The 288,358-nt window shown below is 38.6% G+C and overlaps 3 protein-coding genes and 4 pseudogenes across 8 annotated transcripts in view; 5 read left to right on the forward strand and 2 right to left on the reverse strand.

Moving 5' to 3' along the window:
- Window positions 1-289: 289 nt before the first annotated feature.
- LOC127202346 (60S ribosomal protein L23-like) lies at window positions 290-711 on the forward strand (annotated as a pseudogene).
- A 25,560-nt stretch (window positions 712-26,271) lies between these two features.
- Window positions 26,272-28,257, reverse strand: LOC127202265 (mothers against decapentaplegic homolog 5-like). Its single transcript, XM_051160964.1, is given in 2 exon segments — window positions 26,272-27,045; window positions 27,047-28,257. Coding segments are annotated over 2 exon segments (1,398 nt in total). The 5' UTR covers window positions 27,896-28,257; the 3' UTR covers window positions 26,272-26,496.
- Window positions 28,258-36,840: 8,583 nt separating this feature from the next.
- LOC127202325 (ferritin light chain 1-like) lies at window positions 36,841-37,383 on the forward strand (annotated as a pseudogene).
- A 9,716-nt stretch (window positions 37,384-47,099) lies between these two features.
- Window positions 47,100-56,354, forward strand: LOC127202366 (arylamine N-acetyltransferase 1-like; annotated as a pseudogene).
- Window positions 56,355-65,044: 8,690 nt separating this feature from the next.
- On the forward strand, window positions 65,045-65,720 carry LOC127198184 (60S ribosomal protein L13-like; annotated as a pseudogene).
- Window positions 65,721-105,482: 39,762 nt separating this feature from the next.
- Mms22l (MMS22 like, DNA repair protein) lies at window positions 105,483-223,319 on the forward strand. The gene is made up of 24 exons (XM_051160899.1): window positions 105,483-105,775; window positions 106,548-106,673; window positions 108,460-108,509; window positions 110,925-111,012; window positions 111,116-111,296; window positions 114,278-114,368; window positions 117,144-117,274; window positions 118,362-118,475; window positions 127,377-127,553; window positions 135,283-135,345; window positions 140,554-140,673; window positions 144,892-145,118; window positions 147,836-148,345; window positions 188,933-189,126; window positions 192,889-193,039; window positions 196,446-196,594; window positions 198,053-198,195; window positions 202,694-202,853; window positions 204,740-204,909; window positions 210,701-210,912; window positions 217,033-217,196; window positions 219,373-219,469; window positions 220,802-220,969; window positions 222,988-223,319. The coding sequence occupies exons 1-24, from the start codon at window positions 105,615-105,617 to the stop codon at window positions 223,067-223,069; spliced, it is 3,729 nt and encodes a 1,242-aa protein (XP_051016856.1). The 5' UTR covers window positions 105,483-105,614; the 3' UTR covers window positions 223,070-223,319.
- Window positions 223,320-235,313: 11,994 nt separating this feature from the next.
- Klhl32 (kelch like family member 32) overlaps window positions 235,314-288,358 on the reverse strand; it is a 230,474-nt gene continuing 177,429 nt past the window's right edge. For 3 of the 6 annotated variants that reach the window (XM_051160928.1, XM_051160908.1, XM_051160936.1), the window contains 5 exons: window positions 264,330-265,056; window positions 250,551-250,609; window positions 247,413-247,605; window positions 245,032-245,126; window positions 235,314-235,599 (listed from right to left, as the gene is read on the reverse strand). In XM_051160928.1, the coding sequence (XP_051016885.1) occupies window positions 235,438-235,599; window positions 245,032-245,126; window positions 247,413-247,605; window positions 250,551-250,609; window positions 264,330-265,056 (1,236 nt within the window). In that variant the 3' untranslated portion in view covers window positions 235,314-235,437. Of the gene's footprint in view, window positions 235,600-237,107; window positions 237,376-245,031; window positions 245,127-247,412; window positions 247,606-250,550; window positions 250,610-264,329; window positions 265,057-288,358 lie in introns of those variants that run through there. The other 3 variants (XM_051160947.1, XM_051160918.1, XM_051160955.1) reach the window with 3 other exon arrangements.

A 288,358-nucleotide genomic window follows, 5' to 3' on the forward strand; every position in this document is an offset into this window, starting at 1 on the left:
AAACATGTAATATGTGCCTTCCTTCTCCTCATGGCCCCATTTGCTCCCCTCATTCCCAGCACTTAAACCACTTTTGTTCCTTATTAGATGCCCTTTTACTTCCATGTCCTATATATGTATGTTTTGTCTAGCTTACTCATACAAGACAAAATACTTCATGACTACCTTCCTTAGTCTGACTTGGGTCTCAAAAAGTCCAGTCTCTTTCACCTCCAGTCCTGTTTATCTTCCTGAAAATGATATAGATAAAACTCCATGGTTTGGCTTTCTGACTCTACGGGTGCTCAAGATGTCGAAGCCAAGATGCGGTGGGTCCTCCAGAGGGAAATTCCAGATTTCCCTGGGTCTTCCGATAGGAGCTGTGATCCACTGTGCTGACAAAACAGGAGCCAAAAATTTGTATATCGTCTCTGTAAAGGGACTCAAAGGACAGCTGAACCGACTTCCTGCAGCTGGTGTGGGCAATATGGTGATGGCCACAGTTAAGAAAGGCAAAATAGAACTAAGAAAAAGGTCCATCCAGCAGTGGTAATTCGACAATGAAAGTTGTTTTGGAGAAAAGATGGGGTGTTTCTTTACTTTGAAAATAATAAAGGGTCATAGTAAAAAAATAAAGATGAGAAGAAAGGTTCTTCTCTCACAGGTCCAGTTGCAAAGGAGTATGCAGACTTGTGGCCCAGGCTTGCAACTAACGCAGGCAGCATTGCATGATTTTCCAGTGTACTTGTAAAATATATTCATTAAAAAATCTTTGCGGAAAAACAAAACAAAGCAAAACCTGCCTAGTTTGTACACACTTTGTTTTTATTCACTCTTCTGTTAGTGGATGCCTAAGATGATTCAATATAAAAATCTCTTGTAGTAATTACTTTCCCTAGGCATTGGTAGTGCATGCCTTTAATCCCAGCACCTGGGAAGCAGAGGCAGATGGATTTCTGTGAGTTTGAGGCCAGCCTGGTCTACAAAGTGAGTTCTAGGTCAGCCAGGGCTGTTACACAGAGAAAGCCTGTCTTGAAAAAAGCCACACACACACACAAAAGCTACTTTCTAAAAGGTATTGGTGCATCTCCATAATATATTTTAACCTAAATCTATTATAAACCTGTTTGCATCTATATACAGCAACATTTATACTGCGCTAAATGCTACAAAGTGCTCAACTACTTTCAATGTGTTGTGCCTGACATCTGGCCCATGTCATTTGTCTGAAGTGAAGCTCATCTGGCTACTTATCACAGCAGAGAATGACTCTGTCCATTACGTACCAGTGTTTCCTGGAAAGACACTATCTCCAGTTTACATTTCACAGCTTACATAAATTTTTATTCTTCTGGAGTTTATAGTCCTTTGTTTTAAAGAGAATTTTTAAAGTAAAAATTTTATTTATTTTGTTTTCTTGAACATGCAAATGTCCCCCAGCATGTCTCTCACATTAGATTAATTTATACATATATCAAGTTTACAACTGCAACTTAAATGTGCTCCACACTAGCCAAAGAATGTATGATTTGTTTTAGATATTCATATGCTGGTCACATCCGCTGTTGAAAATTTGATGATGATATAATACAAGAAGATAAAATGGTAAAATGAATTCATTTTTAAAATTATAGTACATGGCATAGTTAGCTAACAGAGACAATCTTAAAGCTCCCCATAATTGTAGAATATTAGAAAGAAAATATAATACTATTATATAAATTGTAGCATTCTTTCACCTTTCCATTAGGGTCATCTTTCTTAGAGAAAAGGGGACACAAATTATATAAGAATATACTTTAAACGACACTGGAAATGCTTAAAGACATAAAATGCCTACATGCCTAAAAAGGCTTAAGAAAAACTAGGGCTTTGTCTGAAGAAGCAGTCCTCATTACATAGATAAGACTCAGACCTGCACACCGCTGCTCTCTCGTTTCTCAGCTTGCCACCCAGGAATCTCTTGAACATCTTGCTGCTCTATCAGTTGTGTGGAAGTCTTGTCAATAGCATCACTGGGTGCTCAATAAATATTTCCAAGCATTGTGACTGATAGCCTAAGGGGATACAACAGAAGGAGAAGCCATGGTCCCTTTCATTAAAGAACGCTCAATCATCTTGATGGTTCATGCCACACAAACGGGTATAGCTGAGTTTTTGAAGAAACATACAAATGAGCACAAATTAAAACAAGGCACATAATGATCATGTGCTAAAGGGCCTTGGCAGATGATCTGAATGAGAGAGACTATTGGAATGCTTCAAGCAAGACACTGTATTAAAGAATTAAGGAGGCATAAATCAGAGGCTGAAGATATTGCTCAGTCTGTAGACTGATTGCCAACCAAGGTGGGAGAAACAGAATTCAATCTCCAGGGCAGGCAGCACATGTCTGTAATCCCGATCTTGAGGAGACAGAGAAAGGTGGGTCCTTGGGCCTTGCTCACCTGCCAGAGTAGCTGAATTGGTGTATTCCAGGTTCTATGAGAGATCTTGTTTCAAAAAGTGAGGTGGAGAGGAATTATGGAAAACATTCTGACACAGACCTCTGGTCTCTACATGCACAAGAACACTCCTGCACACAGATAGACAGAACACACACACACACACACACACACACACACACACACACACACACACACTATAATTTCACAAGCTAGGGAAGGAGAAGGTTTTGGAGGGTAGAAGGCTTATTTAAGGGAACGGTAAGCCAGAGGCACAGTTGGGGATAGAACACACGCTCAGTATGCACCAGGCCTTCAGTTTGATCATAAAACCAAAGAAAGGAAGAAGAAGTAAAATAATGGGTAAGAAGTAAATTATAAAGTAGAGAGGCTAACTTCACTCATCTATGCTTCTATATTTCTAGTTCTGTGTCTTATATAAACTCTCTATATCTTTTTTTGTTAAGTGATCTTGCTCATGGAGAGAAAGACATTATAGACAGATTGACTTTCTACCTGAATTCTTGCTGCCATTTATCATTAAAAATACACATTAAGGAGCCAAGAAAATATGCTATTTATTAGTTAGCCCTCTTCAATGAAGTTTCATAAATACCTTTGTACCAAAAATAAAAAAAATAAAAAAAGCCAAGCAGCTCTATATCAACAATGAAGCAATGGGCCCAACACTATGAATGGCCACATTATTTTCACAAACCCTTCTCTCCCAGAATCCACATCACTATCTCCCAGATCACACTAAAAGGACCCCTAAAGAGGAGGATGAAGAAAGATGGTTTCCCCTCTACATGTACCTAAACCTTACTGTATGCTGTTTATGGTGTATAGCAGACAACATTAAAAGCATTTTGTACATATTACTTAATTCTAAAAACTACCAAAAGTGAATTTTATTCCCATTTTGTAGGCAAGAACACTGAAGCCCAAATAAACAACTTAACTGGGAAACATGACTAGTGGTGTACTTTGGGGGTTAGATGCGGGACCTTTGATGGCAAAGCATATATTTTTAATGGTAGTGTTTAACTGCCTTTGAGTGTGCCATGTGCATCCCCTATAAACACTGGCTGTGCAAATCTAACTGAAAATAGTATATTTTCTCTTAGCTGGCCTCTTAAAAACATAATAAGGATTAATTTCATGCCTGTAAAGTGCTTTGGCCCCTCATAAAGACACCCATGTGATTAGAACTCATTAATTTCCATTTGCTCTTCTTTGGCATCTCCAATTACAGCATCTCACAGATAGGCAGTCTTGGAACCAATTGACTTTGATTCTCTCATGCCACATTCAGGTTGTAATCAGTTGCTATTTTATTATAGAAGTAGCATCCCTAAAATTCACTCATTTTACACTAATTTTTGATGCTTAAGCCATCATTAGTTTCAGTTATTGTAATCTCCTTAGAGTACTGCATTTTACCTTGTTAAGAGGAAATTTTAATGGAAATTGGTCCCTAATACCCATCAGGTGGGAAAGAAAAAAGTTCATGTGTTAATCAAGAACAAATAATCTCATTCAAATATGCACATTCTTAAGTTGCTCTCTGCTTTAAAATTTGCCTCAAGTCTCAATTCTGCTGTGTACTTACAAGTTATCTGTATTTTGTCTCTGTCTTTTACCTTAACTGATTTCTTGAGACAGAACTTTCCTCCTACAAAAGAACTTAAGGATAACCTAAGACAAACACCACTTGAGAGACCAGAAAACTGTGGCTCATGAGCATTATAGCTCACTCGTGCATAGTAGAGTGAAGGAAAGGCGATAGAGCTGGATGGATCTACTCCCAGCCACGCTGTCCCCAAGTGCTTTTTTAATACACAGTCACCCTCCCCATGGGACTAAACGTCACTGCAAATGGCATCTAAACCTACTCCTCAACTTCTCTCCCAGATGCCAGTCCTGCATTTCAAGCAACTTACTGGAACTTTAGAGAAAAAAAAATGTTAACATTGACAACTAATTTCATTATTTTCCCACCACAACCCATTTATCTCCATCTACTGACGGCTTTCACGTCTCTTGATCCCATGAGAGAAATGGGGCATAATAGATTTGGATGTTATCCAGAGAAAATGTAGGGAAGAAGGTTCAGGTCATTTCCATCTCTGACTAGAAGAGCATTACTGATTCCATTTTGCTTATTTCTTTTTGCAAAACTGATAACACTCAAGGAATCTGATCAGTGAGTAGGCCTATGAGAATGAAGCCACATGCCTTGTTTCAATTAGAAGGGAAATCTGGCCCTAATAGACCACAAATATGCAAGACAGTGATAACTGAGATTCTAGCCTAACCTAGCAGTGCTATGTGAAGAACACATAACTAAAAATGATCTCCCACGCTTACTCATTTTAGCAAACTATGAAGCAGAAGGTTGTAGTGTGCAGGTGAGAAGGGTGAGATTGAGACATTAAGATTAGCATATGAGGACTAGAGAAACAGCTCAGTCTGAAAAATGTCTGTCAACCCAAACAGGAAGAGCTGGATTCAGAGAACTAGTGAACGTCTAAACACTGAGTAACTATGCACACAGTAATGGAGTGGAAGAGTCAACCCCTGGAGCTCACTGGCCAGCCAGTCTTGCCAACCAATTGGCTCTCGGTTCATTGAGTAACCCTATCTCAAAAAAACAAGATAGATAACGGTGCCAGAGAATACCTAATTTCAACTTCCAGCCTCCACATTCACTTGTACAAGTGAGTGTACACCTGTAAGCACACATGCACAACACACACACATACAAACACATGCACTAGACACACAAGCCCCCACACACAGATTTTTTTAAAGGTTGGCATATGAAAAAAGAGAGTTAACAGAGAAAGTTTTGAAAACCCTCTCCACCAATGTGGATCTGTAACAGCCAAAAGACATATGGAAAATTGTGTAATAAGGAAAAGTAAGCAAAGACCAGCACTCTGCAATGATACATAAAAACTCCTAACCTTTGTGGTCTAGGGCCATTGAGCTTTTTCCTGCTCTGGTCCACTTTTTCCTTAGAAGTGCTCTTTTTTAAATCTACTAATTGCTTCTACTATGACCCATGTATGCCTAGTTCAGTTTCTTATTCTGAATGCAAGACCTGGAAATCATAGTGTCACTTTCAGTACCTCCATACTCAACAATAACAGTAGGATTTTGTGTACACCTAGGTCCAAAGGCAATTTCCCTCCACTGAATACTCTTATATGATGATAATTCAACAATATATTGACAATTGGGGGAAATATTACACTAAAGCCATCACTCTTCGGGTGAGTGTGTGTGTGTGTGTGTGTGTGTGTGTGTGTGTGTGTGTGTGTGTGTGTCTGCCTGTCTGCCTGTGTTCCTTTATATTTTGAATTTTAAAAAGTACAGTCCTTATTTAGATAAGAATTCTATGAAGTCAGAAAGATGTTTTTAAATTGGTTAAGGTTGGAGGTATAGTCGGCCTTTGGGTTAAATACTTGATTAGAGTTTCATTTTTCTAGATCACTTTTCTAGGTATTTTTTTATTTTGTTTCATTTTTCTCGCAATTTTAAGGCAACAAACTTGAGGAAGAGAAGGGGAAAAATGGAAACTCAGATCCAGCAATACCTATATCTGAGGGGTTGGAAAAAAAGATGTTCTCAATGGTTTGTCTTGTAAAATCCAGAAGAATTGCCGAATGAAAGATTGTAGGAATTGGCTTCAGAAGAAAATGAAGAGGCAGAAAGAAGGTATTTGTGTATTGTCTGAAGGAACTGAAGTGATGCAAAGCTTGAGGATTTCAAAGACAGCAAAAGAGGGTTTCAGGGGAACTTAAGGCAAAGCACTTCTGATACACATGTGTGTTCCCAAAACTGGGAGCTTGGGAACCACCAAAATCAGCAACTGCCACTTTGAAATATTTGGATGAAGATGTTAGCATCTGTCTGCAACCTATGGCAGCACAAGTAGCAAAAGTTCCTCATGGGAGAGAGGGGCTATTACAAATGGCAGGATTTCTGGACAGTAAGCATTAGCATCAAATACCAACCAGAAACAGAAAGGCAGAACATTTTGAATGTTGAGGTGTGTTCTGAACATAGAACTCTGAGAAATGAAGAGTCAAAAATATTAGACATATGACAAGTGCAAACAAGAAATAATAAAATCTGTAGCACTTCACATTAAAGCACTTTTTCTGTCTCTTACCATGAGATGTGTATGGATTCAATAAACATTAAATAATAATAATCAAAGAAAGACTGAGTGATTTGCTTTTCAATCAATAAAGAGTTCAAATGGCTTTCTGAGAGTAAATGTTTATGTTTGTTCACCGTGGCTCTTTATAACCATGTGGAGTAAGTGTCTGAGGAACATGAACAGATGAGATAGTTATAAGAGGCCATTGTTAGCATTGTATTGACCCAATATACCCAAGTATATTACCATTTGCTTGATTCAAATAATAAGATTTAAAAACGATTATAAAGATAATAATTAAGAGATTTAACAAGGAAAATGAGAATAAGTTTCCTAGGACATCCTCTTACCATGCCCTGAAAACCATGCAAAACAGAACAAAATAAAATGAGCCTAAACAGGACATTGATGCCATGCCCTCCATGACCCAAGGAACATTACAGAAAAGGGAGTGTAGAGGATTTACGAGCTGGAGAATGATAGGAGCCCTGAGACAAAGCGAGTGTAATCATGAACGCACAGTAACTGTAGCTCCCTGCACAAGAGCTGAACAGAAAAACAATCAACAGTTAGAAGAGTACTAGAAGAAGAGGAGGAGGAAGAAGGAGGGTTGAAGGAATTGGAGGGGGAGGTGAGTGATTATTGGGTGTGTATGTCTGTGTTCATAGTATATTATACGCACTTGAAATCACATAAACATTAAATCATATAAAAAGAAGTTTAGGGTCATCCTTGGAATACATGAGACACTGCAATAATTAATTAATTAGCGTTCTCTAAACAAAAATGGTAAACAGAAATAAGATTTCCTTTATGTTTCAAATTAATTTGAAGGAAGCAGCTTTATAAAATAAATGAACACATTTCTCAATTGGTGTGGCTCCAGGCTCTGTACCTGACACTTGGGAGCCATGCCCTTCACACTCTGAAGCAGCCCAGTTCCGCTCTTCTGGATTCATCATGGTTACGGTCGACAAACACACTGACTGGTGAATCTTACATTCATACAAAGCTTCCAAAAATGAATGCCCAGATAAAACTGTTCCCAAATTCATAACCCAGACATATGACTTTTTTAATCTAAATTTTGGCCCAGAACAATGGCTTACTTCAATCATAAAGGCAAATTATAAAACACTTAATTGAATGTGTCTTCTTTAAAAAAAATCTAAATTTCACAAATAAGATATTTATCGCTTAAATTTTTGATCTTAGCCATTCTGATGGGTGCAAGATGGAATCTTAGAGTTGTTTTGATTTGCATTTCCCTGATGACTAAGGACGTTGAGCATTTCTTTAAGTGTTTCTCAGCCATTTGATATTCCTCTGTTGAGAATTCTCTGTTTAGTTCTGAGCCCCATTTCTCAATTGGGTTATTTGGTTTGGTGGTGTTTAATTTCTTGAGTTCATTATATATTTTGGATATTAGACCTTTGTCAGATTAGGCTTGGTGAAGATCTTTTCCCGGTCTGTAGGCTGTCACTTTGTTCTATTGACAGTGTTTCCTGCCTCACAGAAGCTTCTCAGCCTCATGAGGTCCCATCTATTAATTGTTGACCTTTAGGCCTGAGCTGTTGGTTTTCTGTTCAGGAAGTTGTCTCCTGTGCCAAAGTGTTCCAGGCTCTTCCCCACTTTTTCTTCTGATTTAGTGTCTCTGGTTTTATGTAGAGGTCTTTGATCCACTTGGACTTGAGTTTTGTGCATGGTGACAAATATGGGTCTAATTGCATTTTTTTACATGCTAGCAAGGATGTGGAGAGAGAGGAACACTCCTTCATTGCTGGTGGGAATGCAAACTAGTACAACCACTTTGGAAATCTATCTTGCGCTGTCTCAGAAAACTGGAAATAAGGCTTCCTCAAGACCCAGCTATTCCACTTCTTGGAATATACCCAAAAGATGTTTCACCACATAACAAGGACATATGCTCAACCATGTTCATAGCAGCCTTATTCATAATAGCAAGAACATGGAAACAGCCTAAGTGTCCCTCAGTAGAAGAATGGATAAAGAAACTGTGGTATATTTACACTATGGAATATTACTCAGCTATTAAAAACAAGGAATTCCCAAAATTTGTGGACAAATGGATTGAACTAGAAATGATCATAATGAGTAAGTTAACCCAGAAGCAGAAAGAGTCAAATTATATATACTCACTTATATCTGGACACTAGCCCAAGGGGCATGTCCCATAAAAGTCTTTACTTACCAGGAAAGTGGGACAGAGGGGAAGACATCCTATTGGAACTCTAGGTGAGAGAAGCATGGAAGAATGGGGAAATAGAAGGATCCAGAGGGTCCTAGAAACCTACAAGAAGAACATTATGATGGGCAGATCTGGGCCTAGGTGTCATGCTCAAACTATGGAAGCAGTCAAGGACAATACGTGCAGTAAACTTCTAACCCCTACCCACATCTAGCCAATGGACAGGACATTCTCCACAGTTGAGTGGAGAATGTGGGACTGACTTTCACACGAACTCTAATGCCCCATATTTGACCATGTCCCCTGGATGGGGAGGCCTGGTGGCACTCAAAGGAAGGATAGCAGGCTACCAAGAAGAGACTTGGTACCCTATGAGCATATACTGGGGAAGAGGTCCCCCTTAGTCACAGTCATAGGGGAGGGGAGTAGGGGGAAAGTCAGAGGGAGGGAGGAATGGGAGGATACAAGGGATGGGATAACAATTTAGATGTAATACAAATAAATTAATAATATATATATGTAATAAAAAAAGAAAGAAAAACATATTTGTCTTTCTGATGCTGGCATATTTTACTTCACATAATAATGTCCAGATTCCTTCACATTACATGACTTCATTTTTTATAGTTGGAAAAAGCTCCATTTTGTACATACCATATTTTCTTTGTCCACACATCTGTTGATAGGCATCTGGACTGACTTCATGACTTGATATTGTACCATGATAAATGTGGATATCAAGTGCCTGCATTTTATCTTGACTTGGATTGCTTCAGGTATACACCCCTGAGTAGCATACCTGGATCATACGGTAACTCTTTTACTTTCTTGAGGAAACTCTACATCGGTTTTCATACTACTAGACTAATCTGCACCCCATCAACAGCATATAAGGGGGTCCTTTTTTTATACATCTTCATTGGTACTTATATTTTGTTTGTTTACTTGATGATTCCTATTCTGACTGCAGTAGTAAGAAAATTTCAATGCACTTGCGTAGTGATGGAATGGGGAGTTTTTGTCTTTAAATAGCAGTGTTGTTAACTCTTTCCATTTTCCATACATTATACAGTGTGCACTGATCTAGCCCACTCCCCACTACTTCCCTCCAGCATTCCCTACTGTTCCCTGTCTCATCCTTCACTCGGCTTCACATCATCTTTTAATTTATGTTTTGTTATTAATAAGCCCAGGTCCAGTTAGTCCTGCACATAGGTCCAGGAGTATGTGGCCAGTACGGAGGTATCAGCAGCTTACCAGCAGACACAGCCCCCAAGGAAAGTGATGCTCCCTCTCTCAGCAGCTATCAGCTGCCTAGACTCCTCCTACATGGTTTGGTTTTTGTTTGTTTGTTTTGTCTTTCATGGTATTCTTCAAATACTCAAAGTCGCTTTGTTTTTCTTTCATTGTTTCCGGGAGCTTTATATTTTAACTACAATTTGCATGCATGAAACTTTTGGTATTTTTTTATTGAATTGTCTTAGCGCAAGACATGTCCAAAACTATTTGACCGTATACATGTTCATTTCTGCTCAATTAGTCTATTCCTACCCCCATCTCAGTGAAACGCATGTCTTCCTGGCTGTAGTTTTAAAGCAAGTCTAAAAACCTGAGGACTCAAGTTCTCCAACCACCGGCCCTTTTAAATTTGTGTGTGTGTGTGTGTGTGTGTGTGTGTGTGTGTGTGTGTGTGTGTGTGTGTGTGTTTTCTATGTGAATTTTAGAATCATCTTAAATTTTTCTGAATGGAAAAAAAATGAAGATTGCTGGTTCAAATGTTGTTTTTATTTCCCCAGACAAAGGACTGAGCTGAGAGCCATTTGAGAAGCTGCTAACCTACGCTCCCTGTATGCTCAGGTAATTAAGTTTTATTCCTTCTCAAGTCTCTGATGGGGTTGAAGACCAGAGAGTTTAGTCTCACAATTAAGCTTAGTTATTTAGGTATTAAGATGTTTTTAGTTCTAGATAGATGTTTTAAGTAGAGATGAGATATGATAGATATTGAGTTACATTCAGAATTTTAGACTCAGCAAGATAGGAAAGATGTTTTCTTCAAAGCTGCCAAATACAAATAGCCAAATCACTATGAATGTAACATTTATATAATTCCTGATTTTGTCATGGTTCATCTTGCTATAGGTAGTTTATTGTATTTGCGTGTAATAATATAAGTGTATATGTAAAAATATTTAATAAAAATGTAGTAAAAAATGTTTGTGTTTAAAAACAGAGATAGAATATGAGGATCAAAAAGCCATCATAAGCCATGCCTAGTCCCACACACTTGTGATGCCAGCACTTAGGATGTAGAGGCAAGAAGATTTCTACAAGCTTGAGGCCAGTATGGTGCATGTTCTGGGACAGTCAGACTACATAGTAGCACTCTATCTAAATATAGATTTCCTGAGTCTTACTTAAGTTGATAAATGTGGACTGACTCACTTTTCATATGTTGGGAACAAAAACAGACAGGACAGAAAATACTTAAAAATCAACATTTGAATCCAAGAGTATAAGAGTCAGATCAATCTATAACAATAATATTCAGATCAAAATTGCAAATTTGGTCTGTAAAGAGCATGACTTTGCAGACTAGGCTATTTCAATGTGAAGTTTCAACAGTGTTCAAATAAAACCATATTCATAAAATGACTTGGCGAACCAGATGCAATGCAGGGCAGTAAGTTTACAAGTCTTTCAACTACATGAATGCTCATCCTATAAGGACATTATGTACACTATTTGCATGTGCTACATATGAATCATAAACTTAGATAACCTCAGATATGAAGAAATTATGATGAATATTTCAGAGACCATGTTCTAAAACAAAGAGAATAATCTAAATAATTAAATTTGACACTTACTCTGCTTTCTATTAAATGAGTAGTGATGAAATAAGTTGAATCATATCAAAGATATTACATTTTTTTCTGTAGATACTTTACTATCTTTCAAACAAATAGATGATGACACCTTAAATTCAGTGTTTATATGCTTATAAATCAGAAAGCTTATAAATATTCAAGGATGCAAACTCTTCCCTACAGAATTATCTCCAAAACAATAATTGTGCAAATTACTGATTGTCTAAAGCACTTAATTTCTAGGTTACATACAATCTGAACTATCCCAAAGACAAGTTAATAAATGGCCTAGAAATAAATGATAAAAGTGTCTTGCATCTACAGTCAGTAATAAAGTTTAAAAACAGAATGAAGAATTTCAGAGGCAAATTTTAGTTTGATAAGTAGATACTAACAACTCTTCTACAAAATACATAAGATATTATAAAATTTGCAGATGAATTCATTTGGGATGTAGGTATAGATCACTAGAGTTCATTTAATATGTACAAGGCCCTGAGTTCAAACTTATCATTAAAGAATAAATATACATGTATTTATGTATACATATATAAACAAAAAATAGATAAGGAAATTCAGCATATCACAAACACTATTTCACCTAACCTCATCTAACCTTGACTACCTTCCACAGTTTTTGTCCCCTAAGAGCTTTACATCAGAGCATAGCCCCTTGCTATTTAAATTTTTGGACTATCCCTTGCCATCCTAGTAATTATTGTAGCTCACAGCTAAGCTGTGAGCCTATTGCTTACAGCAGGTAAAACTGCTTTCCTCAAGCAGCCTATATTAAACCTTCTGGTAACGTATAACCTAGCCAGTACAGAGGAAGCTTCCTGGTGAATAACAACTTGATTTCTCAGTGTCTTGTGGCCAAAGTGTGTCCTGTCTTTAGCAATAGGGTCTTACCATCAAATTCTAGAGGCAACCAAAAATAATGCCAATGGTCTACTTGTTTTGGGTGATCTCTGGGATACCTGTGACCAACAAGTAGAGTGGAGATACAACACACCTGGCACTGGGCTTTTATTTGGCAATCTTTGTCTTCTGGAAGAAATATTATGCATTGTGTTGGGTAAATCCAATTAAACTTTTTAGATTAAGATATATTTGCAAACATACACACAAATTGTGTGTGTGTGTGTGTGTGTGTGTGTGTGTAAACTATCACTTTCCATAACTCTCCTCTACCCTACCTTCCCATACATCTCCCCACTTAAATTTCCTGCCTCATTATCTACCCCTCCCCTATTTTTCCCTCATATGCCCATGAATGGACTAGTGGCACAAACATTGGCCTAAGCAACTGTTTTCTGGTTAGATATAAGGTCCACTCTACTAGAGGAAATGCATTCTTGGTATTGTTAATCTGGCCAAGAACCCATGTTTGAGATCTCATGGGTCCCAGAGATGAACCTACCACTATTATTTTGCTAAACAGGCACAGTATCAAATTGCCTTCTAAATGAGTGCCTCTATATGCATAGACTACAGCAGCTCTAGGACTTCAGAGTAATTTCTTTGTAAACAGCAGTTAACACAGAGATTCACAACTAGTAAATAAGCACAGAATAAGTGCTCAGCCACAAGTGGAACATTTATATCACATTTCTATCACCCAAAGCTGAAGGACCATCATGAAAGAAGGGGAGAGATAATTGTTTCTTTTTTAAGGATGCAGCCCCCAGTAGATGAACCATGCTCCAGAATATAGGAAGTACAAACTAGCATCAGTGGGCTATTTTTAAAAATGAAAATGCTAAGTGGATCTGGGTGGAGTTAGGAAGAGTTGGCGTGAATATGAGATAAATACATTGTATTTGTGTATAACAACAATAATAAAAATATATATTAAAATGTAAATAAATTGGAGTAAAACAAACTTTCAGTCTACAACAAAATATAATTCCAAAAGTATCTTCCCAAGTAATTTTTTTCTTTCAAAGGTATTCTGGAAGACGCATTACATAAACAAATCAGCAACAAAAGACTTGTCATCACAATCATGACAACATGAACAACAACTTACAAACAACAAAGAGATGATTTGGAGCAGATTTTAGAAAATATCAATACCTTTCTTGAATTAGGCTCATTGCAGAGAAAGATCATCACAATTATTAATGCAGATGTGCTTGACCTTGCTTGCAGTAAAACAACTACACAAAGTTTAATAAGTGGCTCAACCATTCTACTCAGCACCACAGGTTTTCAACCATCTGATTGTTTCCTGCCATCAATGGGAAGAGTAAAAGCTATAATAGGAAAATTACAACATAACAATAGAAGTTTTAACCAGAGGTTCAGACAAATAGAACCCTAGCACAAAATGTAAAGGGAGCTAATACTTGAGCAATGTGTATAGTCCTATCGTGTTAGAATCAAGCATGCCCTACAAGACATTTGACTTAACTCTAATTAATGTGAAAGGCCATTAAGGGAAGCTTAATATAAGAAGCACAAAACTAAACTTTCCTGTAATAATTATGTATAAGGCACAGTTATAAAACTCCACTCTAATCAAAGCGCAAATATGTTAAATGTAAAGACAATATAATCAACTGAAAAATAAGTGATATAAACCAATAAAAAGAGGCAGGCATAGCATTTCCCTGTTTATTAACTACATTACCTTTTACAACAGATACTTTGCCAGATGTAAGATCACTAGGAGAGAGATAAATGAAGGCAAAAAGAAGGAATGTCTTGGACCCAATCCTCAAGTTATAGAAGGGGTGTGTGTGTGTGTGTGTGTGTGTGTGTGTGTGTGTGTGTGTGTGTGTGTGTATACATGAGCAATATTTATAAAATAAGTATTGCAACAGACACACATACGTGAATCCATAACTCAGGGTAATAGAAGCAAGAAGAGAAAAATGGTAGTGGACTTGAATAAGTATGATCGAAGAAGCCCTCCCAGGAGAGCAGTCTTACAGGAAGAATCAAGTTGAGAAAAATCATTAAACTAAAAATGCATTAAGCACTTATCTTGAACTAGAATAATCAGATCAAAATGTATAAATGTAACAGCATGTAAGAAATTTCAGGGTTTGAGGTGGGATGGAAGGCAGTATATGTAATGGAAGGAGTGGCCAGATCACAAAATGTGTAGACACACAAAGGATAAGAACCACTTATACAAGAAAGAAATTGGATCACTTTTCCATTTAAGAAAGGTGACTTCTACAAAATTCCAAATTCATCTACAAATTACCTTTTAGAATAATAAGAACAAAACATTATATCATAAAAATATAAAAATTTTAATTTAATTTCTCTCTTCTTTTTTTTTTTTTTTTTTTTTGTTGTTGTTGTTGTTGTTGTTGTTGTTGGTTGATTTCAGTATTTCAAGACAGGCTTTCTCTGTGCAGCCCTAGCTGTCCTGGAACTTATTCTGTAGACCAGGCTAGCCTTGAACTCACAGTAGTGTCTTGCTCTGCCTTCTGAGTGCTGGAATTAAAGGTGTGTGCCATCACTGCACAGCAATTTTTTAAAATAGTGTTTTCCTTAGAATTTTATACACGACACCAAATCTACATTACTGCAGCAACATTCCTGATTACTTTCTAACTCCTTCCAAATTCATGATCTTTACTTTAATGGTTTTTGTTACACATATATACATATGTGAATATATGCATATATGTATGTATGAACATGTGTATGTAACCTACAGCACACACTTATTTTTTGTTTTCATATACATGTACCCAAGGCTAGCCACTTGGACTGGACAACCTATGTAGGAGCTCATCACTAAAACAACAGATTTCCTCTCTTTCTTTCTTCAACAGATTTTCTATTTCTCAACAGTCATTACCCATCTCTAGCTCTTCATCTAAGAATGGAACCATGTGGAATTTCCCTTGTCCACACTGGCATGTCAGTTGGTGTTCTCATGATGCTGATCTTGTTCAGGCTGAGACTGAAATTATTTCATATATGAAATATATGTTATACCATAACAATAGAATTTTTCTTTTTTTTTTTCTTTTTCCTAAGAGGAATAAATGTAAACAACACACTTTATAAGAGTATTTTTCTCTTAGGTTTCTAAGATGTGTTCTTATAAAATAAAAACATTTTCAGTATTATTCTTATCAATCCAGTTTAAACATTAGTTAATCAACATTTATCTTCCCTCTTTCCTTGTCCAGTCCTTTTTATTAGAATTATGAAAAGTCATCCTCCATCCCTTTAGTTCACCTATTTCTCTTTTTAGTGTTTTGTATTATCAATTTTCATGTACATCTGTCAAGAAAGAACAGATGCCCACCTTCCTGTGAAGCTTTCCTTGAAATCAACCTGCTATTTTACTTTTGTTTGAGTGTTAGCTTTGTCATCACACTGAGATGGCAATTTCTGACCATAAGAATTGTTAATATATTACACTAATAAAGTTCCTATAGTATCTAACATTCTTGATTCAGAGTGTGTACCATAATTGTAAGTATAACAAAGGTATCAAGCTGCATCTCAAATAACTGAAGAAAAGATGGGTTATTCAATAGACGCTATTGGATAGGCATCTAAAAAAGCAATGATAAAGCTATGACTCATATTCTATAACAAGATAAATTCCCAACAGATGAAAGAGGCCATTGTAAAAATGAAAGTGTAAAAAATTACAAGTGGCCAAAAAGAATTTTCTTTATAATCTTCATGGAGGGGAGAACTATTTAAATATGACACAGATGCTATAAATCAAAAGACTGACAAATTTTACAACACACATAAAAACTTCAAAACAATATTTGTAACAAAAACCACAATAAGCAATGGCAAAATAAGAATGACAAATTGGAATAAATAATTGTAAAGATATCATAAACCAATAAATAGGAAAGACATTTCATTATACAATAATAAATGGTCCAAAGGAAAAATAGGAAAACAATATGTACAGACAGTTGGTGGAAAATGAAACACAAATAACTCTTAAACACATGAAGAATAGAAAAAGAGTGATGAAAATTAAAACTTCACTAAGATACCATTCTTCACCAGCAAAAAAAAAGATTAATGATACTGTTTGGCCAGGCAGTGGAGACATACAACCCCTTCAGAGGGCTATTTCACAATATTCTTCAAAATTACTTTTAAAACATCCTGAAACATCACTTCAGAAAAGTTCTCTTAAACATATACTCATGTACAGGTAAAAGGACTTATATAAAATGTCATTACTGCAATGCAGCTTGTAGTGGCAAGATTAGAAAGAATTTAGATATCCTTACAAGGTGACTAGATAACAAATGGCAAAACATATACAAAAGGAAATCTGTTTTCATCCAGCTACTTAAAGGGATGAGGGAAGAGAGGAAGAGATGTAGTGAGGGAAGGCTGAGGACGGAGAATGGGGAGGGCTCTTAAAGACTCTTATTACTGGGCTTTGGAACAATCTCCATCCATGTGTGGAAAAAGTAAGATGAAAAACTTTACAAGATGTACTGCCATGTGTGCAAAGGTAGAGGCACCTTCTTTGCTTTTATTAAACAGCTATGTAAGGATACATAAGCAACTGATATTTATTATCTCAGGAAACTATCTCAGGAAACAGAAAAAGAATTAGAGTGATAGTTTTCATGCTAATTTTTTTTTTTTTGCTATAGGCCTTTAAAAAAAAAAAAACATTTTAACTTGTGAATATTTGATTATCTAAAATAAATATTCAAAAACACATATTTCTGCAGCAAATCACAATGTTGAGCATAAAAATAAATTATGGGTTAAGGAATAGAATTGCCCAATAATGACAATATTCAATGTTTGTTTCCAAAGTTATAAAATATTTTATGTGAATTATCAAATAAAATATAATTACCACTGATAATTTTTTTCTATTAAATAACTTTACATACTACAGGATTTGAAAAGGTTTATTTATGCATCCTTATTTTGCTTAGCCTGTGCGCATGAACAACACTGCTCTCAGAAGACATGGGTTATTTAATAAAAATCGAAATGCCATATCGGCCTATGAATTATTGGTAAGGGAGGCCCCAGAGGCACCTAATACAACACAGACTATCACCATTGCCCTTGATTGTACACCAGAGGCACCTAATACAACACAGACTATCACCATTGCCCTTGATTGTACACCATAACCAGATGGTAAGCTACAAGCTACAAAATCCACCACTAGGCGAGTGGTTCCAACTGATGCAAGAGTGGCTTGAGAGTCACAGAGATAGCCAACTACTTTATACTCTGGGGTTGAGGGATTTTATATCTAGTACTATAAACTTGGGAGACCACAGGCCCTAGAGAGGAAATTACTAGGGATGTTTCACTAAACAGTCATTTGTCAGACTATTTTCTTAGTATTTATGTTTATATCCATACATTTGTGCTGTTGTCAACCTCACACAGAGAAGTTTCCTATTTACGTGGGAAGCAGTTAAAGACTCATAACTTGTCTAAAGGCTGAGCATAACCTATTGCTAGTGCTCACTCACTGATCTATATCAACATCCATCACTACAAGGGTCAGGAAACATCATGAAGGAGTGGGTGGATGTTCTGGAGAGATGGTTTAGTGCTTAAGAGGGCCAGCTGCTCTTCTAGAAAACTTAGGTATGATTCCTAGAACCTACATGACAGCTACCAAGAGGAACTCTAGTTCCATGGGATCTGATGCTGTATTTTGGCCACTGAGGCTACCAGGAATGCAACTGGTACACAGACACATCTGCCTGCAAAACCCCGACACACTGAAAATAAGCTTTTTAATTTCAGAAGAGTAGGTGGACAGAGTGGGTGGCAAGACCTAGATGATAGGTAGGAGTGCTGTGAAACGCTGTCTTCTAGGTATGACATGGCTGATGTTATACATCAACACACCGCTGCTGTGATAACCCACATAAGCTGGAGTCCTGTGATAGGGTAGGCACCTGGGAGGATATAGGGGTGACTCTGGCTGAGATGACACCCTTTAACTAGACAGGACTCCTAGTGGAAGGAGGGAGCACTAACCCACCCACAAAAACTTAAAGCCAAAGTTTACCCTGCCTACAAGATGTACAGGGATAAAGATAGAGCAGAGATTGAGAGAATGTCCAACCAATGCCTGGCCCAACCTGAGAGGTATTTTGTGGGAGAGAGCCAACCCCTGACACTATTAACAATACTCTTCTATGCTTGCAGGCAAGAGCCTAGCCTAGCTGTCCTCTGAAAGGCTCCACTCAGCAGCAGATCAAAACAGATGCTGAGACTCACAGACAAACATTGGTCAGTGTGCAGGGAGTCTTGTGAAAGAATAGAGGAGAGGTAATAAAAAGGACCCTGAGAGGATAGGACCTCTACAAGAAGACCCACATAGCCAACTATCCTGGGACCATGGGGGGCTTATGGAGACTGATGTATCAACCAAGGACCATGCATGAGCTTAACCTAGGCCCCCATCACATATGTAGCCAATAAATAGCTTGGCCTTCATGTGGGTCCCTTAGAAAGGAGAGGAGGGCTGTCTATGACATGGACTCTATGCCTGCTTGTTAATTACTTTTCCCTGGCAGGGCTACCTGGCCAGGCCACAGAGGAAGAGAATGCTTTCAGTCCTGATGCAACTTGATGTGTTGGTGGTAGGGGTGGCGGGGTGGCTTATATGGGGAGTAGGGGAGGGAAGATGGGGGAAGAGAGAGGGAGGATGGGACTGGGAGGAGAAGAGGGAGGGCCTATGATCGGGGATACAGAGTGGATACATATAGACAGACAGACAGACAGACAGACAGACAGACATGGGGCAGAAACCTACACAAAATCAAGCCAGTCAAAATTCCAGCTTGGGTTGAAAAGAGGCTCTCCAGGCCCATGCATAGGTGGAAGGCCACTGGCAGATAATGGCTTCTAAGGCAGGAGAAGTTACTTTTCTTTGGGGATGTGATTCTGTAAGTTGCCCGTGCCCCAGCAGATGGCTCCACAGCAGTGCAGCCATGGTCCGTACCAATTTGACTCAATTCGCTATTAACAATAACAATAGTAATAAAGAAGACGTGAAGTTGGGAGGAAGACAGGTTAGTAGGTCCTGGGAGAGTTAGTATGAGCTAGTGGGGGATAGGTAAAATCAAAATACATTGCACCCATGTATAACATCTTCAAATGATAAATAAAATGTTTTCTAAATAATGTAAATAATTCAAAGAAATAAAATATACACAGACTCTTTTGTGTACAATCTAAACATTCTTGACTACCTGTGAGTATAGTTATTTGTACTCCATTTCTGAGACATCTGTCTTTGGAAATGTAACATTAACACTAACTTCCGGAATAGAAATGATATTCCCAAACCTCATCAATCTCAGTTACCTTTTAACTACACATGGATAAAAGAGTAAGAGTTTATTTAAGAGCCGGGTGTGGTGGCGCATGCCTTTAATCCCAGCACTCGGGAGGCAGAGGCAGACAGATCTCTGTGAGTTCGAGGCCAGCCTGGTCTACAAAGCAAGTCCAGCACAGCCAAGGCTAACACAGAGAGACCCTGTCTTGAAACCCCTCCCAAAAAAAAGAGTTTATTTAAAATTTTAATACATCTAACAAACAATCTTTTTTAACTTTCTGACAAAATATTTTTGGCTTGTATGTGGCAGAGTTAAGACAGGGTCTCTCTGTGTAGCTTTAGCTGTCGTTGACTCACTTTGTAGACCAGGCTAGCTTGAACTCAAGAGATTTTCCTGCCTCTGCCTTTCTGAGTGCTGGGATTACAAGCATGTGTCAGGACACCTGGCTCTGACAAACATTTTTTTGAGCATGAAAACAATTTTAGGGGGGTTGGAGAGATGGCTCAGCGGTTAAGAGCACCAACTGCTCTTCCAGAGGTCCTGAGTTCAATTCCCAGCAACCACATGGTGGCTCATAACCATCTATAATGTGATCTGATGTACATTATATACATAATAAATAAACAAATATTTTTTAAAAAAACAATTTTAGACAACTGACTGCTGAAACATTGTGACCTCTAGAGATAGAATTAACATAGCTCACAGAGGAGAAAAAGTATTCCAGTCAACACTTGCTTCGTTTCAGATGTCACAGGGAGTGTCTACAGCCATATGTTCAATGCTGACTTGATGAATGATGAGAAATGATGTGCATACAACTGAGAAAATGTAAGTAAACCCTTAACTCACATTCCTATAAATAAGCCAAATAAACGCATTGCTTCACCAAGTTGGACTTTGGTAGAATCATAACTTTGGTTCATCATGGGCTCCCTATCCAGGATGAATAGGAGTGTGTGTGTGTGTGTGTGTGTTCACAGGTGCGCACACACACACACACATGTGTCTTGTCACCTGAAGAAAAAGTTTCACAAAATAATTCCCCACCCAACAAAGCTTTGACATCAAAAAGAAATCTGTAGTTGACTAGCTGTGCCAAAGGGTCCTCCTGAAACTACACATGGGCACTATGTGTTGTTATCAGCAAAATTATGGCTTGGAAGTCTATGAGGCTGATTTGAATTCCAGTCTTGCCCTTAGCAGCAGTGTGGTCTCTAGCTAAGCTTTCCTCCATCCCAATTTCTTTTTTTTTTAAATACATTTTTATTAAAAAATAAAATAATTCATATTACATCTCATTTTCTATCCCATCCCATGCATCCTCCCATCCCTCCCTCCCTCCCACTTTCACCCCAATCCCCCTTCCCTATGACTGTGACCGAGGGGGACCTCCTCCCCCTGAATATGGTGCTAGGGTATCAAGTCTCTTCTTGGTAGTCCACTATCCTTCCTCCAAGAGCCATTGGGCCTCCCCAACAAAGGGACATGGCCAAATATGGGGCACCAGAGATCCTGTGAAAGTCAGTCCCCAGTCTCCACTTAACTGTGGAGAATGTTCTGTCCCTTGGCTAGATCTGGGTAGGGGTTTGATGATGACTGCACGTTTTGTCCTTGGTTGGTGCCTTTGATCAAGTAGAACCCCTGGGCTCAGATCCACCCATCATAATGTTCCTCTTGTAGGTTTCTAGGACCCTCTGGATCCACCTACTTCCCTATCCCCTATATTTTTCTCACCAAGAGTCTCAATAGGATGTTCTCATCTCTATCCTACTTTCCTGGTAGGTGAAGACTTTCATGGGACCTGCCCCGTGGGCTAGTGTCCAATTATAAGTGAGTATATACCATTTGAGTCTCTCTGCTTCTGGGTTAGCTCACTCATTATGATCATTTCTAGTTCCATCCACTTGTCCACAAATTTTGGGAATTCCTTGTTTTTAATAGCTGAGTAGAATTCCATAGTGTAAATGTACCACAGTTTCTTTATCCATTCTTCTACTAAGGGACACTTAGGCTGTTTCCATGTTCTAGCGATTATGAATAAGGCTGCTATGAACATGGTTGAGCAAATTTTCTTGTTGTGTGCTGAAGCATCTTCTGGGTATATTCCAAGGAGTGGAATAGCTGGGTCTTGAGGAAGCCCAATTCCCAGTTTTCTGAGATAGCACCAGATAGATTTCCAAAGTGGCTGTACTAGTTTGCATTCCCACCAGCAATGAAGGAGTGTTCCTCTCTCTTCACATCCTCGCCAGCATGTGTTGTTACTTGAATGTTTGATTTTAGCCATTCTGATGGGTGTAAGATGGAATCTCAAAGTTGTTTTGATTTGCATTTCTCTGATGACTGGAGATGTTGAGCATTTCTTTAAGTGTGTCTCAGCCATTTGATATTCCTCTGTTGATAATTCTCTGTTTAATTCTGAGCCCCATTTCTCAATTGGGTTATTTGGTTTGGTGGCATTTAATTTCTTGAGTTCTTCATAAAGTTTGGATATTAGACCTTTGTCAGATGCAGGGCTGGTGAAGATTATTTCCCAGTCTGTAGGCTGTCACTTTGTCCTTTTGACAGTGTCTCCTGCCTTACAGAAGCTTCTCAGCCTCATGAGGTCCCATTTATTAATGGTTGACATTAAGGCCTGGGCTGTTGGTGTTCTGTTCAGGAAGTTGTCTCCTGTGCCAATGTGTTCCAGACTCTTCCCCACTTTTTCTTCTAACTGATTTAGTGTCTTTGGTTTTATATTGAGGTCTTTAATCCATTTGGACTTGAGCTTTGTGCATGGTGACAAGTATGGGTCCAATTGCATTTTTCTACATGTAGAAATCCAGTTAGACCAGCACCATTTGTTGAAGATGCTAACCTTTTTCCATTGAATAGATTTGGCTTCTTTGTCAAAAATCAGGTGACTATATGTGTGTGGATTCATATCTGGGTCTTCAATTCGATTCCACTGATCAACCAGCCTATTGCTGTGCCAGTACCATGCTGTTTTAATTACTATTGCTCTATAGTACAGCTTGAGATCAGGTATGGAGATTCCTCCTGAGGATATTTTAGTGTATAAGGTTGTTTTAGCTGTTCTAGGTTTTTTGTTTTTCCATATAAAGTTGAGAATTGACCTTTCAATGTCTTTAAAAAATTGTGTAGGTATTTTGATAGAGATTGCATTGAATCTGTAAATTGCTTTTGGTAAAATGGCCATTTTTACTATGTTGATTCTCCCGATCCACAAACAAGGGAGATCCTTCCATCTTCTCAAGTTACCTTCAATCTCTTTCTTTAGGGACTTAAAGTTTTTTTCAAACAAGTCTTTCACTTCCTTGGTTAGCATTACTCCTAGGTATTTTAAATTGCTTGTGGCTAACATGAAGGGTGTAGATTTCCTAATTTCTTTCTCTGTATGATTGTCATTTGTATATAGGAAGGCTACTGATTTTTTTTTTTTTGAGTTAATTTTGTAACCAGCCAGTTTGCTGAACGTGCTTATCAGCTGAAGGAGTTCTCTGGTGGAATTTTGGGGGTCACTTATGTACACTATCATATCATCTGCAAATAGGGATAGTTTGACTTCTTCCTTTCCCATTTGGATCCCCTTGATCTCCTTGTGTTGTCTTATTGCTCTGGCTAGGACTTAAAGAACTATATTGAAGAGATATGGAGAAAGTGGGCAGCCTTGTCTGGTCCCTGATTTTAGAGGAATTTCCTTGAGTATCTCTCCATTTAATTTGATGTTGGCTATTGGCTTGCTGTATATAGCCTTTATTATGTTTAGATAAGTGCCTTGTATCCCCGATCTCTCCAACACTTTAAACATGAATGGATGTCATCTCAATTTCTTATATGAAAAAATGAGGAGTTTAATGTCTATTGTTTTTTTAAATATTATAAATCAAAAATACCTAAGCATTCAAAAATAATATAACAGCACATTTTTAGTACTTACCTCTAGTAAATAGTATGCTTTAGGAAATTTATCTACCTGCTATTAAATGTCTGGCTTTAATTGAGAAGATAATACCATTTATTACAGCCACAAATTAATTAGAATATGATTGACTGAAGTCATATACTATAAGAATACAGTTTACAGCCACTGCTAAACATAAGGAAATATCTATATATTTGCACCTTCACCATCTCCATCACCATTATCACTATACAAGTTTATTTATATATATACTCATGGTGATGAAAGCAAGGTAAAAATAAATAAAGGCAAAGGGGAACAATATAAGAGGTAGTATTTTGGTTCATAGTTTTAGCTTGAATATCATGTAGAAAAGGGCTAAGTCCTAGTAATATGTTATTCAATCCCAGGCTATAACTCAGGCAGAAGACCCCTGTTCTACTTGAGATTTTTCTGGTAACTGGACTCCAAGTAAGACTGTGCCCACAAACATCCAATGCTTCCTGGGACCCCCTCTCTGCTTTACCCAATAGCATCTCTCCCTTAATTCTATACCACAGCCAACAATTCTGGCAGAAGACCTCTGCTCTACCAAAGGCCAAGCAGTGCCCCAGAGGCTATATCAGTTTGCACAACCTCAAAATCCCAGATGGATTTTGGCACACACAACCCCAGAGGTCATGCAGGCTGCCAAAACCCCAGAAGTGACAATCTTCTGGATCTGAAAACACAATACTCACCAGAACTATGGGCCACTCAGGCCGAAAGACCAACAAGGATGCAGAAACCAAAGAGAGGAATGTGCATTAAATAGAGATAATCTCAGAAATCAGCACCTAAACCTACAATTACTCCAAACCTAAATGCCTAGAGGTTAGCATAAGAACACATACAGCCAGGGCAATATGGCTCCACCAGAGCCTAACCAACCTACTATTCTGTAGCAAGCCCTAGATATTCCAACTCAACTGAAGCACAAGAAACATGACCTTAAAGCTAATTGGAGGAAATGAATAAACCCCTTTTTTAAAAAAGCAAAAAGCCAAGAAAGCCAAAACAAACAAATGGGTGAAGCAAACAAATAAAACTGTTCAAGGCCTGAAAATGTAAATGGAAGCAATATAGAAAACACAAACTGAGGGAATTCTAGAAATTAATAATCTAGGTAAGTGAAAAGAAACTAGAAAGACAAGCATCATCAACAGCCTATAAGAGATGGAAGAGAGAATCTCAGAACTACACGATATAATAGAAGAAATTGATACATCTTTCAAAGAAAGTATTAAATCTGAAAAGTTCCTAACATAAACCATTCAGGAAATCTGGGACACTATCTAATGACCAAACCTAAGAATAATACAAAGACAGGAATAAGAAGAATCCCAGATTAAAGTCCCAGAAAAAAAATTTTTTTTGATGCCAAGAGACAAGTCTTTGTTAAATGACAAGTGAAATGAGCTATCCCAGCCCCCACTGATGTTCCATTTATCATCACACCAGCAGCCTCGCTGTTGGAACCCAACCAAAGAGCCTCTGATGGCTACATTGCATAGGTCCTTGTATGAGAAGCCTGGTATAAGAGCAATGGTATTAAGTACATAATCATCCAACATTAATAATACTCAGGAAATTGTAGGAATTATCAGGAACCTCAGCTGGAGCTATAGAATAACAATTTTATAAACTAAATTGAAAATTAAAAGCTAGAAAATGCACCACAGCCTACAACTGTAATCTCTAAATGGTAGTGTTGATACAATGGAGTGCCAAGAAAGTAAAGGGAAAAATCTAAGAGCAGACCACCTGACTATGTTTTACCAGAGGTTACACTAAAAACCGTTAACCATAAAAGTGCAAAATGATAAGACTGATACACATTAAAATTAGAGTTCTTGAAACATTGGTCCAAAGCAGCAAACACAGCTGAACAAGGCCGTGCACACACTGTAACTGTTAAGTAGAACTTATGACAAATGTGAGTAAATGACATCTACTAGAAATTCTTAAAAAGGATATGTTTTACAAAAGATATATAGCATGAAGTCACATTACGCTGATAAACACTTAGCTATACTAAATGTAAATGTATGACATCTAAAATCTACCATCTTGTTTTCGCTGAACACCACATTAGAAGTGCAGTGTCCTTCAAATAAGAGATTCAATAGTCTCCTTTGAGTCTCTACCATATGTTTTTGCAAAACAATGTAGTATGCTTTTTCAAAGGTGGTAAGACAAAGCAATTACCAGAAGAGTGTCGCCTAGTACTTTTCACAATGTGTGCCCTCTTACAGGGTACATTGTCGTTATGTGATGCACTACTCTATAAAAAAATTCACAAATTAAAAACTGTTGGGACACAAGCAAAAGCATGTTCCAGCTAAAGATCAATGCTAGACTTCTTAATGGGGCAAAACACTCTACACCGTTTACAATACTTTGAAAGTTAATCACAGTGAACATGAATACAAACAAATGTAAATTCATCATAAAATACAAATGTGTTGGTCACAATTATGTAGAAAAAATAAGCCACAATATCTGTTTTTCCATGTGAGCTCACAGTATCTGTACTGGAAATTCCTCTAAAATTAAAACAAGTCCACTAAAAATATAGTTGAAAAGAATACTTCTGCACTATGAAACAGAAGAAATAGGGTTCAGCAGAGAGCCCATCTGAGTAAGGACTTTATCCAGCCACTGAAGAGGCCCATGGAGGTGAATCTCAATCTAGCATGGAGTACTGGTAACGTCCTGTCGATGGTACTCCGCTCCCCAGCCCTTGACAAAACTCATTCTAATGGTGCACATCTTGCTGAGTTCATACACGGCCTCAAACCCATGGTTGATGGACTGAGCCAGAAGCTGAGCAAACTCCTGATTGTTAAAAATTTTGAGGCTACAGCTGCTGGGAATCTTACAGACAGTGGTAGGATGGAAGCCATGGTGAAAGTTGCAGTTCCTACTCTGAACAAAGATGCTGCTGTCACTAAGACATTCGGCATACACCTCCCCACCAACGTAGCACAGATGAACACCTTTTCCAATATGTCGCCTAGTGTTCTCAATAGTTGAATTGCAATTAACATTTGACAACAACCCCAAGCAGAATCTACTCTTTTTATTTGAAGGGTCTGTGAATCCATCTACTAACACACTAGTAGATGATGCATGAAAAGCTTCCCCCAACACGGTTGTTTAGTTCATAGTAGACAATTGAACACCAGTGTTTAGGCTCTTCATAGGCAACAGGCTGAACATCTCTGCTGGATATGCTGGGCATGATCTGAGGAATCATGTTATTGCTTGTATCCATAGGCTGGGAATTATCTTGACCCATCTGATCATCAGGTGGCATATAGGAAGGAGGAGGTGTGTCAGCTGGGAGTTGAAATGGACTTCCTGGTCCAGAACTTGCTGGGGAGTTGGGGTATGTGCTGCTAGCAGGGGAAGGAGGGTAAGGGCTGTTAGGAGATAAGGGGAAAGGAGTATTGTTGGGCTGATGGAAAGAGTCTGGAAACGTGGCGTTCTGTGGCATGTGCGGTTCATTGTGGCTCAGGTTCCTGAACTGAACCAGAAGGCTGTGCTGTGTATTGAATTCATTGTGACGAGGCACTAACACTGGAGGTAAGACTGGACTTTCCACTCTCTTATAGTGGTACAGGTTGATACAAACTTCCTTTTGCTTAGACCCAAAAGGAAACTCACAGATCTCCAATGGCTTTAGCTCATGATGGCTCTGCAAATCAGACCAGCACCAGATGCGACAGTATATAACATGAGGTAAGCCTTTCCTGTGAGAAACCTGCAGGTATCCATCCAAGGACCTGGGGATAGTGATACACTTGCTTGGCTGTCCCGGGCTACTCAAAGCTTTCTCCAACTCCTCCATGGCGCCCTTCTTCTTCTTTAGTTTTTTCACTAAAGCATCGACTGCCTTTTCTGCCCATTTTTCTTCCTCATCACCTTGTTTCCAGCCCAACAATCGCTTCACAGCTGGACTAGTGAAAGAAAACAAGCTGGCCATTGACGTCATTTGATACGATTCTTCAGAGACTTTCCTGTAATCAAAGTCAGTAGATAGAAAAAGCGTAGCTCGCAGGTGAAAAGTCACATGCAGGTCTCAAGCAGAAGGTCTGAGTGGAGAATGGGGAGTGCATTTAACTTCACAGGTGCTATATGCTTCTTTCATTGGTACAAGTGCATTTTTTTCCAAAATTCTTCATAGGCATCTTGGGGTGGGAGAGATGGCTCAGAGGTTAAAGATGGCTCAAGGTTGTTCTTGAGAGGATCCCAACGCCTGAAATCAGGTGGTTCAAAAACACCTGCACAATACTCCAGCTCCAGAAGATATGACAGCGTCTTCTGTCCTCCTCCACAGGCACCTATAATCATGTCCTTGCCTCCCGGGCGCGCTCTCCTCACGCCGTCGCAGGGCGCCCGCTCGTCCAGGACCCGGATGACGAGGGACCCAGAAAATATTTTTAACAAAATCATACAAGAAAAAGTTGCCACAGTTGAGTGGAGAGTGTGATACGACTTTCTCACGTACTCTGGTGCCTCACATTTGACTATGTCCCCTGGAGGGGGAGACCTGGTGGCACTCAGAGGAAGGACAGCAAGTAGCCAAGAAGAGACTTGATACCCTATGAGAATATATAGGGGGACGTAATCCCCCTCAGGAACAGTCATAGGGGAGGGGAATAATGGGAAAATGGGGGGGGGGGGAGGAATGGGAGGATACAAGGGATGGGATAAACATTGAGATGTAAGAAGAATAAATTAATAAAAAAAAATAAAAATAAATTAAAAAAAAAAAGAAAAAAAAGTTGCTAAGCTTAAGAATATGTATATAATGACAAAAGAAGCTTACAGAACACCAAATAAATGGGACCTGAGAGATCACCACTACCACCACATAATAATCAAAACACTAAACACAGAACAAAGAAAGAATGTTAAAAGCTGCAACAAAAAGGCCAAGTAACATATAAAGGAAGACCTATTAGAATTATACCTGACAATTATAGTAGAGACTCTAAAAGCCAGGAGAGCCTGAACAGATATCTTGTAGACCCTAAGAGACCACAGAACCCAACTATACTACAATAAAAGGCAAAAAAAAAAAAAATCACCATAGATGGAGAAAAAAGATATTTCGTGACAAATTTAAACAATAGCTATCCATAAATCCCACCCTACAGAAGGTACTGGAAGGGAAAAATCCACTGCAAAGAGGCTAACTACACCCATCAAAACACAGAAAATAAATAATCTTACATTAATAAAAACAAAAGAAGGGAAGCACGTCTGTGCACACACACACACATATACACACACACACACACACACACTCACACTACCACCACCCTCACCAAAATATCAAGAATTAACAAACATTGGTCATGAATATCTCTCAATACAAATGGACTCAATTCACCAATAAAAAGACACAGGCTATAAAAGGAATGCAAAAATAAGATCCTTCATTCTACTGCATAAAAGAAACACACCTCAACATCAAAAACAGACATTATCTCAGAGTAAAAGGTTTGAAAAAGGCTTTCCAAGCAAATGGACCCAAGAAACAACCTGGTGTAACAATTCTAATATCCAACAAATAGACTTTTAAACAAAATTAATCAAAAGAGATGAGGATTGACACTTTATACTCATCAAAGGAAAAATCCACCAAGATGATATCTCAGTCCTGAACATCTATGTCCCAAACACAATGGCACACATTTGTAAAAAAAATATTGCTAAGCTTAACTCACACATCCAGTCTCACATATTAATTATAGGAGACTTCAATAACCCACTCTCACCAATAGACAAGTCATCCAGACAAAAACTAAATAGACAAATAACAGAGCTAATAGACATTATGAATCAAATGAACCAACAAATATCTACAGCACATTTTACCTAAATACAAACAAATGTATCTTCTTCTCTGCAATTCATAGAACTTCCTCCAAAACTGACTACATATTCAGTCACAAAAAGTCTCAGCAGATACAAGAAAACTGAAATAACTCCCCGTAGCCTATCAGACCACCACAGATTAAAGCTGTATTTCAGTAACAGAAACAGTAAGTCCACGACCTCAAAGAACAGAACAACTCCATACTGAATGACTACCTGGTTAAGAGAGAAATAAAGAAATTAAAGTCTCCTAAAATTCAATGAAAATGAGTGCACAACAAACCCAAACTTATGGGGTGCAATGAAAACAGTGCTAAGAGAAAAATTCATAGTACTAAGTGCCTTCATAAAGAAATTAGAGAGATCTCATACTGGCACTTAACAGCACACGTGAAAGCTCTTGAACAAAGAGAAGCAAACACACCCAAGATGTGGCAAGAAATTATCAAACTGAGGGCAGAAATAAACAAAATACAAAGAAAACATAAAGAATCAAAAAGGCAAAGAGTTTAGTTTTTGAGAAAGCCAATGGGACAATCCCTTACCAAACTAACTAAAGGCAGAGAGAAAATATTCAAATTAACAAAATCAGAGAAGAAAAGGGGACGTGTAACAACAGGTGATAAGAAAATCCAAAGAATTATTAGGTCTTACTTCAGAAATCTGTACTCCACAAAAAAGGAAATTCTAAAAGAAATAGAAAATATTTTCAATAGATACCACTTACCAAAGTTAAATCAAGACCATGTTTTAAAAATCTAATAGACCTGTAACCTCTAAGGAAATAGAAGCAGGCATTAAACGTCTCCCAACCAAAAAAAGCCAAGGACTGGATGGATTTAGTACAGAATTCTACTACACTTTCAAAGAAGAGCTAATACCAATATTCTTCAAATTATTTCAAAAAGTAGGAACATTGCCAAATTAATTTTATGAGTCACTCTGATACTCAAAATACACAAAGACCCAACAAAAAAAAAAGAGAATTACTGACCAATTTCCTTCATGAATATTGATGCAAAAATAATAAAGTACTAGCAAACCAAATCCAAGAAGACATCATATATATAATCCACGATAATAATATAGGCTTTGTCCCAGAGATGCAGGGATGGTGTAACATACAAAAATCAATAACTGTAATCCACCATATAAACAAACTAAAAGAAAAAAAAAATGATCATTTCATTAGATGCTTAAAAAGCTTTGACCTAATCCAAAACCATTTCATGATAAGAAAAAAAAAAAAATCTTGGAGAGATAAGAGATGCAAGAGACACACATAAACATAATAAAGAAACATACAGCAAGCCTTATAGCTAACATCAAATTAAATGGAAAGAAACTCAAAGCAATTTCACTAAAATTAGAAACAAGACAAGTCTGTCTAGTACTTGAAGTTCTAGCTAGAGGAATAAGACAAACAAAGGAAGAAGCAAAGTATCGTTATTTTCAGATGATATGATGGTATACATGAGTAACCCCAAAAATTCCAGCAGGGAACTCCCACGGCATCTATTCTATTTGCCCTTCTGAATGAGAATTAAGCATTCTCCTTAGGGTCTTCCTTGTCATTTACCTTCTTTAGGTCTGTGGTTTGCAGTGTGGTTATTCTACATATAAGGGGCTAATATCCCTAAAGACATGTATATACCATGAGTGTATTTCTGGTACTGGGCTACCTCACTTGGGATGACCTTTTCAAGTTCCATCCCTTTTCCCTGAAAATTTCATCATTTCCTTATTTTTAATAGCTGAGTAGTACTTTATTGTATAAATGCACCACAGTTTCTATATCCATTCTTCAGTTGAGGGACATCTAGGTTGTTACCAGATTCTAGCTATTATGAATAAAGCTACTATGAACATAATTGAGCAAATGTCCTTATACAGTGGAGCATCTTATGGGGATATGCCCAGGAGTGGTATAGCTGGATCTTAAGGTAAAGCTGTACTATAGAACAACAGTAATAAATTGCATGGTATTTGCATAGAAACAGACAGGTAGATCAATGGAATTGAATTGAAGGCCCATACATAAACTCACATACCTATGAACACTTGATCTTTGACAAAGAAGCCAAAACCATACAATGTGAAAAAGATAGCATCTTCACCAAATGGTGCTGGTTTAACTGGAGGTAGAAAAATGCAAATAGAGCCTTATTAATCACCCTAAAAAAAACTAAACTCCAAGTGGATTAAAGACCTCAACATAAAACCAAACACATTCAATCTGATAGACAAAAATGTGGGAAGAGCCTTGAACTCATTAGCACAGGAGACAACTTCCTGAATAGAATTAAAATGGCGCATCTGCAATTCTGAATGTAAATCAATATCTATCATATCTCAACATTATCAACTTAAAATGTCTATCTATACCTATAAACATCTTTACCCCTAAAACAACTAAGCTTAATTGTGAAACTAAACTATCTGGTCTTCAACCCCATCAGAGACTTGAGAAGGGATAAAATTGATTACCTGAGTGTACAGGTTAGCAGCTTCCCAAATGAGAAGATGACAGAGACAATTTGCTGCCTGAACAGTAACCCAACACTCTCTATAATGTTGGAGCATCATCTTCAGCCTTTTTGTCCAATATATCTGACAGATATATTTGTGAGTCAGGAACTATTGAGGACTTGTTTACCCTGTCTTGGCATAGCTTGACTGTCAACTCTGCCTGCGGCCAAGCTTGCCCTTTTTAGATAGAATTCTGTCTGTGGTAGAAATGAGGACATTTTTCCCAGTGGCTTGTTTGCCATCTCCATAAGGAGGCTCTTTGATACTCATCATCCTCTTTGAGGTAGCCTAGGTGTTGCCAGGATTTAACCTGTCTCATTGCCATTGAATCTTTAAAATAATAAAAATCTTTTTAAATGTCATATTCTGTATGTCTCTGAGGTTTTTGAAGACCTTGTCTATTTTACCTCATCTTTCTATACAGTCATATCTATCTGTTGTGCCTAAGATGTATATTCTTGCCAACACCATTCTTTACAGACCTTGAAAGAACAATACTCAGCTTTATATGGAAAAACAAAAAACTCAGGATAGCTAAAACAATCCTGGACAATAAAAGAACATCTGGAGGTATAGCCATCCCTGATTTCAAGTTTTACTACAGAACTATCGCAATAAAAACCACATGGTATTGGCATAAAAAGATTCAGATTGACCAATGGAATTAAATCAAAGACCCAGATGTAAATCCACACACATATGTACATCTTATTTTTCATTTAAATAAAAAAGGCAGAATCATCTAAAGAAGAAAAAAAAGAAAGCATCTTCAACAAATGGTGCTGGTCTAACTGGATGTCAGGATATAGAAGAAAGCAAATAGATTCATATCTATCACTGTGCATAAAACTCAAGTTCAAGTATATTAAAGACCTCACGATAAAACTGGATACACTGAACCTGATAAAACGAGAAAGCCTTGAACACATTGGCACAGGAGACAACTTCCTGAACAGAACACCAATAACACATGCATTAATTAAAGATTGACCTCAGGAAACAGATAAGCTTCTGTAAGGCTAAGGATACCATCAATAGGACAAAACAGCAGCCTACAGTGTGGGGGGAAAAAGATTTTCACCAACTCCACATCTGACCAAGGGTTGATTTCCAAAATATATAAAGAACTCAAGAAACTTGACATCAACAAACAAAATAATCCAATTTTTAAAATGGGATACAGATCTAAACAGAGGGATCTCAAATGGCTAAGAAGCACTTAAATAAAAATGTTCCTTAGCCATCAATGAAATCTCATCAAATCTACTTTGAGATTCAATCTTATACCTACCAGAATGGCTAATATCAAAAACAGCTCATGCTTTTGTGGATGTGGAGCGAGGAGCACATTCCTCTAGTGCTGGTGGGAGTGAAAACTTGTACAATCACATTGGAAATCAATATGGAAGTTTCTCAGAAAGTTGGGAATCCATCTATTTCAAGATCCAGCTATATTCCTCCTAAGCGTATACCCAAAGGGCATTCCATCCTGCCACAAGGACCCTTGCTCAACTATGCTCACTGCAGCTTTATTCATAGTATCCCAAAACTGGAAACAATCTAGATGACCCTCAACTAAAGAACAGATAAAGAAAATGTGGCCATTTATACAAGGAGTATTTTTCAGCTGTGAAAATAAGATCATGAAATCTGAAAGCAAATGTACTGAACTAGAAAAAAAAGTCATCCTGATTGAGGTAACCCAGACTTAGCTAATGTATAAGTAAATATTAACTGTAAAGGATAATCAGGCTACAATCCACACAACCAGAGGAGCTAAGTAACAAGGAGGTCTCAAGGTGGAATATATGAATCTCTCTGGAAAGGGGAAATAAAATAGATATTACAAGTGATTGGGGTGGGTGGAGATGAGAACAGGAGGGATCAAGTGATACAGGATGGAGGTAGAGAGTTCTGGGAGAGACAACTGGGCTTGGGTAGCATTTCTCTTCCAAGGTAAAAACTTAGATCAATGGAAACTCCCAGGAATCTATAAAAGTAACCATAACAAAGACTCCTAACAATGGGGGATACAGACCCTGAACTGGCCATCTCCTGTAACCAAGCAAGACTTCCAGTGGAGGGATCGGAACACCAACCCAGACACAAAGCCTTTGACCTACAATTTGTCCTGCCTGCAAGATGAGCTTGGGGTGAAGGTGGTGGAGAAATTGTGGGACTGGCCAATCAATGACTGCTCTAGCTTGAGACCCATGCCACAAGAGGGAACCCACCCCTGACACTGCCTGGAGAGCAAGGACCCAGAAGCTAGAGTCGCCCAGAGACCTAGGAAAGAATCAAACATGACTGGGAAAAAAAGGTCAGTGAAATTATTCTAATGATATTCTGCTATACTCATAGATTGGTGCCTAGCCCAGTTGTCATCAAAGAGACATCACCCAGTAACTAATGGGAACAGATGCAAAGACTCACAACCAAACATTAGGCAGAGCTCAAGGAATCCTTCAGAAGAGGGGGAGTAAGAATGGTAGGAGGCAGAGGGGACAAGGACATCACACAAAAAAACCTAAAGAATCTACTAACCAAGTATCATTGGTGCTTACAGAGACTGAACAATCAGGGAGCCTGCATGGGTCTGACTTAGGTCCTTTGCATGTTATGGTTGTGTGGCTTAGTCTTTTGGGGGGACTGGCAGCAGTAGGAGCAGAGGCTGTCTCTGACTCTTTGGCCTGCTTTTGAGACCCTTTTCATCCTACTAGGATTCCTCTTCCAGCCTTAACATGAGGGGATGTGACTCATCTTATTGCAACTCGATATTCAATGTTTGCTTGTGATCCCTGGGAGGTCTGCCCTTTTCTGAAGGAAAAGGAGGAGAAGTGACCTGGGGAGAAAGGGGAGGTGGGGAGGGGTGCTGGGAGGAGAGTGAGGACAGGAGAGGAAACTGCAGTTGGTATGTAATATATGAGAGAATTAATAAATAAAATTTTAAAATATTAGGGGATGCAGAAGGATAATTGCATGCAATAAGTACAAGTTATAAAAGAGGACATAAAGCTAACTATTCTTTTAGTCCTAACTCTGTCATGGTTTGGGGGTTTTTTGGTTTTTTGTTGTTGCTGTTTTGGGTTTGGGTTTTTTTTTTTTTTGAGGGGTTGTGGTGTTTTTTATTTGCTTTTAGTATATATATATATATGTTTATTTTTAAATTATGAGAGGTACCGACAGTAAGGAGAAATAGAAACACACTTACTATCATTTCATTTTGTTCCCCAAACCTGAGTGCTGGAAACCTAATCCTCATTGCAGCAATGTTGAAAAGCAAAGCTAAATCACAGGTGATTGGTTAATAGCCTCATCATGGAACTGGGTTAATAGCTATCAAAACTGGTTGATTAAAAGTGGTTTTAGCCTCTCTTGAATGAGAATGGGCCCCATAGGCTCATATATTTGAATGTTTGGTCTTCAGTTGGTATAACTGCTTTGGAAGGATTAGGAAGTATCGCCCATTAGATGAGGTGTGACTTCATAATGCCACACAATTTCCAATTAGCTCACCCCCTGCCTCCCTCTTGCATGAGGTTCATATATCAGTTCTCTGCTATTGCTCAGGTACCAGGACTACCTGCCTGGTGTCATGTTTCCAACCTTGATGGTCATGTACTAACCCTATGGAAATATAGATTCCAAATTAAATGCTTTTCTTTTTAAGTTGCCTTGGCCATGATGTTTCATCATAGCAACAGAAAAGCGAATAAGACACTTGCCCTTCTACCTTCCATCATGGAACGGCAAGCACAAAAACATTCTCCAGATTCTGTAAAAATGATTTTGGACTTTCCTGTCTCCAGGGTCATCAGCCAAAGACATTTGTACTTGTTTATAAACACCCCAGTTTGTAGTATTCTCTTATACAACAGATAATGAACTAACTGAAGGTACTAGGCTCTCTTCTACCTCCAAATCCCATGGATTATTGCCATGATAGCGATTAGCTTGAACATAGAAATCGTTTGTTAAATTATAGTATTGGAAAGGCTATAACCTAAGTTTCTGCTTAAAACAATTGCATCATTGTAACGGATTAAATGAAGTTATGTTAATATTTTAACTTTGGAGAACATGTCTTATGTCCATTATTAAATTAATATTGACTGCTTTCTCTTTAGCACATTCTAATGAAGGTCAGGAATGGTGGCACATACCTTTAATCCCACACTTGGGAGGCAGAAGTAGGTGTAACCCTGTGAGCTTGAGGCCAAGCTGGCCTACAGTTCCAGGACAGCCAGGGCTACGTACATAGAGAGACCCTGTCTCAACAACCAACCAAACAAATCACCAACAAAAAAATAGTCCCTAATAAAGTGACAAAGAGAATAGCACCATGGAGGTCCCATGGATCAACCGTGTTTGGACGGAACAGACCCAGAGACTCCCTCTTTTTAGCTTCCAGCCCCCTTACAGTCTCTCCAGTCACAGCCTCTGGGGCCAGCTCCTTACTGCCCTCGGCTTATAGGACCAGCCAACACCGTCTCTTTGCAATTAGCTCCGTACTTCGGATCATCCATGACCTCCCAGATTCCTCAAAATTATTCCACCAAAGTGGAAGCTGCCACAAACCACCTGGTCAACTTGCACCTGCGGGCCTCCTACACCTACCTCTCTCCGGGCTACTATGTTGATCGTGATGATGTGACTGTGGATGATGTAGGCCACTTTTTCCGCGAATTGGCCAAGAAGAGAGAGGGCGCCGAACCTCTCAAGTTGCAGAGCCAGCGCCAGGATTGCGCACTCTTCCAAGACGTGCAGAAGCCATCTCAAGATGAGTGAGGTAAAGCCCAGGAGGCCATGGACGCTGCCTTGGCCCTGTAGAAGAACCTGAGACAGGCTCTCTTGGATCTTCATTCCCTAGGTTCTGCTCACACAGGCCCTCATCTCTGCGATTTCTTGGAAAACCACTTCCTGGATGAGGAGGTGAAGCTCATCAACATGGGCAACCACGTGACCAACATGCATAAGCTGGCTGCGCCACAGCCCGCGCCAACTGGCGTGCCACAGGCATCTCTGGGCGAGTATCTCTTTGAGCTACTCACTCTCAAGCAGGACTAGAAGGCCTCCTTACCTTCCCAGGCGCTCCCTCGTCAGCTCTGCGCTGGCCAGCCTTAGGACCACCGCCTCAATGAACCTCTCAAGCCACTAGGCAGCTTTGTAAGCGCCCTGGAGCCCCCTCCCAAGTCTTGAACGAAGCAAAATAAAGCCTTTAAGAACTGGCAGGGGCGCGGGGAAGAATGACAAAAGAAGATGAGATCGTTTACATTATTTTCTCTATTATGTGAAGTTGGTATTTTTATTAAAGTAACTCCAATTCAAGTAAAGAAGGCTACAACGATGCTATTCAAGTAAAGGAAGATATTCACTAAACAAAATTACTTGGGAAAGAAAGGGATAAAAGATTGAAATTACCATATATGCACAGTTTATAGTAAGTGAGATACAACAACACTAACTACCACATTCACTCCCTGGGTGTGAGGTTAGTGAGTGTCTCCACAGGACCCAAACCAATAGTATACTAGTAAATGCTTGACATCCAGAACTCCAAGAGGGGGGTCTCTAGTCCACAGCATTTCCTAAATCTAACTTCAAGCTATGTACATGAAGTCACTCAGTGTAGACTTAGGAAAAGAAGTAAGTATTCAGCTCCTACAAGACAGGGAGGCTGCCTAGAGGCCAGCACTACTCACTCCAGACTGAATCCAAATTCACCGAGTTAGGATTCAAATCTTGTACGTTTAAAAAGTTTTGTTGGTGGCTATTTTTTAAAAGTCTGAAGTTATGGTTTGGGGTTTTTTTTTTATTATATTTTTTTCATTCATTTATTTTATCTATTCCACAAGATGTGTGTGGAGGTCACAGGACAACTTGCAGAGGTCAGTTCTTTCCTCCTGCCTTATGAGCCCTGGGGATAAAACTCCTGTCTTGTGACGGTTAGTTTTAATTACCAATTTAACACGCAGTTGAATCACCAGGGGATGGGGGCTGCAGTGTGGGATTACCTTGATTAGTTTGGCCTGTAAACATGCCTGTGGCAGATTGCTTGATTGCATTAATTGAGATGGGAAGACCCCGCTCACTGAGTCCCTAGGCAGAGGATCTTGTCCTGTATACTAGTAGAGAAAGTGCTGAGCACAAACATGCAGACATTAATTCCTTGCTTTCTGCTCTTGACTGCGGAGTCATGTGACTTAGCAGCATCGAGTGCCTTTTACCTTGACTTTTCTATAATGACCATCTGTATGTGACCTGAAATTGTGAGCTAAATATACCCATTCTCACTTAAGTTGCTTTTGCTGGGGTGTTTTATTACAGAAATAGGAAATGAAAAAACCAGGAGTGGGCTCATTGCTGGAATGGACCTGACCATGTGGCTTTAAGACCTTTGGAGTTGCTTTGTGGGAGGGGGGAATGGGGGAAAAGAGCTGGATGTGGGACCTGGAGGAGAGTGAATATATAAATAAAGAACAAATTTTTTAAAATCTATTTTTTTAAAAAGCCCTACTTAATTCATATACAGAAAGACTAAGCCAAAAAGATTTCTTGTTCCTCAGAAGCAACTGCCTGGGGAAACATGTTTTCCAATAACAACTTAGCTGTGCCCAAGTGGGCTAAACTACATCTCAGTCAGGCTGCAGAATGTGGAAGCATCATCTGCTCCTGCTAGTGTGTTTTGCTAGTTTTGTTTTGGTTGTTTGGGATGTTTGGTTTGGTTTGGTTTTTGGTTTTGGGGTTTTTTTTGGGGGGGAGGTTTGTTTTGTTTTTTGTTTGTTTTTTTGGTGGGGGGTGTTCTTTTGAATTTTTGGTTTGTTTTGGTTTGAAGTTTTGCTTGTTTTGTTGTGTTTTGTGTTTTGTTTTGTCAGCTTGACACGAACCAAGATCATCTAACAAGAGGGGACCTCCATTAAGAAAATGCCTCTATAGGATTGGCCTGTAGGCAAATATATGGCTTTTTCTTTCTTTCTTTCTTTTCCTTTTTTCTTTTCTTATTTATTAATCAGTGACTGATGTGGTAGGGCCCACCCCACTGAGAGCAGAGCTGTCTCTGGACAGGTGGTCCTGAACTGTATGAGAAAGCAGGCTTGGGGAAATGCTGAAGAACAAGCAAGTAATCATGACTGTTCCACGGCTTCTCTCTCAGCTCCTGACTCCAGGTTCCTGCCTGAGTTCTCTCAGTGACAGCCTCCTTCTCCCTCACCTCCAGCCCTGTGAACATCCTTTCTGTCCTCACCCAGTGGCCTTTCTACAAGTGTCTGCCTGCCTTCTCCCTCCCCTACACACTCTTAGCATAAACCACCCTTTACCCATTGACCTGCAAGCATGTATACATTACAAGCCAGAATCTAGATACGAGCAAGAACAAGCAATTTTATTTATTTACTTACTTACTATTTAATTTTAGTTTGGAAGGTTTAAGCATCTCTCCCAGGTAGTCAGTCATTGTGAACAACACTGATCCTCTTGTGCTACATATATTTGTCTAACCTTTTATTCATGTCTACCACTATCCTGACCAACTTCTCTCTTTTGGCTTTAATATTTGGATGAGCTCATGTGACTGGTTTATTTCATTTAACACATCATGCTCCAGTTCCAGCAATTTTGCTGAAGATGAGACTTCATTTTTTGTTGTTGTTGTTGTTGTTATTATTAATGTTCCACTGTTTGCAGAAACTACATTTTTTGTCCCTTTATAAAGATCTGCATTGGTTCCATATCTTGTCTATTGGCAACACCACTCACTGCAAGGGGCTTGAAAATGTACATATCTCTTTGTTATGCTGGCTACATTTTCTTGGAGTATATTCCCACAAGTGAGACAGATAAGTTAAATTAAATGATTTAGTACTAGATTTTAGGGAAATACCCCTGTGTTATTCTCTATAATGAATTACTATTTCTGTATATATGTTGTATGTAATAATCACAGAAAAAGTCCTCAAAACTGAGAGGAGAAGGTATAAAGGGAACACATTTGAGGGATTGGAAGGAGTAAAGGGAATAAGGATGTAATACATTTTAATTAAAATTTAAAATTTTAAAGTATTTTATATTTAGTGTGTATGTGCATATGCACACTTTTTCTAATGCAGATGCAGAGATCGAAGCACAACTTGCACAAGTTGGTCCTGTCCTTTCTCCAAAGGGACGTGAGATTGGAACTCAGGTGGCTGGCCTTCATAGCCACGTCTGATCATCTTCCTTTGGAGAGGTGAGTAGTTACAGTATTTTGGCTCTTACCAATATAATTTGTGAATCACTGAAGAGTAATTTTATTCTTGGCACTGTTATTCATCTGAGGACAGCAAACTTACACATTCTCTTTTGCGTTCTTCTCCAATTTTTTTTTTTTTTTTTTTTTTTTTTTTTTTTTGGTTTTTCGAGACAGGGTTTCTCTGTGTAGCCTTGGCCACCCTGGGCTCACTTTGTAGACCAGGCTGGCCTCGAACTCACAGCGATCCGCCTGCCTCTGCCTCCCAAGTGCTGGGATTAAAGGTGTGCGCCACCACGCCCGGCTTCCAATTTTATATAAATTTATCATGTAACTTTCTTGACTTTGTACCAAACTCTGAAGATAGAAAATTAGAATGACTGCTAACTGGGCTGGAAAGATAGCCCAGTAGTCAAGAGCCCTGGCTGCTCTACCAGAGAACCTGAGCTCAGTCCCAAGCTCCATAACACAACCATAACCTTGTGTAAATCCAGTTTCAGGGGATCTGTTGCCCTCCTCTGCCTACCAGGCATGCACATGGTAAAACATGCAGGCAAAACCCTTATACACTCAAAATAGAATTTTAAAAAATAAATTTTATATATATATATATATATATATATATATATATATATATACATATATATATATATATATATATATGTTCACTTTACATTCAAAAGAAGACATAGTTGTCAGCTTTGCTCCCTATTAGCCAAGCTTTAACTCATTTATACAGCAAGGGTTTTTTGCATTATTCATAAACGTTCACCAGTTCTAGATCCTAAGGTATGTATGCACAGACCCTTAAGGCAGGAATTCTGCAAGAAGTAATTGACTCATGCAGAGGCTTCACCAGTTTGCACCTACAGGGAACTGAGCAAAGCCTTTCTCCATCAGGAAGTGAGATAATGTAAAGCTATATGTTGGAGCATTGCGTGGGTACTAGCAGGCAGTTTTAACCAGAGCTGTGTATTCTCTGCTTCCTTGAGCCTACTCTTAGTAAGACCTCAGTGTCTTAAGTCCTTCTTTGGGTTATCTCAGCTAACTCAGATCAAATGATAGATCTTTTACACTTGAGAAATGGAAGTCAGTGGGGTAAGGTATGGTCTTGCTAATAAAGGAATGTACTTGTATTTTTATGTTCTTAACTATTTTGTGCCCTGTAAACCATGTCAAAAGCACTCCCAAGGTCATCCTAATTGACCTTGGCAATACACACCCAAATAAGACATTCTATATCACAAGGGGGTGGGGGCAGGGTGGCAAGAAAGAAAGGAGTGAGGTTTCTAAAAACACAGCCACTAAAGGAAGCATCTTCAAGCTAGAAGCCAGTTGATAACAACACCAGCGACAGAATAACCTTTCTGGCCTCCATTCTATCCCTGCATTCATTGTCCTAATCACAGAAGCTGAGGCTACCAGAACCAAAGCATAGGTCTACACAGAACTACCACCTAGGTCGCAGTTTTCAAACTTCAGTGCATGCAGCTCCAGGAGCACCTGTAAATATATACTGCTGCCCTTCGGTCAATGACTCACTAACTCTGAGTGAGACTCAATAATTCATATCCCTCACAATTTCACCCACTGTTCCTGCTGATCCACAGGACCTCGTTTTAAGGATGACTGAAATAGAATACAGAGGAAGGCCAACATTCCCTCACTGGATTCCACCATGCAAAAGGCTGCAGCTGGGATTAGCAAAAGATTTGAATTTTGAATGAAGGAGAGTATTTGCTAATACATAGAACTGAACAGTTTTCTAGAGTATCTGTAAATGATAGACACAATTAGGACACATTGAAAAAGCAGAAAAGTCACAGACTTGCTCTTTATTCTGGCTAGTAGCAGTGAAGCTGGCACCATTATATTTAAAGGAGCAGAGAAACAAAAATAAGGATTCCTCCTGGCTTTATCTCACAGTTGTATGGATTAACAATAGAAATTGGCATAAAGTCTTCTTAAATCAGAAGGCCTTATAGGACCAAATTTTATGTTTAAAAAGTTAATGATTATTTATGCAAGTATTCATTTATAATATTAAGTTCTAGCATTTTATTCACAAAACAACTCAAATTCTTTTAAATTTTATAACAACTGGTTAAAACAAATGTTTCACAGATATCTAGGGTTGTTTGCCTTAGAAAAGCAACATAAATAATTTTTTACACCCACTGAAGTCATAACTCATTTCTGCCACCTGTTTGTAAGGAAAAGGAAAATGTAGGGAAACAGGAACCTTCCAAAACACAGGGGTTTTACACTGACGCTGCTTCGGCCTATGAGCAGTAATAACAACTGGTTAAAACAAATGTTTCACAGATATCTAGGGTTGTTTGCCTTAGAAAAGCAACATAAATAATTTTTTACACCCACTGAAGTCATAACTCATTTCTGCCACCTGTTTGTAAGGAAAAGGAAAATGTAGGGAAACAGGAACCTTCCAAAACACAGGGGTTTTACACTGACGCTGCTTCGGCCTATGAGCAGTAATCTTGGGCATGCTCCTGATTCACTCCAAGCCCCATTTTCTCAACTTACAATGAAAACATTAATTTGTTTGCTGCAAAAATTAAATGAGATGGTGCACGTGAGGCAGTTAGTGAAAGGCATTGCAAACATAGCCAGCATATTCCTACTGTTATTATCGTGTTGGTCCCCACCTCTCTCTAGAAAACACTGTTCAAAATTTCACACACAGTGGGCTAGGGAATGAAGAGAAATCTACCATGTGGTATGCTTGCTTAGTGCCATATCTAGTATTACTTTCATTCTCTTTCTCTCAACAAGGACATAAAATAAGTGAAATGACTCTTTTTATTTTTAATGTCCCAAATGACTTTTGGGTATAATTAACCTCTCAGAACCTCTGAGTTTCCACCCACAGAATGGCAACAACAATGCAAAGTATAGGTCCCAAACCTGACATTAGGTCAAGAGAAATATGCTTTTTCTTTATAAAATCAACTTCTTAAGACACAAGACTCTTCTTGAGGGAGATATACTTAATTACTGAAAATTAAAATTCTACGAGCCTTTCAGGATGTGACCTGTTTTTTAAATGATATCTATCTTGGAACCTATAAAGACTAAAATAGCATAATTCATATGACTGCTACCTAATATTATGTATAAAATATAAGTTGTATATATCAAAGTTAAGTAAACACATTAGGAAATTTTTATCACTAGTAACTGGTTAAGGAGAAAACCAACTCCCACAAATTGTCCTCTGACCACATACACATGCCATGATGTATATATAAGGACACACGTAATTAATAAGTGTAAATTTAAAAAATAGTAAGGCCATCAAAGTCAGTGCAACAAGAAGGTGGGATTTGGCTTTATTCCAAATCTAGTTTGCACAGGATAAGATTGTTTTTCTTGATTCTAACGATTTTACCCACTTTCAGACTCCTAGGTTTGTTAGTCACTTTGTAGCCATTAGACAAATAGGAATAATAAGTTCTTTTCATTGCAGTAACCCAGAATCTGGAGAGAAAGCAACAGGACCCCATCTACTGGCAGTATAATCTTGCCCAAGCTTCTTTAGATGGTGGGTAATAATTGAACAAACTGCCAAGTAAAATGACTGGTAAGTAAAGCAGATGAATAGATAAGTAACAATATTACTGTGACACAGTTTCCTCATCTATATAATGGAATTAAAAGAGTCAACATTAATGACCTCTAAAGCACATAAACCCTATGAGTCTATGATTTCAGGCACCAAAATAAAAGTGTATAAGCTCTTTCTCTCTACATCTCTTCATTAAATATAGACACAAACCTTCAAATGAAACAACATTTTTGTGGACTTCCTTCTTTGGAGACTAGTAGGCTAATAAACATTGTTTATATAATATGATATTACCCCAAACAGTATATCTTAAATATAAGTAGGCCCTCCTTAAAGAACCTATGCAGTTGTAAGCTTTAGTTACAATTTAAAAGACTAATGAGATGATTCATCAAGTAATGGTGTTTGCCACCAAAGCTAAAAATTTAATGTATAATACCCAAGACCCACATAGTAGAAGGAGGAAACTGACTCCCACAAATTATCCCCTAACCACCATATACATTCCATGGTATGTTCACACACACACACACAAGATAAAGGCAATTTTTAGGTGGTAAGGCTATTGAAATTCAGTGCAACAAGAAGATAGATTTTTGTTTTATTCTTGTACTTAAGCAAGTGACTTTGAAATGAGATATGCCAGTTTAGATTTTATGCTGCTAAAAAAACAAAAACAATAGCCTGGTTCAAGGGTGCATGCCTGTAATCCCAGCATTCTGTAATCCCAGCATTCAAGGAGACTGAGACAGGTGGATCTCTTCAAGTTTGAGGCCAGCCTAGTCTACCAAGTGCATCCGTGACGGCCAAGGCTACAAGAAAAACCCTATTTCAAAAAAACCATAGCAACAACAACAACAAGGAACCTCGGGAGATATGATTAGTGTAACATTTCAATATTTCTGCATAAATTTGTATTTTACAATAAATCATAAAATATTATTGATTAATCTAATACCTAATCAGTGTATTAAAGGGATTTTACATTAAAGAAGATTACTCAAATGGCCAAGCATGTCTAACAAAAATTATCCAAGTACCCAGTACTCTTAACCTCTGAGCCATCTCATCAGCCTCTAATATTTCTTTTCTAAATAAAAAGCATAAAATTTAGGAGGCCAAACGTTCAACAAATTAAAATAGTGTAATGAAGTATAGACAATTTACATTCCTGATTTGGATAAGATCCAAGACTAAAAAGGAACCTTGATTATCACCTGTTGAGTCTTCCAAGTGACTCATCTACCAGGAACTTGAATTCAGACTTCACTACCTACCATTTTATCCTTAGAAAGTTGCAGTTGTTGGAAATTCTTTCCTCCCTTTGGCCAAAATCCAAACTAAATTTTCATCTTCAAAAAGAAACAAAATAACCCAATAATTTACTGGCCAACATCTAATTTCCGAGTCTTAATTTCATAATGTATAAACAACTTGTAACCTTAAAGCAATTATGACAGTAGTCCTGTGGTACAGCTCTACCAGGACATATGTGTCTTCTTAGCCTTTTCTCCATTGGTTTTTATTAAAATCCCATTGCCTTTGTTCTGTTCCTCCCAGGCTGTGAGTGACGCCAACTATACATCCTAAGGAACATCATTCAGTTGCCTGGACTGCCAAAGCCAATGAGAATGAGGACTGATCAGATATCAGAGCCATGGTCCCTAAGGTTCATTTGTCCTATCGATCAAACCCCATACCCCATAATGCCTTTGTTTATCAGTCCTTGAGTGCCCCTCTACCTCACTCTATTTTAGAGTTTTGTAATTGTTTCCACTTTATATTAAAGTTCCTTTTTGTACTCTAGTCTATTTGCCTGGCACCCGATAGTTTTTCTAATTCTTGTTTGCCATTACTAATGGGGCTTATAACTTAGATTTATGGATCCCCAGACACAAGCTAACTAGCCTTTGGTCTACCATCATGAAATCTAACCCTCTGAAACTTGTAAGCCCCAAATTAAATCTTTTCTTTTATAAATTGCCTTAGCCATGATGTTTTATCACAGCAATGAAAGGTAATAAAGACAGACCATAATGCAATAGAACTTCACATTAAGAGCAAACAAATCTCTAGTAAATACATGAACTCACGAAGATAAAATAATTCATTATTGAAAGATGAATAAGCCAAAGAAGAATTCACAAAATAAAATTTAAAATCCTAGAACTAATGAAAATGAGAACACAACAAGCAAAACCTCTGGGACACATTGAAAATAGCCATACTATGCAAAGTTATAATTCTAAATGCCTACATTTTAAAAATCGAAAAGAGAGTAAATATATGCCTTAATGATAAACATTAAAAATTGGAAAAACAAGAATGAACCAAGCCAGTGTGGTACTTAGGGAGTTAGAGGCAGGCAGATCTGTTAGTACAAGGCCAGCCCAGTTTACAAAGGGAGTCCAGGACAGCAAAGGCTACACAGAGAAACCCTGTCTTGAAAACAAAACAAAACAAGAATGAACCAAACCCAAATCCTGTTGTTAGTTAAAAAACAATTAAAGTTATAGGCGCCATTAATAAAATAGACACAAAAAAAGAAGTACAAAGAATCAATAAATCTAAGAGCTGGTACTTTTTTGAGATGGATAAACAATATTGATAGACCTAACAAAAAGAAAAAACGAGAGACTCCAAACTGACAGAATCCAAAATGAACAGGGAAACATTACAACAAATACCAAAGATTTCAGAATAATGTAAGGGGAAACTTTAAAAACCATTACCTCTAAGTTAGAAAATCTAAAAGAAATGGACAAATTTCTAGATTCATCCAAGCCATCACAATTAAACCAAAAGGAAATCAATAACCTAACAGATCTATAATAAATGAGCATATGAAACAGCAAAAGCCTTCAAATTAACAAATTCAAGGGCCAGATGTGTTCACAGCAGAATTCTAGCAGACTTTCAAAGATGACCTATAGTCAATACTTTTTAAGCTATTAAAACACATACAAGAGAGGCCTGGGAGACACCTGGTGAGCTGAGAGCTGCTAGGCTGCTGGGACCGACTTGCTGTTGTACTTCGAATGCAGGGTTTCACCCTGTTTTACTGGAAGACCAGGAGGCAGAATTCTACCCAGGCCTGAACAGCAAGTTCTAAAGTTATTCAGAAAGTGCTGTGGCTCATGCTTGAAAAGCAATACTGAAAATCTTTAACTAACGGAACGCTGTTTTCACCGAGAGGAAGCCGTGTAAGACCTCTGAGTTAAATCTGACAATCAGGCTACCTTAAACTGACCACGACAGGGACCATGGACATCGAAGCATACTTTGAAAGGATTGGTTATAAGAATACAGTGAATGAACTGGACTTGGACACATTAACGGAGATTCTTCAGCACCTGATGCGAACAGTTCCTTTTGAGAATGTTAACATGCATTGTGGAGAAGCCATGGAGCTGGGCTTCGAGGCCGTTTTTGAAAACACAGTAAGGAAGAAGCGGGCGGGTAGTGTCTCCAGGTCAATCAACTGCTGTACTGGGCTATGACCAAAGTGGGCTTCAAAACCACCATGTTGGGAGGATATGTTTACATAACTCCCGTCAGCAAATACAACAGTGAAATGGTCCACCTTCTAGTACAGGTGACCATCGGTGACAGGAACTACATTGTGGCCTTTGGAATTAACGACAGGGAAGAGTCAGCCTCAGATGCCTGGCATCTTCCTTTTGACAGAAGAGAATGGGACGTGGTACCTGGACCAAATCAGAAGACAGAAGTATGTTCCAAACCAGGAATTTGCTGACTCAGAAATCCTTGAGAAGAACAAATATCGGAAAATCTATTCTTTTACTCTTGAGCCCCGTATTATTGAAGATTTTGCGTATGTGAACACCTACCTTCAGACGTCACCATCCTCTGTGTTTGTAAGCACATCATTTTGTTCCTTGCAGACGTTAGAAGGGGTTTGCTGTTTACTTACAAGTACCAAATGCAGTTACAAGGACAATGTAGACCTGGTTGAGTTTAAGAACGTAAATGAGGGGAGGATCCAAGATGGCGGCGAGCAGTGCGGACCACGTTTGGAGGCTCCAGTGAACAATTCAGGGAATTGCACAGATTTCTGAGCCAGGAACACCGAGGTCCGAACATCACAGCAGCAGGAGTGCTCCACGGTTCGGAGGGACCAGGGTGCGGAGGACCTGCCTGCCCCTGCACACAGGAGGAGCGTGGTTTTTCTCTGATCGGAGCGGCAGCGGCAGAGGCAGCAGCACCAGCGGCACCAGCAGCGGCGGCTGAGGTTTGCAGCTCATAGCCTTCCGGTGGAGGCGATTGGTGTGGTGGCTGGTGGGAATTGCTGCAGGAGAGGGGACTCGGGGCAGGATTTGGGTCGCGTGGAGCCTTTGGACCCAGACTGGACTCGGCGGACAGTTCGGCCCCAGAGTCCCGGGTATTGGCCCGGCCCAGCAAACAATTCTGCCTGAGGCACTAACTCAGCGTGGCCATAGCTCCCCTGCTGTGGCGCAGGCTTAGTTGAGCACGCTGCTCCACACTAGGCACCACCTCAGCTCAGCGGCAGCTCCCCTGCGGTGACACAGTCTGGGCGGAGCACTTGTTCCACCACTGGCGCTAACTCAGAGCAGCCGCAGTTCTCCTGCTGTGGCGCAGGCTTGGTGACGTGCTCGGTTCCATCCTAGGCACCACCTCAGCTCAGCGGCAGCTCCCCTGCGGTGACACAGTCTGGGCGGAGCACTTGGTTTCACCACAGGCGCTAACTCAGAGCAGCCACAGTTCTCCTGCTGTGGCGCAGGCTTGGTGACGTGCTCGGTTCCATCCTAGGCACCACCTCAGCTCAGCGGCAGCTCCCCTGCGGTGACACAGTCTGGGCGGAGCACTTGGTTTCATCACAGGCACTAACTCAGAGCAGCCGCAGTTCTCCTGCTGTGGCGCAGGCTTGGTGACGTGCTCGGTTCCATCCTAGGCACCACCTCAGCTCAGCGGCAGCTCCCCTGCGGTGACACAGTCTGGGCGGAGCACTTGGTTTCATCACAGGCACTAACTCAGAGCAGCCGCAGTTCTCCTGCTGTGGCGCAGGCTTGGTGACGTGCTCGGTTCCATCCTAGGCACCACCTCAGCTCAGCGGCAGCTCCCCTGCGGTGACACAGTCCGGGCGGAGGACTTGGTTCCACCACAGGCGCTAACTCAGAGCAGCCGCAGTTCTCCTGCTGTGGCGCAGGCTTGGTGACGTGCTCGGTTCCATCCTAGGCACCACCTCAGCTCAGCGGCAGCTCCCCTGTGGTGACACAGTCCGGGCGGAGCACTTGGTTTCATCACAGGCGCTAACTCAGAGCAGCTGCAGTTCTCCTGCTGTGGCGCAGGCTTGGTGACGTGCTCGGTTCCATCCTAGGCACCACCTCAGCTCAGCGGCAGCTCCCCTGCGGTGACACAGTCCGGGCGGAGCACTTGTTCCACCACTGGGGCTAACTCAGAGCAGCCGCAGTTCTCCTGCTGTGGCGCAGGCTTGGTGACGTGCTCGGTTCCATCCTAGGCACCACCTCAGCTCAGCGGCAGCTCCCCTGCGGTGACACAGTCCGGGCGGAGCACTTGTTCCACCACTGGCGCTAACTCAGAGCAGCCGCAGTTCTCCTGCTGTGGCACAGGCTGGACAGAGCTCTCGGTTCCACCAGCTCTAAGACTCTGGTTGGACACAGTGTGCAGTTTGAATCCAGAATTCCTGGCTGAGATTGGTGGTCAGTTCGGGCCCTGAGTCAATAACTGACCACAGCACGCACTTTGGGCCAAAAGGCCCTAGTGGAGCTTGGTGCATAGTCCCAGCCCAAAAATTCTGGCTGGACCCTGTGTGCATTTTGGGCCCAAAATCCCTAGCTGAGCTTGGCAGACGGTTCAGGCCCTGAGAATCTAGCTGAGTTCTGCCCGTGGTTCGGTCCCAGTGCTCCTGGCTGGACTTGGCAGGGAACACAGAAGGCTGTGGATACCTTGGCCTGACCCAACGCTCATTCAGAGACCCAGAACAAGTGCAGGATCCACAGCAGAGGGGGACTGAGGATCACTGGCTGTGAGAGACCAGAACAACAGGGCTAACCTCCTAACATCCACACCAGTGAAGCTTTGAGCTCGCAGCCTAGGGAAATCGTAAGAAAACAAGTGAATCTATCGTCAGACACCCTCCATTCAACTCTGGAAGCTACCCAACAAAAACAAAGACGGCAAGATGTCTAAAGGACAACGAAAAAGCATACGCAAAAAACCCAAAACAACATGGCGTCTCCAGTTTCCAGCTATCCCAAAGAAAACCACCCAGAGAACTCAAATACAACGGAAATACAAGAAAATTACCTCAAATCCTTAGTAATGAGGATGATAATGGAGGAAACAAATAAAATTCGTAATCAAATGCAGGAAGACGCAGACAAACAGGTGAGAGACATAAAAGAAGCACATAGAGTGGAACTGGAAAAATTGCAGGAAAATGCAAACAACCAGATGAAAGAAATAAGTAAAACGGTTCAAGCTCTGAAGACCTATAAAGAGGCAATGGAAGAAACTCAGGAATATACAAAAAATCAGATGAAAGAAATCAAAAAATCAGTTCAAGATCTGAAAATGAAAATGGATTCAATGATAAACACACAGACAGAAGAAAAACGAGAACGTGAGACCTCAGAGAAGAAGGCGAGCAACACAGAGGTGAGCTTTTCTAACAGAATCCAAGAGATGGAAGAACGAATCTCAGGGCTAGAAGATACAATCATAGATATTGAATCAACCATTAAAGAAAATGCCAAATCTGGAAAACTCCTGACACAAAACATCCAAGAAATTAAGGACACCATGAAAAGAAGAAATCTGAGGATAATAGGCATTGAAGAAAGAGAAGACATCAGACTCCAGGGCCCAGAAAATATTCTCAACAAAATCATAGAAGAAAATTTCCCCAATCTAAAGAAAGAGATGCCTATAAACATACAAGAGGCCTACAGAACACCAAATAGAATTGACCAGAAAAGAAAAACTGCCCGCCACATAATAATCAAAACACAAAACATGCAGAACAAAGAAAAAATATTAAAAGCTGCAAGGGAAAAGGGCCAAATAACATTTAATGGTAAACCTATCAGAATTACACCTGACTTCTCAGCAGAGACCATAAAAGCCAGAAGGGCCTGGACAGAGATCCTGCAAACCCTAAGAGAACACAGATGCCAGGCCAGACTACTTTACCCAGCAAAATTATCAATAACCATTGATGGAGAAAACAAAATATTCCATGACAAAAACAAATTCAAACAGTACCTATCCACAAACCCAGCTTTACAGAAGGTCCTAGAAGGAAAACTCCATCCCAAAGGGTCAAGCTACAACCAAAACTACCCAGGAAATAGATAACTATCCCATGGCAAAAACACAACTACACAAACGCTCGACTGGAAACAACATCAAAATTAAGACTCTTAACAGTCACTGGTCATTAATATCTCTCAACATCAATGGCCTCAATTCTCCAATAAAAAGACACAGACTAACTGAATGGGTACATAAACAAGACCCAACATTCTTCTGCATCCAAGAAACACATCTCACCCATAATGAAAGGCATTACCTCAGGGTAAAAGGTTGGAAAAAAATATTCCAAGCAAATGGTCACAAGAAGCAAGCAGGTGTAGCCATTTTAGTATCGAACAAAATAGACTTTCAACCAAAATTAATCAAAAGGGATGAGGAAGGACACTTCATACTCATCAAAGGTAAAGTCAACCAAGATGACATCACAATTCTGAACATCTATGCTCCCAATACAAGGGCACCCACATTTGTAAAAGATCTCCTAAAAAAGCTTAAACCACACATCAATCCCCACACAATAATAGTGGGAGACTTCAACACCCCACTCTCACTGAAGGATAAGTCATTGAAACAGAAACTAAGCCGAGAAATAACATCATTAACCAATGCCATGGGTCAAATGGATCTAACAGATATCTATAGAACCTTTCACCCAAACAAGAAAGAATACACCTTCTTCTCTGCACCCCATGGAACCTTCTCCAAAATTGATCACATCGTAGGTCACAAAGCAAGCCTCAACAGATACAAGAGGATTGAAATAATACCTTGTATCCTATCAGATCACCATGCTCTTAGGCTGCAATTCAACAACAACAGAAATAACAAAAACCCTACACGTTTGTGGAAACTAAACAACTCTCTGCTAAATGACACCTGGGTCAGGGAAGAAATAAAGAAAGAAATCAAGGAGTTTCTGAATTCAATGAAAATGAAGAAACAACATACCCAAATTTGTGGGATACATTGAAAGCAGTGCTAAGAGGAAAATTCATAGCACTAAGTGCCTTTAAAAAGAAATTGGAAACATCGCACATAAGCAGCTTAACAACACAACTGGAAGCCCTAGAAAAAAAAGAAGCAGAAACACCCAAGAGGAGTAGACGCCTGGAAATAATCAAACTCAGGGCTGAAATTAACAAATTAGAAACTAAGAAAACAGTCCAAAGAATCAACAAAACCAAAAGCTGGTTCTTTGAGAAAATCAACAAGATAGACAGACCATTAGCCAAACTAACTAAAAGGCGGAGAGACAGTATTGAAATCAACAAAATCAGAAATGAAAAGGGAGACATAACAACAGACACTGAAGAAATTCAAAGAATCATAAGATCCTACTTTGATGGCATATACGCCACAAAATTTGAAAATCTAAGGGAAATGGACGATTTTCTTGATCAAGTTCACTTGCCAAAGTTGAATGAAGAACAGATGAACAAGTTAAATAGTCCCATTTCCCCTACAGAAATAGAAGCAATCATCGATGGTCTCCCAACCAAAAAAAGCCCAGGGCCAGATGGTTTCAGTGCAGAATTCTACCAGACCTTTAAGGGCGAGCTAATACCGATACTCTTCAAGCTACTCCAAAAGATAGAAATGGATGGAAAATTACCAAATTCATTCTATGAGGCCATAGTCTCATTGATACCTAAACCTCACAAAGACTCAACAAAGAAAGAGAATTTCAGACCAATTTCTCTTATGAACATAGATGCAAAAATACTAAATAAAATACTTGCAAAACGAATACAGGAGCACATCAAAGATATCATTCATCATGACCAAGTAGGCTTCATTCCAGGCATGCAGGGATGGTTTAATATACGGAAATCCATCAATGTAATCCACCATATAAACAAACTGAAAATAAAAAACCACATGATCATCTCCTTGGATGCAGAGAAAGCATTTGATAAAATTCAACACCCATTCATGTTTAAAGTTTTAGAGAGATCGGGGATACAAGGCACTTTCCTCAACATAATAAAGGCTATATACAGCAAGCCAATAGCCAAAATCAAAGTAAATGGGGAGATACTCAAGGAAATTCCTCTAAAATCGGGAACAAGGCAAGGCTGCCCACTCTCTCCATATCTCTTCAATATAGTACTCGAAGTTCTAGCCAGAGCAATAAGACAACAAAAGGAGATCAAGGGTATCCAAATGGGAAAGGAGGAAGTCAAATTATCCCTCTTTGCAGATGATATGATAGTGTACATAAGTGACCCTCAAAACTCCACCAGAGAACTCCTAAAGCTGATAAACACCTTCAGCAAATTGGCTGGATACAAAATTAACTCAAAAAAGTCTGTAGCCTTCCTATACACAAATGACAAGCTTGCAGAGGAAGAAATTAGGAAAACCACACCCTTCACATTAGCCACAAGCAATATAAAATATCTAGGAGTTACCCTAACTAAGCAAGTGAAGGACTTGTATGAAAAAAATTTCAAAACTCTGAAGAAAGAGATTGAAGATGACCTGAGAAGATGGCGTGATCTTCCTTGCTCATGGATCGGGAGAATTAACATAGTAAAAATGGCCATCCTACCAAAAGCAATCTACAGATTCAATGCAATCCCTATCAAAATAACTACACAATTTTTTAAAGACATTGAAAGTTCAATTCTGAACTTCATATGGAAAACAAAAAACCCAGAATAGCTAAAACAATCTTGTACAATAAAAGATGCTCCGGAGGAATCTCCATACCTGATCTCAAACTGTACTATAAAGCAATAGTACTTAAAACAGCATGGTACTGGCACAGCAACAGGCTGGTTGATCAGTGGAATCGAATCGAAGACCCAGATATGAATCCACACACATATGGTCACTTGATTTTTGACAAAGAAGCCAAATCCATTCAATGGAAAAAGGATAGCATCTTCAACAAATGGTGCTGGTCTAACTGGAGGTCTATGTGTAAAAAAATGAAACTGGACCCATATCTGTCACCTTGCACAAAACTCAAATCCAAGTGGATTAAAGACCTCAACATAAAACCAGAGACACTAAGCCACTTAGAAGAAAAAGTGGGAAAGAGCCTGGAACATATTGGCACAGGAGACAACTTCCTGAACAGAACACCAACGGCCCAGGCCTTAATGTCAACCATTAATAAATGGGACCTCATGAGGCTGAGAAGCTTCTGTAAGGCAGGAGACACTGTCAAGAGAACAAAGCGACAGCCTACAGACTGGGAAAAAATCTTCACCAACCCTACATCTGACAAAGGTCTAATATCCAAAATATATAAAGAACTCAAGAAATTAACCATCACCAAACCGAATAACCCAATTGAGAAATGGGGCTTGGAACTAAACAGAGAATTCTCAACAGAGGAGTATCAAATGGCTGAGAAACACTTAAAGAAATGCTCAACCTCCTTAGTCATCAGGGAAATGCAAATCAAAACAACTCTGAGATTCCATCTTACACCCATCAGAATGGCTAAGATCAAAAATTTAAGCGACACCACATGCTGGCGAGGATGTGGGGAGAGAGGAACACTCCTTCATTGCTGGTGGGAATGCAAACTAGTACAGCCACTTTGGAAATCTATCTGGTGCTATCTCAGAAAAATGGGAATAGGGCTTCCTCAAGACCCAGCTATTCCACTCCTTGGAATATACCCAGAAGATGCTCCAGCACACAACAAGAAAATTTGCTCAACCATGTTTATAGCAGCCTTATTCATAATAGCCAGAACATGGAAACAGCCTAAGTGTCCCTCAGTAGAAGAGTGGATAAAGAAACTGTGGTACATATACACTATGGAATACTACTCAGCTATTAAAACAAGGAATTCCCGAATTTGTGGATAAATGATTGAGCTAGAAATGATCATAATGAGTGAGTTAACCCAGAAGCAGAAAGAAGCAAATGGTATATACTCACTTATATCTGCATACTAGCCCAAGGGGCATGTCCCACGAAAGCCTTCACTTACCAGGAAACTGGGACAGAGGGGAAGGCATCCTATTGGGACTCTAAATGAGAGACGCATGGGAGAACAGCAAAATAAAAGGATCCAGAGGGTCCTAGAAATCTACAAGTAGAACAATATGATAGGCAGATTTGGGCCCAGGGGTCCCACTCAAACTAAGGCACCAGCCAAGGACAATACAGGAGGTAAACTTTAAACCCCTTCCCAGATCTAGCCAATGGTCAGAATATTCTCCACAGTTGAGTGGAGAGTGTGATACAACTTTCTCACGTACTCTGGTGCCTCACATTTGACCATGTCCCCTGGAGGGGGAGACCTGGTGGCACTCAGAGGAAGGACAGCAAGTAGCCAAGAAGAGACTTGATACCCTATGAGAATATATAGGGGGACGTAATCCCCCTCAAGAACAGTCATAGGGGAGGGGAAGAATGGGAAAATGGGGGGGGGGGGGAGGAATGGGAGGATACAAGGGATGGGATAAACATTGAGATGTAACAAGAATAAATTAATTAAAAAAAAATAAAATTTACAAATAAAAAAAAAAAGAAGTAAACTGTTACTTGTACAGAAAAAAAAAAAAAAAAAAAAAAAAGAACGTAAATGAGGAAGAAACAGAGGATGTGCTGAAAACCGCATTTGGCATTTCTTTGGAGAAAAAGTTTGTGCCCAGACGTGGTGAATTATGTTTTAATGTTTAGGGTGAGGAGCAAAAATTGTTTTTCATTATTATTTCATGTTCTTAAACATTTGAAGCTTATGCAAATGCATCCATATCAGAAATTGCCCAGCTCAATATTGATCAACGGATTACTTGCTGTATCTTCTATTTCCCACATTTTATAAAAAAGAAATCCTAGTTGTCCTGTCATTTCACCCAGAAAAATATCTCCAGTTATAATGAAATAAAAAGTTTAATGGATATAACCATAATTCTCCTTTCCAGGCAAATCATATACAAGTTTCTTTTTTAAAAAATATATTTTATTTATTTGTTTTATGTATGTTAATGTCCAATTTGTATCTACACGCGCATGTCAGAAGAGGCCATGAGAGGGTATAGATGGTTGTGAGCCACCATGTGGTTGCTGGGAATTGAACTTAGGACCTCTGGAAGAGCAGACAGTGCTCCTAACCTTTGAGCCATCTCTCCAGCGCTACATAAGTTTCTTAATGATGATGTGGTGACCTTGGGAGCCATGCTCATTTGTAATAGAAAACCTCCCAACATTATTTTATTGCTGAACTTACATAAACTTACACATGAGCGTGAATAATCAGAGAACTACAGGCATTAAATTCAGGCAGAATAAATCTGATGTCCAAGGTTTACAAGAAACCACCTTCACAGCTTAGAATCAGAATAGCACAAAGAAGAATCAGACGTCATTTCAACTCTGGGTCTAAATAAAACTCAAGCCCCAGTGCATGGGGCTCTATGCGTAGGGGCCAACCCAGTGACACAGCTTAGAATCTCTTCCAGGGTTAACTTTGCAGACACCGTTATTTTTGTATTTGATTTTTTTAAAACTATGTAAACTCTGATTTGTAGAATTAAGTGATTTATACCTCATGATAATGTTTATATCATAAAATGTATGTTACCTGGAAGATCATTATTTGTGAAGTATATTAAATCTTAAATTTATTAAAATAAAAAAACACATACAAGTGTGTATGTGTGTGTGTCACACACACACACAGAAACAGAAGAAGCAACCCAAACTCCATGAAGTGAATATCATTCTAATATCAAAACTATGATATGAAAAAACACAACAAGAAAAGAAAAGTAAAGGCAAATATCCCTGATTAACAGAGATTTTTTAATGTTCAATAAATTGTAGAAGCAGCCAATCAATGTCTGATTTAACTTGAGGCCCACTCCACAAGAGGAAGACCATGTCTGACACTGCTTGGATAGCCAGGAACCAGAGACTAGTAGACCAGAAACATATGGTAGAACCAAACATGACAGGTCTGGGGGAAAAAATCAATAAAGTGATTTCTAAAGATATTCTGCTAAACTCATAGGGCAGTTTCTTATCCAGTCAGCATCACAGAGGCTTCCTCTGGCAGCAGATGAAAGCAGATCAGAGACCCACAGCTAAACATTATGCAGAGAGAGAGTCTGTATTGGAGGTCTCCATCAGGTCCCAGCCACTGGAGCTTGGGGAATCCCACAGAAGAGGGGAGAAAAGATTATAGGAGTGAGAAGGAATGGAGGACACCAGGAGAATATGCCCAACAAGCTCAACTAAGCAGAGTGCATATGGCCTCACAGAGATTGAAGCAACAAGAATGGATGCCTGCGAGAGTCTGCACCAGGTTCTCTGCTTATATGTTGAGGCTGTTAGCTTGGTGTTTTTGTGGAACTCCTAACTGTGGGAACCAGTTGGGATTTTTTTCCTCCTGTTGAATTGCCTTGTCCAGCTTTGGTGTGAAGGCTTTTGCCTTATCATATATATTTGTCATGTTTGGTTGATGTCTCTTGGAGGCCCGAGTATGTATTTTCAATAAATAAATAAATATTAGTGTTGCTTATTTAAACAAAACATTCAATAAAATACCTGCAAATAGAGTATAAGCAATGAAAGGAAAGAAAGGAAGAAAGGAAGAAAGGAAAGGAAGGAAGGAAGGAAGGAAGGAAGGAAGGAAGAAAGGAAGGAAGAAAAGATTACAAACCATGACCAAGATGGCTTTATCCCAGAGATGCAAATGTGATTCAACATACAGAAATCAATAAATGTAATAAATCATATAAATGGACTTTAAGGCAAAAATAGCACAATAACAATAAATGCAGAAAAAGCCTATGACAAAATCCAATATGCCTTCATGATCAAAGTCCTAGAGAGAATAGAACTAAAAGAAACATATCTCAACATAAAAAAAAACCAAAACCTATTTATAAAAAATCTAAAGCCAACAATATCCTAACTGTAGAAAAACGTGAAGCAATCACACTGAAATCAGGAATGAGACATGGCTGCCACTATCCCCACTCCTTTTCACTAGTTGGAGCAATAATATAAGGAAAATATATAGGGAAAAAAGTCAAACTATCCCTAGATGCAAATAATGTATTATAATACATCTATATATAATAGATCCCAAAAGTTCTACCAGAAAACTTCTAGAAATAACAATTTTATCAAAGTGACAGTTTATAGAATCAATTTACAAAAAACAATAAATTTACTGTAAACCAACAACAAACATACAGACAAAAACATCACAGACATTCCAATTCACAGTAGCCTCAAGGAAAATAAAACATCTAGAAATAAACCCAATGAATGATATGAAAAACCTACACAATGAAAACCTTAAATCTCTGGAGAAAGAAAGACACTACTAGAAAATGGAAACAGCCCATGCCCATAAAATAATGTTATAAAAATAGCCATTCTACCAAAAGCTATTTAGTAATTCAGTGCAAACCCAACCAAAATTCCATCTCATTCTTAACAGAAATAGAATTAAACCATCTCAAAATTCATATGGAACCACCAAAGATCCCATATAATCAAAACAATCCTGAGCAAAAAAGAACAATGCTGGAGAGATCACCATTCCAGATCTCAAGATATATTACAGTGTTATAGTGTAATAAAAAACAAGATGGTACTGACACAAAAAAACAAACATGTAGACAAATGGAACAAAATCAAAGACCCGTAGACAAAAACACATGACTTCAGCCATTTAATACGCAATAAGGATGCCAAAAATATAAGCTGGAGAAAAGGGAATCTTCAACAAATGGTGCAGAGAAAGCTGTGTGTGCACGTGCAGAAGAATGAAATCAGTTTACTGCCTATCACCTTGCACAAAAACTAACTCCAAAGGAGTCACAAAGCTAAATATGAAATCTGAAACGTCTATGAGAAAACACAGGCAGTACTCTACATGGTACAGGTCTGAGAAAGAACTTCTTGAATTTGCTTGAAAATTAAAGGCCACAATTGACAAGTGGGACTTCCTGACACCCAGCAGCTTCTAGAAACAAATCAAGTGGAAAAGAAGCCCAGGGAATGGAAGAGAATCTTTGCAAATGTCAACATCTAATAGAGGATTAATATTCAGAATTTATAAAGACCTCAAAGAACAAAGAGTAAAGAAAATAAGCTGCCCATGTAAAATGTTGGCTTGTGATCTGATAAGAAAATTCTTAAAACAAAAATAATGGATAAGAAATAGCTCAAAAAATGTTCATCATTCCCTACCATTTAAGAAAATGCAAATCAAAACAACGTTGAGATTCCACCTTACTCCAGTCAGAATGGCAAAGATCAACAAAACAAGACAACAAAAGCTGGAGGAGGTGGGGGGAAAGGAATCTTCATTCATTATTAGTGGGATTGCAAACTATACCAGCCAGTTTATAAATAAGTAAGAACCCTCAAAAAACTAAAAATAAATTCATCATATAATCCAGAAATGCCACTCCTTGGCATATGTCCAAAGAGTTCTAAACCTCAACATCATTAAATTAAAAAAAAGAAAGAAAGAAAAGTTCACGCTGCAGCAACTCAGTGAACCCATATTCTTCCTTGCACCTTCAAAAGGAACACAGCAAGCTAGCCAACGCCTTGCTTTCTGTCTAATGAGAGCTTTACTGGGCATTTTACCTAAAGAACTCTAGGTTAGTGCCATATACCATTTCAGCCCATTAAATTTAGTATAATTTGTTACAATACAAAAAAAGAAACTAATGCAGAGAAAAGAAGGGGCCACACGCCAGCCTTAATTTGAACAAGTCACTCACACAAGCTCATAAAGTTTAGAGTTCACACACTAGCTCTTTGTGGTTCAGGGATGGAAACTAAATATAGAGAAATTTTCTAAGGCAGATAGGGGTGGTCCTATTGAAGAAACTACCAAGTTTAATGATTTCTCTTCTATTCTCCAGTTCTGAATTGACTTGCTCCTGTCTAATTTTGCACATTTTATTTAGTAATTCTTTAAAAATCTTGTAAGACTAGTCTGGGTAGGGGTTCGAAGTTTCCTGCCTATATTTTCCTTGGCTGGTGCCATAGTTTGAGGAGGACCCCAGGGCCCAGACCCGCCTGTAGTTTTCCAGGACCCTCTGGATCCTTCTATTTCCTCATTCTCCCAGGCTTCTCACACCTAAAGTCTCAATAGGATGTCCTCCCCTCTGACCCACTTTCCTGGTAGGTAAAGTTTTCCATGGGGACGTACCCCTTCAGACTAGCGGATGGACAGGACATTCTCCACCATTAAGTGGAGAAGGAGATCTGACTTTCACACAAACTCTGGTGCCCCATATTTGACCATGTCCCTTGGATGGAGACGCCTGGTGGCACTCAGAGAAAGGATAATAGGTCATCAAGAAGAGACTCGATACCCTATGAGCATATACAGGAGGAGGAGGTCTCCCTCAGTCACAGACATAGGGGAGGGGAATGGGGGGAAGCGGGAGGGGGGGAGGAATGGGAGAATGCAAGGGATGGGCTCACAACTGAGATGTAATTTGAATAAATTAATAATAAAAAAGGGGGAAAAAAAGAACCCCCCAAAAAATCTCATAAGACACTTAAGGATCCACAAAACAGCATATATTATTACTCTCAAGGCGCTCATAACAGTGTATTGTGGGGTACCACTGGAGGTCAAAGTCTAGTGCTTCTGGATAGCCTCTGAGCTTGGCATACAGTGACACTGACGACACTCCCTTTTCAGCAGGGTCCCCTCTCTGAACCCTAGAAACTCTAATGAACATCATATAGCCAGCAGGGAAGATTACAGGTCCAACCCTTTCCTGATAAAACCTGTTCAGCAAGCACCTGAGGATTCCTGGAAATACTGCACCCTATGTGAAGGAGATCCTAGCCTTCAGTAAATAACCTTTAATCATACCTGGCAGTTCTTCCCCCACCCATAGGTTAATTAAATACTGTGTTGTCCTTCTTGTGATAGGACTCCATGTTACTGCATATAAATATACCATCGCATATGAATCAAGTATCCTGGCACCCCTAACCCCAGTCAATCAGATACATTCACCCTCAAACCCCTCCCCACTGCCCAAGATTTATAAATCCCTATTTCAGGAAAATAAAGGCTGGCTTACTCTATCATACTTGCTAAATTCCTCCACAGTGACCATCTGAGATTTCATTTATTCTGGGGAAGAATCACAGCTGGACACCCAGGACTGCCAGTCAAGGCAGTCTAGGCAGCAATGGTAGAATTGCCTTGGCAGCCACTGAATCCCACTCTATCATGGCACGATTGGTGCTGACAGCCTTTCAAGCCCCTGCCCAGCCTGTGTCTCACAGGCCTCCCATTGGGTTTGGGCTTCTGCCCACTTCCTCTGCCATGCTTAGCACAGCAGCTTAACCAAATAGCTCTAACACTGCAGTATCATCACAGGCATTTGGACGGCCTAAGTTTCAGCCATGTGATACCAGCAACTTCATTCTAAAAGAGCTAAACTGTAACATTAGTGGAAAACTCTTTCCATACCTCAGCCTAGTGCACAGGCCTCTAAGGTGCTCCTGATACAGAAATGAAATCTTTGATCTTGAGATCTGTCTGTTCTTGTCTGGAAGCAAACAGAGCCTGGACCAGCCTGCAGGACATAGTACCCAGTCCACCCACCAAATGCTGAATGACAGTGTATGTACAACAAATTACCAGTAGTTTATACTGCATAGCAAAAGAATTAGTGAAATACTTTGATCTTAATTCTCATTTAACCCTGGCAGCATACTTCTTCTAAAGACACTAAGAGCACATTAATTCTACTGAGGACTTGTACACAGTACAGGTAGACAGTAGTTTCTCTCTCTCTCTCTCTCTCTCTCTCTCTCTCTCTCTCTCTCTCTCTCTCTCTCTCCTCTCTCTCTCCTCTCTCTCTCTCTCTCTCTCTCTCTCTCTCTCTCTCTCATGTGTATGTGAGCATGTATCTGTCTGCATGTGAAAGAATGAATGAAAGAAAGAAAGAAAAGAAGAACAGAAATAAAATACAGGGTAGGGTGGGGAAAAGTAACACTGAGCAAGGAAAATGAAGTTCCACAGCCTTCACTAGTTTAGACTGCCACATTGTCTTAGTTTTCTTTTGCTATAATAAATCACACCGACAAAAGCCTTAAAAGAGGAAGGGTCTATTTGGCTCTCAGTTCAAGACATACCATAGTCCATCAAGACAGGGAAGTCAGGCAGCAGGAGCTTGATGTAACTGCTCCCATTGTGACCGGAGTAGTCCTGAAGAAGACAACAATGATGATCAGCTGGCTTCCCTTCTTGTGCAATTCAGTACCCAAGCCCAGGGGACAGTGCTGCCCTCTTTTAGGGCGTGGCTCCCACCTCAGTTGACCTAATCAAGGCAATCCCTCACAGGTATAGCAAAGGTTGCTAATCTAAATAAAACCTCATATGTGTTTTTCTGTGTGTGTGTTTGTTTACTTATTTATTTATTTATTGTTTTTTGGAGACAAGGTCTCTCTGTGTAGCCTTGGCTGTGCTGGACTCACTTTGTAGACCAGGCTGGCCTTGAACTCACAGCGATCCACCTGCGTCTGCCTGCCGAGTGCTGGGATTAAAGGCGTGCACCATCATCGTCCAGCTTCTCAGGTGTTTATGGTGACGTTCCTCGTAGATAAAAATCAGCACACAGATAAAAATCACAACTATACAGACATAGCCATGATTAAAAAATACTTCACCACAGAAGGTTAGAATTTAAAGTCAAAATACTTACTAGTGTAAACGTTTCCTAATCTCTATCTTAAACAAAACTTTTAATCCTGTGAATTGACAAACAAAATAGTTTATCCAACGCTTTTGGTTTGTCAGATTTTTGGCGGGGCTGAAAGAATGAGGACTACATTGATCGCACACTTGTGTGTCAGATAGAACAGTGCTGTGAATGACTGGCCTTCAAGACAATCCCTCTGTCACTGAGTGAAGAAATGGACATTCATAACGAGCAAGTATGCTAACACACTAGTAAGGACATACTCAAAGAACAGTAACAATAAAACTGTCATTGCTAATGAATTGAGCTACCAAAGTCAGGTAGATAAAAGAGCTGAGTGTGACCTTCCATACATATAATCTCAATATTTGGGAGGCTGAGCTAAGGTCATTACTTCAAAGACATTCTGAGCTACATAGTGAGTTCTAGACTAGACTAGAGTTACATAGAGACACTTTATCTCAAAAGAAGTCAGATAAAAGTATGAGCTGCATTAGTACCATACTGCTGTTGTAGCAAATTACTGCAAAGTTTATTGCTTAAAATACTGTGTATTTGCTGGGCATGGTGGCGATCATCTTTAATCCCAGCACTCGGGAGGCAGAGGCAAGAGGATCACTGTGAGTTCGAGGCCAGTCTGGTCTACAAAGTGAGTCCAGGACAATCAAGGATACACAGAGAAACCCAGTCTCAAGGGGAAAAAAATGTGTATTTGTTGTCTCTTAGCTCTGAAGGAAAGATGTCCAAGATCAGTCTAAATGGATTAAAGTCAAAGTGTTGACCAACTTGCTTCCTTCTGAAAGCTATAGATCAAATTTATATCCATCATATTTCAATGCCATTTATGCATTCTTTGACTCAGGCCTTACCATCTACCTTCTAGTATGGCTGGTTAACAATTGTTGATTTCTTTCTCTGACTTTAATTTCCCTGTCTGCCTTTTATAAAGACCTTTGTGATTACAGTGGGCCCATCCAGATGCTCTAGGACTGTCACTCCATCTCAAGGTTCTTAGTCTCACCTGCTGAGCAACTCTGGCATATAAGGTAATATAATGATACTGAAATTTTAAAGAATAAATCTTTGGGCGGCTCTTACTCAAGGTACACATAAGTCTACCCATATTCATAACAAGGGAATAAAGAGTTCAACAAAAAACAAGGAAGTATAGGCAGGAGTAACTTAGCACATTTGAAAGTAAACATTGGCATTAATGTGAAAATGCTTTTTAAGATAATGTTAAGACGTGAGGTAAGTGAATGAAAGCTAGTAAACCTTTTAAGGTGGAAGACTATGAGTTATTGCTACTTAATATAGAACTCTATAAAAGGAAGAACTCTACAGACAGAAATTAAATAATCAAATGCATCAAAGCTAATGCAAAGTTTCTACACAAGGCATCTGAAAAAGTAGTATATCCAAGATAGGCATAATGCCCCCAACCACTGATATTCCTGGCATTTCTCATTGGCTGGTTTCAAGTCTCTCATAGGACACTATAAGATATTTTGCTATAAAGCAACTACCTTCAAAGCTGTAAGCAACTATTGAGAGGAAAAACCAAAAAACTAACTCTCTGCATTGTATGATGCAATAACCAGGAAAGGAAATATCTCACTGACTAAACTCAGTGAGATGGCTCTGTGGGTAAAGGCGTTTGCTGCCAAGCCCAACAATGTCACAATGTATATGGTAAGAGGTGAGAACTGATTCTTACAAGCTGTCCTTTGACCTTTACAAAAGTGTCTTTATAATGCACTTTACAAGTCTCTGATAGATAGATGATTGATAGATAGATAGATAGATAGATAGACAGACAGACAGACAGATAGATAGAGCAGACATGCAAACAAATAATAGACATTTCCATGGTGCTTTGTGGCAATGGATCCTGTCCAGTTTGGCCGTTCTTCTGCACAGAAGGCAGCCATGGAGCCCAGGCAGAGTGGCATAATCTTGACATTCCACTTTCACAGGGATGAACCACAGAAAGGGGACACTTAGTTCAACCAGCTGGCATGCAATAGCCACAGACTCAAGGCCCAGCAAGTGAAAATGTGCTGCATTGTACCCACTCGAACATCTAGTCCCATCAGGCCCTACTGTGAGGTACCACACCAAAGTCCAAGCAGGCAGCATCTTCAGCCTGGAAGAACTCAGATTGGCCAGCATCCACCAGGAAGTGGTCCTGATTATTGGCAATCTGTGGTCCCCAAGAACTCAAACAAATCCACTGAATCACTACAGGCCAACATGCTGCTCTGAAGGAATACCACTCCAAGCTCAAGCCCCCCCCCCCCCCCCCCCCCCCCCCCCCCCCCCCCCCCCCCCCCCCCCCCCCCCCCCCCCCGCCTCCTCCATGGGAAGCCTTAGGCTTCAAGAAAGGAGGAAGTTCTGACGAAGAAATCAAAGTGGTCTCCAGCTTACAGAACCTGTGATGCCTTTCTATAATGCCTTCAGAAAGGAGAAAGCCAGAGCCATCACAGAGGAAGAGAAGAATCTTAATTGTTTTGCCAGTTTTCACATGGCCCATGCCAATGCTCGCTCTTTGGCATCAAATAGAAAACTCCAATGTAGGTCCAGAATAAGATGTGAGAAGAAGTAACATTCTGCTGGAACATCACAAGAACTCTTCAGTAAGGCAAAATAAACAAATAAATGTAATTCAAACAAAGAGAACACTGACTGTTCACAAATGCTTTGAGTTTTCTGAATTCTCCAAGCCGGATAATTTATGAGATCTAAACTTCAAGCTACTGCTAAAAAAGCATAACTAACATCTGAGTCAGAGGAGGAAAACTCAAGGCCCAGGTGTATGGCACAACAAAAAAATGGCTTTCTATTCTCACATCGTGTGAGCACTGGAAGCTGACTAGTCTCTTTGTCCTCAGTCCTCATTCACCAAATTCATCTGCTTCAAGGTCAAGACAATCCTTCTGAAACACATAGCTAATCATTGTAACCCCTGATAACCCTCACAGGCTGTAAACTAAAAGACAGGCTCGAATGAAAATACATCCTAAATATAAGGCTTTACATACCCTTATAATCTGACTTCCTATATCTGTCTCTTCCAACAGCTAAACATTTCTATTGAAATGGACATCTCATGTTTTAAAATGCTTTTCTCATCTTCATATATTTTTTAGTTCCAGGAAAAGAAAGGAAGGAGAAAGGGGGAAGAGATAAGAAAAAAAAGGAAGGAAAGAAGGAAGGAAAAAGAAATAACACAAATGCCAATCAGCACAGACTTCCAGAAGCTAGCTCAACAAAGAAAGATCTGTGTTCTTTTTATGTTGTGTTCCCATTGATAACATCAAGTGGAGAAAATGTTCTCAGTGCATAGAAAAGTTGAACCTAAGCAGTGTCACTTTCCAGAGTTCTTATGAGGTCGGAGCACAGCAGGGACCCCAGTGAAAGTTGTTTATAAGTGCTGCCTGCCCTTTGAAGTCAATTTTGACACTTTGTTAAGAAAAAAAAAAAAAAAGCAAGTGTTCCCCAAATCCACCTTAGAATGGAATGTATGAGGTGGAGGCACTTACTTAAGTTTCTCAACTGATTCTGATGCAGACAAGTGGATGAAGAATAACAGCCTAGCAGCTGGCATGGTGGCACACACCTTTAAGTCCAGCACTCAGAGAGGCAGAGGCACGTGGATCTCTGTGAGTTCGAGTCCAGCCTGGTCTACAAAAATGAGTCCATGACAGTCAAGGCTACACAGAGAAACCCTGTCTAGGAAAAAAGAAAAAAGAAAAGAGAAAGAAAGAAAGAGTAACAGACTGGCATTACCATGGGTAGAATAGGCTACTCTTGGTGAACAGAATTGTGGAATCAGACACGTAAGAGACGCTCTAAGCCAGAACTCAACAGTCATCCAGGGTCACAACTGTACAGGTTGGGACACGAGGCAGCAGAGATTTATTTGAAACTGGCAATCCAAAATGGAAGCTCCTCTCCCTGCACTAGAACACATCGGAGCTGGAGGGAGACGAGGGTTCACTGAGGAAGTGCCCCGGGCCTGCCTTCCAGACACACTGTCTCGCCAAATGAAGCCGTCTTCATTCCGCCACAGCACATCATCAAGAGATTGTGTTGGGCCTCGACTCACATCTACTGAATCAGGATCAGTATTTTAACCAGATCTCCAAATAACCAACAAGTTTTCCACGAAGTCTGAGATGCCCCAAAACCTGATTCCTGGATGACCTGGGCTGGAAGAAAGAAATCAAGCACGGCAACTGTGAGCAGTCTGAGGGCCAGAACCGCATTCAGCACTTACCTCATGTCAGCACGGACAGGGCCTTGGGAACTGACGCTTTAGTTTATTGGCTAAAGCTTGATGATGTAAAGCTGGTCCAATGTAAACTCAACCAGTCACCAGCTCTGTGGTATGATCATGTTACTTTAGAATACTTTTATTTATTCACTTGCTTTGGAGTGAGTACAGGGACGCTGAATCAAAAGGGGAGAATGTGTTTGGTTTTTACTAGTTACACATACTCAATAATACGGTAGTTAATAGATAGCCAATGGAGGATTACTGGTGTGTCCACATTAGGTCCTAGGTTAAAGCATGTGTATGGGAGGAGGGGTTTCCAAAGTTCTAGTTCCGTGATTTCAAGCTGAATCACTTAATCTGTGACAGATACAGTTGGGAAAGTGGATGAAATCTCAGTAACCAATAGGCATTCTGTCACAAGAATTCTTGGAGGATTAACACAGAGATGTGATAGATGAAAGCAGTTTGCTAGCATATTTAATGTGGTGACATCAAATTAAGTGACCTCAAAACTCTTATTTTCCTCCAAATCCCTAAAAAGAACACTTCTTGTGGCATTCAATAAAAGTGAAGTAGACTATTATGAATAAAGATTCTATGAACATGGTTAAGCACATGTCCTTGTTGTGTGGTGGAAACAACCCAGATGTCCCTCAGTAGAAGAATGGATAAAGAAACTGTGGTACATTTACACAATGGAATACTATTCAGCTATTAAAAACAAGAAAATCTTAAAATTTGCAGGCAAATGGATGGAACTAGAAATGATCATCCTGAGTGAGTAAACCCAGACTCAGAAAGATACACATGGTATATACTCACTTATAATTGAACACTAGCCCAATAGGGGTGTCCCCTGAAAGTCTTCACTTAGCAGGACATTGGGATAGATGCTGGGACTTCCTAGTGGGACTCCAAGTAAGAGAAGTATGGAAGAATGAGGAAAAAGAAGGATCCAGAAGGCCCTAGAAACCTGCAAGAAGACCATCAAGGCTGGTGGATCTGGAACCAGGGAGTTCTGCTCAAACTACTGTACCAAAGAAGGACAATGCATGCGGTAAACCTAGAATCCTTATTCACATCTAGCCAATGGACAACACATTCTCCACAGTTGTGTGGAGAGTGGAGACTGACTCTGACATGAACTCTGGTGCCCACTATTTGAGCACTTCCTTTTGGTGAGGAGACCTGGTGGCACTCAGAGGAAAGGTAAGCAGGCTACCAGAGTGAGACCTGATAGGCTGTGATCATATGGTGAGGGAGTAGGTCCCCTTCTGTCAAAGACCTAGGGGAGAGGAATAGGGTGAAAGAGGGAGACAGGGGGAAAGGGAAAGTACAAATGAAGGGATAACAATTGAGATTTAATGGGAATAAATTATTTAAATTTTAAAAATGCTCAAAATGCATTGTATGCATATATGAAATTATAAAATAATTTAAATATAAAAAAAGTAAAATTGATTTACATTTTTGACAGTTTTGTCTTATAAATGTGCAAATCTAGGCTATTATGAACAATAGAGTTTTGATGAAATATATTTTGTTTTCTGTTAATCCTTAAAATAACTGCCTTGGAGCTGGGTGTGGTGGCACACACCTTTAATCCTAGCACTTTGGAGGCAGAGACAGGTGGATCACTGTGAATTCGAGGCCAGCCTGGTCTACAAAGGGTGTACAAGACAGCCAAGATAACATAGAGAAACTTGTCTCAAAAAAATAAAATAAAATAAAATAAAATAAATTTTAAAACTGCCTTGGTTTATCTGTTTTTCAATTAAAAGAAAAAGAAAAAACATTTTCCACTTCTTCTTCATTCACTCACATAATGACTGTATGAGTGTTTTCTGGCAGAAATGGGTCTAGAACTTGAATGTCCTTCCCTCCTACCCTCCATTCACGTGCTTGTTTGTTTGTTTGTTTGGTGTATTGGAGATTGAACTTGGAATGTCAAACATACTTGACCACTGCACTGCATTCACAGCCCCCTAACCATTTTTTAAAATTCATTACCTAATCCTACATAGTTACCATTACCATCTCCTGGTAGCATACAGTGTCCATCTGAGGGTGCTAAGATGGACTCAACCCAGGTGCAAGTCAGGTTACCTGCTTAGCTGCCTAGCATACCAATTCAGGCCCTAGTTAAGCAGTTCCCCACCAAAAACGTTCTAAGTACCATTTTAAAAAGTCACAAATGTCATACAGTTTTATTCTGTTGAAGTCACTCTCAGAAGTTACAGAAGATGACAAGTTAGGAGCTTTTTGGAGACATGGCCTTTAAAAACAAGTTTTCCCTGTGTTGCTCATTTCAGTAGTACATAACACTCCTAGGATCAAGTAATCCACCAGGCTTTGCCTCTCACCACATCCACCCCCAGCAGCGGGACCCAGGGGATGAATCACTGTGTCTACCCATTTTTTATTTAACTAATACTGAAATATAGAGGGCATCACAACATTTTAATTTGGTCTAGCATTCTTTTAAACCCTATGCTTGCTTATAGTTTTTTTTTTCTTTTTAAACATTGTCTGATTCATAAAAGTACTTTTAAAAAATGTGTTACATTGTGCCATTCCACTTCCAGATGCCGATTTTTACTAAGAATCCTAATACCTGGGATTGAGAAATGAGTGCAAATTATAGAGAGATAAACAATAAAGCAATGTTGTTGTATTAGTAAAGATTGAGCAAAGTCTTCAAAAATATCTTAGTTTAATTAAAAGGGGTTGGAGGCTCTTAAAACAGTTGCATTAAAGACTGTGAAATTTTCCCCTAAACTTTGTATACATGTTTAAAGTATCACTACTGTTCCTGAATAGTCCACTCAAGTATATAATTTATGACAGAATGTTCAAAAAATGAACTCCAATTGGCAAGTCTAAGACATTTCAAAGTTGCACTGACAGTCCCAATCTACTTCTTTTCATGCCCAGATTCACTTAATATCTCATTTGATTCTCAAGCCTGCCTCAGACGCAATTGGAACAAAACCATCAGCAAGCTCCATCTCCGCTTGGGCACGTAACCCTTTTACAAACACAATCACAGCCAAACACCATTGTAACCTGATTTGCATTTGCACTAACTAAATTACAACGCACACTGAGAGGGCCTGCTATGCATACCACAGACTTGTTAGGAGGATATATTGCGGAGCTTCTGTGAACACTAATTAAAAAGGTTTTATCTTTCCCCTCTGGTTCACTGAAATTGTGCAAATGTCTCGCCTGCTACAACTTTGTTCGAAAAGCAGTTTTCAAACATGTGATTGGAGACAGGCAACTCCTTAAGGAACCGTGACTCTTGTCTCCTCGGGTGGACAAGCTCTGGAGATGAAGTTTTCGTCTAAACTTTGAGCTTCCTTCCCTTTGTTATTTTGTGTTGTGTAACCTTGGCATTATCCAACTGTGGACTTTTATCTGTGAATATCTAAATCCTGTCTTGTGGAAAACTAATTACTGAACCACTGAGAGCTTCATAATGTCCTGCATTTAAGTCCTGAGCATCATACATAATGCATAGGCAGCAGTCCCTGCACTCTGATTACAGAACACTGTCATTAAGTGAGCAAATTAAAGATGTGAATAATTCACTGGCTGCGCTTATTGTCAGCACTGCATTGTGAAATTAGAATTTCTAATAAGTACTGCAATTTTTTTAACCCAATTAACACAGAGAACATCTTGAGACTGATTAGTACAATAAAAATTATTACCTTATTCTTTTGCTTCACAACAGCCAAATTAAATACTGTACTTAATTATGCAGCATTCATTCCTTCTCTGCTTAAAAAAAAAAAATCCTATCATTTTAACAAGAGTTATAATATTTGTATGTGCCTAAAAATATAACTCATGCATCTGTAGCTCGCTGTCCTTTGCAAAGTTTTTTTCGGAGTCTGAACAACACTATTGTCACCACTGGTGGATGATGATGGCATTAGTGTATTTTTAAACCAAACACTTCCCCTAAAAACAAACAGCATATACATCATTGACAAAGTAACCAACCTCTAGGAATTGAGTTGAATCTATTAAACCTCTGCTGTTTCTTAACTCTTTAGATGCAGATTAACACCGATTTGCCCCCACCACACTGTTGGTGATTGATGATGAAATATATATATTTAAGAAATAGAATTGATTAGGAAAATAAGCAAGTATCTGAGGCAGTGGCTCTTACCTTGGATGCCCATTTAGCAAACAAGGATCTGTCTGACTCCTGTCAGGCAAGTAGGAAAGTCCAGTTTCTGCTCGGCACGGTGATCCTACGCAGAGTGTCTGCTGCCATATTAAATAAAGAAAATGATCATTTAAACCGAGGCTTTTGTCTCTCAATATTTCCTCCTGCTGTCCCTTTCGAATCAAATGCCAGGAAGGCAGGCACATCTGGTGGCAGTCCCTGCCCCTGACCGCAGCAGCCTCTGGAGGAGCCCCCCTTTTCTTTTCAGCTCTTCTGCATCCCTTCCTGGGTAACTTCATCCCCCTAGAATGGGGGAGAGAACGATGACATTGCAGCCAGAATATGAGATTGTTTGTTCAGCTTCTGCAGCCACCTCCTTCCTGTGTAGATGTTTTACAGAAAAAGAATGAGAGGGAGAAACAGCGAAGGTGCTCTGAAAATCAGTCAGACACAATGCCATAGGGAGATGGAGAGGAAGGAAAGGAGAGAGAGAGAGAGAGAGAGAGAGAGAGAGAGAGAGAGAGAGAAGGGGGTGGCTGTCAGTGCAGATAAATCTGCATATGGTAATTAGGGTTATCCTGGGTACAGTTTTATTTAACTATAATCTACTGTTTTTTAAATTAGACCAGAATTTTAGCAAAGGACTCAGAGTCTTGAAAACAGACTAACTTCTAATTCAATAGATTTAAATTTTCATTCCACCTGCAAATAGCTGATTCAGAAATTTTAGGAAAAAAATAAGAGGGGAAAAAAAATCAGTATTTCCCCTGTTATAATGCTTAACAAATGAAAAAGAATATCCCTTAAAATAATGCAGGAGTCTTGGGAAGAAAGAATTGTCCAAATTGGGCAATTGGCAGTATGTGGGGAAACAAGTAGTAACACATTCTGGTACTTTACTATCAGATATAACACGGTTTTTCCGCCTCAAAGAAGTCCCTTTTTACATCTCTGACCCAAGGCACACTACATCTGGCCATAAAATGCCAGGGCTCTGAGCAGCTCCACATGTAGGGTATTAAGAAGAAAACAACAAGAACAGGGAACAGAGTGATCTCAGGGAACTGACTAGTGAGCCCAGAAACCAGTGCTCTGCCACAAACAGAACAGTGTTCAGCCAGAAAAGAGCATGAGCTACCAGCATCATCTGAGGGGTGGATCGGTGATGTGGACACATGCTTACTCTCTTTATTAAGCACTTGTCAGGTAACTGTCACATTGCCTGTATTGTGCTAAGAAGAAGACTTAAGATAAACACTGGGTTGATCCTGATCTCAAGAGCCTCAAATTCAATGAAAAATAATAATAGTAAGTTTAAGATGAAATGTGTTACATGACTATTTCCTCTGAGTTAAAACCTTCACTCCTGGAAGAGGACTCAAGACAAGAAACCTAAAAGGCCCAAGAAGCTCATAAAGCTGCAAGAAATACAAGGCCCTTCTGAAGGCTCTAACAGGAGACACATTGGGGGAAGGAAGACTCTTTCAGTAGGGAAACTGATTACAAATTTTATAGGAGCTTCAAGGAAGCCGATTTTTGAAAGTGGTCACTCACCCTGTGGTGGACTTTTTGGCAGTTCTTTGAGTCACCCATGCCTCTATAAGCAATACCAGTGAACTCTGACTCATTGAGTTAGACTGGCTGAAATGCTTTCTCTAGTGTATTGCCAGATGCCTTATCCACGGCGAATAGACATCATTCATGTCTTCCAAGGAAAACTCCCAACAGGTGGTGTAAATGTACAAGTGAGAGGGTTGAGATCAGCTTCACTTGACCATTATGGACAGATGTTAAGTGCCCTCAAGACTAGCTCCCCAATTATTTCATTGGGTTCTTCAAGCCCAGATCACCTGTCATAAGCAAGCTACTTTGTGCCTACGACCCTTAGTTCCTTCAGCTATAAAAACAAGAATTCCTGCTATTAAAATATGGAACTGAGGCTGGGGACTGTCTTGGGTGGGAGGACTTGCTGCATAAGCATAAGAATCTGTAAAATCAGGGTAGAGCAGGAGTGGAGACAATGGATCCCAAGAGCTGGCTGGCCACTCGTTTTATCTGCAATGGAGAAGTCCAGGTTCAGCGAGAGACCCTATCTCAAGAACTGAGGCTGAGTGTGGTGGTGCACACCTTTAATCCCAGCACTCGGGAGGCAGAGGCAGGAGGATCTCTGTGAGTTCAAGGCCAGCCTGGTCTACAAAGCTAGTCCCGGACAACCAAGGCTACGCAGAGAAACCCTGTCTCGAAAAACCAAAAAAAAAAAAAAAAAAAAAAACCAAACACACACACACACACACACACACACACAAAAACAACTGAGGTGAAGAGTAATAAAGACACGTGGTGCCCACATATCCTCACACAGGTGAGTGCACCTGCATGTACACACGCTGACATGTGCACACCCGACATTAAACAAACAGATAGATAAGATGTATGTGAAAATAATGACAGTAAGCACCTTATCTGGATCATTATAATTGATCAATAAAACTAAGAAGCATAAAGGAGTTATCAGTTCAAATGGCATCTCCTCTGCAAAGCTCCGTGAATTCTTCCCCGGCGTCTGCATACGGGTGTTCAGTGATATAAGCTGCAACCCCGTTGCTTGTCACTATATCCTCTTACCGTAATTTTTATCCACTTTTATTCTATAGCACTGGTTCATAACTTAAAGCCACTCTACCTCACCACTGAGGATCATAATACTGCCTGGAGATACTAATATTCAGAACTACATGAGGAAGGTTACTATTGGCATCTAATAGACAAAGGCCAGACATGCTGCTAATCACCCTACAGACTTTGTGCCTAAGAAATTAACATTTGGGGACTTCAGACAAAAGACGGGTTCTAGGATTTTAGCAAAGAGAGGCTGAAGCATCTGCAATGGCAAAAAAAGGTAAGAAGCACCAGTAAAACAAACAAAATTAAAACCAACCGAGTTTATTGTATTGTTGGCATATGTTTAAAAAACTATTTTTATTTTGGGTTCCTTAAATCTCTTTCTCCCTATTCCACCCCAATCCCTTCCAACACTGCAACACCAGAGAGGGGAGAAAGAAGGTTAGTGGGGAGAGGGGGCATAGTTTTCCTTAGCTGCTTCCTGCTGTTTAGGTTGTCAGGTTCCTTGGGGTAAGTCCAATCTTTATTCCAGGATATCTCTGACTTCTTCTCATCACACTGCCTCAACAGCACTAGGAGCAGCAGAGGGAATACACCAGCAGCCTTCTTCTTTCTCAGATCCCCCAACCCTCTTTGGGTCTGACTTTTATCCCCACATAACATGTACCCTCTCCTGAGGCAACTATCAGCTGTGGACAAACTGGAGCAGCCTCCATATCCCACACCTGGGATTAAAACAAAACCATGTTTACATATAAACCAAAACTTCCACAACATTGTATTTTCTTTATGACTATGTGGGTGTCACACACACATAATACACACCCTCATTCTATACCATGCGTATAGAGGTCAGAAGACAACTTTAAAGAGCCAGTTCTATGTTTCCACTCTGGGGTCTAGGAATTTAACTCAGGTCATCAGGCTTGCTAAGAAAGCTCGTTTACCTGCTGAGCCTTCTACCTGGTCCCAAACAAATGTGTATTGATAGGAATCTGTGTAAGGGACACTAAAACCATATGAAAGAGCTCCCAGTGGCTATAACTGAAACTATTCACCAATAAAATGTTCAGAGTAGAATGGAGTTACAGTTCAGAATATAGTAAGAATGTCCATGAATCCAGACTGATGCTAAGTAACGGAAATGGATGAGGCTGAAGGTGAAATCCTCAGCACTGAAAAAATAAATGAGGAGAAAATAAATAAATAAAATAAAATAAAAAGAAATGAGGAGGGAGAAAAGAAAAGTGAGGGAAATAGGCAACTCTTATTATAGAATAACCCCCCTTTAATGAAATTAGCCTGTCTCTGGTTATTTTTATATTACACAAAATTATTGTTGGGTGGGGTTGGTGTTTTTTGAGACAGGGTTTCTCTGTGTAGACTTGGCTGCCCTGGACTCACTTTGTAGACTTGGCTGGCCTTGAACTCACATCAATCTGCTGGCCTCTGCCTCCGGAGTGCTGGGATTAAAAGTGTGCCACCACACCCGGTTCACAAAAGTTACTAATAGAGATAAATAGATGAGCCGATTCTGAAGGCAGGCTTCCTAACTTCAAATGCTAGCCTTGTTTTCCACTCTCTGGCTTATATCTGGTAAGACAGGGAGCTAGATAAATAGGTGATAGATAGTAGATAGATAGATAGATAGATAGATAGATAGATAGATAGATAGATATTTGTAAAATGCTAATAAGATAATCAATGTATCATAAAAGGTTGATTAACTGAGCTAAAAAATTTAAGGAACAGACAACAGTGTCAAATATTTCCAAGTAGCATATAGTTAGTTACAGACAGGTGTTGGGGACAGTAGGCCATATGGCCAATGTTGAGCCGTCTTGTCAGAACCTAGGTTTCTATCTCTCCAACAGTCTGTCATTTACCAGAAACCAGCTGACCCTGTCGTGGTTCGGCCGTTAGACTAAAGATAAGATTTAGATGGAGCCACCCTGTTGTAGTTTAGCAGTTACATTAGATAAAGATAGCAAAATATTAGGTGTGGCAGAAAGTTGTAACCTGCTTGGAATTCCTCACATCTTGAGATAGCCTGCAGCTGGGTTGTCATGGCAATATGCTTCCCTGCCCCTTGCCTTATAAAACCTGCCTGAAAAATAAAATTTGAAAGCTTGATCAAAGACTTGCTCTCCTTTTTCGTGTCTTGTGTTCTGTCCTTATTCAGGAGAATTAGTTGAACCTCCACTGGCCGGGGTAGACAGATATCTGTTTAGCTTGATTTCTTTTTTGTTATGTTTTTTGTTTGGTTTGTTTGGTTTTGTTTATTTGTTTGTTTTTGTTTGTTTTTGTTTTTAAAGATTTATTTATTATTATGTATACAGTACTCTGTCTGCATGTACACCTGAAGGCCATAAGAGGGCATCAGATCACATTATAGATGTTTGTGGGCCACCATGTGGTTGCTGTGAATTGAACTCAGGACCTCTAGAAGAGCAGTCAGTGATTGTAACCTCTGAGCCATCTTTCCAGCCCTTAGTTTGATTTCTGTGCTGTGGCAAAACACCATGACAAAAATACAACTTGATGAAGAAAAACTTTATTTGGTTTACATTGCTGCATCACAGCCTGTCATAGATGCAAGTCAAGATACAAACTCAAATCACTGAGGCTGAGTCATGAGGCACAGAGAAACACTGCTTACTGGAGGACTTTCCATGGCATGCTCAGCTTCCTTTCTTATACAAACCTGCATGGGGTGGCACACCCATAGTGGGATGTTCCCACAATAGTCATTAAAAAAACCAAAACTCCTATTGACATCCTCATAGGCCAATCTGATGGAAAATATTTCCCCATAAAGATTCCTTCTTCCTAGGTGACAAAAATTCCAACACAGAGAGTAAACAATTTATTTGGCTTGCACTTCCTAGTCATAGGATACTATTGAGAAGAGTCAAAGCAGAAACTCAGGGCACAGCTTGAAGAGCAAACCATGAAGATCACTGCTTACTCACTCATAAATTCATGCTTTCCCAGAACCACTGCCTCATGAGAGTGCGACCCACATGGGGTGGCCTCTCCTGCAACAATTAAGAATCAAGACAGTCACTCCCACAGACCCACCTGTTAAAGACACTTCTGTGCTAAGAATCTTTTCCCGCTGTAGCCAGAGTGTTTTTGTAACAAGAACTCTTTAGCTCCTCTACTCAGAATCCCCCAATGGCTTACCAGGGTACTTAGAGTCAAGGGTGGAGTTATCCTGGACTGTCTCTCTCTCCGAGCCTAATCCCCACCCCCACCCCACCTCATCCCTTTCACACTTACCCAAGAAATCTTACTCATACTGAGCATGCTCTGTGGATATTACTTTGGCAGAATCATTCTTTCAGTCAGATCTCAGCCAAAATGTCCCCTAATGGATAAGGCTCCTCTGGACCTTCTACTATAAAATAGCTTACCAGTCCGTTAGTCCTTCATGTTTTCTTAAATCACTCCCATCACTTTAGTTCATGTTTATGTCTAGTGTCTTCCCCAGTCCCAGTGCAAACATTCCCTGGGAGTATCCCTCACATATCTACAAATCTATCTCTAACTCTCTAACACTTGGTATTTAGTAGATGCACAAAAAAGTTTGGTTTGCTGGGCATGGTGGCACACGCCTTTAATCTCAGCACTCAGGAGGCAGGGAGGCAGAGGCAGGCAGATCAGGGTGAATTTGAGGCCAGCCTAGTCTACACAGCGAGTCCGGGACTGCAAAAGCTAAACAGAGAAAGCCTGTCTCGAGAAACCAAAATAAAACAAAACAAAACAAAAAACAAAAAACAAACAAACAAAAAAACAAAGAAAGTTTGTTTTAATATATACACTTATATGACTAGATGCATGTATATATTTGTGTATGTGCAGAAACACACACACCACATTTCTTTCCAGCAAATTGTAGATTCAGAATACCCTAGAAGGCTGTGCTTTCATGATTCACATGTTCCCATCTCGGCCCAGTTTTACCATGGTATTTCTTTTATTCTTTGACCCTTAAGCAAAAAAACTAGCTGGCCACAACTTACCAAAGTAGATCTTGACTTCTTAAAATTCTTTCACTTATGTACAATCAACAAAATAATCATAGCTGCTTGAATCCCAGTTTCTCTGTTAGACATTTTTATTTGGAAAGCATCTTAGTGGGACTACCAAATCAAAGTCCCGCTACGAGGAAAGCCAGGGCAGGAGCTCAAGACAGGAACTGAAGCAGAGACCATGAGAAATGCTGCTTAATACTTGCTTCTTCTGGCTGGCTCAGCTACAATTCTTATATAGCCAGTCCCATCTACCTAATGATGGCTCTATGTACAGTGGGCTAGACCCTCTTGCATCAACTAGCAATTAAGAAAACACTCCACAGATGTGTCCTTAGTTGTTCTTATGTGCGCGCACACACACACACACACACACACACACACACACACACACACACACACACTTTATTTGGGACCTTACATCTCTCACCCTTCTTCACTCCAACCCTCCTAATACCCCAACACCAGGTTGGAGAGACAGAAGGTTAGTGAGGAGAGGGTGCATTGAGATCTTTTTAGACTACTTCCTGCTGATTAGGGGTATTGAGTTCCTTGGTGCAAGTCCAGTCTTCATCTCATTATGGTATCTCCAACTTCTTGACTCTTGTCTCATGACTACTTAACAAACCAGCAGCAGCAGTGGGAACTAGCAGGAGGAACATCCACACCTCCTCTCTTGAGGCTCGGATCATTTTATACCCTCTCTGGAGTCCCCAGAACGCAATTATCTTCAGCTGGCAGAATCTTGCCCCTACCTGACCACACATGAGGTAAATAGTCTGCTTTTGTGGACAATCTGAAGCATCCCCATATTCCACACCCATTATTAAAACAACATGTTTACTTAACTGAGGTTTAGTGTCTGTGTGTTTTGGTTTTTTGGTTTTTGGTTCTTTTGCTTTTTCAAGACAAGGTCTCTCTGTGTATCTTTGATTGTCCTGGACTTGCTTTGTAAACCAGGCTGGCCTCAAACTCACAGCATGCGCCACCCCCCCCCCCCCAAGCCATAACTGAGTTTTTTTTTTTTTTGGTTTTTCGAGACAGGGTTTCTCTGTGTAGCCTTGGCCATGCTGGACTCACTTTGTAGACCAGGCTGGCCTCGAACTCACAGCGATCCACCTGCCTCTGCCTCCCGAGTGCTGGGATTAAAGGTGTGCGCCACCACGCCCGGCTCATAACTGAGTTTTTAAAGACACAAAATCCTCACTACATTCATAGGTAAATCTGATGGAGGAAATGCCTTCATTGAAATTCCCTAGATGGTTCTAGTTTGGGTCAAGTTGGCAGAAGCTAACCAACACACATGATCTTTTTCTATAAACGGAGAGGTTGTAAGTAGCTCTGGCTTAATCAAGAATGCTTTCTTGTTTCAAGTCATCAATAAAGCATTATAGCAAGAAAACAACCATAACTGATACTGTATTCAAGAAATGTGGCTTGCTTCAATAAACTTTACAAAAGAGGTGGCAGACTTCTGCCTGATGTAAATTGTTCCCTTTCTAGATAACAAAGACTACCATGAAATCCCAGAATGGTTATATGCCTGGCTCATGAGTAGAAATAAATCTGTTTTCTTGTTAAGCCACTTTTTATATGGTGCTGTTTGTAGTGAACTATCTTAGAGTTTCTAGTGCTATGACCTTGCTAACTCTTATAAAGGAAACCATTTAATTGGGTCCTTTGTCATTGTGGTGGTTTAAACAAGAATGACCCAAACAGATTTACGACTGAATGTTTGGCCCTTAGGGAGTGGCACTATTAGGGAGTGTGACCTTCTTGGAGGAAGTGTGTCACTGTAGAGTCAAGCTTTGAGGTCTTATATGTTCAAGCTCTGACCAGTGTGGCACACAGTCTCCTTCAGCTGCCTGTGCATCCAGCTGTAGAACTCTCAGCTCCTTCTCCAGCACCATGTCTGCCTGCACGCTGCCATGCTTCTCACCATGATGATAATGGACTAAACCTCTGAATCTGTAAGCCAGCCCCAATTAAATGTTTTCCTCTATAAGAGTTGCCATGGAGCCAGGCGTGGTGGCGCACGCCTTTAATCCCAGCACTGGGGAGGCAGAGGCAGGCGGATCGCTCTGAGTTCAAGGCCAGCCTGGTCTACAAAGAAAGTCCAGGACAGCCAAGGCTACACAGAGAAACCCTGTCTTGAAAAACCAAAAAAAAAAAAAAGAGTTGCCATGGTCGGCCGGGTGCACGCCTTTAATCCCAGCACTCAGGAGGCAGAGCAGGCAGATTGCTGTGAGTTTGAAGCCAGCCTGGTCTACAAAGCCAGTCCAGGACAGCCAAGGCTACACAGAAGGACCCTGTCTCAAAAAACAAACAACAGAAAGAGAGAGAGAGAGAGAGAGAGAGAGAGAGAGAGAGAGAGAGAGTTGTCAGGAGGCTGGAGAGATGGCTCAGAGGTTAAGAACACTGATTGCTCTTCCAGAGGTCCTGAGTTCAATTCCCAGCAACCACATGGTGGATTGTAACCATCCTAAGATATATCTGAACAGGAGGTCTAGGTTTACTGGCTGCCTTGATGGCCTCCTTATCAGGAGCCCCACATAACTGAGTTTTTAAAGAAGTCAAAACTTCCATTACACATTTCCTCCAAGGCCACACCTACTCCAACAAGGCCACACTTCCTAATAGTGCCAATCCTTTTAGTCTATGGGAACATTTTTTATTTAAGCCACATGAGCCAACCCAAATTATTAAAGAAATTTACTTTAGCTTGAGTGATCAAAGAAAGTTTCTGTGAAAAGGTAAAGTCTTAGTGCTGTAACATAACGCTGCGAGACAACAGACTGAGGAACACTGTCAGGTAGCTAGTTCCGGGCTTGAAGAGCATTAGGCTAGACTCTGCCCTCACAATAAAAGGCTTGAAAAGTCAAGGACTGACTGCAAGACTTTAATTTCTATTATGTTTCAAACACCCAGACAAATGGCTGAGGTACCTATTTAACATATCAAAGCAGGCATAGCTGCCAGGTTCTATTTCAGCCCAGAGGCTAGCCTGCCCTTCTCCCAGAAGCTTTCCCCTATATGGTCCTGATCTCTTGGTTACCCACCCCTTCTGTACCTTTGGCCTTCTGGCTGCTGCACAGTATTCCTCTGTCTCCTCTCCCTTCCCCTCCCCCATCCTTGAATGGCCCAGGTCAGCCTGGAGTCTTCCAGATTTGTCTGTCTCTGGCTACGGTCTCCCATAGAACTATAATAAGCTTTTTCCTTTACCTGGGACCAGCCATGTCCTTCCCTTTCCTTTCTATTTCTTTTTTTCATTCAATTACTAGTCAACAGCATGTAACTCTGGTTCTGGGAGATGTGACATTGAAGAGATAGAGACCTTGTTTTTCCACCCTGGCCACTCAGTACTTTCCAAGATGGCCTCAGGGCTGTTGTATTCTACCCAAAAAAACCCACATCCTCATACCTATTCCAAACACCTGACCACACATCATGTCCCAAGCTGAGCCCTTCTCCCTCAGGGATAAAAATAACTAGTAACCAATCATTTTAAAGGTCAACTAACCAATTATGTTTGTACTAAGTTCTGCATTTGTAAGGGTATTTAAACCCTCCACCACTACAGAACGGGGTCCTTTCCATCTCCCCGGAGTATGGTGGACCTGAACGCATCAGGTTAATAAATTCATTTGCTTTTGCATCAACTCTGGATTCTGGCTCTCAATCGGGTTTCCAGGAATAGACTTTGGCGATCAAAGTCTAACAACATGTCAAAGTGCCCAGATCAATGAATAACTGTAAAACCTGGTTTCAGGAGCCTTAAACAGTCAAGGTTACTGTTAAGCAGGGGACTTTCTGATGAAGAACAAAGACATTGGTCTGGTGAGATACCTCCAACAGTAAAAAAACAAAAACAAAAACAAAAAAACTTCTCTTCAAGACTGAGGACCTGAGTTTGATCCCTGGAGCTGGTATAAAAATTCAGGGAAGTCTGCAAGATGGGTGGCAGAAACAGAAGCACTGACCTAAAGCTGACAGGACAGCTACACAATAGAAACAAGAGAACTTGCCTCAACAAAGTGGAAGAGAGAACTTAATATCCACTTGTTCTGCATTGTGCTTACATACACACACAGACACACACAGAGAGAGAGAGATTGAGAGAGAGAGAGAGAGAGAGAGAGAGAGAGAGAGAGAGAGAGAGAGAGAGAGAGAGAGAGAGAGAGAGAGAGAGAATGTGTAAAATAATGTTTGTTTGTTTTTGGTTTTTTGAGACATGGTTTCTCTGTTTAGCCTTTGCTATCCTGGACTCTCTGTGTATACCAGGCTGGCCTCAAACTCACAGCAATCCACCTGTCTCTGCCTCCCAAGTGCTGGGATTAAAAGCATGTGCCACCATACCTGGCCAGGAACATAAAACAATGTTTTAAAGAACTTGTATATAGCATTGTGCTTTTCAGTGAGGTCCCATTCTATTGACTAGTAATTGAATGAAAAAAAAAAAAGAAAGAAAGAAAGAAAAAGAAGCCAGGCATGGTGGCACATACCTTTAATCCCAGCACTCAGGAAGCAGAGACAGGCAGATGGGATTGATGTGAGTTTGAGGCCAGCCTGGTCGACAAAGTGACTCCAGGACAGCCAAGGCTACACAGAGAAACCCTGTCTCAAAAAAAAGAAAGAAAGAAAGAAAGAAAAAGGAAAGGAACAGAATGGACCTGACTAGTCCTAGGTGTGGTAGAGGAGAAGGTTTTTTTGTTTTTGTTTTTTGTTTTGTTTTGTTTTGTTTTAAAATAGATATGAGGAAGATCATCCTTATGAATCACCTTGGCAGAAAATCGCAGAGGTTTCAGGACTAGTATAAACTTGCCTAACTTATGTATCTCTTTGGCCACTGTCCAATCTTAGTTTTTGATGGTGTTCAGTTCTGAAAAGCTCTCTTTAAACATTGTGAGAACCTTTGAGAGGTCTGCCATTCACTCTGCCTATCTCCATGTATGTTCTATGTATATCATTTCAATTTCGTAGACAGAGATCACAAGAAATGTGAAGGGGAGGGGAGGCTAGAGCCAAATCCCAGTGGTAGTGGGAACAACCGTGCCAGTTGTTTCTCATGACCATTTTAACCTGGCTTCTGATTTTGGTTAGGTTTGCTTGTTGTCACCCGGCATAAGGATTATCTTTCCTGGTTTCCCTGACATGTAACACGTAAATATGATATTCAACCAAGGCCAGATATAGTGTTGTTCCTGACGTGCAATGCTGTCAGACTTGACCCAATACATAACTTGTTCTGTGAAAGAAACACCTTTTACTTGTTAAGCAATAGTTGAACTAGAGTTTTATGCTTTATTCCACTCAAATTACTATGCAAAGTTACATTTTAAAAAGGTTACACAAAAGTCTGGAGACAAGTTTAGCCAAGATCTCAAGAATGAAAGGGAGCTAGGACTTGAAAATTCAAAGCAAGGTATAGTTTGTACAAACATTTTGAAGAAAGAAAATAGATCATATATCATGATCAATTTATGTCAGAAACATGAATATGTTTGGATCATTCCACAATGTCAGAATTCATTGACTAGGAAAAAAATTCATACACCAAATCACTGTCATTGACTATAATGCAGCAAAGACTCTTGATTTCAACTTGCTGTCTATGACCAAGTTCTTTTGTCCCAGTCTTACATACCCACACTAACTCTCAGATCAATATTACATTGATGTGAGACTTATACTCGCTAGGAAACAATGATGAAGCTATACAGTTTTCAAAGGCCTTACTCAAGAAAAGACCAGAAAGCTAATTCAAATGCAAAGGAGTCCTTGCACATTGTTAGCTAAGATATTAACATAACAGGCCAAGCCATGGAGCAGGTTCCGGTTGCAGAGTTAGGTCCAAAGGCTTGGCAATGCAAATGGGACTCATCAACAGGTAAATCAGGGAGACCCTGCTGAGTGCAGACATGGTTGATTCACATACCAGGTGTCCTGCAAACAGGTTGGTAAATGCTGTCCTGCTTTGTCATTAGGTGGCTTTCGTTTTTTTTATTACCCAAATAAGGGTGTCTTTTTCGTTTAGTTTGGTGTGTTTATAGACCTGACTTTTTTTTGGGGGGGGTTGTTTTTGGTTTTTTGACACAGGGTTTTTATGTGTAGTCCTGGCTGTCCTGGACTGCCTTTGTAGACCATGCTGACCTTGAACTCACAGTGATCCACCTGCCTCTGTCCCCCAAGTGCTGGGATTAAAGGCATGTGCCACGACCACCTGGCTTAGACCTGACTTTATATCAATACAGTTTTGATAAGTCCTTGTATCCACATTGTTCCTGATTTACTATAATAAACAGTAATATTATAGTATACTATACAATATTGTATAATATAAGTGGTAATACTTTATTTGCATAGATAATGTATCAGTCCCTGTCTCATGGTTTGGGCAAACTGTGGTTATTTGTATAAGGAATATGCAAGGTTTTTTTTTTGTTTTTGTTTTTGTTTTTGTTTTTCAAAATAAACCAAACTTCTGTTTTAGAAAGTTGAGTCACTTAGGCAAGGAACTGATGGCCGATGCCATATATAACAGAAGAATTAAGACCTGCTTCAAGTTCCTATCACCTTGACTTCCTGTAGTGATGTGAATGTGTTAGGACCCTGAATGTACTGAAGGAAAAGCACCCCCCACCCCCGCCAGGCTCAAACAGTGTGCATAGAGTGTTTATTCTGCAGAAATCCAACATGCTGGAGTCATCTCTTAGACACAATGGCTACCCAGAGGTGAGCTCACAGGCTCTTTTTAAAGACATTCTAGGGAATTCCTGGGGTGGGGGTGGGGGGTGAGGAATCATCTTTACATGGTTGGTGCATTCAAACTGAAAAAATAAAAAGTATGGACAAACTTAGTCAGGATCATGAGATAATCATAAAACAAGAGATTTCCAGACCTGCAGTAAATCATCCTTAAGTAATTAGACCAGAAGTAAACCAACCTTAAGTGATCTTATCTTTCTTTGATCAGGTGGCTAGGCCATGTCTGATTGGCTATCCATTTTCTGCAGTATTTCCAGTGACTGTTGAGCTCATTTCCAAGGAATAGGCACTTAGACCTGTTCTGAACTAACAAGAAACTGAAGCCTGTCATGGAGTCGGCTAGGTTTATTTAACCAGGCCTCAAATGCAAATGCCCTCCAGAGGCCCATGGATTTGAATGCTTGGTGCCAATTTAGTGGAACTGTTTGGGAAGGATTAAGCAAGTGGCCTCGATGAAATAGGCGTGGCCTTGTTGAAAAAGGTGTGTCACTGGGCGTGGGCTTTGAGGTTTCAAAAGCCCATGTCAGTGTCAGTCTTTCTCTCCACTTGCTCACAGATGAAGATGGACATCTCCCAGCTCCTGCTCCAACTCCATTGCCTCTCTGCTTACCACCATGAACAATGATCATGGACTAACCCTCTCAAACCCTAAGCAAGCCATCCTCCCCCTAAACGAAATGTTTTTGTTTGTAAAAGCTGCCTGGGTCGTGGTGTCTCTTCACAGCAATAGAACAGTGACTAAGACAACGATAGTCTATAACCTAAAATTGTGACCTGAAATAAGCCTGCTTACTCTTGTGTTACTTATTGTCAGAGTATTTTATCATGGCAACATAAATTCAAATAGAACACATGCTACACCAGAAACAGAAGAGCACATCTGGGCTCTCTCTACACTCTCAGAATGTATTAAATAACAGAAATATACACAGGATAGATCAATTTTTTCAGGCTGCAATTTAAAAAGCAGTCCCAATTTCTCCTGATTGCTGAGCACTGACCAAGGCAGATCCTTTTATTCCAATCATAAATTGCTAATATTAACTCTCCCATAACATGTTTTGCTTCACACCATTGCGGTCTTTTGGGAGAAGAATTAAGAGCTGAGGAAGGTCAAGAAGTAGACAGAGAAAATCTTAGTCAAACAGTGGCCATGTTGGTCATTACCTCAGGATCAGCCAGAAGGAGTATTGTTAGCTATAAAAAATATTGCCTGAGTTGTTCTGACTCATTAAAATTCAATTTTAGATTGGATCTGTTTTTTCTAGAATCCAAGATAAGAATGACTAAGAGAAAAAGGCAAATGAGAAAGCTCAGGTGTATGTGATGGCTCTTTTTGGTGTCAACTTGACTACCTCTGGAATTACCTAAAACTGAAGAGGCTAGGTACACATGGGGTGGTGATGGATTTCTTTTTAATAAATCATTTAAAGTGAGAAGAGCCACTTTAATCTGGATCTTTCGGGGTAAGAAGATCCACATTTATTCTGGCCTACACCTACTGACAAACTACATAAAGAACACAATAAAAGGAAGCTTGTTCTCTTTGCTTGCTTGCTGTTGTTCTTGGTGGCAATTCCATTCCTTCGCTGGACTTAGAGCCTACCTTTTTAGATTCTGGCCTAGGTAAAGATGATCGGAGACATCTTACCTTGTCAGTTGAATGACTATTAGATTCCTGGACCTCTTGTTGTCTTAGTACACCAAAAGTTACATTTTATTATGCTGAGGATTGTCTCACAAAGTTTGCACTCTAAATTCCTAACTACACCCCTAAGTCTATCTGCCCCAAGGATGCTTACCTGTGCAGGTACAGGTCAGGTCAGGTACAGTCTCAAACAGTAGCCTCTGATTCTGGGTCAGGAGATAATTTTTATGATATTTTGGTGAAGAGCTCGGCTGCTTTTTGCCCTTGTCTGCAAAGTCTGCCTGAGGCTAAATTGAAGAGTTTTGGATTAATGGAATTGTCAGAAGACATTTCAAAAGATTAGTATTTTTGAACTGTGTCCCACCATTATTAGCGGCCAGTCTTATGCAGATCTATAATGAAAAGGAACAAGTTGAGCAAGAAAAAATACAAAATGTTCAGTTTGAGGAGAGAAGAGGCACCAGGAAGTATAATGTAGCTACATTCTGTGTTCAAGGAAATAAGCAGATTAAATAAAAGCCAGAGGCAGGCAGATTGGATCGCTGTGAGTTCAAGGCCAGCCTGGTCTATAAAGCGAGTCGAAGACAGCCAAGGCTACACAGAGAAACCCTGTCTCAAAACCTCCCTCCCCGCCCCGCCCCCCCACCCCCCCCCCCCAAAAAAAGCCTGAAGCCAAATGGTAACCTTAGGGGAAGACCCTGCTCAGCTAAGCTTCGAACTTGTAAAAATGAAAGGCCTGAGGTATTTTCTGCTCTCCAGGAAGGAATTAAAAGAAAAGCTTACGTGTGAAGAAAACCGACAACAGAAAGCTGGTGTAGATGGAATCAAATAGGAGTACATGCTCCAGCCCCATCAGCCAGCAAAACATGGACATTTTGGCCATGTGATTCTGTCTTTAAAGTCAAGGATAAATGAAACTGGTATGGAAACTTCTCTGAAACTAAGCGAAGATTCTGAGGCCTGGGGTGTCCTTACATAGAGGCCCAGAGAAGCCACCGAATGAAGCTGCAAAGGTGAAGCTTGGATTGCCTTGAAGAAAGCAATATGTTGGAGATGCTAGAGTCATGGGATACCTGCCAAGGAAAGCTGCTAACAGTCTGTGGAACCAGTTCAAGAGATAGACGTATGTTGTAGTCCACGAAGCTGAAAGGAGTTGGAGATCTGAGGAGCCATTTGACATCAAACAGAAAGACACAGTGTTTGGAATGTGTTCAGCTGGTTTTAGGTCTTGCTTTGATCCAGTATATCCTCAGTATGCACCATTTCCTCCTTTTTGGAATGGTAATGTTCATTCTGTGCCACGGTATGCTGGAAGTTTATGTGCTTTTTTATTTTGATTCTATATAGGTTTATACCTCAGAGATGACCTTGAGTCTCAGAAGAGACCTTGAACTTTGGTCGAGACTGCAATAGCTCAGAAGCTGCATTTTGTATTTTAATATGTCTAGAAGTGTATGTGGCCAGAGAGTGGAATGAAAATGGCCTCTGTAGGTTCATAGGGAGTGGAACTATTTGAAAAGAGTAAGACGTGTGGCCTTGTTGAGGTAGGTGTGTCCTTATTGGACGAAGTATGTCCGTGGGGGTAGGTTTGAAGGTTTGAAAAGCTCAAGCCAGATCTGCTATCTTGCTCTGCCTGCTGCCTGCAGGTCTGGATATACACTCTTGACATCTTCTTCAGCACCATGTCTGCTTGCATGTCACCATGCTTCCAAATGATGGACTGAACCTCTGAATCTTAGAAAGGCACAATTAAATGCTTTCTTTTACAGGCGTTCTCCCGGTTATGGTGTCTCTTCACAGCAATAGAACCCTGATAGGTCAGCATCACAGAACACTGAGTATAACTGTCAGTCAAGAATTCATGCTGTAGTTATTAAAGTGTGGTGATGGTTGTTTTTATATTTTGGACTTTTGTCACCATAGTTACCCCCTTGACAGAGATCAAATAATTGACAAAGGATGAACATCATGATCTAGAGCTATTTTGAGAGTAAGTGGGACATGGGATAGGGGAACTAGTTAGCATTACTGGTCCATCATAACTTTGGAGGACCATGAAGTATAAAAGTCTTGAAATGCATCTTGGAGAAGACAGTTCCCATCATAGGAGGTAAAGGGGAGGATTATGACATTCCTCAGAAGTTGAGATGCCTTCCAGAGTCGGAGACAGATGTTGAGCTGATGTTAATGATTCACTGAGATGATATCATTTGAATCTTAGTGATCTGTAACACTACATGACACCAACCATACCAGATGTGTAAAATAAGCAAAGGCCAAAGATATAAAACAAAATTAAATCAGAAAGGGGTTAAGGGAAGCAAGAGTAATCTAGACCTATTGTAATTTTTATCTGTTAAATTATAGAAGAAATTAGAACATTTAGCTATTGATTGAGGTAGGTGAAAATACATAACATAAAAATGCACTAAAAGGATTGCACTTCTATGGCTATACTCTTCTAAACAATGATCTGAAACTCTGTCAGTGAGAAGAAAAAAACAACAGCATGCTTGATATAAAGAAAAGTTTTGCCTTTTGTTTTGTTTGGTTTGGTTTGGTTTTTTATTTTTTGAGACAGGGTTTCTCTGTGTTAGCTGTGGCTGTCCTGGACTCACCTTGTAGACCAGGCTGGCCTTGAACTAACAGTGATCCACCTGCCTCTGCCTCCCAAGTGCTGGGATTAGAGGTGTGCATCACCATGCCTGGCATAAATGTTGTTTTTATTTCCTCAGATGAGTGGATGAGATGAGAGTCATTCCCAAGCTTTTCTAGCTCTTTCTGAACTCTCATCTTCTGGTTCAACTCATCTCTTCTGGCCTAAACTCCTCTCCAAGCTGACTGATTCAATCTGGCTTCCCTTGACTTCTGACTAAATTGCTCTGAAAAACTGTCCCAGTAATCAACTCTCATTTAAAATATTTTCTCTCTTACTGTGCTGCTCTTAATTAGCTTTTTTCCTATCCTCTTCTCACGAGAGTTGAGTGTATCCTATCTTTGACTCGGTTTGTCAAATCTTTCTCTGATCCATTGCTTTATCTGCCCCTCAATTAGACCACACTTTCAAACATGGCTGCTTCCTTCTATAAACTAACTTTACCTTCATTGTTTGGGATTAAAGGTGTGTACTAAGGGCATGTCTATATTGCAACCAGATTCTACTGTAATGCAGAATATGTCCTCTACAGTTGTATCCATTGGGAAGATTTTGAGCATTATGAGGAAAGAGAGACTCAAGGTAGGAGACCCATTTAGATCCAATCAATAAGGATATTCAGTTTTCCAGTAACATCTTGTGTTCTTCTGGAGGTCTGAGACTTGTAGTGTAATACTGAGATTGCTCAGTGTAATACTGAGATCACCTAGATCATGAGGCCCCCCCAAAAAGACCACTAGGACTCGATACCAATGCAATATACATAAGGTCCTGTATTACATGCTCAGAGGTTCGGATCACAATCCTTCCTGACATAGAAGGATAGGAGAATGACCCCAAGCTTCAAGGGCAATGGGGCTATAAAGGGAAACTGGGGTTGTTCGTCCCAGGAATGTTGATCTTTGGGCAGGTTGGGTGGATGCTGGATTTTCAGGGAAGTTGAAGGTCCCAGGAATATTGATCTTTAGGCGGGTTGGGTGGAGGATGAGTCTGGAGGGGAAGTCTTTTTATCTCAGAGGAACATTGGGAGCTAATTGTATGTAATCACTCTGGTGTTGTTTCTGGGAATTGCTGGCAGGTGTCATTCCCAGAACACAAGGAGAAGGGTCACCTAGGGGACAAGTTCTCATACAGACCATCACTAATTGCAGAATATACATTACGTATAGAAATGGCATTAATTTTGTACTTACAGTAAGAGATGTTAAGGGGTATGTGTTGACGACTGGGGTGCAGAACAGGTAATAGATCAACTTTAAGAATGTGTGTGACAGACCATACTGTGATGAAAATTTTGAATTTTTACATAGGACCAGATAAATTAATACTGATAGAATAGAACAGCTTGCAAAAGTTTTTTAAATGGTAAAGAAGGTAAAAATGAGTAGTGACTAATAAGACATCTCTCATGCAGATAACTTTAAAATTAGGAAACGAGTATCATCAACTTATAGATTTACATAGTGATGCTATCCCTAAAGTCTCCATTGAAGAGAAAAGGATATGTCCTCAATCAATTTACTGCATCAATAAACTTCTTTTGGATCTTGCATTTTGAATACTTCTTAGAAAATAAGATTTGATCCTGTACAAGTGAACATAGTGATTCCCTGGAGTTTAACAGTCATTGGAGTATGTAGTGAGACCTGGTGGTTTAAATGGCTAAAGTTGGTTTTTTGGAATGACTACTACTGTCTGTTTTGGTAATTATCGCTGTGATGAAACACCATGACCAAAGCAACTTGGGAACGAAAGGGTTTATTTGACTTAAACTTCCACATCACTGCTCATCATTGAAGGAAGGCAGGGCAAGAGCTCAAGCAGGCCGGGAACCTGGAAGAAGAAGCTGATACAGAGGCAGAGGAGGGGTTCTGCTTACTGGCTTGTTCATCACGGCTTGCTCAGCCTTTCTTATAGAACCCAGGACTACCAGACCAAGAATGGCACCAGCATGAATGATCTGGGCTTTTTCATACGAATTGCTAATTAAGAAAATTCCCTAGAGGCTTGCCTCATGAAGACATTTTCTCAACTGAATCTCCCTCCTTTCTGATGACTCTAGCTTGTCTTAAGTTGACATAAACTAGCCAGCATCCCATAGGTCGTGGAGTTTGAACTATTCCCAGAGCGACACCCTGTCTTTTGGTTACATACAGGTAGAGCTAAGACTATTAGGCAAGTCCCAAGAAAGGAGTCTTAATACCCTTTAAAGTGTTTGGAGGGTTCCTTTGGACTTGAGGGTCTGTCTATTCAACTTTTATGAGTCCAACAGCCTGATTTTTCCTTCCTTAAAAGCCTGGTACAAACCCAATTGAGAAATGGGGCTTGGAACTAAACAGAGAATTCTCAACAGAGGAGTATCAGATGGCTGAGAAACACTTAAAGAAATGCTCAACCTCCTTAGTCATCAGGGAAATGCAAATCAAAACAACTCTGAGATTCCATCTTACACCCATCAGAATGGCTAAGATCAAAAATTCAAGTGACACCACATGCTGGCGAGGATGTGGGGAGAGAGGAACACTCCTTCATTGCTGCTGGGAATGCAAACTAGTACAGCCACTTTGGAAATCTATCTGGTGCTATCTCAGAAAAATGGGAATAGGGCTTCCTCAAGACCCAGCTATTCCACTCCTTGGAATATACCCAGAAGATGCTTCAGCACACAACAAGAAAATTTGCTCAACCATGTTCATAGCAGCCTTATTCATAATAGCCAGAACATGGAAACAGCCTAAGTGTCCCTCAGTAGAAGAGTGGATAAAGAAACTGTGGTACATATACACTATGGAATACTACTCAGCTATTAAAAACAAGGAATTCCCGAATTAGTGGATAAATGGATTGAGCTAGAAATGATCATAATGAGTGAGTTAACCCAGAAGCAGAAAGACTTAAATGGTATATACTCACTTATATCTGCATACTAGGCCAAGGGGCATGTCCCACGAAAGCCTTCACTTACCAGGAAACTGGGACAGAGGGGAGGGCATCCTATTGGGACTCTAAATGAGAGACGCATGGGAGAATAGCAAAATCAAAGGATCTAGAAGGTCCTAGAAACCTACAAGTAGAACAATATGATAGGCAGATTTGGGCCCAGGGGTCCCACTCAAACTAAGGCACCAGCCAAGGACAATACAGGCGGTAAACTTTAAACCCCTACCCAGATCTAGCCAATGGTCAGAATATTCTCCACAGTTGAGTGGAGAGTGTGATATGACTTTCTCACGTACTCTGGTGCCTCACATTTGACCATGGCCCCTGGAGGGGGAGACCTGGTGGCACTCAGAGGAAGGACAGCAGGTTGCCAAGAAGATACTTGATACCCTATGAGAATATACAGGGGGAGGTAATCCCCCTCAGGAACAGTCATAGGGGAGGGGAATAATGGGAAAATGGAGGGGGGGGGGAATGGGAGGATACAAGGGATGGGATAAACATTGAGATGTAACAAGAATACATTAATAAAAAAAAAAGAGAAAAAAAAAAAAACAAAAAAACCCCCAAAAAACAAAAAAACAAACAAACAAAAAACAAAAAAACAAACAAAAAAAAGCCTGGTACAGAGGTATAACTATTTCTGCCTCATCAGAGGTTCAAATTATATAATATCTGCTTGAGAACTCAGGGGAGCACAACAGTCAAAATAGTTCATACCCATGTGGACCTCAAAGCTGGACAAATAAAGGCCCTCACAGGTAACTTTTGCTTTGCAAAGTGAGCTTTTCCGCAGATACCTTTTAGCCTCCATCAGCCAGGAAACTGAGGGCATTTTGTTGTGTTTTCTTTTTCTCAGGCAATAATGTCTTCGGTTGGCCTACATAGGCGATGATTACTATACATTGAATCAGAATAGTCTCTAGATGACTCTGCTCCATCAAATCTTGGATAAGAACTATGTCAAAGAAACAAAGTTTGTTTCAAGCCCTTGATGGAGGACAGTCCATGTAATTTGTCCTTCTCTCACATTGGAAGCTTCAAGGCAAGTAGAAGCTGACCATTGAGGTAGATTAAAGGCGAAACAAAGCATCTTTAAGGCTTAGCATTGAAATCATATTAAAGAGAATTTGAATAAAGAGAGTATAGGATTAAGAACTACTGGATGGAGATGGTTATTGATCAGAAGTGGCCTTGGACTAATCTCTATTTGTTAGGGCTTTGCTAACATTTGCTAAGAATGAAAGTACTATCTAGACTAAAAAACTTAATCAATAATCCTTGCTTCTTTAGTTCTTGAATTATAAAGATCAATTCTTCTCTGTCTTAACACTTTAGGGTGTACACATTTGATATGAGAAGTGGACACTTAAGATAGGTGGCCATTTTAGCCCTCTCTATCATGTTTCCACAGGCCTTGACCTTGCTCTGTATTTTACAGGCAAGCAATAGTGCTTCCTTAAAAGGAGAAGTACTTTGACTTTAAGTTTAGATAAGAAGTGGGATTAGGATATCGGGAACTATTAAAAAATAATGACCAGCTGGGCATGGTGGGCCATGCCTTTAATCCTAGCACTTACGAAGCAGAGGAAGGCGGATCCCTGTGAGTTCAAGGCCAGCCTGGTATACAAAGGGAGTCCAGGACAGCCAAGGCTACACAAAGAAACCGTGCCTCGAGAAACAAAACAAAAAACAAAAAGCAAAGCAAAACAAAACAAAGCAAAAAACACCAACACAAAATGGAAAGCCAAAATAAATAAATAAAAAATAAAAAAGAGCCGGGCGTGGTGGCACACGCCTTTAATCCCAGCACTCGGGAGGCAGAGACAGGCGGATCGCTGTGAGTTCGAGGCCAGCTTGGTCTACAAAGTGAGTCCAGGATGGCCAAGGCTACACAGAGAAACCCTGTCTCGAAAAAACCAAAAAATAAAATAAAAAAGAATGACAACGTGTAGGCTTCCCCATTAACGGGCAAGTGGCTGAGCCATGAAATAGGCCCTAGATGGTTGTGGTCTTTGAGATCTAGGAGCCAGTGAGAGGGAAAATGCTTAAAACCACATGGTAGTTCACACCCTTAATTTTAGCACTTGAGAGGCAGAGGGAGGTGGATTTCTGTGAGTTTGAGGCCAGCCTGGTCTACAATGCAAGTTCCAGGATATCCAGGGCTACACAGAGAAACTCTGTCTTGATGAGGAACAGGGGAAGAAAGAAAGAAAAGAAAGATAGGAAGGAAGTAAGGAAGGAAAGAAAAAAAACCATGACCAAAATTTTACCTTATGGTTATACATATCCAAAACTGCTCAGGGCTCTTCTAGATTGATGGGATCTAGTATGGGAGGCCCTAGGTCTCATCAATGTACAGAAGATAACTGGGGACTCAATTGGGTCCTGGGGGTATCAATTCTTCTAATGATTTCCTTTACGAATATGGCTAGGTGCAAGGGAAAGTCTCAGGCAAGACAAAATGACCATTACAACAAGCAAACACGTTTAATTAAAATCATAGCATCATAGCGCACACGTGTGCGCACACACACACAGTGAGAGAGAGAGAGACAGAGAGACAGAGAGAGAGACAGAGACAGAGACAGACAGAGACACAGACACAGAGAGACAGAGACAGAGATGGAGAGAAAGAGGCAGAGGGAGGGAGAGAGAGAGAGAGAGAGAGAGAGAGAGAGAGAGAGAGAGAGAGAGAGAGAGAGAGAGAGAGAGAGAGAGAGAGGGAGAGAAGGACTTTATATAAGTAGGGAGGGAATTTAGATATCAAAAATCCATTTCCTCTGGAGGCCTGAAATTTTAAGTGGTGGTGGTCTGAGATAGGTCCCTATCCTCTCTTTTTGGATTGCTCATTTTAAAGAAGAGTGAACTGTGGTTCATACCTGTGACTAAACAGCCTCAGACATATTTAGGCAGATTAGCTGGTTAGGGGGCCCACTGAAGGAAAAAGAAGCCTGTAGTCTTTCTCCTGGATGAAAAAGAGCCAGAAGTAATTCATCTTGTTATTTATTTGTGGCCTCTTTTCCTGTCTGTCTACTGATTGGAGTGTCATCCTATGCCAATGTTCCTTATGAAGGAGCCTCAAAAAAGAGAGAAAAAAAAAATATAGAAACATCTCCAAGGAAGGCAAGGAACAGAGGCAAAGAGATCATTATATTCCTCAGTCAGGCAGAAAGATAAAGCCTAAAGACATAGAATTCAAAAACAAAATCTTATCTCAAAACTTCATTTGGTGAAGGAGTATTCATGCAATTTCTAATTTGGTGCTTTGAGATTTTTCCTATGGTGGGCAAGAAGAACACAGTGTTTCTCTATCCAGCCCCACATTTGTGTTTATTTTGTCTTAAGAGCTGTTATATGGTGAATGGTTTACAGAATTTGTCTCATGCTCAGGGGATGTGGGAGGTGTAGGTTTGCTCTCCAGAAAAGAGCCCCAAACAGCACTTAAAAAGTTAAGTCAGAGAGTTTACATGAATCATGCAAAGGAGTCATCACTTCTTGAGTGCCTGAGAGCCACTCTTTAACGTTTACCATAAGAGGTCACCAACATGCAGTATGTGAGGGATGTGACAAAGCATTTACACATGAGTCGTAAATGGATTTACCAAACAACAACAGCACAAGCAGAAAAAGGCAGTGTTGGGCAGTTTATTAAATATGGTATGGCAATACGACAGTTGGCAAGCGCCTGTAGAAGGTATTGCAACATATGACTGATGGGGACTAGACGTTCTTTAGAACGGAAAAGGAGTAGTAGTTGTTTAGATTTATGCCATGAGATGCTTGTGCAAGGTTCATAACTGGGATCACAGATGAATGTCTATCTTGTTGATTAGTATGTATTTTAGCCCCAGTTTGTGTCTAGCCTTTGGGGTCAGGCACAAAGGGTTATTAGGAACTAGGCTTTAAATGTTTGTATGAGATGTCACAAGTCACTGAGTCAGGCCTGATGGTTAAAATTTGGAGAATTTTGCTTTTTTTTTTTTTTTTTTTTTTGTTTTGGTTTTTGTTTTTTGAGACAGGGTCTCTCTGTGTTAGCCTTGGCTGTCCTGGACTTGCTTTGTAGACCAGACTGGCCTTGAACTCACAGCAATCTGCCAGCCTCTACCTCCTGAGTGCTGGGATTAAAGGTATGCACCACCATGTCCAGTAAAATTTGCATTTTATCCTTAGTATGTCTGGCTCTATATCATGGAGTCATGTTTTCAACTCCTACAAAATTCATCTTTAAGGCTGAATAAAATTTCATGGTGTACATGTACTACTTTTTCTGCTATTAATTTATATATTATTGGGCATCTAGGCTTATTCCATTTTCTGCTATTATGAAAAAAAATAATACATAATATATATCTCTTGTTTATATCAATATACCCAAAGAGACCTTTGGTGTAAACCAGTAGTATCGCTGTATCATATGGTAGCTCTAATTTTTTTCATTTTTTAAAATTTTTGGTAAGACACTTCCATACTGATTCCCCCAGAGGCTATACCAGTTGACACTCTTATAAACCGTGGATGATAGCTTCTTCCTCAATAGCCTCTCTAGCATTTGTTGTCAGGTGTTGTCTGGATGGTAGCCATTTAGATGGTGGTGAGCTAGAATCTCAAAATAGTTTTAAATTACATGTCTGTGGTGGCTAGAGATGTTTAACATTGTAAAACTTATCAGCCATTTGTATTTTTTAAAAAAGAACTGTCTGTTCAGTTAGTCCATTTATTGGTTAGCACATTTAAAAAAATCTGGCACTTATTTTTGTCATTTCATACTATCTTCATTCATTTATGTGTATACACATGTATGGCATGTGGATGCAGGTGCCTGAAGGGGTCAGAAAAGGGCATTGGATTCCTTGGAGCTGTAGCTTCAGGGATTTATAAGTCATCCAATGTGAATGCTGGGAACCATGAAAGCACCTCTGGAAGAGCGGTATGTGCACTTGCTGCCTAAGGCATCGCCCATGCTCTCTTTTCGGTCTTCACATATTCTAGATATTAATCTTTTATTTGATGTATAGTTGATAAACCCTCTTTTCTTATTCTGTAGCTTGATTGTTCACACTTTCTTTTACTGTGCAGAGCCTTTTAATTTCACATTATACCATTTGTCAATTCTTGGAGCTATTTCCTGTGCTATTGAGGTTACAGTTGGAAATTTCTTGTCTACAGATTTAGTCCAAACCTACTTTCCTATGTTTTTCCTTTAGCAGTTTCAGTGCTTCTGGTTTTAAATTAAAGCTTTTGATCTAATTTGAATTTATTTGGGGGCTGGGTGAGAGAGATACAGGTATAATTTTATTGTACCTGCAGGTAGACATCCAGTTGTGCCAGCACCATTGATTTATTTAAAGGCTATCTTTTTTCATTCTTTGACATAAATATTTGTGTGTGCACATGTGTGTGTGGGGGGGGGAGGGGAGGCGTGCAGGAGCCTGAGGGTGGAAGATGGTGTCAGGTTCCCTGAAGTGGAAGTTACAGACAATCATGAGTCACATGATAGGGATGAACTGAACATAGGTCCTCTTCAAGAGCAGCGACAGTTTTTAACCATCATCAATCTTCCTTCTTTTTTCAGGTGTCTTTTTTTTTTTACACCTTTGTCAGAAAGTGTGTGTCCTTAGTTGTGCCATTATATGTGAGTGGTCTAAAGTATTTCCATAGGCTGTATGTCTATTTTGGTAGCAGTACCATGCTGTAGTTTTCACTATAGCACTGTGATATGATTTGAGAGGACACAATGCGAAACCTATGGTTATGTTCTGTTCTCTCTCTCCCCACACACCATGTGTGTGTTACATATGACTTTGTGTATTTTGCTAAGCCTCCAAAGAAAGTAATTTGAATTTTGATGACTGCACTGAATCTTTAGATTGCTTTCAGTAGAATAGAAGTGTTTCCCATTATTAGTTCTGCTGACCCAAGAGCATGGAAAATTGTCCAAATGACCTAGAGCAGCAATGCTCAAATATCCTGATACCAGGGCCATCCTCATAATGCTCAGCCATCCTCATAGAATGGCCATCCTCAGGATGCTCAACCCTCCTTATAGGATGGCCATGCTCATGCTGTTCAACTCTCCTGATACTATGGCCATCCTCATGTTGTTAAACCCTCCTGATACAATGGCTATCCTCATGCTGCTCAACCCTCCTGATACTATGGCCATCCTCATGCTGCTCAATCTCTGATACTTGGCAATCCTCGTGCTCTTCAACCCTCCTTATAGGATGGCCATCCTCATGGTGCTAAACCCTCTTCACTCTATGGCCATCCTCAGGGTGCTCAATCCTCCTGATATCATGGCCATCCTCATGTTCCTCAATCCTCCTGATACTATGTCCATCCCCACACTGCTCAACACTCCTGATACCAATGCCATCCTCCATGTTGCTCAATACTGCTAATATTATGGCCATCCTCATGATGCTCAACCCTCCTAATATGACAGCCATCCTCATGATGCTTGATCCTCCTGATACAATGGCCATCCTCATGTTGCTTAATCTCCCTGATACAATGGCCATCCTCATGATACTCAACACTCCTGATGACATGGCCATCCTCATGTTGCTCAATCCTCTTGATACTATGCCATCCCCACACTGCTCAACACTCCTGATGCCAATGCCATCCTCATGTTGCTTAATCCTCCTGATACTATGGCCATCCTCATGTTGTGGTGACCCCTACACATAAAGTTATTTCATTATTACTTCATAACTTTAATTTTGCTACTGTCATAAATCATAATGTAAATATCAGATATGTTGGATATCTGTTATGTGACCCCCAATGTCATGATTCACAGGTTGAGAACCACTGATCTATAGTTTCCTTCAAATTTTCAAAATTTTCTTGTAGGAGGCTTTCATTTATTATTATTATTATTATTATTATTATTATTATTATTATTATTATTATTATAATTATTATTATTATATTGCTTTATTATTATTATTTTGTTTTTGGGAGACAAGTTTCTCTGTGTAACCTTGGCTCTCCTGGACTCACTTTGTAGATCAGGCTGGCCTTGAACTTACAGAGATCCACCTGTCTCTGCCTCCTGAGTGCTGGGATTAAAGGTCACTGATTATTTTTACTATTAGTTATTTTAAAGGCTCTTTTGGATGTAATATGCCCTGATATTCTCATAAAATTAATCATTACTGTATATAATATTATTTCTCCTACCTAACATTTTCAGCTAAGATAACCATAACCCTTTTCAGAGTCTTCAGAAGTGTTTTGGATGAGTTCTCCAGCCTTTTTAATATAGAATCACACTGTCTATAAATAAGGATAGTATGGCTTCTTCCTTTGTAATTTTTCCACATTGTATATTTCTCTTGCCTTCTTGCTTGAACAAAACTTTGAGCAGTGTATTGAGTAAGAGTAGAGAAAATGGACATCCCTGCCTAATGCCAAGCTTAGAGGAAACAGTATAATTTCTCCACTTATAATGTTGACTACAGATATGTTATATTGTTGGAGTGATATTTTTGAGCACTGTGTAAAGATTGTCCTTCTGTTACTTAAATGCACCAGCTCAGAGCTGAGTACAGACTAGACTTTGGTATCGTTAAGCACCACCTATCTCAGTGTTTGTAAAGGTTGTTCTCCATCGCCTTTTGATTGGTTGAATAAACAGCTGAATGCTCTATAGCAAAGGCAGGAGGGAGGAGTCAGGACTTCTGGGCAAAAAGAGAGGGTCTCACATGGGAGCCAGAGAGGCAGGGATTTGCCTACAAGATACAGAGGAAGTCAGACATTTGAAAATGAGGAGAAGTAAAGAACTGCATGGCAGGACATTGATTAAATAAAGATTAATGTAAATTTAATTTAATTTAAGATCTAGTTGGGAAGCAAGCCTAAGACAAGGCCAAAAGCTATTACAAATAAATACAAGTCTCTGTGATATCATTCAGAGCTGGGACAAACATAGAAGCTCAAACAGTTACATAATAACCTTTATTAGAAAATTGAAATATAATATACCATTTTATGTTCTTTCTATTCCTTGTTTCCTCAGGGCTTTATTATCATGGCATGTTGAACTTTATAAATGTCTTTCTGTACCTACTGAGACAACCCTACAGTTCTGTCTTTAAGTATATTATTCTGATGTATTACATTTATTGATTTATGTATGTATAAATAAATTTTTATCTTTGGGATGCTATAAACTCTGTCATGATGTATGCTTTCCTAAATGTGATCATGAATACAGTTTGTAAAATTTTAAGTACTTTTTATATTTATGCTTCTCAGGTACAGGGTCTGTAGTTTTCTTTTTCTTATGTTGCGTCTTTACTTGGTTTTGGTACCATGGCTACACTGACTTTGTGGAATGGGTTTGACAGTGCTCCTTCTTTTTTCATTTTGTTGAGCGTTTTAAGAATTGTTAATATGTTAGGCATGGTGATGCATGTCTTTAAAGTCAATGCTCAGAGAAGCAGATGCAGGCAGGGGAAAAAGAAGGATACAGAGTGTCCTAGAAACCTACAAGTAGAACATTATGATGGGCAGATCTGGGCCCAGGGGTTCTGCACAAACTATGGCACCAACCAAGGACAATACGTTCAGTAAACATTGAACCCCTATCCAGATCTAGCCAATGGAGAGGACATTCTCTACAGATCAGTGAAGAGTGGGGACTGACTTTCACATGAACTCTGGTGCCCCATATTTGACCATATCCCCTTGATGGGGAGGCCCAGTGGCACTCAGAGGAAGGATAGCAGGCCACCAAGAAGAGACTTTATACCCTATGATCATATACAGGGGGAGGAGGTCTCCCTGAGTCACAGTCATAGGGTAGGGGAATAGGGTGAAAGTGGGAGGGAGGGAGAAATGGGAGGATAGAAGGGATGGGATAACAATTGAGATGTAGTATGAATGAATTAATAAGTAAATAAATTTTAAAAAAGATTTAATTATTATTATATATACAGTGTTCTGCCTGCATGTACATCTGCATGCCAGAAGAGGGCATCAGATCACATTATAGATGGCTGTGTGTGAGCCACCATGTGGTTGCTGGGAATTGAACTCAGGACCTCTAGGAGGAACAGACAGTAATCTTAACCTCTGAGCCATCTCTCCAGCCCCCATGTTATCTTTTTATGCAGGAAGATTTCACTTGCTATACTTCTAGGTTGCAAGTGATAATAGATTAAATTTTTATTTTTTTATTTTTTATTTTGGTCAGTCAGCTCTTTATATCAATGTAATGCTAGACTGCTGTGTTTTGATGTACTCAACGTTCTGCTTTCTAGAAGAGTTACTACAAAATTAGTGATTTCTTTCCTTAAATATTTGGTATAGCAGACTGGAGAGATGGCTCAGCAGTTAAGACCACTCTACTGGCTTCTCTTCCAGAGGACCCAGGTTCAATTTTCAGCACCTACATGGCAGCTCCTAACTGCCTTAACTCCAGTTTCAGGGGATCTAATGCCCTCACACAGACATACACGCAGGTAAAACATCAATGCACATGAAATTTAAAAAAAAAATGGAATTGGGCTGGAAAGGTAACTCTGTGATTAAGAGCACTTGTTGCTTTAGAATAGGACCTGGGTTTGTAGCTCAGAACCTGGATAGTGGCCAACAACTATCTGTAACTATCTGATACCCTCTTCTGTCTTTGTTAGCACTAGGCACAGAAGTTGTACATACCTATGTGCAGGCAAAACCACTCATCCATATAAAATAAAATAGTCTAAACAACTTTAAAGATGTCTGGGAGACTGTAGAGTCAAGTCATTTGGTCTTGCAGTGCCTATTAAGGTGATCCTAATTACTATCCTGGATTATGGAGCTATTGATGTTATCCTTAGGATGTTTTGTGTACTTTGATAGTCTGTGGTTCTCAAGGAATTTGTACATTTCATTTTTGTTCATTGCATACTGTTGTTAATACTTTTTCACGCCCAAAGATTCCTTTGAATCTCTGTGAAGTCTATACTGATAACTCTAATCCTTAAATTTTTTTTGGTATACTTATGGGTTTATGTGCTTGTATATTTGTACTGGGTATATGAATGTACATGTTGAGGCCAGAGGCCAACCTCAGGTGTCATTAATCAGAAGTGATGCCCTTAGTTTTGAGATAGGGCCTTTCTCTGGGACCTGGGGCTCAGAGTTGGCTAGGGTGGCTAACTGTAGAGTCCCAGTGATCCTCCTGCCCCTGCCTGCCCAGCATTGATAGCACAAGCATATACCACTGCACCTGGCTTTTTGTTTGGGTGCTGGGAACCTGACCCAGGCTGTTGTGCAGCAAGCACCTTACTGACTGAGCCATCACTTCAGTCTCTTTAATTCTTATTGGCTATTTATGTTTCCTCTGGTCTTCCTCCTTTTTCTTCTCCTCTCCCATGGCCCTTCCTTTTTTATTCCTTGATCAGCCTAGTTAGATGGTAAGCTAATTGTATGTTGATGCTTTAGAAGAATTATACTTTTTCTTTTGTTCTATGCTTTTGTTAACTTGAATTTTAATTAACTGACCTTCTTTAACAAAATGGATGTTTACATTGCTGAATTCCTCTTCTTTAATTTTGCTGAAGATACATATTATACTTTGTATAATGTCAACGTTTTTGTGCTTTTTGAGAGTGAAATGCAGAGACTTAACACATGCTATACAAATGTCCCACCATTGTACTTCATGGATGACCCTTAATCCTTTTTAAATAAGATGAAATTTGTTTTCTGATGCTGAATACAGTCTATCTTCAGGAATGTTCCATGTGTACTTTTTTTGTCCTCCTCAAGACAAGGTTTCTCTGTGTAATAGTCCTGGCTGGCCTGGAACTTGTTTTGTAGACTAGGCTAGCCTTGAACTCTCTGCCTCCCCAGTGCTGGGATCAAAGGCGTGCATCACCACTGCCCTGCCCATGTACACTTTTTAGATTGTATGTTTTTTATTGTTATGTGTCAATTAGGTTAAATTGGGAGGTAGTACTATTCAAATCTTTTATAGATGTATTAATTTTCTACTGTATCATCTATTACAAGAGACATTTTAATTCTCTAATTACAATTGTTAGGTAGATATGGTGATGATTGCTTGTGGACTAAACTACTTGAGGAGCTGAGACAGGAGGAACGGGGCATTGGAGGCATCCTGGACAAGATAGCATCACCTCATCTGTAAAAAACAATAGTGTTTATTTGAATAGTTCTGCTGTAACAGTATTATTTGCTACATTAACAATATATGGCTATACTTCTATCTATGACAATTGATGTTTAATAGATATAATTGTACTATACATTGTTATCTCTTGTTATAATTAAGATTAAGAATAAATAAAAATTTGTTTGATTCACTGTCCATAACTCTCCTTTAGTTTTTTCCATTTTGGCCTGGACTCCCTCACAGGAAAATATATCTGATAAGCTGAACTCCTGCTGTGCTCTTTGGTTCATTTTGGCCAATGAGAATGAAACATGGAATGTGGAAAGAGAGCTAAGTACTTATTTTTTTTTTTTTTTTGGTTTTTCGAGACAGGGTTTCTTTGTGTAGCCTTGGCCATCCTGGACTCACTTTGTAGACCAGCGATCCGCCTGCCTCAGTACTTACTCCTTTTAGCTTTCTTTCTTTCTTTCTTCTTTTTTCTTTCCCCATTTGGTTGTGGGGTAACAACTGTCATGTTTGTGATGGCAATCGTTGTTGGGTGACTGTAAGTTAGGTAGCTGTCTCCCACAGGGGTAAGTACCACTTCTCTCTACTAATTCTTGTTCACCTGACGGCTTAAGATAGGTGTGATAAGAGTGGTAAGTGATGAGTCTCTTATTAGCTGTGGATGCTTAGTCATGACACTTTGGGATCCAGTAACCTTGGCCACACCTCTGTAAGTGACGCTTTTATGAACTATCACCTCAGTTCTCTGCTGTTAGGAGATTCTAACACATTAACAGAGTGGACTACTTTGTTCTTTCCATTTCACGATTCACAGAAACAACATCAGATATTTAAACAGAACACACAAAAGTGTATTTGGATGTTGATTGGAATATGAAAAATGGTCATATATTAACCAAATTGTCTTAGCTGCAGTGCCAGGGCTCAATATTTTCATACTCAGAAAATATACTCTTGAGATCATTGTGGAAAGAGAATTTCATGATACATTATCCTCATCGTGAATTATAACTATGATTCAGCAGATAATCAAAAAGCTCAACTGAGCTGCACAAATACAACATCCACTACAGTAGTCCTACACTGTGGTGGTAGGTTTTCCCCTTATTTCATCCCACACGTTGCATTTTATGTAAACAGAAGAGTTAGGATAGGTTGCTTACGAAGTGGACGAAGGACAAACCATATACTGAATTAAAATTTCCCTCCTTACATCTCAAGATGGTAATAGTCGAGTCAATGTTAAAGAACCCTTTAATAAGGAAAACGAATGGGAAAATGTCCTTTTTTTTTTTCTTTTTACAAAATTGTATTGCAAAGGAAGTAAAAGTTGTCATGCCCAGGACAAGAGCAACCTGACTTATTCAGTGTCTCCAAACTTCCCTCTCTGGCTCTTCTAACCCCCATCCATCACAGGAAAGCGGGTGTGTGCCCCAGACCAGGAAGAAGGTGGACGGGCTCCAGGCGGCCGAGAGAAGCGCGGGCCTCCCGGGAATACCCTCCAGAGCCTGGCCAGAAGCTGGTCCCAGCTGTTCTCAAACCCTCCTCGCTTCTGTCTAAACCGAGAGCTACCTTTTCGTATGGAGGTCTCACTCGCTATCTCACAGAGGTACAGAGAAAAGTCTAAGAGTGAACGCCTATACCTTTCCGGACCACCAGGCTCTCGCGAGAGTTCGGGCATGCCTACTACTTTCAAGGACGACCTCGCGAGAGGGCGGTGTCGGAGGCGGGGCACGGCGTGGCGGGAATTTCGCCTGCTTCCGGCTTGGTCTGGCGGGCGCCGGGTTCCGGATCCAGGCTTGAGCGTCTCCGGAACGAAGGGCACGCAGGGCCCACGGTATTCCTGCACGGCCGACCGGCCCGGACCGCCGCGCTGGGGCGGCGAGAGTGGCGGCGGGGTTGTGTGCACCACCCCGGTCCACGCCAGGGAACCCACCTGTGGCGCGTGGGGGGCCTCAGCACCCATCTGCCGCCCGGAGGGAGCGAGCTCGGCGTTGGAGGTCTTGGCGCCTCTCATGTCTGCGGCTGAGGCCCTGGAGGACGCCGGGGCGGTTTCTGGACGTTTTCCTTAGGTTTTTCTGTTTTGACTTTCCCCCCACCATGTGCTGAGGGGGATATTTGTGGTCTCCGAGGTAGCCTCTTAACCTTTCAGCTTGTTCCAACGTCTCTTTGGAGCCTTAAGGATAACTATACGGAACCACGATGTCATTTTAGGGCATGATGTAAATCATGGATGGCTGTTCTGCAGTGTCGACATTCATGACTGACAGCTTACAGCTGGAGCTGGGGACAGAGTGGTGCAAACCCCCTTGCTTTTCTTGCTCTTTTGACAACAGAGAAGGAACTTTTTTTTCTGGAGAGTCCTATCTTGCCAGTGGCGCTCTTAAGCGGTAGGTAAAAAAAAAACAAAAAAAAAAAAACTAATTGAAGATCCCCGCCCCCACCAGTACTTAATTATCACTAATGTCTAAACCCGGTGCTCATTCAGCCTTGTTTGCTATAGGCTTAGTACCTAGAAGGTTCCAGTCTGTGTTGCTGCCCGGCTGGCTTTTGAGTATTATAGGAAACTTCCTTGGTAATTGATAACCTCTCAGGAGTGGGTAGCTGAACATTTAATTTACATAGACTGGTTTCTGAGCGGCGTATGGTTTTGGAAATGGTATTTCCTTTTAAGGACAGTACTAATCTCCAAGTATTCAGAAGTTTGTAAGTAGAATGTGACTGGTTTTGAGCATCTGCATACAGAAACAATACACTTCCATCAGTCGAATGATGAATAATTATAATAAAGTAGCTGTTTTTGAATTATTTTCGTAATGCCTTTTGAAGCAATTTCATTAAAGAAGAAAGCCGTTTTGTTGATTTTATGATTACACTTAATAACTTAAAAAATGACTTTAAAACATGCTACATAACTTAATGGTGTCATTCTTCAGGCATAATTAAGAATATTTGGTAATTTTAGAATCCATTGTCTCATTCAAAGATTAAATACTATGACCTAAGACTACCATGTGTATTGTCTAGAATCCTTTTAGGCTCTCCCTTTTGAACTATATTGCATTTCACATGTTTTACACAATAATGGTGTAAGGTACCTAAGACTTACATATGTCATGTACAGTCTGTATGCAAATGATTAAATCAACATTTTCATTACAGGTTACTTTTAAATCTTGATCCATTGCCAACTAGTTTTGAAGAGGATACAATAGAACTATTTGGCATTCAATGGGTTGCTGAAACAGCATTAGTAAGTTCATGTCGAGAACTCTTTCATTTATTCAGGTATGTATGTGTCCATTTTTAACTCCAATGCTGTTTAGTTTTGTTTTTTCATGCTGTGTAGTTTTACACTTTGGGTTTTTTTTCAGTACTGATTACAAAAGCATCAAGGAGACTGCTCTTGTTTTGTTGCTTTGTTGGATGTCTTACCAGTAAACAATCAAACAGTAATGGCTGACATAATAATGGTTTTAAAGAATTGTGTATATTGTTTTTCTGGATCCTTATTAATGTATGTCTGGGTGTGGTGTTCGCATGTGCATGTGTGATGCTAGAGATGAAATCCAGGCTATTGTAATGTTAGGTAACCGTTCTACCACCCAGCTATTCTTGCACTGAATAAGTATTTACATGTGTGTATAGCATACCTATTCAATACATAACATTAAGACAGGGTCTCAATTGTAGCCAGGTTGACCTAGAACTTATGGCACTCCATCTACCTCGGCCTGCCCAGTGCTGGAATTACTGGCATGAGCTATCATGCCATCTTGCCTTTTCCTTTGTTATTTGATACTATGTTTTGAAGACCTACATTCCATGAGCCTTCATGAAGTTATGTCAGTGGTTTTTTTTTTTTTTTTTTTTTTTTTGATATATTATGTGTTTTAAATTTCTTTTAAAGTTAACAAAAAATCAGGTTTCTGAATGTTTCACCTGCTAGTATGCATGTGCATTACATGCATGCCTGGTGCCCACAGAGGTTGGAAGAGGGTATTGGATCCCGTGGAATTGGAATTATGGATTATGGATGGTCGTGAGCCACCATACATAGTGGGAACCAAATTCATGTCCTCTGGGAGAGCAAAATGTGCTTTTAACTGCTGAGCCACCTCTCCAGCTCTGTGTTATTTATTGAGGGAACAACCTGAGCCACTTCTCTGTAATTCTGAACATTATAGTGTATGTTTTTCTATCCAAGAGAGTTTGAAGGCAGGTAGGAATGATGAAATGAAATTACTATCCGGAATTTAAATGAAACATCACATGGCTTTACAAATACATTTTTAAAAAATTTATGTTACTTTAGTTTGCTTTTTTTTTATTGATGTGATTAAAGGCCATGTCAACAAAACAAAACAAAAAACTTGTGGAGAAAAGGTTTAGTTTAGTTTATTTGCTTACATGTTGTAGTCCATCCTTAGGGGAAGCCAAGGCAGGAGCCTGGACGTAGGAACTGAAGCTGAGACCACAAAGGAATTCTGTTTTTGACTTGTTCTCCATTGCTTGCTCAGCCTGATTTCTTATACTACTTCAGAGCACTTGCCTGTGGACGGCATCATCCCCACTGAGCTGGGCCTCCCATAGCATATCAGTCATGAGTCAAGAAAATGCTCCCGCATACTGCTGTAGTCAAACTGGTGGAGACATTTTCTCAAATGAGGTTCTTCTCCCCTGACAACTAATGTGTATCAAGTTGACTAGGAACTAGTCAGGACAGTAATTCTTTTCATTTTCTGAACCACTGTATAGCTGTATGATACAATTTAACATAAAACTTAACCCTGGAATGTTCTATGTATCTTAAATTTCATGGAGATTCAAATCTCATTGATGTTGAATCTTTGAATTTCACATAGTTCCTGAGATCTTTCTTGTATAGATATTTGTGTAAGTTTAGATAGAGATGTATTTTTTCTTTTAAATTTTACTATGTCTGAAGCTGACTTTTAATAATTGCAAAGTGAATTACAAAAAGCAAAGCTATCTAGTAGCGTTAGAAACAATCTATGTAATTGCCATGTGCTTTACATTATGCTAAAATATACTCTCACATTTTTTAAATCAGGCAACAACTATTTAACTTGGAGTCGTTATTACAAGTCAAATGTGATTTTGGTAAGTTTAATGTGTATTTAATCACAAAACAAGAAGCACACCCAATAGATTTCCATATGGGGCTCTGATATGTAATTGGTGTTTCATATGAAGTAAGTGTGTCAGAGGGTCATGATATAGTATATTTGGTACTCTGAAAGAGTATGTCATTTAAGTTTTGTCATAGCTGAGATTTATAGAGTTGTTTTTCAGTTATGTGGGATTCAAGGTAAACCTGCCCGAAAAAACCCCTAAACTTTACTGAGAGAATTCTTTGTTTGGAGGTGAGGGGTTGGGTGGAGAACTTAAAAGATAAAGAGTTAACAGACCTCTAGGACTCTAGATCTTTTTTCTTGCTTTCTACTTGTTTCCTTTGCCAGTTAATGGACTGATTTAGTGGAGTAGTACAGTGTTTTGTAAAAGAAGTTGAACAGCAGTGTTTTTATTGCAGCCCAGCTGCTTCTTGTAACAATATTAGTGCAATGTAGCATTTGACTGTGTTCAACCTAGGTTTTAAACTCAGCTAATAGTGTGTCTCTTCTGTACCAATTACTGTCTTACTGAGTTTTTGTAAAGTTTAAATGCCATGATGCATGTTAAGTGTTTACCTGTGTCTGTCATAATGCCTAGTAAATAGAGATCACCTGGAACATGTTTTTGGTCAAATAGGTTCATTAATTTACCAAAACATTGGGTAAATGCACGTGTACTTGCTGATTTGTGTAAGAAGTGAAGGCTATAGGGCTTTTTTCTGGATTGGATGCTCTTAAGGAGCAAAGGCAATTAGATGAAGACACAGGAAGGAAGGGTGTTAGGGTTTTCAGTAATTAAACTGGGTTTAATAGCAGGAAGACAAAGATGTTCCTGTGGTAGGTCCTTACATAGAGCAGTAAATACAAATTATCATTGTTTCATTATCATCTAGTGAGACTTTCATTTTAGACATGCAAAGTACTTACTGCCTGGTGCAGAGTTTTCATATGTCTCTTAGGCTTCCAGGTTTGCTTTCAGTTGAGGCAGAGTTGACCCATCTTAAATAATTGGATAATTATTGCTTATAACCTTGGTGACTGGTGACTTGTTCATCACTGTCCTTTATTGATCTGTTTTTATTGTTTGGCTTTTCTCTTGGTTCTGTGATACATGTTTCTGTTTGTTTGAATATCTGGTAATGTAACATTGTTATATATGCCATGGGTTTTATATATTTGGTTCCACAAAAGTTCAGTATTCATCTTGTTAGTTATTTTTTGTTCTGGCTTGTTATTTAATATTTGTATTCTATTAGTCTTTCAGAGGTTTGCTTTCAATTTTGTGAGGGCTTCTATAAGTAGCTCCTAGTAGCCTAGAAAGAAGCCTGGCAAACTTTTCTGACATGTAGTAATTTATGTTTTTTAATTCCTGATAATTAGGAACTTGAACTGTTCTAACCTTTGTGAATTTCATAGAGTTGTTTCTAAATGCCTCACTTTAGTTGAGGGCAGCGCTTCTCAAACAGTGTGTGGTGACCCCTTGGGGTTGCATGTCAGATATTTACATTATGATTTATAACAGTAGCAAAATTACAGTTATGAAGTAGCAATGAAATAACCTTATGGTTGGGCTCAACACAATGTGAGAGCTGTATTAAAGGGTCGCAGCACTAGAAAGTTTGAGAATAGGTGATAATTCTTATAACTGAGTAGGTTGGCACTTAAGAGACCTGTAAATCAGCATACTCTTGTATGGTTTCTTTGTTCTATCGTGGTTTTTGTTTGTTTGTTTTAATACATTTATTTTTTTCTAAATTGAGATTGGCTGTCTCCTTAAGTGGAATCTATCTGGATTTTCCCTGGGATAGTGGCTTAGAAACTACCTCTGGATAAGAAGCTGTTATGATCATAAAGCTCCATCTCTCTAGGATAGAATTCTTGTATTGTCATGACTTAGTACCTGAAAGCTTATTTTATGTTGTTTTCTGGTTTTTAAGTTTACCCATTTTTACTTGGGCAACAAGAATTAACTCACAGGGCTAGAGACATGGCCCTTAGGTGGGGGTATTACTCTTAGGGAGGAACTGAATTTTGTCTCTTAACACACTCTCATATCAGGCAGCTCATAACCACCTGTCACACCAGCATTAGGGATATCTGATGGTCTCCCTGGGTACCTGCGTAGATCCACACACAGACACATAGTTTAAAGAAAAACTCTTAAAGGATTCACATTTTAAGCAGGTTTTGCTTAAGTAGATTATAAGAAGGGAGAACAAAGTCCTATTGTGGGTTCTCTTGTAGTGGTATGAGAGTCTAGAGAAAGAAAGTGGGTTATTTTAAAGTGTTTGTTGTAAACTCAGTAAGACTGATAGGTTAGATATGAAGTTTAGCCTGTTACAGATTTTGGCCATTACTCACTAACTGTTTAAGCTATCACTGATAGTGTCTGTTTCCTTTTCAGGGAAGATAGCCACCTTGCACTCCAAAGCAGACAGTATTAGGCAGCAATGTGTAGTGTTTCTCCACTACATTAAAGTTTTCATCTTCAGGTAGGATAACAGATGAGTATTTTTATTACTTCATGGATATCTACCTGTGTATCGTATATTCACATAGACTCTTGTATATTTAATCTATCTAATCACTTCTTAGGTGTCTGAAAGTACAAGATGCTGAGAGCCACACTCTCCCTGTCCATCCCTATGAGGCCTTGGAAGCTCAATTTCCATCAGCATTGGTTGATGAACTTCATGGATTACTTCTATATATTGGACATCTAGCTGAACTTCCCAGTATTACTCTAGGAGCATTTGTAAATCAAAACCAGATTAAGGTTTGATTAGTTTATTTTTTAAACTATCTATCTTTTTTCTCCCCCAAGAAAAAGAGTATTATTCAAGAATAAGAAGAATTGGTACAAACACAGCATGAAATAAAGCTCTGATCTTCTATCTTGTTAATTATGTATTTTTCACTGTATATAAATGTGCCTTACCTACATTTAACTTACAGGAAATATGGGAAGGATTAGATTGGTGTGTGTAAAGTGTTTAATATATTACACTGAATCAATAGCTGTTCTCTATTCAACAGTGTAAATGTTAGAAGTTTCAAATAAAAATTAGCCTCTGATATTTCTGTTATATTCATTGATAAAGGTTTAGGCAAGTGCCATGTTATTTATATGTTACAGTAAAACTTAAGAAAGAAAAAAAGAAAGAAAATTTAAAAAAAAAAAGAAAGGAAGAAAAAAAGTCCCTCTCTTTTTTTTAAAAGATAGTATATTATGAATCTGAGCGTGGCCTCAGAAAATTATCATATGGAAAAATATACATTCACATCTGGACCTTAATATTATACCTTAATGGTAGAGTGTTTATTGTATTCAGTGTTGGGATCAATCCTTAACACTCCAAAGGAAAAAACTGTACACTTTGAAACCCACAGCTCTGTATTCCAATCCCCCAGACATTTTTTAGAATGTAGTTGGTTGGCTTAATTTTGCCTCTTTTTCACCAGTGATAAGTACACAATCTGAAGTTTGATTTAAAAAATGGTATTAACATCATAGCTTAGCTTACAGGTAAATTTCAAGTTCTATATGAATGAGAATTGGAACACATGTAAATGAGAAATTATAATTTATGGACTTCTTTTAACTTTTAACCCCTTCTGTTGTATTTCGCTTTACTAATATCAATAACTATGTTTTTGGTAACATGACACTTGCCAAAATTTATATTTTATTTTGGTAAACTTTAACAACAAAGTACTGACTTTTTTTTTTTCTGAGATCAATGTGTAAGAATAAAAACTATTCTAAAATAGTTTCTAGGTTATGGGTTTGATCCATAGGAAAGTAAGTCAATAATTGCATTTTATATCCTGTCATATGGTAAAGGTAGATTTTTAGAAAAAGGGAAATTTTCTGTTTTCTGTAAACTGTCCTGGTTGTATTTTCTGGATATCTATTAAATGCATAAGATAATAAACATGAATAGCTTTTGTGTCAGTATAGAGAAACCTTTGTTCACAAGTGTCTTTATCTGAGGTTTTTGCGGACATTTGATTTGGTAGACTTGAAAAAATAGTTTATTTCAAGTCTATAAATATTAAAGCAGGAGATCTTATTAAAGTATAAAATATATACCAAAATACTATTCTGTAATGAAATAACCTATAAAAAAGTATGATTTTTACATATTTTTATATACAGTATATCAACCTTACATACAAACGGCATTATTTTAGTTACTTCCAGTTGAGCATTTATCTTGATTTTGTATTAGAGATATTACTTATTAGATATTGTATATTACAAATAGTTTCTTTTATTTCTCTTTGTTTCTTTTTTACCAATTGACCTGACTTTCCAAGGAGATGAGTGGTTTTGTTTGTGTTATAGTTGTTATGCTGTTAAAAATTACTTTGGTTTGTATATTTATGGCTGCAATTTATCTCTTTAAAAATATGTAGGGGGCGGGTGCTAAAGAGATGCCTCCGAGGTTAAGAGGATGTTCTACAGAAGACCTGGGTTTGATTCCCAGCAACCAAATAAATGATGGCTCACGAAAATCTGTAACTCCAGTTCCAGGAGATCTAATGCACTCTTATGGTCTCCATGGTCACTGGGCATGCACATGGTGCATGTACATATATGCACGTAAAACACCCATGCACATAATTAAGAAAAATGTAGGGAGGTAGGAACTCTGATAATGGTTTTTGTAAATGGATATGGTAACTCTTAATGGATTATAGTTTCTTCATTGATTTGAGGTGTCATATGTATCTTTTCCCTGTTGGTGCTGCTTGTTAACTCTCCCCATGCCACTATGTAACTAGTGTAGCGTTTTAATTTGTTTGTGTATCTGATAGGGAAGACCCTTTATCATTCTTCATAGATATTTTAATAGAACTTGTTAGTGTTACTGTATTGTTTTTACAGTGATTCCCTCAGTGCAGCAGAGAGCTAAAAGTTCTGACTTGAGTCCAATAGAATTGTTTTAATGCTTAACCATGAATTGAGAGATAAAAAGTCTTTCACCTTTTTATTTCTGTTTTTTTTTTTTTTTTTTATTTCGAGCCAGGGTCTCTCTGTGTAGCCTTGGCTGTCCTGGACCCGCTTTTAGACCAAGCTGGCCTCGAACTCACAGCGATCCACCTGCCTCTGCCTCCCGAGTGCTGGGATTATAGGTGTGCGCCACCATGCCTGGCTTTTATTTCTGTTTTCTTTCTTTCTTTCTTTTTTCTTTTTTTGGTTTTTGAAGACAGGGTTTCTCTGTGTAGCTCTGCTTGTCTTGGAACTCACTTTGTAGACCATGCCTCTACCTTCTGAGTGCTGGAATTAAAGGCGTGTACCACCAAACCCAGCTGTCAAATTCCATTTCTTAATGAAGATCTTATAGTTGGTGTGATAATCTGAAGTTCACTTTTTTATATTTTATATAAAGTTCCTATGTACTCACTGCATTGAAGAATATCTCCTAGATAAGTTCTAAAGCAAAAACTATCTTAAAGATTCCTTTGCAGCCTCATGGCTAAGTAGAATCAGCTGTTGGCTGGAAGGAGTCTGTGCTGTCCCAGTCTGTTCAGCCATTTCAAGTGTATGTCTGCATTAAACCATCAATTAAAATACATCCTTTCAAGGATCTCCAGTGAAAGAATTCTCTAATCAAGTTTTTTCCCCCTGGGCTTTTGAATAGTTAATTGGTAGTTTATTAGTTCTTATGGTGTGTATGCAGTTTGTAATATTGTGCAAAATATCTAGTCAAGTATGATTTTTTTACTCATAGTTAATAATGTCATTTACAGGTCTTCCCACCATCATGGCATTTATTACACCTCCACTTAGATACACATTGGCTGGTGTTGGAAATACTGCACATGCTGGGGGAAAAACTGAGTAAGTTATGAGTTCCTTAACTCTTTTTCAAAATCCTAAGTTTCATTCATTCATTCATGATTTTAAAATGAAATTAGTCAGCTGAGTACACTGGTCTATGGTCTGTAGTCCCAGTTCATAGGAGGCTGAGGTAGGAGGGTCATGATGGCAGCCTGGATTGTATGATGGATTCTGGGTCAGCCTGAACTACATAGCGAGACCCTGTTCAAAAGAAAGTGAGCAATCATATTATGTTATAAGCACTTAATGACATTTTTAAAAAGTAGATAATAAATGCTTATGTTCCCTTTTCACCCAGAGTGTTCATTCTTCATGCCTACCCCATTTCCAGATAAGTGGGAATAGGTTGGTCAGTTTATTTTTCAGCCTTTGATCTTCTGGTATACATTTGTTCATTTTTGCTTATAACTACAAGTGGTTGGTATGGTTGGTACTTTTCATTGTGGTTTTTCATTTAGGAGAGAGAGAGAGAGAGAGAGAGAGAGAGAGTGTGTGTGTGTGTGTGTGTGTGTGTGTGAGAGAGAGAGAGATTTGAGACAAGATCTTTTTTTCCCCTCAAGACAGGGTTTCCTTTGTGTAGCACTGGCTGTCCTGGAACTCCCTATGTAGACCAGACTTTCATCAAATTCACAGGTATCTGCTTGCCTCTGAGTCCCAAGTGCTAGCATTAAATGTGTACATCACCACTGCGTGGCTGAGACAAAGTCTCTTGCTGACTGAACCTAGACTTGCCATTTTGGCTAAACTGACTGGTCAACAAGCCCTCATGGTCTGCCTTCCTTAGCACTGAATTATAGGTCTTTGATGGCTTTTGCTTGGGCGCTTGGGCTTTTGAAGTTATGTAGCAGCATTTTACCTACTAAGATTCCTCCCCAGCTCCCACTTAGCAGCTTTTTAGAGATCTATTTGGGAAAGTACATGTGGTTCAGTTTTTCCAAGGTAGTATGTGGTAGTAAGTACCACACTTACTTAGCTATGCTTGCTTTTTAACAGTAGTTTCTAGATTTGTTTTATATTATAAATAGTGTTTGCCAGAAGACACATATATGTACAACTTTAATCTGTATACACATTCTTTTTTGTTGTTGTTTTGAGACAGGGTTTCTCTGTCGCCTTGGCTGTCCTGATCTTGCTTTGTATACCAGGCTGGACTCAAACTCACTTAGATCCTCCTGCCTCTGCCTCCCAGAGTGCTGGGATCACAGGCCTGTGCTACTGCACCTGGCTCTAGTCTGTATACACATTCTAGAATATATTTTTGTAGACATAGAATGGGGCACTGAAGTTTTGACATTAATTTTATATTATGTCTTCAGACTCTTGCGGTGATGGACAAATGTTTTGCTAAATCATGGAAAGAGATACCAAGTGTCTTTTTTTTCCCCTCAGTGGGTTTTTGTTTTGATTACCAGTTAACTTCAACATCATTGTTTTGTTTTGTTTTTTGTTTTTTTGAGACAGGGTTTCCCTGTGTAGTCTTGGCTGTCCTGGACTGACTTTGTAGACCAGGCTAGCCTTGAACTCACAGCGATCCACCTGCCTCTGCCTCCCGAGTGCTGAGATTAAAGGCGTGCACCACCACCACCACCGGGCAACTTCAACATCTTTACATATTTTACTGTTTATTTCTTTTTCAAATTTTCTAACTTTTTTTAGGAGTTTGAATATATGGATAGTAATTTTATATTTTGTTGGTCCCTTCCCCTGCATGGAGATAGGGTTTCTCTGTATAGCCTTGGCTGGTAGTTTTATATTTTGAATGCTGTAATTTATTTTATTCGTTTGGTCTTTTTTTTCTTAAGACAAAGTTTCACTATTTAGCCCTGGCCTACCTATAACTCAATATGTAGATCAGGTTGTCCTACCTTTGGAATTCTGGGATTAAAGGTGTGTGTGTGTGTGTGTGTGTGTTTGTGTGTGTGTGTGTGTGTCCACATCCAGCAAATGTTTGTTTGTTTTGTTTGTTTTCTTTTGGTTTTGTTTTTTGTTTGTTCCTGGTATTGACATTTTATGTTTGAAATTTATATATGTTTTGATTATGTATGTATGTAACTATGTATATAGACATAGATAAACAAAAGGCACTCATAGATTTATGACTATATTTCATATACTTAGAACAATATTCAAGTGGGCACACTGTGATGTAGGTATATGTTTTGGTTATTGTTTACCTTGGTTTGCTCAGTTTTATGCCACAAAACAAAGTAGTCAGCACTACCAACATCAGCTAAAAGACTAATGTTTTAGCTTTGTAGATTAGGACTTTTTGATGTTTTTCTTTATTTTAAAGTGATAGAACAGTAATACTTTTCAAAAATGACTTTATTAATACAAGAGATATTAATTAAACTGAATATTGACTTGAAAAAGTTTTTTAGGTAATGCCTAGACCAATACAGAAGTGGTTATTCTCAAATTTAACTTACCAAAAAGAAAGAAAGAAAAAGAAAATTCTACATTGTGTTTTACTTTAGAAGAGTTAGAAGAGGGAAATTGTCTTATGAGAATTAATAAAATCTGTGGGGTTTTTGTTTTTAGTTTTGGTTTTGGTTTTTCAAGACATGGTTTCTCTGTGTATCCCTGGCTGTTTTGGAGCTGTTTTGTAGAGCAGGCTGGCCTTTGAACTCACTGAGATCTGCCTCTGCCTCTGCCTCTGCCTCTCTCTCGGTGCTTCAGCCTCTCAGCGCCTTGGCCTTGGCCTCGGATTACAGGTGGGTGTCATTGTACCCAGCTAATCTAAAGTTTTAAAATAGAATATATTTTATTTTGCAGAACAAGTTGTTTATGGTCGTCAGTTTATCAGTCATGTAGGTGACAGTTTAACCAATGTCAGCCTATTTGAAGAACATTGTGAAAATCTTCTTTGTGCCTTAATAAGCCTGTCACTCAACAGATATGACAAGGTAATGATTTAACAGTTATTAATGTTTTAATGACAATAATCTTTAATACATGTGGTTTAATATATAAGAATTTGAAATAGAGTCTGTGTTAATGTTTCTTGTGTTTGGTTACTAGTATCTGGGAGCTAGATTGAACAAGAGTTTGATATAAATGCTTATAATAGGCTAGAATTCATCTTACATCTTAATTTTTAAAGTGGTATATTAAATATAAAATTAGTACATATTAATGAGTTAATACCTTTCTTCTTGTAAAGTTTTTTTTTTTTTTTTTTTTTTTTTTTAGTTTTTCGACACAAGGTTTCACTGTGTAGCCCTGGCTGCCCTAGACTTGCTTTTGTAGACCAAGCTGGCCTCGAACTCATGGAGATCCGCCTGCTTCCGCCTCGCGAGTGCTGGGATTACAGGGGTGTACCACCACGCCCGGCAAATATCATGTTTTGATAGTTATATCCATTAGATAATGTTTAAATCAAATTAAATATGCATAAAATCTTTATCATTATAGTAAAAACATTCAGAATGCTTTGTTCTTGCTTTTCAAAAACTTCTCAAATAGATACACTATGTAACTATTCTGACTGTACAGTAGTAGACAGGAACTCCTTATTCCTGCCTAGCTGTAGCTTGAAGCATGTTTACTCTGCCTTATAATAAATGCAAATTTATTTCAAAGTTTCTATGAAGAATCTTCGTGTGTGTGTGTGTTAGTGTGTTAGATGCATCAGATACAAGTAAATAAACTGACTTTGAGGTTGATTCCGTCCTGTATTCAAAACAGTTGAGTAAAGAATCCTGCACTAGAGAATACTTACATGAAGGTCCCTTTCATTTCCTTTAGGTGCAGATTTCAGTAGTTATGACAGAGTTTATTTCTAACAATATCTTAAATGTGTACTGCTTGGTCCATGCTTGAAAAGTTTTTTGTTCTTTAGCTCAAAATCAGGTTTATAGTGTACTTTGGTTGTAAAGGGAATTTTTTTAAAAAGTTGGCGAAATGACACTTTTCCTTAAACTGAGAAAGCATTCTAACTTTTTTTTAACAATTAGCTATGTTACATGTAAATAGCTTTGTTTCTTTTTGTAGGTTAGGCCTTCAGAAACATTAATGATTAATCACTACCCATGCTCCTGTGTTAAAGAATTATGGGTTCTACTTATTCATCTTCTGGACCACAGAAGTAAACGGACTGTTGCAGAAGTAAGTTGGAAAATTGATATTTAGTTGTTGTGACTAGTTCCTACATTGAATTTTCATATGTAGGAGAATGGGTGCTCTAAGCAAACACAGTGTTATGTTTGCATACTAGGGAATTCTGCTATATTAGCCTGTATCTTCCAGAGAATGTGCATAAGTAGAAGATATAAGTAAGTTTGTCATAAGGGATTGACTAATAGAGAAGCTGATCGTGGCATAGATCCAGGAGAACTATTTATACAAGTTTCAGTCTGAATCAAAAGGCCTGTAAGCCAGGGGAGCCAGCAGATCTAGTCTCATTCCAAATCTGAAGGGAGGGGAAAATGCTACACTAACTTTAAGAAGTCTTCCTCAATCTTTAGGGCAGCTTTGTAGTTTCAGTGACATGTCTGGTTAATTGGAAGGATCTACATACATTAGGGAGGGCAGTCTTCTTTATTCAGTATATGAATTTTTTTTTTGTTTTTTGCGTTTTGGTTTGTTTTTTTGAGACAGGGTTTCTCTGTGTAGCCTTGGCTGTCCTGGCCTCGAACTCATAGTGATCCACATGACTTTGCCTCCCAACTGCTGAGATTAAAGGTGTGCACCACCACGCTTGGCCAGTATACTAATTTAAATGTTAACTTCAGGAAAATTTAAAATGTGTATCTGGTATAACATTTAACCTATTATCTGGAGACTCTATGCCTGATCAAATTGACACATAAAATTAACATTACATTGGTGAAATGAAATGAGAAGAATGCAAAGGATTATAATGTACCACTTTTTATGTAGAAAAGAAGAAAAAAGTGTGCGTGCCTACTGGTATACACAAAGACACTGGAATGACAAGGAGCCAGTCTTGGTGAAATAGATGTGTAATTGCTGAGTGCTGATGTTGAAGGGCCACCCGCAGTGAGGCAGGAGCTAGAGACGATCTGCCTAGTGGTTCTGGGGTAGGCAGCCTGAGGAGTTCTTTTCAGAGAGTTCTGAAGTGAAGCTACACTTCCTGACTTCACCTAAGAAAAGCATTTGTCAGAATAAAGCAGAATTGGAGTTAAGAGGGGTTTTGTTTATTTGTTGTTTAGATTATGATTACATCATTTTTTCTTCCAACTACTAGTCCCTTTGCTCTTATTCAGATTCACAGCCACTTTTTCTTTATTGATATGTCATGTATATTTCTGTGTATTGGTGCTTTGCTCTGGGGAAGACTGGTTTTTCCACTCTTACCATTACTTAATTTTCTGTAATTCCTTCTGTATGTTGAAGCCTCCTGAGCTTTCCCCTTTTCAAATTAGCATGTCTCTGCAACCATAACAGTGGCAGTTCATGCGTGTAGCTCCTTGACACAGCAAGCTTCCTGTTTTCATGACTCAACATTTTTTTTTTTTTTAATTACCACCACTCCCTTCTGAAATAATCCCTGATCCATAAGTGCATTAGTTTCTTGTTGATATTGTCAGGTTAGACTGAGTTCCACCACTTTTCATTTTGATAATTGTTGGTTTTTTGGTAATGGTCTCCACTGTTGGAAAGATGAGTTTTATTGAGGAGGGGTGAGAACTACATGTACCTGTGGGTGTAAGGACAGAGTTTTAGAATGTAGTTAGGCGTTACGCAGGTTTAGTAAAGGGCAGTTGTCGTTTTGTCTTCAAGATTTATAACTACTAGCCCAGAGAGGTTGGTTAGGTTTCTGGTACCAGGTGTGATTTCCTTCTTGAGTGGAGGTCTTAAGTCCAGTTAGAGAGCTGTTTCTTATTGCCAGGTGTGAATACTGCACCCTTATTGTTATCATATCTTTCTGGTTATTGTAGTTCATAGTTTGTCATAGGTGGTAGTACTTTTGCTTCCTTCTGTTAGAAACTTGCATGGAACGTTCTGGTAACACGAAAGCTAGCCTTCACGGAGGAGGTTTTCAAGTCAGATTGACATTTGGTCATCTGACCCCTGTGTCTAAAGTGCATCATTTTTAGTAGAGATGTACCTTCAACCTCTGGTTGGGAAACTAGTATTAGTAGCAATATCCTAAGTGTTATAGGAGTCTCATGAGGAACCCTAAACAACTCAAAAGAGGGCTTCTCATGCTTGGTGTTGGGTTCTTTGTTTGTTTGGTTAGAGACCTTTTTGGTCAAGATTCTCTAGTGACACAACTGATCAAAAGATACACTCCCATTTCCAACAGCCTCAAAGAAAATAAAACACCTTATATCTGTTTAAATATGTCTTTCTTTAGTTTGGAAACATTTTCTTCTACGATATTGTTGAAGATCTAGTCTATGCCAATAACTTGGTTCTTCTCCTTCATCGATGGCTGTAATGAAAAGGTTTGTTCTTTTCATGGTGTCCCCTATTGCCTGTACGTTCCTTTCTGTTGGAACATGGTCCAGTGTGGGAAAATTCTGAGTGCTTGTGAAGGATATGGAGGGAGCACTAGAAGTGAGAATATAGATTTCTGCATTAGTTTGTTGTAGAAAGTCATTTCTCCAAAGATTTATTTGAACATGACGAATATTAGGCTGTAGGTCTTTGTACTTTGTAGTACTTTGTTTAATCTCCATAGTGCTCAACGTTCCTAAAGCTTTGAGGGTTGAATTTACCTCCATAACAGGCCATTGGAAGGGCTATTCTTCTGTGGTTATAATAGAGACATCAGCTCCAGAATGAATTAATCCTGAAAAAGTTTTTTCTTTTATTTTTAAATCCAATAATGGTTTATTATTTTCCTTTAATAAATTGCTTAAAGCTACAATTTTATTTGTACTACCCTCATGAAATGCAGTTTTCCGTGAAAGTGCTACATAAAGCAATAATAATTGTGCAATTTTTTTCTTCTGCTTTAAATTGCCAGTGGGCACTGTGATCACAACTAAAAATTTCCCTACATAATCTTCATCAGTGACTCCTGTATGAACTATGATTCTTTTCATGAATAAACTACAGCAACCCAATGGAAATCCAGTTGTTCTAAGCAGTACAGGTCCAATATCCTGTGTGTAACTTGAAAAGGACACTGGAAAGGGGAAAGGGTATCTCTAGGGCAAGGACTGTCAATAGTAGCACTTCCTTGAGTAGCAGCTTATAACAAAAGAGTAGATTGATTACAGCCTGAAACTGGCGCAAATGTAACTGGTTTTGGAATTAAACCCTCTAATTTTACAGGACCAAAGTGGGGACCCTCAGTCTGCTTCCCTGTTGTTGACTGGTGGTATTATTGTAGCTAGGCGGCAATCTTTCATGTTCAGATTGGCCCAGTGTTTTCCCTTTTTTGCATTTTGGGCATAAACTAAATCAAGAAACTTGTTGATTTTGAGCATTCAGTGTTGTAAGGGAAGTTTATGTTGTTAAAATTTGTAGACATCTGTCATTGCTGTTTATAGGTCCCCACATTTCTACAGAAGTCCCTAACATTTTCCGTCTTTTTCTGAGGTTTGATTATTCTTTGGCAATCTTCATTGGCAAACTCTTGAATTTGTTCCTCTTTTACTTGTTTTTCAATAGCACTGTCTCCCTATGAATTCCACATAAGACTTAAGGGACCTTATAGGATTTTTATATAAACTAGACCTGTAATTAAATCAATTTGTGTTCAAGCAGCCATGTGTAGGAGAGCTGTGGGAGCATAAAGCAACTGATAATCTGTTGATACCCATCTATCTACCAGTCTCTGTCAGCCTTTCATATGTGACATTTCCAGGGTCATCTCTTAGTCTTAGTTATTGAACTTTCTATGGTCTTTATTTGTAAGCTACATTTGCCCGAGAAGAAGTTGGGAGGGGCTAACAACCATTTTAGCAATTATTTGAAAGTGATATGGCTTTATAATTATGAATTATATATGGAAATTATTGTGCATTATTGCTTCAACAAAAACAATATTCAGTACAAGTATGAAGCAGTAGACTCATAGGAAGAACAGGCCTTTTAAAAAATACTTGATTATATCCATGTTGGATCCTTAGTAGACATTTCAGTTTTGCAGAAGCTGTACTAGAAATACCAAGTGCAGCCCATAAGGCCAGGGAAGAACTGGTAATCTTCTTTTCCTTGCTCTGCTCTAGCTTGCTAGGTTCTGAGTTTAACATTTTCATAGACTCCAAAATCTGCATCAAAAGGTGGAGAGAATTAAAGACTGAGTATCAAATTCCTCACCTCATGCTTCCAGATCATCTTCAGGGAATGGAGATTATGTATTTAAAGGAGGCTCCAGTAAAGGAGCCGAGGCAACTGTTAGCAATATAGTTGTCTGTAGTGCTGTTTTTACATTCTATTTTGCATGAATTGGAAAAATTTCCTTTTTTGCCTTTTTTACTAGTTTTAAGATTTGATTATCCAGTTTATATTCATTCAAGAAATTGCCCATCTCTTTTTCATGATTAATAGCCCTCTTTTCTTTCTTAAGTATTTTGATGACAATTCAAATTAATGCCAAGTGACCAAAAACTGAATAGAGATCTTCAGTGTATACCTTCTCAATATTCTTTCGGACTCTGTCCCGTATTTCCGCATTTAAAGTTTCTTCTGGGAACCAGGGATTATAATCATACACTTGCAAGCACTTGGGTTCCCACTCTCTTATCTTATAGCCAACTTTAGGTCCCTGTTCTGGTGCCACTTATCACTGCTCTGGAGATGGTGGCACCTGGGAGTAAGGAGCTGATAAATAAGGCAGACTAAAGTCTCACACAATATCCAACTTTTTTCTGCGCCTCAGACAGTTTATAACCTAAAAATTAATTTGACCATGTCCCCTGGAGGGGGAGACCTGGTGGCACTCAGAGGAAGGACAGCAAGTAGCCAAGAAGAGACTTGATACCCTATGAGAATATACAGGGGGAGGTAATCCCCCTCAGGAACAGTCATAGGGGAGGGGAATAATGGGAAAATGGGGGGGGGGGGAGGAATGGGAGGATACAAGGGATGGGATAAACATTGAGATGTAACAAGAATAAATTAATAAAAAAAAAAAAGCACAAAAAAAATAAAATAAAATAAAAAAAAAAAAAGAAAGGTCAAATGGGTAAAGTGCTCATGAGTTCAAGTTGTGTGCAATCAGAGGCCAGTATGCATGTGGAAAGATTGTTTTTCCATAGAGACGTATAAAAGATAGTTTAAACATTTAATTGAATAGCAACAGCAAGCTGTAATGAATAATCTGAAGTAAACTCACTCCAATTCACTACATCTGTGAGGAGCATGAAAATACATTCCAAGAACAACAGTTTTGAAGAAACTGAGGTCTTCTTGCCCTGTTTTCTTGGACTGTTCACACAAGTCCTCCGAATTCTCACAGGACACCATTTCTGGACTGTGTTCTGATACCTTTAAATTTTTTCTCATAGTTTTTGTTCATTTCATCCATCTCTGTGCTCCCCATCCCCCCAAAGCCTTATGTTCTATCTCCTCAATTCATTCTACTTGTAAGGCTTTCCTTTGAATTTTCTATTTGGGTTATTGGGTTTTTTAGTTCCATCTTCATTTCAACTTGAGTTCTATTCAGTGTTCTGTATTGAATTCTGTTCTCAAGTCCTATATTATGATTCCCATCAGCTTTATATTTGTGTTTGTTTGTCTATATTTGTTGTATGTTTGGGTATCACTCAGGCATTTATTCTCTTTAAGTTCACTGAGCTGTTTCTTTGTATCTTTTTACTTACTGACTGACTTATCTGTCCTTCCTTCCTTCCTTCTTTCCTCCTTCCCTCCCTCCTATCCAACCCACGCTCCCTCCCCCCCCTCCCATCTTTGGTCTTTTTGAGGCAGGGGTTTCAGTCTGTAGTCTTGGCTGTCCTGGAACTTGCTCTGTAAACCAGACTGGCCTATCAGAGAGATTCACTTGCCTCTGCCTCCCAAGTACTGAGATTAAAGGTGTATGCCACCACCACCCGACTCTTTTTTTTTTTTTTTCCTTCAAGACAGGGTTTCTCTGTGTATCTCTGGCTGTTCTGGACTCATTTTGTAGACCAGGCTGGCCTCAAACTCACAGTGATCCTCCTGCCTTTGCCTCTCAAGTGTGTGTGTGTGTGTGTGTGTGTGTGTGTGTGTGTGTGTGTGTGTGTGTGTTTAAATGCCTTAGTTTATTATTATTTTAAATTCCAAGTCTTGGCAAACATTTCTACAGGACTCCTGGGTTTGGAGCAGAGAGACTGACTTTCCTTTGATAATTTTATTTTTGCTGTAAGATCTGGGCATATGGCTTTCTTGTTATTTCTGTGTCTGATATGGACAGGATGTTAGGGTAGAAGAGAGATTATGTGGTCAGGTTGAGTCTAGAGGTTGGCTATGGCTTAGGTGAATGATGTCAAATGCATATAGGAAACTAGACTGGTTTACAGGATCCAGTCTTGGTCCAAGCCTGGAGTGTGGGTGTAAATCCGGGCATTGCTGGGAATGGGAAGAGGGCCAGACTAGGCTAGACCTTGGAAAAGGATGTATAGGACTGGCATAGTGGAGAGGTTGGAATGTGGTGTAGAAGGGGCAAGCTAGGTGGTGGTGGAGATGGAAGAGGGCAGGGTAGATCTTGGCGGAAGTCTTGGGTTGGTTATAGTGCAGGTAGTGCGGCTATAGTTTGGCACTGGATATGGAACCCAAGCTATATCTTGGGCATTGTAGAAGGAAAGGATTAAGTGTATTAACTGGGCTAGCTCCCGGAGAAGGATGTTCAGGATAGATAAAGAGGTTTTTAGTAGTGTGTTTGTTTTATTGTTGTAAGTGTAGGTGTTAGGTAGAGGCACTTATGAGAAGTCTACAAGGCACTCAAGAGCATGGGTATGGCCTTCTCAAGAGTTACCCTTAGGTGTCTTAATAGCTATGTATGTATGATTTGAGACTTTTGATGTTACATCTTAAAGGGTTGTAAAGGAGTTTCAATGAGTTCATGGGTAGTTCTAGATGTGAATCCATAATTTAAATGGGTTCATACAGTAGTTACAGATGTGCATCCATGAGACTACTGCTGTTAGGGTAAAACTTAAAGTCACAGGGGTATGTGTGCAGTTAAGGCATGTTACTGTAAGCATCTATAATCCCACCACGCAGGATGCTGATGCAGCTAGAACACAATTTCTAAGATAACCTAGGCTAAATAGTGAAATCCTGTTATTTATGGTTCTTTATAAATTGTGCTTAGCCTTAAAAGTACATAGTCAAGTTGTATATTCTACCATCTAAGTTAGTACTTCAACTTTGTACTGTGCTTTTATCCATTTGAAATATAGATACCTTCAGTTACTTCTTTTTATATTCCATTCAATATACCTTCTAAACATGTTGATTATTTTTGAGCGTAGGAAACATTAACATGCTTCTAAATCAGAGATACGTGAAAAGCCACACTGAAACTGTTTTGATGCAAGATAGGAAGACAGAAAATTAAGGAGACATTAGGAGTAAAAAGATATTTACTCCAGATATCTCTACATAATATTTATCAGTTACAAAGATGAAAACAGTAATGCCATAGATCTAGGTAGTCTGAAAGATGCCACATTAATCACCTGAAGTAGGAAAAGGTGCCACCATGTGCCTCTCATGTGATGCAGTGAAAGAGTAAGAATGTCTCAGTGGCTTTCTTGCCCCAAATCTGTGAGATCATCATGAAGAGTCATGTTTCAGTTTCTTTAAAACATAAAGGTTATGCATAGTAAAATTTGAGAACTGGTATAAGTTAAGAGATGCTGAAGCAAAATGGTAACCAAAGGCAGCTCAGGGCTGTTCTGTAATGGTGTCAGAACGACTTAGAGTAAATGTTACTGTGCATAATACAAAGGAGAGAAACACGAGGAGATAAAGAAGCATGCTATATGATGTTTTTATTTGTTGTTAGAAAAGGAGAGGAGTAAAACAAAAAATAGTAGAATAGTTTCTCATTTTTCATAAAAGTGAATCAAATCAAGAAACCCAAAGGACCCACTTAATATAAATAAACTAAAGAAAAAAAAAGCCCTATACATTGCAGTGACACCACCGAGTTCAAAGACAGATTAAATAAGTAACAAAAGTATGGAGTGAGTTTAGGGGCTGGGTGTGACAGAGTAGTAGAATACTTGCACTCAATCTCTAGCGTGACTTGCAGAGAAAAAGTGCCCCTTTGATGAATAGCTAACTTCTCAGCAGCAGATAGAGGAATCCAGTGGAAGAACTGTAACAAGCAAACTCATACTCATCATCTTAAAAATCTCCATCAACAAAGGTAAATAACGCCATTTCCAGTGAAACAGCATAAAAAGATGCTCCAAGGTAGTTTCAATAGAAGAACAGATACTAGAGTGGAAAAGGACTGAAGTATGGGAAAGAATATACAGAAAACAGGAAATAAGTAATTTATGGTGGCTATAGGTAATACCAGTCTGACAATGTAGCAGGGCCCTGCCATAGAAAAAAACATTTTAAAAAGCCTTGAATAGAGCTCAGTGGTAGAGCAAACTTGCCTGGCACAGACAAAGCCCTAGGTTTAATTCTTTAAAAAACAAACTCTCAAATTGCAATGATATTAGCATGTAAACTAGGTTGGGCATGAATGAATGAATTTTCTAAGAGTGCTGTTTTATCTAAAAAAACTGCTTTTGTCTTGTTATTTTTAAGGTCACCATTAAGAATAGACTCAGAAATAATATGCAACCAAAAGGAAAACATTTGTAAATACAATAGGTTTGCAGATAGAAGTACAGTATAAGATTATTGAGTTAAAAGTTTTATTAATCATTTCTTACAAGGATTGCCAGATGATATATTTAGAGATATACTTTCAGACCATTCTGTAGAGTGTTGACAAAAGACACCTTTAAAATATACACATCAAGGTTCATAAGTGATGCTCTGTTTTGTATGTATACTTCATTATGAACAGGAAAAACTTTTAAGTCAAACATCACTAAAATAGTATCTTAATTTAACTGAATTATGTTCTTTTTGTTTCTATAGTCATTTTGGAATTGGTTGAATAAACTACTTAAAACACTTTTTGAAAAATCCAGTGACCAAAGAAGACCTTCTGTTTCTCTAACCCAGGCCAAGGATCCATTAGGCTTTACTTGGTGGATTAGTGTTCATGTAGCATCCCTGTACCAGATTGATCGCCATGGTGTAGCAGATGAAATGGTAAGATTTAGGTTTGCATCTGTTGGGAAGTAAAATGTAAATAAAAACTCAGGTCACGGGGAAGTGACTTTTCTTTTGTATTTCTCTCTATATAATTTTTATAAACATCTAATCTCGAAGTTCATATTTTTATTGTTTGGTAACTGAAAAGCAAGTCTTAAAACACTTGGTTTTTAATGCTGGCACTGCTTAAGCTTTTCTGATCCCCTATTTCCTCATGGAAAAGATCATGGGTTGGCTTTGCTCAAAAGTTTGTTTCTAATCATAAATACTGCAAGAGTGTCAAAGGGAAAGTATATGTTTCCCAGAAACGAATCAGTTGGTTTTGTATATATGTAATGAAAGTATTTCTTTTGGGGCTGGAACACATACCGCTCAAGCAGAAGACCTGAGTTGTGTTCCCTGCACCCACACTTGGAGGTCCATAGCTTGCCTGTAACCTTAGCTCCAAGGAATCTGCTGTCCTCTTTGGGCTTGCTGCAGGCCACTGTAGTGGTGCACAACCCACACAATCGTATAAATGCCTCTTTTGTATAACATTTCTTTAGAATTACCTGCTTTTCTCAGTTTAGCCTATTTAACAGCTATCAAGTTTGCTTCAAACAAGAAGACAGATTTTTATCTATTCTATTAATGTTTTTAGTTAGAAACATTGTTTTTAATATCAGCTGGCAATTAACTTGTATACCTTGTTTGTTCTAGACAGCCTGCAGTGGCACTTTCAAGGTGTTGGAAGTAAACCTTATGTTGTGGTTGAGTTGTGGGTGCAAGTGCCTCATATTCGAGTGGAAATATGTGTGGAGTGTGTGAAGAGTGACCTTGAGTTTGGGTTCTATACCACTGTATCTAGAATTGAACTTATTTTGTATTTACAATTTTATTCCTTCTCAAGTCTCTGATGGGGTTGAAGACCAGTTTACTTTTACAATTAGGCTTACTTGCTTAGAGGTTAAGATGGTTTTAGGTCTAGATAGATAAATTATGAGATATGATAGATACTGATTTACACTCAGAATTTTTAAATGCACAAGGTAGGAAAGATGTTTTCTTCAAGGCTGCCAAAACACTAAGAATGTAACATTTATATAATTCCTGATTGTTTCATGGTTCTTCTTGCTGTAGGTAGTTTATGTATATATGTGTAATAATATAAATGTATATGAAAAATATATGTAATAAAAAAAGAAACATTCTTTTGTAGTATTACTCTTGTGACTTAAATCACCTAGTAAATTTATTTGAAACCCTATTTGGTGTTTATAGTTTCTATATATATATAATTTCTCCAATTTTCAGAAAATAACAGAATTATACCAATATATTGGTTCCATGAAATTCAGACTTCTAAGTCTGAGGCAGGAGGATTGACATAAGTTCAAGACTAACCTAGGCTGCATAGCGAATTCTAGGCTAGCCTAAGCTTAATAGTGAGTTCCAGCTGAGGCTACACAGTGAGTACCAGGGCAGTCTGAACTCAGTTTTCTCCAAATAAAAAAAAAAGCAAATTTCTAGACTTGAGCTCTGTAGACCCTTGCTGATATATAGTAAATACCCCTACTGTAGCAGCTGTATGTCGGCCTGAACTGTGGGGTGCACTCCTGTCTCAAAACTCTGCCCCAGCAATAAAACAAGCAGCTTTCTAGACCTCAACTCTGCAGATCCTTACTGATAATATAGTAAATACTTAAATGTTAGCAGTTGTTATAATTCTTTTTATGACCTATTAACTGATGACTTCTGTGGAATAGTATGCTGATATTTAACATCTTTTAGCATCTAAAACAATTGCCAATAATTCTGAAGTCTTAACATAAGCATTGTTATATCTCTTCCTGTTCAACACTAATTCCTCTAAGAACACACTCCCTATTTTAGACAGTGTGCACTTCTGAGTTGTGTTATATATAATATATATGTATATATATACACATATATATGGTGTTATAATGTGTGTTGATAAGAGGATTTATATGAAATATATTGTACTTTCTTGCTTCAGGGAACATGCTTTTAGTTTATTAATTTATTAGTTTATTTATTATAGGAACTGTAGTAACATTCTTTGTAGTGAGTACTATATTTCAGTTGTTGTTGACTGATAGTTCAAGTGTTTTGTCATTGCCATCACATATGAATTGTCCTGGTGGTTCATTCTGAGAACTCTGGAGGTTATTACTTTTATTAGCATGGAGTCAAGCTGGTAAATGAATGTATATTTTACCCTGTTCCTATATGATTTTTTTTTGTCAAAATATTTAAAAATATTTTTTTAAAATCTTGTTTCTTATTTTTAAAGGAAACTGCCACATTTAAAAACAGAAGCTTTCTGTGATAAAAATTATAATATATATATATATATGTATATATATGTATATACATGTAAAATAAAAGTAGCTTTTAGATGGATACTCTCAGAATTTCCAGTATTTCTAAGCTTTGTTATGGCTTAAAAAGAAAAATAGCCTAGCTTTTCCATTAGTAATAGTTTTTATTTGGTGTGAAATACATTTTGTATTTACAGTGTATTTAGTATCCCAGTGATTATTAGTAGGAGAAAAAAAATGACATACCATTTTGTAGGTAAAGAAGTAGAGATACCTAGTGACTAAGGGTCATTTTTGCCCTTTAAAGTGCTCTCTGAAAGATGAACTCTTTACAGGTCAATCCTTGGTGGGTTAGCCATGTGCTCCAATTTGCCATAGGCAGTTCATTTAATGCCAGCTGACATTCTTCCTTTCTTATTTTCACTTTTATTCTCAAGTTACCTCATTAGTAAATTAGATGATCATTTTTATCTATTACTATAAAGACATATTGGTTGATAACCTTCAAGAGCAATTATGAACAGATGTTAATTTGTATCTGAGATATATTAAATCATAAGTTTGAAATTTGCCTTAATGCCTTTTCTTCCTTACGATGTACTGATGTAGCCAGCTATCCCGTAGAAAGTGATTATATAGTAGTGTCTTTATTCTACTGAAGAATAACGAGTGAAGGATGATAAGAATAGTGAGTTGGGCTAGAGGACAAAATTAAATGTTTCAACCTCTCCCAAATTTTGCTGTGAAATCTTTATGTTTTTAGTAACTTTCTGATATGATTTTTAAAAAATTTTTTAAGTTTCTGAAACTTGGAAAATTACTGTGTATAAATTAAAATCAGAAAATTAGCCAGTATCTTTTTATAAGCCCATTAAAAAAATACGGTATCTCAGTTCTTATATTAGAAGCTCTAGCATTTTATTCATTTCTGTTTGATGTTATTCTCACAGTCTAGGTGAGTGTTTGTCATCCTCTTAAAATCCTAGTCAATCTATTTTAAAACCAAACACAGTTTAAAGACATTTATTACTTTTGGGCATTGCAAGGATCAATTTTTACTTTTTTTTTTTTTTTTTTTTACTAGAACATGGGGTAATCAGTCAAGTACTAATGCTGTTTTTTAAAGCATTTGAAATCACAACTAAATAAAAGGTACGAAATGTAGCCTTAAAATGAGAGTTACATAGTCCCAAGTAGTCTGCTGGAGGTAGAAAGTGAGAGTGTCTTTCTGTTTCTTGTGGACCTGCTACCTACAAAGTTTAAATGAGCATCTTGCTTTTTAATGGCAGAATGAAAAATAAAAAACATAGTCCCAGGCTAATGACCTCTATATTCTATATGACTTAACTTTTAGAAATTAGACATGTGGGCATTATTATGGTGAAGTAATAAATAAGAAAAATGCTGTCTTGCTTAAATTTAAATTATTTTTTAGAAGTAAAAAAATTTTTTGCTACTCTCTTTTCTTATCTTGGATTTGAGCATGGTAGTTACCCTTTTTTTTTTTTAAGAAAAGGTTTTTTATTGTTATATGTATACATACATGTAAATATATAACTTGTTTAGCCCACTTAATGATGCGTCTATGGATATGTGTTTAGGGCTGGCCACTTGCTCTTTGATGTTGGGTTAGGGGCTCATTCCTGGAGAAGACCAACTCTGCCTCTCATAGCAGCCATTATTTGCTTGCAGCCCTTCATCTAGGGGTGGATCTTTGTAAGATTTCCCTCATCTATTTTCTTCTTTGGACATATAGTTTAATTTATTTAGATTATAGCCATCATATAGTCTACATTTTGAAATTATTTGTGTAAGAATTACACTCCTCTGACATTCTTGTGATTTAAATGCCTTGATAGGACAGTTGAAATGTACTCATTAATATGTTCTAGTTGTAAACAAAAATTTGTTCCTGATTACTTAGCCCTGGCGGTGGTGTTTTCTTCTCTTCATAATGATCTGCAAGTTGTAAGATAGAATAACCCTTCCCTCCCCAAGCTGCTTTTGGTCGTGGCGCTTACCACAGCAACCTAGACACGAGTCTCAAGTTGGACCAGTCATTGCTTGCCATTCCCACAGTTTCTATGCTACCTTTACCTTAGCACATCTTGTAGGCAGGATAAATTGAAGGTTGAAGGTTATGTGGCTGAGTTGGTATCCAAATCCCTTCACTGGAAATATTGCCTGGTTACAAGAGATGGCTAGTTCAAGCTCCATATATCCCTCATTGCTCAGAGTCTTAGGTAGGGTCACCTAGATTCCTGGGAGTTTCATTGCACTAGGTTTCTACCTCATCCCCTAGATCTAGCCCCCTGCCCCCCCTGCCCCCCCCCCCATTCCAGTTTCTTTCCCAGTACTCCTTCCCCCTCCCCTCCACCTGATCATTCCTGTTTCTGTCTCCCATCCCTTCCTGAACTCTATTCTGTTTTTCCTTCCCAGGGAGACTCATGTGTCATGTCCCCACCCCGTCCCCACACACCCACACACCTTGAACTGTTCTTGTTTCTTAGCTTCTCTGGGTCTTTGGATTATAGCATACTTATCCTTTACTTTACAGCTAACATTTACTTATAAGTGACTACATACCATGTGTGTCTTTTTGGGTCTGGGTTGCCTCTCTCAGGATGATTTTTTTTTTTCTAGTTCTATCTATCCATTTTTCTGCAAATTCCATGATGTCATTGTTTTTAATAGCTGAGTAGTACTCTGTTGTTTAAATGTACCATAGTTTCTTTATCCATTCTTTGGTTGAGGGACGTATAGGTTGTTTCTGGTTTCTGGCTATTACAGATGTAAAGCTTTAGGAGCTCACTTCTGTCACTGCCTGGAAGGCCAGGACCCAGAGGCTAGACAGCCCAGAGACCTGGGACAAACCCAAACATGAATGGAAAAAAAAAAGTCAATGAAATGATTTCTAATAATATTTTGTTATACTTAATAGATTGTCATTAGAGAGGCTTCATCTAGCAAATCAGACACAAATGTAGAGACCCACAGTGGAGCTCGGAATATCCTGCAGAAGATGGGGAGGAAGGATTATAAAAACCAGAGGGGTCAAGGATACCACAAAACCCACAGAAGCAACTAATCTGGGCTTATAGGGATTCACAGAGACTGAATCAGCAGCCAGGGAGCCTGCATGGGGCCGACCTAGGCACTCTGCAAATATGTGACAATTATGTAGCTTGCTCTTCTTGTTGGACTCCTGACAGTGGGAGCAGGGGCTGCCTTTGACTCTGTTGCCTTCTTTTGGGACCCTTTTCCTCCTATTGGGTTGCCTCATCCAGCCTTAATACGTGGGGAGCTGCCTAGTTTTACTGCAACTTTATATGTCATGGCTGGATGATATCCATGGCAAGCCTCTTATTTCTTGAAGAGAAATAAATGGAAGAGCAGATTTGATGGGGCCAAGAACTGAGAGGGGATGTGGGAGGGGAAACTGGGATGTAAAAAAATTAAATTAAAAACAAAAGCAAATTAGAATGGGTTAGAAGTACTGAGGGCAGAGAACAGGTGGACTACCAAATGAAAAGTTTCATTTATTCTCTCATGGGGAGTCAGGGCATACTGATATTCTGGCATTGATGTGTGACAGTACTTAGTGTATTCTTAACCAAGGATTTTGCTCCATTTTCAGTGCTCATAGTTTTTTTGTTTTTAAAACTTCATTATATATCCATGACTTGTAACTGCCTGCATAGTTGATCTCTAGGCCAGCTGACCCAAAGTCACACTGTTGGTCTGTGGGGCTTGATCAAACCCTGCCTTAAGACTCCATGGGTATGACCAGCTCCTGTTCTGTCATATCCTCAAGCCTCCAAACCAAGGCGTTCTTTCAGGCCTTAGTATTCAAGTGTTCCGAGATGAATGATTATTTTGCTAAAAGTAACTACATCATTATTATAGTAATTGTTAGATGACAAAAAAAAAAAAGGTAGTGAAATGAATCAATACACATCTCACTCAGTTTCTAAGAGTTGGTTTTTTTTTGTTGTTGTTGTTGTTTTTGTTTTGTTTTGTTTTGTTTTTTTAAATGGCATTATGTAGGCACTTCCTGGCTCAGGATCTTCCATGGAGTTTTAGTCTGTTGTCACTTAAGAGGCAGCTCCAGAAGGCTTACCTGGGACTGGAAGATTTAATTTTGGCAGAATGTTTTAGTTTGCCATCCTGTGGGCTTCAGGCCTGCTTATGGTAGCAGTGTTTCCTTGATTAAATTTTAAAATAAAGTGTTATCAAATGGAAGGTTCAAAGTGATATGCTGCCACTCACATTGGTATTGGTGGTCTGTTGATAAGCATCCTATTTATGGTAGGGCAGGGAACTATATAGATGCTTCAGAACAATAGTCAGAGCTGACTACTGCTGTTATTGTGCTCCTCTTACTAAGGAAATACTGATCTGGTGCAGCTAGTGTCTTATGTGAATACTTTCCAGCCTTTTCAAATCACAAGTAGTGAACATAGCTCTTATTCATTGGAGTTTATTTTTATACACATAGTCACCTGACAGTCTGATAGCAGTCTGTACCTTGATTGATTGAGATGGACCCCCTATGGCCCTGGCTGTCCTGGAACAGGACAAGACAATGGTGGTCTTGAACTCAAAGTGATCTGCCCTTCCCAACTGCTGGTGTCAAAGGTTTGAACCACAAAGTGCTGTAGTTTTCCTTTTTTTTTTTTTTTTTTTTTTTTTTTTTTTTTTTTTTAAGGACTGTAGCTTTGCTTTTTGAAGTTTAAATTGCTTTTCACACTTTTTCTACATAGGAAATTACTTGCTTGCTTTTTAAAGTGCCTCCTTTGCTTCCCGTTTTGACCAGTATCCACATATCTCAGTCTCCAAGAACATCCTCCAGGCTTTCTTGTTAGAGAAGTGAGATTTTGCAAACCTTTGTTAAAGTCCACTGTAGCGTTCTTCCTTGCTGCAGAGTTATGCATAGAATTGGAATTTCCAGATAGATGACCATTTCCTAAATGAAGGCATTATCAAGTTTTCTTTATATGTAAAATTACATAAGTTTTAGTTTAATAAAGTAGACTATCTTTGGGATATTACAAATAAAATGGAGGAAAACCTCTTGTGTAAGGAGAGTAGGGAAGACTGGCAAGTAAACTTAAAAAATACATTTTTAATATAATTTTTTTAGTTAGATTATATGTAACAAATTAAGTATTTAAAGTCTGTGTAAACCTACGGGAATACTACTTTTATAAAATAAGTCCAGGTATGGTATCTATTACATTAGAATAATTTAGGATTTATTTTTTCCAAATATGTCAGGTGAGTTACTGAAAGAAATTAAAGAAATTACAAAGGTATTTTAATGATAGAATTCCACACTTAGAACTTTACATATGTGCATAATCGAGAGCAACAGTTTCAACACAGTTTTGTTTTCTCGTTTTCAGAGACAGATGGAATCAAATTGGAGCTTTATAGAAGAAGTTTTGAAACAGTCTGTCACTGTTCAGGTAGGTATACAGCTAAAACAGGCAGGGTGTGACTTCTGCATTTTATAGTATAAATTTTACTTACAAGAGCTAAACAAATCTGAGATTCTTTGAAGGGTCAACTCACAGTAATTCATATTAAATCCTTTAAAGATTTTTATTTTTAACACTGAATTTGTCAGTTAAAGGACAAAGATAATTATCTTAGTTGGTGACTTTGAAAGAATATATTCAAAATACGTGGACGATGCTTTGGAGTTATAAGCTGTTCCTTGACTGTATGATAGCCAGCCAGGCGACATGATGAAGGAGATAGTCAGTAGTGTTGGAAATGCAGCTCTATCCTCCTCACAGCAGGAAGGTGACTTGCCTTGCTGAGCAATTTGTCTTACAGGCTTGAATCACATTCTCACTGATAAGGTCCTCGTTTCTGAGCACTCATTTCATACCTTATCATTTTTCTTTCCGCAGAGCTGTTAATGTAGTGCTTCATGGCCCAGAGGTCAGACTTGACCTCCTTTAAAATAGTTTTAAGTGTACTGTTCATCTCATCTTTAAATATGTTGTAGCTCTGTAAAGTTCTATAATGTAAGTAACCCTTTATGGAAGGTTATAGTGTGGAATATTTTTTAATTTGGGGAATAAATTGCTTTTCTGTTAGCGAAGATTATTTAAAACTTGAAGAGGTGTAAATATTGTAATATAAGAAGATGCCTTTGTGTGTTTGCTTATAGAAGTGATATATTTGGCCATTAAGCCATCTCTCCAGACCAAAAAGCTGAATATTTGAAAACATTGTAAATAATTGAAGTTACATGGGCTGTTAGCTGTACATGAACATAAATGCTTCTAGTTATTACATCAACATTTCCTGTTATGAGCTGGATGTTTGGTAGAATACCAAGGAATTAAGAATGTTATGAGAGACCTAATTTTATTTTAAAATATTCTAACCATTGTAAAAGCTATTTTTGTTTCATATTTTCTTATATAATTTTAATTGCCTTTCTCTGTTTTAGAATATATTGATTTAGTAACCCAAAACACTCCTTAACATGTATCTTCTATTTCAGGAATTGAAATCAAGAAGTAGTCATGAAATAAATACATATTTCATTAGCCATTGTCATTTGTATCAGATACTAAATCATTCTTTAATTTTTTTTCTTTTTAGAATTTCATTTATGTCATCTCCTTCTTCTGAGTCTTCCCCACTCCAAATTAAATTCAGTTTTAGAGACTCACAGAATTTTGTTCAAACCATGTAGAAGTAACTTCTGTAGAGTCTGGATGGGACCCATTTCTCTAGTAACAGTTTCTACATTTGAGTCAGAAACTGGGAGTGTCAGCTTCCTAATTAAGGTGTAATTGCTTGTGTGCTTGAAAATTTCTCCTCCTAGCCTTTTGTTTTGTTTTCTCTCTTTTGGATTTAAGAATTAAACTTTTTTTTCATAAAATCATATGAATTTACAGAGGTTTTCAGGTCTTTATCATAGACTGTTTTTATATAGACACACTCATATTAGTCAGGGACAACAGGAGGGAATTTGTCATTTAACTCCTTTCCATAGAAATACTTGCTTTTAATTAATACCCTAATTAATTAATGCTTTAATTGCTATTTCACATACCCTACCCTCTTTGGATGTTGAGTCCCTGTAACTTAAGACTTGGACACATAAGGACTAGACCTAATACCTGCTTGCTAAGTGGGTGCTCTTTTCCTCTGCTCATCTTGATTTTTCAATACGTAAGTGTACTTTTACAGCATTTTAATGGTGGCAGTTGAAGCCATTTTTAAGATTCAAGATATGTACTCCTTAAAAGCAGGTTAGATGACTGATCATCTTGGTTTACCTGGCTTGGGGTCTCAGTGACCAAACCAAGATTGACTCTGTCACTTGGAACTTTTACCAATTCAAGATGTATTCTCTGTCAGTTTAGGTTTTTTCTAAAGTCAAAGTAGTACCTTTCTAGTGGAAGAGGTAGCCTTGTAATAATAAATAGTCCTCTGGATTTTTTCCTCAGGCATTCTTTCAGTGTAAGAATATGTGTATATTATATACTATATTATGTAATATATACTATATTATTGCATCAAATTATATTAAGTAAGTAGAGGAGTACTTGCTGGACTCACTTTGTAGACCAGGCTAGCTTCAAACTCACAGCGATCTGGCTGCCTCTGCCTCCCGAGTGCTAGGATTAAAGGCGTGCGCCATCACCACCCGGCAAATGAGCTTTCTGTGTGTGTTTTTCGAGACAGAGTTTCTCTGTGTAGCCTTGGCTGTCCTGGACTTACTTTGTAGACCAGGCTGGCCTTGAACTCACAGTAGTCTGCTAGCCTCTGCCTCCTGAGATTAAAGGCATGCACTGCCATTCCCATCCTTGCTGGAGTTCTTAAGACCAGTCTTGTTGGGAGAGCTAAGTGGTTATTAAAGATAAATAAATTTGAGGGAACTTGAGAAGCCTACACCTATGTTTTGAGATGTGTCTTTCTTCTGGAGTACCTCTCTTTCTCTTACCCCTCATGCTTAAAACCTATATTACAAACAAACATTAGTAGTGCATCATTTTGTATGTACTTGCTTGTATACCCCTGAAAGGTTAGAATCTGACAGTGTTCTTGCATTTCAGTATGAGCTCCATCAGTGGCAGAGGCCATTTGCTTTGGATTGCTAGGTATGTTTGAAATAAGACCTTCTAAATATTAGTAGTTTTCAAATAAAAGTGGTAGGAATTCCATTGCACTTGTAATTAAGCAAATACTGTTCCAGATCCTTTTTTTTTTTTCCCTAGCCAAAGAGGCTATTCCAGATAAGAACATTCTAGATAGTAAAGAGACCACAAATTGTTTAGTTTATTTTCACTTAATTGTTCAAAACATATATGTGTCTTTTACTGGAATCTTATTTAATTAATATTTGTCAATACTTTTGGGAAATATTTGTTTGACTTTTAGGAAAGCATTTTTTCCTATGAAGAACAGTAGTTTTAGTTCTACACACTAGGTTTTAAGTACTTCTTTCCTTCCTTTCTTTCTTTCTTTCTCTTTCTTTCTTCCTTTCTTTCTCTTTCTTTCTTCCTTTCTCTTTCTTTCTTTCTTTCTTTCTTTCTTTCTTTCTTTCTTTCTTTCTTTCTTTCTTCCTTCCTTCCTTTGTGGTACTACACCCCCGTGGATGTTAGATAAGACTGCAACACTACTACTTCCCAACACCAACTTTATGGTTTTCCTAGGAGCAATATTGTAATCCTGTGAAAGAATTTGGTTATCTTCTTAAGATAACCCAGCTTTCTGATTTTTAAAAATTAATTTATTCAGATTACATCTAAATTGTTATCCCATCCCTTGTATCCTCTCGTTCATCCCTCCCTCCTGCTTTCACCCTATTCCCTTTCCCTATGTGACTGAGTGGGACCTTCTTCCTCACTATATGGTCATAGGCTATCAAGTCTCATCTTGGTAGCCTGCTTACCCTTTCTCTGAGTGCCACCAGGCCTCTCCACCAAGGGGAAGTGGTCAAATATGGGGCACCAGAGTTCATGTTAGAGTTAGTCCCCGCTCTCCACTCAACTGTGGTGAATGTCCTGTCCGTTGGCTAGATCTGATTAGGTGTTTGATGTTTACTGCACGTGTATTGTCCATGGTTGGTGCAGTAGTTTGAGCAGAACCCCTGGGCCCAGATCTGCTTGTCCTGATGTTCTTCTTGTAGGTTTCTAGGACCCTCTGGATCCTTCTATTTCCCCATTCGACCATACTTCTCTCACCTAGAGTCCCAATAGATGTCCTCACATTTATCCTAATCTCCTGGTAAGTAAAGACTTTCATGGGATATGCCTCTTGGGCTAGTGTCCAATGATAAGTGAGTATATACCGTTTGAGTTTTTTGCTTCTGGGTTAACTCACTCAGTATGATCATTTCTAGTTCCATCCATTTGTCCACAAATTTTGGGATTTCCTTGTTTTTAATAGCTGAGTAGTATTCCATAGTGTAAATGTACCACTGTTTCTTTATCCATTCCTCTACTAAGGGACACTTAGGTTGTTTCCAGGTTCTGGCTATTATGAATAAGGCTGCTATGAACATGGTTGAGCATATGTCCTTGTTGTGTGCTGGAGCATCTTCTGGGTATATTCCAAGGAGTGGAATACCTGGGTCTTGAGGAAGCCCTATTCCCAGTTTTCTGAGATAGTGCCAGATAGATTTCCAAAGTGGTTGTACAAGTTTGCATTCCCACCAGCAATGAAGGAGTGTTCCCCTTTCTCCACATCCGCGCCAGCATATGCTGTCACTTGAGTTTTTGATCTTAGCCATTCTTATGGGAGTAAGATGGAATCTCAGAGTCATTTTGATTTGCATTTCTCTGATGACTAAAGATGTTGAGCATTACTTTAAGTGTTTCTCAGCCATTCGATATTCCTCTGTTGAGAATTCTCTGTTTAGTTCTGAGCCCCATTTCTTAATTGGGTTATTGGATTTGGTGGTATTTAATTTCTTGAGTTCTTTATATATTTTGGGTATTAGACCTTTGTCAGATGTAGGATTGGTAAAGATCTCTTCCCAGTCTGTGGTCTGTCACTTTGTTCTGTTGACAGTGTCTTCTGCCTTACAGAAGCTTCTCAGCCTCATGAAGTCCCATTTATTGATTGTTGACCTTAAGATCTGAGCTGTTGGTGTTCTGTTGAGGAAGTTGTCTCCTGTGCTGATGTGTTCCAGGCTCTTCCTCACTTTTTCTTCTAACCAATTTAGTGTCTCTCAATTTAGTGTTGAAGTCTTTAAATCCATTTGGATTTGAGTTTTGTACATGGTGATAAATATGAATCTAATTTCATTTTTCTACATGTAGACATCCAGTTAGACCAGCACCAGCTTTCTGGTTTTTTTAAAAATACATTTTAATTATTAGATCGTTTTATACTCCTTTAGTTAGGTTTCTTCCCCCCACCCCCCCTTTTTATTTTTGGTTCCTTGGGTTTCTAACATCAGTTTTAAGTAACTGAATTATAAAATTTCCATTATTTGAATATGCTAATGGTCTCCAAAATGAATTTTGTTTTCTTTATGTTGGTTTAGACTTTGTATTCTGAAGACTGCGAAAGGTCATAATTTGATCATATGTATGTATTCATTCATATTCTCTTTAGTGGTAGGTCGTTCAGTATCTATCAGATGATAATCATGTTATCAGAGCCATCTACTCCTTTATGACTTCAGTTTTACTTTTTAGGATAGTATTTTAGAAGAACAGTTACGAATGTATCTTCATTGTTGTTTGACACTTTGTGATTTCTGGGAACCAAACATTTCAATTGTTACCATTCTGTGGGAGTATTATAGTAAGAACCTGGTAAGTAAACAGTATATGGATTCACTCGAGAAATAGAAATTTCCTTATATTTGAGGGGCATTTTATGATTTAATTATGAGAAATATAACCTTTAAAAAATTCTATTCTTTTGTTTGGAATAAATGTAGCTTGCAAGTGGTTTTGTCTTTTCACAAATATTGTCTGTAGGAAACTGGTATATGGAATTGGCATTTGGTGTCCATTTTCTCTTAAATGGGTAAGCAAAGTGATGAGAAGATTGGGATCATACATATTACAAATCCTCATTTATGAAAAATATAAAATAATTTTTAAACTTAAGCACTTAAAATTTTTTAGATTTTTATTTTATGTGTATGGGCATTTTGCCTGTAAGTTTGTTTGTGCACCATGTGTATGAAATGACTTCAGAGGCCAGAAGAAGGAATCAGGTCCTCTGGAACTGGAGTTACAGGTGTTTGTGCATCACCATTTGGGTCCTGGGAATTGAACTTGTTCCATTGGAAGAGCAGCCAGTACTCTTAAATCGTAGGCCATCTCTCCATCTCCCCTCTTTTATTATTTTATAATGCGTGTGCTCTGACACAATTAGTCACTGCTGTTCACAATAAGAAAGAATCTCAGAGCCGGACATGGTGGCACACACCTTTAATATTAGCAGTTGGGTGGCAGGGGCAGGCGGATCGCTGTGAGATCGAGGCCAGCCTGGTCTACAAAGTGAATCTAGGACAGTCAAGACTACACAGAGAAACCTTGTCTTGAAAAACAAAAAACAAAACAAAACAAAAAACAATAAAAAGATAGAATCTTAGTACCTGAGTAGCTTTTAAGCTAGTTGGTAGGTATATATATTACACATACACTGGTAAGGAAAAGTTAAAATGCAATACAGAAAGTAGTTTTTGTTACTCTATGTGAACTTAGAAGATTATGATCATTCAACTTGATCTTGGGGTCTTTCTAGTCCCAAAACAGTTTGGGCTGAAGCTGTAGTATAAGCAGATGCATGGAAATTTAGGAGAACATTCCATTCTTTTTGTGCTACTTCTAGTCTGAAAGGACTAGAATGAGTGTCAGAGAGATGGTACATGAGTCTGGGCAGACTGGTAGAAAGAAGGGCTGAAGATGATAGCCAGTTGAATTCTAGTTTATTCAGAAAAATATTGGAAAGCTATAATGTGACATCAAATCTGTGTTTGATAATGTTGCTTATGTAAATAAATGGATATGCAGGTGAATTAATAGTGTTGGTGCACACAAATAACGTGGCTGAGAAGTCAGAGAGAAACTTGGTTTAGAAAGAAAGGAAGAATTAGGAAAATAAAAATTTTGAAGACATTTAAAGACCTCCATCCTTTTGTGAGTAAGAAGAATGGGTTTAGAGTGTTTGAATTTTGGGATAAATAAATAACTTCCTTTTCAAGATAGAAAATGATAACAGAAGGTATTCCAGCATGTACCAAGTTTTTATTTGTAAATAGAGCATATTAAATCAGAACATTTTGTATGAAATATAATATAGGCTTGTTGAAGAAGACAGGTTTTTGAAACAAAATGTGTCTAAGGTGAGTCAGGAGTATCCTGTCACAGAAGGTTTGAGAAATAGTTAATAGAATGTCGCAATCCAATTTTAAGTAATTCCATTGCCCAGAGAGTAAAAATTCCAGCGTAACAAAAGAATAAATGGATGAAAGCATGGAATAATGTAACTAATAAAAAACTGGTTTATTAGGAAGTGGTATAACTTTATAAAATCACCATTCTGTATGTTTAGGGAAATAAAGCAACTAGACAGCAAACATTAGTGTTTTTCAAAACCAATTGGAAGAAGCTGTAGGCAGATTGGCCAGCAATCTGATCAACCTTCACATCACAGAAAGTGTGCTTCTCTTTATGAAATGCCATAGGAGCCACTCAGTAATACCAGTGATATGTTCCAGACACAACCATTAGTATGGTCAAGCTGTCTTTATTGAAGTGATTGGTATCAAAGAATGTTAAATGAAGGCGTGAGAATAAGCTGAATGCACTGTATATGTGTGTGAAATGGTCAAAGAACAAAATCAATGAAATAAAAGAAATGTTAAATGACCTTAAAGGGATACAAACATGAGAAACTTTACAACAAATGATGAATATGTGTTTGGTTGACACTTGTACATGCCTATTCATTGAAACACCACTATTCACAATACTCAAGTTAGGGAATCAGCTACAAATGTCCATAAGAAAATGGACTCTTTCCTATTGTGGCCATTGTTAGAGTAGCAGCAGCCAAATGAAGTTCATTCTCTTTTTTTTAATTTAAATTTAATTTTATTAATTTATTCAGATTACAACTCAATTGCTATCCCATCCCTTGTATCCTGCCATTCCTCCCTCCCTCCCATTTTCACCCTATTCCCCTCCTCCACCACTATATGGTCATAGGCTATCAAGTTTCATCTTGGTAGCCTGCTTATTCTTTCTTTGAGTGCCATCAGGCCTTTCCACTGTGGGGAGGTGGTCAAATATGGGCACCAGAGCTCATGTCATTCTCTTTCTTACCTGACCAAAGCAAGAACTGTAAAAGCATCCCAGTGTACCTCTTTCCATTTGGGGAATGATGTCTCAGTCTGCAAAGACCTGAGACAGAAGTATAGTTTTCGGTCTATGCCCATCTGAAATGTTGATGAAATTCAGGTCATGCAAGCATGCTATAAAGATAAACAGTAGTCTACTTTATAGGAGAAGTATGTCAACTTTATTGCACTGGTACATAGGACAATACTAATGGCACAGCTGTCAATGTAGACACTTGGACCAGCAAAGTGCTTATCACTAGGCTAAAAGTAGACAAAGACATTTAAAAAGTTCTTGACTAGAAAGCCAAATTAAGCAAAGTATGGAGTAAAAAAACAAATATAAGAAACAAACAATTGAGAAGCTGCAAAGATAATTTTATATATACCTTTTATGAAAATGGCTTATGAAAAAAACCTGTATAAAGGAATTTGAGATATATATATATATATATATATATATATATATACACACACACACACACACACACACACAATGGGATTTATTCAACCATAAGTAATAACAAATCTATAATTTGGAAGCATCAATATATTAAGTGTAATAAGCCAAACAAAGACAAATGTCTTGTGTCTACTGAAATATATAAAAAAAACAAGGCATCAAGGCCAGACATGTCGGCACATGCCTGTAATCCTAGCACTCAGGAGACAAAGGTAGGTCATCTCTGTGAGTTTGAGGCCAGCCTGATCTACATACTGAGGCCCAGGACAGTCAAGGTTACACAGAGAAACCCTGTCTCAGAGAAAATAAAACCAAAATGAAAAACCAACCAACCACCCCCCCCTTCCCCGCAAGATGTCATAGTAAAAGGGATCATGAAAGTGACTAGTCAGAGACGAAAAAGAACAATAAGGGGAAATGACTACATGATCAAAACATGTGTATCATGCTTTAAATGAGAAATATCTTCCATATTCTCAGGCATTTCAATACTAGTTTCCCAGTTGGTGGCTGTTTAGGTAGGGTTAGGAGATACCAGCTTGCTGGAGCAAGTTTGTCACTAGGGATAGGGACAGGCTTTGAGATTTCAAAAGCAAGCATCAGTCTTAATTTTCTTCTAATTCCTGTTTGTGGTTCAAGCTGTTAGTACTCAGCTTCTGCTCCAGCTACCATGCTTGCTTGCTGTCACACTTCTTTGCCATGGTTAATGCCAAATAAGATTAATAGCCATCAGCCAAATAAGACTTTCCTTCTACAAGTTACTGTGCATTTTATCACATTGATGGAAAAATAACTAATACACCATGCCATACACAGGTGAAAATGTCTTAATTAAGCCCATTGCTTCATATAATGAAGATATGTGGTAAGTACTCGTGCAGTAAATTAAATGACATTAACAGAAGTATTGGGAAACATGGAATAAATAGGTTTTAAAGGACATAGCTTCATTGGATCAAACCAACTACTAAAAATACATTTTGGGGAAAAGACAAAATTTAAAGGCCCCATCATGTTCTCTGTTTTTATGTATTTAAAATAAAATCTGGGGTATATATGATAGTTACAATCTAATAAAATATACTTGTAATTACAGTGAGTCAGACTTTTATGAGGTAATTAGTATTTGCAGCTTTCATTTTTTACTAAGAAACTTATAAAGCTATGCTGCCCATTTTGTTCTTTGTTTGTTCTTTTTTTTTCCCCTTTATTTAGAATAGCTCCTTCAGTATTTCTTGGCTTCCTTTGAAAGGCCTTACTAATATCATCAAGTCACCCTTGTCGATGCTTACAATGGTGAAGACCTGCTGTTCTGATAAACAAGACCCTGACCTGTATAAATCCAGCAGCAGTTACATCATTTTTCTTTGCATTTTGGCAAAAGTCATTAAGAAAGCAATGAAGAACAGTGGCTCTCATCCTTGGAAACAAGTTAAAGGAAGGTACTTTTTGTATAGTATCTTTTTTGTCATGAGTGTTTACCAGTACATTTGGAAGTGTTACTATTTATATTATATTTTTAGTTAACTTGTGGTTAGAGTCTTTCTACATTTAAAATTTATTCTTTAACCTAGTACACCAAAGTTTTTGCCTTGATAATTTGTTATAATGAGGAACAAACTTATTATCCACAAATTAGAGGGTTTCAGTTTCTTATTCATCTAACCACTATTGAAAATTGCAATTCTATGTATTAATACCAAAGTATTAGGAACAATTTTGGTCACAATTAATTGTGATGGTATGTAATCCTTTGCTTTAGTTTATTAAAAGTGATAGAATCTTAAAATTTGTTTTATGGTATGTTGGCAGCAATTAGATTCATTGTTTATATTTTAAAAGTATTTTTAAAATTTAAAAAATATTTTATTACTTTACTGTATTAATTTAATTGTGTGTGTCTGTGTCAGTGTGTGTGTATGTGCATATATGCCTGAGGTTAGGGACATCCTTTGAAGGTGGAGTTATAAGCAGTTAGTTGGAAGCTACCTGATGTGGGTTCTGGGAATTGAAGTCTCAGTAAGAACAATACATGTTCCAAACCACTGATCCACTTTCTTGAGACAGGGTTTCTCTATGTGGCCCTGGCTGTCTTGGAACTCACAGAGATCCACCTGTCTTTGCCTCCATCACCTGGCCATTGTTTAAATTTTTTGTATTCTTTGAACCCAGAAGTTTTAGTGCTGCCTTCTTAAATGAGAATTGACCAGAATGTAGTAGAACCAGATGGCTCTAATGTTCTCATTTGCCTACTTTTCATTCTGGTTTGGTTGTCTGTCTGCCTGCCTGCCTGCCTGTCTTCCTGTCTCTATTTTTCCTCTCTCTCTGTTGTCCGTTTTTGAGTTTTCCTTGTTTAATGGGTATAAACTACTTGTTTTTTGTTTCTAATTTCCATGACAACATGGAAACTTCCGTTTTAAGCCTTTGTCATGTAGTATACCACCATATGGTATTTGCTCATCTTGTTTGGTAAGAACTTTGAGGGAGGAAAATACTCGTCTTTCTGATACAGTTTTCAAAAATCATTTAATGAGCTGAGTCTGGTGGTGTGCTGCCCCTTCAACATTTGAGGTGGGGCGAGAGAAATGTTACCTCAAGATCATTGTTAGCTACATAGAGAGATCAGGACCAGCTAGGTTGCATGAGATACTTGTCAAACTTAAGTACTTTTATGAAAAACATAACACTCATAATTCCATTAATTAAGAAAAGTATTATAATACACTTGGCAACATTAATAGGCCCAATACTCTATATTAACCACTGAAGTGAGGATAGAATGCGAAGAAAAAGAATTAAACAGGTCTTTGTGGAACATATTAGCTCTTATGTAGTTTCATTGTAAATGAACATTCAATCTCATGTGTGCTTTAATTATTTATATTCCTAACAACCAAGTAAATATAGAAACTACAAAACTTAGCAATCCTTGAGTAGAAAGTCGAGATGAATTGCTTTTCAATTCCAAGCTCTTGAATGTTGGGGAGAAATGTACATAAGCTGTTAGTATATAAAAGTAACTTTGATGAGAGATTGCATTTCTTAATGGTTGGCTTAGATATTTGAGTACACATAATTTTCCTTTACAACTAGGTAAAAATAACCTAGTTCCTTGAATTGTCCTAAGGTAAAAGATAAAACCAGGTTTTTCAGAAGGGTGGAGGGGAAAATATTTAAAAACAGTTAATGAAAGATTATTTGGTTAAAATTTCTGTAAGAGCATTTGAAATTGTACTTAAAAGTTTAGTTTTCTGATGCTGTGACAAATGCTTCGAGTAATCAGTTTTTAAGTAGGAAAGGTATGCTTTGGCTCTTGGTTTTAAATTTTCACTCCGTGATCCATTTAACTCTGTTACTTTGGTTCAGTCAGCATATCTTGGTAAGAGCATACCACAGGACAAAAACCACTTACCTTGTCAGGGAACAGAAACAGTAAGTGACAGGAGGTTGGTGTCTCAGTAAGTGCTCTAATTTTACTTCACCCCTCTTCTACAGGTGCCACTACCTCTCAGTATACTTTACTATTGAACAAGCCTCATACTTTTGTGGACATTTTGAGATCCAACGTATAACATATATTCTGTCTTATTTGTCAAGACGTAAGGAAAATGATGGGAATTCAAAGGGAAAAGCTATGTACCATAGGAAAAGAGCTTTGCACCATCTTTGGGAAAAGCTCCTAAATTCTATGATTCAATTGTTGTAATGGTTTGCTATGTCAGTGGGCACTGGGAAGGAGAAATAGTGACAGGTAATACCAAAGTGAACAATTAACTAAACCTTGACCCAAGGAAATGGCTCAGTGGGTAAAGGGCAGGAATTAGAATCTCTGTCATTTATGTAAACACCGGGTAGATACTGAGGCTAATACAATCTTAGCTGAGATGTAGCTACAGTGGATCCGTAGGGCAAGCTGGCTAGTAAGACTAGCTGAAAAGATAAAACTTTGTGTTCAATGAGAGAGAGAGGGTGCAGTTGAAGAAGACTCTGATAGTAATCTCATACCTCTATATTTAAGTGTATACAAGCACTTGTGCGCACCACACATAAAAAAATTACCTTAAATTTTATAATATAATGTCATGAATAGTGGAGGAAATCTTTTTACATCATAGATCTCAGTTAATGAAATGATCTTAACAATTTTCATTTTTTATAGAATATACTCTAAATTTCATCAAAAAAGGATGGAAGAGCTAACAGAAGTTGGCTTACAGAACTTCTTCAGCCTTTTTCTACTGTTGGCAGCTGTTGCAGAGATAGAAGATGTAGCAAGCCATGTTTTAGACCTCCTTCGCTTCCTCAGGCCTGCCTTCATGTCATCTCATAGAGCCCTTGTTTGGAAGGGTCAGATGGCATTCCTCCTGATGTATGCCCAGAAAAACCTGGACATTGGTGTTTGGGCTGAGAAATTGTCATGTGAGTTCCAAGAGAAAGCAAAGGAATTCTTGGTATCAAAGAATGATGAAATGGTACAGAGACATACGTTATGGACACTACTTTCCATTTATATCGATGGTGTTCAAGAAGTATTTGAGACCAGCTGCTGCTTATATCCTTCTCATGAGCATCTTCTCAATGATGGATTTAGCATGCTACTGCGAGCCTGTCGAGAGTCTCAACTTAGGACAGTGCTGAGCTTTTTGCAGGCTGTTCTGGCCAGAATCAGGTATGTCTTCTAACAAAGTGCTGATAAGCTTCACTTTTGTCGTACTTATATACTCCAAGTGTAGAAGAGTTTATTTTACTACTCCTTGCGCATAAATCATCAGTTTTGAAACACTAGTTCTTTACAAGAAAGCTTTTATGCAGGCACAGCCAACAAAGGGGAACTGAGAGCAGCCTGGTGTGATTCTGGAGCCATACATTTAGACCTTCCCTCTGCATTACCTCTCTGAAAAATGCTAATGATGGAAAGGTGGGTTAGTCTAAGCAAGACCTTGAGTTCAAAGTTAAGGTGGATTCTATAGAAATCTATGGAATTTTGTTACCATGGAGAGATTTGGGCTACAGTGTACTATTTTATTTTAATTCAATCTTTTGTAGTGTGTGTGTGTGTGTGTGTGTGTGTGTGTGTGTGTGTGTGTGTGTGTGTAATGCATGAATGTGAGTGAGTTTGCACATTCTATGACATATATATTGAAAGTTACAGTACAACTTTGAGGAGGCAATTCTGTCCTTTCACTGGAGAATCTGGGGTCAAATTCAGGTTATCAGGTTTGCACAATAAAGGCTTACCTGCTAGTCGTCTCTCCACCTCCCACATTGTACAACCTTTTTTTAAAAACAGTATCTAAGTTGTAGCTGCAAGATTATTTGTAATCTTGACTATCTCAAATATTTAGTTCTGAGTCTGTATATTCTGAAATTAATGTATTATTTTAACAGAAATCATGTAATACAAAGCTTATGTTTTTAAGTCCACTCAAATTGTAGAGATATAATTTATAGATAACTCAGATCCCAATTTAATGATGGATATAAACAATAGTTATAATATTTATTGCATTTAGGTTATTTTGTAAGTTGTACTTTTTGAGTATGTGTTCTTAATAAGCTACATTTATCTCTATGAGGTCACTGTTGGTGAAAAGTTGGCCAGAACTTGTATGTAGGAATATAGTTTTAGGGACTGTAACAAAGGACTAGAGATGATAGATCTTTGAATAAAAACATTTTTGGAGTCAGAATATATCTAGCAGACTAATTTCATTTTATTCATTTTTAAAATAAATATTGAATAGTATTTCTCTGTGGTTTCTATCTTAGCTAGAAATTTCTTTCTCTTTCTAGTTTCAGTTTGCCAAATAGTTTGTCTAAGATAGAAGACAAGAAAGATGGGAGTACTATTCTGAACTGCCATGGTAATTGGGAACTGACATATTTGGAAGAGTTGCATCTTTAGAAGAGTCAGACATGGAAAGAAAGTAGCATAATCAGTTTATTTTTTTACTCTGGCTAAGTGCCTTTTAATCCTAAATAATTTAATTTTGAATAGATCTGTGGGGTTGATTTTTGAGGGATTAAGACAGAGCCTAGCTATCCACGAGCACTCAGGGAGGCAAGAGAGGCAGGTAGGTGGATGGATCTCTGTAAGTTTGAGGCCAGCCTGGTCTACAAAATGAGTCCAGGACAGCCAAGGCTACCCAGAAAAACCCTGTCTAGAGCCCCCACCCCCACCCCAGCCCCCAAAAAAGAATCTAGGCTGGGATGACCTCAACTCATGATGTACTTGAGGCTGGCCTGGAATTCATGATTTCATTATTCTAACTTCCAAGTGCTGGGATGACAGGTGTGTGTCACCATGTCTAGATTTACATTGGTTTTTTTTTTTCCTTTAACAAAGTTTTATAACTTGTAAATATTCTTAATCTAACAGTTTCTGTTTTCTTGGTAATATTATCTTTAGGTTGTGAATATGTTAAAATGTGTTAACTCTCACCTTCACTCTGTAGTTAAGTGTTTCTCAAATAGGAATGAGTTTGTTCTTCAGGGTATATTTGGTAATGTCTGGAGAAATTTTTAGTTTTCACAGCTAGAAAGATGCCACTTGCCTCTAGTGGGTGGAGGGCATCATGCTTCTAAACGTCTAACAATTCACCAGGTAAGAAGTCCGACAGCAAAGCTCCGCAGTACTCAGGCCAAGGAGCACTGTGGTAGTTCTGATTCCCCAAGGACCTTTCAGATGTTTTCTGCTATCTATACATCTAAAATGGTTTTGATCAATGTTTAGAAACCTCCTTTTCTCTTTGCTTAGTATTTTGGGCAACTTTTCATGTTGATACATGGAGACTTACCTACTTATTTTAAAGACTACTTAGTGCTTCATTATACAGATGCATCAAGCTTTATTTCCCCTGCCCATAATAATGAAATTTATATTATTTAACATGGTATGTTATTATCATAGCACATTTTATTTAACATTTATATATATGTGTGCATCTGTGTACTTGAAGAAGTGTGTCTTTAATTTTCAAGAATGACTTGCTACATGTTTTATATATTAATGGATATTATTGAGTTTTCTTCGTTTTTATATCACTGTGGAAAGTAACTTAGGAAATGTATACTAAGATAGAACTAAAGCACCAAGTTTAGTGGAAACACTAGAGAAACAAAGCTTACTTTGAAGTTTGGAGATACTTCAAAAATAGGATTTGCAGGGATCAAAAATTTTTTTAAATAATTTTTTTTTCTCTTCGTGACATGTATGTCCTAGCATTTTGTTCCCGAGTCTCTTTATGAAACCTTTTTGGCGATTCTCTACAAGTACAGTGAATGGGCTGCAGAGATATCTAGCAGTTAAAAGTACTTATTCTTGGAAAGACCTGGATTCAGTTCTCAGCACCCACATAACAACATCACAACCATGTGTAATTTAAATTTAAAGTAATAGTGAGGAATAGAAGAATATTGATATATTTTTCTTTTTTTATTTCTGTATTTTTCAAAGATTTACAATTTGCATATAATATCTTTATTAATTCTTCCATTTCTATTTATAGATGACAATGTAATTATAGATATGTTTATCTCATTAAATGTCAGTAGTGGGGCTGGGTTCTTGCAGTACACTAGCTGCCTGCTTATGCTGTACTCTCCTACTCACATAGCCAAACTGATGGCACCACTTCTGTATTGTTCAGCAGTGGAAAGTACTTTCATGAGGAAACTCTGCATACTGCATGCAAACCTGAAATGGTAATTTTTTGTTTACATCTGAGTCTTTTTTTTTTTTTTTTTTGCTACTGAATAAAAAATAGTTGCTTATTGGAGGCATTTGATTGTGTTATGTTAGTAATTTTTCAGTTTGTGAATCAGTAAAATAAATTGTGAAGTGTGAAGATAAGTAACGTACCTGTAACAAACTTTTTGTCTGATTTGTTGGTGCCACATAAAGTACCTCAGTGTCATTTTGTGATTGAAACAAAATTCTGTCCCTTAAAATTCAAATTAATAAATTATTTTTAGCATTAAAAGCCAATCTATCTTGAGAATTATAAACGTACTGCTTAAAAGTACCTTATGAGCTGTACGGTTCTGTTAATGGGGACCACACTGTGCATGAAGTTAGAGATGACCTTACGACGGCGGGGGGTGGGGGTGGGTGGAGTACACCCAAACAGTGTCGATTATATGTAAGATGAAGCAAATTTATATTTATGTCTGTAATTTTTCTTAACTGGTTCTGAATTGAGTTTGAGGTTTGCTTTTCTTGGAGCCGGGTGAGTGTCTGTGTGCCTGTCTGTGTGTGTGCATGCATGTGTATGCTGTTTCTTTTTTAGACCAGCCTATGAAAAAGAGACAGATGTCTATATTGGTTACATTTAATTCCATATACACATGTATACTTTTGTAAGATTTCTTTTTGAAAAAACTTCAGTGTATGTGCATATGAATGCAGGTGTCAGCGGAGGCCAGAGAGGCACTGAAGGTCTAAGAGGGTTTCAGATCCCTTGAACTGGAGATAACAAGCTTTATGAGGTACAGATGTGGATGCTGGGAACTGTTCTTGGATCCTCTGGGAAGCATTCTTAACCACTGTGTCACAACTGTGACTACAAACAAATGCCATAAAGAACTTAAAGTCCTATAAAACTGGTCTCAAAAATAGAGGGGCTTTGAGAGGAGTCTGAGGTCAGTGTGTGAGCAGAATGGTTGAGCTGTATACAGGTCTTTTTCACTGTTATACTTTAGGTTTGTTAACTTGTATATTTCTGAATCTTGGATAGTGATTTGCTCATATCTGCACTGAAACTAATCACAGCATCTATAAAAGACTGTGACTTGGATATTTTCATGTTAGCACTTGCAGATAGATACTAGCAGTTTAGAAAAACATTTCCTTTGCAATATTTTGGTGTAAGTCCCCAGAAATCATATAGAATTCCTTACTTTAAAAAAAAAAAGGGTGGGGCATTTTAAGTCGTTTGGTTATCTAACATGGAGACTTTGTTCTTGATTTCTTAATACAAAGACCTATAATTTTATTTGAAGATTTTTTTGCAACCTATTTGAATTACACTGTCTACTAAAAATAGTATAGAAAAGCTAAAAAACATTTTGGATAGTTTTTTAAAAAATTAAAGCATAGGCACCTGCTCTTTGTGCTTTAGAGTTGAGAACAAACGAAATTCTTTGACTTTTGATTTAGGTAGGGAAGATGGATTACATAGATTGCTGATATTTATTCTTGGCTGCATCCCTGGCCAAAGGAAAGGATGAAATACTTTACCTTAACAATCTCCTCTGTTTTCAAATTCAGATGGGAATAAAGTACCAGTCCTTGCATAAATGTGTGTGCAGTAGTGTGTATGTGAAGTGTGAACGAGTGAGTGTGTGTGTATGAGTCTGTAGTCTGTGTTGAATAGGTAACCATTTAATAACTGTATGACAGAAATTATAGAATTACCGATTAAAGACAGAAGCAGCTCCATCTAGGCTGTTAAGAAATAATAACTTCATATGCCACTTTTTTGCTAACTGAAGCTGATGGCTCACTAGAGCATTCTTTATTGCTGATTAAATAGCTTTGTGAAAATACTGACTTGGTTATGTTAACTAAATACCTCTGTTTAAAACTCTAAATGTCAAATAGGTTTATCGGTCATCTTTACCATTTTACATTTCCTTTATGGAATCACATTTCCAGTTTTTCACTTGCTGTTATTTGAGGTTAATGTAAAAACACAATATTTCATTTGTGGTTAGGTGTAGCTGAAAGCTTTTCTTTAATTATATCCATCCAGCCTGTATAGTTAAGAGTCTGTCAGCATTTCCATTATAAACCTCTATTTTCAGGTTTTATAACATAGCTATGAAAATTAGCTCTGGGCAAAAACTTGACACATAAGGCCTCATGAGATTCTCCCTCCTCCTCATCCCCCTTTTTCATTTTTACTGATGTAAGGGTGAGTGGTTTCAAAATGCCTTTTGGCACCTGCAAATATCATTTTGAGCTAAAAAAGAAACAATACATTTTTAGACTTTGTAGTTGTTTGTTCTGACACTTAAGGGAAATTGTGGACTTATGAATTTAAGCCAAATGGGTATTGACCAAATGACATCCTATTTTATATTAAACAAGAGCCTAGTATCAAAGAAGTCTAAAGGTATTGGAGAACTTACCTAAAATGCTAAATGTTGAGACTAAAAATATATAGCGTAAAAGGAGTGATTACATTTAAAAAAAAATGTAATATGGCTTGTGTACAACTCCTTAGATTAAGCCTCTTCCTGGGGTTGAAAATACACTTACTTTTATTACTTCCCCCTGACCTGCCCCACCCTGGCCCCATGAAGTTAGAAGATCATATGTTTGTTATTTAACTGTCTTGATATTAGAGGACAGCATGGGGAGGGAGAGGGAGGCAGAACCCTAGCCCTTTGTGCATACATGCATACATGAGTTCAGATACATACTTGTTATTTCCCTCAAATATTTCCATACTTTTACTGCTGTGATACCATTTATGTTAAATAAAAGTGTTTCTTTTTCTTTCCTTCAGAGAGAAAACATGGGGTCCCTGATTAGGAAAATAGGCAGTACAAGAGAGGGTACTCTCTTGAGGGTCTGCTGTGCCATATACTGTGCACATTGTTTCAGAGAAAGTAGGATGAACACTCTGGGCAGCATGCAGACATCTTCCTATCATTATATGTTCTATTAATGAGAATGAACTATAGCTAATTACTGAAAAAAATAGTATACTACAAGTAAATATTATTAGGTAGAACTTTTAAAATTAACTAAGTCATTTCTGGTTTGCTTATATTCCAATTTGCCCCACATGCCTCTGGTGTTTCATCATTTTTAAATACTATAATTTGAGGGCAGTATTATAAAAATTTGGGGGAGAACACATAAAATACTCCACAGAGAAATGTATTACCAGTCTGTATTTGAGAAATCAATATATGTTGATTTCTCAAGAGTGAGCCATCTGCTATGTAGCTTTGGTTGCTTCAGAGGTGGTGTAAGTATCTTTAAGGAATGTGTTATAACTCTTAGTATTTAGGGAATATACTAAACATAAACCATATAACTACTTTTTTATATCATTCAATGCATCTTTCTTTTTAAAGATTTATTTATTTATTATGGATACAGCCTTCTGCCTGCTTGTATGCTTGCACACCAGAAGACACCAGATCTCATTATAAATGGTTGTGAGCCACCATGTGGTTCCTGGGAATTGAACTCAGGACCTTTGGAAGAGCAACCATCTCTCCAGACCTCCATGTATCTTTTAACTGAGCTACATATCCTATAAATTAATACTTTGGCCTTATATATATTTAATGACGCTACAGTGCTACAGTATATTTATCTTATATTTTGTAAATTCATGTAGTAATACAAACTACATTCTATAAAATAGCAATATTTGTTTACTTTTTATATTTTTCTAAAACAGTCATTTTTTATGTACAGGTATTAATGACTAGATCATTTGTTGAATTGTCAATGAGGTTTGCTCTATAGATAATACATTTCTTTTGGGTATATGTGTAGGTGTATGTTGAGTCATGCTGTTTAACTTTTGCTAACCTGTTTTATTTTATTTTATTTTTGCTAACCTGTTTTAAAGAGACCATACCATTCATATTTCTTCCCTCCATATAAACAAAATGTATCATATCACTGAGAGATCACAGCCTCACCAATATGGCTGCTACATGGCTTTTCTATTGTCCACTTGATGGATGTGAGATGCTGCCTCATCATGATGCTGTTTGCATTTCTCTGGTGGCTAATGATATTGGACATCTTTTCATGTGATTATTGTCCAGTATGTCTTTGAATAAATCTGTTCATGCCCTTTTGCCCATTTTGTTATTGCATTATATGAGCTGTTTATATAGTCTGGATACAAGACCTATCAAATATATGATCTACAAATACTTTCTCACATGAGTTAACTTTCTTGTTGTAGCTTATAGTATAAAAGCTTTTATTTCTTATAAAGACCATTTTTCTTTGTTGCTCTTGTAGCTTATATTTATTTCATATTCTCTTGTCACTTTTACTTGTTGAAGAAAGAATCTGTTTATATGATTTTAACCTTAGTGATATTCTGGTGGTCATAGAGAACTAATTATGCATCTCTGTGGTCTTCAAAGCCACTCATAATCTGACCTTGCTAACATCAACAAGTCTTTTTGTGAATCCCTCTTTATTTAATCAATTGAAGCTACCTTTTTTTTTCTATCAAAACTCGTTGAGTGTTTAGACTAAGCCGTGGCCAAGATGACAGAAAGAATTTGTGCACTGAACCAGCTGACACAGTGTGAAAACCATGATTTTGAAAGGATAAAATCCAAGCATGTAATTGTTAAAACCAGAAATCAAAAGTTGTCAGTGTCTCTATGAGGGCATACAGGTAGGGTAGCTGAGAGAAGAGGAAAATAAGTTATTTAGAGGGATTTGAGGGTAATAGAAAGGTAATTTTTACTAATTAGTACATAAGGGTTATAGGTAGAATCAGAGAACCTCATGTGTGGGAGGAGTCATTCAGTATTCCAGGCAGCCAACAGGTGGTGTGCCTGTTGCTTCTGCTCCTTGTGAAAATTCTAGCATGCTTGATAGTTTCTATAAGATGTACATAGCATAAAAGTAAGGGCTTAATAGTTCATAAGCCCTCCCCAGTCTTAATAAACAATACAGCCTTAAGAAAGTACTTCCAATCAGCGATGACTGCAGCAAAGAGCAGGAAAACAGGGCAAGAGAGATGGCACAGAGAAATTGTCTGTGTTGGGATTGGATGATTAAGAATACTTCTTGCTCTTTCAGAGGACCCAGCGTGGGTTCCCAACACACACATGGTTCACAACCATGCATAACTCAGCTCCAGAGGCTCTGATCCCTTTTGCTAATCTCTAGTTAGCAGGCATGTGCAGACATAACATTCTCACATATAAAAACCCTTTTTTTAAAAAGGCAGAAAAACAGTTGGACAGCACTGACTTGTACCTATCCAAAACAAGAGTTATAAAAATCTTTTATTGTATTCAATACATGGTGGTTAATTTTTTATTAGTATGTGAACAATAGTATCTTACTAGGATCTCCGAAATGTATACTTGCCCAAGTGTCTTTACTGTTTGTTTTTTAGTTTTTGGGGTTTTGTTTGTTTGTTTGTTTTGTTCTCTTTCTCGCCTCCTTAACTCACCTCTGCCCCCCTCCACCCCCACCGACAACACAACAGAGCTCTGGCTGTCCTAGACTCACTTTGTAGATAAGGCTGTCCTCTCCTCTGCCTCCTGAGTGCTGGGTTAAAGGTGTGTGCCACAACTCCAGCAAGTATCTTTATTCTTAAACAATGTGTTTCATTTGAATTGCTCTAATGTTGATTATTGTTTTCAAATTTATAGTGTAATTATTTTTATGCAAAGAATACATATTAATGCAAAAAAATTTAACAAATTTAGGTAGTACTTTCAGTATTATAACAGACACATGTGATCTAATCAAATGAAATCTATTTAGTATTTGTTGATATATTTATTACATGAATGGTAGACTGATAGGAGAAAGAAAGTTAGGTGTTTACTTAAGTCATAACCATTTTATATCGTTACTGTAGTCATCATATTTAATAGGCAATGGTTTGTATTTCTCAGTATTTTTTGTTTAAACAACAGATCTTGTCATTATCTACAGGAAAGTAGACAGTGCTTGTATAGTTAGAATGTAGATTTAAGGCAAAATCTAAAATTCATCTCTGTTTATTGCCTCTTAAGCATCTGTGTGTAGAAAGGACCTCCAGAAGATTCTAAGAAATACATTCTTTCTAATAAATTGGAAGGTTTGATGCTATTGAAAAGCAAAGCTCACCATGTTTATTGTATATAGCTGAGTTCTTTGTGGCCGTTTTCAGTTTTGTGTTACAACTCAATAGGCATCATCAGCCTCTTCTAATACTTGAGTAGGGAAGCAGGTGGAGGAAGAGGGCTCTTGAGCTTCTTTCTTTGTCTTTGAAAAGGTTCAGAGCTACTCTGTTGAACCTGGGTCTGTAAGAACTGTTTATCCTATAAGTAGACATTGGCTGTTGAGATTGGATAAAGAAGCAAGATATTTGCAAAAGAGAACTGAGAAAATAAAGAAGGTAATTTATTAAATATAATTTAAGAACATTTCACAGAACTAACGATTCTGTGTTGAAAAGTCTAGTTCCTCCAGCACAATGTAAGAAAACGGGTTGATAACAGGGATTGGATGTGAAGTTTATAGCCTGTATCTGTTATAAGAAAAATGATAAAAACTTTATGAAATTTTCTCTGCCCCTTACTAGTCTTGGGTGCTTTACTTTTGGTTTTGAAATGTCTGATTATAAGTCACATTTCATATTTAAGTCCAATTCCTAATTTATTAACATTTTGTCAAGTATGTAAATGGAACATTAGATTTATATTTTCAAGATTATCTGTTCAGGAAATTGAGAAATGAACTTTTATGAGGTTTTTGGTTTGTTGTTGTTTTTTGCTGCAGAATCATTGCCAAAAATTTAAAGCTACAAAATTATGATGGGGGAAGTGGAGTAAAATATAGGAAATCTACTTTTCATGGTGGCAGAGGAAAAGAAAAGAGAGAAAGAAAAGGGTAGAGAAAGAATATTGACAGGAGATTAAGAGTATTGAGCAGGTCAGAGACAGAAGATAGGCACTTTAGAAGAAATCACTTGGTTCCTGCTCAGTTGTGTAGGGAGAATGCTGTGCATACTTTTGGTTACCCAGTAGAATTTTTCTCATTAGTCAGTGGTAATAATTTAGATGCTAAGGTGAGGTGAAAGCATTGCCATGTTCTTTGTCTGAACTCAGGGTTCACTTTAGGCTTTAGACCTCCCAGATCCTAGAAATAGTAAATGAAAATCAGCAATGAGCTTGTGGGAATTTACCCACACTTTGCTTACACAGTGCCAATGCTATACTGATTTTTAAAAGACATGTGGTCATAATAAATGTATTGAAGGCCAGTGAGTCCCTTTTGTGACAAGTTTGCTGAAGTTAACTTTTTTTCAACTGTGGGGTAGATAAAAATCAACTAAAATTGTGACATTATTAAATGGCCTAAATCCAGAGAAACTCGATGAGATACGCCGGTGCTGTGACTTGGTTCTACAAGGGAAGTACTCAGTGGAAACGAGCAAAATGTAAGGGCTGTGGATGTGTTATTTTCATTTATGTAATGGTGTGATGTCAGAGAGAGAAGGAAGCCACTGTCTTCATTATTCCCATAATTATTTTTGGGTTAATAGAGACTCACAAGGCACTATAAATTACAGAAAAAAACCCCTAAATTTGTCACAGGCTGAAATATACCTGGCTAGCCTCACTATTTTCTTTTATCTCCCAAAGCTGTTGTCTTTAATGTGTGTTTTACAGACAACATCTGAGCACACTCCGCTCTGGCATATGGGTTAACTTTTGCCATCATATTGCTTATAAGGAATAGACTTATCTTCCTCTATCTGCCTTGTAAAGAAGGGTGAGTAATTGCTTTTTTCAAATTTTATTAACATTTTAACAAAATTGAGAAGAGGGAGTGAAACTAGCAGTTGAAACTCTTAATTTCAATTGTTTCTTCTTTACCTTACAAGATACATATTTTTGTCTCTTTAGGATGTCTCTTGTCAGATTTAAGGCTTATTTAAAATGAAAAGAAAGCTGGAGCAATTTTCTTTATTCCATTTCAGTCTCCTAAGGCCTATTTCCCCCTGGTGAGCTCATAGCAACAGGGGGGTTTAAGGGAATTCAGCTTTCTGCAAATTAATGTCTCACATCATGAAAATTCAGGACTTTTTTTTTTTTTTATCTTGAAAAGTAATACAGTGAGTGCGAGTATTATTTCTTGCCAGCGGGTGGAAGATGAATGATTTTGTCACAGTTTTACTGCTTGATGAGCAGTGTCCTGAGGGTCAGGCTTAAGTCTGTGTCACTATGCTGCTCATTACTCTTGAGCTAAATAAGGGCTGATTGGATCTAAATTGCCTAGCACATGGGCCACAGATGAGCTCAGTGAGCAGGGGATGACCTGCTATTCAGTCTGGGAGTAACCCCGGTGTGCAAATGCAGCATTAGAACACCGTGGGAGAATGAGAGGCTACCGGCTGCTGCCAGCAAAAGAAATCGAAATGTAAAAACTCTTTGATGCTGTGATGTTAGAATTTGAAATGTAGGAAGTGACAGGTTGATGGTACTTATCAGCTTTGGCTGGATTAGAGAACAGTGTCATCTTGCTTATATAATGACAGAAGAATGAAGCGAGCAGCTAACTACTGTGCAGAGCAGAGAGAGCCACTGCTGTTGCCATAGGCAGGCATTGCTGCCTCCTACTGGCAGTTTTCCTGGAAACCAGGAATGAGGAGAAAGCTTCCTCTCCTGGTTTCTTAAAAACTGGTGTGCTTTTGGTGCTAAAAAACTGCTAGGAGAATAATACAAAAAAATGGGATGGAGAGTAGTTTTACAGTCTATTTGATACAGTAAAGCATCAATCTGGAGAAATTGGTTTTTCTATAGTATTGCAGTAAAACAGGGCTAATCTGTTTATAAAAGGAAAATATTCCAAATACAGGGCAGGGATCCCCTTATATCCATCCTGAAATACCGCTCTTTGAGGAGACCTCAGGCGGGTGGGTTGAGCTCTCAATTATGTATTTTTATCAATAACAGCACTTTACTAACAAGTAATCTTTGGAATCTAACAGCAGACTATCAACCACAGTGTTAGCACAGTTTGAAATGGACCTAATAGAGATACAAAGTAAAAGAAAATTCCATGATTATGTAGAGTATGTTGTATAAACTTGTCTCTTAGGGAAGTGTGGGGTAGAAGACAAATATTTCTCCTATAAGCCAAATGGTTTAAAAAACAAAACCATCAAAAATCTCATACAAGACTGCTTCTTTTACTTACTCAATTGTGACCACAAAAAAAAAAAAAAAAAAGAAAAGAAAAGAAAGAAAGAAAGAAAGAAAGAAAGAAAGAAAGAAAAATATTAGTATCAGACTCACATTTGTAGTATGAGTCCAGAAAATGGAGATTCACTGGAAAAGATGCCTGTCACGTAGGAGTATTACTCTTTCTGTTTTATTAGAGTTCACCATACTTTTACAGTTCATATACATTTAACCCAAATAGATTAAATATAGCCAAATTAGTGGATTTTTAATATATATGGCTACTAGCAGCTTCCCATATCAATGGCACTTACATTATTTTTCAGTATCATTCTTACATTCTGTTTTATAGGTATAGATAGATAGACAGACAAACAGACAGATATAGAGATATAGTAGTCAGCCCTGAAATCATGTACATGCAACCACCAGTAAACAGACTCAGCGGGTGTTATTTGTATATTTGTGTATTTGTTTATGCTTGTGGCAGTATTATAGAAAAGGAGGCCATGAATTTGAAAGGGAGAGCATTCTGCCATGCTGGAAGGAGAGGCCATGGGAGGTTCAGAGGATGAAAGAAGAGTCCATTCCTGTTTGTGAAAAGTTAATGCTTTGTTTGACTTTTCAGCACTTAGATGCAAAGATGTATGGGAAGTATTTTGTGTCTAGACATGTTCTTTCTACTGTGCAGTTACTATACCGCTCAATGGGTGTCATTCATAAAGCATTACAAATAAGGCTTTGACAACCACTGACTTGTTTGACTATATGTGGAAGATTTTTTTTTACATAATTTAAAATATAGAACCTTCTGTATAACTCTAAAATATTACTGGGAGCCACAATTTTAATTAAACTCAGGATTAATACATATGCATGTACTTACACAAATAACTGTATACATTCCATAAATTATTCTTTACTACATAGGAAGCTTAGGTAAAAACTACTATTCTAGTTTGTTTATAAGATGAAGACTCCAGTAATAGAGATGGCAAGCTTTTGAATATGTGATGAAATGTATATAAAAGGCTCAGTAAATTATTAATATTTTCAAGAGTTAATTTTTGTTTCTTTACCTGTATGTTAGCGTGCCCAGCTATTTTCTTGAGATTTATTTTCTTTCTACAACTGCCATATAAAATAGTTTTTAACGTAACTTCAATTTTTAAAATTTTAATTAAGATATAATTTCATAATTTCTCTCTTTTCCTTTCATCTTCCAAACCTCTTATGTCCTTCCTCCAGCACATTCTATATGACCCCACTCCTTTCAGATCCATGGCTTTTTTTCTTTAATTACTATTGTATGTGTATATGTAAGCACATAAATACACAAATAACACCTGCTGAGTCTGTTTAGCAGTGCTTGTATGCACATCATTTACGGCTGACCACTTAGTATGGTATAGCCAATTAAGAGGCTCATTCCTGGGGAAGATTAGTTTCTTTCTCATCAGTCATTGGTTGTATGTAATTGTTGTATATGGGTGGAGCCCCCTGACTCTATCTAGTTCCACATTAGTATGTCTATTGCTGTTGTTATTGTTTATGGCTTGTTTAGGCAGCCGTATTAGTTTAGTATTATGGTATCGTGCCAGTCTTCTTTACAAGATAAAGTCTCACAGCCGACTTCCTGGTCCTATGGCTCTTAACAGGTCTTTTAACCTTCAGTGCTGTTCCCTGAGTCTTAGGGGTAGAGGTAGTATTGTAGATGTAACCATTGGGCCTTGGCACTTCATTATCAATATCTTTGTGCTTAGCTAGTTATGGTTTTCTGTAATGGTGTCCTTCTGCTTCAAGGAGAAGCTTCTTTGATGAACACTAAGAGCTACATTTATCTCTGTACAGAAGAATAAGTAATAGAACTTGAAGCATTTGAAAGCTCTAGAGAGATTTTGATGATTGTCTTACATTTTTCTGTTATTAAACTAAATGTATCTTAGAATAAATCATACAGAAGTGTATATATTAATAGTAGAAAATGAAAGTTATATCTCCTTTTAAATTACTCTCCTCCAGAGGGAGCCACTAGCAATGCCTTCAAAGTTATCATCATTTTAAATGTGTATTTGCATGTACAAAATGTGTGTACATGCCCACAGAGGCCAGCAGAGGGCTTTAGGTGCCCTGGAGCTGAAGTTACAGGTGGCGTTTGTGATCTGGCCAACTTGGATTCTGGGAACTGAGCTTGGGTTCTTTCTCTGCAAGAGCAGCTAGCTTCTTAACTGCTCTTGCTGCTGCTTTGAAGCACAACTTTTATTTATTTAATTTTCCACCAACTCTTCAGGTGAGAATCAAACTTAGAAATTATACTGTGAAATTTAGTAGCTTGATTTGTTTGAGACTAGGTTCTCTGTTGCTCTGACTGTCCTAGAACTTACTATGTACATCAGGCTGGCTTCAAACTCATAGAGATCTGCCTGCCTTTGCTTCCCACATGTTGGAATTAAAGGCATGCACTACTACTCCTTGTTTCAGCTTTTTTTTTTTTAACCCAGAAAGATATTAAGGGCGTCTCTCTCTATACATACACACATATTAAGACATATAAGCTTCCATTTACTTAATCCAGTGAACATTTAAGAGCTACATATTAAATTACCTTCATTCCTGTGTTTGGTTTCTTTTTCAAGACTCGATTTGCTTGAAAATTTGGGTTTCTTATTAACAGGATGTTAACAATAGTTAGTTAGTTTTTCTGAATTCTTGAAATATCCAGTGTCTGAAAAACCAGTGGAACAAATTTCTACTAAGGTCAATTAACGCTTGAATCATATAAAGGGTCTTTTACTTATAATAAAAAATTCTATTTATTTTTTAAAGGTCACAAATTCATATTTGAGTGCTTTTTCTGCCCTTCATAATCTTCAGCAAGCCATACAACATCTCCAAGCCTCACTTTTTCTAATTTGTAAAATGTACATAATTACATACTAAAGAGCAGTTTTGAAGAATAAAGGAGCTAATACATGGCTAATGAGTGCACAATGCAAGTAGCTTTTATTATCATCACTGTTCATCCACTGGTGTCAGAGAAGTAAAGGGAAATCTGGTGACATCCCAAGTTTCCCACTTTAAGATTTTTGAGTTTCCTACCCAGATCTAGCCAATGGTCAGAACATTCTCCACAGTTGAGTGGAGAGTGTGATATAACTTTCTCACGTACTCTGGTGCCTCACATTTGACCATGTCCCCTGGAGGGGGAGACCTGGTGGCACTCAGAGGAAGGACAGCAAGTAGCCAAGAAGAGACTTGATACCCTATGAGAATATAAAGGGGGAGGAAATCCCCCTCAGGAACAGTCATAGGGGAGCGGAATAAGGGGAAAATGGGAGGGAGGGAAGAATGGGAGGATACAAGGGATGGGATAACCATTGAGATGTAACAAGAATAAATTAATTAAAAAAAAGATTTTTGAGTTTCAGTTTGAATTACTTCAGTGATATTCCTTGAAAAAATACTCTTCATATTTTAAGTAAATTCATAACATACTACCTCACTATTCAGATCTCGTATTTTTCTTAGTATATGTCAGATAATTTTGCTTTTAGTTATATAATATGCATGAAAAAGAAATTACTACTTCCAGCGAGTTCATTTTGATCAGGCGCCCATCAGGTAGCTGCTATGGAACTTTGTGCCCTGTTGGGAGAACTTATATATAAAAGTATACTACTGCTCTCAGTGCCCTGTCACCTAGGGAAGCAGGCATGTAAATAAATGAAAGACACTGTGATTGATAGAATAATAGACAGATGTTGAAGATATCTTTTTCAGACTTCTACATCTGTTACGGAATTTTTTCTGAGATTGCTCTGTACGAAATGATGGATGTGATTACGTGGTCGTAAGTCAATCCTGCTGTATCACATAGCGGCAGATAGTAGTAGAGAGACACTAAACTCTCTAGAAGCTTATCCTCAGGTACGTCCAAATTCAAAAGGTTTCTAAATTGCTCTTGATATCTTTAGAAGATTCCTTTAATGAAAATAGTTAGATACTTCCACACATAAAATTGTTGTAAATAGTTATGATGGTGTTTTATCATGCTCTTTCCCAGTTTCTTGTACACCATTTTTCTTCTATTCCTGTTCTGTTACTATAATGCCATCCTCTTATATGCTGCACATTTTAAGTTTTTTGAGCACAGTATATTTTAATATTTTATTGAGAAAAAATTTAATCCGAACCAACACAATATTGCTTTGTGCATTTAAAAATCATGTAAATTATTGAACCAGAAACGTTGCCACTTGCTTTTTATTTTAACTTGATTCTGCTGATGCATATTACTAGAGGGTGTGCATATCTGAGAAATGACAGATTAAACCAAAACCAAGAAATACTAGTTTTTGGAACTTCCTTCACAAATAATGAAGGAGCAGGAGGTAGATACCACCTGGGGCAACTACTGCTCCAGATTAAAAAGAGTGATGGTAATAAAAAAGGGAAGACATTTAAAAAGTAAGGAAGTTAAAACTTTTAATTTTTAGGGTGAATAAAGCTAATTTTTTATTAAATGCGTTAGCTTTGAAAAGTGTATATTCCTGAAAAGTTATCCTGGTAATGAGTCAGTAATAATTTTCTTGATGTATATAAATTTTAAGCAGAGCTTGTAAGATGGCCTAACAGTTAAAAACATCTACTGCTCTTGAAGAGGACCCAGAGTTGGTCCACAGCAGGTGGTTTACAACCATGCTTATAACTCCCAACTCAGTGGAATCCAATACCCCGGCCTCTGCGGGCACGTGTATGTGCATGCATATAAATTCAGAGACAAGACACAATGCAAATAATTTTTTTAAAGCTTTGAAGAGTTTATACATATAAATATAATAGTCTTAGAATTAAGTACACATATGTAGCAATGTATGTGTACTTTTGAAGTTTTGTTTTGTTTTGCTTTGTTTTTTGCAATGGCGGGGGCATGTGAGACAGGGTTTCTCTGTGTAGCTTTGCCTGTCCTGGACTTGCTTTGTAGACCAGGCTGCCTCGAACTCACATTGCTCCACCTACTTCTGCCTTCCAAATGCTGGGATTACAGACGTATGCCACCTCATCGGGCATACTTTTGAGTTTTTATATTTGGTTATTTGGTGGCTTGCTAAGAGAAAACACAATGTAATTCAGTAAATATTTCTTGATTTTTTTTTTTCCTTTTCCCCTCATAATTATGGTGTATGTGAAAAATGCTTTTTGGACTAGTGGAGCTTATGGAGTAATAACAAAGAGCCACTTAATGCCTGTTGATACCTTTCTCTTTCATTGTTCTATTCTGAATTCTGAAATAGTTGGACAATGAATTCAGTTCCTATCTGTAATTTCCTATGTGCTGAAGACCAGTACAATAAAATGTTATGTAGCTGTCAGAAGTTATGTAGTAAATTCTATATACTATGTTTCCAGTGATTCAGCCATGCCATATAGAACATCTGTGTTACTTGTAACCACATCTCTCCTTTCTCACAAGGGAAGTTTAAACTTACATAGACATTAAACCTGCTTTCATCTCAGCATTCTGTATGGACTGATAAAATCTTTTTTGAATGATATTCTGAATTTATCATCTAGAAAAGTAGTCAGAAACTTTTATCATTTAAACATGTAAACACACTTAGAGAGGGGGATATAGTTATTCATATAGTTTGAAAGATTCTGATTTAAATTTTCATATGCACATAGTTTGTCATACTTTGTTTTATGACATTTAGTTTAAAAAGCACTAAAGTTAAAAAATTCTGTATTCAAACTGATATTTCTTTCAGCTTTTCTATTTTTTAATATAAAGAATCAAAGTGAAAGAAATAGATTAAAATTGCTGCCTGTTCATATTAGCTATGGTCTTTGATATTAAATACTTTCTTCATGTGCTCAAGTAGCTATTAATATAGTATTTATATTTATTTAGGAAAGAGAGGCTACTGCTGGCTTAAGGCTAAGTTAAATTTATATGAAGAAGCAAATTGAGGTAGGATATACAGTGATCTTTTGTGCCTACTTTATACCACGGAGCCTTAGGCCACTTCTTGTATTTCTCCTCTCTATCTGAAGGGTGAGCAGCAGATAACGAGTTTTATATTGAATGCTCTATGATTTTGAAGTTTTTCTTGTCTTTTTAAAGTTGATGAATATAATATAATATAATATAATATGATTTACACTGCTACCATGATTAATTTTAACTAACATTTAGTTTGTCTTCTACTTGTGTGTAGCTGTTTTCTAATTTTGTGCCACAGCTATAAAATAAAAGTACAAGAGAGAATGATATGGAAAAATCTTAAAGAAGACCTAATAATGATCCAGGTATCATTAAGCATTTTAATTTTAGTCAGTAGTTATTATTAGGTATTCAGTACCTAATTCAGTAAGGAATTTAGGAAAAGTTCCTTTTATAGGAATGTCTTCAGATAGAGACATTGATGGTGTCGTAGTTCATTAGTAACTAGCTTATTTGCTTAGGCCTCTTGTGTATCAGAGACTTGAGGCAGTGTGAGTTCTCATTTTCCTTTTGCTTTGGGGAAAAGAGATTTGAAGACACAATTATAAATTTTAAGTAGGTGGGTTCACTAGTGAAAGGTAGTGGTATGCGTGGACTCATTGCTGAAGAGATATCTTACAGGGATTCAGAGATGCTCAGTGGTTACAAACACTTGCTGCGCTTCCAGAGTTTGAATTCCAGAATCAGGTGGGTCACAACCACCTGTAACTCAAGTTCCAAGTGATCTGATGCTCTCTCGTGGCCTCTGGACACCCACATACATGTGTTGCACATACATACACATACAGGGAAGAAAGGCTGGAAGGCTAGGATTAAAGGCATGCGCCACCACTACCCAGCTAACCATTTTTAAAACTGCAAAAAGATAGTTTTGAAGTTGTAACTTGCCCCAAGCATTAAAGGCATAAAGAAAAACAATGTTCTAATGATCCTGTCTAGTTCCCTATTGTCACACAATAATGTTTACAGCATGTTTTGAGTAATTATGGACATTTTTAGAAAATATGGCTTTTTTTTTTTTTTCCAGACAGGGTCTTACATAGTTTTTAATTAAAACTTGACATGTAGAACAGACTGGCCTCAGACTTAGAGAATTCCACCTGTCTCTGCCTCCTGAATGCTTAGATCAAAGGCGTGAGCCACCACACTTGCTTTAACTCTGAATCTTTATATTTAAATATGCTTCCTATTTATGTTTAACTGATAGACTCATTCTATCTTCCTGTGCTCTAAGACTCTCTCATTGACGAAGCCTTCTTATCCTAAGTATGTCATTTTCTTATTTTATCTGTATGAATGAAGAGGTTGTAATTTTCATTGACTTACATGCTTACATTTCTCTTCTTTAGATAATACACGTTTTTGTAGTGGTACTCTGATAGTCTAATATACCTCTTAACTTTGATATTCCTTCATCAAGTTATGTATGTATCTGTTGTTTCTTCATATAAGCACAGGGCCTATTTATTTCCTAACAGGTTTAATTAAGCCTTAGGGCAGTGCTTGGTGCAGAGAAGTATGAGTGAGAATCACCAGTGACTGGAAAGTTGAGGCAACAAATACGTAGCTCCACACCGAAAAGAAAGGAGGTCAATATGAACCCTTGTGCTCTTTACTGCTTTGAGAATTTCCTTTAATTAATGGTTTTATTGTGTGATTTTTTTTTTTTTTTTTTTTAAGTTTTTAAAGTTTTTTGTAGTTAATCTTTTCTTTCTAAAGTAGTCACTTACAGTATGTTTTGGGGACAGCAGCGCATCTTGATTCTCAAGTGTACCATTTAAACTTAACACATTGCAATTGGCGAGAGAGTTCTGCTTTCTCTTTTATATCTGAAAACCATTGTCCAGGACAGCACTTGGTGCCAGTGGTATTTGCCCTCTGAAGCCACCAGTGATTTGTTTCCAAACCACAATAATCCAAAGCTGACTTGAGATGATAATTTCCTCTGCTCTGATTTACTTTTAACTATGGTAAGTTCAATTGGAGAAATGATTGGAACTTTTCCCCCTCATCTTTTTGGAATGTACTGCAAATTTGTCTTGGTGGAATCTTGATGAGATGTGTTTCCATGAACATTTCCTTTTTTGAAGAGCTGAAGTTGTATTGTCTTATGAAATATTATAATTTTAAAGCTAATTCTTGGCTTGATCTTAAATTTAGCATTGTAGCAAAAATAGATTGTTTCTGTTTTTGAGTAAATGGTAGAGAAAAAGAGTTTCATGGACGTATCAACACAATTTTAAATATAATTTGTCAAAATATTAAATCTTTTAAATCAAATTTTCAGTAAACTTGCTGCATCTAAAGCCTTAAAGACACAACCCAGATTTCTTTCTTTCTTTCTTTCTTTCTTTCTTTCTTTCTTTCTTTCTTTCTTCTTCTCTCCTCCTCCTCTTCTTCTTCCTCTTCCTCCTCTCTTTATCATCTCTGTACTAATTGTCTGTTGCACTCTGGATAATGGACCTTACAGGTCTCTTGACCATATTTATATTGAAATTTGTTATCTTTTTGCTGCCCTGTGTTGGCTTTGTGCTACTGGAAATGCTTGGAGTAACAAGCTATATAGAGAGAGATGCATGTTAACAGCTGTTTCAGTGTCTGTGTGTCTGTTTTGAGCCTGTGGTAAAGAAGCAGGGGGTTGCTCAACCATGTTCATAGCTGCTCTATACATAATAGCCAGAACATGGAAACAGCCTAAGTGTCCCTCAGTAGAAGAATGGACTAAGAAACTGTGGTATATTTACACGATGGAATACTACTCAGCTATAAAAACGAGGAATTCCCGAAATTTGTGGACAAATGGATTGATCTAGAAATTATCATAGTGAGTGAGTTCACCCAGAAGCAAAAAGAGACAAATGGTATATACTCACTTATATCAAAACACTAGTCCAAGGGATACGTACCATGAAAATCTTTACTTACCAAGAAAGTGGGTCAGAGGAGAGGATATCCGATTGAAACTTTAGGCAAGAGTAGCATGGAAGAAAGAGGAAATTGTAGGACCCACAGGGTCCTGGAAACCTACAAGAAAAACTTTATGACAGGCAGATCTGGATCCTGGGGTCCTCCTCAAACTAAGGCACCAGCCAAGGAGAATATAGGCAGTAAGCTTCGAACCCCTACCAAGACCTAGCCGACGAACATGATACTCTCCACCGTTGAGTGGAGAGTGAGATCTGACTCTCACATGAACTCTGGTGCCCCTTTTCTGACCATGTCCCCTGGATGGGGAGACCTGGTGGCACTCAGAGGAAGGATAGCTAGTTACCAAGAAGAGACTTGATATTCTGAGAGCATATATAGGGGGAGGAGGTCTCCCTCAGTCACAGACATAGGGGAGGGGAGAAGGGGAGAAATGGGAGAGAGGGAAGAATGGGAGGAAACAGGGAAGGGCTAACAATTGAGATGTAATATGAATAAATTAAAAAAAAAAAAGAAGAAGCAGGGGGTGACAGAATAAAGCTGCTCACTTTATGGTAGCCAGGAAGAGAACAAGTGAGGGAGTTAAAGTTCCCAAAAAGTGTTGAAAGGCACACCATCAGTGACCCAATTTTCTTCTGCTGTGCCCTGACTCATAAAGAATCCATCTCTTCCCAGTAGCACCATCAATCAGGAAGCAAGCCTTCATGGCACGAAGGATGTTCAAGCCTAAATCATACCACATACCCTTCAGAAAACATCCAGATACTTAATTCTCTTTTTAAAGAGGTCAGACTAGGCACTTAAGGCTGTGTTGAACAAAAACTTTTGCCCCCTTCTTAATTACCTTTGATAGGTAAATGGGCTGTTAAGACAAATTATTATATGTACAAATTCTCTTGAATTTTCTTAGGTCCTGCAAAATAAAAATTTGAGATTAGTTTTGAACATTGCTCAGCAACCTTTTGTTAAGCATGTTCTGTAGATTGTGCTTCTAGACAGAGTGGGAATGTGGAAAAGGAAAGTAGAAGAATTAAAAATGGTTCCAATAAAATGGTTTAATTTATGCTTCTGCAGTTAAGCAGTGCTCCTGTTTAACAGAAATACCCTTCAGCTACACAGGATTTTGGAGGGTTGGAGGGCACTCATTTGCACATAAATAGCCATTAACTGATAAATTCCCAGAGGTCTCCTGTTGCATGTTAGTGATTCTGACCTACTTAGCTAGCTTAAATTTGTTTTACAGAATTATTATAATTCTATGCTTAGTACTTAAACTTTGTGATTAATGCATGCCTCACAATACAATTAAAGTATAATTACACAGTTTTGCAGTTTTCTATTTCGTTACTACTACAAAGCTCTGAATTTTGCAAATATTAGAAGAGTTAAGGTTTGATTTTTTTTTTTTTTCCCCACCTTTACTGTTAGTGATCATGTTAAATAGTACTCTTATATTTGAAGAGTGGAGAGAGAGAAGTTGGCTAACTAAATGGAAGGCTTGTTAGTGTGAAGGATCAACAAATATAGTCACTTTGGTGTGCTGTCTACATTAACATGTACCATACATTTTTGCCTATGGTTTTCAAAACTCAGAATCCTCATTACATATTATTAGTTATTACTACACCATTTGTTAAAGAAGCAGGGTAAATATTCTGAATCTGTACAGAAGCACTAAAGCAGGACATGGGAACCTAAATCCCATGTTCTAAATCATGATATTTAGATCATGAATGTTCACAAAATCCCAAGTTTTCCAGCTTTCTCATTGGGGATTCTGAAGCATTGAGTTCAACACTTAGTTATACTTGGTTCTGGTAAAATGCTCCTGTTCATATCCTAGCATAGGACTGTTTACTGTTTGTAGAGTGATTTGTGATGTTTTTAGCATCTGTCTTGTTAGTACCTCTTATCCATCTTGTTACTATTCTCTTGGGTTTGAGATTAGTGAGTGCTTCTTAAAGGTACATAGCTTGAAATTTACATTAAAAAAAAAGAAATTTCTAGTCAAATGAAAACTAAAGCATCAGTCCTGTTGAAAGGAGTAGAATAATTCATTAATGGAGTAATCTGAAATACTTAACAGTTCAACTTTGGAGTAGAATAATTAATTAATGGAGTAATCTGAAATACTTAACAGTTCAACTTTAAAGAATGCATTAAAATCGCGTCTGCTTTATGTAGTAATTAAAGAATGATCAGTGGGAATCTTGATGAACTGCAAAACCTTTTCCTAAAAATTTTTCTGGCTGTCATTTTGGGCCAAGATCATTGTCAGGGTTTGGTATTCCCCGTGTTGTGTCCTTAAGCCAAGAGGTGCTGCTATGACTTGGTATATTTGAGTAGTATTCAGCTATATTATATAGAGGAACTTAGCATTATATGAATTAGATAGTTTATTTAAAGCCATTTGTACTTGATATTATGGAGCACATATAGTCATTTCTGATGAGGAGTGGGGAGGTCAGAAGTAGCCTCTGTGTAAAGTTGATGCACAGTTTTCTCCAAAGAAAAAGTGGTTACCCTTCAGTGACCAGTCTGATGAATTCAGAAATTCATTGATTGCCCCAGCTCTGGATAGATTAGTAGAGACTTGCTTGAAGGAGTGGAATTTATGAAATGTTTGCCACATCCAGCAAGCTGGGCTGCTGTAATACAGCTGCCTCCTCAGTGGTTTGCTTTGATCCTGTGGAATGAAAGGACAGGAGGATCAGCTCAGGTCTAAATGAGATTACAGCTGGTTCTGCTGCTTATCTGGTCTATTGCCAACTAGTGTGGCTTTGCACGTCCTAAGGGGTTTACAACAGAAACTGTTTATTGAGTATCATCGGTTTACTCAACACAAGCAGGCTAATCCTTCCCAGCCTCAGCATGCTGTAGAATTGTGCAGGAGCCAAACCAAAAGCTGGTATTGCCAGACCCTCTAGAGCCCTTTGTCTCGCTCTGTATTGATTTTTACCTGAGTTAAAGACAGTGAAAAAAAAAAAAATAAAACCAATAACTGTTCCTATTGTGAGCAAAAGGTTAATCTTACCTAAAATCTTACAAAAAGCATCTGTTAACCCTAGAAGGGACAGCCTTCCTTTTTGCCTTTTTAGTCAAGTGGGATTTTTTAGTTTAGAATTTTAAAGAACAAGATAGGAAAACCGCTTAAGAGGTCTTACTAGGTATTGAAAGTTAAATACTTAAGTCTCTTCTAGTAGTGCTATATAACATATGGTTTTGTATATGGTATGTGAGGTAGCTTATTTCTAAATAAAACTTTACTTTATGTCCACTTTGCATGAAATGTTTATTTTGCTGTATTACTGACCAGCCAGAAACTTTTTAAGGAAAATGAAGCTCATCATGAGCAACTGATCATTCTATTTAGTGTTATTTTGGTTAGTAGTATGTTTCTGTAGTAAATAGCAAGCCGCTGATATGAGTATTGTAAAGACAACCTTCAGTAAATTATCAAGTCTTATTTTGCTGTTTTGTCAGATATTTTTGAAATCTCATACATATGATTTTAATGAACATAGTTGGCTCTTGAACAAAGATTTTATACTAGATGATACAGTTGCTTTGTACTCAATTTCCATTTTTTTACTCACCAAGTTATTCAAAGTTTGGAGAGTATTTTTTTTATTACCAAACTAGAAATAACATTTATGTTGCAGAATTAATCAAACTACATTAGAAAATAGTAGAAAGAAACATTGAATTAATCAGTCTAATCATTGCTACTGAGTTGATCAGGAGCCCAAAGGCGTTGAAGATTATGTGCATAAGATCCTTCCCCCGGTCTTAAAATGGTATTTAAAAGCTTCCTAGCAGTAATCCTAGCAAGTCTTCATAACCGTGGATCAGAGTCATTCATTGTTTGTGTGTGTGTGTGTGTGTGTGTGTGTACACATGGATGCGGATACATGTGGAAGCAAGACTTTAACCTCAGGTATTGTTCCTCAGCATTCATCTACTTTGCCTTTTTGGACAAGGTCTCTCACTGGAACCTAGTGCTTGCTGATTAGGTGGTACCTAGGACCTACCTGCTTACACACACACTCAGCAGTGGCATTGTAAGTGCATGCCACTATGCCTGGCTTCTTTATTTTTGCATAGGTGTATATAATGGAACTCGGGTCTTCCTGTTTCACAGCAAACACTTGATATCTCCAGCACCACCTCCATTTTTTACCTTTAAAGACCTGTGTCCTCCTCAGATATGTGGTGGGAACAGAAGTTGTCACATAAATGCTTTTCCCTTAATATATAACAGTAAACAGTGGGAAAGCTACAAGTATAAAATGTATGCTATAAGTTGGTCATCAGTACCAAGAAATCAAAAGACAACAAAATTCAAAACTTTTGATCACTGACATGATGCCTCAAGTGGAAAATTTCATATCTGACATATCTGACGAATTGCAGTTAAACTGAGGCATCCAAAAAGTATAAAAATTACCTTTACATTGAGCATGAGAAAGTTAACTGTAGTTTAAAATGCATAGGAAGGCCAGAATGATAAGCTTTTATATAGGATATATGGGGCAGTTCTATTTATGTCCCTTCCAGTTTGAGGGGTACTTGACTGCTTCCTAGACAGCAGTAGATTGTAAATACTGATAACTGCAGGTGCTAAGTAAAAGACAAAATAGATTGTTTAAGAAGAGTACAGTGGTTCCTAGGTTTTCTTTCTTCTAATTGTTAAGGAACATGTATCCTCAGCTACATGTTCGCTAAAAAATGTTACTATGGAAACATTTGGAGAGTTTCTAAATGTACTATGTGATGGAATCAGCTAAGACTGATACTTCTCTTAAACACATAGCTTGTCCAATATTTAAACCTAATGGGCAAGATGTGTACCAGTTGAAAATGTAATATTTATCCAATCATTTCTGTTCTAGCAAGCTAGGCTCCAAAGCAATAGGTTGCACTCATTCAGTAATAAATTTTTAGCGCATTTGGAGATAAAAGCTATTGGTGGTGATTGCTTAAACTCTTTTTGCTCAATCATCTGAATGGTGCAAATCAAAGCATGTTGTCAGGCTGTGAGAAGTTTCACCTAGATATTGCTTCCCCTCCACACGGGTCACCATATAAATTACACTCACAGTGTACAGCATAGCTGGTGCTAGAGTTAAATTGATGCCCAGTGGTGGAACTCGTAAAACATTTTCCTGTTAACACAACCAGGCAGAGTTGACATTGTTGATGGTGGGTTTGATCTAATAAACCATTGGTTCTAACAGTGATTTTTACTGTGTTTTAGAGGTGATGATGATAAAAGTTTAGCAATCCAACAGTTTTTTTAGAATGACAGAAAATTAGCCCCACTGTCTATATTATCCAGTGCTGGAGAGACTGAAAGTAGCAGTGACAGGACCCTCACATAACCTCATAGTCCACAAGGCAGTGAATTACAAGAACAAACTATTAATTCAGTATTTACTTTTTTTTTCTTAAGGATATTTTATGTATTATCTCTTGCAAATACTGTATCTTGTCTTGTTGTTTATATAATTAAGCAGTGCTTTCCTTTCAGAATAATTATGAGCAGTGCAAGCAGCATTGTATTTTTACTACCTTTTCTTCCTGTGTTTACTAAAGTTACTTTCCTCTAAATGTTTTAAGCTTTATCAAAACTGGTGAACAGCAAGTTACTTTAATTTTTTTTTCCCGTAAGTGTAAGGTCCCCCCCCCCCCCCCCCCCGGGAGAGTCCTACTGGAATTGTAGTAGTGAACACTTTAAAAGTGTCTTGTGAGCTGGGTGGTGGCGGCGGCTCATGCCTTTAATCCCAGCACTCTGGAGGCAGGTGAATCTCTGAATTCAAGGCCAGCCTGGTCTACAGAGTGAGTTCAGGACAGCCAGGGCTACACAGAGAAACCCTGTCTTGAAACCACCTTGGCAAATGTATTGTGAAGTATTTTCACTTTGCTCATGAAACTTTATGAAACTTAATCTTTTCTTGTTTATATTTTTAGGCGATATGTACAGGATGCTAGCTAGCAAAGCCCACATTATACTGTATTCATGTAAGCAAGAATCTCTTCAGTTCCACCTCTTTTGCCTTAGTATTTTCTCTTAAAGTGCTGTTATGCATTCGTTCTCAATTGGTGACCTTGTAGTTGCTTTCATTCATCACAGATCTTTTATGACACTTCAACTTTTTTGTTGTTTTGTTTCTGGTAGCCCTGGCTGTCGAGGAACTCACTCTGTAGACCAGGCTGGCCTTGAACTCAGAGATCCACCCACCTCTGCCTCTTGAGTGCTGCTGGGATTCAGGGTATGCCTGCCACTAACCCCAGCCAGTTCAGTAGTTCTTATTCTCAGTATATGCATGACTTATTTATTTATTTGCATCATGAAATAGGCTTTTAAAAATTACAGATTCATGTTTTCATTAGTTCTATGCAGATGTCAACTGCCGTGCACAAATAGCATCTATCAAGTTCCAAGCATGCAGAACAAGATAAAAGGTTCATTTGCTGAAGACTTATAAAAGGAAATTAGTGATGTAATAAAAGTCTTTGATGCTCTTGATCCTAATACCAGAGCTTTATATAAACCTCACAGCACATTGACTTAGTGGATAATCTTTTAGGAAAACTTTCTCCATCTTCTCCTTCCTTGTAAAGGACTACAGTAAAAGTATTCAGTAGCATTTCTGCAGAGGAGTGTTTGTGTAACTAAGCATGTAAAATAACCATAATTAAAATTGTGAACTTTCTTTACCATTAAATATAAATTCTAAGTCAATTTAAGCTGCTTTCTTTTTGATTGGTTTTATATATAAATTTTTAAAATATATTTTTTTATATAGAGTTCAGATTAAAATGCTGTATTTTGTATATTAAAGTTGTACATGGATTTTGGGAATACTAGGTACTCTAGTAAAGAAATAAAGACAAGAGAGAAGAGAAATTGGATAGGTAAATTAAGAGGAATTATTTGCTTTGTGCTTAGAAGATAGAAGAGGGACAAGAGCTGTATTCATTTATGCACATATAAAACTGTACACTCTCAAGGGAATACAGATGTATGAAGCTTATGTATGTACCCTAGGTGGACATTATGTCATACTGGTGACTTTATTCTATCTGCTAGAATTTGGTTACACTTTTGATAGAAAACCTTCTTTCCAAAGCACCACTATGTTCTGTTTGATTCCTGCCTGGCTGACTTTAGTAATCCAAACTACTTGTCACTGTTGGATCTGATGATAGGGTTTTTAAATCCATTACCAATTGGCAGTGACCAGTAGTGTCTCCTATAATTTACTGGTTTCTTGAATCTGAGAGAAGTACTGAGGATGCAGAGTGCTTTAGAGGTTTTAGAAAATTATTTACCAAAGGATACTGCTTTCCTTATTGCATTAGATATTGTAATTATACAGCTATACAATTTGTTGACATGGAATTAGATTTGATTTAAATGGAGGGAGGAAAAAGAGACCGGACATTTTCAATATTTATTGATATACCCAATCCATTAAGATAAATTATAGAGCAAATTTTACTGTGACGGGGCCATTTTAGTTGATGTAGTTAAGAATTAGTCGACATTACCATTAGACCCTTTTCCTTTGTGAAATTTATTTCCACCAATTAGGAAAATTCTCAGAAATAGAATTTACTCTTACTATGTTTGTATAATAGTTGACCTAAAAATATTTGAGTACACTTAATAAATGTAAAAAGTGACTCCTGAATTTTTATGAAACAAAGCATGTTCCCTAGCCCTGGCATGCCAGCTAAAAATGTAGCAGAATGATCATAGCTGCCATTAGAGGGTAACAAAGCACACTCCCATTTATTTTTTATAAGACAGCTGCTCTGCCCAAAGCCTCCTCCTGAACGCAATTTTAAATTCTCAATTGGCTGCTGAGGCCAAAAGGGATACTTACCTAATTTGGTTCCTGAGATGACTTCATTCAAATCACCAGTGATCACATGATCAAAAAAACCCAAGTGCTTTATTTTCTACAGCTGTTTTCCATACTCTTTATCCTGATTTGAGACTGGAACAACCTCAGCTAGCTCAGCATCTTCCATTTCCTTAGCATCTGTGTAGGCAGTGCATTTACTCTCTGGCACAGAATCCTGCAGATCATTAAACTTCTTCTGAAAGCCCCTCCCTTTAAGTTTTAGATGCATTGTTAAAGATATATTCATGTCATTATCAAATCCTTCACAAAAGGCAAGTGAGATAGCTCAGCATACAAGGCTGGCAACCAGTTTGATCCTAGCGCCCACATAAAGGTGAAACCAACTCCACAGAGTTGTCCTCTGACCTCTACACATGCCTTATAGTGTGTTTGCACATAGCACATGCCTGTACATACACAATAGTAGTTAATATTTCTTTCACAAAAATGAACTTATTATGACTGCCCTGTAGCTCAAGAACAAAGATCATTATTCTTCACTGATGATCTTGATAATGTCATATTCTAGTAGCAGGTGAACCTGAACACTGATTTTTCGTATAGAAAGTTGTTGTCTTACCCCTTTGTCATTTTCTTCCATTACCTTACTGACTATTAAGTTTGGAGAATGAGTTCATAGAACTTGGATCCCTAACTGAATGAAAACAGTTTAAAGCCTTTAGAAATGAATTGTCATGGTCTGGTGATGATTGTTAGGGGGCTTCCTTTTAGCAGTCGCTAAGTCATAATGTCATAATCCCTAACAGTTTCTTACATTTGCAGTTTCATAGAACTTCATTTAGCCGCCACTTGTTGCCTTAATTCATAACAATTGCTTGAAACACCTTAAAGTATAATAAAACAGAAAATTTAACAGAGCATAATACTTTTTCCTCGGTTCTTTGTTACATCCAGAGTTTACTTATAAACAGAAGTTAAACTTACCGCAAAGACAGAATTACAGAAATAGATAACCACAGAAAAATGTTTTCCTCATCTCAGGACCATGTAGTATAGAGCGCCCATTGTGTTCTGCTAGCCATGTGTCTGCTAATGGTGCTGGCGCTAAAGGGCCACCTGCTCATACTGTCATGTCATACACACTGTTTATTCCTGTGTGAGAGAGTATTGTTATGAATGTCTTGAATATTTGTTTGTGTGTAAAGTCACACATGCTCATACTCATCAAACAATTATTTGATGAAAATGTTTCCTACAGCTAGCATTGCAAAACTAGCCTTTTCATTTCTCAGGATGTCTAAGCATATAGTTCCTATGTTCAGCCTTAATATTGGTTGTGTAAGGTGGTTTTGTCTGGGTTGATTTTCTTGACCTTGAGATGGCTTGTTTACTTCACCTTTTGAGAATACAAGCTTGAAATACCAAAGACTATTGTCATAACTATCTATTTTAATATGGGTACATACATTCCATTGTAGGGTTACTCACAGAAGTAATCTTCTGATTGCCCCTGTCTTCATAATTTTAGCCACCCAGTATTCTGCTAACACCCAAGTCTGATATGTCATAAATGCAGCCAGGGTTTGCACTGGAGCTCATTAATATTCTAGTTATATTTGCCATTTGTCATCTTATAGTACCAAATTCTTGGTAATTCCTGAAACCCAGCTTTTCTCAACCTTTGGGTGGTGATGACTTTGGGGGTCGCATATCAGATATTTACATCACAATTCATAACAGCAGCAAAATTACAGTTATGAAGTAGCAACGAAATAATTTTATGGTTGTGCGTCACCACACCATGAGAAACTGTATTAAAGGGTCACAACAATAAGAAGGTTGAGGACCACTGCCCTAAACAATTAAATGTCACTGTGCTTTATTCACCTTTATAAAGTGTTTCATGTAACTGGATACTGATGTGTTCATTGTGGACTCAGCTGCCAGGCAGAATGGTTCTGGAGTCTAAATTAATTCTTCCCTTCTAGAACAAATTTTAGGTGTTTTACTTTAACATGATTTTAAAACAAAACTATACCTCCCTTCTGTAGCAATTAACTAACCAAACTAATGGTTTGATTTTTTTAAAAAAATATTTTCACCAAAACTTGCTAGTAACATAAGCTCCTTTATTCTGTTCTGTATACTGCTAGATAAATATTGTTGGCCTTCCTTTCCTTCATAAGGTAACTCAAAGCAGCAGCTTTCCTAATTACTCTCTCCTCTGTAGTCAGCTTTGCCTTTGTAAGCCACATCGTTGTCAAGCATTGCTTTTATTCTATCATTCTCCATTCAGAGTCTTTCTGTGACCTGGCTTTATTTTTAACAGCAGGAGTTTTAGTATTTCTGATTTCAGACAGTGGTTGACACTGCGTAACTTCTTATAAAAATGAATGAAGAAAACATATGATTGAATACATGGGATCCCATTTCCCTGATTTACTTTATTGCCTTCTAATGCTAGGATGAAAAATGTCCATTACAGTCAAACTGGTTGTTTTCTCTTCCAAACTCTGTTGTTGTTTTACATGTTCTGCATTTGTGGCTTATTATGCACTTTGAATCTTACCATCACTTTTAAGACCTCACATAAGTCTGCTGTCCAGTCACCTGTTGTGCTTCAGGCACTTTGGCCCTTTGTGTCTGACCCTCTAGCTGTGCCTGCCTCAACTTCTTAGTAGTGCTTACCTCTCTCTTTGCACTGTTCTTCCCCATGTGCCCACACCCTCCTCCCTTTATTCATTTGGGTGTTTAAATGTCAACTTCCCAGAGGTATTTCTTTTCATCATGGCTGACTTAATTTGTGTCATCCCTGTGTCTTCACAGACTAGAAACTCCAGCAGGCCAGAGACTTTGTCTTGTTACTTTTGTATCCCCCACCTAAGAATACTTGAAATGTTTTGAATTAGAGTTGATTAGCTTTTGTATGCCTTCCTCTTCATTTTTACCTAGTAGACTTAACATGTCCTCTCTCTACAAATTAGTAAAATAGACTTACATGTGTGTTTTGTAAGTTGATGAAACAACTCATTAAACAAATTATAATTTATATATCTATGTCTACACACACACACACACGCACACACACACAGTAGAGGAATGAAATCCTCCTGTTCAGAATTATGGCTTTGTCACTTAGTATCATTCATGGGGCTACTAGCTACATGGCCATTTCCACGTCTGAGGTGGTAAATAAACAGGACTTCTCAATAAGTTGAATAATTACTGCATTTTAGAAAATCAAGGATTACTCAGGAGTGTGTGTGTTTTTGTGTATGCAAAAAAAAAAAAAAAAGATTATGAAGGTACTCTTACTGTTCCCATTTTAAAGATGAAAAGATAGGAGCTTGGTGGAAATGCAACCTTTTAGGACCCTGCCCACACCTACTGAGGCAGAATTTAAAAATAAATAGTAAGCTTAGGCCCATTAATGTAACAAACACCAGGGGTAATGTGTAGAGAAAAATGTTTATTCTGCCTTACACTTTGGAGGTTCTAGATACTGATCATAAGTCTCACTGCCTTGGGCCCCTGGCAAGGCAGCACATCACATACATCATGGCAAAAGCATGCAGTGTAAACAATCTGCTTACCTCATGGCTACAAAATACAAAAGGGAGGGCATGGTTTTGTTAATCCCGTTTAAAGGGTATGTTCCCATGGACATAAAGACCACTCCTTCCTTAAGACCTCCCTTCCTTAAAGGTAGCTTCAACACCTCCTACCGCATTGGGGATCCAATCCTTTACCAAATAGAACTTTGGGGAGATAATACGTATCTCATGGTTACAGGCCCCAGTATTGAAGATGCAAGAAGATCTTCAGTGGGATAAAGTCATCAGTAGTTTGTAGAAAACTCAACAGATAATTTTGACTTTAGTCAAGATTAGGAGCAACTGAGGCAGAAAGGTCCTTTGTTCTGAGTACACCCATAAAATGCAACAGAAAAACAAGAGCCGTGATCATGATCTATAACTGTGAAACTGATAAAAGAATAACCTCTAAGAATGCTAATTTTTATTGCTTTTTTGTTTTTGTTTTTGTTTTTCGAGACAGAGTTTCTCTGTGTATCCTTGGCTGTCCTGGACTCGCATTGTAGACCAGGCTGGCCTTGAACTCACAGGGATCCACCTGCCTCTGCCTCCTGAGTGCTGGGATTAAAGGTGTGCACTACCACCGCCTGGCTATTGCATGTTATTATACAGAAGTAGCTGCTGCTTTTTGGAGGTTTAAGCATCTATTTTAAGTACTCAGCTAGTATTGCTGTATGAAATCTTAGGGCATATTACCATAGAGCTTCACTGACGTTTGGGTTTGAAGTAGCCCCTAAAGCCGTTTGTTAGAGCTTTTGTCCCCATCATTCAGTGCCGTTGAGAAGGAAGTTGGGTTGTTGGAACATGCCCTTCTTATTATATTTCTTTTTCCTTTTTCTTCTTGTAACCTGTCTCTCTGCTTCTGACCACTGTGAAAACAGGCCTCTTTTGCACTGTGTTCCTGCCATGATATGGTATGCCACCTCATGCCAAAGCAACAGGGCCAAGTGCTTACAGACTGTATTCACTGAACCCGTGAGTCCACAGTTATACAGTGTTCATCATTGGGTTCCTAATTCTTTTTGTTGTTTCCATCCTCCCATATTAACTCATTTGGCCCTAGCAAAAGTTTAAGTTGTCACATGTCATTGACCTTTGAGATCCTTATAAAATAGTTTACACTCCCTAGGAATTTTAAATTTTAGTATGTTGCAATGCTGCATCTAGGGTCTAGCTGTGATTCACTCATATTTCACTTAGTAGCTACTTATAATAGCTTTGTATATAAATAAATCATTACAGCAGTATAACACTTGAAACATGTATTATTTGTTTGTGTCATAATGTGGTATTTGAGACAACCATAGTGATTCTTACTTGGGATATGGAATCTCCTCTGACTTCATAGGCCCCAATCTTAGTGGTGTTGCACACAGGCAAAATGGTCTGCTCTGTTCTACACTGTACTTAGAGTTCTTGTCTATAAAATGAGGACAGTAACAGTAACTACAACACAAATGATTAGACCAGGGCTAGAACAGAGATTATAAGTAGTCTGGAATCTGCTGGCTATTAGTAACAGTTTCTGACTTTTTTGCATGTTAATTTAAACTTTATTATAAAGAACTTGTAACTAAAAGTCATCAGACCCAAGTCTATGCCCGCTTTGTAGCCAAGAAACAACAAAAAAGGAGAGTCTGATTAATTTAATTTTTGAGTGTGACTTACTCAATTAGAAGAAATGAGGAAATAGCTGCTATATCTGGCATATCTGTCTTCAGATCCATTCTTTTCAGTGATATTCTCTTGCTTCTAAATCACACTTACTAGAATCTGAAGCACTAGAGTTATGCTTGAATTACATACTGTCCTGCCTGCATTCTACAAACTGTTTTGCTCATTTGATAGGTTACTAGCGCTGTAGATGATGATGGGACTTTATATTCCTTTGGAATAGGAGAAAAGTTGAGTTCCAAATTTTCCAGGTTATAAGCTATTCTCTTTCCTAGATAAGTGTTCATTTTTATACTTTTCCTTGTCTATTGAAGGGTTCCCTTTATCTCCCCAAGTCCTCTGTTGTATATGACTATGCTTCTTTGTGGTACTGCTCTGTAAAATCTCTGTACTCAAAGCAATCAAAGCTCTGCTTTGATTTCACCAGCCACTCAGTGTAGCTCCACACACATGTACACACAACTCGTGTGCCATGGAGCACTGTAAAGTATGGCAAGATTGTGTTCATAAGCCTGATCTCCTGTGCTTTGCACTTGTTCCCCATAACTAGGGCCTGCAGAGGTAATCTGAATAGAACAGAATCTGTGTTGAAAACCTCATTTGAAGATGTTGTCAGTGTTTCTTTTTACCTAGAGACATTTGACGTTGTTTCTCTACTCCTCACTTCCCAGTTTCTTTTTACAGAAATTCTAAAGACAGGAGTGCATTAGATAGTGAATCTCAACCTTACTAATGTTAGGCCCTTTTAATGTGGTTTCTTGTGTTGTGGTGACTCCAACCATAAAATTCTGTTCATTGCTACTTCATAACTAATTTTGCTACACTTAGGAATCATAACATAAATATCTGTGTTTTTGGATAGTCTTAGGTGACCCCTGTGAAAGAGTCATTCCAGCCCAGAGTGGTTGTGCCCACAGATTGAGAACTGTTGTATTATTTATTTATTTATTATGTATACCGTGTTCTGCCTGCATACACACCTGCAGGCCAGAAGAGGTCATCAGATCACATTATAGATGGTTGTGAGCCACCATGTGGTTGCTGGCAATTGAACTTAGGGCCTTTGGAGGAGCAGTCAGTGCCCTTAACCTCTGAGCCATCTCTCCAGCCCTGTACTAGATAGTTTTGAAAGTAACTTCCAGCTTCAAAACTTTGGGACTTCGAATATATTGTGAAGCAGTTAATAGTTCCATTTCACAGATATGGACAATCAAGGAAAAGCATCCAAGGCTTTTGCTTGTAGAGCACCCTCATTCTCTCTCTGTTTACCAGCACTTAATCAGTTGGACACTTGGAGTAATTCACCAAAAGATTTGAGACTTTGTTTTTTAAACTAATGCAGTTTTTAAATCACTGTGTTTGGAATAGAGCTAAAAGAATTGTTCAGTTTTTACTCTTCTCTGTCTGTTCATGCCAGTCACATATACTGTGTCCTGTTTGTCCTGTATGGGACAAGCTCCATCAAGAGGTCTTTTCTTTACAATTTGAGACATAATACATACATATATGTGTACCAGAAAAGTAATCTACAGGGTGATCAGTTCATCATATGCAGACTTTGCCTGTAACAGCAAATGCTTGCTAAGTTACCTGGAAAAAACAGCAGTGCAGAGAAGAGCCACAGATTCTGTTGCCGCTATAGTGTCTTTTGGGTGAGGTAGGCGGGGGCAATGAAAACAAGAAAACAGATCATGGAAAATAGGGAAAGGGGAACTGAATATAGAAATCTGTAAATCCCCTTAGTATGAGCATCTGGAGTTGAGACAGTAGAAGTAAATTTTAAGCCATAAGGCATGTGCATACTGAAAGAGTGGGTGTAATCATGGCGTTAGGAGGATTTCTGAAGACACAAAAATCTGTTAGGTCCCTTTAACAACTATCGCCACTGTTCTTGACTCAGAAGAACAGGAATTGTGAAGTCCTTCCAAGGTCACACTGTTCTGCTAGCTTTGCCATAGCCAGCTACATTCTCTTCTTGACTCAATTCTTCATTTTTAAGATTTGGATAATAATTGTTTCTGCCTCACAGGATGAGAAATAATGCTTATAAAATTGTTGACATAATACAAGGCTCATAGTAAATACTAATAAATGCTAGGTATTGCTATTATTTCTACTCTGAAAGCAGCAATTTGAGTAACTTGACATTTGGCAAATTTATTTTCTGTGGTGCTGTATTTCATTGTTTATATGTAAGATGGTCTGGTTATTATGTATACTTCCACATGTGTGTACCAGAATTATTTTAACCTACATGAAAGCTGTCTTTACTCAAAGCAATTTCTAAGCGTTGGGGAAATTTATATCTTTTGTTTTAGTCTTACGTTTTATACTGCAAATCACTTGTTTTTCCACTGATTATTGTAGAAGGTAGAAAGTATCTCTGACAATATCTGTGGCATCTGGAGTTAAAATAATGTTTAGTGTTTTTCTTTCACAGTTGTGCCCTTAGTGCTTCGTTTACTGCCTGACTTTGAAATGCATCATTTTCGTCAGTTTTTTATATTTATTTTTTCATCCCAGAAATTTTGATTTTAAAAAACTTACCTGAGACTGCACAGGTATTTTTAACTGGGGGTTATAGGCAGACATTTGATTCAGCCTCCATAATGGCTGACACTGACCATTTCTTCTTTTTCACTGTGATATCTTAAGGGCTAGAAAAATTCTGATCAAGTCTTAATTTACCCTGAATGCAACACTTAAGAAGTTTGGACATTGAAGCTCTGAGTAGGAGCATTTGCATGTTCTGGGTAAGCAGCTTTCCCAATCTGCAATACTCAGTGGTGCACATTTCTCAAACACTCTTTTTTTTGGGTCGGTGTCTTAGCTTTAATTAGACCTTGTCTTTGTTCTGCTCACTCTGCCTTGAAAGGAATACACTATGGCAGCACCAGATATTTACATAATGGTTTGTGTTTTAACATTATGTATTCAGATCTCTGAATCATATCCCTGAGGTAACCAGTAGATACTCCTACTGGGTCATCATTTTTTGCTGAAGAGGTAAAAGGTGGGTCATATTTGTTGTCCTTTTCAATTTTGCCTTGAGTACATGTGTTCTTTTTCTAATCTTTGCTGATAAGCAATTCTACTATTGCCTTTGGCCCTTCAAAGTTCAGGGCCACCTTTGTGTCTCCTAGGTCTTTCCTTTCCTTGGTCCACACAAGATGGAAAAACAACAGTTAATGTTTAATCATTTAAAAACTTGTATGGTGTGAGTTAGTGTGTAAAGGAAGTGTCTTACCTTCAGGGTCAGGGTTAAGTTTCAGATATGGGTCAGCCATTAGCTCTGTGAGCTTTAGATGGATTATTTAACTTTTCTGCTATCAGTTCATCTTGTATAATGAGTTATCTCATGAGTCTTGGGTCTTCTTTATTTAGTTGACATGTCAAAACACAACATTTGTACATCTTGTGGAGTAATATGTTGTGATGCATATATATGCTGTATAGTGGTCAACTCGGCTCAAACATGTCTAGCTCTTCAGACGTTCATCCTTTCTTCATGGTAATATGTTCAGAATAATTCAAGTTTATGGTAGATATTTAATTTTTTAAAAAAACTATGTACCAGCTGAGGCTTTGTATATGCTAAGCAAGCCCTCTACCACTGAGCTGTTTCACCAGCCTCTACCTTTATAAAATACAATGCATAATTATTATCTGACCTCATCTTCCATTTTCTATCTTGCTATCATTTGGGATATAAAGGCATAATAAAAAGAAAAAAAGCAAAAAGTGGTGAATCTTGCTGTACACACTTACACCAATAATCTTTCCCTGTTTTAGAAGTTCATAGCAGAGAAAAACATGCCTTTGCAAATAGAAATTTTAAAAACTTTTTTGTTTGAGAATTTCATGCATATATATGTGTTCTGGTCAAATCCCCCCTACATCTCTTCCCCTGCAATTCCTCCTTGATAATAACCATTCTTAACTAGAATGACATTATCTCACAGTATCTCATTGTGGTTTTAGTTTTTATTCCTTTGACTATATCGAGTATTTTCCTATGCCTGATAGCTATTATTTGCAATTGTTTTTTTGAGACATGTCTGAAATATTTTAATGGCATTTTTGTTTTTATTAAAAATAAGATTTTGGACTTTGTTTTGCATATTAACCTCTGTCAGATGTGTAGTTGTATGTGTTTTCTCTCAAATTGCTTTACGTTGACTTTGCTTTGTTGTAAGAAGCATTTTAATTTAATAATCCAGTTGTCTAGTTTTGCATTTTCTTCCTGTGTTCTGGGGGTGACCCTATCCAAATGCTCCTTGACTATTCAAAGACCTGAAGTATTTCTCCAGTGTTTGTTTCAGGTCTTATAGAGAATTCTTTCATCTACTTTGAGTTTTTTGTTTGCTTTATTTTGTTTGTGAGAGTTGGAGGACTGATCTCCTTACCCACTCCCCATGTTTTGAGGTGGGATCTTGCTGTATAGCCAGAATAGCTTTAAACTCATGGTCCCTCCACTTTGCCCTCTTGATGGCAGGAGGTGTTGCCAAGCAAGCCAAGTAACTGGGAAGCTTAACATCTTAACTAAAAGAGCTTCTTGCACATAGAAACTGATTAAAAATGTTATTCCTTCACAGGGAATAGGTTTTAGTGAATAAAGAAGTGGGTTATGTGGAAATAGTGAATAATACATTATTTATTATTCTTTAAAATTAGTGTGCCTGAAGAAAGCTATAAAAACCAGGGGGGAAAGTCATTGTTTTGGTTGGACTTTGTGTATGTAAAAGGTATTCTTGATCTTTTCTTTATTAGCAGGGGCAATTGAGTTAATTGGCAAATAATTCTAATAGTGTAGCATTCATTTTATTCTAAACTATAGGACCTAAATGGGTCTCTAGACTCTGATGTAAGTTGAGAACATCTCAGGCAGGTTTGTATAAAGAGAACATAGCAGATACTTAGTTGTTTTGCTTATTTGTTTTTTTTTTTTTTTTTTTTTTAATGAGAATAGCTTGCTATATACTTTTCTCCAAGGCATTTGTGGTAAGACTTTTATATATACGTGTGTGTGTGTGTGTGTGTGTGTGTGTGTCTGTGTGTGTGTGTGTGTCTGTGTGTGTGTGTGTGTGTGTGTGTAAGTAGTGTCCTATTATACAGAACTCCAATGTAAAGGGGCAGAGGCTTCTAATATTATGTAATCTATACTTAGAAGTTTTACTCCCTGGTGTATAGTTACGTGACAAGATGTGGTCTTGAACCACTTTGTAGAAGTACTTTACGTGAATGTCCTAATAAACTGCTTAAAACACCAAGAATACTCCATTTGAATTAATTATATTTTAAAGTACTGATTACTTTCCTTAGTTGAAAGCAATTTTGTCAAAGGAAGCTTTGGGCTTTCTTTGTGTATTTTTCATCTCATTGCTTTCTGTATAGCTGAAGAGAGGAAATGGATGATAATCCACACAGTTACTTTTGGTCTCTAGGTTGGTTTGACAGAGATATAAACAGAGAAAATAGCCTCACTCTACATTTAGCTTAGCTTAGCATGGCATTTTGTTAGTTTCTGGATGGATTGCTTTTTAAATACCTCTCTTTCCAATCATTGAGAAGTCTCACAGTTATTCTTCTGCATAGTCTGGTAGCCGTAGTTTTCTGCACCCGTGTTTCTTTTAGGGTCCAAAGATGTTTACATTTTAAGTTAATCAAAAAATAGTTCATGATAAACCAGAATTTAAGACAGAATTGAAGTATGTTTTGTTAATGAACAGAATATTTTATTGTCTGTGAAATGATTTCCTACCCTTTTGTTCTGGTAACCAAGACTGTCCTCACAGTTCTGTATACCAGCACAAGGTCTGCTGCTTTTTATGTAAGGAAAAAACACTCAGTTTAAAATCCCACACATATGTATCAAATATTCTTCTTACCTTCCTCCCAATATATCTGTGTCCTAAAAAACCCTCAAGAGAAAAGGGTCTAAAGAACGATTTTCATGTGTAGATCATAAGTAAAATCACTTGTCATACATGAATTTCAAAATGCAAACGCTCATACTGAAGCTGCTTGTTTCTCATTTGGATCTGACATATTAAAAAGCATAATAATTAGTGGTTGACATTAATAACTAACGTTAACTTTATGGTGCTCAATATGCCTTCATTCATCCTTCAAATAACAAATATATTATGCTTCAGCGTAAAGGTTTTAGTAATATAAATGCTCCTTCAGTTTTCACATGGTATAAATGTGGGAAAGAAAAAAATGTGTTAAAAACTTTCTGTTTTCATTTCTTGAGTGTTAGATATATGTTTACTTCTTTTTAGGAGTGTTCACCATCAATTGTGTCAGGAACTTCAAAGAGAGAGAGTGGATCTAATTGTGCAGTCTTCATTACCAGCTAAAGAGCGCCACCTTGCTGCCGTTGCTAGTGCACTGTGGAGGCATTTCTTTTCATTTCTGAAGAGTCAGAGAATGACACACATTGTGCCTTTCGCCCAACTTGCAGATGCCGCTGCAGGTCAGCATTGCCCATTGCTCGTTGCTAATTATTTTCTCTTTCTGCAGACTTTTGTCAATATTTTCTTCTATATTCTTGGTGACAATCTCTTGCTTTATAACAAACACTGTGACAAATGGTGAAACAAATGGCATGGTTAAATTGAGTGTCTTTGGTTTATGTATTTAATAATTAAAAATTAAATGATTATTTATTAAAAATAAAGGTAATTTTCAGATGTGAACATTTAATGTTCATAAACCTTTCTTATCCTCACAGCTATTTGAAAAGTAAGTTGGTATCTGATTATATCTAGTTCAAGTAGTTTGCTTTCATATTTTATGTGCAATTATGTAAATGTAGGCAATTTGTAGAAAGACCAAAACAAAAAACAAAAAACAAACCAAAAAATACAACAAACAAACAGACCAAAAAACTCAACCAAACAAATAAACAAAAAATGAAAGACCAGCCCTTCAACACCAAGAAGATAAGCTCAGGATGGAATTGAGTGCTTAGAATGTTAGTGTTTTGACTTCCTCTAGATTTTAAATTGTAGCTTTTATTTATATTGACCATTGATCCAAAGTTATGTTCTTAGGCTTTCATAGGATCATGTATAACTTCAAGTTTTAAAAATATGAGTTTCCCTAGAAGAGGTCATTGTATTTTTTTTTTAAAGAACTGTTATGCCCACAATATGTTAAATAGTTCTGGGGTTAAATAGTTCTGCATATGTGTAAATAGAGTTCATTTAAAAAAACTTTTAAACAAACAAAAATTTAAACAAATCCCTATGGTCTAAATCAGCATTTATTTTATTCTGGGATGAATGAAGAAAGATGAGTTAAAAAGCGTATAACTAACAGAGTGAATGATACGATATGGACAAGAAGTTAAAATCGTGAAGCAGTTCAGACTTTATACAAAGTGCATAACACTTTCTACAAATATGGTGAGAAGAGTGTGGCAGGGTCATGTTTTCCAACTAGTACGTCTGAGATAATACATATTGGTATTCATTAAGTTGAAATTTGTTCTGTCATTTAGAATGCTAGGCCATCAACAAGCAACGCTGCTTCAGTTGACTCAACACTGTCCTAGGTTCTAAAAGTAGGTGCTAAATAAGTCCAAAGTCAAAGGCATATATTTCTGATTTGAAGTATACATAGGTTAAGAGAAAATTGTTTTCTTCATTTAAGAAAGATTTAATTACTTGCTTTTGTGTGTACTAGGGATGTACCAGTGGAGGGACCATCATAAACAAAGATACCTTGTTCTCACAAAGGTTATGACCTATTAAGTGATGAGAGCAAGGATAATTAGTTGCTGTTGTTTCTGAGAGTCTTGTTCGATAGCCCAGGCTGGAACTTGTGATACTGATGACTCAGCTTCCTGAGTGTGGATTACAGATGAATAAAACCACAGCCAACAAAAACAAACCAAAACGGGCATGGGACAGGACGTACGACGTTACAGTTTTAAATAGAGTGTTCAGGGAAGCAAAGACTTGAAGGAGTGAGAAAGAAAGAACTATGTTTAGGGAACTAGACTTAGGTGGAGTAGGAAAGGTTGAGAGGCTGAGATGTGCTAAGAAGGAATGGAGAGTCTATGTTCTGCCTTTTATCCAGTTATGAAGATGTCCACTTTTCCTTTGAGATTAGAAACTATTGTTTTTTTGTTTTCAAAAGAGGAAATATAATCTTTGTGGCTAATGAGAGAAACAGAAGCAAAGAAGGAAGCAAGGCAGTTAGGACATTATTCAAACAACTCAAACTAGCTTGGACTGAAGTCGTAGTGTAGATAGTCTGAAATGGTCAGATTTAAAGGAAGAAAAGGTATTTTGAAGGTAAACCTGACAATATTTGTTAAGCTAATAAGGTAAGGTAATCAGAATAGTTGATGAAATGTGTCTAGAGTAACTAACTAGAAATTTGATGACATAAGGGACCATTTTATGACAAAATTCTAGGTCTCCAAACATCTGTACTCCACAGAACTGGAAAATCTAAATGAAATGGACAATCTCTTGATAGATTCCACTTAACAATGTTAAATCAAGATCAGGTAAACAATCTAAATAGACTATATAACCCCTAAGGAAATAGAAGCAGTCATTAAAAGTCTCCTAACCCCCAAAGCCCAGGTTATCAGTGCAGAATTATAACAGACCGTCAAAAAAAGAGCTAATATCAATACTTCTTGAACTATTGCACAAAATAGAAACAGAAGAAACATGTCAAACTCATTTTATGAGGCCAAAGTCACCCTGATACCTAAACCACACAAAGACCCAACAAAGAAAGAGAATTTGAGATCAATCTCTCATGAACATTAATGCAAAAATACTCAATAAAATACTTGCATGCACATGGCCCTGGGTTTAGACTGTCACATTCCAAGAAGAAAAAGGATGGCACATGCCTTTAATCCCAGCACTCAGGAGGCTGTTCTGGTCTGTGGAGCTAGTGCCAGGATAGCTAGGGCTACACAAAGAAACCCTGTCTTGAAAAAACAAGCCCCCCCAACAAACAAACAAAAACAACAAAAAGGAAAAAAAAAAGGAAAAGGAAAGAAGAAAGTTAGTAGTGTATACTGTGTGTAAGAATGAACCATGCCATCACATTACCTAAAGAGGGAAAAGAAGATATGAAAAAGAGAGACAGGAAAAGAAAATATGCAATCAGTTGATTATAGGTCTGTTACACACAAAGGTTTGTTAGAGTTTGGGTCCTAGAAGAGCAGAGCTGCTGCGAAGCAAATTTATCAAAGTGGAGTCCTTAAAAATGAAACTGGCCGGGCCAGTGCCTCCCAGCACTCGGGAGGCAGAGGCAGGTGGATCTCTTTGTGCTCGAGGCCAGCCTGGTCTACAAAGTGAGTCCAGGACAGCCAAGGCTATACAGAGAAACCTTGTCTTGGGGGGTGGGGAGAAAAATTGTACAGAGGTTATAATTAGTATTGTCAAGTGCTTTAGGTAGCAACATGGGAGTATTTAAGTATAGGGGAGGATAGATCATTGGCATAGAGGAATTCCAAATAAATGAGATCATGGCAAAATCGCTGTTGGGGAGAATATGAGCCTAGGAAACTTCAGGGCATACAACAAAGAAGAGTTTGTTACTGGTATAGTTTGATGGTGTATATGAGATTCAAAGCTAGATATGTCAGGGAGGAAGAAGTGAGAATGATCTAGAAGTAATTATGTGGAGCAAGAAATAAACCCACCTCATCTGTGAGTTTAGTAGTAAGAGGGGAGGGGAAGGGTGAATAGCCATAATTCGAGAGCTTCCTAGGAGTCATTGCTTCAAAACAGGTGATTTGCTAGCATAGGTATAGACTGAGTTGACGGATTCATAGGAAAACATAAAATAATATGTGCTTAACATGATTAAGGCATTCTAATGTCCACATTGTGGGTTCTGAAGAAAGTAGGTGTTTGATCATAGATCACTGTTTGATAGATGAGAGTGGCCAGTCTCTGTGGTGGGTCACAAGTAAATTAATCAAAGAATGGGTGCTGGAAACAGTTTTAACTGGGTGTTTGAATAGTAGAGTCATATTATAAAATTGACTGGCTTGAAGGACCCATGTCTGTAGTCATACTACTGAGCGCTTTCGGAGAACTAAATGGTGTTACAGACTTTAACAACATGAGCTTAGTTGTTTAGGCTCAAATTACATTTCTGGATGTTGCATTTTATTTGGGATTTTAAAAATTCTTGTAATTAGAGGTGAGGGGGAAGATTTGAAAATGTCTTACCTGAACTTTCTCTTTAAATCTAGATTTTACTTTGCTCGCAGTGGACATGCCAAACACAGCACCACCAGATCTTCAGCCTCAGCCACTTTTATCAATAATTCAGCTTTTTGGTTGGGATGATATCATCTGGTCTCAAGTAGTAGCAAGATACTTAAGTCATTTGCTACAAAATAGGTATGTACCCTTATTTCAGACATATTTCTTAGCCCACAGACTGATAGATGTCTCTCTCTCTCTCTTTCACTTTTTTCTTTTCTTTTTTTCCTCCCACTCCCCCCACTCAAGTGAGACAGGGTTTCTCTGTGTAGCCTTGGCTGCCCTGGACTTGCTTTATAGATCAGGCTGGCCTCAAACTCATAGAGATCTACCTGCATCTGCCTCCCTGAGCACTAAGATTACAGGTGTGTGTCACCACACACCGAGCACTGAAAGAGTTTTCTGAATGAAAACTAAACTTTGCTATGTATTCTCTTATTTGGTAGGCTACATTTTAACAGTAGTAATAGCTGTAAGTATGAAAACTCAATGAAGTGGATTGATTTACACACACATAATATATGTGTATTTTATTGTTACAGTTCACACTCTCAATAAGCTTTCCTCATTATTTCAAAGTGACCTTTCTGTATTCCCTAGACAGAAAGAACTGTAGAGGTACTATTGCTGAGTCAATAAAACACTTATATATTATTTCAGATTTAGACTTAATGATAACTTTAAAAAGATTTGATTCTTGTGAGATCATGAATAAGGCACTTCACTTTAGTCATGTTGTTGTTGTTTAATCTGCCTACATCTCCTACCGTGTCATACAGAAGCTAGAGGAACAACCTCAGTAATATGTAGAGATAAATATGTGAAAAATAAGATAAAGTTACTGTAGAAATAGTGTTGTACAATGTGGGAACTTCATAAAAGCTTCAAGCTGGAGAGGATGAAATGCAAGCCTGGGAGACAAAGTACTTCTTATATCAGCTGCCAGTAAGTGTGAAGAGTGCTGTAGTGAGTCAGTTGTTTTCTAAGGAGGTTAATTAATCAGCATCATTAAGCATATGTTGTCTCAATGGGCTTTGATTTACAAAATAAGAATTCAGGATCAGTTGAATTGCTTTTAGGATTTCTTCTAGTATGAAAATTCTCTAATAATGAATATTTATTTATTGCCTTGAATCACTCAATTTTATTAACATACATGGTCCTAGGTCTGAAAGTAGAAATCAGCTTGTGAACCTGAGCCTTTTTAATTGTAGAATTTTAAGTATACAACTTATTGGTTACTGTTCTCGATGACTGCACATATGTACGGCTATGTGGTGATGTTATTATGAAACTTTACAGTGATAAAGTTTTCCTATCTTTTGTAAACATCACAAGTTATTTATAAAATTGCTTTCAAACTAGCAACACCACATTTGAGCATCTTTTGTTTTCAGGATTATTGGTAAGTTGCGCATACTTCCCCAAATGAGCTTGCCTCCTTTGGCAAAAGCCCCAACACTCTCACGTTCACTTCAGTAACTGTACCTTGCCTCTTACATGCAGAGGTATAGGTAGTAGGGATGATGGAATCTTTTTCACACAAATATTGCTTTTGTCTCAAATATATTACCTGGGCCCTCTTAAAAAGTAGGCCCACAGCTGGGCATGGTGGCACACATTTGTAATCCCAGCACTCAGGGAGGCAGAGGCAGGTGAATCTTTGTGAGTTCGAGGCCAGTCTGGTCTACAAAGTGAGTCCAGGACACCCTGTCTCAAAGAAGAAAAAAAAAAAAAAAGTAGGCCCAATGGCCTAAAGAGCCTTTATACTTAGGTGATGTTCTCATAAAGCCATCACCAGCAAAGCAGACTCGAACCTTTCAAGCTCTCTTTGCTTTCTCTTCTTAAACGATATTTAATACTTCATTTCTTGGTGCTTTCCATGGTCATGAACTTCGGGCCAGGGGTTGCCTTCGTCTTCTGCATTTGTGTTTCCTCAGCATAGCACTGCTTATGGTAGGCCTTAGCCTTCAGATCCACCTTTTTAATTTTTGTCTTCTTTGAATGTTCAAGAGGCGCGCGCTCTCTCTCTCTCCCTCTCCCTCGCCCTCTCCCTCTCTCTCCACGGAAATCCAGATGAGCATTTCTGATATAATTCAATATATTTATTTTGAAACGTGAGGTCCACTTTGGAGATGCAGGGTATAGCCTCTGGGGTGCAAAAAGGACTCTGTGTGTGTGTGTGTGTTTTCGTGTTCGTGTTGGCGTTCACATACATATTTTTACATGTGTGTATATATATACCAGTATTTTAAAATAATGTTTATTAGCAACAGTTGAAGAAACTGAAAGACAAAGTTGTTAATTAGCTCTACGGAAGTTATATAAGTAATAAATGAGCAACTCGTGTTTCTGTGTTGTATTCCTTGTAATGGGAACTTCTATTTAAAGAGTTTTAAAATATCTTAAAAATTCTGATTTATGTGCATTTAAAAATGGTTTAAAGCCAGGAGTTCATTCTAACACTCAGGAGGCAAAGTTGGGCAGATCTTTGAGTTTGAGGCCAGCCTGGTCTACATAGTAAGTTCCAGGACAGCTAAAACTACATAGTAAGACTTTATCTCAAAATTAATTAACTAATTACTTAAACACTGTCTTATGGGTTAGAGAGATAGCTTAGTGGATAAGGTATTTGTTGTACAAGAATGATGATTTAGGTTTTTGATTACAAGTATCCAGGTAAAAGTGACCCTCCATAACCCCAGTGCAATGGTCTATAAGTAGGAGCATGCTGGCCATCCCACAGTCGCAACCTCTAGGAAAGAGAATCTGTCTCAAAAAAATCCTGTGAAAAAGCTATGAAGGGAGATAGCCTAGCGAAAGCCTCTGGCTTCTGTACATGCACATGTAGCAACACATAATGAGAAGAAAAATATTGTTTTGACTTTGCATAATGCTATGTTTAAGTTAAACTTATACCTGTCATTTTCTATCCCCAGCAGCTCCTCATAGATTAGAAATTAGACTTAGCTATGTGTTTGGCTTAACAAAAAGGAGATTTCTTTTATTTCCTGGAAGGTAGTATTTGCGGATTTTGAAAATGGTAATCTTTGATAATGAGTGCTTAAAGAAGAAAAGGATGGAAAACATGATTGGTCAGTCAAGAGACATATGTAGAGATATGTTTGTCTTCAACAACTTTTTATCATTACCTCCTCTGTTAGTTGCTATTGATAATTCCGTTTTTTTGTTTTTATTGTTTGAGTTTATTTCTGTTTACCTATAATTTTATTATGTTGCCTAGTTAGTTATACCTTCTTGCTACTGTTCTATGCTTCCTAAATTTTTCTCTTGGCATAAGCGTACAGATACACCACCAGTAGAAAAGGAAAATTAAAAATTAGAATATTAGAAATAAAAACAAAGATGTTTAACATCTTTTTGTGCACATCTGTAGTATTCCTTTTCAACATGTCTGAAGTACTGTGTTCATCTGAAGTCAATGATGCCAAGGGAATTGCTTGAGTGTGTTTCTTTCCAAGCTCTGTTTCCTATGTGTCCCATTTCACGTTTGTTTTTAATGCTCCTCAATTTGTTGTTACAGCACAGTATGTGAAACACTTTCTCAGTCAAATTGTGTAGCTTTCCAATCCTTAACCATAAGATCATGGATCCGTTGTGTTTTGCAAATGCACATTAAACACCCCTCTGAACCTGATTTGCTGATTGATACGAACTCTGAACAGACAGTGGGTAAGTATCATAAGGAATACAGGGAGTATCTATGGAAAATTTTTGGTTTTCTGGATTAAATAAACTAATATTAAATATTTAAAATACATTCTTTAAAAAAATATTTTATTAATTTATTCATATTGCATCTCAATTGTTATCCCATCCCTTGTATCCTCCCAGTCCTCCCTCCCTCCCGCTTTCCCCCTACTCCCGTCCTCCATGACTATGACTGAGGGGGACTTCCTCCCCCTGTATATGCTCATAGGGTATCAAGTCTCTTCTTGGTAGCCTGCTATCCTTCCTCTGAGTGCCACCAGGCTGCCTCATCCAGGGGGCATGGTCAAATATGGGGCACCAGAGTTGGTGTGAAAAGTCAGACCTCACTCTCCACTCAACTATGGAGAATGTCCTATCCATTGGCTAGATCTGGGTAGGCGTTCGAAGTTTACTGCACGTATTATCTTTGGCTGGTGCCATAGTTTGAGGAGGATCCCTGGGCCCAGATCCGCCCATCATAATGTTCTTCTTGTAGGTTTCTAGGACCCTCTGGATCCTTCTATTTCCCCATTCTCCCATGCTTCTCTCACCTAAAGTCCCAATAGGATGTCCTCCCCTCTGTCGCACTTTCCTGGTAAGTGAAGACTTTCATGGGACATGCTCCTTGGGCTAGTATCCAGATATAAGTGAGTATATACCATTTGACTCTTTCTGCTTCTGGGTTAACTCACTTATTATGATCATCTCTGGTTCAGTCTATTTGTTCACAAATTTTGGGAATTCCAGCTATTAAAATATGTTCCTAATTAGCTAGAAATATACCTAAGATGTCTTTTGCAGCCTGTTTCTTTTTGTTGGTACTTTCTTGTTGCTATAAAAGGCAAATATCCCTGCTACAAAGCTAAGCGAATTAATTTCCTTAGAGCTAAGAACCAAAGCTTGCTCCTCAGGTGACAGGCTGCTTTTTTCCCTGAAGAAGCTGGATCACATAAAAAGAAATATGAAGTACATACTTAGTACCCTAAAAAGAAGAATACTCAGCTAGGAATATATGGCCCATTTTCATGAAATATTTTGTTTTTCTGTTTTACTGTTATTTCGCTTAATAATATTTGTATATTTTAGGATTCTCATACTGTTTTGTTTTGTATGGAACATACTTTTTTTTTTTTTAAGCTGTTATTTATAGTCTCTTGTAAATTTCACTCAGGCTGGCCTAGAAAAGGCTGTACTTTTTCTCTTATATCATAGGTAGTTTTTTTAACTCAATAACTTTTTGGGTTAGGATGATTATAAATGTGAAAACCCTAATTCAGTTTTTAACTTTGTGAAAATTTGAGTTTTTATAACATACTTCAAAGCTGAAAGATGTATTCCTAGAATGTGTATGTGTATATACTAGTATGTACAACCTATGTAAGATTTTAAATTTTACTGAATATTTGTATAATAAGGATGATCAATATTTTATTTTAATAGAAAAAGAGTACATGGAACAGCTTGCTGAAATGACAAGATTACTATTTAAACTCTCAGAAGTAAAGGATATCTTCTCAAAGGCTCAGATTGAACATTTGCCTAGCCCAGAAGACCCCAAACAAGCACTTATTCAATTCCTTGAGGTATTTTTCATTTATTAGTATAATCCTCCAAATAAGTTACAATTATTTATTTTTTAGAAAACCTTGAAGTGTCTTTTATAAGTTATTCACAGTAAAGCAGATTTACTTTCCAGCATGTTGATATTAACTACATGAAAATATGATATTATCTCTGAAAATAATTTTAACCAATAAGCTATTTCTATATTGCTAACTCAGTTAATTCCATTGATTTCCAGTAAGTTAAAATACATTTGTATGATATTAGAGATATCTATAAATCCTAGTGATAGTAAATAATAGAGTAGTAACATGCAGGTGTGAAATACATGTTTCTCTTAAGTATTTTATGTAGCTCTTAAGTGAGTCCTTACCAAAACTTTGGGTCAAAAAGGAGGTAGGAGGCAGACTTTCCACTAGCAGTTTGGTCTCCTCTAATTTAATCCAGCATAAATGAATTTTTCTTTTTATCAGTAAGTCAATGATGGGTTTCTGCAAAATGCTAGATTGCATTATTTAGGACTCCTAAGGAATTTGAAAAATGTAAAGTAGTTTTTGGTCTAAGAGGAGTTTTATTGGTTTGAGAATTTAAGATACACAAAGATTAAAACAATGACATAATGTGTTAAATACTTAATGTCAGTCTGTAAGTAGATTCACCAGTAGGAGAAAATCAGAGTGTCTTGGTGTACAACATGTAGGATTCATTCTGTGACGAGCATAAAGGTTTTTTTTTTGTTTTGTTTTGTTTTTTTTGTTTTTAAGTGAGTCTGATTTGACTAGATGCCAGTTTGTGAAAATTAGCAAAGGGAATGTAAATTATGTTACAAGTTTAGGAGGAATTGAAAGCCAAGCACATTGCTTCTTAGGGAAGGTTTCAGAGTCTTCTAGTCCTCATGAGACACAGCATACAGCCACTAGAACCTGTCACAGAAAAAGGATAAAGGGTACACGGGGAGAAATCTAGACGAGAACACACACAGAAAAGGACAGAAGGAAGGAAGGGAGAGCAAAAAGTACCTGTGAGAAAATTTCCAGTGAAATTACACAGGACATAGTTAATTCTGAAGCAACAATCTGTGGTAAAACATCAGATCTTCTTAGCCAAAGAAACTCTTTAGCACTCAGTGTCCCAGCTAGTTATATACACTCCCTGTGTCTTACACTTTGTATTCCAGACTTGGAATGATTAGACTTGGAGAATCAAGGCAAGTATCCAATATAAAACCTACGATTGCATGGGAATTGCATTATGTATTATATTATTGTATAATGTATTATGAGTCATTCTCCTAAGAGAATCACAGTAAGAGTTCCTTCAAAACTCTAAAGCTCCAAACACCAGCTAAGGCCCCTTCTTAGAAGTGGGCCTTTTTTATAAAGTACCAATATTATATTTAATGTGTTTTTTCTGCATGGAAATAATAGTATGATATAGTATATAAGTAGTTATCTTCTAGTTACTAAGAAATACATTATGGAGCTTGGAAGATGATTCATCAAATAAAAGCACCTGTTGCTCTCATAGGGTACCCAGGTTTAATTCCAAACACTCCTATGGCAGCTAGCAACCAATTAACTAGTTCTGGGAGAGTCACTCTTTTTTGGATTCTGTGGGCACTGCATACATTAAGTTTTTTAAAAAAGGTGTATGTGTGTGTTTGTGTGTGTGCATGTACATGAGTGTGTATATATGTGTATATGTGTGTGTGTGTATATGTAACATATTACATATAAATTCCACACATAATATATTAAACATTGCCTTGGTTAAGGTTTCTATTGCTGTGAAGAAACACCATGATCATGGCAACACTTATAAAGAAAATCATTTAATGGGCTGGCTTACAGTGTGAGAAGTTTAGTTCATTATCATCATGGTGGAATCATGGTGGCACACAGCAGACATAGTGCTGGAGAAGGAGCTGAGAGTTGTACATCTGAACAGGCAGCAGAATGAGACTGAGCCACTGAGTGTCAGATTGAACTTCTGAGACCTCAAAGCCCAGCCCTTGGTGATGCACCTTTAACAAGGCCACACCTTCTACAGCAGGGCCACACCTAATAGTGCCACTCCCTAGGAGTCTGTGGGGACCATTTTCTTTCAAACTACATAGGTTATATAGAAATACATATTGATTTTTTTAGTCTGGGGGAAATTAAAGTTAAACATACTTCTTGGGGGTACCATGGTCAGTAATATCAAGTATGATCAGTAGGCTCCTCCCTTCTCCCAATGTTCTCTACTTTGACACTGTACTGACATTTGCACAGATTCTATAAAAGTGTTAGTATGAAGCAGTACCATGGCCTCAGATTATAATAATATCTACTAGAATTTATATTTTTGTGTGCTCAGAAAAGTAAAGTTAGTTCATTGAAGAATAGCATTAATTAGGGAGTAAAATAGAAAAGTTCATCAAATTTCAACCCATAAGCTCATTCTACAAGAGTGCAAGTGAAGGGCTTCAGTGTGCCAAAGCAGTGCATTGTCTAAAGAGAGAGCCTGTGAGCACTTGAGTCGGAAGCTGAGCTGACTGCTTTTATCTTGAAAGAAAACTGACAAAATGTGATTATTCAGACTTGGGCATTTGGCAGACATCCCCCCCGCCCCCCCCCCCCCCCCCCAGAAATGAATGAAGTAAGTAAGTCTATCACTTCAAAGAAAACAACTGACAGTATCTGTTGCTAATAATGCAGTTCAAGTTTTCAAGAGAATTAAAATTTGAGAAATTTATATGAACCTTCACGAGCTGAGAGTTTCCTGATATTTAAAGACTTCTGTGAGAATGTGACAGTATCAATGTGTATCATTTTTTTCAGGATGGAAAAGCAATATCACTCATTAACATTAAAATTCCCAGGTGCATTTTAGCAAACATTTATGGGTAAAGGGCTCATTCAGAGTTACGGAGTTCTGTTTTAGTGATGTGGCTATAGAGTCCTAGTTGGGTACTATTAACCTCCAAGAAATGTCACTACTATTTTGGCATAATAGGAAGGAAAGCTTCTCAGTTATTTGAAACAGTTCTCAAAATACTTTTTCTAGTTATATGTATTTGTGAGGTTGGATTTTATTCATTCATTGAGCCCCTACTAGCACCTTCTTCTTTCTCTTTGTAGTTTATATGTGAGAAGTCTAGGTTCCTAATTAATTGTGACCTAACAATAAAAGGTTTTCAGGGTAATTTATGCCTAGTATGTGTACAAGGGAACCAAGATCAAAGTTTGTGGACTTCTGAAGAACGAAATATTTAAACAACACAAAGCTAAGTAGAAAAGAACTAATTAATATAATATATCTCTTCTCATTTGCCCACTTCGCTGGGTTTCTTTCCTTTTTTATTTTCATCCCACATGACCTACTTCTGTTTAGCCTCTCCAGGCTGTGCTTCCTTTCTTCCCCCACCTTAACTGGACATCTTGGATGTCTTCTAGACATCTTTAATGTCAGCTATTCTTAACAGTGCTCTCAGAACTTGTCGTCTTTCACTGTTTGCTCACATCTATACACAGTCAACCTTGGGACCATACATCTCCTTGCTTTTGTCCTCTGACTTACCTTACTCGGAGCTGGTAAGGAGGCTCGTATAACTATGGTGCTATTTATTGTGCTATTTATAGTCCTAAAGAAGGCCATTGAAGTCCTTTGTGAATTCCCAGAGTGATTTGAAAACACCTTAAATTTTCTAACCCATCATTATAATTATTTCTTGATTCTTTTTAAGCTTCTTAAAACCTGCTTGCCCTTGCATTCCTCACAAGTTTGTTGGGTTTTTTTTGTTTTTGTTTTTATGTTTGTCTTTTCTTACTACTTCACCTTGCACTTCTGTTGACCACCACTTGGGTGTTCCATGTTTAGCCTCTCACCCATGTTTTTCTGCCCCCTCCACTAAGCACATTAATCTTTATTAAGAATAAAGAATATTTAAATTGTAAATTGTGTAGGGACATCATTTCATATTATAGAGCTGAATTAAGAGATTTTACTCGTAAAAATTTGGTAATACTACTTGCAACTCTTTCCTGTAGGAATGTGGAGATTTCCAGTCATATGTATTATGATCCATCCTATGGAGGAAGCTTTTGCTGGTTTCATGATTCTTGTATCACAGTTCGATGTTTCTCCTCTAATGATTTTGCTGAATCAGATGCTCTGTAAATAATTACTGATACATTTATTTATTTATTTTTTTATAAATTCTTCCTTTGACCTTTAATTATAAAAGGCAGGTAAGGTTTTTTGTTTGTTTTCAAAGGCAGGATTTTTTTTTCATGTAGCCCTAGCTGTCCTGGAACTCACTCTGTAGACCAGGGTGGCATTGGATTCAGAGATCCCTCCTGTCTTCTGCATCACCACTGCCTGACTTTCAGTTAAGTTTTAGTTGTTGTGAATCTTTATTGGAAATTTAAGAATGAAAGCCTAAGTATAAGATACACGTGTAATAAGAAAAGGAATTAGTTTTCAATGTCTATATTGTACAAGACTTGGAATGTTAAATCATGTTTTCCTTTGTAGGCTGTTGGTGAGACTTACAGGACTCTGCAGACATTTTCTGATAAATCTGCCATGGTCACAAAGTCTTTAGAATATCTTGGTGAAGTATTGAAATACATAAAGCCTTATTTGGGGAAAAAAGTTTCCAGTGCAGGGCTGCAGCTGACTTATGAGATAATGGGTATGTATTTCTGACATGTTTTTCTTAGAAATATTTCCTTAACTCATGCCAATCAGATCCAAGTAGAAAGAAATATGTAGGCCAAATCATATGGGAAGGCATGAGAAACAAGAAATACAGTAGTTTGTTTCAAATAACTTATGCTGGCCCTCATTATTTGTTGTCCTTTTGTTGATACTGATATTAACTGTAGTCGTTACAATATATGTTCAAGCTAACTGCTGCTAATTGTCCATTTTAGTTAAATTGTGAATACCCAAACCACTAAAATGAACTAACTGTCTGTTAATGTTTAAGTTCTACATTTGGCTAGAAGTTAAAACCCCAGAAAGTCATCACTTTTCTTCATTGTTTGTGGTCTCTGCATGAATGAAGTCCAGGAAGGACATAGTATAATACCAGTGATTAGTCTTCAAATTGTACTCCTCACAAACTTTTTGTCTTTTCAAAAAGAAATCTTTTTGTGCTTGTTCTATAACTATGGGGTTCATGGGTTTGTTTGTTTGTTTGTTTTTAGCAAGTCCGTAATTTGAATGTTTTTATTGATTAAAACCATGTTGTTAACCAGAAATAGGAACTGAATAAAAGGAAATAAGAAACATTTCCTTAGAAGTTTTATATAGAATTTAAGATTTGCACTTTTTTTATTTCTCTGTGGCCAGAACCTTATATCTATTCCCTTTAATCTTGTGAATGTATAAATTAACCTTATTTGGGCTGTCTGAAATCTTTTATCTTTGTTGTGAAAGATAAAAGAAAATATGAAGCTGTACAAACGTGGATAATGTAGAAGGTACTGAAAGCAATGCTTGCAATTCCGATTTCTCAGTTTTACCAAAAAAGCTAGTGGAGATAGATTTATTAATTCAACAGAACGACCTACATTATTATTTTAGCAACTCAAGCTTATGATTTATTAGTCTTTATGAAAGTTTTCTGACATTACCAGATTTAGTTTTTTCCAAGGTAAGTGGATGATTACAGAGTATGTCTTTACATTACAGTGTACATGATAGATGTGTCAAGAATCACAGTCCCTGGTGGATTGATCATTTGTGGATTTTGTGCTTATGAAAAACTGAGGGCTTTTTGTTGTTGTTGTTTTGCCTTGAGTTTTTTTTTTTTACAAACATGTAGGTCTTGATTCTTTCCATTTGTCCAAATCTCAAATGGTGGGAATTGATTATATGTCTAATAAATTGCTCATTTATTCATTTGAAATTAGAATGAGTAACTTGCTGTTTCTTTATATAAAACACTTAGAACAGAATGGAGAAAGAACAAGACTATAGTTGTATAGCTTAGCTCAGTGTGTCAGTGTTGGGATATCATAGCCATAGGGAGGGGTAGAAGCACTGAAAGTGGCTTATAGGTGTGCTAGTTCCTAACTCAGGGTACCTCTGCTGCTCCTTTACAAGGCTGCTGGTGCAAGGCACTACAGCGACATTCCAAGATAACGAGAATATCTGGGATCCTAATAATAGTTCAGTAATTTTGAAAAAAAGGAATTATTAGATCAGTAGTCCCCTCGATTCCTTTTATAGTGTCTTTCTGAGGTTGGGGTAGACTGGAGAATCTTGCTTTGGGTTTGGTTTAGTCTTCTCATTTTTTTATGTCATACTTTTCTGTTTCTGTGCACTTCATTTCACTGTTCGTGTGCCTTTTGTTTATTGTTCCTTCCCTTTTCTTGGTTGAAATTTTACTGATGATTCTTTTAATAAAGAGTGAAATGGATGCCTTAAGGTAAGTCTTTTCACTCCTGGTATATGTTTCTTCCTGCTGTCTGTTTTAACCTATTTCTGTGATGAAATAAACTTTGTACATAGAGTAAGAAAATATTCTGATTAGGATATAATTGTAAATGAAGATACTTCTTTTCCTATTAGGAATACTTGTTAAGTCATGGGCACAAATCTTTGCCACCTCTAAAGCACAGAAATTGCTCTTTCGGATAATAGATTGTTTACTGCTGCCGCATATGGTGTTACAGCAAGACAAAGAGTTGCCTGCACCCATGCTGACTGCAATTCAGAGGAGTCTTCCTCTCTATCTCCAGGTATGCCCAGTGTGCAAACTCCCTCAAAGCACAGTTTGAAATACAGATATAAAAGCCAGACATTGTAATCCCAAAAGTACATGTCCCCGTATTTCTTTTGCCTACTGGATGTCCCATGTATTCCCTGCCACAGCCATAGTTGGTTTTTTTTAACTGACAACTATTGAAGCCATATAATACACAAGTGATTCATTTTACATTTGTCTTAAACAAAGCTGAAAGAGGCAAATTTTCAAGAAGCATGAAGTGGGAAAGAAGGCGAGGAACTCAAAAGTTTTCAGAAACTCACTCAGTATTTTCCTTGAAGACTTAGTTCTGTGGTAGCCAGACTAGGGTAACAGAGACAGAATAGGCAGCACCACAGAGAACACTGGGTGTGAAGGGCAGAATGCCTAGGAGTCAGAGGGCTGTTCCTGTCAGAGTAACAGTCTTAGGATTTTGGTTGCTGCAACAAGAAACACCATGACCAAAAAGCAAGTTAGGTAGGAAAGGGTTTATTTAGTTTACACTTCCATACTGTTTTTCACCAAAGGAAGTCAGGACAGGCATTCAAACAGGGCAGGATCCTGGAGGAAAGAGACGATGTGCACAGAGGCCATGGAGGGATGCTGCTTAGTTTATGCATGGCTTGTTCAGCCTGCTTTCTTACAGAACCCAGGACTGCCACCGTATGGATGGAACCACGCAAAATGGGTTGGGTCTTTCCCCATCGATCACTAATTAAGAAAATGCCTTACCACTGGATCTCATGAAGACATTTTCTCTACTGAGGCTCCTTCCTCTCTGATGCACTCTAGCTTTTGTCAAGTTTACACACAAAACTAGTCAGTATAACTGACCTGACCCCTTGTCAACATAACACATGAACACATCACTATTAAGCCAGAGCCCTTCCTTTCTTATTTATTCCCAAGATCTCACATTAAAAACATAAATAACTGTAAAAGTCTTTATAATTTCAAACACATTAAAAATTCTTCCCTTTAAAATAGCTAATCTTTTTTAAAATCCAAAGTCTTTTACAATTCAAAGTCCCTCAACTGTGGGCTCCAGTGAAATATTTATTACTTCAAGAGGGAAAAATTAAGGCACAGTTGCTATCAAATCAAAACAAAATCAAACTCCATCTGACAATGTCTGAATCCACTCATGATCTTCTGTAACCTCCAGAGGGCTTGGGCCACTTCTTCAGCTCTGCCCTGTGCAGTACATACAGCTTGTCCTCTGGGCTCCTGCTGGCTCTGCTTCACTGCTGTTGGTGTTCTTGGTGATCATCCTATGCTTACTGGAATCTCCAAAATGCTGGGGTCTTCTGCTGCACCTGGGTGCAGTTTCACTAATAACCTCTCATAGGCTCTCTTCATAGTGCCAAGCCTTAAGTTCTTCGCATGGCCCCTTCAGTCCTGAGCCTTCAGCTGCCCCTAAGGCTGCACCTTCACTGATGGCTTTTCCTGGTCTCTCACAGTGCCAGGCCTCAGCTACTCTCCATGACCTCTTCATGCCTTCAGAACCTACTGCTGTCACCTGCATGACTCTTACATATTACCAAGTCTGGCTGCCAGCACTAGGTATACAACCTTGGCTGCCTCTGCAATACAGCTTCTCGGTCCTCTCAAGAAACACTTCCCATCACCTCGGTGATGATGATCTCTTCTTACTACTAATTTCTTAGCTTCAGCTAACCAGCATCAATTGTCCTAGTAATACGTTTTACTACAGCAGTGCTGGTCTCTTGCTAATCACTGCCAACTCTTCAGCCCCAGCTGTTGAGGATCTTAACTCAAAAGAGCAATTGACCCTAATAGACTTTTTAAATTTCCCTCTGAAACGTCACAAGCCAGGCCTCCATCTTCTGCACTGCTCTCAACATTCTTATCTTCCAAGTTTCTAAAGAACATACATCCCTGCCCAGCCCAGTGACTCAGGGCTGTAATCCCAACACTCAGGGAGGCAGAGGCAGGTGGATTTCTGTGAGTTCAGGGCCAGGCTAGCCTACAAAATGAGTTCAGGCCAGCCAAGGCTACACAGAGAAACTCTGTCTCGAAACAAACAAAAAAATCCAACTGAGCTCTCAGTACTCACTGGCTTTTCTAGCCCAATATTTTCTTTTTCTTTCTTTTTTAAAAATTTATTTATTTATTATTATGTATACATTTATACCTACAGGCCAGAAGAAGGCATTAGATCACATTATAAATGGTTGTGAGCCACCATGTGGTTTCTAGGAATTGAACTCAGGACCTCTGCAGGAACAGTCAGTGTCCTTAACCTCTGAACCATCTCTCCAGCCCTAGCCCAGTATTTCAAAGTCCTTTCACAATCTCCCCCTCCCCAAACAAATAAAAAAACACAGTTCTATCACAGCATTGCCCTACAATTTTGGTACCAGCTTGTCTTAGGGTTTCTGTTTCTGTAATGAACACCATGACCAAAAGTAAGTAGGGGAGAAAAGGGATTATTTTGTCTTAAACTTTTCATACCACTGTTCATGAAGTAAGGAAATCAGGATAGGAACTCAAAGAGGGCAGGATCCTGGATGCAGGAGTTCTGCTACAAAGGCAACGGAGGTTGCTGCTTATTGGCTTGCTCTACCTGGCTTGCTCAGCCTGCTTTCTTTTAGAACTCAGGACTACCATGCCAGGAATGGAAGCACTCAATATGGGCTGGGTCCTCCCCCATCAATCACTGATTAAGAAAACGTCTTACAGCCAGATCTCATGGAGGCATTTCCTCAACTGAGGCTCCTTCCTCTCTGATGACTCTAGCTTGCGTCAAGTTGAGACACAGAACCAGCCAGTACAGTGATCTAGACAAGGGCAAGACTTTAAGAAAAATCTAGCATACTGGGGAAAATAATTCTTTTGTGTTTGGAAATTCATAAAGGAAGAGACATACGATGGAAGGCTTTATATTCAATGTCAAAAATTAGAACTTTGTCTCATACATAGGAAATATTAGTAGATTTTGGGCAAAGAAATGGAAGTTCTGCTTGAATTTGAGAAAAATGATTCTGGTGTGGGAGTTAGATTTAAGACCCAGGAATTAGAGTATTGAAATACTACAAGGCACTGAGATTAGAACCTGTGTAGATGTTAGAAACTCTGATGAGCTCTCATTAAAAATACATGCTAAGGGCTGGAGAGTTGGCTCAGGGGTAAGAGCACTTTTTATTGTTATAGATGACCTGGGTTTGATTCCCAGCTCTCACATGGAGGCTTACCACCTCCTCAGGTACCAGCACATGTGGTGCACAGACACACACGAAGGCAAAGCACTCAAATACATAAAATAATAAAATTATGTCTTTAAAAAAATTTAAAATACATGCAAAGTGTGGTAGAGAAACAGAAATGAATGCTTCCTAGACAGACTAATAGAGTCTAGAAGGTGGTGGTGGTAACTAAATTGGGGGATTCTAGAAAAGCAGCCATGAAGATAATTGGGCTTTTGTTTGTTGGTTAGTTTTTTTGTTTTTGTTCTTGTTTTGTACTAGATACAGTGACACATACTGGTGATGCCAGGACCTATGAGTTCTGGGCCAGGCTGGAACATAGAGAAAAAGCTGGCATTTTAGCAGCTTTAGTGTGAATTGACATGGACTGTGTAAATAATGATGTCTCATGGGCAGTCTGAAATACTGATCTATTTCATTAGTCTGCTATGTGCTAGTGAAAATCAGACCTATCTAAATTTGAGGTTTCCCAAAGAAGCCGAAGTAGACGGCAGATCTTTAATTAGTTAATGCGCACTCTCTTCCATGGTGGATTTGTTTATGTGTTTGTTTTGAGATTTCTGAGAAGTTTTAAGCTAACTAGGTAATGTGTAAGTTTAGTGTGTCATGAAGCAGAAGGACAAAGAGCAGGAACAGAGCGTGGTCTGGTAGTCAGTTGCATGAAGAAACAGATGTGTGCAACAGATGTGAGTACCAGGAAAGTCTGGAGGCTTGTTCTGTGTGCTCCTCTTAAACCGAATTTACTTGTGAGAATTTGTAAAAGTTGCTTAAGTAGTAAGTTGAGACTTTTGTTGAATTATCTACTTGACAGAACTATCAGGAAACTGCATCTTTAATTTTTAGAAGTGCTCTGTTCTCTTTGAGTCTGTCTTCCACCTCGCTGTGCCTGTTCCTTTAAGAGACTGAGTGGGCGGGCTCTACTGTTGATTGTTTTAGTTGTGTTCTTGCCAGTATTTCAACAGCTCTACACTGTTTTTTACTACAGATGAATGTCTAGAGTTTATTCCTGGATAAGAATCCAATTATGGCTACAATGGAATCCTAACAAACATACAGAAAGATATTTCTTCTTCTGAGGGAAAGAGTTTAATCATTTCTAAGTATTAAATACTGTTATATGAGAGTATTTGCTAACTTTTATGCATATGGAAGGGATTACATCCACACACGTGCAGCAAGACACTGTGAAGTCTTGTGACTTCTATTAAGCTCTTAATTTCTCTGAGCCTTATTTTTCTAGACTGAAGGATGGAAATGTAATATTAACTCATTTGTTTTAGAAATTGAAATGACTAATAAATATAAACTACTTGGCACAGTATCACATAGAAAAACTTCTAAGGACATGTCTAGTCTTAGTCCAAATACCCACATCCCTCTCGCATTCTTAAAAAATGATTACATTTCATTTCATGACCAATTTTTTTTTCTTTTTTTTTAAAGCACAAATGTTATATTATTAACCAAAATGGCTGAGTGATAACTCCCTTTCTCCTCTCTGCATCTGTGGGGTCCAAGATCTGTGGGTGGGCTTTTTCTCCTTTTTTATCTTTTTGTTTGATGACAAACTGAGCTTTAAATACTGTTAAGAAAACAAAAACAAAAACAAAAACAAAAGACTGATGACACATGTGTAGGTGCCTTTTTAAAAACTACTCTAATTTATTGGAGTTTCTTATATCTCTTTCTCCCTTCTCCCTAATCCCAACACCTCAACACCAGGTAGGAGAGAAAGGTTAGTGGTGAGAGGGGGTGGAGTTTTCCTTAGTTACTTCCTGCTGGTTAGGGTCATTGGGTTCCTTGGGGCAAGTCTAATCTTCGATTCAGGATATCTCTTAACTTTTTCCCCCATCAAACTGCATCAGTAACAACCAGGAGCAGCACAGGGGAGCACCAGCATTTTCTTTTTTCCCTGCTCTCTCTCTCTCTCTCTCTCTCTCTCTCTCTCTCTCTCTCTCTCTCTCTGTCTCTCCCTTTCTCCCTCCCTCCCTTTCTCCCTCCTTCCTCTCATTTATTCCCTCTCAGAGTCCCCAGAATTAAACTATCTGCAGCGGAGCCACAAGAGACAAATAGTTTGCTGCTGTGGACAATCTGAATCAGCCACATATCCCACACCTGGGATTAAAAGAAAGACAGGTTTACTTAACGGAGTTCTTAAATACACCAAAACTTTCAACTCCATACATGTATTTTACAACTCAGTAATGATATGGGTATGTAGTTGATGATCATGGTAGTCAAGTATTCTGTGCAGGAGGAAGAGAGGAAGAAACACATTCTCCTTCTCTTCCTGAGTACTTACCTTACTTCCTTTGGTCATGCCACTAACACATACATGCTTGGTTAGATTCCACAGCCATCTGTACTATCCAGAGTCAGCTCAGGAAGGGCCATGTGTGTCTTACCAGTTCTTGATAGCAGAAGTCCTGTTTGATGGTGACAAGGCACACTCTTTATCATGAATGTTAATGCTGGAGAACATACTAGTAGATTCCTAAAAACTATTTGAAATTTTATCTTTTAGCATTTTTCTTTTTTCTTATTTTTTTCATTCTATAGGGCATATGTATTGTATGCTGCCAGTCTCAAAATTCAAATGCCTACTTGAATCAATTGCTAAGGAATGTCATTGAGCAATATATGGGGCGGTTTCTCCCGGCCTCACCCTGTGTTTCCCATCTTGGACAACATCCTGTTCTGTTGGCACTGAGAAGCCCTGCCTCTGTTCCAGTGATGATACCTCTAAGAAAGCACATCGTCCATGCCATAAGGTACATATAATTATTATAAAGAGGTATATGTAGAAGTTATTAATATCAAAAAGTAATTCAGAGTTATATCAAAAATATTGTCTCAGTATTGTGGTAGCTTAGAAACATTTTTCCCAGGAAGCATTGAGAATTTGTTGCATCGGGTAGGAAGAAAATGTAATTCTATCTTAATTTCAATAAAGATATATTTAAGTGTTAGTTTCTTATTACTGTCTAGTATTATTCCACAGTATGGCTATAATAACTATTTGCTCATTTTCCTACTGAAGAGACCTCTCTCTTTTCCTAATTATATTATATTATTTCTAGGAATAACACATAAAGTTAACATAGCATTTATACAAAGTTTCTTTGTGAACATATGTTATTATTTCTCTGGGATGAATGGTAGGAGAGTGACTGTTGTTCACTGAGACAGCTACATAATTGAAGAGTCTACCAGAGTGTTGTTAAAATTATATTTGCTTTTAAAATCATGTCAATTTTATTATATATGTTATTTTCCTTATATACATCCTTAAAAACACAATTTTTATGGCCTGGAGAAATGACCCAGTGGTTAAGAGCACTGACTGCTCTTCCATAGAACCCAGGTTCAATTTCTAGCACCCATATGGCAGCTGTCTGTAACTCCAGTTCCAGGGGTTCTAACACAGCACACATGAGATAAAATTTTTAAAAACGAAAAGGAAAAAGTTGCTTTAAAAAGAGATGTATTTTTATGGTCTTCATCACAATAGACATTGTATTGTGTACTATATAATATGCAACAGTTAGTTTATGAAAGATAATGGAAAATGTGAATGCTGATAAGTAATATGAAGTCTTGTGTTATTTGTATATTGTTTATCTTAGTTCTTTTATTTCCTGTCTTGTATTAACACTTTCTGTAAAATACCTGCTATCAAGGATAGGTCAACTCCCCTGTCCCTGAGAATCCTGAGCACAGGTTCTCTATAGGAATGCTAATGTTGGCACAGTGAACTCACCAATAAAGCCGAATGTGGACCTAGCTGTCACTTCTCACTAAAGCTCTTTTAGCTCAACCACAGAAAGATCAGCTTAACAGCTACAGACTAATCTGAGTCCTGATTGTTACCACTCTTCATGTAGGTCACTTGAGTTTCTCTAAAGTTGATTATGTGGGGTATCTTCCACTTTGGGGTGTTTTAATAAATACATGTTGAAGGCATGATTTTTCCCTCCTTGTAGGCTAGGCCTTCTTCTATACTATCACTTGTAGAATATCAGATATAGCAGTTCAGTGTTCCGTACTTGTTGGCATCAGACCATAAAATCTTGTTTTGTATGAAAAATAGTGAAATGGAGCACATTAAAAAAATTTTATTGCTACACAGCAATTCTCCAACTCCTCAGCAGTGAACAGCGGACAAACGTGGACTTTCTCGGCAGTTACCAAAATATAAGCCCATCTCTCTTCACTCTTACTCTTAGTGGTTGGCTGATGTAGTATGGGATTCCCAGCTGTATAACTTAAGGTGCTGGTGTAGAAAGCCAGACTCCCCATTAGAAATGATGTTCTGAAGAAAACCTGATTTTGCTGCGATGGAAAATAAACATAAGCCAGATCATTTTGGATTATATTTTACATTCAAAGAAAGGATTTATCATATCTGCTAGATAAAATGACTTCAGTTGTCTTACAAAGACAATTATCTACTACTTAGAAGGTGTAGGAAGAATAATTCTAGAATATGGGCATTGTTTGGGAGCATATTTTTTTGATTTTGGATCCTTGAAGTGATGAGAAAGATACAGTGCCATCAAACTTAACTCAGGCGTAGGACTCATAGAAATATGTGTCATTCCACTTGAAATAATGCAGGTGTAGGAGTGGTTTAGTAACATTCAGTCCTTCACCTTCAGTTCATGTTTAATCAAATTTAATTTTTTAAAGACATTTATTTTCTATCACATATGTATGAGTGTTTTGCCTGCTTGTATAGAATTGCACACCACATGCATGCCTGGAGCCTATAGAAGCTAAAAGAAGGCATCAGATCCTTAGAACTAGAATTTTGAGTGGTTGTGAGTTGTGTTCTGTGGGCACCTGGAACAAAACTCAGCTCCTTACAACAGCAACAGGTGCTTTTACCTTTTGAGCCATGTCTCCACATTGAGCTTCTTAAGTTTGTTTCTGTTTGTTTCTCTGTTCTTGTTTTGTCTTTTTACTAACTTCTATATCCTTTAACCATAACATTAGAAGATTCAGTAATAGAAATTATCTTTCCTTTGTCTTCATGCAGTATTTAACATTATGATACTATTTTTTATACTATGGTAATGTAGATTATTGGTATCTAGTGTTGATAAGTTTCTGTGTTTAAATACTATCTATCACTTTGTTGTCTCTGTCTCTGTCTCTGTCTCTCTCTCTCTCTCTCTCTCTCTCTCTCTCTCTCTCTGTCTCTCTCTCTCTCTCTCTCTCTCTCTCTCTCTCTCTCTCTGTGTGTGTGTGTGTGTGTGTGTGTGTGTAGGTAGGGGGCTCTTTCCATCATGAGAGCGCTAGACAATAATCTTCTAGGTCATTCTTTTGGCGGCGGCGTTATTGTCCCACTGGCTTAGATTTCCCAGAAGGCTGGCTCGGTGGTCAATCCCTAAGATTAGCCTTGCAGTCCCTCTGTAGTGCTGATATTACAAGTACAAGCAACCATGCCTGGGTTTTTAATGTATGTTTTGGGAATTGAACTCAGGCCCTTAAGACTACAAGGCTAGTAAGTACTTTACTGACTGAATCATCTCTCCAGATTTTCTTGATGATCTGATATAAATACAGAATTCTGTTCCTCTTATGTCCCTAGAGTCATGTTACTTGGGCTGGAAGCTTTGTAGTCTTTATTCATTTCACATTTTCCTTTTCTTTTTTATTCAGATTACAACTCAATTGTTCTCCCATCATTCCTATCCTCCTATTCCTCCTACCCTCCCACTCCCACCTTGTTACCCTCCCTTAGGTTCATGCCCGAGGGGGATCTCCTCCCTCACTTTATGGTCACAGGCTATCAAGTCTCATCTTGGTAGTCTGCCTATTCTTTCTTTGAGTGCCCCCAGGGCTCCCCACCAAGGGGAGGTGGTCAAATATGGGGCATCAGAGTTCATGTCAGAATCAGTCCCTACTCTCCACATAACTGTGGAGGATGTCCTGTCCATTGGCTAGATCAGAGTAGGGGTTCGGTGTTTACTACTTGTATTGTCCTTGGTTAGTGCAGTAGTTTGAGCAGACACCCCTGGGCCCTGATCCACCTGTTACAATGTTCCTCTTGTAGGTTTCTAAGGTCCGCTGGATCCTTCTATTTTTCCATCTCCTATATTTCTTACCTAGAGTCCCAGTAGGATGTCCTCACATCTGTCCCAATCTCCTGGTAAGTGAAGACAAGACATTCATGGGACATGCCTTTTGGGCTAGTGTCCAATTATAAGTGAGCATATACCATGTGAGTCTTTTTGTCTCTGGGTTAACTCACTCAGTATGATCATTTCTAATTTCCTCCATTTGTCCACATTGTTTTTTATAGCTGAGTAGTATTCTATACTGTAAATGTACCACAATTTCTTTATCCATTCTTCAACTGAGGGACATTTAGGCTGTTTCCAGATTCTGGCTATTATGAATAAGGCTGCTATGAACATGGTTGAACATATGTCCCTGTTGTGTGGTAGAGCATTTTCTGGGTATATTCCAAATCCAATTAAGAAATGGGGCTCAGAACTAAAGAGAATTCTCAACCGAGGAATATCAAATGGCTGAGAAACAAAGAAATGTTCAAAGTCTTTAAGTCATCCAACAAATACAAATCAAAACAACTATGAGATTCCATCTTACACCCATCAGAATGGCTAAGATCAGAAAGTCAAAAAAAAAAAAAAAAAAAAAAAAAAAGTCAAGTGACACCACATGCTGGCGAGGATATGGAGAAAGAGGAACATTCCTTAATTGCTGGTGGGAATGCAAACTGGTACAACCACTTTGGAAATCTATCTGGTGCTTTCTCAGAAAACTGGGAATAGAGCTTCCTCAAGACCCAGCTATTCCACCCATTTCACAGTTTTCTTATCACATTATACTATGGCTGTCATTGTATCTAGTCTTCCTTCTAAAAAGAGTGCACTCTTCCCTCTTTTTTCTTTTTCTTTTTCATACAGGTTCTCAATGTCACCCTGCTTGGCCTGGAACTCAGAAAGATTCACTAGTTTCTGCCTTCCAATTACATAGGATTAAAGGTGTACAACACCAAGCGCAGCCAGATTAGTTTTCACATGTCTCTCCCCCACAAACCTTCATTGTCTCCTTTTTGCTGTGTAATGTGATGTACTTTAGCTACCCAAAGATTGTCACTTTTCTGTTAATAGTGTCCCTGTCCTACACATACCACACTGACCATAGTTTTGTTATTGCTATTAAAGATGCTTTATACTTCCCTACATTAAAGCTTTGTCCTTCCAGTCTCTTCATTGAAATACCGTCCCTCTGTGATTGGTCTTCCCTTGTAAAGCTGCACCAGTACCACAGGGTAGCACGTGTATGACCCAATTTTCAGGTTCAGAATAGTTTTGCTCAGTTGGATCTGGATTCCAGCAAGATTATAGTAATCTGTTAGGGTGTTTGAGGCATTGTCTGCTTTTAATATAAACTCCATAACAGATAATGAGATGAATTCAAATCCCTAACATCAAGTTAAGCCTCTTGTTTAGTATCCCAACTGTATTCTCAGCTTTCTCTCTACTTCATGTCTAGCTAAGGATAGTTTTTATTCTCCTTTTTTTGATAAGTTCTACTTGACTAGAAATGTGTATGGGTATTTGTTTTGTTATGTGTTCAGTAGAAATAGAGGTAGACTGCTATGGCTCCTCTGTTCTGTACTTTCCTAATATGTGATCCATTTGAGTTAGTCCTTCTTTCTCAGAACTCCTGATGAGTAAGTTCTGCTTATGGTCGTCAAAGCACCATTCGCATATACTAAAAGTGCCTTTTTTTCTTTTTGGTCACATCTAACTTTTCCACTAGATAATGAGTTCTTACGTTTCATATTTTTCACTTAATTGTATATGCTTACTTTTGTTCCTGGTGTCTGATGTATGCCAAATTAATGTTTATTTGGGACATTAGCAATTCAGCAGCACACAGAACAAAACAAACACACTACCTCAGATAGTAGTTATATCTAGGATGTAAAGTTGGTAGGAGTCACTTTGTATGTGGAACAAGAGTAGTTTCTGAAATGTAGTTCCTCGAATGAGTTTATAAGCCCTACTGTGTTCTTTGTCTCCTTATTAGTATTAGTTTTCAAACTATATGTGTGTCTAGTTTTGACTGAGTAATATTTCAGGTTGGGAATGTACCTAAGTGGTAGGGAGCTTGCCTACCATGTATAAGGTTCATCAGCACCACTAAAATTAAAATATAATGTGTCTGGGGTGGGGTAAGTAATGATTGGCCAATTTTCATATTATCTAGATTTTTAAAAAGAAACTCAACAGTTCTTACACTTATTTACTGAGCAGTGACCAGGATTAGTTTTAAGACGTTAAGTGGGAAGATGAGTCAAGAGGATTGTTATCGTTACAATTGCTTTTGAATTTTAATGTCAGAATTTATTGTGTCCTAAGAGGTACTGGTCAATCTGAAGTTAGTTCTCTAAATTTCCTACTGGAAGAAAGATAAAGCTGGAAGCTTATTCCTAGCGTAGTTCTTTATTTATTTAGAAACATAAGACCCCTCCTAAATTCTAAATAAATAAATGTGAGGGGAGATTTATTTATGCAAGTTTGACATTAGAGGAAATGTTGATTCCTGGCAAAACTGATTAGGGATATGAGATATCCATGGGAAAGGGAGAAAACAAGTTAACAATTAGGTTAGCTAAGTTCATTTTATAACCAAGTTGCCTTAAATTTTGTTTATGTCTGTACTTGATTTTAGAGCACACAGTATACCAAAATGGTCTTTAAAGTTACCATGATAAAATATACATTAATTTTTAAAAGTATACTTTATTTAGGAAATAATTTTTCCAGTATCTTTAATATTCATAGTATTTGATTCTGTTCAGTTGAAGCTTTAAATAGAAGAAAGATAAAATAAAATTTGCTTCTTTTCAGGAAATCCTATCTTGAGTTTAAAGGGTCCTCACCCCCTCCTCGCTTAGCATCCATATTGGCCTTTATCCTCCAGCTCTTCAAGGACACCAGCATGGGTGCTTGTGACATTGAACTACTCCTTCCTGGCATCTTAAAATGTTTGGTGTTGGTCAATGAACCCCAAGGTTAGTTTGCTCAGTCTTGATTTTGTCAGCATTATCTATGTGCATGTTAAGCAACTATTCTTCCCCATGGATTAAATTGATACCTGTAGAAGGTACAGGGTTATTTTCTATCCCCTGCTGTGTATCATGGCTAAAGAACCAAATACTATACAATAGCTGGAATGAGGTAGGGGGAAATGATGAAATACTGACACATTTTAGCCTATTAGTTTAGAGTCGCTCCCCCTACCCCCTTCTTTTTCCCTTGGTGGGGCTTTTTAGCTCAAAATAAATAAATAAATAAATAAATAAATAAATAAATAAATAAATCTTACTATGATATCACATGAGACTTGGCAATTATCAGTTGTTGGGAGGTCAGTGTCTTCTCTTTGGTTTCCTGCTAGGATATTCAAGCTACGTGGGACAAAACTGGGATGCTCCTTTGATTCTACTCCATTTCCTGTTAGTCTTATCAGCCTTACCTTGAGTGTGATATCTAGTCCTCCCTGTAAGATGCTTTTATTAAGCTTGTTGGGAATGCAGAACAGGAGTTATAGTTTGTCCTGATGAGCAGCTGGATTTTCTTCCTTGTTTTTGTGCAGAGCGGTGTGTATGTGTGTTAGTCTGAGTCAGGGAAGAGTTAATTGTTACATTTCTGTGTTTTACTGCCACTGGCAGGAGGACAGGTCATCTGATGGCCCCAGAGAGAACCCATCCCTTTAGAAACATTCAACATGATGAAGTGCAGTGAAAGCCTTGCACTTCTTTCAAGATTTGCTTACTCAGAGCAGACAGTGCAGTAGTTGTCATGTAGCCATAGTTTCCTGTGGTTTTACCTACATGTTATCAGCAGTGAGCCAGCAAGACTAAATGAGGAATTCTATGAGTAATAGTTCATAAGTTTTAAATTATATGCCATTCTGAATAACTGTATCTAGACATGCCTCTGAGACAGAAGTAGATAACCTCCTTTACCTCAGGGAATGTGAGTGATAGCTGTAGGCTAGTGCTTCTTTTTGAGATAACAAAAGTAGTATGGGCCTGGCTCTGGCAATACTCACACAGCTCTAACAGCACTAAAATTCCTGCACTGTATGTGAGGCATCTGCTTTCATACACTGAATCATGTCAGCTACAATAGTCAAGGTGGTAGTTGAAGATATGAATTCTCAGTTTGAAGACACATTTAACGAGCCCTTTAATGAGTTCTTACAGCATTAAGAACATGCACAGGGGCCATACTAACCTCTGTTCTGTTCCAATCTGCTGTGCACGCTTTTAGTTCCAGCACTCAGGAGGCAGAGGCAGGCAAATCTCTTGAGTTCTAAGCTAGCCTAGTCTTCAGAGTGAGTTCCAGGACAGCCAGGGCTACACAGAGAAACTCTGTCTCAAAAATAAAACAAGAGCATGCTAAATTTTCCATACACTTTGCTCAGGCCTGTTTTAGGCAGCTTCATATTACCTTAACAAATAAAGTATAGAAAGGTTTGCTTGCCTATGTTTTGTAAGCTTTAGTCCATAATCAGTTGACCTCCTTTCTGATTTAAGTTTGTGATGAGGCAATGATCATCTGTGACAGTGGAACCAGTGCAGGAAGAGGAACAGGCATACTCCCCTCTATAGCATCATGGACTAGAGGTCCAGCATTTAAGACATGAGCCTGTGGCACACAGACCCAAATTGTAGCAATATTTCTGCGCTGTATGTACAGACACGCTGTTTTAAAGAATTTGGTTAAATAAATAATTGATACAAATGTTTGACTAATTTTAAACAAAGCTATTAATTCGTTGGTTGATTTTGCACCTAAAGAGTTGTAGGGGATGGAAGATGCTTCCCTGTGAGTTTAAAAGAAAAAGAAAAAAAGGCCTGTCTGCAAATCCATGTCTTTTAAAAGACATTCTTTTGTCTGTATGTTTCTATTTGTAAGATTAGGGTGGGAAGGGTTTTTGAATATGGATACCTTTCTAAAAGGAAAACAAATTATTATTTCAGCTTTGAGATTCAAAAAAGATTTTTAAACCTTTTAGATATTCTTCAGAACAAAACAAACTTTTAACTTTCATTTTGAAAACTTAAAAAAGTATGCACATTCTTGAAGAAAACAACATATTTTTCTAAATCAAGAGTGTTAAAAATGAGGATCCAGATGGTCAGTTCAGACACACTGTGTAATCCTATCATTTTCTCCTAGTTAAAAAGCTGGCTACAGAGAACCTGCAGTACATGGTAAAAACCTGCCAAGTGGGGTCAGAAGGAGAACCTGCCACCCAGCTGACTTCTCTGTTTAGGTAACTGGAAAACATGCCAATTGGCAAGGAGAGGGTTGCCAGCCATTTGACAGCCAACATGCTTTTTAAATAACTAATTATACAAAACATATTGTGTTACTACTTGTTTACAGTGTTTCAATTACAGTATCTGTGGCAGTGGTTTTGTTACATTGTGTTGCTTTATGGAAAAATAAAAGTGCCAAGGAAAGAGGTACGTTAACTGACTTGAAATTACATGTGTCTTCAGTGAGAAAGAATCTTGAATGTGGTTAAGAAGAAAAAGTGGGAAGCAAGCATAAGTTCCAGCAGGTGCACAGGCCTCAGGCACTTGCTTAACTTTCTTCTGGGGAAACCTTATAAAAATGATTGTTCCTGATCCTCTGACTTGCTTTACAACCCTGAAGCTTCAGAAACTCCTTAGGTTAATTAGAATATACACTCTATGCGGGTAGAAGATATATATACCCAGCCACTCCTGGGGCCTGGCTTTGCCCTTCTGGAGTCTTCTCTTAGGACAGTTTCTTTGTGCTATTTCTTTTTCCAGGTCTCTTAGTAGCTTGCTTTTATGCATCCTGTCACAGTCCCTATCTTAGCACGACATAACATGTGACTTGAGGTGTTTCTTTACTCTGTGCTGCATATTTGGTTCTTGGTTTCTTCCCTCTTCAAATAATTGGTGCTTGCTTGTCTACTGGTTCCAGTTCATTCCTCTTAGGACCACATTATGCTAGGACTTTAATGAAGATTCCGAAACCATGGAGGGAGGAAAAAGTTGAATCTTTGTTATATAGAATGTAGTTTATACATTGTGGAATGTAGAAATTTTAGAGGTAAAATGCCTTCGTTTTGTTTTTGTTTTTATTTTTGTTTATTTATTAAAAATTTCTAAAGTTTCTTGTTCATTTAAGACTTGTAAAGATATATTGTGAATAGCTTTCTGTCCTCATAACTATTGATTAATATAGATATATGATAGGCTAAAATATAACTAGAAACCTGACCTTGCTTACTGCCTTTTATACTCTTCCTGTCCTAGTTTTGAAGTGGAGAATGTGAAAAGTCTCTAGAATTGGATTTTCCCCTCATCTGATTCTCCCTCCAATCATTTTTATTCTCTCTAAATGTAAACAAGCTGGCTATGGTGATACAAACCTGTAATCCCAACATCCTAGGTGACTGAGGCAAGAAGGTAATGAGTTCAAGGTCAAGCCAGACTACCTAAGACTACCTACCTGCAAAAGTGAAACTTCACCAGTAGTCTGTACATAGGGCTAGGAATGACTATAATTTATGTAACTGGCCCAAAGAATTGCCTCAAACCAATCCTTAAATTGTCTGTATTACTTTCAGGCAGTTCATCCAGGACTATGGTATGCAATACAGTTATCACATATATAGCATCCTGGAGACAGCAGCAACACTGAATCATCATGTTGTCATTCAACTGATTCCTACCCTCACCCAGTCTCTGAAGGATTCAGAGTTGAAATGGGGCCTTGGCAGAAATATTGCACAAAGGTATGTTTGATAATTGTTCTGTTTTGAGTACCATATAATTCATGTTTTATCTTTTTTATTAAAATTCATTGCTCTTTTGAGATAAAAAACACTTCAGTGCTGTGACTATTGTCAGTTTTATAATGCGTGCCTGAGTAGACAGTAGTGCCTCTTATTAGGGGTCACACATCATTTCCATATTACTGCTGACATGGGTGCCTCAAAGCTGCACACCTCAGTGGTGCTTATCTTTTCAAAGTACAGTGTTCTTAGTGAGAATTGGATTTCAAAGCCTCAGGTGACAGCATAACTGACTAGCTGTACCCAGTATATCTAATGAGTAAGGCAAATGACCAAGATATTCTTGGTTTGGCAACATGTAAGTAATAGGTTCTTGTGTTTTTGCTTTATAAGCTTATAACCAATCCAGAAATAGTGCTGGCTGTCTAGACAAATACAGCATTCTAAGAGCAAAACTATAGTTCCTAAAGAGACTATTTTAGAGGAGTTGGTACTGACACTGTTAGATTAGTATGTCCTAAGTTATGTTACAGAATTGAATGCTTTGTTCACATTGCATATGTATACTGTTTGATCAAAAGCAATTTATGAATGAAAGGGTTTATTCTGCTTACTCTTCCAGGTAATAGTTCATTGCTGAGGTAAGTCAGGGCAAGAACTCAAACAGAGAAGGAACCTTAGAGGCAGGAGTTGATGCAGAGGCCATGGAGGGGTACCGCTAACTAACTGGCTTACTCCTCATGGCTTGCTTAGACTGTTTTCTTAAAAAACCCAAGACTGCCAGCCCACAGCTGACCCCACCCACAATGGGCTGTGCCCTCCTTAATGAATCGCTAATTAAGAAAATGCTGTACAAGCTTGACTGCATTTTCTAAATTGAGGCTCCCTCCTCTCAGGTGACATATATTCTACTTTTGTTGAAAAATTTTTTACTGTGGTATCCTATCTTAGTTCACCTAGAGACATGACTAAATTGATTATAACATTAGCTAAACATTGCAGTACAATAAATGAAAACTTTTGAAAGGAAAACCTGAGGCTATGGTTATAGAGCTTCTGTGCCACAGTGGCATATCTCTTCTAAAGTGAACTTGACTGGCTTCTGATTTCTACAGAGAAAAGATTAGCTTACTTCAAATCACAGCCTTAAAGAAATGGTGCCTACTTCATGCCATAGAGCATGCTCTTGTATAAACTACTATACATCTAATTTCTGGGCACTTTCCACTAAAAGACTGGACTTTCCATGTGCTCTCCACACTGGAGCACTGAGGCAGTGTTTGCTAGTGTGCTGCTCTTTGTGGCCACACATGTTCACAGAAGGATTGGTTTTAGAGATTCCCAATCCCACTGGTATTCAGACTAATGAAAGAGTTTGCAGGCAGAATATTTCTTAAAGTACTTCAAATGGTGGGTACTATGTTTAATGAACCATAAAACTTGGTCACGGTAGACCCTGCCTCAGTCTTCTTTCCAGTCTTGCCCTCTTAGAGCCAGGCCACAGGAGCGGCATGGCTCACCTGCCTCTTTACCTACATAAACGCTCTCCTTTCTGTAAAAAACAAAAACTCAAAACATTAGGAAGTACTACAGAATATTAGGAATAACATTTTATTTTCAAACTGTTATTCATGGTAAGGAGAAGGTAAAGAAAGAAATAGGGCATGTGCTGGTGGTGTGACACTGACTTATCCATCCTGATAGTGACACTGATGCTCCATATTTTTTGTGGGTGAGCCATCTCCCTATTGTAATCATGCCATCATTATCCTTAAGCAGTATGCTATGAGTGCATTTTGTTATGGATGGGCATTATATTATTTCAGATGGGTAATACACTTGAGCCATTTAGCCCTCATCGTGTACTCTGCATGAATCCTGACACCTGGCCTTACTCATACTCATTAGATACATGAAGCACTATTTGTAAGTGTGATGTTAAATCTGCCAGATAGCTGCATAGACACTTACAAATACATAAGTGATTTTCTTTTTCTTTCTTTCCCCCCCTTAAACAGGGAAGCTTATAGCAAACTTTTATCTCGCCTAGGACAGGTGGGACAGGATGAGAAACAGAGACTGGAAAGTGGCAAGACATGATTCTGCTATATGGTTCTTCCTGTCTGATGTCTTTATCTAAAGCTGCTTTGTGTCAGCCCAGCTAGTACTTCAATTAATCGTGTAATGTATCACAAATAATTTCCTTCTTTACCTATATGTATAAAGTATATAAATAAGGAATGAAGGTTAATTAGTAACTGTATAATAGGATGCTGGAAACTTTGTAAAATTTTGCTCTATCTTGAAGAGATCTTTAACTAAATTAAAGACTGGAACCAGAACAGCTCTCTGTGTGTGTGAGTGAGTGACTGAGAGAGTGGGTACGTGTTATCCAGCACCTGCTGATGACTTCCTTAGTGATTATTTTGTTTTTTAACTTTTGTATCCTTATACTTTTTTTGTGTTCATGCCCCCATCCCCAATTACTTTACTGCTCTATTTTGTTTTACTATTTAAAGGAAAGTGAATATCAGGATATGGGGCTGTGTATTTGTTTTATTTATTATAAAACAAAGTTAGCGAGTAAAATTTTTACAAAAATTGTAAGTAGTAAGGTAAGGTGTGCTTACGCTTAGGAATCACACTGATTCTGGCTGAAGGATAATGCATACCATTAATTGTAAAATTTTAAAAGTATATCAGTAGTACTTAGCTGTACATTCTATAGATTGCTAATTTTTTTCTCTACTCATCTTCCAGTATTGCCATTAAAAAGCTTATCAGGGAATAGGAAGTATGGAGCCTTTAAAGAAATAATTAATACTCTGAAAATATCTCAAGGCTTCTGGTAACATCTGAGAAGTTAGCTGATCTGTCTTCTTGCTTTTATAACTTACCATCTCATGGATGCTGCACACTTCACATGCTAGGCTTTGTTCTTTCCTTTGTTAACTGTCTAATGGAGGATGCACATTTCATCTTCCAGGTTTCTTGTCCTGACTCCTTTCCATGGTGCACATCATTAAATACAAAGAGTTCCACCCAGTCATACAACTGAGAACCTGCATAGGTTTCAAACCAGGTAGTTACCTAACCATTCTTCACAGACAAAAAAGAGTTTAGTAATCTTTTTCTTTTTATTAATTTCACGGTGTTACAGGAATCCATGAGCTGATGTATGTCAAATGTCTGAGTTGTGTAGTTTACAGACAGGATTACTATGTTATTCACTACAATAAAAGGAAAGTATGTGTGATGGTTTGTATGACAGTGCCCCAGTTGGGAGGTTTAGGAGATGGAGCGTTGGTGAAGTAGGTCACAGGAGGTAGGCTTTGGGAGTTTGAAGATTTATATTACTTCATGGACTTATCCCTCTGGAACCATAAGCTGAAATAAACTGTCCCTTTCTCAAGTTGCCTTTGGCATGTTGTTTATCACAGCAACAGAGAAGTAGCATAAGTGTGCCTTTCAGTTGTAAATGGGGGGTTCCAGGGGGTTGCCTCGTTTTTTGTTGTGTTGTTTCTTTTGGTTTTTTTCGAAATTGTGGGGTTTTTTTTTTCATGTTTTAACTTTGAAATAATTTGTTTTCCTTTTGAGATTGTATTCTTTATTGCTGCTTTTTTAAGAAAACACTTCAACCTAACTCAGAAGAACATGTATATGTTACTTTTATAGGCAAATGGTCTATTTTTCTCCCCATATCAAATATCATTAATTCCAATAAATGGAGTCAAGGCTATGAAAGATTGCATAGCAAGGCATTTCCTTCATTGTAACAGTGACTAGTCTATGCACTGTATGCTTCAGCAGGTAGTGGTTGTGAGCCACACCTATAAGAACCGAGCTATCTGTGTAGCACAAGAGTTCTGATTTCTTTAAGCCAACTCAAAATGGCCATTAAAGGGGTTGGGAATATAGCTCAATACCAGAATGGTTTGTATGAGGACCTGAGTGTAATCCCTAGCACACACACAAAATATATAATAAAATACCAATAGCATAATATAACTTAACATGGCACATGGGAGAGAGCAAGAGGGATCAAGCTCCTTTTCTTCAAGGTCATTTTCTATTGGCTCATGCCTATAATTATAGAACTGAGGAGGGCTGACACAGGAGAATTGTCACTAGTTCACAGCCAGTGTGAGCTTGAGTAAAGACCTATCTCAAACCAGAGAGAAAAGGCAAGAAGATGTGTTTTAAAGCATGTTGCTTATAGTTTGAAACTTAGGGGACATGAGAAGCTGCTACCTAGTTACACACATAATTAAGATTAGTTCTTGAAAATAAGTAGCAAGTATTGTCTCCACAGGTAAAGTACTTACCCCACAGGCATGTGATTTCGAGTAAAAGCAAGGCCTGAAAGCATGAACACACAGGAGGCCAGGGATAAGATGGGATTCCTGGAGAAGAAGTTGAGTTTGTGTGTTTCAAGGTATTTTTCTTCCCCTGCTGAGGATACACCTTATTTATATGGATTTACGTCCCTTTAAGATAACACTTTTCTTAATTATTCCCTTCTCTACAAACTTATCACTGACCTTGCCACTGTACACATGACTCCTTACATTCTTGCTCTTTACTTGATACCTGCTTTCTTAAGGATTGTGGTGGTTTGAATGAGAATGGCCCCCATAGGTTTCTGTGTCTGAGTGCTTGGTCTCTAGTTAGTGGAACTCTTTGGGAAGGATTAGGGGGTGTGGACTTGTTGGAGGAGATGTGTCACTTGGGAGTGGGCTTTGAGGTTTCAAAAGCCCAGGCCAGACCCAGTCTTTTGCACTCTTTGCCCACCTCACACTCCCCACTGTGATGGTCATGGACTAAGCCTCTAAAACTGTAAGCAAGCCCCCAGTTAAATGTGTTATTTCATAAGTTTTCTTGGTCATGGTGTCTCCTTAAGCAATAGAGCGGTAACTAAGACACAGCCTGTTTGCATTGAAGCTGCTTCCTCCACGATTGGAGGAAGCCATTCTCTTCGAGTTGCATCCAAATGTGTTCTTATTTCTCATGGTCTTTGGCCTGTACAATATTTGAATTTTCTTTTCTTCTCCATTCCTCTTCAAGGGTGCTTTCTCTTTTTATATACATTGTATCTTGAGAGCATCTGATGGACCAGCCTGACTCCATCAGAAGCCATTTTATTACAAGGTCAAAGTAAGTTCATTCATGTTTTCTGTAAAACTCAAATGTGGGGGCCAGGTGTGATGTTACACCCCTTTAATCCCAAAACTCTGGGAGGCAGAGGCAGGTGGATGACAGGAGTTTGAGGCTAGCTTGGTCTACAAGGTGAGTCCAGGACAGCCAAGGCTACACAGAGAAACCCTGTCTTGAAAAACAAAATAGACAACAATCAAACAACAAAACCCCTCAATTTTGACCATGTCTTAAGCCATTTTCTGGAATTGGACATGTTCCAAATCCTATATACCTTGATCTCCACCCTGATAAGATGTTAAACCTAATAATTTTGAGATGTTAAGCCAAGTTTCGACATAACCAAAAATCCCCCAACCCTTGAAAAACTCCTACCCTTACAGCTTTGGGGCTATATAAACCCCACTTTCTCCTTTGTTTAATGCTGTTCTTCCAAACCCTACTTTAGCAAGACAGCCAGCTCTATAGTGACAAAAAATCTTGCTCAATTCAACTGAAGAAATTTGGATAATGGTTTTTACTTTTGTTCTATGAGAATAACACATCTTCAGGGTCTTCTTTTGCTGACCCTAGTGGTAAGGTGTGCCCTTAATTTGTCTTGGCGGATCCCAAAGGCTCATAACTCTTTCCCCCTCCCTCCCTCCCTCCCTGACACAGGGTTTCTCTGTGTAGCCCTGGCTGTGCTGGAAATTTTTCTGTCTACCAGACTGGCCTCAAACTCAGAGATCCACCTGCTTCTGCCTCCCAAGTGCTGGGATTGAAGGCGTGAACCACTACCATGTCTCTTAAATCTATTAGTAGTGCTATTTTTTCCCTCAACCTCTTTTGTTCAGTGCTTTGAAATCTTAGGGCAACATAACAAGCTGCCCATGTCACCTGTATTCATTTTCTACATAAGAGAACACTTTTCCCTAGATAACAGCCATGAAGCCTCAGAATCATCGTAGACCCTTTATTTTCCCCTACTTGTAATAACCAATAGACACTTGAATGCACCATTGCCCCTTTTACAATCATTTGCATTTAAACTTTTTTTCCCCTCTCAGGCCTGGAAAGCTGTTTTCTTATCTCTGGTCTTTGTTCCCACAGTGTGTCCTACAAGCAGTTCTGAAAGGAGTGTTCCTGAAGTACTAACTCCTTTCATTGTTGCTCTGCTGCAGCACCTCCAGTAACTTCCTCCTCTTCTGCTTCACTAGATGTCAGCTTGACCATTTTATGTCACCTAACTGGACCATTTCTCATTGTTTATTTTATTCTTTGAGATTTTCATACATGACTACAATACATTTTTATCATATCTATCCTTCATTCTTCTTCCAACTCTTCCCAGGTTCCCCTTTAAAACATCCCCTCAAATCTATGTCCTCAGTTTATATTTGTCAATCCTACTGACTTTAACTAATGATATCCACATTCACATGGGTATATGGCTAACCACTAGAGCATTGGCAACCTACCACTGATCATGTCACTGAACAAAATTGACTCCCTGAGTAACCGTCAACTACCTATAGCTCTTCAGCTGGAGGTGTGTCTTATGAGCCTTTCCACATGCATGCTGAAATGTAGACTATCTTATTGTATAGACAACAACACTGTTGCAAAGTCATAGATACGCCATTCCTATTATGTCTGAAAGACACTTACCTCAAGGCAGTCCTCTGGACCTCCAGCTCCTAAATTCTGCTCTCTCCTAGCAATGTTCTCTGTACCTTGAGTGCAGGGTTTGTGTTATAGGTGTACTTCATGCAGAAAGGCTTTCCAGGGTCACTTATTCTCTACCTTTTGATCTGTTGAAATTCGTTGCAAACAGATGTTTCTTGGATGAGGGCTGAGAACAGCATTCTATGAGTGTATGGGTAGGTACTTAGAAGACAGTTGGATACTGTATCAGTTAATTAAAATGGTAGAAGGTTCTCTTCTAGTGTCTGTGACCCCTCCAGCCAAGGGTTCCTGGCCAGGTTTATAGTACTAGACATGAGTTGTCTCATTTAAATCCAGCACAGCTATTGGTTAACGCCATAATTACCACTGTTGCCTACTTGGTCTGTCTTGTCAGACTGGTCATGATTGTAGTTATCACAGTTCACATTGGATAGAACTGTTGACACACTTCTCTACCAGCAGCCTGCATAGCATCTTCCAGCACTATGAAACATAGCCATTGGGGAGGAACTTTCCAGGACAGTATCCACTTGTTTCTCCAAGCCCTGTGATGAAAGTGTGCAGTGTTTTTCACATTAGAGTTTTACCTTCAAGTTCCACGAGGCAACCAAAGGCAAAAATCTGTATTGTTTTGGTGTCTCAGCAGTCTAACTCAGGTCACGACACTGCCTTTTTTTGTTGTGTGGGTGTGGAGAGAGGAGAGCAGAGGTCATGAATTTAAGGAGTTGAGGTGACATGGGAGGTGTTGGTGATAAAAAATGAAGAAATGCTGCAAATACAGTACTCACACATGAAGTTCTCAAAAATAACTAAAAAGAGAAGGCTGACTAAGAAAGGGAAAGACCAAGAGTCCTTGCTGCTCTTCCAAAGGATGCACATTCAGTTCCACGTACCCATATCAGGACTCTTTACTATAAGCTGTACCTCCAGCTTCAGGAAGTGAGGCCCCTTTTTTGGCCTCTACAAATGCCTGCACAGCACATGTGGCAAACACGCTTGTCGTCACAAACATACAAATGAAAAATATCTTTTAGCCCTGAGCATCTTTGGAGGAAACCTTGACCGAGGCTGTTGGACAGGTCATTCCAGAATGTTTCATTAATGCCTCCTTTGCATATATATATATATATATATATATATATATATATATATATATATATATATATATATATATATATATTGCTGAGAGATAACTTTTTAAAGCCTACAACATCCTTAGCAATCAGGGAAATGTAAATTAAAGCTACTTTGAGATTTCATGTTAATCCAATCAAAAGGACAATTATTAAGAAAGCAAATGCTGGCTAGGATGTGGGAGAAAGGAAAGACTTAATCACTGTTAAGAGAGTGTCTTAGAAAAAAAAAAGAGTGTGTCTTAGGATTTCTATTGCTGTGAAGAGATACCATGACATGAGCCTCTCCCCAATTGAAAAACCTATAGCGCAAGCAATTCTTATGAAGGAAAATATTTAATTTGGGCTGGTTCAGAGGTTTAGTCCATTATCATCATGGTGGGAAGCTTGGCAGCACACAGGCTAACTTGGTCCTAGAGAAGTAGCTAAGAGATCTACACCCAGATCAGCAGGCAGCAAGAAAAGAGACACTGGGCCTTGCTTGAATATTTGGGACCTCATAGCCCCATCCCCAGCAACACTCTTCCTCCCACAAAGCCATATCTCCTAATAGTGCCACTCCCTTTAGGCCTATGCGGACCGATTTCATTCAAATCACCATGGAGTACAAACTGAGACAGTCACACAATAGAAATCAGTAGACCTTCTTAAAAAGCTAAAAATAGGACTATGATAAAACCCAGTTATACCACCCTGAGCATACACTGAAACGACTCTGTCCTACTACAGAGATAGTTGCTCAGCCATGTTCCCTGCTGCCCTGTTTACAATAGCCAATGTTCTGATTGTCTGACTTGATGCAAGTCAGAGTTATTTTGAAAGAGGAAAATGATTGAGCAAATGCCTCCATCATATTGCTTGTAGGCAAGTCTGCAATGCTTTATTATTATTATTATTATTATTATTATTATTATTATTATTATTATTATTATTATTATTATTATTTTAACATTACTACTACTACTACTAATTGATAGAGAAGGGCCCAGCCCACTGGGAACCATGCCACCTCTTCATAGGTGGTTCAGGGTAGTATAAAAAAGCAAGCTGTGCAGGCAAGTAGGCAGTGCTCCTCTGCTTCAGTTCCCACATTCACTTGCAGGTTTCTGCCCTTCCCTTAATAATGGGCTACAACTATAAACTGAAGTAAGCCCTTTCCTCCCAAGTTGGTTTTGGTTATGGTGTTTATCATAGCAGTAAAAATAGAATTCAGACAGCCAGGAAAAGGACAATTTCTTTCACATTTCTTTTCTCCAAGCGCCCCTGCTTTCGCTGAACACTATTCATTCGTCATTTAGGTTCATTCAGCTGGTCAGTGTGGTGTATCACCCTTTTCATAAAGCTGAAAATTAATAAATGTCCATTCTTTAGGAACTTAAAAAGCTAAATAGGAAGAAAAGTGTACATACTGGATATGTGAGCATTCCACTCAAATATCCATAAAGCACCAGATGGGATGGGTATAAAAGATGATTGAAGGGCAACAGAGTGATGAAAATGTTTTATTAGACATTAAGATTTGGTTTTGATTTAAACTTCAATTTAATTAGCATCTAATTAGATGGTTTCCATGAGTAAGAAAAATTTGGAGGATCATCTGCAAAAATCAAGCACTATTGAGTTCATTTGAGATAGAAGGATTTTGTAATTTTAAACATCTATATCTTTTCCTATCAGTTTTTTCTTAAGTAAAATCACTTGGTGCATATTCTTTAGTCATAGGATGCACATATTAAAGTAATCCTGTGAGATTCTGGCAGAGCTACAGGGTTCCCAGTCTAGATGCACAGTCATTGTAACATCACAGTAGAACATATCTGACACATAATGACGCTGCGACAAGTAAGCCCACTGCCCTGCCAGACACAGAAGTAAATATAGCATATAAACTATGCATAGTCCATAATACTTCATGACAGATGACTTGTAGGTTTTCGTACTTATTCCCCCTTACTGTTTTAGATTGCACTCCTAATGTATAAAAATACCCAGAAAAACGCATTGTAAAACAATATGCCTTGTTATACCAGCACCATATATCTAGATCGCAGCCAGTGGCCACAAGAGGTGACTGACAACCACCTATTGTGTAAGTACACTGATTTTGCCTAAGGATGCATTTCTCAGAATACATCTCAACCATTAAATGATGAATGACTGCATTTTCTGTCTCAGTATTTATTTTTTAAAATGTTTTTATGTCTTAGACTACTTGATTTGTATTATCTTGTAGCTTCTACTATACCTTTCACAAGCTTGGTGGGATTTTGGTTGGTGGTTTCTTGGTGATATGGTTTTGTTGAAATGGGGGCTCATTGAATTCTTTCACCATGTAGCTCAGGCCAGACTCAAATTCAAAATCCTCTTGCCTCTGGCACCCCAGTGGTAGGATTATAGGTGTGTTCTATATTGCCTTCACTTTTTAAAATAGAGATTTCTTGTACTTTTTTTGTATATGTTTATTTGTGTGTGCATGCATGTGTGTATGTGTGTTTAGGTCAGAGAACAACTTGGAAGAGTCCGTTCTCTTCTTCCACCATGTGGGTCCTGAGCTCTAATGCAGGTCGTCAAGCTTGGTGATGCCACCTTTACCGTCTCACTGGCCTTTCTTGCTTTTATAAGGAAGCTTAGTTGTTTAGGGGTTAAGATGTTTTTAGATCTAGATAGGTTTTCTATGTTGATAATGACAAGATGTGATGGAGATTGATTTACACCCAGAATTTTAAACACGCCAAGATAGAAAAGATGTATTCTTCAAGGCTCTCAAATACAAATAGCCAATACGCTAAGAATGTAGCATTTATATAATTCCTGATTGTGTCATGGTTCTTCTTGCTATAGGTAGTTTATTGTATATATGTGTAATAATATAAATGTATATGTAAAAAATAAAAGATTCTGTTCTTAAATAATATATGGACTTATTTCCATGTATTGTCACAAAATGTCTTTTTTTTTTTTTGGTCTTGGGTTTTTTTGTTTTGTTTTTTGTTTTTCTTTTGGGGGGGTCCTATGTATTACAGGCCAGCCTTAAATATACAATTCTCCTGCCTCAGCCTCCCACCAAGTGCTGGAATAATGGAATGACAGGTATGCATCATCACAGCACTCACACTCAGTTCTTATAGTCTTTGACAGTTAAGATTTTATATAAAAATTGATAATGTTTCTGCATTTTGGGAAACCTTTGAGGAATTATGTTCTAAGTCTTACATCTTTTCTGCCTAGAACAAAACCATATGCCTAGCCTTCTTAGAGTTAAATGTATTGCCTAGTCAAGCAAAAGCACAAAATGCCAATAAAAACAATGTGATTTGGTTAATACAATCAGTCCAGGATTCTAGAAAAATAGCATATTCTTTTCTATATTTGTTTAGATATGAAAGTTGTGTTTTCACTTTGTTCATCTGTTTGATGAGATTACCCAATTCTGTACCACTTGATTACAATTTACCAGCTTTATTATTTATATATTTATAAAAGACAGGGTCAGAACTCTGTTTCAGCCTGGCTTCCTTGAGCTGTCTTGGTAGCCAAGACTTTCCAAGCATAGTAGGATTCCAAGCATGAACCACCACAGCCAGTTCAATGCAGTACTGGGGATGGAAGGCAAGGCTTCCTGTAGGCAAGGCATGCACTCCACCCTGAGCTGCTTCCCCATCCTGACTTAGAACATAGTTGTGCTGATAGTTACCCAGTTACATGTTATAGGTATAATTTTATATGTAATTTTTAGGCTTTTGCATATAATAAAGGTGAGATAGGTATATAAAATTTCATGTATGCATTTAACTTCTATTGTGCCAGTGATTATACAATGAAAATAAAGATGAGCCATGTTGCCTAGAGAAACAGTATCTGTCTTGTTCCTATGGGACTTATACTTTGTGTAAAAACAGTTGAAGGTTTCAACTTTTACAATAGCTGAAGGGGATACTACACATGTACATCAGGTGTAAGGAAAACAAGGAGAAGGTACAAAATAGTGACACATTTGTAATTTTGTTGTCATTTTATTTTTAAAGATTAGGGTGGGTTGTGCATCTTACATTGTAGATAGAGAGCCGGGTCTTTGCTAGTGTTTCCTCTCAAAGCATAATGGTTGTGGAAACTTCTTGTTTCGTTTTTAAAAATAGAACTCTCATTTGATGTTTAAATGCTTAACTGTCTTATGGTCTTATATGGAAAGTAAAGTATAGTCTTTAATTCTAGAGACTGAAGATAGGGGATAAATCTCTATAGCATACTACACTTAAACAGTAGGTGGGTACATAGCTGAAAAGCTCAGAGATCATCATTCATGGCAGATGATTTTGAAGAAGGGATTCAATTGTGCAATCTTTTCTCTTTTAGTAAAAGAGTATGATGCTTTTGATGCTGTTCTTTGATTATACATATGAAGAATATGTCCAAACTCTGCAGAAAGTGTGCCAACGAGAAATTGGTAATTTATGCCGGCTTAAGTGAATGGTCAAAAATGAATATGGAAAGAGTCTAAGGTTATCTCATGTTTCCTCTCTGTTATCAGCCAGGCGAGCTTCTTTTGAAGCCATTCCCTTTAAGTCAGTGGGTATAGAACCTGGGAACATAAACAGTAGAGAGAAAATCCATACATCAAGTAGAAAGTTCAGTAAGTCTAGAACACTTCTTTAGATCTATGTTGAAACAAATCAGAGAGGCTGGAATGCCCTTTCCTGACAGAATTTTTCAGTTTATTTCTGAAGGCTCATAGGCACCCTTTAAAAATGTCCTCACCATTTACCTGCATCAGCTGTTGCTGCTCACACTGTCCACAGGGTCCTTGTTCCTGTCCAAACTCCTGGGTTTTTTATTTGTTTGTTTGTTTGTTTTGTTTTGTTTCTAACCTTTCCTCCTTCCCCTTTCTGTCACTTCCTGTCCTTTAACCCCAGTAACCATAGATCATTATATCGTTAGAACAGTGCATTAGGTATCATACAGCAGTGCATAAAATTAGTGAATTTGTTAAGGTAAAAAGATTGTTTTATATGGGAAGATCGTGAATTGGATGCCAGTATAGCTATATAGCCAGTTGTAGACCACCCTGAACAAAAAGAAAAGGATTATTTTTTCATTTATTTATGATAATAAAAAGTTAATTTTCATGACATAAGCAAATGACTACGCAGCTGAGAGAAAACAGCCTTTAATAACAATGACCTTAAGTCTTGGCAAGATTAGAAAAACAAATGTTGAATTTATGTTAAATGTGATTATTAAGATGATTTATTTTTAGTGAGAGATAAAGCAAACCCAGAAATCTAGACTGAAAAAGAATTATGCATTATTAAAACTGGTAGTAATAAAAAATGTATTGGCAGTGGTAGAGAGTCCCACAAGTACTCAAGATTGACATAGCCTTTAACAACTTGGAAAATGTCTATTAGAACTGCTGGCTTTCAGTTCAGTCTTATGTCACAGCCTTCTACAGTGCCGTGATTAGTACAGCTAAAATTTTTTTTTTTTTAAACTTTAGACGAGCCATTTAAGGAAATTCTTTGAGGCAAGAATCTGTAGAAGTTGAGCCGGGCAAGGTGGCACATGCCTGTAATCCCAGTACTCAGGGGATCTCTGTGAGTTCAAGGCCAGCCTGGTCTACAAAGGGAGTCCAGGACAGCCAAGGCTACACAGTACACAGAGAAACCTTGTCTTGGAAAACCAGAGGAGGAGGAGGAGGCGGAGGAGGAGGAGGAGGAGGAGGAGGAGGAGGAGGAGGAGGAGGAGGAGGAAAGAATGTACAAGTTTAGGGATCTTTGGTGTTCCTACTTAGGAAAGGTACATTGTCTTTCTCATGCTCTCAGACTCATCCCACAGGACCTTTTCAATATTCCATCTTGAAATTTATATACTTGAACGTAATGTGGGTTCAGTAATAGGGCCCTAAAGACAGAAAAATGTAGAATTTGAGTAACATTTTTCTTAGGCAAAGTTCTTAACATTTGCATAATCTTCACAACATTTTTTAAGTTAATGCGGAAATTAGTAATTATCGTCTTTCAAGGGTGAGAAACCTAAGCCCTATAAACTTGTGATACAAGGTCAGAGTAACCAAGGTTGGAAATTTTTCCAAGTCTGTTACTCCTATCACCTTGAATAAAATATGGCACTTAAAGCATATGATGTCATCCTGCTGCACCTCTTCTGAGCAGAGCTGCAGAATGTTAAGTTTGAAAAATGACACGCTGATGTTTAAGTAGTAAAGGCATAAGTATGGAAGAATATGAGAAAACTAATGCCATGTGTAAAAAGTGCCTTAGTAACACTGTCATATGATCCCAGACATCACTGATTAGAACAGGGTTACAAGGAGTGTTTTAAAGATCCATGAAACAATACCGTGTTTTAGAAAATTACTCTTTTTTTTTTTTTTTTTTTTTTGCTAGTATTTATCACAATACAGGACAGGGAAGCATTGAGCACTGAAGATGTTCATGCCCTGTATCCAGATATCAAGCTCTCATTCAGTGTCCTCGTGATGCTGTCTAGGGTGCTGGCCTTTCAGATCGTGCCGATCCTGTGATGAGGCACTTGAAGAGTCTGAAGGTTAGGGCATGTGAAATAGGGAGCTGGAAGGAAACATGCGGCTATTCCATTTGAAGCAAAGGGAAGTGTAGGCCCATAGAACACCTCTTCTTTGCCTTCTCTGCTTACATCCAGTACCTACATCAAAAGAGGGGAGAGGGATTGCTCAAAACACATATTCATGAAAGAGGCACCTTAGGCATCATTATTTTTCTTACTGGATGTATTAGTTACTTTTCTGTTGCTGGCTAAAAGATGACCAAAGCAATTATGACCAGTACATTCCATAGGCTTGCCTGCATACCAGTCTTAAGGAGATATTTTTTCAAAGATGGTTCTTCTTGTAAGATAACTTCAGCTTGTGTCAAGTTGACAGGAAAAAACAAAAACAAAACAAACAAAGCAGTACAACTGACCCCTTTTCAACTTGACATACAAACGTACTACTATTCAATGATAATACTTCCTTTTTTGTTCATCTGTAAGATCTCATATTAATGTGTGTGAAGAATAATCTTGAATTTGAATTCTATACCAAAATTGAACTTATTTTGCATCAATATACAAAATTCTATACCAATGAATTAAAAATAACCTTGTTTGTGAGTAACAGTTAAGGACTTAGGTTGAGGAATAGGTTCAATAATGTGCTTTTTGTCCTGTTACCCCTATATATTTCTATATTCCCCCCTTCTTTCTTGTCAACCCCTATCTCCATACCTAAGAAAAATAAAGGAAAAGAGAGACATCCCTGAGTCCAACCTCGTTTTCTCTAAGATCAATAATAACTTATAACCAACTCCCAATGAAAATAAATAGCCATCTCCCAAGAAGATAACCAAAACCCTACCCAATTCCCTTAAGGGAAATGGGGTATCATTCTTTTTTTAAGGCTGCTTCCGGCTGATTTGGTCAAGATTATTCTTCATATACATTAAATATATTTCTACTCTAATTGGAGGTGGTGTACTCTTACAACTCAATTATAACACAAGGTTTACTTCCAATACTTTGAAGGTACTATTGCAGGCTGTTTAGGATAATTAAGTAATACAAGTTAATTGTTAACTGATCAACTCATGGTCATGTCAATTACTAGTCTGTTTTTATCACAAGAATATACATCCTAGGTTTAACAGATAGATAGGATTCTATATATAGATAAGGTAGAATAGTTAGATAAGGTCTTCAGAAACCTCAGAGATCTATAGAATATGACATTTAAAGATTTTTTTTCTAATCTTCTGACAATAAGGTTAACTCCTGGCAACACCCAGACTACCTCAGTGAAGATGATGAGCATCAAAGAACCGTCTTATGGAGATGGCTTCAAATGTGATAAACAAGCCACTGGGTAAAATGTCCTCATTTCTACCACAGACAGAATTTTGCCTAAAAATGGACAACCCAGGCAGATTCAATGGCCAAACTCTGCTAAGACAGGGTAAGCGAGTCCTCAATAGTTCCTGCTTCACAAATATGTCTGCCAGATATAGTGGGCCAGAAGGCTGTAGGTGATGCTCCAACATTATTAGAGCGTTTTGATGACTGTCTAGGCAGCGAACTTTCTGTCATTTTTCTCAATTAGGAAGCTGCTAACTAGCACTATCTGTTTATTCAGATAATTAATTTTATTCCTTCTCTAGTCTCTGATAGCGTTGCAGACCAGATAGTTTAGTTTTACAATTAAACTTAGTTGTTTAGAGGTTAAGATTTTTTAGGCCTAGATAGAAGTTTTTAGGTTGATAGACATGAGATATGATAGTTATTGATTTACATTCAGAATTTTAGACTCACCAAGATAGGAAAGATGTTTTCTCCAAGATTGCCAAATACAAATAGTCAAATACACTATGGATGTAACATTTATATAATTTCTAATTGTGTTGTGGTTCTTCTTGTTCTATGTAGTTTCTTGTATATATGTGTAATAATACAAATATATATGTAAAAGTAAAAAAAAATTGAAATTAAATAAAATCCTTTAAAATTATTCCATATTAATATTATCCCATATTAATATAATATCTCAATTTAAAACACATTCCAAAGTTTTAAGAATCCCAGAGTCCTAGCCCAGGGGTGGCACTGCCCAGAATGGACTAGTGTCTCCCACATCAACCACTAAGTAGGACAGCACCCAACAGACTTAACCTACAGGCCATGCTTCTGGAGGTATTTTCTCAATGGAAGTTCCCTCTTCTCAGGTAATCTAGCTTGTGTCAAGATGACGAAACAAAACACCTTATAGCTTTTCTGTCTCAACCTCTTGGGTTCCTGCCCCTCTCTGTGGAACATCAACTTATCTCTGTCTGTTAGACAATTAATAATATGAAAAGATGGAACTTCCCAATAACGTACCATAATTACCCTTTTTCAGTGTCCTTGTAGTTTTCAACTGCTTGTCCTAAGAGATTCCCTCACATACTCCTTCTCCTTGAATGCTTAGATATCTTCTGCCATTAATACAGTCATAGCTGGCATGCACTCCTTAGTTATCTTTCCTCAGAACAGTGGTTCTCAACTTGTGGGTTGTGACTGTCTTGGGATCGTATATCAGATATTCTACATAATTACATACTTACATTACAATGCATAGCAATAGCAAAATTACAGTTATGAAGTAGCAACAAAATCACTTTATGGTAGGGGGTCACCACAACATGAGGAACTATATTAAAGGGTTGCAGCATTAGGGAGGTTGAGAGCCACCACTATAGATGTGTAGCCGTTTCCTCCAGGGTCAAAACCTTGCATCTTGGAAAGAATCTTAAGACAGGATGTAAAAGGACAGGTTGTATACATGGAGGTGAAACAACAGGATGTTGTAGCAAAATATGAAACACTCCATCCTACAGGGCAACTCTTTAAAACATGAATTAAACAACTTCAAATAGCTTCAGGAAGTTCCTGAAACTTACATGATTCTCTAGTCCTCTCTTTCCCCTAGAAGTATAGAACAGTAAAGACTACTGAGAGTCACTCTTCAAGGTGATGCTCAGAAAAGCTGAGTTGCTTAGAAGAAACTCAGACCCAGTAGCCTGCAAGCCAGAGACTCACCAAGCAACCTGGAAGAAGCAGAGAGCAGCCAGACTCTGGACAAAGAAAAATCAGACAAACTGACTGCAGGAGCTGCAGGCCAACTGAGGCATGATGAAAGGACATTATCCAGCCTCCTGTTGAGGTACCTGAAGGCTATGCAGTATGCTCCAGTGTTCCAGCTTTCGTGAGCTGTCACCTATGCTGCTGGGGTGGGCTTTGGTGACACAGCTGTCTTTCAGTCATTTCTGCTCCTGTAAGTAACCCCTCACCTATATTCCTGTAAGTAATCCCCCCAAAAGTCATTGGTCTACATGTTTAACTTTGGTGCTATCCATTCTTTGGACTGTCTTTACTTCCCTCTCTAGAGTAAGTAGAGGCTTGTTCACATCTCTGCAGAAATGCTACCCAACAACAATTACAATCCTCTTAAACCAAATGGACTCATTTGCAAGTGTTCTAAAACTGCAGAGTTCTGGACCTCTTTATTTCCAAGAAAAGAAGAACCTGTCTTCCTCCACAAGAGTGCTACTTCAATATAAACCAGTCTAAAAGCTGAGATGCAGCCAAAACCCCTCCAAGCCTGAGCATCTGAACTCTACTTATATTCCAACTCCAGAGGCCAGTACCCAGTCCAGGATGCCTAGTGCCAGGCTAGCTTATTTCTCTTCCTGATAGTCTTTGGGCCCTCCCTTCTTAGTTTTCTAGCCTATTTTGAATACAAGAAACTGGACTCCTTTATCAAGCACACCACCAAGATACATGCCAACCAACATCATGCTCCAAAGTTTTTGATGCCTAAGACTGCTCCAAGAGCCTCTGCTCAGTGAGGCCCTTGTCTAGTAACAAGTTACAAAAGCAACAACTATACCTGTTTTTGCTTACCTAATAGAAACAAGTCAGAAATGGTAACTAGAGCCATGCTGTTTTGTAAAGCTCTGCCATTTGGATTGAACAATGACAATTCATGCAGTAGAATAATTTGTTTAGAGTCTTACAGTCACCTGTTGCTCCTGCCCTCAAAATAGCTGGCTACCAGAGATGCATCAGTCATCAAATGTCCTTTAAGCTTCCTCCGTAACAGTGGCCAAGGACAGTCCTCTTTTTCCCCTTTGTGCCCTGCAACTAGCCTAACTGGAAGTGAATCACGGACTTTGGTTCTTGTTCTATAGCCCCCTCTGCATGCATTGTCCTGAATAACACCTGTGCTGTTCTTAAGTCTCTTGGTCCCTTTATGGTTCCTTCTTGCCAACTTTACAGATCATTTAAAATGTATTAAAACCATACAACGTAAAGTACTGCCTTCAATTTTCAGAAAATAAAATAGAAAAGTGTCGTTCTTGAGGTAACCTGGCTGTAAATGGTAGGTGGGAAGTATTTTATTTGAAGGATGTAGCCCAGAAGAACGAATACTCATTGCCTTCCCCAAATGAATACATTTTTAGAAGTAAAAATAACAGTGAGGTAATCATCCCAAGAGCTTTTGTTTCGTTCCCTGGCCCAACAGCGACTGCATATGTTAAACAGATGTAATGTATTTAATCTGGGAAGGAAAAAGAAAGCTTTTGGCAGATTTTCTCCAAAACACTCCCCTGTAAACTGGCAGAAAGAAGACACGGGGGAAACGGCAGTGCCAGATTGGCAGCATATCCCCCAGCCAAAGGAAGTAATGGCAAAGGAGAATAACAATAATCTGGAAACACAGACAAATAACCTGCGCACTCACACAGCTGCCCATATGACTAGTCACCCCAGGCACACCACATTAGAGTCAGGCTCATTGCCAGAAACCCGCCTTCATTTTCTTTTCTGGATCTATGACCTATGAGTGTATTACTAGTGGTTCTAAACCTCACTGTTTAGACAAATGTGAATGCAAAGCTTCCCAGCTTTCCTCAGCCTGCGATGTCTTACAATGAATTGGTGGCAGTTGAAATGACTTCTCATGTATGTCACCCCAGGTGGCTGGCTGATCCCACAAATGTCTGTCAAACGAACCTGGATTAGAGGCCAGAAGAAGCAGTCTGCTATGACAAGTGTATTGGTTTGTATTTTTAAGGGGAGAAAATTAGTTTTGGATACTAATGAGAGAAGGTTTCAACTATTTATGATTTTCATTACTCAGCCCTGATACTAAATGAATCTTGCATCATGAATTATAGAGATTTGTGACAAAAATTTAGACTTTGATAATTTTAGTGTGCATGTGATGCTCACCACCACTCTGTTCTATAATTAGGAACGTCTACTGTCTAACCAACATTTTCCCATGGCCACCACTCCTGTCTTCCATTGTCTTGCTTCTCTATTGAATATTTTCCAGCAGGTACTGATAGTGCTAGAGAAGTGGACTGGTTTTAAATACATAGCTGGTCTCTCTATCCATTGATATGTTACTGTCAATATATGAAAATAAATAGAGCTGTAGTGAGCAACAAAGTAGAAATATTTGAGCCTTAGTTAGGATGAAAAGATATCCAACAATTAGTTGCTAATAGCTGGACTGCAAGAAAGTGATAGAGAAAAAAATCTCACTGTGACTAGAGATGGATCAGAGGTTTAGAGTGCACACTGCTCTTGCAGAAGACCAGAGTTCAGTTCCCAACACCAATGTTGGGGAACTCATAACTACCTGTAACTCCAGCTCCAGGTTGATCCAACGCCTCCAGCTTCTGTGAACTCAAATGCTCAGAGGCATACATACACATACACACAAACACATAATTTAAGAATAAGTCTTTAAGCATGCTATTATCCATGAAGATTTTGTTTATGATATCTTAGTGTTAAGCCATATGCTAATATGGACACATCTATTAATTGTAAGAACTCTTATGTAGGCTCTGTTTCTTAACAATTAAACTTTATTATACAACCCAACTAGCTTACACAAGAGGGAAAAAAGGTTAAAGGGAAAAAAGTGAACCTTCTGGTATCCGTTCCACGGGACAGGTCCCTAGGTGTCTCTGGTCTGCATGCTGGTCCAGCTTGTTCGCTGATACAAGTGCGCTCAAACCCGGTCTGAACCTGCTGCTGCTCTCTCCTCCCCGCCTGCCTGTGTCACCTGCGAAGGGTGGTGAAGGGCGGTCTCTTTCTCCCATTGAGGGTCGATTAGAAAAACTATAGTCCAGGTGGAGTCCCCAGGTCTGCTTCCTGAATTCCAGGCCCAGGATGGCTCCACCCAGTCTATCTCAAGGCATCCATGGTGTGTCCAAGGGTAAAGCCCGCCAAGACTGCTTTCACCTGTGACAAAGCTTACAGTCCTTCCCACAGTCTTATGCGTGCTTATTGGGCTAGAGAGATGGCTCAGGGGATAAAGGGCTTGCCCTGCAAGCATGAAGACCAAATTTCAGATCTTCAGAATCCATGTAAAATACAAATAGATGTGGTGGCCAGTTGTGACTCCAGCACTTGAGAGGCAGAGACAGGATACACCCAGCATCCCAATAAATAAAGTCAAGTACAAAGGAGGAAGACACCTGCAGGCAACTACAGGTCTCCACATACCACGGTTCATACACACCCAAGTCAAGTACAAAGGAGGAAGACACCTGCAGGCAACTACAGGTCTCCACATACCACGGTTCATACACACCCATACACACATGCCTGTACACATGATAACGTGTGCTTATGCACACCCACACCACACAGACACAAAGAAATGTGAAAAATGAAAGCAGGACCAGAGAAATGGTTTAGTGAAGTGCTTGCTGCCAAGTCAGATGGCCTGTGTTTATTCTGTGGACTCACATAGTATAAAGAGACATCAACTCTACAGGTTGTCATCTGACCTCCACATAGACACTACGGCTGGCAAGTGAATGTGCCCCTAACACACACACACACACACACACACACACACACACACACACACACACACACACACACACACACACACTAAAGAAAGAGAAAACTTTTTCTTAAGCTTTTCTGTGCTTGATAGAACAAATGTAGTCGCCACAGGAATAGATAGAATTTGCAAGATCCTTGAGTCTGCATTATTATGGCTACTGAAACACAGAGTGACCTGTATTTTTTTAAATGTACCAATATATTTTATTATGTGATCTTAAAGGTAAAATTCACTCCATTAACAAAAAGCATTTATTACATTTTTAAAAATCTGTTCTTTTAGTGTTACCTTAATCCAGAGGAAACTCTTGAATGTTGTGTCCTCAGTGATTTAAAATAGGTACACACTCACTTCCTGAGTAAAATTTGTAGCCAGACATTATTAGTAATGAATTAGTGAAGAGCAGGCTGAGAAGATGGCTCTGTGCTTAAGAGTGCTTGCTGGCCTTGGAGAAGACCCAGGTTTGATTCCCAGGGGAGTATGATGCCCTCTTAGGGCTTCTGCAGGCACTGCATGCATGTGCTGCCCAGACATACATGCAAGCCTGATGCCCTCTTCTGGTCTCTGTGAGTGCTGCATGCATGTGGTGCCCAGACATACATGGAGGCAAAACACTTCAAAAATACTGAAAAGTGTGTTAGTCAGCCTCCTACAGAAAAACTGGGTGTAAAACAAACAATATCACTATAAAGTGTTTTTATTTGTTCTGTTTTAAAAATGTTCCATTTTACACATCAGGTTGCCAAAATAGACTTGAAAATATTTTTTGCAGTATATGCACTTTCCGCTCTCCTAATTGACATATTAAAAGAGTTTCTTCTTTTTCTCTTATAGTTTTAATTTATCTCTTACCCATAGAGCTAAGCTAACATCAATGTGAGTAAAAATATACCAATAACTGTGTCTGACTTGCAACTTAATGAAAATGGAAACTTAATTTTGCTGTAAAAATAATGTAGTGAGGTTGTCCAGTCCACTCACAACACAGCGTCTGGCACTGTGGGACACGCCTGCCCAATCCAATGTCTTCCCAATTCTGAGAAGTGGTAAAGAAAACCCAAAGGACTGAAAACTGCGCAAAACACGCGTGGGTGAAGAAAAGCCACTCCTTGGGAGAAAACAGTGCTTGTTGGTTATTATATCCATGTGCTTTTTGTGCTCATATTTTCTACTGTATTATTGTTTCCTAGTCATTACCTTGCTTTCATTTTTATTATCTTCTACTTTGAAATTATTTTAAAATTCATTTTCTAGCTTGTTAAGCTGCAGTGCTGCATTGCGCTTTTATTATTACAAAGTTCTTAGGTTCTTTGTTTCATTGTGACTTTCAACTAAGTTATATGGCAGCATGTTTTATCATTTCCAGGTACAGAGACGTTTGATTCTGCATTTTGTTAAGTTCAAATTTACCTACATTGTATTAGCAATACATAAGACTAAATTTTTTAGATCTTCCCCCTTAACTTTAAGTGAAGCATGACTGGGTTTTATGAACATCCCTATGTACTCAGAAAAATTAATTCTAGCTATTCACTGTAAAACTCATGTCTATTCAGCCAAAGACGGCAATCACATTTTCATATCTACTTGATCTCTCTGAATAACAAAATATGTGAGATCCTCAGGAGAACCTGTGGTGAGACGAACAATAGCATGAAAATAAAGGAGAACTATAACTAACATAACACAGCAAGTAGACATTAGTGATCTGAGAGCAGCCAACATGGAGGGAAAGCGCTTAACAAGCACACGCCTCCTTATGAGATATGACTGAAAATAAAAAGCTGGGATTGCCAAGTGTGGTGGCACACACTTTAATCCCAGCACTCTGGAGGCAGATCTCTAGAGCTGAGGCCACCCTGGTCTACATAATAAGTCTCAGGCAAGCTAGAACTGCATAATAAGACCTACCTAATAATGATGATTAAATAATAATAATAATAATAATAATAATATGCTAGAATCATTTTAGCAACCATTAAAGATATTCAAACAATTTTCAAAAGTTTCCCCACAGAGGTTAGGTTTAAAACCATGAGTCATTCTAAGGATATGTTAGAAAAGTTGGGGCTAAGATATATCAAGATTTTACCAGAGAACAGGTGAAAAAGAAAGCCAGTAGGATACACAGAGCACTAGGAATAAGACCTCAACTACATATAGCAACAAAGTATGTTTCTACTTTGAGACACCAGCTGGCATCCTGTCAATGCAAGCTTGGGCTATTCACTTTTGAAGTACTAGGGCTAGTCTTGGGGCAAAAGCCATCCTATCTGACCACCCAGAAACCACTATTGCTAGGAACCTCTGCCAGGAAGGGAGAATGCCTCTGCAGGCGACAATTATAAAAGTGGACAAACTGTGATATACAAAATTAAAATGATTATTGCCAAAGTTTCCTTTTTTTTTAACTACTAAAAAGGGCAATCTATCCAAAGTTCTCCATTTCTGGCATATTTTATAGATATTTTAAAGTGCCCAGCATACTCTTAAAGGGTCTCAATCATTTAGTAGGCATCATTTCTAGGATATAGGACATGGGCTGAACTAGCTACACAAAGAAAGGGGATTTGAGCCTCTTCCTACACATAAATATCTCCTTCTGCAGCTGAATTACAAAGCATAACCTCGCTGAACCACTTGCACAAACTTCAAAAGGAACTTCAACCACTCACCTGGATACAAGCCAGAGGCTCATTTGTCCAAATTGAATATCCACCAACTAAATATATTCTCCCATTATGGACAGCAACTCCAGATTCATTCTGGCCTAGAGTAAAGAGAATTGAATAAAAAGAAAAAAAGATTCCATTTCTTGCATGTTTTAATTAACCCCTTTGCCACCAAGGGATACAATTTTCCCCTGTGGCATATTTGTATACTCCACAGGAATTTTGCAGCAATTAATCACTGTCTCCAGAACGAAAATGGATTAGCCACCACTTCTCAAAAAGTAAATCCATGTCTAGTTAGGACCAGGCCAAAATGCCAATTAACAACCATCTTACTAAATGCAGCACTCCTATAGCAATAGTAAGCTATGTAGAACCAACAGTTCTTAATCAGTCTGTACACTATTAGTTCATGGTGGTGGGGAAAATGGATATTTTATATATGAAAAACATCCACTGTGCTCCACATAACGTTTGTGCCCACAAATATAGGCAAGTGCTTACCTTAATGAAGTAACAAATACAAACCTGAGGCAATAAAACCGAGCCATGGCCCCTGCATGACTCAAATAAAGACAAATGGCAAACAAAACAGATAAAGTTGCTACCATTCTTCCTTTACACAGTCAACAGCTTTAAGATTGTATTAAAGTTCCCAAGCTGAGACCAGTCTGCACAGTCCCTAGGTACTGACATGCCAAAATGATGAAAGAATTCCCCTCCCATTTCAAAAGAGAAGACAGAATAACTCACTACCACACGTTCTTCCCTGGAGGCAATCGGAGAGTGAAAGCCTCTTTTTATTGATGAGCTGACATGGGATTGACTGGAGTAATAGTTGGAGGCAAAAATCACAGATCCAGGGATCTAGGATCTGAGATACCAGTATGCCAGAGAGTCCCCTGCTTACAATAAGCCTAAAAGTCATTTTGCAAAACGAGGAGCTTGACACAAAGCATCTGGATCCCCAGGTGTGTTCCCAGTGCTGCCTCCCAGCAGCATCTGTAAGTGACTGCCAACTCCATATAGTAAATGTCTTCCACAGCTACTCTAACCCACCATTTATAGCTTGTGATTTTCCTCTGACTTCAAACAGCCCGGCAAGGGATCCTGCCATTGGCAGATGTTAATCACAGGAGCAGATAAGGGAGACAGTTTTCTGCTCCATCTAGAACGTCATGACACGTGCATTATTTATTACTCTATTCCTTTCTGTAATGATTGCTCTGCAGAGGAATACATGAGTAGGGAGGTGTGGCCAGAAGTGCTGTTCTTATGACAAAGCAGCTCTGAGGTTTAATTTCTAGATTACACAAAGAAGCAACATACAGCAGTGAGAAATAATGAAGACTGCCATTGTCCCAAAGTCCCAAGAGATAAAAAAAGGACTGAACAGTAAGAAGTAGGACATACATTACTTCTGTGGCTGGCGGCATGGCTTAGTTGGTAGAGTGCTGGTCTAGCATGTTTGGTTCCTAGAACTATATACAATGGGGCATGAGGAGACACAAATGCAGCCCTAGTAAAAGGCAGGTAGAGGAGGGCCAGACGTTCTCTGAAGCCATTCTGATGAACACAGACCCTGACTTTTCTTTGTTTTATTTTACTTTTAAAGTTTCATTTCATGTGCACTGGTGTTTTGCCTACATGTGCATCTGAGTGAGGGTGTTGGATCCTCTATAACTAGAGTTACAGACAGTTATGAGCTGCTATATCGGTGCTGGAAACTAAACCTGGGTACTCTTAAGCACTGAGCCATCTTTCCAGCCCCAAGAATCTAACTTAAAAAAAAAAAAAAAAAAAACCATAATTATGAACTCTTTTGGTGCCTTTACCCCCTATATGTATCAAAGTTCTCACATAAATGTCAACTGGTGGAAAAAAGAATTGCTATGCTTCTCTTGGTCATATGAGAACCTACACAGAGGCAAAGTAGAAACTAGATTCCTGGCCACCTGAGCAAGCCCTGCCTCTAGCTATAAACTATGCAGGTCTTCCCAGGTAAAGAAAACAATTTGTACTACCCCCATTCACAGAATATTTAGAGATGTATTCCGGATGTCCAACAAGTATGGAGATGTTTTAAGTCTCTATTCCTATTGCTTTGGTTTTGATTTCATAGTTAAATATTTCACAAAAAATACATTTTATTTGTATATGTGTTTTGCCTGTGTGTTTACCTGTGTGCTTACTACATGTGTTTCTTGTACTCATGGATGCCAAAAGTGTCTTGAGATCCCCTGGGACTGAAATTACAGATAGTTGTGAGATGCGACCAAGGTGGTGGGCTTCAAACCTTTAGAAAAGTAACTAATACCCTTAGCTATTTCACCCATCCTCCAGCCCCTATTTTGTTTTTGATTTGCTTAACCAAAGATACTTGCCCGTCAACAAGTTGAAATTACAGCGTGTCCACTGATCAGTGTCAATGTTGTAAGAATCTATGTGGCGCACAAGAATCCGGTCATTGTTGTAATCTAAGTCATTGCCTCCAAGAACATAAAGCTTCCGTTGGACAGCAGCCATAGAGTGGTAGACCCTTCTCTGTAGCATGGGGCTGCGGCTTATCCATTTATTCTGAAAAAAAAAAAAAAAAATTCACGTGCATTGGGTTAAAGAGACCTCACAAATACCAAAGGCAATGAGTGGTGTCTCACTAGCAATCCGAACCCTAGTGTTAACCACATCTTATTTACACATTATTTATATGTTTAAAGGTATGGGTTTTGAACCTGAAAGCAAACAAAAAAATAACTACATAATCCTGGCTTGGGGGCTCACATAACATTTTTGGTAGGTTTGCATTTTATAGGGCGTTTTACATTTTACAATGCAATTATAAAATTTCATGACGCTTGCCTTATGGAAATTAATTAGGCTTAAGCACATGGCTGGTACAGTATAGAAGACAGTGTGATAATTAAAACAGCCTAGATGGAGACTATTAAGGTATCATTCATGTGTGATCTTAAGCAATTTACTGAACTCTTGTGCTTATCTCCTCATCTATACAATTGGAATAATAAAACCTGCATGACAGCCAGTTATGATTTAGAAAATGCCTCATATTAATATATGTCCAGTACATACTCTCTGTTTTAAAAATATAGAGATTGAGGCCATGGTGCATGTCTTTAACTCCAGCATTTGGGAGGCAGAAGCAGGCAGATCTCTGAGTTCAAAGCCAGTCTGATCTATGTACTGAATTTCAGGTTAGATAAGGCTACATGGTGAGACCCTGCCCAGCAAAAGAGAAAACATACATGCATTGAGTAATGCAGGTCCCAGATAAGTTAGGGTGAAGGTAGCTTTCCCATTCTTTCCAAATTAACCTGAGATTAGAGGACAGGCTAAGATTTGGCTCAGTAACAAACTTACTGTTTCCTTTGTATCTGAATCCACTTATGCTTATTGACAATTATGCCTTTTGCTAAATAGGGTAATTAGGTCTAGACATATTTATATTGGTAGAAGGCCAACTTTTATATGACAATGTCGAAGAATGGAGAAATATTTAATATTTGGCTCTAGATCATCCTCAATAATAGCAAAGTTATGACCAGCCCCTCTTAACACAAGATTTTAATATTATATGAAAATCAACCATGACTTTAAATTTAAATCTCAGTGCCTGACAGACAAGCAAACCAAGTGATCGATCAGGAAATAAAGCTAACCACTTCCTCCCTCATAGATACTCAACATACAGGAAGAACCTCATTTCCTTTTTGCCAAGACAAAATTGGACTTGAACCAGAAAAATCATATGATGTTTTGCATGCACAGAATTTCACCAGTTCACAAAGCTGTAAAGAAAAAAGCAGACTACAAGCACACACATGCTTGTATAAACATTGGCGTATATATTAAAGGCACTTATCACTGTAGGCATATAAAATGTGGCATTTACTCACTATAGGCACACATACTGTGGCATTTATTTACGATTAGAACATATACTGTGTCACTCACACATATATTAGCTCATTTCTAATTTCTCAGGGCAAACTGCAGACAAAACAAGTCTGAATACAGACTCTGCTCAATTAAGTATAGTCTTTAATAAATAGTCAAAGCTAGATTTCAGACATTTTGCTAAGAAATATCTTTAATGCATTATGCTTGAGTGAATTTAAACATTCTGACGATGCTTATCTTGGGTGCTCTCTATGCGATAACCCATTACAGTATTAGGAATCAGTGTTTGCATTAGCAGTCCAGTCCCCTGCCACAAGACTGTAGATGCCATCTGGTTTGCAAAGCCTGCCTACATCCCCTGATTATATCTTTAGCTTCCTTCACTGCAGTGCCTGCCAGGTGAGCCGCCACCCGCTGCAAAGGCAAAGAAGCGGAGAGGCCTGGTGGGGTCATTCCTAATAAGCTAGCGTGTGAATACTAATCAGTGGTGGGGAAGCAGAGGTCACCCCAGCCTGCCTGTTGGCAGGTAGCGATGTGCTCTGTGGCAGATGGCAGGCATTATCGACTCTCCACAAAGGCCGAGAAGAGAAATAAGCACCAGGGCTGAATGATAGAGTTATTGAGATTCTGAGCAAGATGCAAGCAGATGTGATGCTTGCCAGTACCCACCGTAAACAGTATGCCAGCAGAATTCTTAAAAAAGAGCATGTGTGTACAAACATGAAACAGAACTCATTTCAGCAATGTTAATGCTGGCTTCCTTCTTAACCATGTGTGCACCAAACTCAGGCTTCAGCAATTAGTGATCTCTCATGAGACAGCTGACCCATGAACATCCAATCTCGGCAACCTACAGCTTCTAATAATATCAGGAGACACACTTGTAAAAGGAGAAATGCTTTCCTCAGTCAGCAGAAACACTGGGGGCACTGTGCACATACTTGTGGTACCTACCCAGATGCCACCTCCCAAAGTCAACCTGTTGTTTCATGTCTTAATATTGCTAGTTGATGGTTATTAAACCTCCATGTCACACCATTTTGGAATACTGTCACAGTCAAGACTTATTTAGATTTCCAAGCCACAGAAAGGGCAAAATTTCAGCAGACAGCTGCACAGTTTGTAGATACTTGGATAGAAGGGAGGAAAAAAGAATAAAAACATTTCTTCTTTTAGGGGAAAGGGGGAATTAAATTTGCACCAAAAGTGCATAGAAAGGGCCCACAGCATTCTCACATATAATCAGTGTTTGTCATAGCTATAGGACACCCTTGGCTGTATTAAGTCAAGTGACGTTATTTGATTTAAGAACAACAAGGTCATAGTAATGTTCCCTGCTCCAAAGGGCATCCTTTACAGAAGGGCATAGCTACAGTCAAAACCCTCTCTAATGCATGCAAAGCTCTATGGCATTACATACAGCATGAAACTGGAGGAGCTAGAGTTTTGAAATCACAATGAGGAGCCAAAGGCTTTCCCCCAAGATGCTTTCTTTTCCCCATGTAGGTTAAGGTGCATTTGCACGGCACTTCTACTAATAATTCCTGTGGAAATCTTTTGAAATGCATTTTGATTAAGGTGATGACTTCTTGTATAATTCTTACCTGGTTAGGTTCATATACCATCAATCTGTTCTGATACTGGGCTGTGTTAGTTACTCCACCTGTAACAGAGTAGCACATGTTAAGAGCTTTTCATGGATAAGAAACAGGACCTTCCAAAATAAGGACAAGCTACAATTAAAGGACAATTAGCTACTGCCGAGTGTCTGTTTGTATGCTCTCAAAGTGAACCCAAGTCACAATGAAGAAACTTATTGTAGAACCTGATTCCTCTTCCAGAAGCATTTCAGTAGCAATGTGCTTGAGAGCAAGCAATGAGTATACTCACAGTGCAGGAGGCCTCTGATTCTAGCTGCTCTGCATGGCCAGATGAAGGGCAAAGGAGTCGGTGAACAGAGTACACACAGATTAAATTTCTCTCTATATAATTTAAACTAGGGACATAGTTGTATAGCCAGAACCCATCCTCAGCTAAGTTGGCAATGTCAGAGCTCTAAGCTCTGTGCACTAGCAAGGTGATAGCTTGCTATTTCTTTGAAAGAACACATACAGCAAAAGTCATTATCTATCAAAACACAGGGCAGTAGTATGCGGAGAATAACAATATGAATGTGCCACAATGGAAAGTAAAAATAGAAAAATCATATATAAAACCACATTTCACTTACCTCAATTTGATAAAAGCATTATCTTAAAATGAAGTCCATATAAAATTTATCGAGGATCTTTTTCATACAAAATTCTCAAAATCCAAGGTATATTTGATGCAGCACAGATAAGCCACATTCCAAGCTTTTAATATGACAAGTGGAGCCCCTGGTTAATGGCCACCAAAAGGAATTGCACACTCCAAACTCCTCCTCTGCAATTACTTCAGTCAACTTTTTTTTAAAAAAATCCTTTTTTACAGGGCTTATATGTAAGAGACTTCAAGCTTTCTACTTAATTAGGAACCAAAAAGGTCTTTAAACTGTTTTCCCTATTTGCCCCCACATAGGTTGAAGAGAGTTGAACATCGGGAATTTTTTGAATGTAGGCATGATAGCACAAGTAGACAACCTCACACATGGCCTCAAGTGAAGTGCCAGAGTAAAAACACAGGAACACTGAACATTTTGTATGAAATTATCTTTTGATTCTGTGTTCAACATTAAATTAATTTCATGTTTAGAAGTGGTTGTCATCCCTAAGACATCTGATCATAATATACAACTATGCAGAAATCTGGAAATCGGGAAATGTTCAAACCCTTCTGGTCCCAAGCACTTGAGATGAGGGATACTCAGTCATACATGCTTCTTTTCATCTTCATGCTGTATGATGAGCCCTATAAAATCAAGGCTTTCTCAAGTCTAGTTTAACTTTTACTCTTAAGTGGGAAAACTCTAAAGAACAGCACATCGATCAAAAAGCGAGATATTTTAAAGCGATGCAACAATGGGAAAAGTGAGGGCTTAAAATCTGTCTTTATCAATACCACCATAAGTAGTTCCAGATAGTATAAAAGGACATTCTTAACAAGTATCAGAAAGGCATGAGTCTTAAATATGGATTAAAAACTGGATCAGGTGCAATAGCTGTGCCTATAGAGCTCCCCCCCGCCCAGCTAGTTTTGAAGATATGGACAGCTAAAGGCTGTCCATGAAACTTCAGTATCCTGTTAGCGAAGGCTGCCTTCTGATGACAGGACCCTGACCTTGCTTTTTCAACTTTACTTACTTTAGATTAGGTACAACTGTAGTGACTTTCTCTGTCTCTTTGAAATGTCAATTATTTTAAGACACTTTCCACTTTTAAGAAATTATAATATCTTTAAGGACCCAGATCTCTTTGAAATACAATCATCAAGGAAAAGGATGCCTTTCCCCTCAGTTTTTAGGAGAGGGAAAAAAGGTCTTAAGTTCGATGTGCAACAAACTAGCAAATTCACATGGCCTAATTCCAGAAAAAAGGGTGGCAAACTGAGGAACAACTGAATATGCTTTGATGCATCCACTCAGTAGCCTTCCTCTGAACTACATTTGCTCACTCTGGTGCTGAAGAAAGCCTTGTGTTTCCATAGAGCTGATTCCAAACACTATTCTCATCACTGTCTTTCCTGACTGTCTTGTCTTATGTCACTCAACAAATTTCCTTTTGCTCTGAGAGTCCAAATGCTCTGAGTGGATCTTTACCATCGACTCTATCACCAAAAGTCAAGTGAATCAGAATCCAGAAGATTAATATGGAGCTCTAAGCTGAATTTGAACAATCAATTTATACCAATACTACTAGATACATAAAGAGATGGACACTTGTCCAGGCTAATCATTTTCCTAAACCCTGGCAAAAAGACTGGATCCCCCATGTAAGTGATGGTGGCTAGTATTAACTAGAGGGTAATTTTCTTTAAAAGGAATTCTGTAGCTTTCAATCACCTTTTAAAGTACATATTAATTATACAAAGTGAGACACAAATTTTACAACCAACAGAACTTAATCTACAGAGAAGAGAAAGGAAGAGATTCCTGTTCCTAAAGGAAGCTTTCTCTGGATTTAGTGAATGCCTCATTTCTAAAATGGAGTCAGAGGAAAAGAAACCACATTTAAGTTGAAATGCCAACATAGAGTCAAGTTGCACATCAAAATAAATATAGAACTGAATTTCCTTTTACCCCTGATGTCTGCTTCCTGTCTGATTGAAAACAGAATGCTGAAGAAGTCTCTCTTAGCATAACCATGTAAGAATAAATGAATCTGTTGAGACCACTCATGTGTTCGAGGTTAGAATGAGTGACAGTACTTGTGTTTGCGGGCCACAATTACTAGCTGAATGTCCAGGTCACCTCTGGTCATTCCTCTAACTGAAAGCAAACAGGAGGCCAATCACCCAGCTCTTACTGTGAAACTCAGAAAGGATCTCTACTTGTTTCAGAGACACAGAGCAGAAGTAAGATGTACTGCAGTAAACTACTCACCTTATGACAACACTTAACACGTTTATAGCACTATGCATATCAGTCTGCCCATCACAGACTAGATGTACAATCAGCGAATTACAGTGTGGCTACCACACCCCCTCTGTTACATGGGGTATACAACTTAAAACCATGCTTTTTAGAATGACTGTTCAGAATTGTTATTTATTCACTTCGGCAGATGCATCCATAATATGATTTTTATTAATCTGCACTCAATAATTAGATTCCTTAGCATTACACACAAATTTTCACTCATATGATCCTGTTCAGAAATGAGATATTGGATCACTAGTTGGGAATAAAATGCAAGTCCCAGTTAGTTATCTGCATGATTACCTCTAGAACGTGAAGACACAGGAGGCGCCTGGCAAACCTAGCGCTGTAACTTTTGCCAAGTCGGGATTGCAGAGGGAGACTGGGGACTTGCCTCTATTGCTTTTCCTTTTCAAGTAATTTACAAATGAGCATATAAACAACTCCATTTCTCCACAGTACAAAAAAAAAAAAACATTTTACAAAAAGCATCCAAGTTTTCAGCCCACATTTATTCCAAAGCGCTTCATCATAACATTCCCTTCACATTCCACTCTTCACTTTAGATTAATCTGCTGAAATGAGATGCTAAGGATTTGCATACAGATTTGACTATACAAAAATAGATATGAAATTAATAACAGTCTCTATATGTTTTAATTTCTCCTAGTCTGAAGTACCCTTGCCGGCAGCAGTATTCCTGGCTCTGAAAGTCATCAAGCTGATTTGTCTGCTCTGGGTTAGAATGCCACATGCTGCTGTACTGTCCCCCGCAATCAAAGCACTTGCAAAGATAGATTCCACTCCTTCTATCGAGTATATTTTATAGATTGGCAGTTTGATCTCCCTCCCCCTGCCCAGGAGGGATAATCTGCATCTTAACAGCTTTCTATAGATACAGCTGTCATTAAATATGCCATCTCATATCAGCATCCATTTTTTTCAAACCAAGTTTTCTCTAACTTTGAAGTGTCACAGTCAAAGTTAAGACTTCTCAGCCAAAATTGAAAATGAGCAACCTTGTCTTACACTTTTGAACTGCACCTTAAAGATATACTGCGGGTTCCCCAAAGTCAAATAAGTCTTTAAAAACTGCCAGGAGGAATGAAAAGTTACTACCATGCTACCCCGAGTGAGGAATGCATTTTATCATCAAGACAAGAGGAAAGCATTTTTCTTAAGCTTCCTTATACAGCTCGCCACAAAACTGTGTCAAATGGATGAATGCATACCAGAGAGGATGACAAGTGACTGCCAAGCAGCCTTTGTCTCTGCTACCAAGAAATGCTAAACACTCACACAGTATGTAGGGCAACAATGGCTCTGCACTGACAGCTTTTACAAAGCAGTAGGTTAGAAAAGCTATGCTTGTGCTTTGGTCGGAGTAGGTCTGAGCCTGATGCTATCTGTCTGTCTGTCTTTCTGTCTGTCTGTCTGTCTGTCTCTCTCTCTCTCTCTTTCTCTCTCAATTACATTTGCTTGTTGGTTGATTGGGGGAGAAAGACATGCATGTGTGCCAAGGTGTGCATGTGGAGGTCAAAGGACAATTTGCTGTAGGAGGTCCTCTCCTTCCATCACGTAAGAGCCCAGTGGCCAGACTTCAGCCTTTAGGCATTGTCAGGTGCCTTTACCAACTAAGTCATCTGACAGGCCCTCTCATTTTTTTTTTTTTTGTGGTGTTTTGTTTTCTCCCCCAAACCATGAAATATCTGTTTGGTGAGTAGACAGTGCTGTGCTTAAGTTCTAGAAGAAGAGGCCTGGGGTTTCTACCATGGCCAGTGCTAGGGCACCACTGAGAGCAAGATGCAAAGCACTGAGGCTCACCATGCTGCAGAGGTGGTGAATTCAGCCTGCAAATTGAGGACTGAGGAGAGCTAGCTTGGGTTTTCTGCCTCTCTCTTGTCTGCCACCCTCACCTCAGTCTAGGGGAAGAACAGCAAGAACAGGAGCATGATTCTATCTCTGGGGAGTCATGTAGCACAGCCAAAGCAAAAGGAAGATGCTGGTTTCCTTCAGAGGCGTAGATGACTAGTAGGCAGGACACAAAAGCAGCGCGCAAGTTGACATCAGCGACAACTCTGTCGTCATTGAATCAAAATTTCTTACAACTCTCCTGTAACGGGAACTGAATTATTAAATATATTTTGCAGTCTTCATTTGATTTCCTGTAGCATTCATTGCTGCCTTTTGTATGGTTATGTATATGCATGTTTGTGTGGGAAGGTATGCTTGCACACATGAGTGGAAGCCAAAGGACAACCTTGAGCGCCATTCCTCAGGCACTACTCACTTTTTTTTGGAGACAGGTCCTCTCAATAGCTTGAAGCACAGCAAGCAGGCTAGGGGCTGGCGAGCAACACCTCACTGGGAAGACAGGTGCCTGGCTTCGTTTTACTTGGACTCTGCAGATGGAACTCAGGTTTTCCCAGATATTCTACCCAGTGAGCTATCTCCACAGTCCCTATTGTTCTTCTTTTTTTTAATAGGCAGAATAATTAGCCACTGTATTTGGCCTTTTTTCTTCTCTAATTGTTTCAATTTCCTCTTATTTAAACGTATTCCAATTTCATACTCATAGTTCAATTGCCCTGAAAATGGCAACATTAAGCATGAGCTCATATTAATCATTTTTATAGAATTAAACTCACTATCATCCCCTAAGAAAAGTGGTACAAGGGGAAGAGATGCAAGTTCAAAAGTATACTTTTATTTTGAGACAGGGTTTCATTCTCTAGCTCAGGCTAGCCAAGAACATACCCGGTGGCTGAGGTTGGCCTTGAACCCAAGCAGTCCTTCTAGGTCGTCCTCCTTTGTGCAAGTGTTAGGGTTACAGGCAGGAGACACCATACCCAGTTAAAACAGTACATTTTACACGCAATAAAATGCTCCATGTTTTCATGATGCTTATAATGTGTATAAACAATTATAACCTTTATATTTTAATCTTTACACTAAATTAGCATGTTGGGTAACATATTTAACAATGTACTAAATTAAAACTAGTATCCCTATGACTTCTCTGTCACATTATGAATCTCATACAAAATAAATGTGTACTTAATAAACTAAAACCTATAAAAAAGGAGTTTTGAACTTAGAAAATATCTATTTAAAAAAAACTGCTGCCCTTGAAAATGTAAATGATGCTTCTGCCATCTACAGTGAACAAATGTACAGCCTAGGAAGAGGTACAGTGTACCACATGTTGTTCTAACTAAGAGAAATCTGCCACAATGCTATGTCAACTAGGGGAAACTGCCATTTAAATTCTCATTTAAAATGCACTGTAATTCCATTGCTCGATCTGTTGGAGGTCAGAATCCCGCCTCCAAAGCGTCTGCACAGCATCTGGAGCGTCACATTCTCAACTCACAACCTCTATGCAGCACGTTCCAGTGCTTCTGCTGGGTTCTTACGAGGTCTTTAATTGCCCTCTCCCCATCAGTCAGATTCCTCAGTTACTTGCTATGATGTACCTTTAAGCGCCTTACAGTTCTCATGTTCTTAGATACAGCTCAGCTTCCTTCACTAGTTCTGTCTCTCTGTGGTAGAGACACAGGCAACTGTCAAATCACAGGCTGTTCTTGCTGTGATAAAAATCCTGGAGCTTTCAACTTACAAGAATGATTTTAGGCAATTTATATTAAGGCAGTTAGACTACAGTATTACAAGTGTATAGCAACAAATCTCTAATCCATGCTACTCTACTATGTAGTTCTGTATTTGTTGCTAAATTACTTCTCACACTTAACGTTAGAATGGTATTTATGTTGAATGACAGGGTCACAAAAAGAGAGACTATTTGTCTTAATTCTGTCCTCTGAAAAAAAAAAGGGGGGGGCATTTTAGCACCTAAAGATAATCAAATGCTGTTCATTCTCAATGAACAGCAACAACAAATATCAGCATTTCAGGGGGGGGGCATCATTTTTCTGTATCTCATTTACTTTTAGAGATATGTCATGGATCAGTTCTACTTACAGTTTAAGTGTGTGTTTCTCAGACCTTCGGAAAAATGTTAAAACTGCTGGCTGTATGGTACAGAGGGAAAAAAAAAAAACCCTAATTTTTTTAAAACCAGAAATAGAATTCAAATCCTGTCAGATGTTAACTCTCTGACTTGGGAGCTGTTGGATCTCTTTATGCTTCATTTCTTGGGCAGCAATATGGAGATAACCAAAGTGCTCGTCAGGCCACAGCGAAGCGAGGTGGGGATAAAACCTCTCGCTGGGCTTTCAGGCCATAGGTGACCTGAATGCTTTTCTCCCTTCACACCACTAAGGTCTCTTAACAGCTTTGTGGACAACTCATTTCTGTTTGGCTTCCATCTCGGTTCACTAGCAACATTTGTTGTCATATGTTTCAGGCGGTGGGGGCTTAAGGCTAGAGTAGAAGTTGGGCAGGGAGTGACTGGGGCCACCTGGGTGCTGGGTTCTAAGACAACACAGATTTCATTCCTCTTGACCATACCAACTCACTGGGAACTTTCAGGCTGACGGACAAGCTAGGAAGCTCCAACCTATGTGGCTCCCTGCGCGACAGGCGCCTCCAGGGCAGCTAGCCTTGAGCCCGACTAGAGAAGCTGGGGTACTGGCTGCTAAACTCCTTCCTGCAGGAGCCTCTGCATTATTCGTAATATGGGAACATGTATCATCTGCTAATCCAAAGGAAAGCCTTTTCCAGTTTTCTGTTCACACTATTAAAAGACAACAAAAAGCTTTCCAACTTAGAATCAGTTCTGAAATTTTTATTTTTAAAATGGTGTCAGTTCCCTGTGTTCTCTCAGAGGCTTTCCCCACAGCTTTCTCCCCAGGCCCTCCACCCAGTCTTGGATAAGACACAATCTCAGCAGAAGCTCTCATCAAGATCTTACCTGAATCTATCAACAAAGAAACTCCTGGTTTCGGCTCCTCACCACTAGTACTCAGACCCGCAGGCCTCATCTCTCTGAACTTGTACCTGGATCCACAGCTATCATCTCCCTCCACTGGTACCCAGACCCCCAACCCTCATCTTTCCTCTCTGGAATTAGTGTTAGAGAATCTCTTTCTTCACTGCCCCAGTCCCTCTTACCTGTTCAGGACTCTACGATCTATAGTCAGTGCCTAGGATTAATTCTCGTTCCTGGTACTCGGGACTTGCTCTCAGATTTTACCAGCCAAATGGAAGTGTCTCTTTCCCACATCTCTCCCCACTTCCAAGTTTACTTAGTGCATTTCATCCTTTTTAAAAAGAAAAGTCCCACACTTAGAAATCCCATAAAAAGCACTAAGTGTGTGAATAAGTGTGTAAATAAGTGTGTAAATAAGTGGCTCTATCTCTCTTGTGTCTTCTCTTGGGCTATTTCCCTTCTGCTTGATTGTTTTATTCAATTCTGATGTTACTTTATCTTATTTTATTGTAATATACATAAAAAAAGCATCACTCTAGAAACAGACACCACCATCAAAAAAAATAAATAAATAAAAAAAAAAAAATAAAAAAAATAAAAAGAAAAGTCCCTCCATTGATCTGAATTTTCTTTTCTAAATACCTCTTTTTTTTTTTTTCTCTCAGCTAAATTTCTCTTTGCTTTCCTTTTTAGCCTTCTAATCTCCTTTTCCCTTCTTAAAGTCAAAAGCAATTTATAATGGAAAGAAAAAATGTTGCGGTCGCAAGGATTGAATTATGTATGCCCCAAGAAACTGTACAATCTCTTCTCATAGGTACGAGTATAGGGGAAGGCAGACAGTCACTGGAGCATTATCTGATGGACTCTGACTCAAGGATGAAATTTCAATGATACAGTATCCACAGGAATTACAATGGAGCAGCCAGTGTAGCTTACACCTGTAGTTTCTACCTCTACTTTCTCATTACTCCTTAACTATAGTTCTATCTCTGCTTTGCTCCGTATTCTGTTTTCTGAAATGTATGTAACTGAAAAAAATGCATAGCAGATACTTTAGACTGAGCAGACAAGTCACACTCATTGCAGACTCCTGTGTGGGCCCTGTGTGCTGCAAACTCTCCCCCTCTCTGAGCCTGTGTACCTTACACATTCAGGCTTAACGTGATGCCCTCGGGCCCTTTGCAGACCATGTCTTGCCCACCTGCCCATCCATCTCCTCACAGTATTCATCACTCCCTCTGTGTTCTTGCATTTACTCTAAAGAACAGAAGACAAGGTCCTCTGTATAAGTCGGAGGGAGGGTTTGTAAAGAATGGAGGGCAGGTTAATGCTAGTGAAGGAGGGCAGGAAAGAGGGTGAGTAGGGAACAGGAAGCTGAGAAGTGTCACGTGCTTGAAGAATTGAGAAGATGCCCCATCAAGTCCTACTGTCTCAGCTGGCTGGGAACTGTCAGTCCTTTGTAACCATGGTTTTTGCATCTGCAGATTCAACTTGGCTTCAAAACATTTGACAAAAAAATAAAAAAATAAAAAGAACAACCACAAAACAAAACAAAACAAAACAAAAACAAAACAAAACAAAAAAACAACCTGTGCTGGTACCAAACACATACAGATTTCGGTGTCATTGCTGTCTAAATATACTGTACCAACTACTTCATAGCACCTACACTGCAGGATGTGGGGCAATGTGCACAGGCTCTATGCAAATATTATGCCATTTTTCAGTAAGGAACATGAGCATATGTGGGACTCCCACCTCCCATGTTTTCTTTTAGTTTCTGAGATTACGATATAATCAAATCCTACCTTCCTTCCCTTTCCTCCCTGCAACCCTTGCGTCTTGCAGTGAGGGTTTTCTATCAGCAGAGTGTGTAACTGCTTGCATGTGTGTGTGTTCTTGAGCCAGGCCCTTGTGGTTCCTGAAGGACAACTACACAAGCAAAGGCGAAAACTAGGCGTGTACAATACTGCACTTCCTAAAGGACGAGGGAATGCCTGAGGAGATTACATGATGTTGTTCATGTGGGAAGCTGAGGAGGAGGAATGATGGCAGAAAGCAGCCAGAGGAGCCGGAGCCAGTTGGGCCCCAGGGGCCACTTGCATGTCCCGTCAGAAAGTACTTCGTGCTCTTCATGTTACTTCTGTACCCTGGAAAGATTCCCAGCACCACATCACCATACACTGCAACTGCCTACTATGCCCGACTCTGTTGCTCCATCATCGCAGGGCCAGAATAGGTCTTGGGGAAGCCAGGAACCCTGCTCAACATCTCATGATTGGTAAGAAGTGAGTTTCATACTTGTAACTGTACTATGTTGTCTTAATGTTTCATACCCCAACCATAACCATGCCTGTTCCTAATTCCCAATACTTTAAATGCAAACAAAATAATAATGGTGCAGATAGAGGTTTGGTATTTTAATAGCATTACTTAAAATGACCTTGTGCTAATTTTAGTAGACAATGGAAAACCCAGAGTTCTTTAAGTAGATTGGATAAATTAAAGTGATTTAAAAAGGGATAACACCAGCCTCATCTAAACCCAACTAAGATGAAAATAGAGATAGTTGTAGGGGAATTAAAGAAGGTTTTTTCATTGATGGCATATCTAAAAACAAAACAAAACACCCTTATTGCCAGGCATTATGGTACACACCTTTAATCCCAGCACTTGGGGGAGGGGCAGAGGCAGGAGGATCTCTGTGAGTTCAAGGCCAGTCTGGTCTACAAAGTGAGTCCAGGACAGGCAGGGCTACACAGAGAAACCCTGTCTCAAAAACCAAAACCAAGCCAATTAAACCAAAACAAAACCCAAAAAACTCTCTGATTGTCAGCTTCTGGGGGCCAGGAGGTATGATTACTGACTCATATATGTCTATGGCCCAGCACCACAGTATACAGGGATACAGCACTGACTGAGAGAATCAGGAAGGCCTAACATGAGGCTTTTTAGTAACTACAGTACCGTTTGTCTTGTTTTCTAGTGTTAAAGCATGAATTTCATGGTTAGCATCTCACCATCTTGCTCCCATCTGATAAAAATAGATAGATAAGTTCTGCAACATGGGCCCAGATAAATTTTCCTACACACACACACACACACACACACACACACACACACACACAGATCTTTTTAGTGGTTCACATACCACCTTGTCCAACAGAGAACATGCATTTTCAAAACACACCTACAGGATATTTAATGCTTATTTTACTTCACAAATGTGGGATAGAACATTTGTGAACTGGGTCACAGTATCAAATGCTACAGAAGCCTTTAAGATTTGACCGCCACTAACATCTTAAATTAAATGCTAATGGGCATATCCATCCAACCCAGCTTTCTGAATTCTCTGGTTGCCATGCTGACGAGCTGTGGACAGTTTTCAGAATGCCTTGACCCTGAATGGGCAGAACGGGAGGGGGACAGAAAGGGAGTGAGCATGGTACAAATACCAGGTCTCTGAAGACGCATTCACTGTGTTCCACGGAACAGAACTAAGCCTTTAAGATCCGCATTCTCTATCCCACAGCACCCCTACCTCACACAGAGCTTGCAAAGAACCAGGAGGATGCCAATGACTCAACACTCTATCAACTGGAAATACCTCATTATTTGGTCAACATTAAGAAATAGCTTCACACATTCTCATCTGTTCCAATAGACCAAGCTCACATTTCCAAATCAGAGACAGGAGGATGAAATGTTCCTGTCTACTTTTAAAGGGGCCCATGAGCAAATCCAGCCAGGCCTTCCCTTTCATGGTTAAACTCCCAATTGATTTATTATAAGCTAGGCCTGAGGAAAGAGGCAGACGAGTGCAGGTATTAGAAATGTCACTGGCAAGTTCCTCTTCTTTCCAATTAAAGGCTTCATACTCTACATGGGAAAGTGAGCGTCTCATCTCAAGTGCACAGTAGGGAGAGGCAAGCCTGAGAAAATCCTGATTGTTTTCATTAAATATGGTTAACACGGGCAGCATTCGTTAGTATAAGGAACAAAGAAAATGTATTTCCTTTCACAGTAGGAGGAAGACAAAGTGAGATGGCAAATAAGATATACAGTAAGTTGATAGATTTCATAAAATGGGAAGGGAAACACATAGAGCTCGCTGAAAGGGAAGATACTTGATTCCAGGATGGAAGGTCTGGCCAGGTTTTTGAGCTTCTGCTCCCTTAAGCATCACCAAAAGAGACAGAGAGTAGTCATAGCCTTATGACTATGTGAAGGGAAAAAAAAAATCAAGGATATTTTAAAAGCTATATTTTGCAGTGCCAAACAAGACATGCTTATTAAAATATTTATGTGAAATTCATACAAAATTTAGAAAGCACATTGCAAAATTTAAGAATATACTGCATTAACAACTTGTGAAACCAAATGAGTCAATGAAAGAAATGTAAATTGGGAGAAAATAAACTGCATTGATTTTTATAAACCCACCATTGCTCTGTGTTCAGGGGAATCCAGACCTATTATTATTAACAAAGACTTAGTCACAACCATCTTGAAATTTCTTCAGGAAAACCAAACATAGTCCAGGTGACTCTTTTAGTAGTTGAAATGGGTATTTAAAGGACAGAAGCTACTAATAAGTAAGAATTTCATTTAAATATTTCTACAGATATACTACTTCCTAATGATTTTATTTGGTATAAAAAGCCAGTAAATATTAGGTTCTCATTTATTCTTTTTTCATAGTCTTAGTCCTTCATCAACTACTTAAATCTCAATATAAGATAGGTTACATCAATGAAAACAATTGAGGCCTCAGCCAAAGAAGCTGAGGTTCTGACAGTCTTCTGGGTTGTTGATAATAGAAGGAAAAATGAGCAGAGCCAAAAATAACTTAATCTAGGAATAATTTTGTCAAAATTGATGTTTAAAAAACTGGAAATGGTAATTGGGGAAATCCAAGAAGCCTTCACTTCCTAACATGGTTCCTTATTCTAAGTCTGAGCGTCAAGGGTCTAAGCTTTCTGTTATCTCTGTGTCCTTGGTGATACAGAAGCCCAATGTCTATTTTGGCTACAAAATGGGTATCCTCCTACTGAGAGAAGAAACAACATTCTCCCTGAGAACAGAGAACACAGGATGATAGTGTGAGACACATGACAGAAGCCTCATAGACTTCTGCACAACCACATGGCAGCCAGGAGGGCGGCTGAAGAAAGCCAGGGTGGGTAAAGAAAGACTAACACTGAGTGACTGATGGCTGAGCTATGCTGTGGTATACCCTGTTCACTAGGCTAGTTTCCTTACCTTTTCCATAGCAAAAGGTTTTTGTTTGTTTGTTTTCTAAACATAAACAAAATGAGTAAACTTTTGTAGACCTTCAACTTCCTACAAATGATTGATAAGAGTGGGAGAGTACGTAGGAATGGATGACGCCAGCAACTACCACTCACAGATAACACAGAGGCTTCTTTTCAGCAGCTTAAGCCCTTCCTCCAATACACCACATAGCTAATCCCTGGATGAGAGTCTCTTGTTATACTGAGCAAAATGGTTTTACTAGGATTTTATTTCTCACGCCTCCAAAGAAATGGCTCCTAGCTGGTCAGCCAAGAGTGAAAGGAAAAGCAAAGACTTGGGTAAAACACTAGTTGCGGAGTTCACCCCACAGATAATCAAGAGCTGACAGTGGGAGCAACAGAAGGCAAGGTAGAAAAACTGGTATGATGGCCCATTAATTTTCATCCTGAAATTTTACAACACTTGTCACTCAGAAAAAAAAATCACAGAAAGGTCAATTATTTCCAATTCCATTGATCTCTATAGGAAAGTGTTCAATAAGTGATGGTTAATTAGCTAAAATGGCATCCCTGGCTCAATTGTTCAGTTACTTAGAGCCACTCTCTGGAAGATGACTTTTAAACTTAAGCCACAGCAAAAGCGCTTTTCAACAAACCCAGCATAGGAGACGCGCTCTACCTGATATCCAGAGAAGACCGTCAGCCACATATCCAGCGTGACACGAAAGGGATCGGTCGAAGGGCTGCACAAAGGTCCATTTGTTCTTCTTGGGGCAGTATCGTTCAACTGTAGGCAGAACCTGGCGCAGTTCATTTCTGCCCCCTACTGCATAGAGATATTCATCCATGGCCCCCAGCACAAAATGTTCCCTGCAGTTCTTCATGGGTGCTATCTCTGCCCACGAATTACTACGAGGGTCATAGCGACAGGCAGTCCTCACTGCACAAGTCCGGCCACTGGCATGCTCCACTTCCCCTCCTGCTACAAACAGGAAGTCTCCCATGACTGCCACACAGTGATGGCTCCTTCCCACCGGCATGGGAGCCAGCTCACTCCAGTTGGCAATGGCGGCGATGAGAGCGTTCTCCTGATCCACGGGATTGAAGTACCTTAGTTCCTTGACTTTGCAGACCTCACGTTTTTTCCCACCAATGATATAGAGAGTATCTGACTGGAATCGCGGTTTGGTCCTGCGAGTCTGCCACACAGGCTGTGCATAGATGCTTTGGTGGTATTCAAGCGCCTCGTTCACAAGCGCAGTTGCTGTCTCACTTGCCTGGACCAGGGGGTGGGATAGAGCAACCGTGTGGAGGGTATCCACATCCATGAGTCCAAAGCGGATGTACTGCAGGAGCTCGTCCATGTGCTGGTAATGGCAGTTGTGTTCAAGCCACCTCACAGCTAGCTGAAACAGAAGGAAGTGAGATGAGAAAAGAACACAGGGTAGGGCAGAGAGGATGACAGCAACTGTACATGGCAAGTCACAGCTATTCTTTAGACAGCAGCAAAATTTCCCCTACATAGCACAACACTGGGATATTTTGGTGCCTAGGTGAGGAATTTTTTTTTTTCTCTGTACTAGCAGAGAGGCAAAAGACCTCAAGGCATTGCTGTTGGAGCGAGGAAGGCTGTTAAGCAGGGCTCTCAGAGCTTATGACACCTTTTCAGATGAACAATAATTGCTTTTCAAAGAACAAAAGCATGAAACAGCCTGTCCCCTTGCATCTCCTGTACGGAAGGCCTGCCACCTGACCATCAGGAAAAACCCATGGTGGGTAGCGCCATCATAGCCCAACTAATGTATGTCAACCACGAACAAAGGTGTCCTGTCAATATGAGTAATGTGAGAAAACATGTGATCACCCGAGACCACAGGATGTTCTTGAGAGAAAATCAATATGCCACTAGCGGAATGATTTAGAAAGAAAGAAAAGGCCCACTTCCATCCCTTTGGTAGGTACAACAACCAGGAGGAAGCAAGAATAGATAAAGTTACAATGTAACTTATATAAGTTTCCCTTCTCTACTACTTTTGACCTTGAAGACAGCTGTTATTTACAATGTAAGGTGCTGGCAGTTGGTTAAGAACCATTTCCACAAACAGGAGATAGAAGAAGTGGGGACAATAGCAGAAGGCACCGCTAACTTCTCTATTAATGTGGCTTGATGTTTCAGTTTGTAAGACCACTCTACATACTAACATAAATTAGTGTACTGAGGACATCAGCTGACATAGCTGACGTTAATAATCCCTAGCAGTATCCATACAAAACCAAGTCCCACAGAAAGTACTAAAGCGGAACTAAAGGAATTGACAGGGTAAAGTGAATTTGATTTAACTGCTTATTTGCTCTCTGTCTCATGGAACTGCAGTTTGCATCTTCTCTGTTTAATCTATGGAAGGACAAAGGAGGAAGTGTGCCACCCTGATACCATTACTCCCTGGTGAAATGAGCTGGGTTTGAACTAGTGTAAGGAATCGTTATTCTAAGCCTTGGATGATACCAGACTTGCAGGGTTTCTGCATCCACTTGCCAGTGCACTGTGGGCTTGTCCTCTCACCTGGAAAAAGTAAGTGGAGGGAGAGAAGCTACTTCTGTTATGCAATGAATGCCTCTTTTAATTAACTACTGCATATTCAAGTAAAATGAGGTACCAGTGAGGCAGATACCACTGAGGGAAGATAAGCAACACCCTATAGATTTTTTTTTTCAAATAAGAGAGTGTACTTTTATTTAAATAAGACATCAACCAGATGAAGGAAAAAGATCTTTGTATGATAACATTGGCAGTCATTAAGATGTTGCAAAAGACACATATCGCTTGTCTTTTCCCAGGCCACTGCCAGTGTGGAGAGCATTCTCACAAGAAGCATCCCATTTCCTCTCCATCTCAGTTTTAGCTTTGAGAGACGGGGCCTCCAATTATTCCCCTGTGGTACTAACTCAGTAACTCAATATGAGGCTTTCTGTTTGTTGCTCATGGAGCTTTCAAAAGTTCTCAGAAATAAGGCCATGCTTCTTAGTTGCTTCTTAGTTACCAAGTAAGCTTTCTGACACACTACTTTTGCTACTGCTCCTCATGTGAGTAGCTGCAATTGAGGGGAGCTTGCTGTGAACCTTTCTCAGCATCCACCCAGTTCTGCATGTTCCATGTAGAAACTCCAGGAAATGGAACTGGGCAAATATGAGGTAGATGCTCACGTCTCCAAAGCCTATTTCTCAGCATGGCACTGCTCATTTAATTAGATCTTTCTCTATCCATAAATCAGTTTTCCTAGGCCATAATATGCCTTTCATGTCATCTGCAAGCACACAGTTTATCTTTCTCTTTCTAGGACATGGTGTCACTACTGGCATGAGAGTATGCAAGCCTCAGCTATGCTTGGCTCTTAGGAGCTCTAACAATTCAAACTGGCAGTGAACCAGTGGCCACAGGCTTTCCCTTCCAATGTTATGTTCCATTCTTCTGAAGCTTTCCATAGATAGTTACCCCAGATACTATATGTTAATACTATACAGTAGTCTGTGCACCTACATTAGTTTGGTTTTGAGATGATTTTTGTTTCTAGCTTTCGTTTTTACACTTTTATAATTTACTGACATTTTCAGATCATACAAGCCTGCTATACATGAGTTAATCTAGATCAAAAGGAGACGTAATATACAACAGCTGCTCTGCTGTCAGCTTCGAACCTCACTCGCACATGAGTTACCCAGTTTTCTGGTCCAAGTGCAGATTCTGTCTTACTAGACAGAGTGGCGGGATGAGGCATCTGCCTTTTTTAACAAATCGTACATTCCGGACAGGCCATGTGCCTGTCACCTTCTTTTCCTTGCAATAAAACGTCTGCCAGGGTACTAGAAACCTACAAGAAGAACATTATGATAGGCAGATTTGGGCCCAGAGGTCCCACTCAAACTATGGCACTAGCCAAGGACAATATGGGGAATAAACTTCAAACCCCCACCCAGATCTAGCCAATGGACAGGACATTCCCCACAGTTGAGTGGAGAGTGGGGTCTGACTTTCACACGAACTCTGGTGCCCCATATTTGACCATGTCCCCTGGATGGGGAGGCCTGGTGGCACTCAGAGGAAGGATAGCAGGTTACCAAGAAAAGACTTGATACTCTATGAGCATATACAGGGGGAGGAGGTCCCCCTCAGTCACAGTCATACAGGAGGGGAGTAAAGGGAACATGGGAGAAAGGGAGGAATGGGAGGATACAAGGGATGGGCTAACCATTGAGATGTAATATGAATAAATTAATTTTAAAAAGTTAAATAAAGGAGATCCAAGATGGCAGCGAGCAGTGTGGACCGTGTTTGGAGGCTCCAGTGAACAATTCAGGGAATTGCACAGATTTCTGAGCCAGGAACACCGAGGTCCCCATACCAAGACAGCGGGAGTGCTCCATCGTTTGGAGGGACCAGGGTGCGGAGGACCTGCGTGCCCCTGCACAAGGGAGGAGCGCAGCTTTTCTCGGATCAGAGCAGCAGTGGCAGAGGCAGCAGCAGCAGCAGCAGCAGCGGTACCAGCGTCAGCAGTGGCGGTGGCTGAGGTTTGCAGCTCAGCGCCTTCCTATAGAGGCGATTGGTGTGGTGGCCAGTGGGAGTTGCTGCGGGAGAGGGGACTCTGGGCAGGATTTGGGTTGCGTGGTGGCTTGGGAAGCAGACTGGATTTGGCGGACAGTTCGGCCCCAGAGTCCCAGGTTCAACTCAGTGCGCAGTGCTGTGGAGACGCTGGCTCAGCTCAGCAAGCAATTCTGCCCGAGGCACTAGCTCAATTCAGCCACAGCTCCCCTGGTGTGATGCAGGCTGGGCGGAGCTCTCAGTTCCACCAGCGGCTCTAGCTCAGCGCAGCCCCAGTTCTCCTGCTGTGACGCAGGCTGGGCAGAGCACTTGGTTCCACCGGAGGCGCTGGCTCGGCTCAGCAAGCAGTTCTGCCTGAGACACTAGCTCAGCTCAGCAGGCAGTTCTGGGGCGCTGACAGGCTGAGGTCAGCATGTAGATTCAGCCCAGATGCCCTAGCTGGACGTGCTGGGTTGATTGGGCCCAGAGACTCTAGCTGAGCTGTGCGCACAGGCTCAGCGGCCCTAAGACATTGGCTGGATTATCCACGCAGTTTAGGCCCGGAATCCCAGGCTAAACTCAGCGCGTAGTGTGAGTCCAGAGTCCCTGGCTGAACTCGGTGCACAATTCCGCCCCGGAGACTTGGGTGGAGCTGGGCGTGCAGTTTGGGGCCAGAGTTCCTAACTGTGCTTGGCAGACGGATCGGGCCCAGTGACTCCAGCTGAGCTTTAGGCCCAGTCCCGGCTCTAAGACTCTGGTTGGACACAGTGTGCAGTTTGAATCCAGAATTCCTGGCTGAGCTTGGCGGACAGTTCGGGCCCTGAGCCAATAACTGACCACAGCACGCACTTTGGGCCAAAAGCCCCTAGCTGAGCTTGGTGCGCAGTCCCAGACCAAAAATTCTGGCTGGCCCCTGTGTGCATTTTGGGCCCAGAATCCCTAGCTGAGCTCAGCAGACAGTTCAGGTCCTGAGAATCTAGCTGAGTTCGGCCTGTGGTTCGGGCCCAGTGTTCCTGGCTGGACTTGGCAGGGCACACAGAAGGCGGTGGATACCTTGGCCTGACCCAACGCTCATTCAGAGACCCAGAATGATTGCAGGACCCACAGTACAGGGGAGCTGAGGATCACTGGCTGTGAGAGTCCAAAACGACAGGGCTAAGCTCCTACCATCCACACCAGTGAAGCATTAGAGCTCCCAGCCTAGGGAAATTGTGAGAAAACAAGTGAATCTATCATCAGACTCCCTCCATCCAACTCTGGAAGCTACCCAACAAAAACAAAGACGGCAAGATGTCTAAAGGACAGCGAAAAAGCATACGCAAAAAACCCCAAAACAACATGGCGTCTCCAGTTTCCAGCTATCCTAAAGAAAACAACCCAGAGAATTCAAATACAACGGAAATACAAGAAAATGACCTCAAATCCTTAGTAATGAGGATGATAATGGAGGAAACAAATAAAATTCGTAATCAAATGCAGGAAGACGCAGACAAACAGGTGAGAGACATAAAAGAAGCACATAGAATGGAACTAGAAAAATTTCAGGAAAATGCAAACAACCAGATGAAAGAAATAAATAAAATGGTTCAAGCTCTGAAGACCTACAAAAAGGCAATGGAAGAAACTCAGGAATATACAAACAATCAGATGAAAGAAATCAAAAAATCAGTCCAAGATCTGAAAATGAAAATGGAGTCAATGATAAACACAGACAGAAGAAAAATGAGAACGTAGAACTCAGAGAGGAAGGCGAGCAACACAGAGGTGAGTATTTCTAACAGAATTCAAGAGATGGAAGAACAAATCTCAGATCTAGAAGATACAATCACAGACCTTGAAGCAACCATTAAAGAAATCTACAAGTAGAACAATATGATAGGGAGATTTGGGCCCAGGGGTCCCGCTCAAACTAAGGCACCAGCCAAGGACAATACAGGAGGTAAACTTTAAACCCCTTCCCAGATCTAGCCAATGGTCAGAATATTCTCCACAGTTGAGTGGAGAGTGTGATATGACTTTCTCATGTACTATGGTGCCTCACATTTGACCATGTCCCCTGGAGGGGGAGACCTGGTGGAACTCAGAGGAAGGACAGCAGGTAGCCAAGAAGAGACTTGATACCCTATGAGCATATACAGGGGGAGGTAATCCCCCTCCGGAACAGTCATAGGGGAGGGGAATAATAGGAAAATGGGGGGGGGAGGAATGGGAGGATACAAGGGATGGGATAACCATTGAGATGTAACAAGAATAAATTAATTTAAAAAAATGCCAAATCTGGAAAACTCCTGACACAAAATATCCAAGAAATTAAGGACACCATGAAAAGAAGAAATCTAAGCATAATAGGCATTGAGGAAAGAGAAGATATCAGACTCCAAGGCCCAGAAACTATTCTCAACAAAATCATAGAAGAAAATTTCCCCAATCTATAGAAAGAGATGCCTATAAACATACAAGAGGCCTACAGAACACCAAATTGAATTGACCAGAAAAGAAAAACTGCCCGTCACATAATAATCAAAACACAAAACATACAGAACAAAGAAAAAATATTAAAAGCTGCAAGGGAAAAGGGCCAAATAACATTTAATGGCAAACCTATCAGAATTACACCCGACTTCTCAGCAGAGAACATAAAAGCCAGAAGGGCCTGGACAGAGATCCTGCAAACCCTAAGAGACCACGGATACCAGGCCAGACTACTTTACCCAGCAAAACTATCAATAACCATTGATGGAGAAAACAAAATATTCCATGACAAAAACAAATTGAAACAATACCTATCCACAAACCCAGCTTTACAGAAGGTACTAGAAGGAAAACTCCATCCCAAAGGGTCAAGTTACAACCAAAACTACTCAGGAAATAGATAACTATACCATGGCAAAAACAGAACTACACAAATGCTCAACTGGAAACAACTTCAAAATTAAGACTCTTAACAGTCACTGGTCAAATTTCTCTCATGAACATAGATGCAAAAATACTAAATAAAATACTTGCAAAACGAATACAGGAACACATCAAAGATATCATTCACCATGACCAAGTAGGCTTCATTCCAGGCATGCAGGGATGGTTTAATATACAGAAATCCATCAATGTAATCCACCATATAAACAAACTGAAAATAAAAAACCACATGATCATCTCCTTGGATGCAGAGAAAGCATTTTATAAAATTCAATACCCATTCATGTTTAAAGTTTTAGAGAGATCGGGGATACAAGGCACTTTCCTCAACATAATAAAGGCTATATACAGCAAGCCAATAGCCAAAATCAAAGTAAATGGTGAGATACTCAAGGAAATTTCTCTAAAATCGGGAACAAGGCAAGGCTGCTCACTCTCTCCATATCTCTTCAATATAGTACTCGAAGTTCTAGCCAGAGCAATAAGACAACAAAAGGAGATCAAGGGTATCCAAATGGGAAAGGAGGAAGTCAAATTATCCCTATTTGCAGATGATATGATAGTGTACATAAGTGACCCTCAAAATTCCACCAGAGAACTCCTAAAGCTGATAAACACCTTCAGCAAATTGGCTGGATACAAAATTAACTCAAAAACGTCTGTAGCCTTCCTATACACAAATGACAAGCTTGCAGAGGAAGAAATTAGGAAAACCACACCCTTCACATTAGCCACAAGCAATATAAAATATCTAGGAGTTACCCTAACTAAGCAAGTGAAGGACTTGTATGGAAAAATTTCAAAACTCTGAAGAAAGAGATTGAAGATGACCTGAGAAGATGGCATGATCTTCCTTGCTCATGGATTGGGAGAATTAACATAGTAAAAATGGCCATCCTACCAAAAGCAATCTACAGATTTAATGCAATCCCTATCAAAATACCTACACAATTTTTTAAAGACATTGAAAGTTCAATTCTGAACTTCATATGGAAAAACAAAAAAACCCAGAATAGCTAAAACAATCTTGTCCAATAAAAGGTGCTCCGGAGAAATCTCCATACCTGATCTCAAACTATACTATAAAGCAATAGTAATTAAAACAGCATGGTACTGGCACAGCAACAGGCTGGTTGATAGTGGAATCGAATCGAAGACCCAGATATGAATCCACACACATATGGTCACTTGATTTTTGACAAAGAAGCCAAATCCATTCAATGGAAAAAGGATAGCATCTTCAACAAATGGTGCTGGTCTAACTGGAGGTCTATGTGTAAAAAAATGAAACTGGACCCATATTTGTCACCACAAAACTCAAATCCAAGTGGATTAAAGACCTCAACATAAAACCAGAGACACTAAGCCACTTAGAGGAAAAAGTGGGGAAGAGCCTGGAACATATTGGCACAGGAGACAACTTCCTGAACAGAACACCAACGGCTCAGGCCTTAATGTTAACCATTAATAAATGGGACCTCATAAGGCTGAGAAGCTTCTATAAGGCAGGAGACACTGTCAAGAGAACAAAGTGACAACCTACAGACTGGGAAAAAAATCTTCACCAACCCTACACCTGACAAAGGTCTAATATCCAAAATATATAAAGAACTCAAGAAATTAAACACCACCAAACCGAATAACCCAATTGAGAAATGGGGCTTGGAACTAAACAGAAAATTCTCAACAGAGGAATATTAAATGGCTGAGAAACACTTAAAGAAATGCTCAACCTCCTTAGTCATCAGGGAAATGCAAATCAAAACAACTCTGAGATCCCATCTTACACCCATCAGACTGGCTAAGATCAAAAACTCAAGCGAAACCACATGCTGGCGAGGATGTGGGGAGAGAGGAACACTCCTTCATTGCTGGTGGGAATGCAAACTAGTACAGCCACTTTGGAAATCTATCTGGTGCTATCTCAGAAAAATGGGAATAGGGCTTCCTCAAGACCCAGCTATTCCACTCCTTGGAATATACCCAGAAGATGCTCCAGCACACAACAAGAAAATTTGCTCAACCATGTTCATAGCAGCCTTATTCATAATAGCCAGAACATGGAAACAGCCTAAGTGTCCCTCAGTAGAAGAGTGGATAAAGAAACTGTGGTTCATATACACTATGGAATACTACTCAGCTATTAAAAACAAGGAATTCCCGAAATTTGTGGATAAATGGATTGAGCTAGAAATGATCATAATGAGTGAGTTAACCCAGAAGCAGAAAGAATCAAATGGTATATACTCACTTATATCTCCATACTAGCCCAAGGGGCATGTCCCACGAAAGCCTTCACTTACCAGGAAACTGGGACAGAGGGGAAGGCATCCTATTGGGACTCTAAATGAGAGACGCATGGGAGAATAGCAAAATAAAAGGATACAGAGGGTCCTAGAAACCTACAAGTAGAACAATATGATAGGCAGATTTGGCCCCAGGGGTCCCGCTCAAACTAAGGCACCAGCCAAGGACAATACAGGAGGTAAACTTTAAACCCCTACCCAGATCTAGCCAATGGTCAGAATATTCTCCACAGTTGAGTGGAGAGTGTGATATGAGTTTCTCACGTACTATGGTGCCTCACATTTGACCATGTCCCCTGGAGGGGGAGACCTGTGGCACTCAGAGGAAGGACAGCAGGTAGCCAAGAAGAGACTTGATACCCTATGAGAATATATAGGGGGAGTTGATCCCCCTCAGGAACAGTCATAGGGGAGGGGAATAATGGGAAAATGGGGGGGGGGGAGGAATGGGAGGATACAAGGGATGGGATAAACATTGAGATGTAACAAGAATAAATTAATAAAAAAAATGTAAAAAAAAAAAACAGTCACTGGTCATTAATATCTCTCAACATCAATGGTCTCAATTCTCCAATAAAAAGACACAGATTAACTGAATGGGTGCATAAACAAGATCCAACATTCTTCTGCATTCAAGAAACACATTTCACCCATAACGATAGGCATTACCTCAGGGTAAAAGGTTGGAAAAAAATATTCCAAGCAAATGGTCACAAGAAGCAAGCAGGCATAGCCATTTTAATATCAAACAACATAGATTTTCAACCAAAATTAATCAAAAGGGATGAGTCAACCAAGATGACATCACAATTCTGAACACCTATGCTCCCACTACAAGGGCACCCACATTTGTAAAAGATCTGCTAAAAAAGCTTAAACCACACATCGAGCCCCACACAATAATAGTGGGAGACTTCAACACCCCACTCTCACTGAAGGATAAGTCACTGAAACAGAAACTAAGCCGAGAAATAACATCATTAACCAATGCCATGGGTCAAATGGATCTAAGAGATATCTATAGAACCTTTCACCCAAACAAGGAAGAATATATCTTCTTCTCTGCACCCCCTGGAACCTTCTCCAAAATTAATCACATCGTAGGTCACAAAGCAAGCCTCAATAGATACAAGAGGATTGAAATAATACCTTGTATCCTATCAGATCACCATGCTCCTAGGTTGCAATTCAACAACAACAGAAATAACAAAAAGCCTACACGTACGTGGAAACTAAACAACTCTCTGCTAAATGACATCTGGGTCGGGAAGAAATAAAGAAAGAAATCAAGGAGTTTTGAAATTCAATGAAAATGAAGGAACAGTATACCCAAATTTGTGGGATACATTGAAAGCAGTGCTAAGAGGAAAATTCATAGCACTAAGTGCTTTTAAAAAGAAATTGGAAGCATCGCAAATAAGCATCTTAATGACACAACTGGAAGCCCTAGAAAATAAAGAAGCAGAAACCCCCAAGAGGAGTAGACGTCTGGAAATTATCAAACTCAGGGCTGAAATTAACAAATTAGAAACGAAGAAAACAGTCCAAAGAAACAACAAAACCAAGAGATGGTTCTTTGAGAAAATCAACAAGATAGACAGACTGTTAGCCAAACTAACTAAAAGGCAGAGAGACAGTATAGAAATCAACAAAATCAGAAATGAAAAGAGATACATAACTACAGACACTGAAGAAATACAAAGAATCATAAGATCCTACTTTGAAGGCATATACGCCACAAAATTTGAAAATCTAAGGGAAATGGATGATTTTCTTGATCAAGTTCACTTGCCAAAGTTGAGTGAAGAAGAGAGAAACAAGCTAAATAGTCCCATTTCCCCTACAGAAATGGAAGCAATCACTGATAGTCTCCCAACCAAAAACAAAGCCCAGGGCTAGATGGTTTCAGTGCAGAATTCTACCAGATCTTCAAGGGCGAGCTAATACCAATACTCTTCAAGCTACTCCAAAAGATAGAAATGGATGGAGCATTACCAAATTCATTCTATGAGGCCATAGTCTCATTGATACCTAAACCTCACAAAGACTCAACAAAGAAAGAGAATTTCAGACCAATTTCTCTTATGAACATCGATGCAAAAATACTAAATAAAATACTTGCAAAACGAATACAAGAACACATCAAAGATATCATTCATCATGACCAAGTAGGCTTCATTCCAGGCATGCAGGGATGGTTTAATATACGGAAATCCATCAATGTAGTCCACCATATAAACAAACTGAAAATAAAAAACCACATGATCATCTCTTTAGATGCAGAGAAAGCATTTGATAAAATCCAACACCCATTCATGTTTAAAGTTTTAGAGAGATCGGGGATACAAGGCACTTTCCTCAACATAATAAAGGCTATATACAGCAAGCCAATAGCCAAAATCAAAGTAAATGGTGAGATAGATACTCAAGGAAATTCCTCTAAAATCGGGAACAAGGCAAGGCTGCCCACTCTCTCCATATCTCTTCAATATAGTACTCAAAGTTCTAGCCAGAGCAATAGACAACAAAAGGAGATCAAGAGTATCCGAATGGGAAAAGAGGAAGTCAAATTATCCCTATTTGCAGATGATATGATAGTGTACATACGTGACCCTCAAAATTCCACCAGAGAACTCCTACAGATGATAAACACCTTCAGCAAATAGGCTGGATACAGAATTAACTCAAAAGTCTGTAGCCTTCCTATACACAAATGACAAGCGTGCAGAGGAAGAAGTTAGGAAAGCCACACCCTTCACATTAGCCACAAGCAATATAAAATATTTAGGCGTTACTCTAACTAAGCAAATGAAGGACTTATTTGAAAAAAATTTCAAAACTCTGAAGAAAGAGATTGAGTATGACATGAGAAGATGGAATGATTTTCCTTGCTCATGGATCGGGAGAATTAACATAGTAAAAATGGCCATCCTACCAAAAGCAATCTACAGATTCAATGCAATCCCTATCAAAATACCTACACAATTTTTTAAAGACATTGAAAGTTCAATTCTGAACTTCATATGGAAAAACAAAAAACCCAGAATAGCTAAAGCAATCTTGTACAATGAAAGGTGCTCCGGAGGAATCTCCATACCCGATCTCAAACTGTACTATAAAGCAATAGTAATTAAAACAGCAAGGTACTGGCACAGCAACAGGCTGGTTGATCAGTGGAATCGAATCGAAGACCCAGATATGAATCCACACACATATGTTCACTTGATTTTTGACAAAGAAGCCAAATCAATTCAATGGAAAAAGGATAGCATCTTCAACAAATGGTGCTGGTCTAACTGGAGGTCTATGTGTAAAAAAATGAAACTGGACCCATATTTGTCACCTTGCACAAAACTCAAATCCAAGTGGATTAAAGACCTCAACATAAAACCAGAGACACTAAGTCACTTAGAATAAAAAGTGGGGAAGAGCCTGGAACATATCGGCACAGGAGACAACTTCCTGAACAGAATACCAACGGCCCAGGCCTTAATGTCAACAATTAATAAATGGGACCTCATGAGGCTGAGAAGCTTCTGTAAGGCAGGAGACACTGTCAAGAGAACAAAGCGACAGCCTACAGACTGGGAAAAGATCTTCACCAACCCTACATCTGACAAAGGTCTAATATCCAAAATATATAAAGCACTCAAGAAATTAAACACCACCAAACCGAATAACCCAATTGAGAAATGGTGCTTGGAATTAAACAGAGAATTCTCAACAGAGGATTATCAAATGGCTGAGAAACATTTAAAGAAATGCTCAACCTCCTTAGTCATCAGGGAAATGCAAATCAAAACAACTCTGAGATTCCATCTTACGCCCATCAGAATGGCTAAGATCAAAAATTCAAGTGACACCACATGCTGGCGAGGATGTGGGGAGAGAGGAACACTCCTTCATTGCTGGTGGGAATGCAAACTAGTACAGCCACTTTGGAAATCTATCTGGTGCTACCTAAGAAAAATGGGAATAGGGTTTCCTCAAGACCCAGCTATTCCACTCCTTGGAATATACCCAGAAGATGCTCCAGCACACAACAAGAAACTTTGCTCAACCATGTTCATAGCAGCCTTATTCATAATAGCCAGAACATGGAAACAGCCTAAGTGTCCCTCAGTAGAAGAGTGGATAAAGAAACTGTGGTTCATATACACTATGGAATACTACTCAGCTATTAAAAACAAGGAATTCCCGAAATTTGTGGATAAATGGATTGAGCTAGAAATGATCATAATGAGTGAGTTAACCCAGAGGCAGAAAGACTCAAATGGAATATACTCACTTATATCTCCATACTAGCCCAAGGGGCATGTCCCACGAAAGCCTTCACTTACCAGGAAACTGGGACAGAGGGGAGGGCATCCTATTGGGACTCTAGATGAGAGAAGCATGGGAGAATAGCGAAGTAGAAGGATCCAGAGGGTCCTAGAAACCTACAAGTAGAACATTATGATAGGCAGATTTGGGCCCAGGGGTCCCACTCAAACTAAGGCAGTAGCCAAGGACAATACAGGCAGTAAACTTTAAACCCCTACCCAGATCTAGCCAATGGTCAGAACACTCTCCACAGTTGAGTGGAGAGTAGGATATGACTTTCTCACATACTCTGGTGCCTCACATTTGGCCATGTCCCCTGGAGGGGGAGACCTGGTGGCACTCAGAGGAAGGATAGCAGGTTACCAAGAAGAGACTTGATTCCCTATGAGCATATACAGGGGGAGGTAATCCCCCTCAGGAACAGTCATAGGGGAGGGGAATAAGGGGAAAATGGGAGGGAGGGAAGAATGGAGGATACAAGGGATGGGATAACCATTGAGGTGTAACAAGAATAAATTAATTTAAAAAAAAAGTTAAAAAAAAAAAAACCTTCTGCCAGAAGCAACTTAAGGGAAGAAAGGTTTACTTTGGCTCACAGTTCAGAAGATTACAGTCCATGAAGACCAAGAAAGCACAGCCGGGAAACAGTGCCCTTTGTAGGCACGGGCATGAGGCACTAGGCAGAATGTAACTGCCAAGTAGAAAGCAGAGACTAAGGCCAGAAGCTGTGAAGTCTATAATCTTCAAAATTCCACTCCCGGTGAATTCCCTTGGCCAGCAGAGAGACCTCTACAGACTCAGCAGCCTCCTAAATCAGTGTCACCAGCTGATGACAAAGTGTTCAAACATGAGTCTGAAGAAGATGCTCCATAGTCAAACCATAACCGTGACTCTGCTGTCTTTATCTTCTGTTAAAAATTGTAAAGGATGAAAAACCCATCGAAATGAGTGATTAGTCATGGTTAGCCAAAAATGAAAGACCTGTGAAAGAGAGTTTAGAGCAGAGGTTCTCAACCTGTGGCTTGCAACCCTCTTGGGGTTGCATATGAGGTATTTACATTGTAAGTCATAGCAGTAGAAGAGTAACAGTTATGAGGTAGCAATGAAATAATTTTATGGTTCGAGTCACAACAACATAAAGAACTGTATTAAAGGGTCACAGCATTAGGAAGGTTGAGGACCACTGATTTAATGCAATAGGCCACTACAAAGCCACATCTATGCTGTGAGCCTCAGGAGAATACAGTTTCCTGAGTGCTAAGTGAAGGGAAGACCATGGAGGTATCTTAAAAGTTACATAGAGAGCTGAGAGCCCATTGTACACAGACAACTGAGACAACTGGCTCATCCATGAAGCACGACAGAATAATACCCCAATTAGATATGTTGCATATTTTATATATTACATGTGGAAAAGGGTATTCTGGAAACTGATGGCTTTCAAGATGACATGGCATTGAGGCTATGACATGGTTATACAAGGCTAGAACCATACTGTTATTTCTTGTACCCTGCCAGTATCCTCATTACTATAATCTCTAGTATTTAGGGACAAGAATCTGTCTCTGTCTGTCTGTCTGTCTGTCTGTCTGTCTGTCTATCTATCTATCTATCTATCTATCTATCTACTTACCTACCTACCTACCTATCTACCTATCACAACTAGATGTATCTCCCACCGTTTTGTTAAGAAAGAATTACAGATTCAGTTTGGGAACTCACTACAAAGAGTGCTTAGGCAAGATGTGTAGGCAAGATTTTGTCATAACCTTCTGGTATCGTGTATCATCATGTCCAGGAATAAGAGGATGCTTCTATGTGCATTCTGCCTATCGCAGGTCAAACAACTGCACAGGGAATTGTTCCTTCCTACATCACTAGGAATTGAGTCCAACCTCAGCTACTGTTTCAGCCTCAGAGCTTAGAAGAGGACAGCGCTTGGTCCATGGTGCTATGAATAATTGCTACATGGACAGATTTTTATTTCTAGCTGTTCTTAGTCTGTTTCTTCTAGTTCTCTTAAGCATTATCAGCCCTTTATTCCTTTACATGTTTATTAATTTATCCACCTACCCCAGGCTTTCATTGCTATTTTATTATCTCATCTTTATGGCTTTCCTATAAGGTCTCTATAAGCTTTCAAGAGTCCACATGGCAGCATGTGGTGCGCTCATCTCGGAAGTACAAAACTGTTGTTTGCTGCAAGCTGGATGTTTGAGGTTCTTGACAGAACAATGAATGGTGTAATCCTTTGAACTTTTACATTATTGATGAAGCTTTCAGACAAGAATAAACTTTAAGTTCCATTTAGTTTCAGTGTCTTAATTTTATGGGTATACATCGAATCCAGAGCAGTTAGCTGGTATTTAATGCAAACCATCTAAATCCTTAGCACAAACACTACAACTAGATACCCACTCTTTAAATTACACAGTAAGTCTGCCTATTATACCACCTTGTCATTGTTTTCTCACTTTAAAGTAGAACCCGAGAAAATACACTCTATCTAATATGTAACTCAAGTAACTACAAACTCTTCAGACAAGAAAAATAAACTATACTTGTAAAACAACTACACTTTGATCCAAAACAAGTTGACAATATTTTTCAGCAAATCTCATGAGTTCCTTCAAAAATAAACAACATACATTTAAAGGTATCAATTAAAAGCTGTGCAGGTGAAGAGCAAACACTGAGGGATAGGACATGCTTCCGGTTTTAATTGTTCATGTTCTTACAGAAATATATATACTACATATTGTATACATACACACACATATATATGTACATATATATATATCAATGCCACATTATCCATTGTAAATTCAACTGGGATCAAGATAAATGGAAATGTAATCTTTTCCCTCTGCTTTCCTCAGTATCTCTCTGCTCAGTGCTACTTTAGGGAGTAGAATACAGGATATATGTGCACACACAATGCTAAATATGGTCATATATAATTCAAAACTGTATCTAGTTTGTTTGAAGTTAACATACGTAGTTTACTCAGAAGGAGATCACATGAACAAATGTTATATTACTAACACCAAGTGCTCAAGTTATGTCCTTTCCTGCTCATGTTGGGTACACTCAGAAGCTGTTGTTTTGAAATCTAAATTCTTGGTCTTTTTTTTTTTTAAGCAGATGTTTTGAAGTCTAACTCAACTTATATATGCTAGAATATGTGTGTACAATAAAATTTGACCCCAAAACAATAAATAATCAAATTCTTAGCCTCAGAAGTCTAGAAAAATTATTAATTATGAAGTCATCCCCAACTCCAAAAGATACATCAGTGTGCTCTTGCATAGAGAGAAGTATCTTTACACATGACAAGTGTGAGACATGTGGCCTTACAACGAAAATTCTTGGAGGGGAGGTAGTTCATGAGGTGCCACGCAACATATCTGGTATAAGGAAGTTTAGTTGGGGGAGAGGAATGGGGAGGAGTTAGGGCCTCTAGGAGGAGAGATACAGGTGGATGGTTGGACATGTAGACAGACAGACAGACAGACAGAGAGGGACAGAGCCATGAGGACAGAGAAGGACCCAGAGAGAAAATGTAGGGATGGGGGAAGCTGGAACAGATGGAGTAGGGGAAAGAGGGAGGGAAGGAGAGAGGGAGAGAGGGAAAGAGGAAGAGGGAGAGGGAACGAGAAAGCTGGAGTGGCAGGTGGGTCCTTTTATCTCCGCACACAGGTGGCACACCTAGAGGTGACAGCAAGTGATGCTGTAAGAAGTTACTAGGACCCTGAAGGCAGACTAGCTGAATTGTCTGTACAGTAACAGAAATGAAACTAGAAGAGGGACTAGTTGGAGGAAAAGCAAAAAGATCAATGGAGTGGTAAGGAGATAAGATGGAGCAATTAGGTGAATGTAATCAGAATATATAATTTGTGGATAAAATATAATTAATACATGCTTTAAATTTTTTTAAGACATGAAAAAGCAGCTCTTCATGAAAAGAGTGATCAGATTGCTCAAATCTAACCCTAAGAAAAGATAAAATCATATTACAGCATTTTCAAGTAAGAGTTATGTGGTCTTGATCCACACAGATTCTTTCACTGAGAAGGATATTTTTAGCACAGAGGTAACCAGTGAGTGCCCAGTGAGCAGTGGCTGTTCCTTTTGTTTTCAGCCTTTATTCTGCCCTGGCCTAAGCTTCGTGGTAGAAAGCCTTGCTGAGAATGCAGTCTGAGCTTGGGAAGGCTCATGTGACTATGCCTTTCTCATTCAGACAGGCATAGAGCCCCTGGCTCTCCTTGAACCTGGAAGGTATCATAAGCTACACTTGGGTTACCTCAGAGAGAGGTAAGAACACAAAAACCAATCAACTGGCTGACATTCATGAGCCTCCCCCAAGATGGGGTATGTTTAAAAAAACTGGGCAGTGAGTGGGAAGCCAGAATGGCACATTTTAACACGTGTAGACTACCAAGCACACTCTCTCTTCTAATCACGACCACAAACAATGCTCAGTAATTGTTAATATATTAGAGAACATTGTTTTACATACCATCTTAACATACCCTTATTTCTGGAAGACACAAGTCCTCAGTGTGATGCCATTTTAATATCGATATAGTTTCTATAGGCTAAAAATGTGGAAACTTTCTACAATGGTGGCATCTAGATTTGCCATATTGTCCTATACAGAAGCCACTTCCTTAACATGAATCATGTAAGGTCCACATGGTGACATTAAATAATGACTGCTTATATTAATAAATAAATACCCTGAACCATGTATTCACATTCTTTTCTTTAAGATAAAATGAAAAATTTCAACTAAAAAAAAGCAGCATTCCCATAAAACCCCAAAGCACTGGAAACTAAGGACATGTGTTTCCTCTATCAGAACAGTGACAATGTTTCCATGGAGGAGTATTAAAAATTACAACAGTGCTCACTCGAGTGCTATAATTAAAACTGTGTCAACATTTTGCTTGTAAAACAGATTTTTCAAGGAAGGTTGCACATTAACCATTATAGCTGACTGCAGACATATGACGCATAGGCGAGTTTTCCTCTGAGAAACATATTTCACTGGAATCAAACCTTATGAGGTCCCAGGATTATGTGCTGTAGGAAAAGAAAAACTCTGGCAGGTTTAAAACAAAGATTCAGCTTAGCAGATGTGATGATAACATATCATTTCATTGTTCATTTAAAATTTTAAGAAGTTGGGACATTGATAAATGCTTTTATTTCTACGTTTTGCATAAAATGTGTACTCTAATAAATATATATATATATATATATATATATATATATATATATATATATGCATCAAGACTCCAAAAGCAAGAGCCCTTGACACCAAATATGTGTCTTACCTACAAAGGAGAATATAGACCCTGGGCTCAGGAACAGGCCTTCCCACAAAGCCCAGACAACCACACTCCAGACACTCAGGAGTACAAACCTCAGGTGATTTCAGCTGCTCTTTGGTTTAGTCTCTGGGATTGGTTTTTTTTTTTTTTTTTTAAAGCAGTTTCTATACAGAGACAAAGAGAAATTCCAAATGAGAAAGTTCAGTGTCTATTGTCACTGAGCTGGCTACCATTTTGAGCTCATTTCTTTAAAAAAAAAAAAAAAACTTTCTGAAAAGCCAGTTGTAAAGATCAGTATAGAGCTATGTCTGGCTATAATTGTGTGAACTTAAGTCTGGGAATAGGGCTTTCTCAAGACCCAGCTATTCCACTCCTTGGAATATATCTAGAAAATGTTCCACCACACAACAAGGACATATGCTCAACCATGTTCATAGCAGCCTTATTCATAATAGCCAGAACCTGGAAACAACCTAAATGCCCCTGAGTTGAAGAATGGATAAAGAAACTATGGTACGTTTACACTATGGAATACTTACTACTCAGCTATGAAAAACAAGGAAATCCTGAAATTTGTGGACAAATGGATGGGACTAGAAATGATCATAATGAGTGAGTTAACACAGAAGCAGAAAGACTCACATGGTCTATACTCACTTATAATTGGGCACTAGCGCAAAAGGCACGTCCCATGAAAGTCTTCACCCAGGAGATTGGGACAGATGTGAGGACATCCTACTAAGACTCTAGGTAAGAGAAATATAGGAGATGGGGAAATAGAAGGATGCAGAGGGTCCTAGAAACCTACAAGAAGAACATCGTGATGGGTGGATTGGGGCCCAGTGGAGTCTGCTCAAACTATTGCACTAACCAAGGACAATACAATAGTAAACATTGAATCCCTACTCTGATCTACCCAATGGGCAGGACATTCTCCACAGTTATGTGGAGAGTGAGGAATGACTTTGACATGAACTCTGGTGCTCCATATTTGACCACCTCCCCTTGGTGGGGAGGCCTGATGGCACTCAAAGAAAGAATAAGCAGGCTACCAAGATGAGACTTGATAGCCTATGACCGTATAGTGGGGGAGGAGGTCATATACCTAGGGGAGAAGAACGGGTGAAAGTGGGAGGAAGGGAGAAATGGGAGGATACAAGTGATGGGATAACAATTGAGTTGTAATCTGAATAAATTAATAAAAATTTTAAAATGCTACCTTAGAAATAAAACTTACATGAATAGTAAGAGAGAGAGAGAGAGAGAGAGAGAGAGAGAGAGAGAGAGAGAGAGAGAGAGAGAAAGCAAACAATTCCGATCTTAAGAGAGAATTCACAAACCTAGAAGTATGCATGGATATTAAAAATGGCTCAACATTATGAGCCGTTGGAGAAAATAAAATTATATTTAAAAAAAATGAGATTCTGCCTCACCAGTATCAGAATGTCTATCATTAGGAAGTTAAATCACAACAAAGGTTGGACAGGATGTGTGGAGAGAGGAACCACTGTGGTGCGGACAGGATTTGTGGAAAGAGGAACCACTGTGGTGCGGACAGGATGTGTGGAAAGAGGAACCACTGTGGTGCGGACAGGATGTGTGGAAAGAGGAACCACTGTGGTGCGGACAGGATGTGTGGAAAGAGGAACCACTGTGGTGTGACTACAAAATAATGCTGCCGCTATGGAGACCAGTGTGGAGATTCTACAAAAAGCTAGAAATGTATCTGTAACATGATCCAACTCTATCACTTCTGGACATATTTCCAAAGGCTCCACATCCTACTGTCGAGTTAGTTACTTGCTTACCCATGTTCATTGCTGTTCTCATCATAACATCCAGGAAATGGAATCAGATTAGATGTCCATCAACTAATAATAAATAATGAACATGAAGCACATATATACAATATAATTTTATTCAGTCATAAATAAAACTGAAGTTTAAAATTTTACAGATAAATCGGAGAAGTGAAAAAGATATATCCAGTAGTTGATAAGGGATGAGACATAATAGATATGATAGACATACATTCAGAATTTTAGATGCACCAAGATAGGAAAGATGTTTTCTTCAAGACTGCTAAATACAAATAGCCAAAACACTAAGAATGTAACATTTATATAATTCCTGATTGTGTCATGGTTCTTCTTGCTATAGATAGTAGTTCATTGTATATATGTGTAATAATATAAATGTATATGTAAAAAATAAAAAAATGCTTAATTAAAAAAAGAGATAAGCTTTTAAGATTTTCATGTGCCAAAAAATTATATTGTACTTATTTATAAAAAACTGGCATAACTGAACATTGCAAAGGCCTCATTCACTTTATCAGGTTTAGGTATCCTATGCTGGTAGGTGAAAAAATATTCTTGTAAGTGATGTTATTGTTAAAAATATTGTGTATATTTGTTTTAGAATACATATTTCAAGATGTGAAAAAAAAAAGATATAACCAGTGAGGAAATCTAGGCACAGAGAAATGAGAGCCCAAATGTTCTCCTGGCTTCAAATATTTAATTTTGTATGTTCAAACCAGAGTTTCTGTAGAAGCCAGGAAACTAGGGGGAGGCCACTGAGAGGAAGGAAGAGAGGAGACAGTAGACTGTTGGAAACATGAAGGAAGCAGAGGTGAAATACCCACACGGAAAGGCTAAGCGGAGATGAGGTGGGGAATGAACAAGACAAAGGAGAGAGAGCTAACAACTAAAATAAAGAAGGGATGAAAAAGCCATATGAGAACTGGTACCCTGGACCCAAGTTAAACATACACCGTACGAAAGAAAAAGTAAAGCTGCCGCTGACACTGGGACAGCCATTTCTTCCTGTTTATAAATGAGTAAATAAATAACAATATTTTCTTCCTTTAGGCACTTACCACCTGAGTATAAAAATATTTTAAAATACAATTCTCTCTAACTCCCATATGTGGGATAGGTTACTAAAATTAACCTGGGATTCATGCCATGGGTTTCCATAGTAAGAACAGTTTTCATCGGTTTGTTTTCAGATAAGCAAAGTGAAACTTTTTATTTATATCCTGAATTCAGCAAGGGGAGATCTGGTGGCACTCAGAGGAAGGATAGCAGGCTACCAAGAAAAGACTTGATACCCTATGAGCATATACAGGGGGAGGAAGTCCCCCTCAGTCACAGTCATAGGGGAGAGGAGTAAGCGGGAAAATGGGAGGGAGGGAGGAATGGGAGATACAAGGGAGGGGATAACCATTGAGATGTAATATGAATAAATTAATAAAATTTTAAAAAAGACATCTGTATGTATCTTAGTTTACTTTCTGTTTCTGTGATACAATATTGTCCAAACTTGAGAGAAGAAAAGGCTTGTTTACCTTACAGGTTAGATTCAAAGTAACCTGTCAGCAGTCATCAAAGGAAGGCAAGGCAGAGAAGAAAGCAGACAGCATGTAGGAAATCTGCTTAAAAGGCTTGCTTCTCCAGCTTGTTCATTCTTATGCAGTTCAGGCCCACCTGCCCAGGCATGGGACCACCCACAGTGGGCGGGGCCTTCTGCCTCAACAAGCAATCAAGAAAATGGATCACAGACTACTTACTGGCCTCCACGGTCTGGTTGCCACCAGATGAGTGCATTCTCACACACACCAAGGGATGTTGTGTAAACTTTGCTTGACAATATTCTCTGACTGGTTAAATAAAAGTGGCTGACAGCCTATAGCTGGGCAGAAGAGAAGCAGGCAAAGGCTGCCGGGCTTGGGGTCAGATGAGGCCCATTAAGCAGAGGGAAGGAGGAGAGGAAGCCAGAGGGAAGGAAGTCACCTTGGGCTGTATGGACTATGAGCATGTGGCCATGTTAGCAGCCCAGGCAGGAACAATTACAGCAAGAAACATGGGGTGTGTAGCTGGGAAATAGCAAAATAGCTTAGAGGGTTGATATCTGCCCAGTTATTATGCCTCAAAGCTTTTATAAATGTAAAATGTCTCTGTCTTGATTATTTGGGAACTAGGTGGGTAGAGAAGGCCCCTAGAGTCTAGTATCCCTCCCACAAGACAGACATGTCCACTGGCAAATCTGATGCAAGTAATTCTCCAACTGGGGTTCTTTTCCCTACGTGATTCTAGTTTGGGCCAAGTCACTGAACACCAACTAGGGCATGTATGAGTGTGAAGACATATGTACACAGAGGACACATGCACAAAGCTGATTTCTAACATGGTTTTGTGAGAATTTCCAATCCCCGTGAAGAGCTTTGATCAGAATATATCATCTAATATATTAATGTATTAATAGCTAGCTGTCCTATACAAACTAAATAATCTCAACCAAAGAACCAAAGACATTTTAAAACTTCAAAGTGACTACTTCAAAATGCTACATACTCAAAGTACCTGAATCAGATATTATATGTAAATAAAATATTTAATATGCTTTGTACATAAATTTTGTCTCCAGACTGACGGATTTCTCTGATGACGGGACAATACAATACAACCAGCACCACCCACGCAAACATCATACAACATAAATAAAACTCATTCTTACTCACCTCACATTTCACCAAAACAAATACATACGTGTAGAGGTAACATGCTATAATTGATCTGCAGTATTTTTAGAAGGGTGAGCAGAAAGACAATAAGCTTCCATCCAGTCAACGAGGCTGGGTACTGTTTTGGGGCAGTACACAACGCCAACTGATGACATACAACGCCTAACTAAGATGCTAGTATAAGGCATATCCTACTGGACCCTAAAAGGACTTTGCACATGGCCTATCAGAAATAAGCATATACTATTGGAATAACCTAGAAAACAAGAGAAACCCCTGCTGTGTCTCACTGGCAAACAGGGGATGCAGACCCTCATGCAGCCCACCATTCTCTCCAAAGCATGGCATGCAGTGAGAACAGGAGGGTACGATCTGCTGAAATGGCTAGGGAATATTGCTGCTCTTTCATCACTATTTGGCACATACCCTGTGAGGTAAATGTGGCAAGATATGAAGGAAGCAGGATATCAGAAACCTATTTCCAGGATAGGGCTGTAGCTCCAATAAACTGGAGCTTATGTCATATGTGTGAGGATTAGAGCCTCGGCATCCCACACACACTCAACTATTTCTGTAACGTATCTGCGCACTTAGAAAAACCACCAACACGGTTACAGCATCTGTACACTAGGATATTATGCCACCCAGTTCTCAAGAAGATTAGGAATGAGATAACACTGGAAAGTGCTTGGTAGATTATGACATTTAGACACTATGTAGAAT

The sequence above is a fragment of the Acomys russatus genome, chromosome 2 (assembly GCF_903995435.1).
Source record: "Acomys russatus chromosome 2, mAcoRus1.1, whole genome shotgun sequence".
Lineage (NCBI taxonomy): Eukaryota > Metazoa > Chordata > Mammalia > Rodentia > Muridae > Acomys > Acomys russatus.

Excerpts from the sequence above, each read along its gene's own strand:
- Mms22l (XM_051160899.1), top strand. The coding sequence starts at position 105,615 with ATGGATGGCTGTTCTGCAGTGTCGACATTCATGACTGACAGCTTACAG. Across the intron at positions 204,910-210,700 it reads GTCTTCCTCTCTATCTCCAG|GGCATATGTATTGTATGCTG; the intron begins GTATGCCCAGTG and ends TTCATTCTATAG. Across the intron at positions 210,913-217,032 it reads CACATCGTCCATGCCATAAG|GAAATCCTATCTTGAGTTTA; the intron begins GTACATATAATT and ends GCTTCTTTTCAG.